Genomic DNA, 256571 nt, shown 5'->3' with positions numbered 1-256571 from the left:
ACCACTACTTGCAGCCTCAACCATATTTACTCTACTCTCATTTATCCTATCTACACCCTTCGACTCAATCAGAACTTCATCCACATTCAAACTATTCTCACCATCAAACAATCCTACTTCAACCTCCTCCTCACATAAAAATTTAGGTCCAGATAACCAACTATCACTCAATAGCTTAAAACAAAACTTACGAGTTGGAACATCTGCTGGGTTCTCCAATCCTGCTACATGCCTCCATTTCTTCCTCCCAACCTCTTTCCTAATCACAGCTACACGATTTTCCACCCAAGGTTTCCAAGTTTTCTCCTTCCCTTTAATCCAATGCAAAGCCACTTCAGAATCTGTCCAACAACTAACATTACTAATAATTATTCGATTTTCTAAGATATCTCTTGCCTCTGCAAAGGGCTACAAAAAACTGGCACACATAGAGCCTCGACATACACATACAAATTAGCATTTCTATGTTTTACCTTAAGTTGAACAACATCGAGCTTTTTAACTCTGGAATTATTAAATTGACCGAATGTTTTTATTATTATAGCTTCTTTCCTTATAGTTTTTAATTTCAATCTTTCACATACATCTTTGGTAATATAAGACCTCTGACTACCGCTATCAAATAATATTCTGAATACTCCACACTCACTCTCTGAATTAAAAAACTTAGCCTTTGCTGTCTGTAGCAAAATGCTATCAGACACACCTACGAGAGTTGCACTAGTCTGGGTTTGCTTTATATTGCAAATAGAGATGTGGTGTTTTCCATTGCATTGAAAACATGAATAGTTAGAATGACAAAATTTTGATATATGACCTAATTTTAAACAGATGAAACATCTCTTTTGCTTTTTTAGAATTTCAATTCTTGAATCTAAATTTGTTACTTTTAAACAGTGAGAAGGCTTATGGTTTTCTGAACAATATACACTAGGCCAGATCAAAACTTTAAAAAATTTGGAAAATTTCTTCGGAAATTTCCAGTAATTGGCTCTCAAATACGCTGAATGCAATGCTGCAAACCGTTTTTCGCTACTACTTTGCTATACTTTGTATTTTTACCTTTGAAGTTTTCAAATAAATTAACTTAAAAACGCTCATTTGTTACATAATTTATTGATTGAATTTATAATAAAATTCAAATTATTTGAACAGTCAAAACAATATATTATTAGCAAACGTTGATTAGAAACTATACTTAAATGTTCTTAAATTCAGATTTTGTGTCAAAGTGAGGCATCAACTTGCGGCGCTCCAGTTGAACGCGAATATAGCCATCACGATTTTCATGAACATAAACTTTAGATGGTGATTCAGTCACAATTTTAATCACACGTTCAACACTTTGATTGTGACATGGAAATGGCTCAATGCCAATAACTATGTCTTCAACTGACGAAAGCCATGCCAATATTTGTACAGTTGGAATATGTTTTGTCAGAACAGGTTCCAAGCGGGGCTGTGTTTGCCAGTCTATCAGTTCTTCATAACTAGTCGCTTGAAATCGTATCTCAGGGAGTTGAAATTTTCGATTTGGTATGTCATTTTCACGAGCACGAAGAATTCTCTTCAACGCAAGCTTACGGATCACTTGATGGTTGTCTTTGAGCATAGCCAGAATAATGCTCTCGATATGAGCCGGGTAGCTATTGCGCTTCAAAACTTGCTGAACAATTATTCAATAACGCACAGGAAGAAATCGTGATGTTTCTATCATTTTATAATAGTGTGGAGCAGCATTCCAGCAGTTTGAATGTTTCTTAATGTCAAACTAAACAACCGCATATGAATTCACAATAAATTTAGCCAAAAGTATTAGTTCATTTGATGGATCTTCAGTAGATATATAGAGGCGTAGAACACGGTTTGCTAGTGTCAACCAACTTGCATGGTTTAGTCGCCCAGGTGTTCTAGAATTAAATCTATCTGGTACAACACCTGTCTTCACTGCATTAACAATTTCGAAAAAGTACAGTTGATCACTGCTTAACAACTGCTTATTGCATATAATAGGTTCACCAACAAGTATGGCAAAGCTGACAATGGGTTTCTTAACAGACATTGAAATAGACTTGCCAATTGGTCCATTAAATGAATGGGGTCTAGTTGTTGCACCATCTAAGGAAAGAAAAAGATGTCGCAAAGGAAGCTCGTTCAGATGTAAAAGACAAATGGACCAGTGCAGTGGTCGACCAAGTTCAATTTCCATTCTGCGTATAACTCCATAGTTTAAACCAGTATTAACGTTAGTTGTTTCAGAACCAATACAAACAAGGTTCGTGCAGTCAACAGTATCAATTATTGAATCCACTTGTTGGCGTACAATGATCAACATACTTTGAATTTGGCTCTGATAAAATGGAAATATGTTCCTCAGAAATCACAGTCTGCCTATCCCCCTCAAGTTTTAAAGTCTGATCTTTCCTTCCATCAAAATACAATCCAGTAATTCTACAATCAGCATTTTTACAGGATGTTCTCAGTAGTTTTCGTTCTCTGCGAATTTTATTCCGATCCACTGGCCCCATATGTTCTATACCAAAATCAACCAGAATTGCTGATACAATCGTGGCAACTGCTCTATCTGATATGCCAAAACCATCTGCTTATAGAGCAATATTTTTTAAACAACGGTTTTTCAGACGAGTAGATGTGACTTCGGTATCGACATCTGATACGGAAGGGGAATAAGTTTCGGTGTCAGAATTGTTGTCTGTTTCATTATCTGATTCATTATCAGATGCTTTAACAACTCTGGCGCACTTAACTGCAGTCTCTTCCTTTGATAATGAAACAGATTTTCTTTTTAAATGCCTCTCAGCACGTGCGGATTCCTTCTTGTCGATTCCAGCTATTCTGCCAACACGTATAGTGCGTTGATCAGTTAGGAAGTCAAGCTCAATTGCTGGCACCTTCAGAACCATTGGACAGCAACAAGACGAAAGTTCTTTGCATTTACACGAACAAATGTCAAATAATGTGTCAAGATCTTTTTCTATTTCATCTTGTTTGATTGTTGCAGACTTTGATCAAATCACTTTCTGAACATTGCCTATGTACTTCTCCAGCTGTAATTCTATGCCTCGAAGACTTATAGTAGGAACTGATGCTTTAATCCATATCTGAGAAAGTTTCTCTGCTAGTCTCTTACAAACAGACTGTAGTGGTTCAGTTTCATAATTCTTCTCAGACAAGTATGCTTTGCCTACTTGCTTGTGGGTTGGCAAGCAAAAGTTGGGTAATTCACAACCTTCTCCAAAAAGTATATGACGATTCTTTGAAGCTTTAGATCTTGAAATCATTATTGTTTTACAATTTTATAAAATATCAGAATTTCAGTTAACTTCTAAAAATACAAGATGAGACGGAGAAATTCTGCAATCAGTTGATAAAAGCAGAAATTAATAAACAATCATATAAAAATAGAATAATAAAATAATAATAATATAATAATATAAAGTTATAATAGCGTTGGAGTTAATCATATCATTACGGTTAATTTAGTTAGGTAGGTATAGGTTTGGTTCAATTTCATAACCTTGGGATTATATCTAGTATTAGGGTTAAATGCATGTTTCAGTTAATGCATGTACTAAAGTAAATATACTTAGCATATAAAACCTTAAAACTTAAAAATGCAAAGTATAATCAATTCTTTAGAAATATTTTTTTTGTAAATATTAAACAACACTTATTCACGCCACTTTTCACAAATTCTAAAAAAAATTAATTTTTATGATCCGGCCTAATATACACATTGTAAAATTCTTTGTTCTGGTGCTCTTCTAATTTGTGTATGAAAACCTGATGTTGTAAAGTTATTTTTATTTCTATAATTATAAGAAGAATTTTGCTGTGCATTTTTGTTTAAAGAATCGTATTTGAAATTTTTATGTTCATTTTTATAATAATTTGATTTTAAAAGATATTTGGCACAACACTCTTTAGCTTGTAGTTCTTCATTGTACTATTGTAAAAGTCTATCTAAAGTCCACAACTCTCCAGCAAATTTTCTAGAAATTAAAATCAAAAGTTCATCAGGCAGTTTCTCCTTAAGGATAGGAATTAACAAACAGCCGTAACTTGCTGTTTCAATTTTTAGATATCTAAGATTACGTACGCAGCTCTCTATATCATTATAAAGTTTTCTTAATTCTTCTAGATCATTTAAATCTTTAATTTTCCTTATTTTTAACAAAGAATCCATGTGCAGAAACTAAAACTTGTGTATTCCCGTATCTATTAGTCAAGATTTCAATTGCCTCTTTATAATTTTCTGAACTGAGTGAAAGTCCCGAAATAGTAGCCAATGCTTGTCCAGACAAATATTTTTTTAGATAATTAAATCGATCTATATCATTTAAACCTTCATGCCTATGAATTGATAGATTAAATTGATCCCAAAAACCCTGCCAATCTAAGGGATTCCCATTAAAAACTGGCAATTCTAACTTAGGTAAAATACGCTTTGATTTATTTAAACTTTTAACAGAATCTTTATCTGAGTCATTTATTTTTATACTTTTTAATTTTAGTGTCACTCCAGCCATCAACTCATGATAACACTCAACTATTTTCGCACTCTCCAAAACATCATTTTCAATTTCCTCTTGATCTAAATTATTTAATATTTCCTCATCAATATTGTTTAATCTCTCATAATTCTCGCTTAAATTATTTTTTAAACCTATTAATTTTGTATAGTTTAACTCCTCACTCTCTAATTCCTCTCTTATTTCGCTCAACAAATTTCCAAAACTTACTCGTAACGCTCTCCTTCTCGCTACTTTCCTTCCTAATGCGGCTGCCATTTTTAAATAAATATGCACAACTACTCAGAATAAAATCAAATTTTCGTCACAATCAACACCTTCAACAATTAAATTCTAATTCTATCAAATTCTTCCCAAACAATATCACAAATAACAAACTCCACTTACTTCAATGTTCAATAACTCAAATTTTACTTAACTCTTCATAAACTTCTTTCTTTAATCATTTAATTCGGTAACTCTTCATAGTTTTTCATCGGGCGCCATGTAAAATCTCGAGGATTAAAATTAACTGAACGTTTGGAGAGACAATATATTTTTAAACTAGTACAAAAGCAAGAGTGTCTATGCTTCTCCACCAACAGAATATATAATAAAAAAGAGGTCTGTGGAGAGCACGCACCAATAAATTGCCCATTAACAATAATAACAATAATTAAGTTACAAATACCACATTTAACAACACCCACATACAGTAATAAAATAATAAATATCACTTTCAACATGCTTCTTTACAATAATTAATTTTTACTATCACTTTTAACAAAGGTTTCTGAAAAACAGTGGTTTTTAAAAAAACTGTTTTATAGTTTTAGAATTATTAAAAACTGCTGTTAAAAGCTGTTTTACCCTTTTTGAAATTTGCACAACCACACCAATGCGCCACTACCCAACCACCACCCAACCACTACCATCCACCCTTTTATTATTACCACTTATCTTCCTTGCATTAAGCAGGTGAGAGCACAATATTTTTCAATAACTTATATCCTAACATAAACTTTATTTTTTATAATAGTATTTCAAAAACAAGCTAGCTGATAACGATTTATCTGAGAGTCGTGGTCTTATTTTTGAACAAAAGTTGGTGTACACGGAGAATAGTCTTTCAACATCCGTAGATGTGGGCTTATTTGTTGCAATGCGTATTTTTAGCATTTTAGTCTTCATTATTGACTAAACTTTAACCTGCCTTAAATTCTAATAAAATTTCTCGAATTGCCATCTCCTTCTTTATTACTGGCTCAAGCATTATTGGCATAGTGTTCCAGCGAGTTTTTACATCAAGATGAACTTTAATTTTAAGTAGAGCCTTCATTTTTGATTGAAATCGGTTTCAAACACGTGATAGTTTGACGTATTTTATCAACTTGCGTGAGTTCTTAAGTAAATCATTGTAGTCAATATCATCTTCACAATCATCATTTATAACTTCAGATTTGGTGCCTTTGTCAAAAGAATCATTTTTATTATCATCATCGCAAGCGCCGCTATAGTCTTTAACATCATGTTTTTTCTTATAAAGTATTTTACATACTCCAAGATGTAGATCATGATTAAGATAAAATTGACCAATAGTATCTGAATTTCGAATATACTTCTTGTTTACAGATGCTACATCGTGTGTAGATGCAAGCAAATCTTTTTTCATCAATATTCCAAAAACACTTAGATGAAACAATTAAAAAATGCTAATTACTGAACTAAAGTTATGCATTGAAGTTATTTATATTTTTAAAACTATTTATTAAATTCTTATTAAAAAAGAAAATCAAATCAAATTACCATCTAAGTTGCTTTAACAAACGTTTTGTTAAAGAAACTTTTCACTTAGCAATTAACAGTTTTTGAAATATAAAAGTAGTAAAACTTTTATCTGAAAATGTTTGCATTAAAAAGTTCAAACATTTTCAGGTTTAAATGAAACTTAATACAGCTAAAACTCATTTTAATATTGAAATAGAATTTAATCGCAATGCGAACGCTTGAGAAAAGTTCAAGTTTTAAATATTTGTCCCTTTAACTTTAATAATAATAAAAAAAAGATAATTCATACAGGGCCATTGACAGTGCCCCCTGATATATGTACTTTTAAGCCCCAATTTTTAACCTACCCTCTCATCCTAATCTCTCTCCCCCTCTCCCTCACAAAAAAAAAATTAAAAATAAAATGAGCTTATTATAGATAAACTATAATTGAATCTTGATTTTAATTTTAAAGATTTATTTAATAGCTGTCATAAAAACTTGCCTTTAAATAAATTCAATTGATTTTATTGAATTTATTTAAAGGCAAGTTTTTATGACAGCTATTTATCGTTTTATAATGAATACATATTCAGCTAAAAGGATAAAAAATACTTTTAACATTTGGATAAAAACTAATTTGAATCGCCTAAATTTAATAACTTTCTTCCTTTCAAACTAGTGATTTCAAAATAAAAAAAACTAACAACGCCTGATTTTATTCACTAAATACTTAAATACAAAATAAATCTTGAATTGAAATTAACTTAACATGTTTTTTTTGAGTAAAAATTTCCCTTCGCCATCTGTTATATGACTCCTGGTACTTTCTTCTCCGCAAGTGCATCCAGTTCTTTTAGAAAAAATAAGCCTCCTCGCCAAAAACCCTTAAATTCTACAACTTGCAAATTCACGAATTCTTTTTTAACTAATTTTGTATGCATATAAGTTTTGACAGAAAAACTCTTTATTCGCTAAGAGATCTCTCAACATTAGCAACAGTAGTTGGAAGCGAACAGAAGTTTACAAAGTAATGAGAAAAATATTCAGCAGACTCAAGCTCCATGGGCTGCACAAAGTTCTAGGAAATAACTTTCAGATTCGTTTGTATGATTATGCGCTTAAAGTTGTATGATTATGCGCTTGAAGTTGTATGATTATGCGCTTGAAGTTATATGATTATGCGCTTGAAGTTGTTGGTTTTTTTTAAGCTCCCTTCTTTTATGAACTATTTTTTGAGAATCGGGAAGTGTTGTGGAAATAATTCTAGAAAAGTTCCATTTTCGGAATTTTTAATAACTTCGGAGCTGCATAGGAAAGCCAAAAAACAAATGGATTAATTGCTTAGAGGGAACTTGTTATGTAGGGAAATGACATTTTTTAAAAACCTATTCTCAAGTTTTTTCGTAGAGTTTTTATATAAAATAAACCAGAAAACACCAATGTAAGTGTCAACTTTTTAAAAGTATTATCCCTTAATACAATTAACATGTATAAAATAGCGTTTTTTAATAAAAAAACAAATAAACTTGTTTTTTCAGTGCTCATTTGTTAAAAGAAGTTTTATGTTACTTTTGCTCAAATGAAGAAAATTCTGAATGAAACTCTGCACAAACATTTTACTGTTAAGTTGAAACTGGGATCGGCTCAAATGCCCCTAAAAGTCTTTATTGAGTGATCTTTAAAAACTTTTCACAGATAATCCCACGTATCCTGATTATAAAACTGGCAAGAAAGCCACACATCAGTCCATGTGCTACTAATAAAGTCAAATGACAACTGACTTTCGACTAACTGAAGAAATTCTGGAAGTACTAAGTAAATAATCAAAGCAAAGATTGCTCAGTTATTCAAAGGATATAGCAGGCACATATAGCCTGCATATTTCTGAGACTGTGTGTCTTCATTTGTATCCAGGTATTGTTGGAGCTTCTAAAATTTCAAAACCAATGGTAGAACCTTGTTTTTCTTCTTCAGTGTATAAATTTTGTTCACCATCACTGATTTTCGGTTTAACTAACTTTGGCTTTCTAGCTTGAATTTCATTTGTATTTTCAATTGTAGTGTAGTTGCCAACTCTATCATTTGTTGCTACCTGATGATTGTAAAAATCTCCATCTTTCTGGAGTAAATGTTCTCTTTTTTATGCAGTTGGATTATCAAGTTGGTAAAATTCCGCGTTCCTGGTTTTCTGCTCTCTTTTTTATACATTTTCAGCAAACTTTTAATTTTGCTATTTGGCTTCATCAATATCTGGGTTTCAAAAGTTTCTGAAAAATTTTTTAAATTTTTAAAACTTCATACGACTTGCCATGAAAATGAAGTAAACTTATCATCTTTTGAGTTTTTACCTTCCCCTTATTACAAAATAAGCATACAAGTTTGAGATGAACTTTTCGAACAATTAGAATCAAGGTTTAAAAATTATTTACGAGAAGTTCTTTGCCTTCTTTAATGCGTTGCATGTCCAAAACGTTACTTGCATCACCAGGAGTTTCCTCAATATTATCATTCTGCTTCTCACGTGCAGTAATTGAAGAGATTTTGGTTTGTGAGCAGAATTTGGGTAACAATTTTTTTTTAAACTGAGAGTAGTTGGTACTGTTGAAGAGTAATTTCTTAGCTTTCAGAGGATTTATGCAAGTCTTCCCTTCGTGATATCAGGCTGACTGTGCTGAGCAAACGCTCTGTGGATGCTAATCTTCCAGGAATGCTCAAGATTGCAAAGCCAGCCTTGAAAAGAATTGAATAGACATTCCATTTTGCCACCCAGTTAATTCAATGGTTTTCCCATCTATGCAGAGACTGTCTCAAAATGTTTTCCTTTCAATTCATTCGCGCTCTTCTTCTGCTTCTTTGGATGGATAAAGCTCAGAGAGAAGCTTCCGAATTGTTCGTGCCGAAGGTCGTCGTCGATAGGAATGATTCAAACTTGGAGTTGTCCTCCCCACTTTCTCCAAACAAACTTGACAAAAACTCCTTGACAGCTTCTTCAGGATCCTTGAGAAATTTTTTGCGACTAATATTAGCTCCTTCGAAATTGGCTTTCAAGAACTTCGCTTTCAATAACTTGGCGCATTGGTCTAAAAAAGAGGAAAGTCTGACTTTTATGGACAAAAAAGACTGACTTTAAAGGAAAATAGTCAGATTTTTTCTACTTTAACCAATTTTTACTGAGTTTGTATCCTGATATTTACAAATATTTACATTTTCGCAACTGTTCGCAATTATTCAAAACTACTCGCATTTTTTTTATTAGTTGCAACTGATTGTATTACTTCAGATCATAAGCAGCGTTTATTAATATTAGCAGCTTTAAATCTAAGATTTGACAATTGGCACTTCTAATGGTGCATTGGGAACTTGAACAAAAAAAGACTACACCCAGTTAAACTTTTGACTAATACTTTTTTTTAAATAATTTTTCACTTGTGATCCACTAATTCTTGTAGATGGTGAAGTTTTGGAACCAAAAATGAATGGTGGGGTCATTGTTGGCGGTTAATTTTTTTGCTGATCTGTCGAATCTCTTTCAAGAGTTTGAAGATCTCCAGTTTTTCGAACTCGTCTGGTGTTGGAATCAATTTCTGAACATTTCCTGGTAGTACTGTTGCATCAAGGTCTTGTCTTGAGCACCCAGCAAGAAGGAGCAGGTACCGGTATGATTTCCATGACTGATTTTATGGTGACACACTTCGAGTTCCAACTGGTTCGGGCGGATTATATCAGTTTCTTGAAACTACCCTCCTAAGGCACCGTTTGAGCATTGTTGACTGATGAGCATTAACTGTTAGGTCGCACATATTTCGCAGGAGACTCACAAGCTCTGGCTACCACTCATCGGGGCTATCTTTGACTGCTTAAGATGCAGTGAGGTGCCAGTTTGACTTTTTTTTCTTCGCCACTTACTCTCTTTAAAATATTATGAAGTATATGAGCAATGCAGTCTAACTGTTTTCGAACATGTGTTTGTTTCCCGATTTTCTCGAAGTGTTCTGTCAGTGAGAAGTATTTATCATTGGTAAACGAAGTACAGCCATCGTGAGATACAGTGACACCGTAGACATGTTTTAGATCGTTCTAACTTTACTCGCTACTAATCAAAACACTTGGAGGCTAGGAACTTATAGCGAGGAAGGCGAATATAGAAAATCGAAGTATTATGAGTCTAGTTGTTTTAGTAAAAAAGACACCCACTAATCTAAGGACCATTGATCAAATGTACAATGTCATCGGCACTTTCAAAAAAATGTCGAAGTTTCAACTATCAGAGAGTCATTAAATTTCTTTAAAAACCCTTTAAATAAAATCGAAAAATGTATTCCATATTGGCAATGTTATAGGCAATCTAAGAATATCTAATTCGCTTTATCCGTACATAAGAGAAGCACATTTCACACAACTTCCGGGAAGTATTTCGTTACGTTTTTGCTATCCTAAATATAAAGTATTTTAAAAGTTTTAATTAAATTCAAAATGAATTTCAAATTTTTAAATGAATTTAGAACTTTTATGAGCACTTATTATTCAGAGCAGGTAACGTCGGCTTCAAAGTAAAGGGTGGTGGTGGGGTAGATTTTGAACGAATACCTAAAAACTCAGTTTTTGATAGTTTTTGTTGATATTCAAAACTTTTTCTGTTGTGTGTAGTTGTGTTTAGGTTGCCCTTCTTTAGTGACAATGCTGCCCGCGGTAGAAAATGCTCACATTGATGGAACAGAAGTTGGAAGAACTTTTTTTAAAAAATAGCGCTGATATCTTGATGGGCGCAACAAAATGATCTGGCGATGTGTCTTTGGTAACAATAGAAGAGATGATAGATTTCTTTTTTTTTTTTATCTTCAATATGTTATTTTGTACATCATTTTAACCTATCTGTTGCTTTCAGGTTTCCTCTAAGATCATTATTTTCTCTTAAAGTCTTAACCCGAATAAACAGCCTTTTCATTATATCACATTTTGAAAAAATGGTCATGAAACAACCTAAGTAGATTTCACTATTATTTTTTTATTAAACTTTTTGCGAAATCAAGTTATTACCAAAAAAAAGTTCAAATCTTCGTGCAAACAAGTCACATAGATGAACAGTTTGACTTGTTTGCACACACCAAGTCAAACTGTTCATCTATGTGACTTGTTTGCACGAAGATTTGAACTTTTTTTTTTTGTTATCTTTAGTTTTCAATATATTGGAAGTGACTACTATAAAAGGAGAGTTCTGGGACAAAATCATTTTTTCATCTTAGTTGTGAAAACTTTGATAATCGCGGGGTGAAAATTTTCTGGGACAAAATCATTTTTTCATAAAAAAAAACTCCAAAAAAAATTTCAAAAAAAAAAAATTACAAAAGAAAAACATTACAAAAAAAAAAATTACAAAAAAAAAAAAATATTACAAAAAAAAAAAAATTACAAAAAAAAAAAAAAAATTACAAAAAAAAAAAATTCAAAAAAAAATTCCGGTGACAAAACATTTTTTTTTCATGACGTGATAACGCGTAATGAAAAAAACTTTTTAATTGTTGTAAAGGTGTTTAAATCTTGCCCGAAAAATTTCTTTTTTTATTTGTTCTTGTTCCTGTTCTTGTTTTTCTTCGAGAACTAATTTGTACATTTCCATCTCACGCCATCCTAATCCTTTGTTCCTTAAATATTCAATTCGGTCAAGTGTTTTTAAACTTCTATTTTTGCCATTCATTTTATTATGCCAAGAAAATCATTAAACTCCAAAATTTTTTTTACAAAATTAAACTTAAAAAAGCGACGCTTGAGGATGGGGAGTTTGGCCCGAGAAGCAATCCAGCTCCGATGGGTTCGTACCCTCTTCCGCTTTTGACGTAAAATCCATCTCTGACTGAGCTTCCTTTGACCCAGGGTGTTAAAAACAATCCGTTTCCTCTCTGAGTCCCCATTTTCATTCCATTTCCATTTTTTTTGACGTAAACGACACCCCTTCCTCCAATTTTATCGATCAAGTGGATCCAAGCGAAGAGGCAACCCCACCTAATAAGCCATTAGCAACCACTGGAGCGGCTCGAGCTGCAAGCATTCCCAATAAAGGTAAAAGAGCTCTAATAAATCCTCCTTTTACATTTGCGTTGTGTTCCACTTGAGTTTTGCTCATTTTAATGGTGACTAAAACTCCACGATGGAGAGCGTCCACAATTTTTCGATGTTGGCTTTCTGTTACAAGTAAAACGTCGTTTCCGCTAAAATCGTCTCTTGAAATCCTTATGCTCACAGGTTTTCCTTCCATCATTGATTTTTTTATTTTTTCGATCTGTCCCTGAGACACATTTAATTTGACACTAACATATTTGCTCATTTTTTAAATGCCGGAAAAAATATTTATTTCACTTCTCGAATGTGAAAACGGATCGTGATATCCTCGCCGCGAAAGTCGATTAAATTTCCATTTTGATCGACGATGCGTGTTATCATTGTGGAAATTTCTGGGACTTTGACTGGGAGGTAAACCAAATGGGTGGGTCTTTCGATGATTTTAAAACCCGGACCCACGTCGGGATAAAAGGTATCAATGCAATTTAATTGCGAGCCGCTGATTTTATTTGTTGTGACGTAGCTTGCACTTTGAGACGCGTAAATTTTGATTGTGTTTGAGACGGTTTTTTGCAAATAATTGTTGATGTTGATGATATTGTAGCTCCCGTCTGGAGTGATAACGTTTTCCCAATTTCCTCCGTTGTTCATGCTGCATCGGAAAGAATTATTTTTGCTGGTGATGTTTGGAAAGCTGTTGTACGTCTCCAGGCGGAGAAAAGCCATCTCCTAAGTTTTCCCTTTTTCAAAAACGATTTTGTCCAAAAATTCAGTTGTTATTATGTTGGAATTTCCATCCACGTAGATGATTATGCCTGACATTTTTTGAAATGGACGAAAATTTTTTTTAAATGGATTATTTTGGAAAATAAAAATTGTCAAGTCCACTTCTGTATTTTCCATTGTAATTTTCTGAAGACAAATCGATAACAGCAAATCCGTGAGGTTCAGACCAGCAGTATTCGCAAAATTTTTTGAAATCTTCTTTTTTCATGTCGCTTGAAACGTGGTCTCGAGAAATGTTGTCCATACTTTTTGAATTTTGTGGAAACAGGCAGATAAAATTGGTGTTTTCTCGGATGGTTTGTCGGGGGAGCATAAAATAATTTTGAGCGAGGTAAAAGCAGTCGACGTTGGAGTGCCTTCCTCGCATGTAATAATTTTCGCACTTGTTTTGTTTGGTCTTTAGTAAATCGTCAAAGATCTTAAAATTGTTTTTGGTTGAATCGAGATCTGCAGGGTCAAGCACATCGTCATCCGTTTCGAAAAAATGGCACTCTATGTCTTCGTTTTCGTTTTCGGAATAATTTTTTGAAAGTTCGTTGATAACGTATTCATGGTTTAAATTTAATTTTTCCATTTTTTTTTGTACCTTGACCATGAGCAAATTGAGAAAAATATTTTTTGGTAATTTTTTTTCGAACGAACATTTCAGTATTTTGTACTCGGGTTGGAAAAGAGATTTTCCAAAAACTTGCAAATGGTTGTAATCTAACAATCCAGGCTGAAGCAACAAATTGAGAATCACCGTTGTTTTTCCGCAACCGGATTTACCAACGATGATTCCTCGAATGTTTCTCGGTAAAAGCTCGTTATTGTTTCTTTTGTTTTTTCCAATAATACATCTCAAATCGACCATTGCCATTTTTTTAATTTAAAACTATTTTTTTTTAATTTAAAAAATTTTTTTTAAATAAAAATGTACTGCGTCAAATGCAAAAGGAAAACAGAAACGATACATCTGAGAAACGAAGTCTCAAAAAACAACAGAAAAATGATAAAAGGGACTTGCGACTCTTGCGGAACGACCAAATGCAAGTTTGTTTCTTCGAAGGCAAAAGGGGGAGATTTGGTGGAATCGATCAACAATTTTTCAAAAAAAATAAAGCTTCCGTGGGCAAAATTTCCAGGAGAAATGCACATTCCAGGAATGAATTTTGCAGGGCCCGGTACAAACCTGGACAAAAGGCTCACATCCACCGACATGTACCAGGAGTGGAGCAAACCAGTTGATCGAGTGGACAATGCAGCGTACCACCACGATTTGGCTTATAAATATTTAAATTGCGTTCAAAGCAGAAATTTGGCGCATCAAATGATGCTTGAAGAAATGAACTCCATTCCAAACCCAACTCAAAAAGAAATTAACGAAAGAAAACTTATCGCGCCCATTATCAGACTGGGTGCCTCTACAAAAAAAAAAAATTCTTAGTTTAAAATGGACGGATCAGCTTGCAGAGGAGCTTCACAAACCGGTGATTCATCATTTTAAAAAAAGAAAAGTGTTTGTGAACGACATCGATGAAATATGGGCCGCCGATTTGGTTGACATGCAATCGTTTTCAAAATTTAACAATGGCGTAAAATATTTGCTCACGGTGATCGACGTGTTTTCAAAGAATGGGTGGATCGTTCCGTTCAAAAGCAAAACGGGTCTTGAAGTGGCGGAATCGTTGAAAAATATATTTGAATAAAGAAAGTGTTCTAAAATGTGGGTGGACAAAGGAAAAGAATTTTACAATAAGCACGTGAGAGCGCTGGGTGTCCAATTAAATTCCACTGAAAACGAGGAAAAAAGCTGTGTCGTCGAGCGATGGAACAGAACGATGAAAGAAAAAATGTTTAAATATTTTTCAGCCAACAGCACCAATAAATACATTGACGTTTTGGATGAAATGGTAAAAAATTACAACAGCACAAAACACTCCTCAGTAAAAATGACTCCAGTTGAAGCCAGCGAAGAAAAGAATAAAAATAAGGTCTGGATCAACCTTAACGGAAAGATGCAAAAAGAAAGACCAGTGCCGAAATTTTCAATGGGTGAAAAAGTGAGGATAACAAAAAAGAAGTCCAATTTTGAAAAAGGGTACACGCCGAGATGGACTGAGGAGGTTTTTACCGTGTCGAAAATTCAGCGAACGGATCCACCCACCTACAAGGTTACCGACGCCAACGGTGAAGAAATTCAAGGAACTTTTTACGAACAGAAAATGCAAAAGACGCATCAAGAAATATTCAGAATTGAAAAAATAATTCGACGAACAAAAAGCAAATCACTGGTAAAATGGAAAGGATTTCCAGACTCGTTCAACTCATGGGTGGACAATAAAGAATTGATCCGTTTGAAAAAATGATATAAAAAAATTTTCTTTTCTTTTTAAAAAGATGAATTTTGTTACGATTGAAAATTTTGACGAGAGCAAATTATCGGTTGGAGAAATTTATTCCGCAAACAAACCAATTTAGTACCAAAAGATTCCGCTTTTTTATGAGTACCCCTCTGGAAAAGGTCCTTTTATTTTAAGAACCCCCGTTTTGTTTTCTCTGGGTGATTTTGAAAATTGCAGTTTTGGAACGAACGAACTGGAGGGATATTCCATGTCCTTTCTCGGTTTCAACGAAAAAAACGGAATGAACGAAAAAGAAAAAAAGTTTATCAAAATTTCTTAAAATATTAAAATTTCTTCGCGAGAAAGTTAAAGAAATGATTCCCACTTTGAAAAAAGGAGGAAGAACGAAAAAAATAACAACGGAGGATTTGTCGATTTTTAAAAACAAATCCGATAATCCAAACGCAGTTCAAAGCATCATGGGTGACGATTTGGATTTGGGGGAAATGGAATCTGACGAAGAAATGTGAAAACACGAAAAAAAAATTAAAAAAAAAAAGAAAATAAAATGACTTAAAACATTTTCTTTTCATATTAAAAATGCACGCCCCTCACAAGTTGTTTAAAAACAGCGCCTCAGCAGAGATTCACAATTTTAATTTTAATTTGGAACATTTAAATTTGCATTTGGGACATTTGGAGGATAGAATCAAAGAGTTAGAAGATTTGAATTTGGGACATTTGGGAAAAAAAAATCCAAAAAAAATATTGTCGTGGCAAAAAAATCATCCAACCTATTTCAACATAAACGGACAGTTCGAGATTTTTGCTCAGAAAGGCATTAGATCTGTTGCTCTTTCTTACACGTCAATAGCGTTGTCCGTTGGACTGAATTTGGACAAAGGAATTGCTGTCGTCACTTTGATGAACAAAATCAGCGAACAATTGAAATACAACAAAAACGATGTTATTTTTTCCGAGTCTGTGGACGACATCGTTTTGGATGTGAGCAACAATACACACCAGGACGTCGTCGTCAAAAAAGGCGAAAAGCTCTGTAAAATAAATCACATCGATTCGAATTAAAAAAATCTGTCTTTGTTAAAAAGATGGAGATAATAAAAAACACTGAAAAAATTTACCAAGTTCTTCCAACGGCACCATCCGATGGAGGGCACATTACCGGCTTCAAAAAATATGTGAGATCCAAAAAGAAATGGAAGATGAAAAAGTAAAAAGAATGGCTTTGAGCAAAAAGTACCATCGAGCGGCAAAAATTATTCGTTTAGCAGACGATGGGTTGCAAACGGTGTTCATTGGTTTGGGGATTACAGGGATTGCATTTTTATCAACCGTCGTTGCCACTCCAGTTTCGATTGCGTGCGAGGGGGTTGCGGTTGGAATGGGGGCTTTGTCCATTTTAGGAAATCAACAAAACAAAAAATTGATGTTGAAGGCCGAAAAGCACGAAAAAATAAAAGTTCTTTCCGAGTAAAAATTGAACACGATTAGCGACCACATTTCAAAATCGCTCATGGACGGATTTGTGAGCGATTCCGAATACGAATTACTTTTAAGCGAGCTTCAAAAATTTAAAACCATGACCGAAGAAATCCGAACAAAAACAAAAAGCAGCATTGATGAATTGACCAAAGAGTCGCTTATCCAAAAAGGAAGAGAAGACGCGATAAAAGTATTTAACAACCTTTTTAAAAAAGGCGAATAAACACAAACACGAACGAGTTTGCTTTTTTGTTTAAGCTTTTTTTCTAAGTGTTTTAAGTTGGAAAACCCCTCAGAAATATGAAATTTTTGAAAAAAAATATTATTTTCTTGTTTTGTGCAAAATTTATCAGAGATTCACAATCTGAAAACCATTTTTAAAAATTCGCTATAGATCTTCAGTAAAATAGATTTTATTGAACCCTAGTATTTTAAGCGTCCTTAACAACCGCCATAGCAACGGCATTATTTTTTATCTTAGCTAAAAAATATTCCAAAATCCTATTTTTTTATATGAAAAGTATATCTTATCAAGTAAATTGTATTTTCCATTGTTCAAAACAACTTTAGTATAAAAACAGTTACTGGAAAGCTCATAAATATATCATAAATCTTCTACAATGGCTAAGGCTTGCAGAGTTAAACAAAGAACGAAAAATAATAAAAGGAAAAAAATATTTAATGTAAAAAAGAACTTAGTTGTAAATAATGTTGATATGGATGTAAATATGGCATCAAATATTGTAGATATGAACATAAATGTTCCTGGAAAGGTTGAAGATGTAAATGTAAATATGGAGAAACCAGTTGATTTTATCTTTATTAATTCTGATGAAATATGTGCTTCTGCTAGAAAAATAAAAAAAATTTCGTCATCAAGACCAAAGTTATCTAGTAATATAACTACTGGATACCGTTTTATAGATTTAGAAATACTAAATTCTGTAGTTTCCACCCTTAGATGTCCAGAATGTATGTCATCTAAGTTGTTTCTCTCTGAAAATGAAAACAAGAGAAAAGGTCAAGCGTCTTCTCTTAATGTTAACTGCTGTGTGTGTGATTATTCAAGAGAACTTTACACCTCAACATTGAATATACAAAAAAGTTTTGATATTAATACCAGGGCTGTTTATGCTATGAGATCATGTGGTCAAGGCTATTCTGGATTCTCAAGATTCATCTCATTAATGGACATGCCTAAACCAATGACTGCTAATAATTATAATAAAATTGTTATTAAACTAACTAATGCAGTAAAATCTGTAGCTGAAGACACTATGATGGATGCTGCTAAAGAATTAAAAGACTTGAAGAGTGATCTCAATTTAAATTCTATTCCAGACCATGTGCCCAATGTTATTGATGTTGCAGTATCATGTGATGGGACTTGGCAGCGACGAGGATATTCTTCAAACAATGGTGTTGTTTCTGTTATTTCGATGGAAACAGGCAAAGTAATAGATGTTGAAGCTATGAACAAGTTAAGTATACAATTTGGTTTTTTGTTTTTAGGTTTGCATATATGCATATATATTATATTGCATATATGCATATATACGTTTTTGTGTGTGTATATAAACGCCTACCTAACTTGATATATATATATATATATATATATATATATATATATATATATATATATATATATATATATACAATACATATATATATGTATATATATTACATACTATATTATATACATATTACATATTATTATATATATTACATATTATTATAGATATATTACATACTAGAAAGATTGCTATTTTCTAAAATATGAAAATCTATTTGATGTTACATACTTCAGATTTTAATATGTTTTTCTCAAAATATAGGTATGCAAAGCATGTTTTCATAAAGAACATCTAAAGAAAAAAAAACCCTTAGCCTGATAGACATAAATGTACTTTTAACTACCAAGGACTACCTGGTGGAATGGAGCCAGAGGGAGCCCGCAGAATATGGAGTAGATCTATTGAAAAACATAATCTACGATATACTGATTTCTATGGTGATGGAAATAGCAAAGGTTATGATGCTGTAAAAAATGTTTATCAAGGTGTTCTTGTAAATAAACTTGAATGTGTTGGACATGTGCAAAAAAGAGTAGGAACACGTTTACGTAATTTAAAAAAAAAAGAAAAAGGTCTTGGTGGTCATGGAAAATTGACCGATGCAACTATTGATCGTCTTCAAAATTTTTATGGTATTGCAATTCGTCAAAACAAAAATAATTTAAATGCTAAGAAATCTGCTGTAAGAGCTACACTTAATCATGTTGCTTCATCAAAAAATGAAAATTTACATTTTCCTCACTGTCCAGTAGGTTCAGATAGTTGGTGTCGGTATAATCGTGACAAAGCAAACCATACCTCAACATACAGACCTGGTCCTGGCTTACCAATATCAATTGTTTGGAAACTTAAGCCAATTTATGATGAATTAAGTAGTGACATTCTTTTAAAAAAATATCTGCATGGCCTTACCCAAAACAACAATGAGTCTTTTAACATGACAATATGGGAGCGTATACCAAAAGGCCATTATGTCTCGCTTACAAATCTTCAATTTGGCACTTTTGATGCAGTTGCCCATTTTAACATTGGTAGACAAGCTAGTGTTTTAGTTTTAGAAAAAATGAATTTATGACCTGGAAAGCATTTGTTAGAAGGATGTAGGAAAATTAATCAAAAGCGATTATACTTAGCCAGATACAAAAACACAGAACGAGCAAAGAAACGCAGACAAGTAATTCGTGGAAAAAAGAAGAGTCGATATGACAAATCTCTTGAAAAAGAACAAAACCCATATCAAACTGGTGCATTTTAAGATTTAACTTTTTCATTATATATAGATTTGCATATTTATTTACACTATTTTGAAATTTTTTATGTCAGCATTTTTAAAAGCTGTTTTTCTCAGATGAAGAGTTTTTAAGACGCCGGCCAGCATATCTTAATAACTAAAAGTGGTGTGAAGCTAAAATTTTAGATATGAATTTATTTGATTGTTTGCTGTGATTTAAACGCGATAGATTTTTTTAAAAACTTAATCCAGTCCTTAAATAGGTCAACAAAGTCATAAAATTCGGTCAAATTTTTTACATGTACTTCGGTCCAATATATTAGCCTATTAAAAATCATTATGAAAAATCTGCTTCGTTCAAATCACAGAACTACCTTGTTAGAACAAGTATGCAAAAAAGATTTTGTTAAAGTTGTGTACATCTTTAGATACATTGGCTGGGGTCTTTCAATATTTTGGTGTATTTGGCACCTGCTACAGCTACCATTTCACCCAAAAAAATTTTTTTTTGTTTTTTTTGACTTAATTTTGTTATTTACTTTATGTATATGAAGTTAAATTTATAAAATATTGATATTTACTCAAAAAAAATTTTTCAGGGGTTTTCCACCTTAAAAAATGAAATTCTTTAAAATGCAAGACCCGAAAAAGAGAAAGGAAATTGTGAAAAATTATACGGCCAACAGGGAAAAACTTTACAATGAGAGCCTCAACGCGAACATTTCAGATGCAAATTATAAGACTGATTTGTCCAAGTTTTTTAAACCACTCATCGAGAGCAATGAAAAGGTGAAAAACGAGATAAAGAGCATCGCATACAGAGAGGTTGGAAACGGTCCACTGGCTTTGACTTATCCAGAAAGCGAGTTGTCTTCTGAAAGTTTAAAAAGTGTTGAAAAAACTTTTGGAAAAATGAATGTTGGAAATACTGCTTTTGAATATTTGGCAAAATACGCAGCCAAAAAATTTTCTGCAGACAGAGTTTTTGGAATTCACTAAAAAGAACGCGGAAAAATGTTTATTGGAGACAAAGAAATTTTTATCGACAATAACGGTATCATTATTGCTGGAGGAAAGTACGAGGGGACGGTAGGCTTTTAGGAGTTGATCACAAGATCCAAGCCTGATAAAACAAAGGTAACAGACGAGGACTTAAAAAATTATGAAAAAATACTGGTTGAAACGCATGCAATGGAGAGAGAAGGTAAACCAAACATACCAAAAGCTTCGAGAAGCGAAAAGTGGGAAACGATTGTTGCAAAAATTAGGGGAAAAAATTACACAAAAACGAGAGGAATAAAAGGTCGTGGAGTGATCATTCTTCCGAGCAATCCGAAAGCGCTTGCGCTAAGACTTAGCTTGAGCATCGCCGCGGGGCATGCTGGAAATATCGCATCGAGAAACGAAGCTGTCGCCATTTGTGACGAGCTTTTGAGGCAGGGGGAAATAAACAAAGAGGAATACCGGTCGATTCAAAAATGCATTGAGTCGTGAAACACGACGGATTTAAAAAAATATCTTCTCATTTAAAAAAAAAAAGCTAATTGTGAACAACAGAAGATATTTGAAAAAGAACGTCGTCGGAGGCAGAGGAATCGTGGACATGGTTAAAAATTTTTTGAGGAGATTGGCAGCTTCAAGCGCATCGAGATCGTCTCTTCACTTATTGAGAAAGGCAGCGGCAAGCGAAATTGGAAGAGAAGCGATCACAGCCGCCAAATCTGCCGGAAAAGAATTGGCCTCTTCGGCCATATCGACCGCCAAAGACGTTGCCATCGACAAAGGAAAAAATGGGATTGAAAAAGTTTACGCAAAAACGGGGACGGTGAATCCAAACCAATTGATTAGCACGATTTTTAACGAAGCGGCAAAGGTGGACCAGTATGCGAATATTAATGGTTTCGAATGGATGACAGAAGACAAACTGTCCGATTGGAAATCGATTCCGTGCATTTTTGAGGTTGATTTGGATTATCCGGAAAGCCTTCACGACGAACAAAACGACTACCCTCTGGCTCCTGAGAGAATGAAAATTGAAAAAGTGGAAAAACTCGTTCCAAATTTAAACGACAAAAAGAATTATGTCCTCCACTGCGAAAACCTAAAATTATACGAACGATTGGGAACGAAAGTTTCAAAGGTGCACATAGGCACAAAAATTTGAGCAATGGGATTGGATGAAACCGTACATTGACCTTAACACCGATTTGAGAACAAAAGCCACCAGCGAATTTAAGTAGGAATTTTTCAAACTGATGAACAATTCGGTGTTTGGAAAAACCATAGAAAACATTGAAAAGAGAGTGGACGTGAGACTGGTGACGAAAAAGGGAAAAGCAATAAAATTATCGGCAAAACCAAATTACACCAAACACACGATTTTCGACGAAAACTTGCTCGCCGTTCACATGAAAAGAACAAACCTTTTTTACAACAAACCAATTTATTAGGGAATGTCTATTTTGTATTTGAGCAAAACTTTAATGTTCGAATTCCACTACAATTACATTAGAAAAAAATACCCCCTGAAAAGCAAAATTATTGATGACGGACACGGACTCGCCGGTTTATGAAATAGAAATGGACGATTTTTACAAAGACATTTCTGACGATGTGGAAAGCAAATTCGACATGAGTGATTTTAGCAAAAGCCATCCAGCCATTCAAAGCGTTGGGTTCAAAGTTGGCTTAAACAAAAAGGTCAATGGGATGTTCAAAGACGAAACCGGAGGAAAACAGATTGAAGAGTTTGCCGGTGAAAATTGTACTCACGAAATACATCAAGAAAAACAAGAAAAAAAATGCAAAAAATGCAAAGGTGTCAAAACAAAGGTCGTCGAAAAATACATTACCCACGACGATTGCAAAAAATGTCTTGAAACCAAAAAAGAAAAAGTAAACAAAATGAACGTCATCCGTTCCCATTTGCACGACATTTACACAGAGGAAATCAACAAAGTCTCTCTCAGCTCCGACGACGACAAAAGATTCAATCAGGAAGATGGAATAAACACGTTGGCTTATGGCCACTACAAATTAAAAGAAAAGGAACAAAAGGTAAGTGACAAAAAAAAATGAGGGAACAAATTAAAAAAAGTTAACAAATTAAAAAAAATTAACAAAAAAAAAGAATAACAAAATGCTGGAATCCCCCGTGTTGATAATCCCGCATTCTTTTTTCTCGGTTTTTTTGGCAATATGCCAAAAAAACCGAGAAAAAAGAATGCGGGATTATCAACACGGGGGATTCCAGCATGGGAGGATTTCATTGGGTGTGCTGGTACAAAGACGGAGACGCAAAGTTCAGCTTTGACTCTTATGCTCAACCACCTCTCGTCGAGCTCGTCGACTATTTAAAAAGCCCTGTCTTTTACAACAGCGAAAGGTTTCAATTTGGAAACACGTCTTATTGCGGCCACTTGTGTCTTTACGTCTTGAAAAAATGTGAAGAGGGAAACAGCTTTCAAGACGTCGTCAACACCCTTTGGTGATTGCAAATTGAATTTAAAAAAAATTTCGCCCGTTTAAAAAATGATTGACAAATTCAACAGAAGCGAATTCAGCGTTTATTTCGACAATCTTGCATCAGACTCAACAAGCAACGTTTATATTAAAACGGACGGGTCCAGCACCATTACTGCAGATTTAGATTTCAATTCAAACAAAATAATCAACCTGGCAGAACCAACCAACTCACACGACGCCGCCACAAAAAATTATGTGGATATACATGCGTCAGGAGGAGGAACTTCAGTGGGAACGGCAGACTTGGATTTAAATTTTCCCAAAGCGATCAATTTGAACGAACCGACAAATCTTCACGACGCCGCCACAAAAAATTACGTCGACGTCAGCTCGAGCATGCGCGTCAAAACAGACGGAACGAGCACCATCACTGCGGACTTGGATTTAAATTCCCACAAACTGATTAATGTGACAGATCCAACCGCTTCTCACGATGCTGCCACAAAAGGATACGTTGACACTCGAGTGGCTTATTCGAGCATCAATTACTCAGACATAAACATGACTTCACACAAATTGACCAATTTAGCAGAACCCACTTTGTCCTCAGATTTAGCCACTAAAAATTACGTGGACACGCATGCTTCAGGCGGAACTACTGTTGGAACGGCTAGCTTGGATTTGAATTCCCATAAATTGATCAATGTGCTCGACCCTTCAAACGCGCAAGATGCCGCGACAAAAAGTTACGCAGACACGTTGTCAAAAAAATCCAATTTTTAAGGCTTGTTCCAAATTCAAGCTTTTCGTCATTAGGATTAAAATCGCAAAGGGTGGCAGGAGCCGCCACGACAGCAGTTTTCACTTACTTGGACGGACCTGGAGTTCTGAGAAGGTTATGGCAGGCTGTCAATGGAATTTTTCCTGGAAATGTTTTCATTCGAATATTTACAGATGGTGAAATTAACGTTGGAAATTATTCAGAAACCACGGAAGGAATAGGAGTGGACAACACTGGACTTGCTTGCGACTTGCTTTTTTCTCCTATCGACGGCCCTTTTTACGCCAATTCTTTGCAAGGATGCAACGTTTTAAGCAACACTTCGTTGAGAGGATATTTTACTCTTGACATGCCGTTCAGGACAAACATCAGCATCCAATTGATCAACAAAAATACCTCTTCCATCACTTACTTGATTCAGCATTTCATTTCCAAATTCACCTCTATCCCCCCTCTCCTTTCATCCGTTAAATTGTACTGCAGGACGTTCAGATATTTAAACACCACTTACGGAAACGAATATGTTTTACTAGACACAAATGGAAAAGGAAATGGAGTTTTTCTAAAATACATCAGGATGCACATCGTTGGAGCTTCTGGAAGCTGGTGGGAATCTAGAGTCAGAATGTACGACGGCAATTTGCCTCCTGGAAACGGAACCGTTTTCAGTCCTTGGACACCTTATAATACAAACAATTACACTACTTTTTCTGGATATGACGGTGACAGCAAATGCATCTTTTCCTCGTCTGGATAGGAAGATTTTTATTTGTCTTTGTGGAACGGATCAAACATAACCTCGTTCAACAACACATCGACGGGACTGCTGTACCAATCCAACTCTACCATCGGATCCACCACAACCATTTCCTTTTAGAGAACTTTTGCAAATGCAGATTCCATCCCCAGCGTTGCAGCCGGAAGAAGACTCGTCGTCACGCTCAACTCCGGAGACGCGCAAGTCGGTCAATCCGGAAGCTTTTACCTTCTTCTCGGACAAGCGTATTATTACGCCTAATTCTTAAGACTTAAACACCTTTACAACAATTAAAAAGTTTTTTTCATTACGCGTTATTACTTCTTAAAAAAAAAAATGTTTTGTCACCGGAATTTTTTTTTTAATTTTTTTTTCTTTTTTTTTTTTTTTTTAATTTTTTTTTTTTTTTGAAATTTTTTTTGGAGTTTTTTTTTTAAAAAAATGATTTTGTCCCAGAAAATTTTCACCCCGCGATTATCAAAATTTTCATAACTTAGATGAAAAAATTGTTTTGTTCCAGAACTCTCCTTTTATAGCAGTGAAGTGATTTTCAATTTTTCTGGGTCTATATGTTCTGCAACTAGAGGGAATTAGTAAATTGAGATTTTTGGCCATATTTCATAAAGTATTTCACCCGCAAACTTGAAATTTTCTTAAATGAAGATAGAGGTCTGTTTTCCAGACACTTATTGCTACTCTCTATTAAAGACAACATAGGAAAGGTAATGTAAATAAAAAGGAAATTAAAATAAACTGTTAGTACATTAGTTGAAATATTTCATATAATCAAACACACACTTGTTGACGGATGATGTTTGTTATCCAAAAAGATTGCACTTATTATCAAATGTTTTTTATAAAAACATCAATTAACGTGGTACCAATTTTATTAGCAAACGGTTATTTTTTCAAACCCTCCATTATTATATTCACTAAATCATTTAAAATGTTAAATACATCATATTTTCTTAACTCAAGTAACTTGACTGATTGTTAAATTTGACCAATATTTCAGTTAATTAATGTTTCGAAATTTTAAAGATTGACTGCTATTTTTGCAATGTAAATAAAACATTTTATCAAAAACTTTAACACAACTCTTGCATATAAATTACAAAAATATAATACTAGCGCTAAGATATTGTGAGGAGAGAAAATGAGAAAAACTTTATTCATCGTCTTAAGTTTTACCCGACTAAAACGTATAACATTCGATCGATGTTAATATTAATTATTAGCATATGTTAATGATAAAAAAATATATATTCATTAAATAAATAGTTGAGAATACTTACTTTGTAATATAAGTAAGATAAGAAAAACCAGTGGAAAGTATTGCCCTTTTGTTTATATTTCGATTTAGGCATTATTACTGTTATTGTTACTACCCAAGTAGCAAACAATATTGGCGCGATATTGGCGGAATATTGGGTGTGTTGGCCAATATTGGCCAAGATATCCGATATATAGCCAATATTTTTAAACCACATTGCGCAAATATTGACAAACAATATCGTTAGCCAATAATGCGCCAATATTTTTGTGTTAATATTGTTGTAATATATATTTGGCCGACAAAGGTGAAAAAATATTGGAAAGTTATTATTTAGCCAATATTGGCTAATATTGACTGACATATTTGTACCCATGCGTATCTTTATCGAATATCAATAATGGAATTTTAAAGTCAACAAGTTTGTCAAATACATAATAATTAAAAGGGCAAGTTTTACATATGATTAGCATATGATGTAGTAGTTTATTTAGTAATCTTTAGACTTTATTAAATGGCTTTAATTTTTCATTTATTTCAAACTTATATAAACGCATATAAAAGAAAAATCATTAACCTTTAACGGAAAGCGTTAAAATACAACGGCCATGTTAACAAAGCAATTTTATTTTAATGCTTTATACAAACGTCAGAGTATAATGTGTAGCAACATCCTATTACGTTTGCAGACATCATTATGAGTTTTTTAATTTTGATAAAAACCCCGATTTTAAATGGAAACTTAAGATTAATGATTCAGTTATACAGTTTGTCACGTTAATCATATATATATATATATATATATATTTGAATTTTAACTTTTAATGTTGTAGCTGTTATATGTAACTTTTAATAATATAGATCAATATCTTTATTATGTCACAATCAAAGCAAGAACTTATTATTAAGAAGTTTGTGGTAGTTGCATTTGAAACAGAGAAGGAAGTAAATCTAAAGGCTGCTCTATGGATGTTATATGTTCTAGTTGGCTATTAAGCAATACAGAAGCATTTTATCCACATCATTTTAAGTCTGTGGCAAAATGCACAAATGCTGTTATTAACTTTGTTGCACCAAGTAGCAATTGGGGAAAATATACAGTTCGTATACTTGGAGAATCAAGTATATTTAAGCAGATTATTTTCATAATTTTGTTATTGCTTTTTTTAAATACGAATAAATTAACTATGTACATTTTATAATATTTTTTTATGTTGTTTATATTTCTTTAAATTATTCTAGATGATTTTAATGTTGCCTCATCAATGATGGATAAACTATTGTATACCTCAAGTGTAGATATCAGTGATAGTGAGGCAAATTCAGCACGAAAAAAAATTTAAATTGATAAATCAGTTGTTTGTGGTGCTGGGGTATGTGATGATGACAGTGATGAAGGAAGTTCTTTAGCTTCATTGTCACCAAAACAACCTGTTACAATAAATAAAATAAATTTACAAGCTAAATCAAAACTAAAATTAACCAAAAAACCTGTTTTAGTTGATAATGTCCACAATAGTTATCCTATCAGCTCAAATTTATTTTCACAAAAGTCATCCTTAAGTGCAACAACTTTATTGCCTAATATTAGACATCCACAAACAAGCTCAAATCAATCAAAAGTGTCAAATTTAGAATATGGAGAAAGCGAAAATCAATCCTATTTATTCGAAGACAGAATATTTTTAAGTAATTGTATGTAAAATTTTATTTAAACTTATGTATGTATGTATTTTTCTTTTAGTGTTATTAGAGTAATTTTTGATAAAGTTCTCAACAATTATTATTTATTTAAAGCATTTGAAAAAAAGTGTTTGGATATGTTTGTTTCTATCCAATATGACATGAAAAAAATACTCAATCGTTTGGAGCGAATTGAAACACAAGTTGCGTCAATTAGTAACAATTCTGCAATGGGAGTGACAGTTAAGCCTGATATAAATCGGTGGAATCAGTTACCACTACTAACAGATGATGACCTTGTTTTGCTGGAGGAAACTCTCTGCAACAAAGGCATGTTAGAGTCACTGGTAAAATTATTGCATTTTTTTAATCAAGTTTTGAATTTAAATAACATAAAGTTTGAAGTAATAATAGCAAGACATCTGATATAGCATATTTAGATTTTAAATACGGTTTAATTTAAAAAAAAGTAGAAAAATAAATAAATATAACTTATCACTGCCCTATTCCAAACCCTCAGTTGATAGAGGTGTGACTCCCTTCTATGTCAGTACTGAAACCCTAACAGTTCCCTATTGATATATCCCTAATAGTTCCCTATTGATATATATATATATATATATATATATATATATATATATATATATATATATATATATATGTATGTATGTATGTATATACGCCAAAAACATATTTCTTAAAGGATTCTTACCAAAACATATCGAATTTTACATCAACATTCTGTGTTTGACAAAAGTTATAATTGCAGAAACTAATTAAGTTTTATTGTTTTTTAAAAAAACCACAAAAGCTCAACTTTATAGATCTGAATGTTTTTTTTTTTTTTAAGTCATAATGTCTTTATTATTATATATTTAATGTTTTATGATTTTTTTCATTGTATATTGATTAATATAGGGAGAACACGCAAGGAGTAGTACACACATCGACTTATTTAAGGGGAAAAAACCGGAAGTTAATAACACAGCAAAGGGTTGGGGCAGGGTAATTATGGATTGAGATTGGGTTTGCTATCTTTTAATTAAAAGAAAGAAAAATACTATAAATCTGGTCTTGCATTTTATTTTTTACATTTGTCCAACATATTATGGAATAAATATATGTTGTGCAAAATACATTCACGGTTTCTCTCTCTCTCTCTCTCTCCATATATATATATATATATATATATATATATATATATATATATATATATATATATATATATATGTATATATTATAACAGTAAAAGGTTTACAGGTTTTTTCGATCTAATTATAGATTTTTCTTAATGAATATAATAGAAAAATTGTTTGGCTTCTGTTGGTGGCATTAGTTGCAATTAAATGACAAGAGATGTTATGAGTTGTTTATTTTCAAAGTCTCTCAGTTTATTATATTCAGGACAAGGTCGAAAAGGAAAGAAATCTTTTGTAAAACTGAAATGTTATGGAGCTGTAATAGGTTATTGAAGTTTTTTTTTTTTTATTTATATATTATCTATTATATCTTGGTTGTAAAGTCTATTATAATTAGCTTGATTCTAAATAATGTAAATTCTTGATTCTAAATGATGTTAATCTCTATTTTGTATTAGAATGTACTTGAAATTAAACTTTAAAAGAAATTTTATGTTGACATGATTTTGGCTTTGATAATGTAATAAAAAACTTAATGCTTGTTTGTAGCTGCTGTTATGAAACAGTTTCCTGATTCGACGGAAAACAAAATCAAAATGAAAATTAGCAGTTTTCTAGCGCAAGCTGTAGATCGAGATGAAGGCAGAAAAAAACGTAGTATCTGCAAAAGCAGCGGCGATGAAGTTGAACTCGAGGCAAATGTGTTGGATACTCAACAGCCTAATGAAATTTAAGAAATAATACAAAATTATTTGTTTACTGTTTATCTGTCTTTCAGATTTTTCCTTCCTCTTACGAGCTATTTAAGAAACAGTATCAAAATTTTTAATATAATAATTGCGTTATATAAAAGTTATTATTAAAATTTTATTGCATAAATTCTATGCTTTTTTAACTAAAAATAAAAAAGTTACTTTTATTATTGAAAAACTTTTACAATTTTTTTAATAATAATCTTATATTTATATATATATATATATATATATATATATATATATATATATATATATATATATATATATATATATATATGAATATATGTATATATGAATATATGTATATACAATATACGCATCTACATACAACCCTTCGAATTAGAAAAACTAAGGTTGGCAATAACTGCTGATTCTTGCTTTTTCTAATTTGAAGTTCATAGTTTGCCTGTTTTAGGTTGGTGTCAGATCAGCTAAAACAGTTTGTAATAAAAGTTTAATTTTTTTATATTTCTTTATAAATAATTAAGAGAGAAAAAGTTTTGTTGTTATTGTTAATGTTTTGCAATATTCATGCGTTGGTGAAGGAGGGGAGGGGTTCTTAATTTTGTAATAAATAGTGTTTATGTACGCATTGGGGGTAGTTAAAAGCATTCAAGAGCGTGCAAAGGGGGTGTCCTAAATAAGTGGTTTTACTGTGTATGTATTATTTGGATGGTCCCTAATCTAAATTATATAATGAAATTTTTCTTTTTTTTTATTGTTTAGATAATGTTTAAACAATAAAAAACCAATCGATATGCAGCTCGATCAAACTTTATCAGAAGAAATGTTAAGAAGCATTTAGAAGAATTAGAAACTCCAAATAGTAGCTTGCAAATAAAATTGCAAGACTTACAACAAAATGAAAGTTTCTCTTGCACTAGCAGCATTGAGAGTAAGCATACATAGTATATTTGCTAATTCTCACATTAACGGTGAAAAGTTATTTTAGTATATTATATAACGATTTTTATATTTTATATATCAAATTATTTAGAATATTTGGTAGACGAGAGCGAAGTTAAAGACTTTGAAATTGTAGATAATCGATGAAAAAACGAAGCGATTGGTTTTGAGGGAGATACAAATAATGTTAAATTTACTAATGGTTCTTTCTCTCAATTGAGTTCATCTGATGAGAATGATGGCAATGACAATTACCCATCTTGTTCGATTGAAGGTGATGCAAACGAGCATAATAAAAGTTTACAGGATTTGCTTGCAACTTGGTCTGTAAAACATAACATAAGACATACTGCTTTATCTGATTTATTAGTAATATTAGGTCGATATCATTCCTTACCAAAAGATGCTTGAACAGTTTTAAAAACTTAGAAGCTTGCTGATATAATCCCAATGTATGATATCCACAACAATTGAGGTGAATATGTTTATTTAGGACTTGAAAAACAATTAATAAAATTATTGGAAAGTGCAAATAAAGTAATAACTTGTGGAGACTGTTGTTTGAAACTTCAGTTTAGCATTGATGGATTGCCACTATTTAAAAGTTCCGCAAAGCAATTTTGGCCAATACTTTGTTCAGTAAATTATGATGGAACTATCTATAAACCCTTTTTAGTTAGTTTGTTTTGTGGAAATAGTAAACCAATAACAGCGGAAGTTTTTTTATCTGATTTCGTTGCGGAGGTTAAAAAACTTAAGGATCATGGATTTGTAGCAGCAGGTTCCTTTTTTACCATAGCTGTGAATGCTTTTATATGTGATGCACCTGCTCGGGCATTTGTTAAAGGTATAACAAGCCACAATGGCTATTATGGATGCGAAAGGTGTATTCAAGTTGGAGAATATGTTGAAAGAAGAGTTACATTTCTAGAGTTTAATGCAGAAAAGCGAACAGATACCTCATTTATTAATCGTCAACAAAAACAGCATCATCAAAAGAATATTATATCATCACTTCTGGAGCTTAATATTGGACATGTTTCTCAATTTCCTTTGGAATATATGCATCTTGTATGCCTTGGTGCGACTCGAAAATTATTATTGTATTGGCTTCGTGGCTCACGAAATGTTAAAATAAGCGTAGGAAATGCTGATACTATATCTAATAATATGATTAGCTTGGTAAATTGTATTCCTTGTGAGTTTTCCAGAAAACCAAGGTCTCTCAAAGAAATAAGTCGATGGAAAGCCACTGAATTTCGACTTTTTTTATGTTATGTTGGTCCGGTTGTTTTAAGAAACCACTTACCATCGAATATATACCATCATTTTATGCTTTTAAACGTTGCTATTTCAATACTAGCAAATCCAGATACTTCTAATAATTATTGTAATTATGCTGAAAAACTGTTAAAAATTTTTGTAAAGGAACTATCAAGCTGTAAGGTCATAGTTCATTAAGTTACACTATGCATAGTCTTATTCATATATGTGATGATGTTAGGCTTTTTGGTGCTCTTGATAATTTTAGTACATTCCCATTTGAAAACATGCTTGGTTCACTGAAAAAAATGGTAAGAACTGGCCGATTTCCACTCAGACAATTGTGTCAGCGTTTATCTGAGCAAAGTTTTGTTTTTTCAGATGAACCGCTATCATTAAAACCTTCATTGTGTTAAACTCACCACCAAGGTCCAACCCTTACCTTTACAGGAATACAGTATAAACAACTTAATTTTGCTTTTTTTGGTTGTTTTTTTTCCACTAAGAAAGCAAACAGATGTGCTATAATAAATGATGGAAAAGTTATCGTAGTTTGCAATATTATTGACTCAGAGCATGATGGAATAATTATCATTTGTCGCATTTTTAAAATAAAGAAAAATTTTTACAGCTATCCATGTGAGTCATCAAAACTTAATGTTTTCAAAGTTGATCAGTTGTCAGAACAATATTAATATTTTCCGTTATCGTCAATCTTTAAAAAATGCTTATTGCTGCAGAGAAAAAATTATTTTATAGCTTTTCCTTTTCTTCATTGTTTAAAGTTTATATAAGATTTTTTTAACATTTATATATAAAGATTTTGTTGTAATTTATTTTAAAAAATAATACATTATTATGCTTTAAAATGACTTATTAACTAATTTGTCTACAAATAAGTAGTTTTCATATATTTGATATATTTTTATACCTTAAGTATTTTGTACATAAACTTGATGAAATATATATAAAATACAAAAAAATGAATATAAGAACTAAGTATATATTATAATATAGATTACTATGTATTACAATATAATATATAAGTTAATAAAAATAGAAAAACAGCAAATATATATTAATTGTAATATCTAATTATAATATATTATATTATAATTATATATATCATAATATATTATAATACGATTATAATTATATATTAATATATTCTTTAAAATATATCAACAGCTTAATACTTATATATTAGTATTAATTATAATTAATTTGTTGATTAAAATTATGGCACTATATATATAGTGTCATATTTATATATTTAATTTATATCACACTATAGCATCATATTTAATATATTGATTCAATTTTGAGATTTTGTATTTTCCATTTTAACATTATTAACCAACAAATTAATTATAACAAATACTAATATATTAGCTGTTGTTCTATTTTTACGAATTAAAACTATAAATAGTGCCATTATTAAATATTTCTACAAATCATGGCCATCTAGAAATACAGGCCTTGACAACGCGCCGAAACTTTTTTTGACTGGAGGCCGAGTGAAGCGCTAATAAATAGAGTGGATGTGGACAAGAAAAGCAAGTTAAGTATATTATTAATTAGATCTAGGAGTCTTATAAGTAAAATTATATAATAAAGTTCTAAGGTTAATAAAATATAATAAAGTTATAACATAACATATTAAAATTTAAATAGACTGAATGTCATGACAGTTTTATAAATTTTTGTCTTGACTCCTTGGAGCATCTTGGAGATTTAATAATTGCTAAATTTTTTAGAAATATGTTTGCTAAAGTGCGGCAGTGTCTTTCATCAATACCAAATTGAAACTTTTCCGATACAGATAAAAATTGTTTCATCAAAAGTGATTGACAAAATTCTTCTGATAACTGCTCAAACAAAATTAAACAAAAAATGCACCACTGAACAATGTTATCAAAGGGAATAACAAGGCCACCTCTATTCAGGTCATCAATAAAGGCACCACATTTTATATAATAAAATTTTGTATCAGTATAATCATAGAAATTTTTTCTTTAAACGTAACCAGCGATATATACAATTGAAAGCAATGATTCTCCTTGAACTTTATCTTCTAATTCTGGTAAGTTATCAAAAACCTCACATTCCTGCTCATTTAAACGCCGAAAACAATTATTACAGGAATGACCATTAAAACAATCATCAAAACACTGCATTTCTAATTGGAGAGAAAGTTTTGCATGTTGGATTCTAACTTTTTCTATGACAGACTGAGCAGTAATAAAATAGGTTCCTCCAGAACCCTGCCTAAGCTTGCTGAAAGCTTTCTCCAATGGATCGGTTGTGAACCACCCCAGGATAACATAGTCATTTCCACAATCCAAAAGATACCTTGCCATGTTAACTAAGCCCCTACATACATGAGAAATAGATTTAGAAGTACCTTTTGAAAGCTGCTTAACACGTTTAGGGCCTGACTTTTTCATTCTTTCAACCATATCTGCTACATCCAATAAGAATAACAGACTTTTATCTGTGTGTGATCTTATAACTGCACGGTCCTCATCTTTATAACGAATATCTGCTCCAACACCTTTCACATTACAAATTTTCCAAAACTTCACAAATATAGAAATAAACTTGATGGTGCCAATAACATCATTCTTTTTAATGGATGGATGATTTTTTAATGCTGCTATTGTTTCATCACAGAAAACTCGCAAACAAGTACTAACTTTCTGCCTCTCAATTGGTTTTAGTGAGATGGAAATATCATTCAATTTGCTAAGCTTTAAAAGATTGCCAGACTCTAACTCATAAAGATTCTTTAAATCAGCCCATTTTGCTATATGTTTATTACCATCAAACTCAAAAACTAATTCTCCTTTTTCTTCAGTTAACCAATTATTACGAACACATTTCATAACATGAACAAAATCAAATAACAAAAATGTGTGCTCGTCATCTCCGCACCAAGGTTTTCCTTCAATTTTATTCATCATTTTGAAAAATCTTTGATTTACTCTATTTCCATCAGCAATAACCGATAACAATTTTGCATTGGGTTGATTGTTAATCATTTCAATAATTGGTTTGCATTGATTTAAAAGAAAATCAGAATCTAAGCAACTGATTGGAATCATTTTTATAAGAAACTTTGGTCCACTAAATAAACATTTTACCATTATAGCCAACATAGTTTTGGCAAGGACACCGGGTTGATCAGCAGAATACCCAAACAATGTACCTCCATGATAAGTTAATATAGATTTGATATAAACTTCATCAACCAACAATACACATTTACACTGTGTATCTTCAATACTCATCAAAACATTTTTTAAAAACTCCATACTATCTTGTGATCCAACTTTTGAAGTGTTTCTTGTAAAAGTTCTAATACTTGGTAATTTACAGTCATTGGAAATACGACTGTACAGTGACCTGGATATTGCAAAATATTCAAATGCTCTAGTAATTATATCAGCAGAGTAAGTAAATTCACCAATTTTCTTTTGAGACATACACTCCATATGTTCGAGTAATATTTTTTTTTATTGCAAATATCTTCGTTTTTTAAGTATCGAATAATCTCATCGAAGACAGACCAATACTTACAATATGATGACTTACTTGATAGAAGAATAGGAATACTGCAAGATGATCCAAGGTGAAACGAAGTCAATGTTAAATCCCTATTAATAATAACCAAAAACTTTGCAATACCACATTTAAATTCTTTTAACTGAACGTAAACATCATCATTATTATCATTTATGTTGTATACAATAAGATCATTATTCTGCAAAAGTCTCTCCTTGATGTTATCAAATTGAAAAACATCATATTCTCTAAAACTATCTAGTTCATCTGATGTTGTATTTCTTATAGTGAATGATGAAAGTTTTGTTGGTCTGGGTTTAGAAGGAGGTAAACTAAGACAGCTAGATGGTATGTTAGGAAAGACAGTCGGTGGTTCTGTAGGACGCTCTATTGCACGATATGATGTAAATGATTTGCAATCTACAGGCCAGTGAAAACGACACACAACAGTGTACTTGTTAACAACCAGATTTTTCCTAGGAAGAGCTTTTATCCATTTGTCTTTTTCGTATTCATCGTACACAACATTTTCGAGGCATATTTGATAATTCTTTATTGATAAATATATTGAAATATATTGCACTTCTCATTAACATTTATCTAAAAGTGCGAAGTTTTCAATTAAAAAACGTAAGTTAGATTAGAAAACGGTACAAAGTCGCTAAAAATTTGTGTTTACGCCAATCGCTGTAGAGTATTACTACCGTAAAACAAAAATAATTAAATATCGTGGAAATCCAGCCATATTCAATCGGCCTCCAGTCAAAAAAAGTTTCGGCGCGTTGTCAAGGCCTGTATTTCTAGATAGCCATGCTACAAATCAAATCAGTTTTTTTGTCAATATGGTCTGATATGTTATCCGAATGTTTTTGTAATATTTGTCACGATATTGGACCAATATATCAATATAATATTAGGTAAATATTGCTAAATGTAAACATTTTATATTGGGCCACTATCGTTGTCAACTTTGCGCCGATATTGCTAATAATATTGGACCAATATTGTAAAACAATATTGAACCAATATTGGCAACAATATTTGGCCAAAATATAAATCTAATATTGGGCAAATATTGCTAAATGTAAACATTTTATATTGTTCCAATATTGTTGCCAATATTGCGCCAACATTGCTAACAATATTGCGCCAATATTGCGCCAATATTGTTTGCTACTTGGGTATATGCTTTAATATTTTTATTGAAAAGTTGTACCACCGCTCTACTCAAGAATACCGCTCTTAAATTATTTCTACACACACACACAATCATCGCCTTCACACCATTACTTCACACACATTCTCACCACTCACAATTGACATACACGAAAGTCCCCATCACACTTAGAAAACCCCGCTCTCACACAGTAAAAACCCCGTCCTCACACTTATTGAACCCACCCTCTCAATATAATCATAGCATTTTAAAATGTAAAATGAACTCTTATCAGATTATTATCGTGCCAACTGATTAACTAATCAACACATTCGTTCAGAAGCGAAAAGATATTATACGCAAGCGCAGTAGTAACTTAAAAGAATTCAAATTTTAAAATGGCTACGTTCCGTAGCAACGAATTTTTTTAGTTTGCTCACTGATTATTTAAATATGTTTCCATATAAATAAACATTTTAAACTTTTCCTAAAACTGAAATTATAACAAGGATATCTTTGTTGCATAAGAAAATGATTCAAATAAGATAAAAATTATATCAAGAAGTTTAAAGTTGCACTTTCCTCAGTAAATTAATATTCTTGAATATGCTGATTTATTAACACTTTTAAAAACGCATAATCTAATTATCTGAGCGTAGAAATTAATTTTCTTTTTTAAGTTTAGATGAGGTTTTACATTGTTTAACACATTTATCTGATCTTACCACTCAATTTTTTCTTCTTGTAAATACACATACAAACACAGATACAGAGGGTTGCATAATTATAGTCACAAGTTTTTTTATGCGAATTTTTTTCAAAATTATTTATGAAACCAGCTAATTTATACGATTAAAAGCGTATTAAATGTGTTAATTAAGTCATTTTCTATCATATGGTATATAATTCGAACTCATTAGGTTAATTAGTCTTGAGTTATTATTAATTCAATAAGAATGTACCTGTAGGTCTAATGTAGCAAAATTATAGAGTCAACTAAAATTTAACGACTTAAGTTGAAATATCTCAACGAAAGGTTATCCGAGCGATCTATATATTTGTGGTTGATTTCTTTCGAACTAGATAAACGTACTTGTAAAAATAAAATTAAGTTATCATTTTTATTCCTTAAGTTATTCGCATTGGTATTTATTTGGTAAAGTAAAAAGACAAAAATGGGCAGAAAAACTGTTTCACAAAACGTACAATGGCGAATTGTTGGTCTGTTAAAAGATAAAACAAAAACCCTACGAGAAATATCTCGAATGTTCTGTGTTTCGCTCAAATGTGTACAATCAACGTTGAAAAACCACGAGCTACATAATGCTGTTAAAGATTTACCAAGGCTTGGTAGGCCTTTAAAGCTAACTTCAAGAGACCAAAGTTATCTCTATCGAAAGATTAGACAAGACCATAAAATTTCTTACCGCAATTTTGCTGAAGGGTTCACAAATACGCCTGGTAACTTTAGTGTTAGTAGATGGACTGTACGAAAATGCCTAAATAAGAAAGGCTTAAGTTGCTATGTCGCTGCTCCAAAACCACTAATGAGTGTCTTAAATCGCCTAAAAAGATTAAAGTGGTGTAAAGAAAGACATCACTGGTCTGTAGAACACTGGACCAAAGTCATTTTCAGCGACGAATCCAATATTAAGGTGATAAATCGCAAGTCAAGATTAATTATCAAGAGACTGGGTAGTGAAATGTTCCAAGAGCGTTTTTGTGTACCAGGGTACAAGGCAGAGGAGTATCAGTCGGAAGGTGGGGATGCTTCTCCCATAAAGGAACAGGATCATACAACATTTACAACGGTAGAATTAACCAGTAAAACTACAAAGAGACCTTCGAAAGTAATCTTTTGCTAATTGCTAGAGCTTTTACGGAAGACGACAACGATGGATTTTTCAGCACGATGTCGCAACGGCTCAAAGTGCAATCTCGGTTAAATAGTGGCTTGATCAGAAAAACATTACGGTCATTCCTTGGCCACCCCGCTCTCCAGATCTCAATCCCATTGAGAACATTTGGGCTTAGATAGACAAGAAATTGGTCAAAGATAGCAGGCATTAGAAAAGTTTTGGAAAGAAATTCCAAGAGAATTATGCATCCGACTATTTGAATCTATGCTAAGACGTGTTCGTTCATGTATGACAGTTCATAGTGCGCTTTCAATATTCTAAAATGCATCCTGACTCTTTATTTTTGCTCTGTTATTTAGTTTTTTGTTTTTTTTAATAGTTGTATATATTTCTCATAAAAACGTATCTTAAAATTTTTCTTTTGAAAAAACGTTTTTATTTTGTTTATAAAACCAATGCTAATAAAACCACTGTTGTAAAAAAATTGCTTGATGTCATGACCCAGAAAAATCCTTTGGGGGGTATGATTGTACTATCATTGGTGGTTACTAGGTTATAAGTCCCAAATTCCGGTTACACCGTCCGTGGAAGAAAATCCATTCTCAAATTTGCATAAAATATCATTAAAAATACAACAAAATATTTAACTCTACAGCAATAAAACTTAATTTTTCATAACTTTTAGTTTCATCCACTTTATAAATTTTGACAGATTGTGTTAACTAAGTTGTTTCGGGAAGAAAAAAAAATTCGAGCTTTTTTTAATTTAAAAAAGAATATACAAGTTATTTGTACCAAAAAAATTTAAAAAAAAAATCGAACTTGCTTTTTTATAAATTATTATGATAAAATTCTCACAAAAAGCTTGAGCATTAGTTATTCAATCCATTTTTTCCATAGATTTAGTATCTGAATTAACAAAAAATACCAAATCGAGGAAAAACCCACGAGGAGAACAAAAAGACTGTATGCTTCTTGTGTCTTGGCAAGGCTAGTCGCTTTTTAACCAGCTTCATGACAGAAAAAATGCAACATATTCTGAAGCAGCTAATTGACTTTAATAATCCAAAGTCCCAACTGGCATTTGTAAGCGTTGCCGTTCCAACCTTAGGCTTGAGGAAGGGAAGCTTCAAACCCAACTACAGCTGTTTGACTTCTCCAATATCAAAGTCCGTCGAGTTACAAGAGATTTAGTTTGCGATTGTTTGATTTGCTCAGATGGCAAAGCAAAGCGCATATCCCCACCCCCAGTCATTGCAACCCAAAAACCTAAAGCAAACCAGAACTCAGTTGAAAGAAGATGTTCTCAATGCTTTTCAATAGTTGGCAAGGGTCTTCCACACAGTTGCTCAAAGTCCACTTTGCGAAAGAATTTAGCAGAAGTTGTGTCAAAGGACTCTGTTGCAGCTTAAAGAGTTGCAGCATCAGTCATTGCCAACAAGGAAGCTTCACCCCAGGGAACAGTTCTTCTTAGCAGACCAGAGGGATTAGGAGGCCACTCTATTCCAGTTCTTCCAGGTAACATTTTATTAGATATCTAAAGTTTTAGCTTCATATTTTAAGTCTATGTAATGCATAGGGACAGGCAAAAAACACGGTAAAAAAGTGCGAAAAACACGGCCTACTTTAATAAAAATCGTAAAAAACACGGTAAAAGCACGGAAAAAACACGGCATCAAAATGCCACATTTTTATTTATAGTGAAGTAACTTCAATAAGCAAAAACTGTGTTTTAACTAAGATTCTATGACCGTTTGTTCAACTTTGTTGCTGAAGTCTCTAAATTGAAATTATTCACTTAGCTCTTAGCATACTGAATTAAAAACATTACACGACAAATAAATACAGTGGGGGAGTATCCCTTGGGGATTTCTCAGATTCTTCGTCATGTAACTGGCATTGTCTGTAACAAATGCACTGACTTTATTGAAGTTAACGTTGAACTTGTTCAGGGTCTTAATAATTGCCTGACTGACTGTCGTTGCATTAACGTTTTCTAAGTAGAGCAGATTAACTATTACCGCCTTCATCTGCGTTTCATCAGAACTTGTTACTGTTAGAATAAACAGTATATGTAGAACGAAACAATCTTGGGAATCGCTGGCCTCACCAGTGGCTACAACAACTTAAGATGCTGCTTCAACACGGGCTTTCAATTCATCATGAGTAACATCAAAAACTTTTGGTAGATAATAGCGCCGTAGGTGACTTGTACATGGTAGTGCCTCAAGGTTCTTCACATTCGTCTGTAAATATTTCTTTAGCTTAGGATGATAAAGTTAGTTTAGCGGTATGTTAGCTGCAGTAAATGCCTCCACTAATTCAAACTGAGCAAGATTTCGTGCATTACGTGACTCAAATACCGCCTTAAATGCAACTTGTGCAAAAGAAACGGCCATCGTCGGCGTGCAAAGTTCCCTTGGGATACTGTTTTGCGCGCTCGGCACAAGAAACATTCCCGGCGTTCTACAACATAATTAAATGTAAGATGTTGACACTATTGATTGACACGCAACTTGTTTACGAAAAAATGGTTATTACTAACCGGAAATGACAGATGAATTGACGTTAAGCAATTACCACTAACAACAAGTACGTAAGAGAATAGAGCGAGTTAATTTAAAAAAAACCAGAAAATCACGGTAAATCTGACTAAAACACGGATTTCTCAGAAAACACGGAAAACACGGATTTCTCAGAAAACACGGATTACTCAGAAAACACGGCAAATGACGAAAAACACGGAAAACACGGCTTCCGAGTTTCGTGTTTTTTGCCTGTCCCTAGTAATGCATAATAATGTAAAATCTTTCTTAACTATTTCAAAGGTTCATCTTTAAGAGCAAGAAGACTTTTCAATAAAGAACCAAAACTGACAGCAAAAGATCTTGTTTATATGCAACACAACACAGGGCTGTCAACACAGTTCTGGTGTGAAAAAGCTGGTGTCAACACTAAATCAAGTTGTCCCAAGTGGGAAAGAACTTCCTCTCTAAGTTTGACCAGATGAGCAAAAAACTTGAAAGTTATTTTACCAAAACTTGGATCAAAGTTGCAACTGACAAGGGCACAAATCAGGTGGATAAACTTGTCATTCACTGCAAAGACTTAAAAGCTCTTTGTCAGCAAGTTCCTGAAACTAGAAACCTCTCTGATGACTACATTATTAAGCTGAGAGTGGATGGTGGTGGTGGTTTTCTAAAAGTAAGCTTTGGAATCATGAAAAAAGTTTCAGTTTTAAAATCTCCGCTACCAAAACGACTACTCACCAATTCTCTGGCCAAAGATTCTCGTGTTAAGCGTCAGTTACTGATTGCCATTTCTGAAGATCTCCAGGAAAACTATAGCAATATCAAGCAAGTTTTTGATTTGCTGAACATTGAAAAACTTCCCTTTATTTTTTCATGTGATATGAAGCTGGCAAACATCATTTGTGGTCTACAAGCACATTCCAGTGCACACTCATTTGGACACAAGCTCCTGAATGGCTGGTGTTACTTCATATTCAACAGCAGCCATTTCATGGTGGACAACTGGCTGGAAATGAGTGCAGGAAGCTTTTGAAGAATGTGGATGTTTTGGAGAGAAAAGCCCAGCAGCACTCTTGCTTTCCAGCTGCTCCCTTTATTGACACACTTAGAAAACTCAATGGTGTTATCCATGCTTGTTTTGGCAATACTCTTGATTACAGCTATGCTGAAAAAATTGAGCAGTTCAGAGTCTCCTATTTACAACTTCAGGGCACCACCATCACTCCCAAGGTTCATGCTGTCATTCACCATGTTCTACAATTCATCCAACGCCATAATATCTCTTTGGGAACTTATTCAGAGCAAGCAACTGAGGCACTCCATCATCTTTTCGGAAACAATTGGCAAAGGTACAAGAGACCAAGCAACCACCCAGAATATGAAGACAGACTGCAAAGATGCATCACAGACTTCAACATCAAAAAAATGGATTAGGAATATTACAAGTTTTGACGTTTTTCTCAGGAAAAAATAACTAAAATTGAAACTTTGCTTTGCAAGAATTGAAGAATTGTTATTTACCAGTGAATTTACTGCAAAAATATTTTTGTTATGCTTTTGGGATGAATAAAGATTCTTAAAACTAACTTTGTTAGTTACTTATTAACTATGTATTTAATGGGATTTTATGCAAAATTTGAAAATGGATTTTCTTTCACGGACGGTGTAACCAGATTTAGGGACTTAAAACCTAGTAACCACCAATGATAGTAGAATCATAACCCCAAACGGTTTTTCTGCGTCATGACATCAAGCAATATTTCATTTTTTTTACAACAGTGAAATTTAAAACATTTTAAATCATTAACTTTTTTGTTTGAATTTAAAAAAAAAACTAAAAAAAATCATATTAAATAATAACTGACTCTATATTTACATACATACATACATACATACATACATACATACATACATACATACATACATACATACATACATACATACATACATACATACATACATACATACATACATACATACATACATACATACATACATACATACATACATACATACATACATACATACATACATACATACATACATACATACATACATACATACATACATACATACATACATACATACATACATACATACATACATACATACATACATACATACATACATACATACATACATACATACATACATACATACATACATACATACATACATACATACATACATACATACATACATACATACATACATACATACATACATACATACATACATACATACATACATACATACATACATACATACATACATACATACATTCATACATATTTTTTCTTTTACATTTTGGTATTTTTTACCTTTTGAATTGGGTTTGATTGCTATTCGTTTGCTTAGACTCTGCTTAGGCAAACCATTAGCAATAATAGTTTAGCTTTTCTGGTGTCTTTTTTACTTTTTATTTTGATTAATTCTTTACTCACTTCTTACTCTAACAGGTTTATTTCCTAATCCTTGTTTACTTTTGTTTTATATTCATAAGTTACTTCAGTGTTGTTTGTTGTAACAATAAACATTTGAGTGCTATTTTAGGATCTAGAAAATTTATTGATGAAATTTTTTCAGCTGTTCGGCAACTTTTTACTGATCTACTTTAAAGATTAAATTTTTTAAAAGCTAGCGTGATGTTTTTTACAATTTTGTTCAAATTAGATTTAAAAATGTGCTTTCAACAGAGTGGTTTATTTTTTCTTTAAAAGATTTTCAACAATTCTCACTTAATTATGTGATTAGCCTTTTTTTTTCTTTTTTTTAAGTTTGACATGATACCAGAACTTTTATTAAATTTTTAAAATACAATAATGTTTTTCAATTAGTTCCAAAATATATATGTATATTAAAAATCATAAAACGTGTTTATCTTTTAACACAATAAGTTTAAGTCAAAATTTTACCTATTACCCATTATATATATATATATATATATATATATATATATATATATATATATATATATATATATATATATATATATATTTAGTGGACCAGTAAAAGTTGCCAAACAGGGGATGAAACATTCCATCCCTACATAAAGGTTGTTCATGAATATGAAGCAAAAGGAAGAGCATATTGTAAAAAAACCTGTACGAGAAAGGAGTTTCTTACAATCGGTTTGTTTAAGCCTCTGCTTAAATAAACAAGAAATATATACTAATATCAATGGCAACTGAGAAGATAAATAATATCAAACTGCATCAAAAATCTTTTTTTTTTTCATTAATTGGTTTTGACTAGGCGATTTGTGCGTGTTTCCCTCGTCATAGTTACGCCTTTTCCACAACAATCTAGGTTTCTAGTTAGGTTATGTACATACAGTTATTGGAATGAAACTACGTCTATTTATATTATACACTTGCGTTATTGACAATAAATGCATATTAAAATCCTTCATTAAAATCAGAAATGTTGTTGTGAGATTAAAGATGATGATGATGATGATGATGATGATGATGATGATGATGATGATGATGATGATGATGATGATGATGATGATGATGATGATGATGATGATGATGATGATGATGATGATGATGATGATGATGATGGTGGTGATGATGATGACGATAAGTTGAAACTGAAGAAGATGGTTATGAAACCGAATTAGATGCAAATAAGGATATTGATGATGATAACCATGGGGCTGATTGTGCCAATAATAATGATTTATCAAGGCAGATGCATTTATGATATAATATATAAACCATATTCTTTGACAAAGCTGTAAATGAGGGTTAATTTCATTTTTTATTTTTTCAAAATATATTTCATGTGCTTTCATAATGCCTTTTTTAATGGTAGCAATCATGGAAAATGACCATAAATTTTTACCAATACCAGGGTGATCAATAAGCTTTTTATATTTTTTTAGTGATTTAGTAACATTTAAACTTTAACAAAGTTTTTCTACCTGCTGACAACAATAGCATTCATCACAATCAGTTTTCTAGATGATATTTAAAAGAAGTGTTGGTGATTTCATTCTTTTGATCATATTCTTTATGGTATCATAACGTTTTTGATAAATTTTGGATGGGAAAACATTCTCTAAATCTGATAACATGAAATGGAATATATATTTCAATTATTTTTTTTATTTATTCCAATAGAATACTTTTTTTTCCCAACCAAATACCACAGACTTTATAAATAAGATTCAAACTTTTGTTATGGATTTTTGTCTAAAAATAATAAAACTTTTTGAATAGTTCTTGTCAATAACCATCAAGCTTAACGACATGCTTTTCGTGGTGTTTACATTCATGAAGTAAATTAAGCTAATAAATCAATAAAAAACTGCATATAAAGTAAAAGATTTTAGTTAAAATTATTAAAACATTAAGTAAAATTAATTACATAAGGACAATTTTTATTTCACAAACGATATAAATAAAATATTGTCAATATAGGACAATGGTTAGATGTAAATTTTGATCGAGGAAAAGATTAAATGCTAAGTAACAAAAAGTTAAAAGATTCATATAAATAGAAGTAGAAAAACTGTTAAGTTTTACCGCTCGAAAAAAATGTAAAAAGACTCCCAAATCTGTGAAAAAATCAAAGAAAGCTATTTTTTTTAGGTAGATCCTCTTCAATCATAAAATTATATTCCTCTTTCATTTTACTTACTTCTTAGTAAAATTATGTTACTGATACACTACTAACCACCTAAAAGCTGAATATCAACGTAGACGACGTTAAAAACGCGATAAGTAATGAAAAGTTGGTTGATAGGTAAAAATTCACTTTGCAATCATGGTCCGTAGCCATTTTGAAAGTTCTAAAATTTTTATAATCCACTAACTGCGCTTGCGCCTAATAACCTTTCGCTTATCAACAGAGTGTGAACAATCGTGTCTATTTTAATCATAAATATCATTTATTTTAGTTTTACTCACAACTTGTTTCTTATTTTTAAATAAGGCTGATTAAATATGGTTATCGATCACACAGTTCATGCCAATAAAAACTATTGTTTTTTTATGGCATGAACTGTTATGAGACTATTACTTTTAAACTTTTATATGAGACTTATTATTGGCATGAACAATAGACGAGACCGATATTATTGATATACTTCAAGCTTTTATTTAGCTTTAATTAGTTATGGGGTTTGATAACAAAAAGTTATCATTAAGATAAGAACTTGTTTAAAAAGAGGCGGTGATTTAAGATATCAAAAACTTTATGGAAAGTAAAGTTTCTCTTATAATTACTTATATGAAAGCTATTTGACAGAATGTGGAGAAAGAAAACCTACTACTACCAATTTGATAAACGGAACGACAGTTTAAATAGTTTGAATGTTACTGGCTCAAAATATCTTTTTTATTTTGAGGTGGGAGAATAGAGTTAAAAACTCTCATTGGAAAAGTCGTACACACGAAAACTAATCAACCTGTCATGTAAATAAATGATAAGAAGATAAAAGTGCAATGAAGAAAAAGTTAAAAAAAAAAACGACTGGGAAAAGACATACACACAGAGCCTCGTTTAATCTGTCATATAGATAGTTGATGAATATATATTGCAAACAAAAACGAGCAAAAACTATTTCAGCACATGAGCTTTTACAGCGAGTGAAAGAGAATTATAAAAGGGTATTTAAAGAAGAATTTTAGGGAGGAGAATTTTTTGGTTGAAAAGTTTTTGAATAAACAAGGATTTTTATTGGTGATAAACAAAAGAAGTAAAGAATTAAATAGAAGTCAGAAGAAATATTGATTAAACGAGAGTTTTGTTCGTTTCAAATAAAGATAAAGAAGAAAAGATGTTTGTTTAAAAAAATAGAAGAAGAAAAGAAAATATATTTCATCATGCTGTTCGTGCAACTTGATAGGAAAAACTACCCTTGATTACTGAAACAATAATACCAGGAGATTTTTTTTTGAAATCCAGAAAAATACATTTTGGTTTTGATTTCAAAACTTTTCTTAAACATGCAAGCATTGTAAAATAGTTAAAGGTGGAAGCTCTAACTCTTCAGTTAAAAGTCTTTGCGATGTTGAAATTGAAAGCGAAGAAGAAACCCAAAGTTAAAAAGACGTTCTAAGTTATAAAATATAATAAAATTGAACAAAGAGTAGTTGGATGTTTCTGCATTTACAAATATATATTATTCTAGTGTTAGATTAAAAAAACCCTAATATTGTAATGAATATTATTCTAAATTACAGACAAGCATCACTTTTATTTTGTATTCATCTTCAGTAAATATTAAATCTTTATGCGATATGCGATTTATGTGTTACACTCCATGCAAATAGCTGATTTAAGCCTCTTTAAAGTTTCAGAAAAATTAAACGCTAAAAGTCTAAAACGTAAACGGAAAGCTCAAAACGGTTTTTGTTTTTTTTAGGAACCTCTGGTATTACTAAAATCTTTGACCAAATTTTTTTTAATATGCGTTTTAAAAATCAATACAAGTTTAGTTTTTCTGTTAAAAAATTTATCGTTAAGTACTTTGACATTTTGAGCCCATGTCTTTTGAGTTTGTGCCATAAGATTATTTTGGTAAAACAACTCAACTGAAAACTAATTCAAACTTGTATTTCTTTGCCAAAGTTTTATTACACTTAATGATAATGAGAAGCATTTTTATATTTTTTAATATGGTTTTAAAACAAATTGTTTATTACTATTTGGTGGTTCTTTTTTTTAAATTCCACAAAGGTTTCTTCATTAAAATTTAATTTCATCATCTTACTACTATTTTCTATTAAACTTTTCAGATAAACTTGAAACGTATAACTCATTTTGCCGTTAAAATAAAAAAGTATAAAAAATTATGTTTGTTTTTTTTATTATGCCAGTTTACGTCATTTTTTAAGTAAATAAAAAACTCAAGAATTGAAAATTTTAAAATTGTCATATATTTGGTAATAAATATGCTGCAGAGATGGTTGAACCATTTTGAAAGAAAGATGTCTTAATCTGAATGAAAATTTCTTCAACCCGTTAAAGAAAAAAAAACAACCAAGTTTGCAAAAGAAATTGCTTTGCTTCTCTATTCAAAGGTTGCTTAATTAGAAATCGTTAAGAATTGTTAAATATTTGTAACAATGGCAGCAGTATTCAAAAATATCGTAATTTAGTAATGACATTCTTTTGTTCCAATATAGTTGATGGAGGTCAATGGTTTGAATAAATGGAGTCTAACCGATTACTTATTCTTCAATATTTAAAAAGCTGCGCCTAATTCTCTCAACTATTTAGTACATAGGGATGAGTCGTGCTTTATCGACTGATCAATATTTGGGGATCAGTGCGAAACTAAAAAATTTTATTCTTTTAACTAGGCAAACGCAGCGTCTAAGAAAAACATGTTTAACTTTTGGAAATATTCCCCATATTGTTTTAAGAGAAAGGCTTGATAAAAATCTTAGGCTTTGGAATAGATTACGAGGTAAGGTAAGGGTTGGAGTAAATATTCTTAAACAAGGCATTTTTTAAACAGGAGGTTTTTTCCAAGGGATGTTACTTGCTAATACCACTCTTTAATGTAGTTTCTTTATTTGAAAAGACACGATTTTATAGCAAACGTAAATTTTATATTTGTTATGAAAATAAGTGAGAAAATTTTTTTATATCAACAAAAATTTTTATAAGTGTGTGAAAATTCTGGATTTGATTGTAGACTTTAGGTATATGCAAACTGAAAAAAATTTTTACTATCATGACCACCACTTCGATGAGCTAAGTAAATGTGATTTGTACCAAGCAGAGTTTTTCTCAAGTCAAACAACTAGAAAGCAAAACAAATATAAATTATCAGATATGCAATTCCCTTTCAATTTCAATTTAGAAATGCATACAAAAAGATTGATTTTCCTAAAATTGTTTTATGTTCAAAGCAAATTAAAATAGCTTTTTTGCGTACCACACCGCAATAAATTAAAACACAAATAATTTTTAGTATTATTAATCAAGCAGCAAATATAAGAAAAAATAATTTACTGAAGCTAATTTAAAAATCTCTTCTTGAATTAGTTTCAGTAAGATATGTTTTCCTAAAGTACTTTTCTCATTTTTGATTATTTGAATAAGCCTGCAAAAAGCAAATCAAATAAATGGATAAATACCTAAGAAAATCTGATAGATTGAGACAACTCTCAAAGTGAAATGTTTTTGCATATTTTGAAAAGTTTTTGGTTTACTTAAAAAATTACGGAGAACTTACATTTTAATTTTGAAGTAACACTGAATGCACCAAAAGGATCCAAAATAACCAGAGAGGAGACTGATTCAAACTCATTCCTTAACGATAATTTTTTTTTATTAATTAACTGAACAATAAAAGGTAATAATTAAACAACAAGTAACCATTTTAATATTACCATGTAGAGGAAGAAAAGAAAGTGCACATGTTACTCCTCTTTTTCTCTCTTTCTCCACTCAATTTTTTTACTGCCAACTTATGTTAATATATTTTTTTGGAATTTTAATTTTGGCGCAAGTGTTGTTGTAAACCAATTATAATCAACATTTAATTATATTTTAATGATAAGTATTTCTCAAATCGAGGATGGAGAAGACCTTGCGTGATGAATCTGAGTTGTTTTTTTTTTATCTGTGTGGCCAATAACAATGTCATGCATACATTGATGGGCTAGCTCACCAAGGAATACTTAAACAAGTATTTAAACTTTTTGAGCAGTCACCCCGAAGTGGTGGTTGCTAGCACTCCAAGAACTGAGTAGTATTGTCAATGTTACAATGAAATATCTCTTATCGAACAAGCTAAACACTATTTGGAAACACATCTGCTTTTCGGACATAACAGTTATATTATGATTATGCTGTTAAACTTAAAAGCTTTTGTCCCAGGCTAAAATAACATTTCAACTTTAAAGCCAGGCTTAGATAAATGTCTTATTTAGATGCAACTAAATCCCAAATGCATATCGGACAGTAGTCCTCTAAGCTTCTGCAGTCTGGGGGAGTGTTTTGGTCTCAAATGTACATAGAAATACCCTCATGAGGAAGCAGTCGTAGTTTTGAAGGTTTTTTACTTGATATCGTGAGAATAGCAATGCTTCTCTCTAATTTCTGATGGATGCTAAAGCAAGTTAGGATTTGGTAGCAAAGTTAAAAAAGGTTCTTCACCAGATCTATTTAGAAAACAAACTTGATAACGAAAACCCTTTGAACCACCTCCAACTAATTTTATGCACATTCCAAAGCACAAAATGTCATAGTTGGACAATTGCAGATGCTCATTATTTGTGGTGCAGTTATTGAAATTTTTAGCAATGTTTTACAGATGTCAATAAAAGCCACAACTATTTGGACCTGATGTAAGCTAATGCAATTTTATTTAGCCCTCTAGATTGACGCGAGAATGAAAATGATGTGTAATGAGTGAAAAATTACCTGGAAAATTTTCATTCAGATTGGGCATCACTTAAGTTGAAAGTTCTGAAGCAATTTGACAAGAGAAAATCCAGAACTCATTTTAACAGGGAGATTTGAATATTCCAAACTGTATTCAAAATGAAATTTACAAACTAAAACTAATGAAGTGAAGTTTGAGGAATAACTTGCAACAAGAAAGTTGCTGGAATGAACATTGATTTTTAACTTTTACATATTTAGATTGCACATTCTTAGAGATGTGTTCAATATACATCTAATTAGAATGAGATTTCAGATGATATCTATTTAGAAGGTTAAATATGATATCGAAGTTTAGTCTGGAAGGCTTCTCATTAGGTTTGGAGTAAAAAAAACTAAACTACTTATTGAAGATGGGATCTTCAATATCTTTACCATCCTAGCGATGTTATTAATACATGCTACACTGAGCCACACAAAGATCTTGGTTAAAGAGCTTGCTCCGCTGAGTCATCTGGGTCTTATGCTATTGTGTATTTTCTGGGTCTTATGCTATTGTGTATTTTTAAGATGTTAAAGTTGATTATCTTTTTACTTTTAAAAGTTAGGGTATTTAGGGAAAAAACGCTTACTTGAAAAACCAATATAGTGTAGCTTACTCGTTTTGGTTTATTTGAAAAGGAATTTAAAGATTGCTTTATTTATTTAACGACTAAAGAATAATAATCTATACCTGTACAAGTAGCCTGTTGGCAATTTTTGGCTCTGTATTGAAGTGATCCTAGTGAATTCTTATTTTCTGAAAAAAAAAAGAATAGCGTACAAAGTACGTTACCGTCCCTAATCAATAAATTTTCCGTGATAATTTAAATGTAACGCACACCTATTTTTTTCTAAAATTGATATTGTTTTGAAAAGTTAGAAGCTTAATCATGCATAACTTATAACTTTGTCGACTAATTAATAGCAAACATAATTTAAAATTATCTTTTTAAAAACCAAATACTGACTTTAGTGAATGGTAATTCAATAATCAATTGCAAAAGAGATATGTTACAATTAATTCTATACATTTAATAACTGTGGAAGATTAGATATACGTACACCACTATTCTAGCCCAAAATTATTTTAAAAATACCAATGCCATGAAATTCAGCGTTATCGTACAATTAGATGTTTTAAAAATGTAAGTATGAAGCAGTTATCATGTCCAAACTTTATTAGATAAGAATTGAAGATGTAATTATTGAAAAATACCACCAAAAAAAGTGGTTAGTGGTTAAGGTAAAGTGGAAACTGCAATAATGCTAGTGTTTCAGTAGCCTAAAACTTTGTTTAATTACTGTTAGAAATTAAACTAGACTTGGTAGAATTTTTCAAAGTTATTGCTCAAAAAAAAAAAATTATCAAACTTGCGTTCTCTTTCTTCTCTTTTCTTTTTTTTTTGACACGGAAAAGAATTGTTAAAAAAGTAAAGCTTTTTAAAAAATATTTGCGTTGACTTTTTAACTGCTTTAAACGCATCGAAAATTTTTTTTATGTTTGTTAAGAAAACCAAAGGTATGAATAGAAGTATATAAAGTGACTGATTGAGATTAACCATTTTAGGTATTTTTCATTTTCTTTGCTTTAATTAATTAACAGGTCAACCAGAAAGTTCTAATGCTATGTCTTTAAGTAGCTAAACTGGGTTTTAGATTGAGATATATGTTAATGGATTATTAACGAATATTTACAACGTGTTTAAACGCTTTATCAAAACCTCTTCGGGCATTATGACATTTAATCGACTTTTAGTTGATGTTTAACTTAAATTTTCAAATTTACTTTAAATTAATCGAACTCAATTTCATTAAAAAAAAAAAAAAAAATAAGAGGATTTTTTTTTACTATAAAACAAATTAAAGTAAAGCGATTACTTTTTTTCTTAAAAAACGTGATAAAAATGCCCAATGACTTTAGCCACAAAACAACAGATTTAAAAGAAACCCAATCGGCACAACTCGCTGATACGTTACGCGTGGTTTCTGTTACGTGTTAAAATCCCGCTAAAACATAGAGAATAACACGTGTCGATAATCGGTTTTCAATCAATGAAATAAACTTGCTCTATTTACCGAAACACCAATTACAATTGTGATGTATTTTATAAAATATTCTTTTTTTACGGATGGTTTCACCGTTGCAGAATCGTAGTATGATTTTGTAAAAGGTTTTTGTAGTGGTTGTGAAACCAGGATAAAAACACGCGAATATTTAAAAAATGATTACGCGCAGAAGCAATTACGGAAAGTGGATACTGACATAGTTTTCTTAAAATCCCATAAATATCGCTTTAGCGGTTTTTTTTCATGAAATTATTTGAAGCATTTTAAAAAGTATAAATTGAAGGAGAGACTTTTGTAAAGCAACTTTTATTGAGTAAAGAAGATTTAAAATTGCATAGTTGTGTTCCCTGCAACAGCTGCTTCATTTTATATTTTTTTGAAGATACAACAGTTTACTTAGAGTACAATTGGGGAAATGTTTGTCAAAATATGTTATTAAATATATATTTATATGTTAAGTAATTACAGTTTTTGCATGTATTAGACTTTATCGTTTCTGCTTTTCATACATTTGTTGCCTTATGTAGTGTTTAGACCTAGCCTATGCAATATATTAGATATATCTACATTTCTGGTAAATATTTTTTGTTGTTGTTGCCATAATGTACATTAATTTGTTGGATATAATGCAAAAAAAATGTTGGATGTTATAACAATAGTTGGATGTTATCATATTCTCAATAAAATGATAATGTGTAAATCGGTAATATCGCAATATTATGCATATATACTGATATTTCTATTTTTCCTTATAATTAGGTTTGTTTCCTATATTTTAACATTTTACAAGTTTTAGTAGTTAATGCTGTAAAATTAGCAGTTTAATAAAAATGAAGACAGAAAATTCAGCATCACATATAAAAGAATATATGAAGGAATGTCAAGCAGCTTTAGCTGGAAATATATCTTTTGCTTGTGCTTTCAATTTATCTTCATCACGCTCTCATTCTCAAACTGATTTCTTAGAAGAAATATCAGAAGTAGTGACAGTAATATTTCAAAGTGTTCTCACAATGAATCTCTAACGATAGCTTTAAGTTCAAGTAGTCATTCTCATTTTGATTCCTCAGAAGAAACTGATCCTTTTGAAAGTTCAAGCTCAGAAAATGAAGATACATGTTGAATTAAGCAAAACTGTGAATAAACTTTTATCAGTTCTTACCAAATGGGTAGTAAAATACAAACTCCAAAGAGAGTATTTTGATGAGTTGTTAAACTTGAAACAAATTAGCTATTTTCATCAAGAAGACATTCCAAAAGATTATCACAATTTACTGCGTATGCATGCCTAGTAATGTAAACGTTGATAAACGTAACTGACAGTATGTTTACCTTGGATTACAAAAGGGTGTTTCATCAATTTTTCAAAGAAGCACTGAAGAAATTAGGTCTGTTGAAATGGGCATAAATATTGACAACTTACCTGTACATAAATCACAAATTTTCAATTTTGGCTGATGGAATTTGGTAGCGTGGAATTTCTATTAAAGACAATGAATTGCCATTTCTTGTTCTCTCATTTCTTTGTGATACACCTGCGCAAGCATTCATTAAATGTGTAGTGGGACACACTGCAAAGTTTGGTTGTGAAAGATGCTCAATAGAAGCAACACCAGAAAATCATAGAATAGGCTATTTAAAAACTAGTAGAAAATTGAACACTGATATAGTTTCGTAAAGGATGTTATCAAAATCATAAATTATTTGAGAGTCCTCTTTTTCAGCTAAACGGAATTTACATCATTAAAGATTTGCACTTGAAGTGACATTTGAACAGGTTACCTCAATAAATGAGTTAGTAAAATTTGAAAACGCCTTTAGGACAATAAAAGAAAAGTTTAAGTGAAAATTTGATCCAAATGGAACTGTAAGTAAGAATGCAAAAGCGCATTGTTTTGCAAAGTTTGACTCTGATGACGAAAGAAATACAATAAAAAATTAACTTTATGTATGGTAACCATGCGCCAAACAAGCAATATACTGACCATTTGTCATCAACACATGACTTACCTTTGATTTTTTTTACAGTTTTATTGTCATTAGTGACATGGAAAATTCCTGAAAAACGGTTGAAGACTTATTTGAGTGAAAGGTTGAATCAAGAAATGAAAAGAGAACTTTCTGCCAACAGACTGATCAACTTATGCATTTTCTTTTACTTCCCATTTTTTAAATTTAGATATATGCGTATATCTTTATATATATATATATATATATATATATATATATATATATATATATATATATATATATATATATATATATATATATATATATATATATAACGTAGTAAATAATGAAAGGAACATTAATGTTCCTTTCATTATGATAATTTATTTTCTTTACTATGATATAAGTTTTACGTTGAAAATGATTATCTTAAACGAACAAGTTATTCTAACAAATTAAAATGGTTTTAAAAGTTTTCTTTATAAAAACTCTAGTATAAACACGTGACAGATTAGTAAAACTCACGTAAAATCTACGTATTTTTGGCTACGCTTAACTCGTCTCGTACACGTTAGGGGTGTTCAAAAAAAAAAAATTTCGAAAACGCGAATACACAACAAGCTAAATTTGGGGCAAATGTAAAAAAAATACGATTACAAAAAAAAAAAGTCAAAAATATTGAGATTTACCTTGTGCTCAAGCGTCAAAACCCCCCTAAAAATGCCCCAAATAGTACCCTCGTAGCAAGGCTTTGAGCACAAGGTAAATCTTAATATTTTTAATTTTTTTTTTTTTTAATGTGCTCATAATAATCTATACTTTTTTTTAAAATTGATGTGTATCCGTGATTTTTCTTAAAAGTTCTTTAAATTTAAAACGATTTTATGCAAAAAAACGAAAATATGCGCATTTAACAAAAAAGAATGCGCAATAATTCGTACTTATTTTATTTGTTTATATTCACATTGTTTGGTTTTTTAATCATTAATGTTTCTTTTGTTATTTGATTTGTGTACTTTGTTTGCATTTTTCTTTTGTTCTCACTTAATAAACAATTATATTACCTGTCTAAAACTTGTAAAAAGAAAAAACTGACAATTGTAAATTAACGTTAATGTATATTGCGAAATTCTGCAGTAAACATTATAGTTTCATCTCATATTTTGAAATTAGTGAACGTCATTTCTTTTAAAATAGTTTTAAAAATTATAATGGACAATTTAATAGAAAACAAAGGAGAGTCACAAAAAATGAAAGTTTCAAGTGCAAATAAAAGTAAGAAACTATTAAAAAGTGGCAATGAAAAGCGAAATATAAAAATGAAAAGAAACAAACATTTTATTATTGAGAAAGTGAAACCAGCAATACCAAGTAACGAATTTGTTTTGAGCTTTTTTTAATTTTAAATATCTAGTTTAGGATATAAGACTATAGTTAATAATGTGAAATCTTATGACTATAAGATTTCACGTTGTACAAGAGCAAACTCAACCTGAATATTTTTGTTATTAACTTTAGTTGATCAACTGCCAACTGGATTAGATATTTTACAACACATAGCTTTTAATAAGTCGACGCTTTCTAAAACCTCAAAAAAGTCAATGATAATTGCATGCTCGGTAAAAAAAGACAGAAAATACGAGAGATGTGTTGAACTGCATTGTAGGTGTATTCTAAGCAAAATCAAGGGTCCCTGGCTTAAAGCTGGATTCCCTCTTCAATCAGATAATAACTTGATACAAAAGCTGAATAAGTTGAACAAAAAATATTTGAATTTGAAAAAAAACATGCACAGGAGGTCGCCTTTAGAATTAAAAAAGCAACAAGACTTTAGAAAAGAGCTGGGAAAAATCTTTTGGGCAGGAATAGCTGACTTACAAAACTGGATAAAGAAGGACAAGAATAGATCAGACCTAGATAGGAAAGAGGACCTAGATTTTTTATACGATCAAGAACACAACAGAAAGTTATTTCTAGGGCCTGAAGACAAAAAATATAGCGAGAAGGTATTATATATTATAATATAAATCCATATTATAAACCTTTTTTCTGAATTTAAAAACTCTTCTATCATTGCTCACTCTTCTCCAATTTTTCATTGGTTTTTATTTTGGGTACATTAATTTTTATTTTATAATGTATGCTGTTTAGATTTCGGAGAATACAAGAAAGAGAAATCCATCTATAAAAAATGCTGCTAAATCAGTAGAAGTAAGTTCAGAGTTAGAATTTGGTACGGACACCAGCGAAGATTCATCTTTTGATTCCGATTTTGAACCAGGATATCGGCGTTCTATAGAGTCAAGTAGTCTTATAAAAGCTGAGATCCCAAAAGATATTATTTCTGGTAATGTTGCTCTTATTGCCACAATTACTGATATTTCTCCAAACGTTTTGACAAAAGTTACTGCTGCAATCCTTGATAGTTCTGGGGTTGATCTTACAAATGTAAATTGCAGCAGGTCAACAGCATCTAGAAAGATGAAACAAACAGCTCATGAAATGGCAGTTATTGCTAAAGAAGATGTCGAACTTAGCATCCGAGCTTCTCCCTACCCATGCATTATACATTTTGACGGAAAGACACTTTTTGAAATTAATAATGGAAAAAAATTAAAGCATGATAGACTTGCGGTTCTGGCAACTATTGATAATGACTCCCATCTTCTCGGAGTTACGCCATTACCCTCTTCATCTGGAGAAGATCAGTACAATGGTGTAATGAAAGTCTTAAAAGAGTACAATCTCGAATCAAAGATTGGATTACTTTGTTTTGATACCACATCAAGCAATACAGGAATACATAAAGGATCTTTAATAAGAATATCTACTGAGTTAAATAAGTATCTAATTCTTTTAGCTTGCAGACATCATGTTTCTGAGTTGAGAATCACACACTTTTGTGAGGCTATAACAAATGAAAAAACTACGGCCCCCGATAACCCTTTGTTTAAACATTTCAAAAACTTGTTTGAGCAGCCTAATTTTGAGTACAACCCATCTATGTTAGTAAAATTTGGTTGGGAAGAAATTAAAGGAACCGTTGTTGAAAAAGCTGCTACAGAATCTCTTGAGTATTGTAGATCTTACTTATTGAGAAATAATATTGTACGGGAAGATAGAAAAGAACTTGCAGAGCTAGTGGTCAGCTATCTTTCTCCTTCTATCATTAAAATTCGAAAAACTGGAGCGGTTCATCATGCAAGATTTCTTGGGAAATCTATATATTATTTAAAAATGCAAATTCTTTCAACTCAAATTGATTTTATTCAAAAAAATAGAGAACATATTAAGGTAATAACTGAATTTATAGCTTGTTTTTATGCAAAGTGGTACCTGCAATCAAATGATACAATCAAAGCTCCTTTTATGGATGTAACTGCTATTCATCAAATGCATCAGTATAAAGCAGTATGTGCAGAACCATTTGCTGTTGATGCTGTGTTGAATTCTTTATTTAAACATACATGGTATCTTGACTCAACTCTGATTCCTTTAGCCTTGCTGGATGATGGTGTTGCACTCGAAGAAAAGAAAAAAATTGCTGCTGCAATATTATCATTTCCAAAACCTAAGTCATGTTACTTTAAAACTGAAAATAAGCAAAAAAAAGATATAGAAAAATTGTTGAAAATTGAACTTAACATTCATCAGCAAATTCCTAGCTTAGCTTCTTTGGTTGATGAGTTCTCTTGGTTAATGTTTGATATGATCGGAATAAAAGATCAACGAGTTGATGATTGGCTGACCTTGCCACCTCAGTATTGGCACACGCAATCAACATATAAATTATTTTTAAATTTTGCAAAAAGTATTGTTTGTGTAAACGACCACGCTGAAAGGGCAATTGGAATGATGCAACAATTTGTTCACCGCTACAGAGACGAGGAAGAAAAACAAAATAGGCTTATTGCTGTGGACAAAACTCGCTCAATTTTTAAGGCATCAGGCAGTGAATCTTTATTAACCAAGAAACAAAATAACAAAGTTATAAGCAAGAAAAGAATCGCAAAGGGATTACTTAGCTTACGCTCCAAAATTCAGAAGATAGCTTGAACTTTTGTATTTATATTAAAAAAATATTTTTTAAAGATACAAGTTGCACGTAATTTAAGTTTGTATCATTCAATCAACCTATAAAAAAAACGTTTTTCTAAAAAGCTTAATACAAATAAAATGAAAACCAAACACTGTGAATATAAACAAATAAAATAAGTACGAATTATTGCGCATTCTTTTTTGTTAAATGCGCATATTTTCGTTTTTTTGCATAAAATCGTTTTAAATTTAAAGAACTTTTAAGAAAAATCACGAATACACATCAATTTTTAAAAAAAGTATAGATTATTATGAGCTTATTAAAAAAAAAAAAAATTAAAAATATTAAGATTTACCTTGTCCTCAAAGCCTTGCTACGAGGGTACTATTTGGGGCATTTTTAGGGGGGTTTTGACGCTTGAGCACAAGGTAAATCTCAATATTTTTGACTTTTTTTTTTTGTAATCGTATTTTTTTTACATTTGCCCCAAATTTAGCTTGTTGTGTATTCGTGTTTTCGAAATTTTTTTTTTTTGAACACCCCTAGTACACGTGTCTGATCAAGATTTAAGTTCCAAACTGAAACTTCATTTAATACGTGCTTGTAACCTTATAAGACACGTATTTAAAACCTCAATAAACACGTGTTTGAAACTTTATAAAAGATGTGTCAAACACTAGTAAAATTTCCGTGAAATCTACGTGTTCTTGGTTTACGCCTGGATCGTGACGAATATGTGTTTATAAGGGTTTTAATTCCGAAATTGAAACTAGATGTGCCGACTGGGCATTCATAATTGCTATTTTTTTTGCCATAAAAAAAAATTTCTTTCTACTAAATGTGTTGATAACGTGGAGTTTTAAGGTAACACATTTTAATTGAACAATATTTTATAAAGTATCTTTATAAAGTATATTTTATAAAGTATCTTTTTTGACGCAACATACTATGCAAAAAATTGTGACTAATGACATTTTTAAATTTGTTGTATGCTCTTTCTGTGGGTGTTTGAATAATTGTCAATTTCTTTGTTTTCCTTATTTCTGACTTCAATAAAAAGAAAATATTTCTAAAGGAATATCTACCTTTAAGCACCTAGAAAAGAATAAACCTAAGGTATGTTTAATTTTTATACTTTTAAATTTTCTTTTTGATTGTTATGTATTTTATTTATTATTTTGAATTTCGTTTTGCAACCTAGGAATATTACAATATAACATTATATGATCAAAAGTATGAATCAAAAATGAAAACTTAGTTCTATAGTTTCCAAAAAGGATTTCTTTTAAAGAGGACCTTTAAAGCTAAGGTCACGTTAGCTTAGCTATTTTTAAAGAAAAGGTCATCTTAGCGACACCTTAAAGGTGTAGCAATACTTTTATAATAGTAAGTACTTTTACTACTACTTTTTACATAACTACTTTTTTTGAAGGTTTTTTTTAAATGTTTCCATTATGATATGTTTATATCTTTGGCGGTTATTTATTATCATCTTTGATAATTTTTTAATTTTGTATTCAGTTTTTTTGCATTCTATTTTTTTTTTTTTAATTGAAAATAAAATTACTGGTTTATCTGTTTATTTTTATTACAGTTATAGTATAACTAATTTTATTTTTTAGGTGATGAAGAAGTTGATGGTAATGTTAGTGTAAAAAGTAAGAAGAGTGACAAATCAGATTTTGGTGACAACTATCAGTTTGTAATAAGAAAAATCAAAGCAATGATTATAATCAGGATTTTGGAACCAGAGCTACCAGCAGCTGATGTTATAATGAGAATCCAAGATGAGGCAGCAAAATTTAGACCTCAGCTCTAAAGCCTTGGTGGTAATAATGGCAATAACAAAATATAACTATGACAATATTGTATATTTATGTGTTTTTAAGTAAAACAATTTTTTTTAACAATTTTTCATATCTAATGTAGTTGCAATTTATTTACAATATAGTAAAATTGTCTTTATTTCCACCTGAATATGATCAGTTGCGTCAGTGTTTATATCTTTGAATACTAATAATATTTATAACAAATATATAACATATATACAATTTTTCGCAGATGTAGCTTTGTTTCTTAAAAGGTTTTCTAAAATATTTTATTTTTAATTAAGTAATGTATCTTTATCGTTATTTACTTTGCAGCCAAACCATCAACTCTCCTGCATTCACCTTTAGCGTCAAGAAGAAGTTTGAATTCTAAGATTCCTATATTCAAATCGAGTGTGGCTGCTATACCAAAACATAATAAAATAGAACAATCAAGTAGGATCTCTAAATTTACCAATACTTTTAATTTATATAACTTTCACCTTTAGATGAAATTTTATGACCTATGAACGAAGTGAGTGTTATAATTCCTACACAAAAAATCCCAATGACATAAGTTTTTTTAAATCAAATTTTTTACAACTTTTTAGTAAAATTTTCGTTAAAAATGACTATGCAACATGATGTAATTATATAGCTATTTACATTGCAGCTAAAGCATCAGTACTTTCACAATCTCTTTGTCTGTTAACTAGAAAATTGAATTCCAGGATTCCATTTTTAAGGCATAGAGCGCCTATATCAAAAGACAATATTGTGGATTAACCAAGTAATACTTACTTTTTTAGCTTGATTTGTTGTTTATATATATATATATGTTTTTTATATACGACTTAAGTTACATTAGGTATGCAAAAAGTTACATTAAGTATGCAAAAAACTAATTTAAATAAAAACAAATTTTTATTTAAAATACTATTTTGCATACTTAATGTAATGCAATGGTTTTTTATGTTGAATTTAATCCATCTGTATTTCCACAACCACTTATAAAATTAAACAGAATCTTTCAAACAAACAGCAGTTGTAGGGCAACTGCACCCCAAATCAATAAAATGGATCAAGCGAGTAATTTATCAAACTTTGAAAGTTTTTTACTTTTGCTTGATGTGACCAATGCAGTTACTTAAGCTATAATCTTTCTTTCACCATTATCTCAGGATCTTATAACTGTGAATTATGGACTTAGATTAAATATTACATAAAATTTTTTAAGTATATATTTTACAACATACAATTTAAAACAGATAAAAAAAAAAAAACTTAAGAAATTTTAAAGAATAATTAAGTTAGTTTACCAAAACATTAGTAGTTATTTAAAAATCTTTTTCTTATATGAATAAAGTAATGTACTTTACAGAGTTCCATAGTAAAGCTCTCGATCAGTTAGCAAATTTGGCAAAAGAAATTAAAGATATAAAAGTTGCAGTTGAAATAATGGGTGTACCAAGCTCAGCCCAGTCGGCACACCTAATTTCAATTTCGGAATTAAAACCCTTATAAACACATATTCGTCACTATGATTTTAAAATTTTTATTCAAGACTGTTTTTTTTGATGCATAAAGTAGGTTTTGCCTTTACTGAGTAAGCAGAATTTATATTTTGATTCTAAACTGGAATTCCATATCTATTAATTAATGCATTTTTTAATAATTTATTTGTAACTTCATCTTCTTTCACGAATTGGGGAACAACTACAAAAGATACTTCAAAAAATCTCTTGAAACGACTAAAAAGCTTACATTTAGAGACATTGCTTTATGTCAACTTGTTGTTGGTCATGTATTAACTTTTTTTTTTTAACTAAAATCAAAATTCAGATTATTATTCTATTCTTTAATGTACTTCAAATCTTAAACACCATTAAAACTATGAAAATAGTTTTTGAAGAATATGATATAAACCTATGATAGGTTGAATAGGCCTTTCAAAGAGACAGCGCCATTTGAATAAATTTTTCAAATATGTCTAAAATGATTAGTAGAATATAAAAGCAGTGAAGCAATTTAAACGATTTTTTTTTAATCTATTGGTGCTCTTTCCACGGCTCCTCTTGTACCACTGTTGATTTTTTGTATTTAAGTTTTTGCATCCATTTGCTAAAATCTTCGAACCCTTAATCCAACATTTAGTGTAAACGTTAATACTGATTTCATTGTTTTTAGAATGTGTAATGTACATTCATTCATTGGTTCCCAACTTAGAATGGCTCCCACCCGTTTAGGTGGAACTGGAAATATTATTTAATTGCTCATTGTTCAAATTTTTAAGATGGAAAAGCTGGATTGATTATATTAAGTAAAAACAATGACGAGGATCACTATGAAGACGATCTTGATGGCAATAATGATACTACTACAATATGCGGGTTCTGGCTCATTGGCATTTTTGCGCAGACTCATTGACATTTTTGCGTATTTCCATTTTTGCGTATTTCCATTTTTGCGCATTTTCATAATGTCATCTCATTATGAAAAAGGGTGTGAATGACTTATTCTTTGTAGTAGTTCAAGTATGGAAAAAGATGTTTATATTTTTCTCTTCGCGTTTCTCTAATTCTTTGTGCATGTTGTTTTTGTCGTTGTTCTTCAAATCCATGTCGTAGTAAGAGTTTAGTATTGGTATGAATGGGTAAGGTATTTAATTTTTTAATTTTATTAATATAATTTTCATCAATTCTTTTTTTGTGATTATCATCGTGGAATTGTATGGCCAATCTGTGTAATTCTGGGTCAAAAGTGTTTATTTCCTGTAGTTCGCTGTAAAGGAATTCCTCAAATTCTTCTTGTTCTGTAATACTCATTGTTATTTTTTATATGAGAAGAAATTTATTTACAAAATTAAATTTAAAAAAAGGGATGCTTGAGAATGGAGAGTTTGGTCCGAGAAGCAAACCAGCGCCGATAGATTCATATCCTCTTCCGCTTTTAACGTAAACTCCGTCTTTGAATGATCCTCCTTTAGGCCAGGGTGTTAAAAATAATCCGTTTCCTCTATGCGTTCCCATTTTCATTCCATTTCCATTCTTTTTCAAATAAACGATACCTCTTCCTGCAATTTTATCAACCATAGCAGAACCTGCAGAAGATCCTACACCTGCTAACAATCCGGTGGCAAGAGCTGGAACTACTCTTGTTGCAAGTGTACTACCCAACATACCCAATAAAGGTAGAAGAGCTCCAATAAATCCTCCTTTCACATTTGCGTTATGTTCCAATTGGGTTTTGCTCATTTTAATGGTGACTCCAACTCCTCGATGGAGAGCGTCCAAAAGTTTTCGATGTTGATTTTGTGTTACAAGTAAAACGTCGTTTCCGTTAAAATCATCTTTTGAAATACGGATGCTCACAGGTTTACCTGCTATCATTGATTTTTTTATTTTTTCAATCTGTCCCTGAGACAAATTTAATTTAACACTAACATATTTGCTCATTTTTAAATGTGAGAAAAAATATTTATTTCACTTCTCGAATGTGATAACGGATCGTAATCTCCTCTCCACGAAAATCAACCAAATTTCCATTTTGATCAACAACGCGAGTGATCATTGTAGAAATTTCTGGGACTTTGATAGGGAGGTAAGTCAAATGAGTTGGTCTTTCGATGATTTTAAAACCAGGACCAACAGCTGGATAAAAAGAGTAGATGCAATTGAGTTGGGATCCGTTGACGTAAGCAGACCCGATGACGTTGTTGAGGATTCTGATCGTGTTGATGCTTGAAATTCTAACAATATCGTCAGACTCATATTCGGAATTAGGATCCAATTGTCTTTTTGTAAATCCTAAAACTGAGGCGATGCTGTTTTCCACATTCAAATCCATCAAATAATTCATTCCAAGTGTGATGGTTGATTTTAAAGTGTTTAAATTGGATCCGATTTTTATGTTATCGGGAGAGTAGCTGATTTTATTTGCTGTGACGTAGCTAGCGCTTTGAGACGCATAATTTTTTATTGTGTTTGAGACGACCTTTTGTAAATAATTGTTGATGTCTTTAATGTCGTAGCTCCCGTCTGGAATGGTGACATTTTCCCAATGGGTTCCGTTGTTCATGCTATACCGGAAAGAATTGTTTTTGCTGATGATGTTTGGAAAGCTGTTGTACGTCTCAAGCCCTAGAAAAGCCATTTCATAAGTTTTTCCTTTTTCAAAAACGATTTTGTCTAAAAATTCTGTTATGATTACGTTGGAATTTCCGTCCACGTCGATGGTTATGCCTGACATTTTTTTATTATGCAACATTTTTTAAATGGCTTCTTTTGGAAAATAAAAAGTGTCAAATCCGCTTCGATATTTTCCATTGTCCTTTTTTGAAGACAAATCATTCACCGCAAATCCGTGAGGTTCAGACCAACAATGGCTGCAAAACTTTTCAAACTCTTTTTTTTCCATATCGCTAGAAACGTGGTCTCGATAAATGTGGTTAATGTTTTTTAAGTCTTGAGGGAAGAGACAGATAAAATTGGTGTTTTCTCTTATCGTTTGTCTTGGGAGCATGAAATAATTTTGAGCGAGGTAAAAGCAGTCGACGTTAGAGTGTCTTCCTCGGATGTAATATTTTTCACATTTGTTTTGTTTGGTTAGTTGCAAATCGTCAAAGATCATTAAATTGTTTTTGGATGAATCAAGATCTTCAGGATTAGGCACATCGTCAGCCGTTTCAAAAAATTCACACTCCATACCCTCGGTTTCGGAAAAATTTTTTGAAAGATCGTTGATAACACATTCAGGGTCTAGTTTCAATTTTTCAATTTCGGTTTGCACCTTGAACAAGTCGAGAATTATTTTTTTTGGTAATTTTTTTTCGAACGAACTTTTTAGTATTTTGTACTCGGGTTGGAAAAGAGATTTTCCAAAAACTTGCAAATGGTTATAATCCAACCATCCAGGTCTGAGCAATAAATTGAGAAGCAACGTTGTTTTTCCACATCCGGATTTTCCAACGATGATTCCTCGAATGCTTCTCGGTAAAAGCTTGTTGTTGTTTCTTTTGATTTTTCCAATATTCCATGACAAATCAGACACTTCCATTTTTAGTTTAAAAATATTTTTTTAAAATAAAATGTATTGTGTTAAATGCAAAAGGAAAACAGAAACGAATCATTTGAGAAACGAAATCACAAAAAACAACCGACATATGGTTAAAGGAGTTTGCAACGTTTGCGGAACGACCAAATGTAAGTTTGTTTCTTCGCATACGGCAAAAGGAGGAGACTTGGTAGAAACGATTAACAATTTTTCAAAAAAAATAAAGCTTCCATGGGCAAAATTTCCAGGAGAAATGCACATTCCAGGAATGAATTTTGCAGGACCTGGTACAAACTTGGACAAAAGACTCACATCCACCGATATGTATCAAGAGTGGAGTAAACCGGTAGATCGAGTGGACAATGCAGCATACCATCACGATTTAGCTTATAAATATTTAAACGACGTTCAAAGCAGAAATTTGGCAGATCAAATGATGCTTGAAGAAATGAACTCTATACAAAATCCCACTCAGAGAGAAATAAACGAAAGAAAACTGATCACTCCCATCATCAAAGCCAAAGCTAAATTCGGATTAGGTCTAAAAAAAAAGCACCGGAGAACCTGAAATGGACGGATCAACTTGCAAACGAGCTTCATAAACCAGCCATTCGTCATTTTAAAAGAAGAAAAGTGTTTGTGAACGACATGGATGAAATATGGGCCGCAGATTTGGTTGACATGAAATCGTTTTCAAAATTCAACAACGGCGTAAAATATTTGCTCATGGTGATCGACGTGTTTTCAAAGTATGGATGGATCGTTCCGTTAAAGAGTAAAACTGGAGTTGATGTAGCTAACGCTCTAAGCAAAATATTTGAGGAGAGAAGGTGTACAAAGATGTGGGTGGATAAAGGTAAAGAGTTTTATAACAAGCATGTACAAGCTCTAGGTGTACAATTATACTCCACTGAAAACGAGGAAAAAAGTTCTGTTGTTGAACGATGGAATAGAACGATGAAAGAGAGAATGTTTAAATATTTTTCAGCCAACAATACCAATAAATACATTGACGTATTAGATGAAATGGTGGAAAATTATAACAACGCCAAACACTCTTCCATCAAAATGACTCCAGTGGAAGCTAGGGATAAAAAGAATAAATATAGGGTTTGGATGAGCCTGAATGGAAAGACGCAAACAGAAAGAGCAGAACCAAAATTTTCAATGGGAGACAAAGTGAGGATCGTAAAAAAGAAGTCTCATTTTGAAAAGGGGTATACACCGAGATGGACTGAAGAGGTTTTTACCGTGTTAAATGTTCAGCATACGAATCCACCCACGTATAAAATCGCTGATGCTAACGGTGAAGAAATTAAAGGTACGTTTTATGAACAAGAAATGCAAAAGACAGCTCAAGACATATTCAGAATTGAAAAAGTCATTCGAAAGCAAAAGAACAGATCTTTAGTAAAATGGTTTGGATATCCAGATTCATTTAACTCTTGGGTGAATAATGAAGAATTGATACGTTTGCAAAAATAGTCGCGTCGTTTTGTATAGCAAGAAAAAAAATTTTTTGATTTTGAGTTAAATAAAAATCTTGTATATAGAAAAGAAATGAATGCGACAATGAATGAGATGATTATAAAAATAAATGTGCTTGAAGCTGATATGTATGAATGCATGAAACATATTGACTTGAATAAGTTTATGTCTAAGTACCAATTGATGTTGAATGAATTACGTTGTAGTATGTATGAAGCAGAGAATTTAGATGATATGAAAGATATCCTTAAAAATATGTTTTATTTTGAAAGTGAATTGGTTGATGATTTTTTAGAAGTGGAAGATTATTTTCGATGGGATAGTAGAAATATTAAATTGGAAACAACCATGAATAACTTGCGTAGACACTGTGATATATTTGGTGAAATAATTCAAATGATGATAAAGTTAATTCCTTAGTCAAAGGGTTAGGATAATAAAGAAGTGAAAAAATTTTTATTTTGAGTTAAATAAAAATCTTGTATAAGAAAAGAAATGAATTTTATTACAATTGAAAATTTTGATGAGAGCAAATTATCAGTTGGAGAAATTTACACAGCAACAAAACCAGTAGTATATCAAAAAGTGTCAGTAAAATATTCTTATCCAACTGGAGATGGACCTCTTGTATTACGAACACCTACATTATTTTCGTATGGTGTGTGTGAGAATAAAGATCCGGCAACACAAAAACTGAATGGTTATTCCATGTCCTTCGTTTGCTTTGATGCTAAAAAGGGAAAGACAGAAGAAGAAGCAAAGTTTATTAGCACAATGGAAAAGATTACTTTGTTTATTAGAGGTGAAGTAGATAAATTGTCATTCAAACTTAAAAAAGGAGGAAGAAAAAAGCAAATTAATTCAGACGAATTGAGTATTTTAAAATATAAAGCTGACAATGCTGATGCAGCGCCAGTCTTTTATGCTAAAATGTATATAACTAAAAATTCGAAGAATTTTCATGAATCTGAAGACGAAATATTCATTACTTCTACATTTCATAGAAAGAAAACAGCTCTTGATATAAAAAATGGAGCCAAAGGAGAACGTCATAATTAAAATTTGGTCTTATCTTCTGGACATGATTTTATCAACCAAAGATGTTATGCTATTGGAGGACTTAGAATTGAGGGGGTGTATATTGGTCCTTCGATTGTGTCTATTCAAGTTAAACTGTTCGAAGCCATCATCGTAAAAAATGCATCTTTACCTCATAGCATCATGATGTGTGAAAACTTGGATTTAGAGGTAAAAGAATCAGACGAGGAAATGTAAAGCACAAAAACTGAAAATAAAACGACTTAAAACATTTTATTTTCATATTAAAAATGCATGCCCCACACAAGTTGTTTAAAAACAGCGCCTCAGTAGAGATTCACAATTTTAATTTCCAGCTGAGTCATTTAGAGGATAGAGTCAAAGAGTTGGAACGAAAAAATATGAAAAATATTATTGTAACAAAGAAAAAGTTGGATCATCCCACCTATTTCAACACCAACAGACAGTACGAGATTTTTGCTCAACAAGACATTAAATTTCCTCCTGTATCTCACAAGCAGATATCGTTGTCCGTAGGTTTACAATTAGACAAAGGAATTGCTGTCGTCACTTTGATGGATAAAATAAGCAACCAATTGAATTATTTCAAAAACGATGCTATTTTTTCCGAGTCTGTGGATGAAATAGTTATGACCATACACAATTATAACAACCAGGAAGTCATCGTTAAAAAAGGTGAAAAGCTTTGTAAAATAAACTACATCGATTCGAATTAAAAAAAAATGTGTCTTTGTTAAAAAGATGGAGATAATCAAAAACACTGAAAAAATTTATCCAGTTCTTCCAACGGCACCATCAGATGGAGGGCATTTATATCGACTTCAAAAAATAAGTGAGATCCAAAAAGAAATAGAGGATGAAAAAGTGAAACGAATGGCTTTGAGTAAAAAATACCATCGAGCGGCAAAAATAATTCGTTTCACCGACGACGGATTACAAACGGTATGCATTGGTTTAGGGGTTACAGGGATTGCACTTTTATCAACCGTCGTTGCCACTCCAGTTTCGATTGCGTGTGAAGGGGTTGCTGTTGTATTGGGAGCTTTATCCATTTTCGGAAATCATCAGAACAAAAAAATGATGTTAAAGGCTGAAAAGCACGAAAAATTGAAAGTTCTTTCCGAGTCAAAATTGAATACGATTAGCGACCACATTTCAAAATCTCTTATGGATGGATTTGTGAGTGATTCCGAGTACGAACTCATTCTCAGCGAGCTTCAAAAATTCAAAACTATGACTGAAGAAATCCGAACCAAGACAAAAAGCGTCATTGACGAATTGACTAAAGAGTCGTTGATCCAAAAAGGAAGAGAAGACGCGATAAAAGCATTCAACAACTTGTTTAAAAAATCATGATGATTTTCCATGGATCCGCACGCGGATTTAAGAAATCGTAGATTTCCATGAATCCAAAGGATCTAAGAAAAACTAATCTAAAAGAGTAAACGCAATCGAGTTTTTGTTTTAAGTTTTTTTTCTCCGTATTCTAAAAATGTCTTTTTTTAGAATACAAGATCCTGAAAAGCGAGATGAGATTTTGAGAGAATATAGAGCTAATAGAGAAAAGCTTTACAATGAGAGTCTCAACACCAACATTTCAGATGCAAATTATCAGACTGATTTGAGCAAGTTTTTTAAGCCTCTGATTGAGAGCAATGAGAAGACGTTCAAAAAGATAAAATCCGAGGTTAAAAACGAGGTTAAAAACGAGGAGGAGAGCATCAAGCAAGAAGCGCCTTTAGAGTCGTCTATTTTTCCTGAGGATGATCAGTTGTTTGATCTGAACGCAAGAGCTGAATTTAAAAGACGCTTTAAGAACAAGTTTGAATTGAGCAAAAGCGATGGTCAATATACGATTGGAAAAATGGGGGTGATGTTTGAAGGAAACGATATGATTGTTGGAGGCGAAAGGTATGAAGGAACCAAAGGTCTTTGGGAGTTGATGACCAATCCAAACGTTTCAGAAAACGTGACAGCAGAAGATGTATTTAATTACTCGAAAATTTTAGTAGAGAGTGAGGCTGTAAAGTCGGATGCGAGACACAACAAGCCTAAAGCAACAGAGGTTGAGAAATACAATAAATTCATCATACCTATTGAAAACAAACTTAAAGAAAAAAAAGGTCATGGTTTGATTATCCTTCCGAGCGATCCTAATGCGTTGGTGGAAAAACTTCAATTGAGCATCGCTGCAGGACATGCTGGAAATATAGCATCGAGAAACGAAGCCGTTGCCATTTGTGACGAGCTTTTGAGACAGGGGGAAATTAACAAAGAGGAATACAGAGCTATTCAAAAATACATCGAGTCGTGAGAACAGATTTAAAAATTCGAAGAATTTACATGAATCCAAAGGATTTAAAAAAATATTTTCTCATTTTAAAAAAATGCTCATTGTGAACAACAGAAGATATTTTAAAAAGAACGTCGTTGGAGGTGGAGGAATCATGGACGCGATTAAAAATTTTTTGAGGAGAATGGCAGCTTCAAACGCTTCACGATCGTCTCTTCATTTATTGAGAAAAGCAGCAGCAAGCGAAATTGGAAGAGAAGCAATCACAGCCGCCAAATCAGCTGGAAAAGAATTGGCTTCTTCAGCCATATCCACTGCTAAAGACGTTGCCATCGACAAAGGAAAAAAAGCGCTTGAAAAAGTTTACGCCAAGACAGGAACAGTGAATCCAAACCAATTACTCACCACGATTGTAAACGAAGCGGCAAAGCCTGATCCGTATATTCATCCGTATATTCATCCAATGGAAGAGCTGCATAAAAAAATGTTTGGTTCTTCCATTCAAGTGAAAAAGAAAATGACGAAAAAGAATGCGGCTAGAATCCAAGATCTCGTTAAAATGGGGAGCGGGCTTTTGATTGCTTGATTTTTTTTTAACGAATCAAAAATGACATAAATTTTTTTTTCTCATTTTAAAAAATGATAAACACCGATAGATTAAGAGTTGATGAAATGCCAGAGTATGACACTGGAATTGAAAAAGTTGATTTTTTCGAGTACCTCCCAACAAACCTCGATTTAAATTCTTCAGGATCGATCGTTTTTGAGATTGATTGTCAATCTGTGCAAACAGTACCATCAGAGGCTTACATCCTCGTTGAAGGGGTTCTCAAAAAAGCAGATGGAACTGCATACACAGCAACAGACAACATTGCTCTGGTGAACAACGCCATCATGTATTTGTTTAATGATGTCACCTATGATTTATCAGGACAACAAGTGGAAAGAGTCATGTATCCAGGTCAAGGAACAACCATGCTTGGATTGTTGAAATACCCTTTTGGTTTTCAGCTTGCAGATGGTTTGAAGCAAATGTGGTATAAAGACACTTCAAACGCCACCGGAAATCCAGGATTTGTTGTAAGACGAGACCACTTGTTTGCAGACACGACATCCATTGGTGCATTTTCGTTCAAGATACCATTAAAACACATTTTTGGTTTTTGCGAAACTTACGACAAAGTTGTTTATGGCTTCAGACACATCATTACCTTCACAAAAAAAGAATACGACGACGCCATTTACAGAGCCGAGACTGTTGCTGCAGGAATGATCGATCTTAAAAAATTCAGACTTTTTATGCCTAGAATTGAGTTGGATGTTTCGAAGAAATCCGAATTCTTGAAATTAATGGCGAGTAAAATTTCCGTCCCAGTAGCCTATAAGTCAAACAAAGTCGAAAGACAAGTCGTTCCTGCTGGTCTCACAGAATTCACTTGGACCCTAGGAAGAATCACAGACAGAAGCGTTCCGAGATATATCGTGCTTGGACTTCAGACAAACAAGAATTCCAGTCAAATTGTAAATCCAGCCATTTTCAACCATTGTGATGTCAGCAATTTTTTCGTAACCGTCAATGGAATAAAATATCCAAATTACAATTACGATTTGAATTTTGGAGAAAAGAAAATTACCATGGCACATTCTGACGCGTTCTCTTTTGACGATAAATATTACGGTACAAACGAACTTGTTTGTCAATCTGGTTTGACTCTGATTGATTATAAAAATTTGTTTCCGTTGTTTTTTGTAGACATTAGTAAGCAAAAAGAAAGAGTTGTTTCTGAAACGGCAGAATTGGTAGTCAACCTCAAATTTCGAACAGCAGTACCAGAAAACACCGTTATTTTTGCAGTGATCATTTCAGACAGATTGATCAAATTCGATTCCGACGGAACCAACATGAACGTTGTTTATTAGGTTTGAAAGTTCGTCATGAGATTCTTAACAAAAAAATGATTTAAATAAATTTTTTTTCTTTTTAAAAATAAAACATGAGATATACAAAAAATTATCTGAAAAATTTGCTTATGGAAAATGGAATCACATTAACCTCAAACAAATTGTTGCCTTTGATGATGATTGCGATTGAGAATAATCTAATAAGTAAAGATTCGCTTTTGAAAGGTGTAAAAGAACACAGGCCAGTAGGTCGACCAAAAAAAGAAATAAAAATGAAAAATGAGAAAACGGAAAAAAAAACGATCGATCCAAAATACGAGAGACTTGCTTCAATTCGAAATAAACCTGTGTCTGTGAAAACAACCAATATAGAAACCGGGGAAGTGGCTGAATACAAATCCCTTTACAAAGCAATGAAAAAGACAGGACATGGATGGAGATATTTAGAACGTCGAAATGGAAAAGTGGAAGATGGAATAAAGATTGAAATTTTAAATTCGGAAAAGCTAGAAAGAAAAAGTCCGTGAGAAATGTAAAAATTTTTTCAATTCTTTTTTCAGAGAATTGAAAAGAAATAAAAAATATTAGAAAAATGATTTTGGGTAAAATAAATTTCTTGCTATAATAAAAATGAAAAACAAAACGTTGAAAGAATTAAAAGAAATTGCTAAAGAGCAAAAAATAAGAGGGTATTCTAAAATGAGAAAGGGGGAACTTATAATGGCTTTGCAGCCTCCTAGAGTTGTCTCTGCTCCTGCTTCTTTTCGTAGACCTACCGTGGTGAGGTTTGTTCCTTCTGCAGTGATAAAGCCTCCTATTGCTCCGAAACCAGCAATCATTCCACCAAGACCTGTGGTAAAGCCTCCTATTGCTCCGAAACCAATTCATTTGCAAAAACACATCCTTGATGAACCGGTTTTAGATTTAACACCTGCCATAACACCAAAACCAGTCATTCCACCAAGACCTTCATTTTTTTCAAGTCTGAAGGCAGCTGCAAAAAGTGTGGCGTCGTATGTTAAAACTAAGTTTGATGATCTTAAAGATTGGATAGAACCCTACGTTCCTGAAGTAGTCAAGGAGAAGGTAAGCGAATCAGCGGAACAAATCGATAAAAAGATACAGTCTATCAAATCACTTGTATTAAAAACAGTGTATAAACAGCCCTTGCCAAGGCCTTATAAAATAAAATTCAAGTTGGCTGAACACGCGTTGGGTAGTACTGTTAGGTTATATTCTTACAAGCCTTCTTCTCAATATCAAGACATTGCATCCTTTTTTAATTTGGTAAGAGAGTCTGCCATTCAAACCATGGAAGGAGAAAGGAATACAAAAGTAAGAATTATTTTAACGTGCAAAATGAAATCTGTAAGCATCATGACTGGTGAAGAAGTGACTCGGGAAGCAAGCTTTTCATCCAGCTCGGAAATTATTCTAGCAGCTACAGATGTAAGAGAGTTAATGAGCGAAATGGAAGAAAAAGTCTTGGAAAGTAGTGTCAAATACAATGCTTTAGGTTCTAATAGCATCCTATCTAAGATTTTAAGAATGGATATAAACTTTATCGATTACACACCTCTCAGCGGTGGATCCTACATTGAGCTGACTGACGATCTAAAAGATAAAAAGGCAATCATCAACATGAAAAACAACGACAATCAATGCTTTAAATGGTCAGTTACCAGAGCGTTGAATCTGAAAAATAAAAACAACGAAAGAATTGATGAAGACTTGATTGAAAAATCAAAAGAGCTGAATTGGGAAGGAATGGAATTTCCTGTGAATTACCATAATATTGACAAGTTTGAAAAAAATAATCCAGACATTAGCATCAACGTTTTTGAGTATGAAAATGAAAAACCCAACCCTTTGAAAGTATCTGACTTTCTCGATCGAAAGCATAATGTTGATTTGCTGTATATTAAAAACAAAGACACAGAACATTACTGCCTCATTAATAGTTTCAGTCGATTTGCCGGCTCCTCAGCATCAAAAGGTAAAAGAAAACAACATTTTTGCAGAAGGTGTCTTCAATGTTATGATCAAGAAGAAAAGCTTCAAAAACATCGAGAAGATTGTTATAAAAACGCGCCAATGAGAATTGAACTTCCTAAAAAGGGTGCAACTCTTCAGTTTAAAGGCATCGGAAAGTCAATGAGGGTTCCATTTATCGTATATGCTGACTTTGAAAGCTTTATCAAACCTATCGATGACAACACTGAGTATAATAATAAAGATTCATATACCAAAAAGTTTCAAAGACACATTTCAAGTTCCTTTTCCTATTACATCAAATGTTTTGATGAAACCGTTTTAGAGCACGATCCAGTCATTTCCGTATCGTCAAACGAGAACCAAGACGTGGCTCAATTTTTTGTTGAAAATTTGGAAAGCGCAATAAAAGAACTTTTTGGAAAAATCGAGAAAAAAAAGATGGTTTTGACGGAAGAGGACGAAATTAATTTCAAATCAGCAACAGTTTGTCACATTTGCAATAAAAATCTCAAAGACGACAAAGTACGCGATCACTGTCATTTTACTGGAAAATATCGAGGAGCGGCTCACGACGATTGCAATAAAAAATATCAAGTTCCAAAATTCATCCCGGTAGTTTTTCATAATTTGTCTGGTTACGACACTCATTTGTTTATCAAAAAATTAGGTGGAAAGCTCAATTGTATACCCAACAATGAAGAAAAATATATCAGCTTCTCGAAAAAAATCAAAGTGGGAGAGTACATTGGAAAAGATGGAAAACCAAAATACAAAAAAATTGAATTGAGGTTCATCGACAGCTTTAAATTCCTTTCCTCCAGTTTGGATACTTTGTCTAAAAATTTAAAGCCAGAGCAGTTTAAAAGCCTTGCATTACATTTTGAAGGTGAAAAATTTAATTTGCTTTGTAAAAAAGGTGTGTACCCTTACGATTAAGTGGATGGATTCGATAAATTTCAAGAAACACAATTACCGCCAAAAGAAGCGTTTTTCTCAAAACTTAGACACGAGGGGATAAGCGATGAAGAATACGCGCATGCGCAAAAGGTTTGGAACACGTTTCAATGCAAAACGTTCAGAGATTATCACGATTTGTACAACGTGTCGGATATGTTGATACTGACAGATGTCTTTGAAACTTTTAGAGACACTTGTATGAAACATCACAGTCTTGATCCTGCTTGGTATTACACCTCCCCTGGTTTGGCTTGGGATGCTATGCTAAAGAAAACTGAAGTTGTAATAGAGCTTATAACCGATATTGATATGCTCAACATGTTTCGAAAAGGAATACGCGGTGGAATCTGCATGATCTCCAATCGACATGGAACTGCTAACAACAAATACATGAGTGATGATTATAAGCCTTCAGAACCTTCGAAGTTTCTTCAATATTTAGACGCCAATAATCTTTATGGATATGCTATGAGCAAACCTCTTCCAGTTAGAGGATTTAGATGGATGACTGAGGATGAACTTTTAAATTGGAAATCCATGCCTTGCATTCTCGAAGTTGATTTAGATTATCCTGAAAGTCTTCACGATTTACACAATGATTACCCTTTAGCTCCTGAAAGAATGCTCGTTGGAAAAGTGGAAAAGTTAGTTCCCAATTTAAACAACAAAGAAAAATATGTTATTCACCATGAAAACCTTAAACTCTATGAACGAATGGGGTTGATCACTACAAAAATTCATCGAGGTATCACCTTTGAAGAAGAACCTTTCATGAAAAAGTACATTGATCTCAACACCGATAAGAGAAGAGAAGCTACAAGCGAATCTGATAAAGAATTTTTCAAACTCATGAACAACTCTGTCTTTGGGAAAACCATGGAGAATATTCTAAAACGCGTTGATGTTAGACTCATTACCACGAGAAAAGAAGCTATAAAATTATCTAAAAAAATTAAATATAAACGAAACACCATTTTTGATGAAAACTTAATCGCGGTTCACATGGAAAAGACATTTGTTTTTTACGACAAACCTGTTTTCTTGGGAATGAGCATCCTAGACATCAGCAAAACCCTCATGTATGAACATCACTACGACTACATGAAACCTAAATACGGGGATAAGCTGAAATTACTCATGACTGATACTGATTCGCTCTTTTATGAAATAGAATCGGAGGACTTTTACAAAGACATTGCCGATGACGTTGAAAGCAAGTTTGACACGAGCGAATTCGCGAAAGATCATCCTGCCGTTCAAAACTTTGGATTTGACGTTGGGTTTAAAAATAAAAAGGTTATCGGTAAGTTTAAGGATGAAACAGGTGGTAAGCAAATTAAAGAGTTTGTTGGGCTTCGTCCTAAGCTCTACTCTTACAAGATCCTTGAAAAAGAAGAGAAAAAATGCAAAGGAATTCAGAATTGTGTGGTTAAAAAACACATCACTCATCAAGATTATAAAGACTGCTTAATGACTAAAGAAAAACAGCTCAGAAAAATGAACGTCATACGATCTCATCATCACAATATTTTCACTGAAGAAATCAACAAAGTCGCACTCAGCGCTAACGATGACAAAAGAGTCATTTTGGAAGATGGAATACACACGTTGGCTTATGGTCACTACAAATTAAAAAAATCGGCAGAGACAGAGGAAGAACACGGTGCAGAGGAAGAACCAAAGACAGAGGCAAAAAGGTTGATCGCAGAGTGCAGAAAGATAATCGAGGAAAACAAAGAAATTTCAGGTAAGTCAAAAAGGTTGATCGAAGAGTGCAGAGGGATAATCGCGGATACAAAAAAGGTAAGTGATAAAGGTGAGTAACAAAAATGAAAGATTTTAAAAAAATAACAAAATAAAAAAATGAGAAACAAAAAAATAAATGTGGAGGGAATTGTTTTACCAAACGAGGCTTTATCCACTATTCAGTTGATGGAAGCAGCAAAAAAACTAAAAATAAAAAACTTTAGAGGAGTTTTTGTCAGAGACGCGTTGCCAAAAAAGCCAAGAAAAAAAGAATGTGGAATTGTTAACACAGGGGATTCGAGCACAGATGGGTTTCATTGGGTGTGTTGGTTCAAAGACGGAGACAAAAAATTCAGCTTTGACTCTTACGCTCAACCACCTCTCGTCGAGCTCGTTGACTATTTGAAAAGTCCTGTCTTTTACAACAGTAAAAGGGTACAATTTGGAAACACGTCTTATTGCGGTCACTTGTGTCTTTACGTCTTGAAAAAATGCGAAGAGGGAGACAGCTTTCAAGACGTTGTCAACACCCTTTGGTGATTTTTTAAAAGTTTTACTCATTTAAAAAATTCGAAGAATTTTCCATGAATCCGCAAACGGATTTAAAAAATTTTTACCCCCATTAAAAAATGATTGACAAATTCAACAGAAGCGAAATCAGTGTTTATTTTGATAGTCTTGCATCAGACTCAGCCAGCAACGTTTATATTAAAACGGACGGATCGAGCACCATCACTGCAGATTTGGATTACAACTCTCATAAAATCATCAACCTGGGTGAACCCACCAACGCACACGATGCCGCTACGAAAAATTACGTAGACAATCACGTGACAGGTGGTACTGGAACTGTAGTGGGAACTGCAGATTTGGATTTGAACTTTCACAAGGCAATCAATTTGAACGAACCGACCAATCTTCATGACGCCGCCACCAAAAACTACGTTGACGTCAGCTCAAGTCAGTGTGTTAAAACAGACGGATCCAGCACGATCACAGGGATCATCGACATGAACTCTCACAAGTTGATTAATGTGAGCGATCCTACCAATTTAAAAGACGCAGCGACAAAAGGGTATGTAGACACCAAAGTCTCTTACAACACTATTTCATACACCGACATCAACATGACAGCTCACAAATTGACTAATCTGTCGGAACCTACATCAGCTTCGGATTCAGCTACGAAAAATTACGTAGACACGTGTGCTTCAGGTGGTACGACTGTGGGCACTGCAGATTTGGATTTAAATTCTCATAAATTGATCAACGTGACTGATCCAACCAACGCGCAAGACGGATCAACAAAGAATTATGTAGACTTGTTGTTGCAAAAATCGAGTTTGACCAGTGTCGTTCCAGGATCCAGTTTTACCAGTTTAGGCTTAAAGTCTCAGACAGTGGCAGCGTTAACCACTTCTCCTGTGTTTGCGTTTTCTGGAAAATCCGGAGTGCTGAGAAGACTGTGGCTGGCTTTATACAGCACCTCTGGCACAAATATTCCAGGTCAAGTTTTTATTCGAATCTTTACTGACGGAGAAATCAATGTAGGGAATTATGCAGAAACAACAGAAGGAATTGGAGTGGATCAAACAGGACTTGCCACTGATTTGCTTTTTTCTCCTTTAGGAGGAGCTTTTTACGCCAACTCTTTGCAGGGATGCAACATTTATAACACCACTTCCTTGGGAGGATATTTCACATTAGACATGCCTTTCAGAAACGACATCTCCATTCAACTCGTCAACAGAAATGCTACTGCCATCACGTACTGGATTCAACCGTTCATTTCCACACTTGCTTCCATTCCTGCAACCATCCCTCTTTACAAGCTGTACTGCAGAACGTTTCGATATTTGAACACCACTTATGGCAGCGAATACGTTTTGATGAACACCAACGGAAAAGGAAATGGTGTGTCGTTGAAATACATAAAGATGCACATCATTGGCGCCTCTGGAAACTGGTGGGAATCTAGAGTCAGAATGTACGATGGGAATTTACCTCCAGGTAACGGCGCTGTTCTTACTCCTTGGACACCGTACAACACCAACAATTACACGTATTTTCCAGGATATGACGGTGACAGCACATGCATCTTTTCCTCTTCTGGATTAGAAGATTTTTATTTGTCGTCGTGGAACGGCTCAAATTTAACTTCCTTCAACAACAAATCGACTGGACTTTTGTACCAATCCACTTCATCCATCGGTTCCGCCACCACCATCTCTTTTTACAGAAATTTTGGAGAAGCAGATTCTATGCCTACTGTTGCAGCTGGTAGAAGACTCGTTGTCACGCTCAACTCTGGTGACGCCCAAGTCGGTCAATCCGGAAGCTTTTACCTTCTTCTAGGACAAGCCTATTATTACGCTTAAAAATTCGAAGAATTTCCATGAGCCTAATGTACAGTGAAAAAAACTTTTTTAAAATGACTTAAATAAATTTCTTTTCATATAAAAAATAACAATGAGTATTACAGAACAAGAAGAATTTGAGGAATTCCTTTACAGCGAACTACAGGAAATAAACACTTTTGACCCAGAATTACACAGATTGGCCATACAATTCCACGATGATAATCACAAAAAAAGAATTGATGAAAATTATATTAATAAAATTAAAAAATTAAATACCTTACCCATTCATACCAATACTAAACTCTTACTACGACATGGATTTGAAGAACAACGACAAAAACAACATGCACAAAGAATTAGAGAAACGCGAAGAGAAAAATATAAACATCTTTTTCCATACTTGAACTACTACAAAGAATAAGTCATTCACACCCTTTTTCATAATGAGATGACATTATGAAAATGCGCAAAAATGGAAATACGCAAAAATGGAAATACGCAAAAATGTCAATGAGTCTGCGCAAAAATGCCAATGAGCCAGAACCCGCATATTGTAGTAGTAATGATTATTAAATTATCATGAGTTTATATGTATTTTCGTCAAACTTATAAATAAAAAAAAATTTTTTGACGTTTAAATCCTTTCTACGTATTTAGACAACGCTCAACTTTTTTCGACATCGAAGTTAAGAAAAGTTAAACGTTGTGTAAATTTAGACAACGATCGTTTTAGATTACTTTTAAGTACTTAGTACGATTGTTTTATTGAGTTGTTTTTTATTACAACTTATATTCACAATGTTTTATTTAAGTTAAGCTAGTTAAGTTTTATATAACCTGTAAAGTAAATTATTTGGACATGCCCTATAACAACTTTAAATGCATAAATGTATAATCAGATGTTTTCTTATTAATTTTCAGTATTTAGTATGCGTGTTATACTCATACTAATTACTGAAAAGTAATATAAAACGATCGTTTCATTTATTACATTTGTACGGCGTTTAAAACGAACATTTAGATGAAGTTTAAATTGCGTTTAAAACTAACGTTTATGTCGGGTTTAAACGGAACATTCGAATAACTTACGTTCTAAATCAAAACGAAATTAAATTCAAACATTTTGGGCGAACTTTAATTAAACGTTGATTAAATGTTATTATGCCCGCAGGGTGATTCTTTTATTTTTTTCTCTTTTGCTTAACTCTCCAATCATTACCCTTTGTTTGTGGTGTTTTCCAGAACCAAAAGGGCTACTTTTCTTAGTTATAAGATTTTCTTAAAGCCATTCATATTCTTTTTCCGTAAAAGAATCACAATATTCTGCATATTGTTTTAGTGTTTTCTTCACTTTTGAAATAAATTTATCTAAAGTAGCCTTAATTTATGTTCTGTTTGCTAATTGTTCAGTTTTATTTGTTTCCGATAAGTAAATCCTTCTATAGTAGTAATTTATGCACTCCTAATTCACGTATATTTGGCAATAGATATAATCTTTTTGTTGTTATTGTTTTTAAAATCATTAATATTTATCAGAAACATTTTTGAGTACTTAATATATTTTTTCACTTCACACTGTTCAACATTTTATGTTAATATTTCTTTGACAATTATTACATTCAGTTTCCTATAATGTTTAAGTAAATAATGTTACTTGTAACTACTATAAAAAGCGGGTTCTAGCTCATTGATACTTTTCCATACTTAAGGAATGCAAGATGACGTCGTGTTTTTTTAATGTAAAGTGTTGTCTGAATATTTTTTCCCGTTCTAAAATTATTTCTTTGCGCATTTTCATAATGAGATGACATTATGAAAAAAGGTTGTGAATGTCTTAGTTAATTTATTCTTTGTAGTTGTTCTTTAAACTATTGTCTACGTCCATTAAGTATTACTGTTGGTCCTCTTTCAATTATTTCATATCGTTTTTGTTTTTTAAGAGTTAATTTTTCTTCTAATGTAATTTCAAGTACAGAGGGTCTCCTTATAATAAGTTTAACTTTAATTTTCCCACCAGGTTCAGTGGGTTCTGTTATAATTATTTCAGACGGAGGCCTTTCAATTCTTCGACGTCGTTCAATAATATCATGTTCTTGGTTTCTTTCTCTCTCATCGCGTATTCTGTTTGCTCTCGTTTCATAATTTTCTCCTCGGATATGACTAATTATTAAGTTTCGTCGCTCGTCCCTCGTTAATTCATAGTAATATTCAGGAAAACCATCTTCAGGATCAATAATATCTTCAGGATCAATAAGATCTTCTACATCACTCATCCTCATCATTTTTATAACAAGAAAAAATTTATTTAAGTCATTTTCAAAAATTTTTTTTCATCTGTGCATTAGATCCTTTGGATCAATGGAATTTCAATTGTGAAATTCTTCGATTTTTTAAGCGTAATAATAGACTTGTCCTAGAAGAAGGTAAAAGCTTCCGGATTGACCGACTTGAACATCACCAGAGTTGAGCGTGACAACGAGTCTTCTACCAGCTGCAACAGTAGGCATAGAATCTGCTTCTCCGAAATTTCTGTAAAAGGAGATGGTAGATGTAGAGCCGATGGATGAAGTGGATTGATACAGAAGTCCAGTCGATTTGTTATTGAATGAAGTCACATTTGATCCGTTCCATGAGGATAAGTAAAAATCTTCTAATCCAGAAGAGGAAAAGAAGCATGTGCTGTCACCGTCATATCCTGGAAAATACGTGTAATTGTTGGTGTTGTACGGTGTCCAAGGAGTGAGAACAGTGCCGTTACCTGGAGGTAAATTCCCATCGTACATTCGGACTCTAGATTCCCACCAGTTTCCAGAGGCGCCAATGATGTGCATCCTGATGTATTTCAACGACACACCATTTCCTTTTCCGTTGGTGTTCATCAAAACGTATTCGCTGCCGTAAGTGGTATTCAAATATCGAAACGTTCTGCAGTACAGCTTGTAAAGAGGGATGGTTGCAGGAATGGAAGCAAGTGTGGAAATGAACGGTTGAATCCAATACGTGATGGCAGTAGCATTTCTGTTGACGAGTTGAATGGAGACGTCAATTCTGAAAGGCATGTCCAATGTGAAATATCCTCCCAAGGAAGTGGTGTTAAACATGTTGCATCCCTGCAAAGAATTGGCGTAAAAAGGTCCTCCCAATGGTGAAAAAAGCAAATCGGTAGCAAGTCCTGTTTGATCCACTCCAATTCCTTCCGTTGTTTCTACATAATTCCCCACATTGATTTCTCCGTCAGTGAAGATTCGAATAAAAACTTGACCAGGAATATTCGTACCAGAGGTGCTGTATAAAGCCAGCCACAATCTTCTCAGCACTCCGGATTTTCCAGAAAACGCAAACACAGGAGAAGTGGTTAGCGCCGTAACCGTCTGAGACTTAAACCCTAAACTGGTAAAACTGGATCCTGGAACGACACTGGTCAAACTCGATATTTGCAACAGCAAGTCCACGTAATTTTTTGTCGATCCATCTTGCGCGTTGGTTGGATCAGTCACGTTGATCAATTTGTGAGAGTTCAAATCCAAATCTGCATTTCCCACAGTCGTTCCACCTGACGCATGCGTGTCTACGTAATTTTTAGTGGCCGAATCTGAAGCTGATGTAGGCTCAGCTAAATTGGTTAATTTGTGCGACGTCATGTTAATGTCGGTGTATGAAATATTGTTGTAAGCGACTTTGGTGTCTACATACCCTTTTGTCGCTGCGTCTTTTAAAGCGGAGGGGTCGGAAACGTTGATCAACTTGTGAGAGTTCATGTCGATGATTCCAGTGATCGTGCTGGATCCGTCCGTTTTAACACACAGACTCGAGCTGACGTCGACGTAATTTTTTGTGGCGGCGTCATGAAGATTAGTCGGTTCGTTCAAATTGATCGCCTTGTGAAAGTTCAAATCCAAATCTGCAGTTCCCACTACAGTTCCAGTACCACCTGTCACGTGATTGTCTACGTAATTTTTAGTAGCGGCATCATGTACGTTGGTGGGTTCACCCAGGTTGATGATTTTATGAGAGTTGTAATCCAAATCTGCAGTGATGGTGCTCGATCCGTCCGTTTTAATATAAACGTTGCTGGTTGAGTCTGATGCAAGATTATCAAAATAAACACTGAATTCGCTTCTGTTGAATTTGTCAATCATTTTTTAATGGGGAAAAATTTTTTTTAAATCCTTCGGATTAATGGAACTTCACAAGTGAAATTCGATTCACCAAAGGGTGTTGACAACGTCTTGAAAGCTGTCTCCCTCTTCGCATTTTTTCAAGACGTAAAGACACAAGTGTCCACAATAAGACGTGTTTCCAAATTGAACCCTTTCACTGTTGTAAAAGACAGGACTTTTCAAATAGTCAACGAGCTCGACGAGAGGTGGCTGAGCGTAAGAGTCAAAGCTGTATTTTTTGTCTCCGTCTTTGAACCAACACACCCAATGAAACCCATCTGTGCTCGAATCCCCTGTGTTGACAATTCCACATTCTTTTTTTCTTGGCTTTTTTGGCAACGCGTCTCTGACAAAAACTCCTCGAAAGTTTTTTATTTTCAGTTTTTTTGCTGCTTCCATCAACTGAATAGTGGATAAAGCCTCGTTTGGTAAAACAATTTCCTCCACATTTATTTTTTTGTTTCTCATTTTTTTATTGTGTTATTTTTTTAGATCTTTCAGATCCGTGAAAAATTCTTCATTTTTGTTACTCGTCTTTATCACTTACCTTTTTTAATTTGTAGTGACCATAAGCCAACGTGTGTATTCCATCTTCCAAAATGACTCTTTTGTCATCGTTAGCGCTGAGTGCGACTTTGTTGATTTCTTCAGTGAAAATATCGTGATGATGAGATCGTATGACGTTCATTTTTCTGAGCTGTTCTTCTTTAGTCATTAAGCAGTTTTTATAATCTTGATGAGTGATGTGCTTTTCAACTACACATTTCTGAATTCCTTTGCATTTTTTGTGTTCTTTTTTTTCATTAAAGACCTCATAAGAGTAGAGCTTAGGACGAAGCCCAACAAACTCTTTAATTTGCTTACCACCTGTTTCATCCTTAAACTTACCGATAACCTTTTTATTTTTAAACCCAACGTCAAATGCAAAGTTTTGAATGGCAGGATGATCTTTAGGAAAGTCGCTCGTGTCAAACTTGCTTTCAACGTCATCGGCAATGTCTTTGTAAAAGTCTTCCGTTTCTATTTCATAAAAGAGCGAGTCAGTATCAGTCATGAGTAATTTCAGCTTATCCCCGTATTTAGGTTTCATGTAGTCGTAGTGATGTTCATACATGAGGGTTTTGCTGATGTCTAGGATGCTCATTCCCAAGAAAACAGGTTTGTCGTAAAAAACAAATGTCTTTTCCATGTGAACCGCGATTAAGTTTTCATCAAAAATGGTGTTTCGTTTATATTTAATTTTTTTAGATAATTTTATAGCTTCTTTTCTCGTGGTAATGAGTCTAACATCAACGCGTTTTAGAATATTCTCCATGGTTTTCCCAAAGACAGAGTTGTTCATGAGTTTGAAAAATTCTTTATCAGATTCGCTTGTAGCTTCTCTTCTCTTATCGGTGTTGAGATCAATGTACTTTTTCATGAAAGGTTCTTCTTCAAAGGTGATACCTCGATGAATTTTTGTAGTGATCAACCCCATTCGTTCATAGAGTTTAAGGTTTTCATGGTGAATAACATATTTTTCTTTGTTGTTTAAATTGGGAACTAACTTTTCCACTTTTCCAACGAGCATTCTTTCAGGAGCTAAAGGGTAATCATTGTGTAAATCGTGAAGACTTTCAGGATAATCTAAATCAACTTCGAGAATGCAAGGCATGGATTTCCAATTTAAAAGTTCATCCTCAGTCATCCATCTAAATCCTCTAACTGGAAGAGGTTTGCTCATAGCATATCCATAAAGATTATTGGCGTCTAAATACTGAAGAAATTTCGAAGGTTCTGAAGGTTTATAATCATCACTCATGTATTTGTTGTTAGCAGTTCCATATCGATTGGAGATCATGCAGATTCCACCGCGTATTCCTTTTCGAATCATGTTGAGCATATCAATATCGGTTATATGCTCTATTACAACTTCAGTTTTCTTTAGCATAGCATCCCAAGCCAAACCAGGGGAGGTGTAATACCAAGCAGGATCAAGACTGTAATGTTCCATACAAGTGTCTCTAAAAGTTTCAAAGACATCTGCCAGTATCAACACATCTGACACGTTGTACAAATCGTGATAATCTCTGAACGTTTTGCATTGAAACGTACTCCAAACATTTTGCGCATGCGAGTATTCTTCGTCGCTTATTCCCTCGTGTCTAAGTTTTGAGAAAAACGCTTCTTTTGGTGGTAATTGCGTTTCTTGAAATTTATCGAATCCGTCCACCCAATCGTAAGGGTATACACCTTTTTTACAAAGCAAATTAAATTTTTCACCTTCAAAATGTAATGCAAGGCTTTTAAATTGCTCTGGCTTTAAATTTTTAGACAAAGTATCCAAACTGGAGGAAAGGAATTTAAAGCTGTCGATGAACCTCAATTCAATTTTTTTGTATTTTGGTTTTCCATCTTTTCCAATGTACTCTCCCACTTTGATTTTTTTCGAGAAGCTGATATATTTTTCTTCATTGTTGGGTATACAATTGAGTTTTCCACCTAATTTTTTGATAAACAAATGAGTGTCGTAACCAGACAAATTATGAAAAACTACCGGGATGAATTTTGGAACTTGATATTTTTTATTGCAATCGTCGTGAGCCGCTCCTCGATATTTTCCAGTAAAATGACAGTGATCGCGTACTTTGTCGTCTTTGAGATTTTTATTGCAAATGTGACAAACTGTTGCGGATTTGAAATTATTTTCGTCCTCTTCCGTCAAAACCATCTTTTTTTTCTCGATTTTTCCAAAAAGTTCTTTTATTGCGCTTTCCAAATTTTCAACAAAAAATTGAGCCACGTCTTGGTTCTCGTTTGACGATACGGAAATGGATGGTTCACCATCATAAACGGTTTCATCAAAACATTTGATGTAATAGGAAAAGGAACATGGAATGTGTCTTTGAAACTTTTTTGTGAAAGACTGGTTTGAGTTGGGAGTGCACGAGTCTATCGGCTTGATAAAGCTTTCAAAGTCAGCATATACGATAAATGGAACCCTCATTGACTTTCCGATGCCTTTAAACTGAAGAGTTGCACCCTTTTTAGGAAGTTCAATTCTCATTGGCGCGTTTTTATAACAATCTTCTCGATGTTTTTGAAGCTTTTCTTCTTGATCATAACATTGAAGACACCTTCTGCAAAAATGTTGTTTTCTTTTACCTTTTGATGCTGAGGAGCCGGCAAATCGACTGAAACTATTAATGAGGCAGTAATGTTCTGTGTCTTTGTTTTTAATATACAGCAAATCAACATTATGCTTTCGATCGAGAAAGTCAGATACTTTCAAAGGGTTGGGTTTTTCATTTTCATACTCAAAAACGTTGATGCTAATGTCTGGATTATTTTTTTCAAACTTGTCAATATTATGGTAATTCACAGGAAATTCCATTCCTTCCCAATTCAGCTCTTTTGATTTTTCAATCAAGTCTTCATCAATTCTTTCGTTGTTTTTATTTTTCAGATTCAACGCTCTGGTAACTGACCATTTAAAGCATTGATTGTCGTTGTTTTTCATGTTGATGATTGCCTTTTTGTCTTTTAGATCGTCAGTCAGCTCAATGTAGGATCCACCGCTGAGAAGTGTGTAATCGATAAAGTTTATATCCATTCTTAAAATCTTAGATAGGGTGCTATTAGAACCTAAAGCATTGTATTTGACACTACTTTCTAAGACTTTTTCTTCCATCTCACCCATGAGTTCTCTTACATCTGTAGCTGCTCGAATAATTTCCGAGCTGGATGAAAAGCTTGCTTCCCGAGTCACTTCTTCACCAGTCATGATGCTTACAGATTTCATTTTGCACGTTAAAATAATTCTTACTTTTGTATTCCTTTCTCCTTCCATGGTTTGAATGGCAGACTCTCTTACCAAATTAAAAAAGGATGCAATGTCTTGATATTGAGAAGAAGGCTTGTAAGAATATAACCTAACAGTACTACCCAACGCGTGTTCAGCCAACTTGAATTTTATTTTATAAGGCCTTGGCAAGGGCTGTTTATACACTGTTTTTAATACAAGTGATTTGATAGACTGTATCTTTTTATCGATTTGTTCCGCTGATTCGCTTACCTTCTCCTTGACTACTTCAGGAACGTAGGGTTCTATCCAATCTTTAAGATCATCAAACTTAGTTTTAACATACGACGCCACACTTTTTGCAGCTGCCTTCAGACTTGAAAAAAATGAAGGTCTTGGTGGAATGACTGGTTTTGGTGTTATGGCAGGTGTTAAATCTAAAACCGGTTCATCAAGGATGTGTTTTTGCAAATGAATTGGTTTCGGAGCAATAGGAGGCTTTACCACAGGTCTTGGTGGAATGATTGCTGGTTTCGGAGCAATAGGAGGCTTTATCACTGCAGAAGGAACAAACCTTACTTTTGTTGGCTTTATTGAAACTTTTGTCGGCTTTATTGAAACTTTTACAGCTGGTCTAACAAACCTCACCACGGTAGCATTAACAGGCAAAGGTCTTGCCTCAGTCGTTCGCCTACGAAAAGAAGCAGGAGCAGAGACAACTCTAGGAGGCTGCAAAGCCATTATAAGTTCCCCCTTTCTCATTTTAGAATACCCTTTTATTTTTTGCTCTTTAGCAATTTCTTTTAATTCTTTCAACGTTTTGTTTTCCATTTTTATTATAGCAAGAAGTTTATTTAACCAAAAATCATTTTTCTAATATTTTTATTTCTTTTCAATTCTCTGAAAAAAGAATTGAAAAAATTTTTTTACATTTCTCACAGACTTTTTCTTTTTAGCTTTTCCGAATTTAAAATTTCAATCTTTATTCCATCTGCCACTTTTCCATTTCGACGTTCTAAATATCTCCATCCATGTCCTGTCTTTTTCATTGCTTTGTAAAGGGATTTGTATTCAGTCACTTCCCCGGTTTCCATATTGGTTGTTTTCACAGACACAGGTTTATTTCGAATTGAAGCAAGTCTCTCGTATTTTGGATCGATCGGTTTTTTTTCCGTTTTCTCATTTTTCATTTTTATTTCTTTTTTTGGTCGACCCACTGACCTGTGTTCTTTTACACCTTTCAAAAGCGAATCTTTACTTATTAGATTATTATCAATCGCAATCATCATCAAAGGCAACAATTTGTTTGAGGTTAATGTGATTCCATTTTCCATAAGCAAATTTTTCAGATAATTTTTTGTATATCTCATGTTTTATTTTTAAAAAGAAAAATATTTTTTTAAATCATTTTTGTTAAGAATCTCATGACGGTCTTTCAAACCTAATAAACAACGTTCATGCTGGTTCCGTTGGAAACGAAATTGAGCAATTTGTCGGAAATGATCACTGCAAAAATAACGGTGTTTTCTGGTATTGCTGTTCGAAATTTGAGTTTGACCACCAATTCTGCCGTTTCAGAAACAACTCTTTCTTTTTGCTTGCTAATGTCTACAAAAAACAACGGAAACAAATTTTTATATTCGAGCAGAGACAAACCAGATTGACAAACAAGTTCGTTTGTACCATAATATTTATCGTCAAAAGAGAACGCGTCAGAATGAGCCATGGTAATTTTCTTTTCTCCAAAATTCAAATCGTAATTGTAATTTGGATATTTTATTCCATTGACGGTTACGAAAAAATTGCTGACATCACAATGGTTGAAAATGGCTGGATTTACAATTTGACTGGATTGCTTGTTTGTCTGAAGCCCAAACACGATATATCTCGGAACGCTTTTGTCCGTGATTCTTCCAAGGGTCCAAGTGAATTCTGTGAGACCAGTAGGAATGGCTTGTCTTTCGACTTTGTTTGACTTATAGGCTACTGGGACGGAAGTTTTACTCGCCATTAATTTCAAGAATTCGGCTTTCTTCGAAACATCCAACTCAATTCTAGGCATAAAAAGTCTGAATTTTTTAATGTCGATCATTCCTGCGGCAACAGTCTCGGCTCTGTAAATGGCGTCGTCGTATTCTTTTTTTGTGAAGGTAATGGTGTGTCTGAAGCCATAAACGACTTTGTCGTAAGTTTCGCAAAAACCAAAAATGTGCTTTAATGGTATCTTGAACGAAAATGCGCCAACGGATGTCGTGTCTGCAAACAAGTGGTCTCGCCTCACAACAAACCCTGAATTTCCTGTGGCGTTTGAAGTGTCTTTATACCACATTTGCTTCAAACCATCTGCAAGCTGAAAACCAAAAGGGTATTTCAACAATCCAAGCATGGTTGTTCCTTGACCTGGATACATGACTCTTTCCACTTGTTGTCCTGATAAATCATAGGTGGCATCGCTGAATAAATACATGATGGCGTTGTTTATCAGAGCTATGTTGTCTGTTGCTGTGTATGCAGTTCCATCCGCTTTTTTGAGAACCCCTTCAACGAGGATGTAAGCATCAGACGGAACTGTTTGCACAGATTGACAATCAATTTCAAAAACGATCGATCCTGAAGAATTTAAATCGAGGTTTGTTGGGAGGTACTCGAAAAAATCAACTTTTTCAATTCCAGTGTCATACTCTGGCATTTCATCAACTCTTAATCTATCGGTGTTTATCATTTTTAAAATGAGAAAAAAAAATTTATGTCATTTTTGATTCGTTAAAATAATCAAGCAATCAAAAGCCCGCTCCCCATTTTAACGAGATCTTGGATTCTAGCCGCGTTCTTTTTCGTCATTTTCTTTTTCACTTGAATGGAAGAACCAAACATTTTTTTATGCAGCTCTTCCATTGGATGAATATACGGATGAATATACGGATCAGGCTTTGCCGCTTCGTTTACAATCGTGGTGAGTAATTGGTTTGGATTCACTGTTCCTGTCTTGGCGTAAACTTTTTCAAGCGCTTTTTTTCCTTTGTCGATGGCAACGTCTTTAGCAGTGGATATAGCTGAAGAGGCTAATTCTTTTCCAGCAGATTTGGCGGCTGTGATTGCTTCTCTTCCAATTTCGCTTGCTGCTGCTTTTCTCAATAAATGAAGAGACGATCGTGAAGCATTTGTGGCTGCCATTCTCCTCAAAAAATTTTTAATCGCGTCCATGATTCCCCCACCTCCAACGACGTTCTTTTTAAAATATCTTCTGTTGTTCACAATGAGCATTTTTTTTAAAATGAGAAAATATTTTTTTAAATCTGTTCTCACGACTCGATGTATTTTTGAATTGCTCTGTATTCTTCTTTGTTTATTTCCCCCTGTCTCAAAAGCTCGTCACAAATGGCAACGGCTTCGTTTCTCGATGCTATATTTCCAGCATGTCCTGCAGCGATGCTCAAATTAAGCCTTTGCGTAAGCACATTCGGATCGCTCGGAAGAATGATCACTCCTCGACCTTTTCTTCCACTCGTTTTTGTGTAAATTTTTTCCCAAATTTTTGAAACAATTGTTCCCCACTTTTCACTTCTCGAAGATTTTGGCACGGTTGGTCTCCCTTCTTTCTCTATTGCATGCGTTTCAACGAGTATTTTTTCATAATTTTTCATGTCCTCGTCTGACACCTTTGTTGTATCAGGCTTGGATCTTGTGATCAACTCCCAAAGACCTGTCGTCCCCTCGTACTTTTCTCCATCAATAATAACGTCGTTATTGTCGATAAAAATTTCTTTGTCTCCAATAAACATTTTTCCGCGTTCTTTTGCGTGAATTCCAAACACTCTGTCTGCATAAAATTTTTTGGCTGCATATTTGGATAAATATTCCAAAGCAATATTTCCAACATTCATTTTTCCAAAAGTTTTATCACTTTTTGGACTTTCAAAAGACGGCTCGCTTTCTGGATAAGTCAAAGCCAGTGGAGTGTTTTCAACCTCTCTGTATGCAATTCTTTTTAGTTCGTTTTTTATATTTTCATTGCTCTCAATCAGAGGCTTAAAAAACTTGCTCAAATCAGTCTGATAATTTGCATCTGAAATGTTGGTGTTGAGACTCTCATTGTAAAGCTTTTCTCTATTAGCTCAATATTCTCTCAAAATCTCATCTCGCTTTTCAGGATCTTGTATTCTAAAAAAAGACATTTTTAGAATACGGAGAAAAAAACTTAAAACAAAAACTCGATTGCGTTTACTATTTCTTTTTGGATTCTTTAATTATTCTTGAACAAGTTGTTGAATGCTTTTATCGCGTCTTCTCTTCCTTTTTGGATCAACGACTCTTTAGTCAATTCGTCAATGACGCTTTTTGTCTTGGTTCGGACTTCTTCACTCATGACTTTGAATTTTTGAAGCTCGCTGAGAATGAGTTCGTACTCGGAATCACTCACAAATCCATCCATAAGAGATTTTGAAATGTGGTCACTAATCGTATTCAATTTTGACTCGGAAAGAACTTTCAATTTTTCGTGCTTTTCAACCTTTAGCATCATTTTTTTGTTCTGATGATTTCCGAAAATGGATAAAGCTCCCAATACAACAGCAACCCCTTCACACGCAATCGAAACTGGATTGGCAACGACGGTTGATAAAAGTGCAATCCCTGCAACCCCTAAACCAATGCATACCGTTTGTAATCCGTCGTCGGTGAAACGAATTATTTTTGCCGCTCGATGGTATTTTTTACTCAAAGCCATTCGTTTCACTTTTTCATTCTCTATTTCTTTTTGGATCTCGCTTATTTTTTGAAGTCGATATAAATGTCCTCCATCTGATGGTGCCGTTGGAAGAACTGGATAAATTTTTTCAGTGTTTTTTATTATTTCCATCTTTTTAACAAAGACACATTTTTTTTAATTCGAATCGATGTAGTTTATTTTACAAAGCTTTTCACCTTTTTTAACGGTGACTTCCTGGTTGTTATAATTGTGTATGGTCATAACTATGTCATCCACAGACTCGGAAAAAATAGCATCGTTTTTGAAATAATTCAATTGATTGCTTATTTTATTCATCAAAGTGACGACAGCAATTCCTTTGTCTAATTGTAAACCTACGGACAACGATATCTGCTTGTGAGATACAGGAGGAAATTTAATGTCTTGTTGAGCAAAAATCTCGTGCTGTCTGTTGATGTTGAAATAGGTAGGATAATCCAACTTTTTCTTTGTTATAATAATGTTTTTTGTATTTTTTCGTTCCAACTCTTTGATTCTATCCTCTAAATGACTCAGCTGGAAATTAAAATTGTGAATCTCTGCTGAGGCGCTGTTTTTAAACAACTTGTGTGGGGCATGCATTTTTTTAATATGAAAATAAAATGTTTTAAGTCGTTTTATTTTCAGTTTTTTGTGCTTTTTACATTTCCTCGTCAGAATCCATTTCTCCCAAATCCAAGTTTTCACACATCATGATGCTATGAGGTAAAGATGCATTTTTTACGATGATGGCTTCGGACAGTTTAACTTGAATAGACACAATCGAAGGACCAATATACACCCCATCAATTCTAAGTCCTCCAATAGCGTAACATCGTTGATTGATAAAACCATGTCCAGAAGATAAGACCAAATTTTTATTATTACGTTCTCCTTTGACTCCATTTTTTATATCAAGAGCTGTTTTCTTTCTATGAAATGTAGAAGTAATGAATATTTCGTCTTCATTTTTAGTTATATACATTTTAGCATAAAACACTGGCGCTGCATCAGCATGGTCAGCTTTATATTTTAAAATACTCAATTCGTTAGAGTTAATTTGCTTTCTTCTTCCTCCTTTTTTAAATTTGGATGACAATTTATCTACTTCACCTCTAATAAACAAAGTAATCTTTTCCATTGTGCTAATAAGCTTTGCTTCTTCTTCAGTTTTACCCTTTTTAGCATCAAAGCAAACAAAGGACATGGAATATCCAGTCAATTTTTGTGTTATCGGATCTTTATTCTCACACACACCATACGAAAATAATGTAGGTGTTCGTAATACAAGAGGACCATCTCCAGTTGGATAAGAATATTTTACTGGCACTTTTTGATAGACTACTGGTTTTGTTGCTGCGTAAATTTCTCCAACTGATAATTTGCTCTCATCAAAATTATCAATTGTAATAAAATTCATTTCTTTTATATAGAAAAGAAAATTATTTAACTCATTTTTTCAGAGAAATCAATTCTTTATGATCTACCCAAGAGTTGAATGAATCTGGATATCCAAACCATTTGACTAAAGATCTGTTCTTTTGCTTTCGAATGACTTTTTCAATTCTAAATATGTCTTGATTGGTCTTTTGCATTTCTTGTTCATAAAATGTACCTTTAATTTCTTCACCGTTAGCATCAGCGATTTTATACGTGGGTGGATTCGTATGCTGAACATTTAACACGGTAAAAACCTCTTCAGTCCATCTCGGTGTATACCCCTTTTCAAAATGAGACTTCTTTTTTACGATCCTCACTTTGTCACCCATTAAGAATTTTGGTCCTGCTCTTTCTGTTTGCGTCTTTCCATTCAGGCTCATCCAAACCCTATATTTATTCTTTTTATCGCTAGCTTCCACTGGAGTCATTTTGATAGAAGAGTGTTTGGCGTTGTTATAATTTTTCACCATTTCATCTAATACGTCAATGTATTTATGAGTGTTGTTGGCTGAAAAATATTTAAACATTCTCTCTTTCATCGTTCTGTTCCATCGCTCGACAACAGAACTTTTTTCCTCGTTTTCAGTGGAGTATAATTGCACACCTAGAGCTTGTACATGCTTGTTATAAAACTCTTTACCTTTATCCACCCACATCTTTGTACACCTTCTCTCCTCAAATATTTTGCTTAGAGCGTTAGCTACATCAACTCCAGTTTTACTCTTTAACGGAACGATCCATCCATACTTTGAAAACACGTCGATCACCATGAGCAAATATTTTACGCCGTTGTTGAATTTTGAAAACGATTGCATGTCAACCAAATCTGCAGCCCATATTTCATCCATGTCGTTCACAAACACTTTTCTTCTTTTAAAATGATGAATGACTGGTTTATGAAGCTCGTTTGCAAGTTGATCCGTCCATTTCAGGTTCTCCGGTGCTTTTTTTTTAGACCTAGACCGAATTTAGCTTTGGCTTTGATGATGGGAGTGATCAGTTTTCTTTCGTTTACTTCTCTCTGAGTAGGGTTTGGAATAAAGTTCATTTCTTCAAGCATCATTTGATCTGCCAAATTTCTGCTTTGAACGTCGTTTAAATATTTATAAGCTAAATCGTGATGGTATGCTGCATTGTCCACTCGGTCTACCGGTTTGCTCCACTCTTGATACATATCGGTGGATGTGAGTCTTTTGTCCAAGTTTGTGCCAGGTCCTGCAAAATTCATTCCTGGAATGTGCATTTCTCCTAGAAATTTTGCCCATGGAAGCTTTATTTTTTTTGAAAAATTGTTGATCGATTCCACCAAGTCTCCTCCTTTTGCCGTATGCGAAGATGATCCTTTGAGTGCATGCGAAGAAACAAACTTACATTTGGTCGTTCCGCAAACGTTGCAAGCCCCTTTGACTATATGCTTGTTGTTTTTTGTGATTTCGTTTCTCAAATGATTCGTTTCTGTTTTCCTTTTGCATTTAACACAGTACATTTTTTTTATTTAAAAAAAAATATTTTTAAACTAAAAATGGAAGTGTCTGATTTGTCATGGAATATTGGAAAAATCAAAAGAAACAACAACAAGCTTTTACCGAGAAGCATTCGAGGAATCATCGTTGGAAAATCCGGATGTGGAAAAACAACGTTGCTTCTCAATTTATTGCTCAGACCTGGATGGTTGGATTATAACCATTTGCAAGTTTTTGGAAAATCTCTTTTCCAACCCGAGTACAAAATACTAAAAAGTTCGTTCGAAAAAAAATTACCAAAAAAAATAATTCTTGACTTGTTCAAGGTACAAACCGAAATTGAAAAATTAAAACTAGACCCTGAATGCGTTATCAACAACCTTTCAAAAAATTTTTCCGAAACCGAGGGTATGGAGTGTGAATTTTTTGAAACGGCTGACGATGTGCCTAATCCTGAAGATCTTGATTCATCCAAAAACAATTTAATGATCTTTGACGATTTGCAACTAACCAAATAAAACAAGTGTGAAAAATATTACATCCGAGGAAGACACTCTAACGTCGACTGCTTTTACCTCGCTCAAAATTATTTCATGCTCCCAAGACAAACGATCAGAGAAAACACCAATTTTATCTGTCTCTTTCCTCAAAACTTAAAAAACATTAACCACATTTATCAAGATCACGTTTCTAGCGATATGGAAAAAAAAGAGTTTGAAAAGTTTTGTAGACATTGTTGGTCTGAACCTCACGGATTTGCGGTGATTGATTTGTCGTCAAAAAAGGACAATGGAAAATATCGAAGCGGATTTGACACTTTTTATTTTCCAAAAGAAGCCATTTAAAAATTCAAAGAACTTTCCACAGATCCGAAGGATTTAAAAAAATGTTACATAATAAAAAAAATGTCAGGCATAATCATCGACGTGGATGGAAATTCCAACGTAATCATAACAGAATTTTTAGACAAAATCGTTTTTGAAAAAGGAAAAACTTATGAAATGGCTTTTCTAGGGCTTGAGACGTACAACAGCTTTCCAAATATCACCAGCAAAAACAATTCTTTCCGGTATAGCATGAACAAAGGAACCAATTGGGAAAACGTCGTCATTCCAGACGGGAGCTATGACATCATTGACATTAACAATTATTTACAAAAGACCGTCTCAAACACAATAAAAAATTATGCATCTCAAAGCGCAAGCTTCGTCACAACAAATAAAATCAGCTACTCTCCAGATAACATAAAAATCGGATCCAATTTAAACACTTTAAAATCAACCATCACACTTGGATTGAATTATATGATGGATTTGAATGTGGATAACAGCATCGCCTCACTTTTAGGATTCACAAAAAGACAATTGGATCCTAATTCCGAATATGAGTCTGACGATGTTGTTAGAATTTCAAGCATCAACACGATCAGAATCCTCAACAACGTCATCGGGTCGGCTTACATCAACGGCTCACAACTCAATTGCATCTACTCTTTTTATCCAGCTGTTGGTCCTGGGTTTAAAATCATCGAAAGACCCACTCATTTGGTTTACCTCCCTGTCAAAGTCCCAGAAATCTCCACAATGATCACTCGCGTTGTTGACCAAAATGGAAATTTGGTTGATTTTCGTGGAGAGGACATTACGATCCGTTATCACATTCGAGAAGTGAAATAAATATTTTTTCTCACATTTAAAAATGAGCAAATATGTTAGTGTTAAATTAAATGTGTCCCAGGGACAGATTGAAAAAATAAAAAAATCAATGATAGCAGGTAAACCCGTGAGCATCCGTATTTCAAAAGATGATTTTAACGGAAACGACGTTTTACTTGTAACACAAAATCAACATCGAAAACTTTTAGACGCTCTCCATCGAGGAGTTGGAGTCACCATTAAAATGAGCAAAACCCAATTGGAACATAACGCAAATGTGAAAGGAGGATTTATTGGAGCTCTTCTACCTTTATTGGGTATGTTGGGTAGTACACTTGCAACAAGAGTAGTTCCAGCTCTTGCCACCGGATTGTTAGCAGGTGTAGGATCTTCTGCTGGCTCTGCTATGGTTGATAAAATTGCAGGAAGAGGTATCGTTTATTTGAAAAAGAATGGAAATGGAATGAAAATGGTAACGCACAGAGGAAACGGATTATTTTTAACACCCTGGCCTAAAGGAGGATCATTCAAAGACGGAGTTTACGTTAAAAGCGGAAGAGGATATGAATCTATCGGCGCTGGTTTGCTTCTCGGACCAAACTCTCCATTCTCAAGCATCCCTTTTTTAAATTTAATTTTGTAAAATATACAGTGAAAACTTTTTTAAAATGACTTAAATAAATTTTTTCTTGTTATAAAAAATGAGTATTACAGAACAAGAAGAATATGAGGAATTCTGTTACAGTGAACTACAGGAAATAATTAAACCCACTTTTGATCCAGAATTACACAGAATTGCTATACAATTCCACTATGATAATCACAAAAACAAAATTGATGAAAATTATCTTAATAAAATTAAAAAATTAAATACCTTACCCATTCATCACAATACTAAACTCTTACTACAACATGGATTTGAGGAACAACGACAAAAAGAACATAATCAATTAATAAGAGAAACACGAAGAGAAAAATATAAACATCTTTTTCCATACTTGAAGAACAACTACAAAGAATAAATTAACTAAGACATTCACAACCTTTTTTCATGATGTCATCTCATTATGAAAATGCGCAAAGAAATAATTTTAGAACGGGAAAAAATATTCAGACAACACTTTACATTTAAAAAACACGACGCCATCTTGCATTCCTTAAGTATGGAAAAGTATCAATGAACTAGAACCCGCTTTTTATAGTAGTCTTGTATGCTAAAGGAAATGCTGAAGTTTTTAAGTAAAGTTGTTTCAAATATTTAGTACTTCTCGAATAATAAATCGTTATTTAAAAAAAATCATTTTTACAAATTTCTAAGTAGCATATGATGACAAAAACATGTTTCTTGAAAGTTTATTTGATATGTTAAAACAAGTCATACAAGTAAAAAAACTCAAATTCAAGAAATACTAATGTCAGTGTGTCCTTAAAAACCTTATTTTCCGTCTTTTTTGTTTGTTTTGATATAATAAGCTACTGTTAAAAAATAACGAAAAACAAGGTTTTCATGTGTTCATTGACATTTGTATTTCTTCAATAATTTTATATTCTAAAAGTAAAAGTGTTAATTAACTGAAATATTATATATCTTCTTGGAACTCGATGGAAAATTCTTTTAGCTGATATTTAAAACAAAAAATCATGTATATATTCTATATTATTTTAGAAAATTCTTCTAATTTGAATTAAAAAAATCAGATTGCAATTTTTTTTTTCAATATATTAAAACATATAAATATAAAAAAGTTTAGAGGTTATCTTAAAGTAAGTTTAGACTTTAGCGTAGATCAAAAGTTCACCATTTTAACTAAATAAAAATCTCTCATTTTTCAGATTTCTTTGAAAATAATATCAAAATTTTTAACTTCTTTTAACCATAAAATATAAGTTTTATGAAAAAACCATTTTTGCTTGTTAAATCAATAATCAGTCTAATTTAACATCATTTAAAAAAAGTCAAAATATTTACAAAAGTATGAGAGGGGTTTATTGCCATTTCATTTCTGGCTGGCAAAACAAACTTGGTTGACAATAATTTTTTCAATGCAGAAACGCGACTTAGATAACTAGTTAACATAATTAATCTGTCTCGTAACATTTCATAATATCCGGGACACAGTTTTTAATTCCCGAGACAAAATTATAGTCCCAATTTACAACTTTGTTACGGACAATTTCTTCCTTTGTGTCGTTTTTTTTTTTTTTCTGGGACATTACTCATTTCGCTATGCTTGTCCCGGTTCATTTTGAGAAAACGATTCCGAGACGCAGAGGTTTAGTTAGCGGTAATAGATCTGCAGTGTTTTCCTTGGCAAAAAGTTATTATGCAGTCATAAATTAAAGTTTGAAAAGATTTGATAAAAATTTAAACTAACAATGAAGTTGACAATCACCAAACTTATTTCTGTGAAAGATGAAAGTATAATTTTTTTGGATAAATCCTAGAACAAGCGATGTATGTCCGCCTTTAATAAGAGTGTTTGTTAAGTTTGTTTCCAGCAAGTACATTCTTTGTTTGAAGTGTAAAACTGTGCTTAAATGAATATTGTTTATTAAAGCATGACGGGAGTTTACATATAGTGCAAGGTATAAACTAACGACTTTAGCTGCTTTTAGCATATAATAATCAATATTCTCCATTTTAAAATACTGTGATATGATAAAATTTTCTTTTAAGATGCTTGTCAGAATCTAACATTTGCAGCCTGTTAGATCCATTTTCAATACATTTCCAACATAAATTGCCAAGTTCAGGTTCCTTAAATATTCATTTTCTCAATGTGATCGCATTAACAAAAAGATAAAATTTAACTAGGCTCCGTAGACTTTGCTAAGCTATTCTTTTTTGTTTACCGAGTTGTGACTACGAACGGTTCAGATTAAGTGAGTCTCAATGAAAAATACGGTTAGAAATGCTTATTGTATGTTAACTTAGACCATGGACGATTAAGAGGTGGACGTGCAAAGCTGTTTTTTTTGCAAACCATGCTCGTCGCGCAAAGTTACAAATCTTTTGTTTTAAACTGTAGAAACGTAACTCTCTCAAGGTTTATCTGATTTGTTGAAAGTATGCATATAAATGTATATATATATATATATATATATATATATATATATATATATATATATATATATATATATATACATTTATATGCATACTTACAATGTATATATATATATATATATATATATATATATATATATATATATATATATATATATATATATATATATATATATATATATATATATATATATATATATATATATATATATATATATATCTACCAAAAAGTTCTAATATCATCAAAATTAGTTAGAGGATTTTATTACTTATATCAAAAACTATTTAGTCAAAGAAGTATTTGTTACCAAGACTTTTTATTTAGCAATTAAAGAGAAGCAGAGCCGAAAAGATGTCTTTCAAAAAATCTCAAAAATCCTACCTGGGCATAGAATGTCTTGATTGCACAAACGTTTGTCTTCTGTGATCAAGCCAATGCAGCCAAGAAAATCAGGTTTCCACGTTGAATAATTTATGCACTGACGGTATTTATATTGGTAAGGGACATATCCGAGAGAGTTGCAGGACTCTGAGCAATCACCCCAAGAGCTCCAAGTACTTGGTATACCTTTCAATAAGCATAAATTAGGTACACTTTTTTTTCGTAATTATGTTATATCATAATAATACTCACACAAAAAAAGACCTAAAACTTTCGATTTGCTTTATAATAATACAACTTTTATTTGTTCCTTGCATTAAAAAACGCTTACTGATGGCTTAATTAGTATGTGAAATATTTTAAATAAGGGAGGAAAAATATAAATAATAAGAACTTTTCCTTTTTTTTACCAGGACATAGAACAGCAACATTGCAAAACTGATATTCTGTAAGTAATGGCTGGTTGCAACTACCACCATTTGCACTACTAATACAATTACGATATCTAGATTGTAAAGGACGATCATAATTTAGCTGGCAAGTCGCTGAATATTTTGTCCAAGTACTCCATTTTCCTAACATGTCTTCTAAAATATAATTTAACGAAGGTACTTTTAAATAAACCATGAAAACCTCTAGAAAGTTGCTTATTCATTTCTATTTACTAATTACATAAAGACCGTTATTTAATCCGCTTCATTCTTATATTATTACATAAGCGTAAAAAAGTAATATAACAATGGACAAGCATTCTATTCCATAGATGATTGGGTTAGCAAAGACCCTCTGAAGATCTAGGTAATGAGTAGCCCTCATGGCATTTGAAAGAACAGCTTTCTCCAGTAGAACTCTGCAAGTAACTAGCCATACCATTTGCTAAGACAGTAATATTCTCATATGACATAGCTTAAACAGATAGCATAAAAATTGACACATTGAACAAAATTCTTGGATTATCTCCCTGATCTTTTTACACAAGTTGTTGGAGAGTTGGAAATCAATTTTGATTCAGACCAGTTTTACTGGATATCAGTTTTGTATTATTCGTAGCAAACCAAATTTTTAGGGACACGAGATTCGAACTTGAACCCGGGGAGTTGTTTCGGGTAATAACCTGAAAGTTATAAAATATGAATTTCTTTTTAAATTGGGTAATACTCAATGACTTTTAATACCCGATGCTTGATATTCGTAGAGTACCAGTAGAAATGTAACAGGGGCAGATAAAGTAAACAAATCTCCTGAACAAATGCTCATAATAAATAGTGTTGCAGGTTAAACGAAGGAACGAGAAAAAAGAGAAAATAACAGTGTAATATTTCGAGTAAAAGCTTCAAACAATGAAGACAAAAGTAAAGCAAAAATAGACGACAAAAAGAATATTGAAAAAGTTATCAACAAATTGCAAGTTAAGTAAGCATACAAAGTATTATGAAGTTAAGATCAAGCAGTGACAAAAAGCCCCGTTTATAGTTTCACTAAAAGATAAATTTGAAATAAACTTAATATTAAAAAAAGCAAAAGAATTACGTTACTCAAAAGTGTATGACAAAGTTTTTACCAATCCAGACTTAACAGAAACAGAAAGATATAAATCCAAGTTGTTGAGACAAGAATGTAGAGAAAAAAGTACTAAAAAAACAAAGAGATAGAGGATTTCTATTATATAAGAAGAAAGTAACGAAAAAATGTTAAAAACCCAATTAACTCACCAAACCATGATTAACCTCAAATAAGTTTAATTTTTAATATAAATAGTGAGAGGGTTCAATCTCAAAGTAAATTGAATACCATAAATGTTCAGACAACTCATAATTTGAGTATTTCAAGTAAATCCAGTTATTTATAATGATAATACACATATGCAACATCGCTAGAAAGAGATAAATTAAATGAACTTGTTGTTGAAACAAAAATAAAAAAGCCAGAATTTATTTTTATAATAGAAACATGGTGTAATAATCTATCAATAAAAAATGTACCAAGTTACAATCTTTACAGAAGAGATCGTGAAAAAAGTAGAAGAGGTGGTGTTTGTATATTTACTTCAGATAAAATAAGCGCTTTTGAAATAAAAGACAATTTGCTCAATAACAAAGAAGTTGAACAAATATGGTGTTCTATCAAAGTAAGTGGTAAATTAATTTTATGTGGTTGTATATATAGACCAGGAAACAATGAATCTTGAAAACTGTCGTCTTTTAACTAATTCTATCAAAAGAAGTTATGAATATTTTATTAAGAACAAAAAATACACTGATGTCTTGATTGTGGCGATTTTAATTTACCATATTTAAATTGCAAATGGAAAAACTAGTATCAAAGTGTTATTGTCGCACCGAAAGAGTCTTTATTTATGAATTGTATTTAAGAAACATACTTCACATGACATCTTATAAAACCAACATTTCAGCTAAAATTAAATGATTATACTTATATTCTAGATCTAATTCTTACAGCAATCCCATTTCGAATATCAAGTTTAGTTCAGACTGACCCCTTAGGTGGAACAAAAAGAGGTCTTCAAGTTCTGAATTTTTACTTCAACACCATAGCAATTGATCAAATGCATATAGAAAATTCAATTAAAACTACAAAGCTACTGTCATGAATAAAGTCTTATAATTAGCGTGTGCGAAGGTGTTAATGTTTTGTAGGTGCTAATGAGCGAAGGTGTTGATGTTTATAGGTGCTAATATGTGTAGGTCTCAATGTATGTAATTGTTATTGTATTAAGTGTGTGAAAATGACGCAATTGTAAAAATCTATAAAAAGAGAGTGTATTTTGTAAAATGTATTTGATGCGCAGTAAGATGTAAAAAATATTATTAGGTTTAAAAAGGGACTCTTTAGTGCCTCAGGGAATGTCTATATAATTCCCTACACTAATTGGTAGCGACTACTACAAGGACGAACAAAATCTTCGAGTTAGCGAAGAATGGACCAAGAGCAAATATACCCGAGAGAAATCAACATGATAAGAATAAACATTAAAAGCATAGAACGCAACACAATTGATGGCGGCAAATCAAGCAAAATCATGGCGCTGGACAAAATAACAAGTTTATTGGGAAGATTTGAAATGGCAAAGGATGAGCTGACCAGAAAAATGCTTGACAACGACGAAAACATCAATTCGGTAGAAAAATGGTATTCGAAACCAGTAACGGAAGTAGAAGCAGCGATTGAAATTAAGAAGAAAATGGAAGAAAAGTTGGATTCGATAAAAAAAAAACGAACGCATCAGAAAGTTCCAGTATGAAAAACAAATCATGGACCAGCAGTTAACGATTCAAAAAGCAGCAGAACAAGCCTCATTGAAAAAACTGCATTGCGAAGAAGAATGGTATTTAAAGAAACTAAAAATGAAAGAAACATAGAGCAAATCTCTTGGAAACGAAAACGAAGCTACTCAACAATCCGTCAAGCTTCAAAAGTACACATCACAAAATTTAAAGGCGATTATAAAGACTGGTTATGATTTTGGAATCCATTCACTGCAGAAGTCGACAACTCAAACATATCAAACATCAGCAAATCAACTACTTACTGGAACTCGTCGAAGGAAAGCCCAGAGAGGATATACTTGGTTTACCACATTCGTTGGAGGGATACGATGAAGGCGATAAAAAGAACGCAAACGTGCAGTCAAAGTCCAATGAACATCGAAGAACTACATTCATTCAATACAATGGTGGTCTTAATGACAAAGAAATCATGGTAAGTGGTATTAAGCATGGATGTATCTACTGTGGGTTACAAAATCACAAAAGAGAAGATTGTACAAAAGTGCTAACTGTTGCAAGACGCAGGGAGATTCTAACAAGCAAAAGGCTATGTGATAACTGCATTGGTTACGGACACTCGGCGGTAAATTGTAAATCAAGAAGAAGCAGAAAGTGCAACTAAAAACATCACACGTCCATTTGTGAAGATGGGAACGCAACAATGGATGGTAAAATGGAAAATAAAAAAGAAACCATGGGAGCGCTGCTTAATGCAAGTACAACTATTCACCCAACAGTGATTGTAAAAGTAAACGGTGAAAAAGCAAGGATAATGTTGGATACGGGTGCTGAATCCTACACGAAAGGAATATAGAATCATTCAGCAGCTCTATGGAACGGTGACAAGCGGGCGGAAATATATAACGTTACTCTAGAATCAACAACGATACCGGAATTTAGCATCAAAGTTGAATGCACCAAAGCAGAAAAGGAAACACTCATCTTTTTACCCAATCCGATGATCAAGAATGTTAAGAAGCATTTTGCAAAACTGAGGAGACTGAAATTTAGCGAAGATGAAGGGAGTGATGAACTTCGACCTGTTCACATTATACTAGGTGAATTGATTATCAATGTATAAAAACCACGGAGTCGGTAGTTCTCGGAAAAAATCCGGATAAAGATCCAGGAGCTGAATTAATTATGTTGGGCTGGACTCTTCTGGGAAACGAACACGATTGAGTTCTGGTATTAAGAAAAGTTTCTTATTTAACACTGCTCGTGATGAGTTCGATCAAATGTGTAGTATAGAAGTACTTGGATAATCAGACACAAAAAGTGAGTCAATGCTCCACCAAAACTTCAGCGAAAAACTGCATCAAACCGACGAATGTTACTATGAAACCAGAATGCCGTGGAAAAAGAATATTGTTAAACTTCCAAACAACAGAAATCTGGCTCTTAAAAGAATGGGAAGTGTAACAACTTGAAAAAACTTAAAAAACTAGATCAGTATAACGACAAAATGATGGAACAGATCAATGAGGGAATATTGGAAATGGCACCAGAAAAACCTACGGGAGAAATTATTCACTACGTTTCTCATCAAGCAGTAATCAAAGAAAATGCCGACTCAACGAAAATGAGAATTGTTTATGATTGTTCAGCTAGAATAGACGCTCAATCACCTTCATTAAATGACTGTCTAGAAAAGGGACCATCGCTGCAACCGTTAATATTTGACATACTCAAACGACATTGGATTTATAAACTCTGCGTTTTACCTGATGTGAAGAAGGCGTTTCTACAAATTCGAATACACGAAATCGATAGAGACACACAACGCTTCATTTGGTATAAGGACTTAAAGAAAATGGAATTAACGGTGTTACGATTAACAAAGGGTGATTTTTGATTCAAGTTCAAGTCCTTACAACCTCGGCGCCACGATTAAAAACCATATATCAAAATACAACGATATTTATGCAAAAACGGTATTTGCTCCGGAAGAAGATACTTATGTTGATGATATACAAGCAGGTGGAGAACTGGAAGAATAACTTATCAGGTTTAAAAATGAATGAACGCAAATCTAAATGGAAAGTGGTTTCCGGCTGCACAAATGACATAGCAACGTAAGCAAATTGGAAAGTGATGCTGAGATTAAATCAACAAAAATACTTGGGATTCCTTGGAAAAATTCCAAAGAAACGGATCAACTATTGATTAACTTTATTGCTTGCATCACTATCGAAAATAAAGAAGTGATAACAAAAAGGACAATGCTATCCGCTATTAACAGTGTCTTTGACGTATTGGGACTTAGTGTACCTGTTTTAATCACTGGAAAAATACTATACAGTCAACTATGCTTATTAAAACTCGGATGGGATCAACAATGTCAAATGAACTTTAAGAAGAATGGAAAACCTTGATCAAGGCAATTAGAATTAAAAGAACTATTTCAATTCCGCGGAGCGTTTTTTCTGAATGAATCATTAAAATGAAGCTCCATGGATGTTCAGACGCAAGTAAATCAGCAGTATGTGCATGCGTCTACGTCGCAGTGAGTCATCAATATTCAAAAACAAGCAACTTACTAGTAGCAAAAGCACGGATTGCACCAAGGGATCTAAGTATTACTAGCAAGTTAATGTATCATGTTAGGAAGACATTAAACAAGTATAATGTTATTGAAGTATATAATTTGGTTAACAGTACTGTGGTACTTCACTGATTAAAAGGAAGGGGCGGTTGGTCACAGTTTGTCAGGAACCGAGATCAATAGATCTTGTCGAATGGAAAAGTAAAATGGCTTTATGCCCCATACTTAAGTTCTCTTTCACACTAATATTTTCACATGATGCGTACGGCTCTTCAATTATTTCTGGTTGGATTAGCCAATTTTCTTTTTGTCTCAACCATATAAGTCCATTGAGCCATAAGCTTGATAATTTCTCAGGACTCAATCCTCTTGTTCCAAGATCACTTGGTTTTCTTTTATTGGAAGATTATAAGAATATTGTCCTTTATAAAAGGGTATATTTACAATTATTGGAATAAAGAAAAAATAACAGGACCGCTAAAAGCCGACGAAATGATGGAAGCGGAGTTAATGAACATCAAATTACTACAAGAAGCTGTTGTACTGGTTAAAAGAAAGGGGCAGTTGGTCACAGTTTCTCAGGAACCGATTTCAACAGGTACTATTGAATGGACATGTAAAGCTGCTTTATGTCCCAACAAAAGGAAACCCAAGTGATCTTGGGACCAGAGGAGTGAGTCCAGATAAATTATTGAGCTTGTGGCTCAATGGATCTATATGGTTGAAACACAAAAAAAATTGGCCAATCAAACCAGAAATAACCGAAGAGCCGTACGCATCATGTAAAAATGTTAGTGTGAAAGAGAAGGTCAGTATGGCAACTGAAGAAATAAAGGGACATCATACATTTAAAAAAACGTTGAGTAAACACAAGTATTGGAAGATCATAAGAGTATCACCTTTCATAAAAAGGTTTATTTACAACTGTCGGAATAAAGAAAAAGTAACAGGACCACTGAAAGCTGAAGACATAACTGAAGCGGAGTTGATGAATATGTTACTACAAGAAGCTGTTGCAATAAAGTCCGATGTGAAACTTAAACAGGATGAAAAACAGCTTTGGAGATGTCACGGAAAAGTCTCTGGGTATAATCCAATATTTGCACCAAAAGGTTTTCAATTAACTCTAAGAACTATTGAGCATCATTACGCGAAAACGTTACACGGGGGAGTGGGAGATACAATGAGTAGCATAAGAGAAAGATTTTGGATTCCAAATTACGGAGTTGCCGTAAAAAAGGTCATTCGTGAATGCAATCTATGTAAGAGATATAGAGTGAAACCGCTGTTACCGCCAACGAGAGCAATGTTACCACTCTTTAGAACTGAAGATATCGAACCGTTTACGGTTACAGGTGTTGATTTTGCCGGGCCGATAAAATATAAAGCGGCAGAAAAGTTCGTCGAAAAATGTTATGTTGCATTGTTTACATGCGCATTTACAAGAGCTGTCTACCTAAGACTTTGTCATGATCTATCGGCAGGAGAATTTCAGAGAATTTTAAAGGAGTTTGTGACAAGAAAAGGACCACCACAAATGATGATTAGTGATAACGCAAAGACATTTGTGGCAACAGGGAAGTGGTTACTAAGACTTAAGAAGGATGAAAATCTAGCAAACTATCTTTTAACCACAGCCATAAAATGGAGGTTTAATTAATCAAGAGCGCCGTGGTGGGGAGGTTTGTTTGAAAGATTAATTGGAATAATGAAGAAAAGTTTGTCAAAAACAATTGGTAAGGGCATTCTAAGCTTCTTTGAACTGGAAGAAGTATTGTTGGATGTGGAATGCGCTATGAACAATAGACCACTTTGTTACCAAGGTAACCAATTCGATAATCAAGTCTTGATAAATTTACGCATACATTTTAGGCTTACCATAAATGTATGCCTAAATTAAAAATTGAACATAAAAAATTTCAGAAGCAATAAAAGATCTTTATGGATGAATGCGCAATTTAAGCACGAAATAAGACTGAAGAGAAACCTTTGGTATCATTCTAAAATATCAGATTTTAAAAATAAAGAACTAAATCAAGAATATAAAGAAATAAATAAAAGGGTAAAAAATCTAGTTAAAAGTAGCATAAATGCATACGAAAAGAAAGACGCAGTGGAATCAAAACAAACCCAAAACAAATTTATACATATATCAATAGTAAACTTGTTGTTAAGGACCACATAAGGTCACTTAAAGCCGATAAAAACGAGTTATCTAATGATGTATAGTTGATAGCAAACTATTTAAACAGGTTCTTCTGTTCCGTATTTAAAGTTATTCCGTCATGTGAAAGTGTAACAAATTAAATCGTCCGATTTCTTTGCTCAACGAAACTGATATAGCAAACAAATTATCTAAACTTAATGTAAATAAATCTCCAGGAGGTGACAAAGTTCACCCATTAGGTCTAAATAATTGTGCAGAAAGTCTTAGCAAACCATTATGTATTATTTTCAACTGATCGCTAGAATCGGGAACACTACCAGAACTTTGGCTCGAAGCAAACATTGCACAGTTGTTTTAAAAAGGAGATCGCTTAAAGGCTGACTACAGACCAATCTCCTTAACCACTTTAGTCTGCAAACTAATGGAAAGTTTTGTCTGAGATGCAGTAATGAAACACCATGTTGATAACACTTTAATAACCAAAGATCAACAAGGTTTTATAAAAACAAAAAGCGTTATTAAAAACCTGCTAGAAACTTTAGATATGCTTACTAATCTTAAAGATAAAGGTATCTGTGCCGATATTGCTTTTTTTGATTTTACAAAAGCTTTTGACTTGGTTCCACATAGAAGATTAATTCTCAAATTGGAGTCAATCGGTATAAAGGGGTTATTACTTAATTGGTGTGTGTCGTTTTTGAATAACAGAAAACAAAGAGAAGTTCTAGGGAAATATGTCTCAGAATGGGAAGCTGTAAGAAGTGGAGTACTGCAAGTATCAGTTCTTAGTCCTTTAGTTTTTGTTATTTTCATAAATGATTTAAACCTGTTTAAACAACAAAGCTAAATTATACAATTTTGATGAAACAAATGAGATAGCAAAAATTGATAAAAATTATAAAAATTCGCAAAATAATTCCCTTCAAGATGATTTGAATTATCTCTTCGAATGGTCGACTAAATGGATAATAAGGTTTTATACTAATAAATGTAAGATAATGAACATAGGTCATGATAACCCAAAAAATAAATACACATTAAAATGCGATATTGAAGAATTAGGAACCTCGAGAAAAATTTTTAAAGAGATATCGTTAGAACGAGACTTAAGTGTATATATTTCAAATGATTTAAAATAGGAACATCGTATTGAGTATATTGTTAACAAAGCTAATAGTAAGTTGGGTTTAATAAAACACGCGTTCAACTATGTTGACAAAAATACTATGAAACTATTATACACATCACTCGTGCAATCTTACTAAGAGTATGCATTTCAAATATGGAACCCATACTATGCTAAAGATATTAATCTTATAGAAAGAGTTCAAAAACGAGCAACTAAAATTTGTTTTCCAAAAGGTATAAACTATGAACAAAGGTTACAAAATATGGAATTTTAAAAACTAGTTGATAGAAGGTTTCGAGGTGATCTAATTCAGATGTTTAGATTTCAAAACAATATAAATAAAATAAACTGGCATGACAAACCTGAAAGAATAACTAATACTATGAGAGGGCATGATCAGAAATTATAAAGACAATATGTAAGACACTCACTTTACAGGCATTATTTCTTTACCAACCGTGTTTTAGAAGCTTGGAATGTTTTAGATCAAGATGTTATTAATACAACTTCTGTAAATGGTTTTAAAAACAAGCTAAAACTCTTTAATGAAAAACGGCTGTTATAGTTTAACATCTACTGTCTTTAGACACATTTTTCTTGGTAAAACAAGAAAGCAGCATTTGATTTTTATTATTGTATATTATATTAAATATCGTAGAAATACCCGTAGAAGTAAAAATCTGAAACCTCATTAGGTAATTTACTGTTCTCTTTCATGAACACTAGCTGCTCCATTTTGCTAATACTTAAGTTTGTACTCCTTACAGTGCAAATGTTCCCTGCACTTGAAAAAACTCTTTCAGAAGAAGCAGATGAGGCTGTGATAGCTTGAATCTGCCTAGCAACCATCGCAAGCATAGGGTATTTGCCTGCATTGACACTCCATAAGTCCAAAATGTCCATTGTTTTTTCGGCTGGTGCATCACCAAGGCATTTGTCTACCTCCTTTATAACTTTTTCTTTTGCAGCTGATTTCCTTCTTTTGTGCCTATATGTTGTTACATACCTTCGTGTGTGGTGATTGTCCAACAAAGTACCCATCAAACTGTCAGCATCCAAAATGTTTGCGGCCTCTTTGCTTTGGGATGAGGCTTCAGGTGGTGTGGGTTGCAGTGTGTGGTCTCTGTCAACATGTTCCTTCAGTATGTTCACAAGGGTGTTCCTCGTGAGGTCAAACGGTCAATTTTTTCTGCATTGCTCCATTTGTTTAGGGATCCAAGAAATACTTCCAAGACTACAGTGCACTCCATCTGTACACTTCCACAATGGAGGAATCTTCTATTTATCTCCAACAAAAATTACATTGTAACTTCTTGGATTAAGGGATCCTTCATCAACTTTTGAGTTGTCCTAAATCTTAACTTTATTGTAACAAGCATGGGTACAACCTTTTGGATGGTCACTACCTCGTCGGCAGAAACAGAACTTGAAAAAGCTTCAAATAACTTCAAAATTCTAATGATGATTTTGACTTTTCTAATCTCAGATTCGTCGGCATCAATTTTTTCAATTCTGAGCCGGATATCTCATCGTCAGGCTCATTTATTTGCTCCATGGCTTGAAGAAGTGCATTATTGATTCTAGTTGGGCTAAGCCTGGATTCCAGCAAATCGGACAGTTTAGTACCAACTTAGTTGTTGTCAATTTAAGGGCCTTTGCATTGTTTACAAGATCAATTGTACTCTTCCCTGAGAAGTGAAAATAGTTTACCAAAACCGTCACTTTTTTGTGAAGTTAATTCTATTGTGGACATAATTGTTTTTGATCCCTTTTGAATGTTTGCACCGCCGTCTGTAGTAATGGTGATCCAGCTCACTGTTTTGGGATTCAACTCTATTTCGTGAACCATACTTGTTATCTTGGCACTGATAATATTTGTCGTATGGTCCTCAGGAAAATACTTCTCTGCAAAAAGAAATGTTCTAAGACAGAAATTTTGGTCTAGGTAGTGTCCAATCAAGTTTATGTAAGAACGATTTGTTCTAGCACTCCAGATATCTGATGTTAAGGCAATTCCTTCAAGTCCATGTTTTTCTGCAACTAATACGTCAATACTTGTTTTTTTTTGATAAGCTTATAGACTTCTGGAGCTGCTCTGCAACTCAATGTATGTGCTAAAGTTTCATCCTCAAAAACCTCAAAATGGGTTGTTAGTCCTCATTCTATCTGCATCTCTCCATTTCCGTGAACAGATCTGCATGTTTTTCTATGAAGTGTTTGCGCAAAACACTTGTACATCACTGAGCATTATACATTCTTTGCAGGTGGCTTTATCATCATTGGTCTTAGTGAAAATTTCACATTATTTTGATGGTTTGGTTGTACATACATACATACATACATACATACATACATACATACATACATACATACATACATACATACATACATACATACATACATACATACATACATACATACATACATACATACATACATACATACATACATACATACATACATACATACATACATACATACATACATACATACATACATACATACATACATACATACATACATACATACATACATACATACATACATACATACATACATACATACATACATACATACATACATACATACATACATACATACATACATACATACATACATACATACATACATACATACATACATACATACATACATACATACATACATACATACATACATACATACATACATACATACATACATACATACATACATACATACATACATACATACATACATACATACATACATACATACATACATACATACATACATACATACATACATACATACATAATAAAAATAAGATCTTAAAACTGACAAAAAAATTTTTAAAAAAATATAATAGTGTTTTACATATTTCAAAGAAATTTCATGAAAAAAAGCACGAGATATGCCGTTTTATTGCCCTACTAGCGAATAGTTCCGAATTACCGATGGTTCCGATAACAGGGTAACAAAAGCAGGTAGCGCATTAAATAAAAAAGTAAAAAATTTAAAGAAAGAAATTTTAACTTACTTTCATACTTAACAGGTTATAGTACAAAATTTAAAAAATAAAAACTGTTAGGAATTGAGTATTAATTACACCTATTCCATATAAGTATCAATGTTTAACTAATTAAAAGTTATTACTAACATAGAGTAAGTGGAATTAATACATTCATGGAGTATTAGTTCCAATTTAATAAGTTAAAAATTAACATTTACATGGAGTGGGTGGAACTAATAATTAGAATTAAAAATGATATTAAAAGAATTGACGTTATAAAAGAAAAAGAAATGAACCCGATTTACCCTACACTCGGGTAATTTTATTACCCGATTTTTGAGTAATTTACGGGCAGTATTCGGGCAGTGTATCTAGGGTAATCCCCGATACGAAAGCTTGGATATCGGGTAACTAATGTTATTAAAGTTACCCATCTGCGGGTACCCGCGGGTATTCGGGTAGTGTTTTCAATCTCTAATTTTCTGAATTAAAGTTATTGAATTTTTAATCTATCAAACAGTTTTCCGGATGTTGGATGTTTCTATATATTTTATATATCTATATGTTTTTAGTAACTACGAATTCACTATATCATAATTTTTTTGTGGTTTATTGTAAGTTAATACTTTTAATAATATTGAGATTCTAAAGAAAGTTCTTTTGTATGCTTATAATAATTTCGATGAAACTGCCATCAGAAACTTTCCCAGCTATCACAAAACGTTCAAGTACGTTCGAAGAACGTTGGAAACGTTCTTAGAACGTTATTAGAACGTGGCCGACCGTTTCTAACGTTCTACGAACGTTTCTTGAACGTTTTGTGTTAGCTGGGTTGTTTATATTTGTAAAGAATTTATATTTTGTGTTACAAAAAGTAAATAAAAAGGAACAACTTTGCCTTGGCAACTTGCCCTTGTTCCACTCCATTTATGGTTGGGTTGACATATGCGCTGTGGTGAACCGATGAGTGAAAAACCATCATAACACTCAAAAGTACAACTATCTCCCGTAGAGCCCTGCAAGCAACTTGCTACACCGTTTGCAAGTGGAGGGATCTTCTCACACGGTAAAGCTAGAAATAATTAACGGTACCTTTACATTACATTTAGAATATCGGTGGAGTTGATAAATGCGCTTTAGTTTATGATTAAAAGCAAGAAAATAATTTCGGCAATTAGATATAGTAAAGTTTCTAACAAAATTTAATACTTCATGATGTTGAATATGCGACTAAGGATAGTCTCACACTTAAGTTAAACTATCAAATAAGTTTACCTTGGCAGTTGGCTACCGTTCCACTCCATTGATGATTGGGTTGGCAAACACGCTCTGAAGATCCAGCCAATGAATATCCATCATTGCATTTGAAAGAACAGCTGTCTCCAGTAGAACCCTGCAAGCAACTAGCCACACCATTTGTAAATACAGGAATATTCTCACATGGCATAGCTTAATCAAAAAATAACACATGCAATTATATTCTTGAATTATCTCCTAGATGATTTTACACGAAGTTCCGGAAAATTAGAAACAAATATATATTAAACCAGTTTTACTGGATACTAATTTTGTATTTTTCTTACGTACCATATCTTTGAAATAAAACTGTTTTTGCCCACTTTTGATCTATCAAACAGTTTTCTGGACGTATCACGATTTTACTCATTTTTTACATAATATAGCAATATATTATGCAAAAAAGGAGTAGAATCGTGATACGTCTGAAAAACTGTATTGTTTATATTTGTAAAGTTTTTATTGTATATGCTCCAAATAGAAAAAACTAAGTTAAAAAAAACTTAGTAAGTCTACCTAAGCAAGTTGCCCTTGATCCACTCCATTGATGGTTGGGTTGGCAAATGCGCTGTGGTGAACCGTTCAGAGAAAAACCATCATTGCATTTAAAGCTACAACTGTCTCTGGTAGATCCTTGTAAGCAACTTGCGAAACCGTTCGTTAATGCAGGAATGGTCTCACAAGGTAATGCTGAAAAAAAATGCATTAAACAAGATTTAAAGATTGGTTTCTGAAGGTTCTACCTTAAAGGTGTAGGATTGAAAATGAGATTTTATTAAAGGTAGTGCCTTAAAATCGTTAAATTAAGCTTTTAGAAAAAAAATAAAATGCAGAGTATGTATAAAATAAAATAAGGATATTAAAATATACATTTTACATGCACAATAGATATAACGGTTTTAAAATGCCAAAAACTAAAAAATCTGCTTAAGTGTTTATACTAGTTTTTGTTGTTTATTTGTGCAAATACTGTAAAGCACTGCGTGGCCACAGTCGTTTAGAAGCGAAAAGTTATTATACCTAAGCGCGTATAATAACTTGTCGCTTTTAAACGGAAATCACAACAAGCATATCTTAGTTGCATAAGGAAAAGATTTAGATAAGATAAGGGTTATATCAAAAAGTTTTAAGTTGTACTTTCCTCAGTCAATTAACATTCTTGAACATGCTGATTTGTTTACACTTTTAAAATCACAAAATATAATTAATTGAGCGTAGAAAATAAATAATTATTTTTTAAAAATTATATGAGTTTTATCAGTATTTAACATTTTTATCAGATCTTAGCACTCAACGTTTTCTTCTTGTAAATGCAGATGCATACATACATACATACATACATACATACATACATACATACATACATACATACATACATACATACATACATACATACATACATACATACATACATACATACATACATACATACATACATACATACATACATACATACATACATACATACATACATACATACATACATACATACATACATACATACATACATACATACATACATACATACATACATACATACATACAAACACATACATACATACATACATACATACATACAAACACATACATACATACATACATACATACATACATACATACATACATACATACATACATACATACATACATACATACATACATACATACATACATACATACATACATACATACATACATACATACATACATACATACATACATACATACATACATACATACATACATACATACATACATACATACATACATACATACATACATACATACATACATACATACATACATACATACATACATACATACATACATACATACATACATACATACATACATACATACATACATACATACATACATACATACATACATACATACATACATACATACATACATACATACATACATACATACATACATACATACATACATACATACATACATACATACATACATACATACATACATACATACATACATACATACATACATACATACATACATACAGCGGAGAAAATAGAATTAGCCTCACCTTTATTTTTTGTTCTAATTTAACAAAAATTGCAGGTAAACAGTTATGAAATCTACTTTATTTCTTGTTACTTCTACTACAACTAAAAAGTTTATAAATTGGTATGTTTAATTAATTCCAAATGGAAAAAAAAATTAAAAATATTCAATTTGTGGAGAAAATAGAATTAGCCTCATTAGCGTTATATACAAAAAATAAAGAAAATATTTTGTTTTTTCGCTCATTTAGTATTTAGTATAGCTTCCTGAATTTTTAATGACTTCAAATATGCGGTTTGACATACTAGTAACAAGATTTTGGATAGTTTCTATAGATATTTCATTCCAAGCTTCTCTGTTACGAGTTTTCAGCTCCAAGGTGCATTCAAATTGCTTACCATTTTCATAAACCTTTCTAGAAAGTATTCCCCATAGATTTTCAATTGGGTTAAGATCTGGACTACGTGCGGGCCATTCCATTACGTGAATATTTTTTTCTCTAAACCAAGCTTTTGTAAGCTTTGAATTATGGATAGTAGCATTATCTTGTTGGAAAGTGAAAGTTTCACCCATCAATTCCTCACCATGTTCAAGTAAACTTATTTCTAATAAGTCAATGTAGTCCTGTGAATTCATTTTTGTTGAAATCCATGCCAGTGGAAGTTTTCCAGCAAAGGAAAAAGACCCCCAAACCATAACATTTCCACCCCCAAAGTTACGACTCATCCGAGTTTCTTTCTCTTTTCGAAGATCGTGCCAGTAAAATTGATAGCCATCAGGACCATCTAGATTGAACTTTTTTTCATCACTAAAGAGAACTTGATGCCACTCTTCTTGCCAAGACATATGTTCTTTCGCAAATTGTAATCTAACTTTTTTATGACGAGCAGTAAGTTTTGGTTTTGGTTTACGCTTTTTCCAAACTGTGTTTGGATCTTCATGTAAGATTTGTCTCACACGTTGAACAGATACAGGTAATTGTAAATCAGCACGAATTTGAGATGCAGTCATGTGCTGAGCAGCAGCACGACGTAAAATAACTCGTTTAGTACGATTATCAATTTTACGTTTGCCACCACTTCCCTTATAGGCTCCATAATTAACGCCAATCTTGAAGTAATTGTTAACCACTTTTGGAGATCTTTTAATTTTCTTTGCAATTTCCCGATTAGATAAGCCTGTATCTTTGTATGCTTTGATTACTGCTAATTCTTCATTCGTTAAACGCTTACCACGTCCCATTTCAAATAAAGGTATCAAAAACCAAATGTTAAAAACTTTATGAGCACTGATTTCACTGTCTTTGTTTAACTTACAAATAATAATAAAAAACTAACTCACAAATGCGTATCACCAGATCAAAATATACAAGTAAACTGAAAATAATTATTGATGAGGCTAATTCTATTTGTTACCGCAAATATCAAGTATTATACATTTTATGGTTTTATCAAATGTTCCGCAATTTAATTATGCTATATTATAATCTAAAAAGTTGTTGTTTGTAACAGTAATTATATGTGTGTGGATACAAAAGTTGTACCGCACAAACTTGTTTACAGATTTACAAAATATTGGATCAGCACATGGTGAGGCTAATTCTATTTTCTCCGCTGTACATACATACATACATACATACATACATACATACATACATACATACATACATACATACATACATACATACATACATACATACATACATACATACATACATACATACATACATACATACATACATACATACATACATACATACATACATACATACATACATACATACATACATACATACATACATACATACATACATACATACATACATACATACATACATACATACATACATACATACATACATACATACATACATACATACATACATACATACATACATACATACATACATACATACATACATACATACATACATACATACATACATACATACATACATACATACATACATACATACATACATACATACATACATACATACATACATACATACATACATACATACATACATACATACATACATACATACATACATACATACATACATACATACATACATACATACATACATACATACATACATACATACATACATACATACATACATACATAACTATGTACGTACATACTTACATATTTTTTCATTTTGATATTTTTTACCTTCTGAATTGGGTTTGGTTACTATTCGTTTTCTTAGACTTTGCTTAGACAAACCAATAGCAAGAGTTGTTTAGTTTTTCAAGTGTTTTTTTTTTTTTATTTTAATTATTTCTCTCCTCACTCCTTACTTATACAGGTTCATTTCATAATCCATGTTTACTTTTTCTTTGTATTCATAAGTGGCCACTTTATTGTCTGTTATTGCAACGAACATTTTTGTCCTACCTTAGGATCAAGGATATATATTGATGCAATATTTTCAGCTGTTTGGCAACTTTTTACTGATCCACTTTAAAGATTTGATTTATTAAAGTTAGCTTGATGTTTCCTTGAGTTACAACTTCAGTTGAATTAGATAAAAAATGTGTCATCAACAGAGTAGTTAATTTTGTGTTTAAAACATTTTCAACATCTCTCGCTGAATTAGGTGATTAGCCTTTTTTTGTAATGTTTGACATGATACCAGAACTTGCATTATATTTTTAAAAAACAAGAATGTTTTTCAAATATTTCCAAAATATATTTGTATAAGTAAACATGATAAATCAAGTTTTTCTTTTAGCACAATAAACAATTGCTAAAATCTTATCTTTTACCCATTTATATATATATATATATATATATATATATATATATATATATATATATATATATATATATATATATATATATATATATATATATATATATATATATATATATATATATATGTATATATATAAATATATATTTATATATATATATATATATATATATATATATATATATATATATATAAACGGGTTTAAATGTTTACATTATTACAAAGTATAGTATTTCACACACAAACTAAAGCTTTTTAAACTGCAACAAACTAAGAAATATGCCAGATAATTGTTGTGCTTTTCGTTGTAGTAATGTTAGAAGAAGCTATAATGATATCAGAAGAAGATTCTACAGAATACCAGATAGAAAACAAGTTGAGATACGCAAGTTATGGCTATTAGCAATTCAAAGATAAAACTGGTCTGAAAAATCCATTGAATGTGCCAGATTTTGCAGTGATCATTTTGTTTCTTGTAAATATTTATGGATTTCTTTTTTTTGTTATTATTAATCTTTTTTTATATATATACTTTGAATAAAAATTGGATATAGAGCATAAATCAAATATTTATTTTGTTAAATTGTCCACTAATTTCAGGTTTGGTTTATTATAGGAAAAAAGTCTGACAATTATTTAAATGTTGAGTATGTACTAAGCATTTTTAATTATAAAAATTTCCAGAAATGTTTTAAGCCAAAAAAAAGATCATTCTAAACGTGCTCAGAAAAAAAAATCTAAGTTTTTACTAGTTTAGATTCTCCAGCAATAAGCAACATGGAACTATTGACTTTCGAAAAAACTTTTATAATTAATATTTTTTTATTTGCATACAACTAATCTTGATAATCTATTGCTTTATTCACATCACAAAAATTAAAATTTTTTTCTAATTTAGATTCTCCAGCAGAAACCAATATGGAACCAATAACTTTTGAGAAGGTTAAAGACATTCAATATATATTTAATTTTTGCATTTGCTTTTATTTGATTTTGAAAATAACTTGTTATGTTCACATCTCTAAATACTTTTAGATACTATATAACAAAAAGTAAATAACGCAAATCTAAATAATGCAGCATATAAAACAGAAATAAATATTATTTTATTACCTGCATTATTTACCTTTTACAGCTTTTGTAGCTTATAAGCTCTTCGTTATTCTTTATTAAAGTATTCACAAAATTTCATACAAAAATATTTCAAAAAACAATGCAAAAGTTCGATTTTACACTGGTATAAGTGCTGAAAACTTTATCTGGCTATTTGAAAGAATTAAAAACCATCTCAAAAGCTTAGAAGACCATTTATCTTTGGTTTTAATGCGACTAAGTAGAGGATTATTTATAAAAGATCTTGCTTTTAGGTTTTCATGAAATTATGGTTTGGCATCAAAACTATTTAGATGTTGGATTGTTGTTATAGCACCTAGACTTAAATTTTTGATAAATTAGCCTGACCGAATTGCAATGAGATTTTACCTCGTCATTTTTATAGTTTCAGAAATTGTATTTCAATTAATAACTGCTTTAAAATATTTATAAAAAGATCCCTCAGACTGAACTCTAGGGCTCAGTCTTGGTTATTGTATAAAAATATAATACAATAGATCCTATAATAGTTCTGTAAGTATATCTCCTTTTTTAAGTCCATTACTCCACACAAAAAAGTCACAATAAGCTCTACTTTTTATATACATGTTACCAAAAATATTAATTGGACTTCTTTTTTCCTCTTTCCATCCATCAAGACCATTCCTAAATTTTAATAGGCATTTAGTTTCTAAAACTTTAGCGCCATGGCATTTACATTCAACAAAGCCATCAGGACTTGCTCCTAAAAATGAATTTTCAATATTAACGTACCATCCAGCACCAGTAAAGCAAAAATCTTTGTGCTCTGCTGCTAAAAAAGTGTTGTAGCACTTCCTGGTGTGTTCCTCGTTTTTTTTTACCGTAGTTTAAAGCAGGTAAGTTTGGGATTTCTATATACTGCATTATTTCATATATAAAATTTAACGATGGGTTTTCAATATCAGTGAAAAATGCTTGTTTTGATATTAAAGCTGTAATACGACCTGCTCTATGTAAGTGTCAAGTTTTATCATTACTTTGTGTCATAGTAACCATAGCAAGTTGTTCAAATTGTTTTTGATAACTAAACTTTTTATCCTCACTAAAACGCTGTTTTGAAATATTTTTAACTTCATCTAAAGAGTTATTAACAATTGATGGATCGTATAAATAGGTTAAGGGCTCTGGCAAATTTGTGCGATCGTCTTCATCAGCTGAATCTGTTTCACTATTTTAACTAATGCTTGATAACTAGCTTATACATGTTAACACCAAGGCGATTATTTTAAACTCTTTTTCTCCCAAATGATTTCTTTAAAAAAAAATAATTTATCGAAATTTGATTCAAAACGTCCGCAAATGATAATTTTTTTGAAAAATTGCAAAAGAGTATAGGGTAAACTGACCTATATCTGGCCTCATCGTTCTTATTGTTTAAAAGTAAAAATTCCTTTAGTGTTACATGAATGAATAAATTTACACATAAATAGGAATATTTAGGGATGGGTATAATTCAGAAAAATTTTAACAAAATCAAACTTGATATGTGTTTAAGCATCAGTTTTTTAGATGCTAGCTAAAAGACTTATTTCTTGCCGCTGAGACTTTATTCTGGCCGCTTCTTACCTAATTCTGGCCATCGGCTAGATTTAGGCATAATTTCTTTTCTGTCTTACATGTTTTTAAACAGAAAAAAATTCAATTGAAAGAAGAAACTGGAACACCAATATTCAAGTTAAAATAAAAACAACAAAAAAAAAAAACCAAAGTAAAAACAATGGAATAATATATTGTTAATTTTTTTTTCCTACAGTTTCGAAGTTTTATGTTTTTTTCCTCCTGTTTTTTTCTCTTTAACGTAACATTTTCTTCTCTTTTTTTTTCTTTGATTAATTTTTTTTGAACTTCTTCATGTTTGTTATCCAGTGCTTCTTGAGATGTGAGCAAAAAATACTTTGGTTTCAATGCAGTTTTCGTTTTTTTTAATGATTTGAGTGGGATATGTTAAAACATCAGAATCTGGATCTCCTGGAAAGGATTGATTTTTAAAAGGAAAATTTTGATAAACACTTGAAGCTGTTATTTCTATTTCGTTCATTGCAACATTCCGAGTTTTAATATTATCTGAAACTACTAGGGTCAATCAAAAAGTTCATATAATCAATTTTTTTATAACAAAGAATAAGCATAGAACAATTAAATTAAGAGTTGATCATAAGTAGGCACCATGCATCAAAATAATCTCATTTAAATCTGTTTTCAGTTTTTCCAGTTGCCGTTGCATACGATCATGTGAATGTGACCTTAATTTTATCTCCATGGCTTCTTGAACCTCTTCCTTTGTCTGAAAATCCAAATCCTTGCGATTAAATTCAAATGAAGAGGAAGCATATCTGTCCAATAAGTTAAAGTCGGGGCTATATGGAGGTTGAATGACACGGGTGACTTTTTTCTCAGCAAGAAAGTCTCTGACTGCAGCAGACACATGTCGCCTAGAATTATCGTGCTGAAGGAGCATTGTGCTCCATGTTACTCTTTTCATGCCTTTGTTGACAAAATTAGAATGCATATTTGATAGGAAAAGCATGCACACTTCTGAGTTGACCGATTGTCCATTTGGAAGTACCTCAACATAGGCCTTGCCATCAAATGAGATGAAAAAGCGCAAATTGCCATACTTTTTGCATCAAATTGTGATCTCCTGATCAGGAGCTTCTTCACCCTTTGAAATCCAAGCGCGATTACTGCGTTTGCATCCGATCGATCTGTGGTAAATCCACTTCTCATCCACAACAATTAGACGTCGTTCAACATTCAATTCATCTCGTAGGATGGTCAGAAATTTATGCGCAAATTCAACCCGATTTTGTTGATTTGCTTGGGTGAGGCCATATGGAATCCATTGTGAACAAATTGATCTTTTCATCAATTTTTCGGTGATTATTGAATAAACTGAACCAAAAGAAATGTTTACGACATCACAAATTTGCTCTAGTGTTAAAAATTTGTCTTCATCAAAAGTTGTTGAATGATCTCAATATTGTCTATAGTTGTTGAGGTACTGGGTCTACCTGACCTCAATTCATCTGAAAACTGACTATAATCACTTATGTTTGATGGAGAATACTTTTGAAAGTACTTGTATACTGTTTGAATGGAAGTTGCATCCTCACACCAGGCAGTAGTTATGAATTTGTGAGCATCAGATGGAGACTTCTGATTACAACGACAAGTCTCAATTAACAATCTAATACCAACTTTGTCAATTTGCATTATAGCTTTATTTATTTAAATGATCTAAATTTAAAAATATCTATTTTACTAAGCATATATGTATATAAGTTAATGTTAAGAATATCTATAAAAAATTTTATTGGCAAGAATATTAAAACACAAATTATACGAACTTTTTGATTATACTAATATATTTTTTACTGGGGATGGATTAGGAAGAGCGTATGTATGGTCAAAATTTAATATTAAAGAATGCTTTGTTGCTAAAGATGTTGAAATTGAAAAGTCAACATCTGCTTCAATTGATTGATTCAATTGATCAATATTGTATTCTGCTGTTTCACAATGGTCATTAGATACTTGAAGTAGATCGCCTAAAATCAACAGATTCTCGTTATTTTGATAACTTTCACAAGCTCGAAAACCTGATAAATTTCACAAGCTCGAAAACCAGATTTTATATTATTTGGGGTAACAGATTCGTTCCAAGCCTGCTTCATCAATCCACAAAACCATACTCTTGAAACTAGTGTCCCAGGAAAATTACTAATCAAATTTTCACATGCTTTTCTGTAAGCTTTCTTAAGTGGGCCAAATACTGATCGATCACAAGGCTGAAGCCAGTTAGAAGTGTGAGCTGGCAATTCAAAAATATGTATTTTGCCACAGCTACATCTAATATCTCTACAAAGTTGTGTGAGTCATGGCCGTCTAAAAGAAGTAATTGAGGTCTGTCAGAATCAATTTTTGTAAGAAATGATTTGGTAAATCATTTCTTTCAAAAATTGGTAAACAATTCCCTGCTTAGTCCATCCACTATCAGAAACACTCCATGTGCTTCCTTCTGGTGCATTTTCAATTTGAAAGCTGTTGAGTGACCTTTTTTTTTTTCCTTTTACTATAAAATGTTGTGGAAGAGAGTTACCAATTGCATTGACACAAGCTATAACAGTGATTGTTTCCCGATTACCTGGTGTACGACTATATAGGTACTTTACTCCTTTTTTAGCAATTATTTTCCCAGGGCGATAATCAAACTGGATTCCAGTCTCATCCATATTCCATATATTCTGTGGTTTACTAATTAAATTTTTTTCCATTAATACATTTTTAAGAATAGAAAAGTATGTTGAAACTTTACAAGCATTCATACACTGATGTCTTACAGCACGTGTAACTTCTGTTTGACGTAAAGTTATCTGTTTGTGCCTTTTGCACATCCCACGCCACCATTTTTCAGAAGGTGTTCCATTTTTGAAAGTCTAACCTGCAGAGAACATCTTGGAACACCAAAAGCCTTACATGCTGCACGCTGTGAAAATCCATTTTTTACAGCTTCAATAGCTGATATCATAGCTGCATCACTCCATCAACAGTGTTTTCCACGTTTTCTTCATTTTTTTAGAATCTTGTAATTTTTTCTTATTTTAACTTTCTTAATTTTTTGCATTCTAATAGGAAATTTCAGAGTTCTATAAAAAACATAAATATTAAACTATAAGACAGTTATTAATATTTAACAAATGTTCTTGCATATAAGTGCACATAGCCATAATATATGTAGATGCATATCTATAACATTCATTACTATGCAATAAAATTAAAATATTATGCAAAAAAGCATTTAATCAAGACCATGGTCATGTATCAAGGCCTACATATAGAACTTTATTTACAAAATGGTATTTTTAATGTAATGTTATAAAAATATGTTATCAATTTACTTAAAATAAAATTTATAGTTATAAATAATACTATATTTATAAAGAATACAAAGTTAAGTTTGAATTATTCTTAAACATTACATAGGCTATATACATAATACAATGTAGTATATATACATTTGTGTCTATACAAACTGACACATGTACATATAACACATAATGATTGCATAACTATATTCATGATCATTAATACACATTAAATAACATAGTTTTCAAAATTACACAAACAAACATTCACACATCTATAAAAGTGTGTCAATTTGAAAGTTATAGATGTTTTATAGTTTAAAAGAATCGTAAACATAAACTTATTTATGGCCAGAATTAGGAATAATCTTTGGCCAGATATAGGACATTCGGTAGAAAATATATTACAATTTTATATATAGAAATTCACATATAAATAGAATTTACACACATTATTCAAAACTAGCAAAATTTCATATACAGTTTTAATAACTTTACATTTTAATATTACTTTCAATTCAAGCGATTTACAAACGCAATAATGTTTGAATGTAATTATCAAAACTTTGAAAATATCAAACATCGAGTTTACGGACGCAAGAAATTAATCAAATATTTCTAGCATGTTTTCAAAGCATCAGCATATCTATATATTTTCTTAACTGCACATTAAAAAATTACAAACTTAAAATATAATATCTTATTTCATAACAGACCAATAAACTATTACATTAAAGCATTTTAGCTTCTGAAAATTGGCCAGAATTAGGACGCGGCCAGATATAGGTCAGTTTACCCTAATCTTTAGCATTAAAATACGCTTATATAAAAGCATTGTTAGTGAACTTTTTTAAATAGAAAATAAAGTTCGAACATATATCATTTGTTTTTTTATAAAGTCTGCTAGTTAAAAATTATAAAGATATTGAAATTCAATTTCTTTTAAATACTAGTACTTAAACTAAAAAAAATTATCAGTTTGATGGACTACATGACGACGTTATTAGCTATCAATATTATTACTTTTACAGATAGTTTTCTTGTTGATCTTAAATTCCAGTTTACAACTTTATGTCTAATTTAGAGTTATATAGTAGATTGAAGCAAAATAACCATCAAAATGTCTGTTTTTTTATAAAACGCAAATTTATTTACGGCATCCCTTAAAAGAACATACGTTGTAAACTGGAGTTGTAGATGTACATATTAGGATTCTATGCGGGAATTTTCAGATCATATGATTAGTCATGGATGAAGGCTATCTAAGAGTTTGTTAGTTAGTTGTTTTATCGATGACTTAGAAACCATCATGAATTTCAAAATATATTATTGTTGGTGTTATCATATGATTCGAAGCATAAAAGTAAAAATAATAAGAAAAAATTATTATTTATTCAAATAATAAATAACTTTTGCACAATTCGATGATGATTGTTTTATTAAACTACATTTTTTCAGATTTAGAAACAGTTAATATTTATAATATAAATTTGAAATGTTTTTAATTAAATACTAAATTTATCATATAAATAATATATATATATATATATATATATATTGATAAATAAAATAACCTTATAATAACCTTATTTCTTAAGGTTATTTTATTTTAGATTTGTAAACAGAGTTAAGGTATTTAATAAATATATTGGTTTTATATATTTATTAAGTATTTACATTATTACAAAGTTTTTTAAATACCCTAACATTTACACAACAATAATTAAAAGGTATCTTTCCTTTTGAGATTGACAAAGAGTGACATCAATAATTTAAGTTTATGGGGTAACTTGGTTTAAATAATATTTACTTTTAGTGATATTAAGTTATACTATACTATAGTATAAGGGATACTCTAAGTAGGTAAATGTTAAAAGCATATAATAAGATTCAGACTATAAGTTATATTCTGATTCTTATTATATGGTTTTGACTAAAGCTTAGTTTTCATCATTACGTTATTCATTGTTGAATTTTTTTTGGTGGAACAAAAAAATTGTAACACGGGGAGATTGTGGCAACAGCAGCCAAGGCAGATTGAAACACGTGGTACAGATTGTAACACGTTTTTTGTAAGTAATTATTGCTATCTATCTTCAATAATTCCTGAAAATGTAACATTTAAAAGGTACTTTATTCTTCTACTCAATAAATGTAAAAATCATTATATATGTGATAAATGTTATATAGAGTGTGTATACTTACTATCATATGTTATGTGTATACTTAGATATACAGATAACAAATATATATATATTTATAGTCACCTATGATATAAAATAAATTTGAAAATAAACTATGAAATCAGAGTAAATTGAATTACACTTATAGTTTTGTTTACTTAGCGTGTTTATTTTTTAAAGATGTGGCAAAAGAAAAACCTGCTCTAAATTGGCAAACCATAAATTAAAATGTGATACTAAACTTACCTTTAGTGAGTCATTTTGGAACACTTCACCTGTTCAGCAACAATTGCTTTCAGATAGTTTGTTATAAAATATTAAAGTCTTTTCCCAACTGAATGTAGCGAAAGGATAGTAATTTTCTCATTATATTGAAAAATACTACAGTTAGTAAAAATTATATAGACTTTTTCTTATCTAACTGATAATACATACACATTTCTTTTATATATAATATATATTTTTATGTATATATATATATTATATATACATAAATATTTTATTAGTTGAGGGTGTTAGCTAGCCCAATGATGCCGCGTATAACGCGGAATTCCCAATGGGCTTAAAATTCCCAAAAGTCAATGACCTTTTTTTCTTTTTTAGAGTGTTTTTTTGAGTTTTTTAAGACCTTTTCTAGAAAATTTCTAACATTTTTTAGAACAGCCACAATAAAAATTCCCAATATGGCAAAAACACGGTATAAAACTTATTTCTGGCTAAAGTCCTGTAATTCTATAACTTTTAAACAATTTTCTATTCTTTTTTGTAGTATCACAGACAAATCAAATGAATGATGATATTGTGACCCTAAAATAGATAAAGAAGTTTTTTAACAAAGTATTGATGCTGCCATATCTGAACCGGAAGATATTGAAAATGAGTTAAATGCTTTAAACGCCCAGTATGAAAAAGTAAAAATACTGATTGAACAAAAGTAATATGCAAGAACTAAACGGTCGAATAACCCTACAACTAACTTCATCATTAATGATGCAGCATGTTCAACAAAATATCGAAGACGAGCTGAGTCACAAGACCTTATGGAGTTTGTTCATGGAGGCAGCTATGGAGCTATTTATTTATGTGTGAGATCTTTTATGTGGTATTACCCCAGTAAAATTAATGGAGCAGTTCTTTGGAATAACAAAAGAGGAAATTTCCTTGAAAATTTACATGGATCAATTGCAAACAATTATATTAAAAGTAAAGCTGGTATAAACAAAGCAGTTGCTTTAAAACATGCTACTTATTTATCTCGACGTAAATACAACATGATATGCAAAGTACAGAAATCCACATTTTCTAATATTTAAAATATTTCTTCTGTAAATTCAGTTCAACATGGCGATGTCAACTTTGAATTGAAAATGTCAAATGTTTCAAATGGAACTGTTGAAAAGTTTGTAAACTCATTGGACATCGGCGAAATTCATCAAATTCCAGGTTATAGTGGAGTATCAAGAACAGTGAGAGCATTAGTAACAATGATAGTTGATTTGAAATTAAAAGTTAAAACTTTAAACGAAAAACTTGTTTGGTTTAATGGAAAGATTAACCATTTTGTTGTTGAATTTTCTGATGATGGAGCTCCCGAGTCTAAAGAAAAAACTATGACAATCGGGACTTTATGGAATTTTGGCAAACGTATCCGCCGTAGGGAATTTATTTATCCACTACACATGATAACAGCTAGTGAAAAAGGATAAAGTATGCGAGTTATTGTGGAAGCAACATTCGGAAGAAATGGAATTAATTGAAGGCAATGTACTCAACATCAACAACATTAAAACAAGTTTTGAATTTGTGCCATCGGCTGATATTTCATGGTTGTGTTTCGCTGCAAATGTGTTACCTACAAGTGCAACATATCCTTCATCTTTTGCAAACATGCATAAGAGTGAATTAACCCAACGTAATAAAACCATTGGAGGTGCCGAGGCCACATGGCAGGTACCTACCATGGAATACGAATTAAGAAATTAACGATGCTAAAGGAGTTTGAGAACACACAAAATGCAATTGTTTCAGAATCAGTAAAAGACAATGAAAAGTTAAATTTTATGGCAGAAAACGGAATTCGATAACTTGGGGAACCACGTATTGGGAAATTTGCTGACTCCATTAGTCCAGAACCACTTCATTTAGAGATAAATAATTGGCAACATGTTCTTAACTTAATTTACAAAGAATAAGTGCGTCGTGGAGTTTTTGAGCAATTTATAAGTACCTTAAGTAACCCTCCAAAAGAAGCAGATTAGTCAGGGTGCGGTTTAAAGTTTCTGGCAAAGAATATTATAGAACATTATCAAAATGAAAGTAAACGAATGAACAAATTAGAAACAAGGCTAATAGGAGCTCAAGTGGTTTCTTTAGCCCAATATAGTTTTCGCCTTGTTGACATTTTACAGATTCCCGGCGAAAGAATATTTCTAGCAAAGAATATTAGAGAACATTATCAAAATGAAAGTAAACGAATGAACAAATTAGAAACAAGGCTAATAGGAGCTCAAGTGGTTTCTTTAGCCCAATATAGTTTTCGCCTTGTTGACATTTTACAGATTCCCGGCGAAAGAATATTTCTAGCAAAGAATATTAGAGAACATTATCAAAATGAAAGTAAACGAATGAACAAATTAGAAACAAGGCTAATAGGAGCTCAAGTGGTTTCTTTAGCCCAATATAGTTTTCGCCTTGTTGACATTTTACAGATTCCCGGCGAAAGAATATTTCTAGCAAAGAATATTAGAGAACATTATCAAAATGAAAGTAAACGAATGAACAAATTAGAAACAAGGCTAATAGGAGCTCAAGTGGTTTCTTTAGCCCAATATAGTTTTCGCCTTGTTGACATTTTACATATTCCCGGCGAAAGCAATATTCAAAAACTTAAAAGAGTTGCATTAGCTAAAGTATGTGAGTCTTTGCTGGGGTTTTGATTAACAAGTATAATATTACATCAGAAACCTATTCAGCAGATGTTGCTAAGTATTGCAGCAGGTATTTTAATTTGTTTTCATTGTTTTTTCCGGAAAGCTGCCAAAGTACTGTATGGACAATAGCATATGTTGTACCATATCATGCAATCGATATATATACAAAATATGTTGGTTATGGAGTTTTATCGATGGAGTGAAAAGAATCAAAACATTAAATTTTAAAGCAGCGACTGAAAAATAACAGTAATCGATCTTGTGACGAACAAGATAAATGGCATTAGCTGATGAGATCTAGTTGTGTGAGAAACTTTTATGTTCCTTATCATTTTCCTATGAACATATCTTATCACTCACACTAGAAATCAAGAGTACCAGCTAACTTAGATAGTAAATCAATATGCCATTGTTCACGACAACTTGTAACAGAGCAACTTTGTGATTATTGCATACTTGCAGTTCCATTGATGCAATGTGTCGAAAAAGATGAATTAACTGAAGACATTTTATCTATTTTAAAACCATACCAACGTTTTTAACTATTTTAAAATCATACCAATGTCAAGTTTGCATTGAACGACTTGTTGACAATAACAAACTCTTACAACACTTAATATCACACGCACAAAATCAAATTATCGATATTATTCCAAGAGAACTTTCTTTAAAACAATTAAAGGATGAATTAAGACTACGCAGTAAAAGTACTAGTGGCAACAAGGCGGAGTTAATTAGCAGATTAGAGGGTTTTTTAACTAAATTGATAAACCTATACATACAAATAGGCATGCGATCATTATATGTATATTTTTTTTCTGTTTTTACCTCTGACATGGTGTCGGCACACCCATAACTTATTATACATCAATGTATGTTAAATACAATTGTCCCTGGAGTTCAAATATTTAGGCCTTAGCTTTTTTTTAAGTTACTGTTTAAGCTACCAGCAGTGAAACAAGGGTATTTATACAGTGCATATAACATATGATTTTACTGATTAGATCTACCGGACCTGTATTTTATGGGGCAACAACTAGTTATATGTATATTAGGGTTTTGTTTGTTGTATTCAATATCAAACGCCCCTTCCAAGAGATCAGCATTCCATTTAATTGGATTGATTTGAAATAAAAAAGATGGTCGTTTTTACTAACAATAATAAATAACTAACTTTTTTAGTTAAGTTATTTACATATTAAAAGTAAACTAGAGATGTAATAAGTTTATTAAAAAAATCTAGAGATTTTTAATTTTAATGTTATAAGTTATTAAAAAAAAACTAGAGATGTTAAATGTTTATTTTAATGAACATATATATCGACCAAATGTTAGCAATAAAACTAGAAAACTGTTATATATATATATATATGTATATATATGTATTTATATATACATAATTTATATATAAATATATATATATATATATATATATATATATATATCACACCGATATATATATATATATATATATATATATATATATATATATATATATATATATATATATATATATATATATATATATATATATATATCACACCTGTCCGGAGAGCCTCAAAACATTAAAGTCATGCTCAAAAAATAAAACTAATTGTGTTTGGTAGCCCATATATCCATGTTTCAAAAAATAAAAAAATTGAAATCATCTGCCTGCGTCCAAGGAAAATAAATGACTTTGAATTTTCTCATGTTATTGGCTCCTTTCCTAAAGAAATAAGGAAGAAAAGATGATACTTATTTATGAATAACTATAAAATTTGATAGATAATCACTAGAAAAAATGAAATTTGATAAAAAATAACCATATAAAATAAACAAAATGAAACTAGAATGTTTTCATTGTTAATCCATTTTAAATTGCATAACCCTAGGGGTATCTTTACCTGCTAATTCGCTTTCTTTTAAAAGTGAAGTGTTTTAAAAATTTTTTTAAGCCCACATTTTTTGAATAGCTAGGTCCATTTTATTTCTTAGTACTTAATGTTACATATATATGTCATTCAATAGTGAAATAAGGAAGCTATAAAAACATGATTTATTTTATTAGTTGCTGACAATAAAATAAGTGCTTAATCAAATGAAAACACAAGCAAGTACTTTTTGTAATTTTAACTTTACTTGGACTCTTTCAGAATGCCCAATAGTGCCATATCTCACGAAGAGTGTAAAAAACAGTGTGTTTTGTATGTATGAAAAAGTGCAATTCACCAATTTTTGGTGTAGCCTTTGAGAGATTCAAAAATATTTTTTCAACAGCCATTGACATTTTGGACTTTAGAGTTTCAACTGGAATGTGTGGAACGTGTAGAAATCAACTTAAAAGGGTTGAAAGAGGAGTATTTGTGAAGCTGCCTACTCTTTACAATTTTCAAACTATCAATCTCAAGACTGTGACAAGAGGCTCAAATTGTAACTGCCAATTTTGCCAAATTGGTAAGCTGAAGCTGACTGAAAAACCTCCTTTGGATAATTCTACTACTTCAAATCCCAAAAATCCCCTGAAAAGATTTTCATATTGTTTGTCATCACTTGGGAAAGGCTAAATGCAACTCTACTTCTTTGAATTTAAACCTTAGAGAAATTTCAACAGAAAACAAAAAAGTTTTTGAACAGGTAGCCTCTGCAACTATCAAAGGTCAAGAATCATCACCAGGTGGGACAATCAGGTTGTCAGTGATTGAGGAGGTCATCCATTACCTGTTACGCTCGGTAACTTAAATTTTGTATCTTTCCTGTTTTTAATGGTCCCATTTAGTCTCTTCTAAGATTACAATTTATAACAGCGTTTTTTAAAATTTGTCCCTAGGAGCATCATGTTCAAAATCAATAAATGCAGAAAAGTATAAGTAAAGTGCCCAAGACCAGGTGCAAACTCAGCAAGCTACAGGCATGTCTAATATCGGAGTAAAAAAACTTGCAACAACACTAAATTTTCTTTCCAAGTTGCCTTTTTTTGAGCCAAACTATCGAGAAAATTTTCATGACGCAGGGTTGCAACTTGCAAATTTTTTTTTACAAAAACGACAAATGCATCATCAGGCAAAAAAATCTCACACAAAGAGTACACAGCTGTTCACTGCAAAAATCTCTCTGACTTTCTAGCAGAAATTTCACTTAAGAGACAACTTCAAGCAGGTCATCTCATAAAAGTTGGGATTGATGGAGGTCGAGGCTTCCTAAAGCTTACAGTAAGTCTTGAAAGAATGAATGATGAAGATGATTCGAGCAGTCCACCTTCAAAAAAAAATTTTCAACTCTCGAGCTATAAAAGACAGTGGAGTTAAAAAGCAATTTCTAATTGCAGTTACAGAGGATCTACATGAGAATTACAGCAACATCAAAAACTTTATTGAGCTTGTTCAACCTGGAAATGTAGACTTTGTAGTCTCTTGCGACTTGAAAGTTGCTAACATTTTATGTGGTTTGCAATGTCACTCTAGCTCACATCCATGCCTATACTGTGATGGTGAAGCAAAGAACTTAGCTGAAAAAGGTGTACTCAGGACGCTGTCTGATCTTCAAAATTGTTACACAGACTTTCTTTAAAAAGGTGGTGACATTAGTAGGGCAAAGTTTTTCAACAATGTTGTCCATAAACCGCTTCTAAAAGCTGATCCAAGCAAATTCATTTTCAAACTAATTCCCCCAATGGAACTTCATCTGCTTATTGGGATAGTAAATCACTTGTTCAAAGCATTAAAAGAAACATTGCCAGAAGCAGAAACATTGCCAGAAACATTGCCAGAAACATTGCCAGAAGTGGCCAAAATGACTCAACATCATAATCCAACTATATCATGGCAGACAATTTGCTGGCAATGATTGCCAAAAACACCTTAAAAATATTGAAGTGATAGATCAGCTCTTTGAGAACCTAGATTCATCAGTTTTGGCCATAATTGATGCATTCAAAAAATTCAGTACTGTTGTTAGAGCCTGCTTTGGAAACGTCCTTGACAAGGAATATGAAAAAAAAAAATCGAAGAATTTCGGACATCTTTTTTAAGTCTAGGATTTGTAAGTGTAACCCCAAAAGTGCACATCGTTTTTTTTTCAGATTGATGATTTTATCAGAATGAAGAAAAAATTCCTTTGTCCTTTCAGTGAACAATCTTTAGAAGCTCTTCATCACGATTTTTCTGTCCAGTGGCAAAGATTCAAACATTCAAAATTACATCCACAATATAGAAATTGGCTTGAAAGATGTGAGGTTGAATGCAATAGCAAGCACATTTAGGTAAAATATACCTGTTGCATCTTTAATGAATTTTGAAACCTTGCTACTTTAGAATAAGTATTTGTGACAAAAAAAAAATCTTATTTATACGGATTTATATAAACTGATTCAAAAATTTATTTATGAATTTAAATCTTTTTAAATATTTATTTGTTTAACCTTTGTATATTTGTAATTTGTAAAAGAAACCCACAGAAAATAAAACCTATAATATTTAGAATTTTGAAACAGCCTTTGCCAAAGTTAAATTATAGTCACTACTTTAATAGTTTTTATTATTTTGCGACAGTGTTTTAAGTTTAAAAATGATTCAAATTCAAAGAAAAAATGGTGATCAAAAAAATCTTTTCCATTAAAAGTAAGGTCAAAAAGACTGACAAGTTCAAAGTAACAATAATTTCCAACAAACTGACTGATGGCTTAATTTTTTATTTTTAAAGCCTCTATGTATAGACAATGCATATCAATAATAGTAATATCAGATTTATTATTTATTTCTTACTTTTGAGTGTGTCTTTTGTGGCTTGAGGCTCTCCGGGCAATGAAGCAAGGAACAAAAAAATCCAAAAAATCAAAGTCATTTTTTTTCCTTGGACGGAGGCAGATGATTTCAATTTTTTTATTTTTTGAAACATGGATGTATGGGCTTTTAAACCCAATTGGTTTTATTTTTTGAGCATGACTTTCTTGTTTTGAGGCTCTCCGGGCAGGCGTGATATATATATATATATATATATATATATATATATATATATATATATATATATATATATATATATATATATATATATATATATATATATATATATATATATATATATATATATATATATATATATATATATATATATATATATATATATATATATATATATAAAAAAGTTTTTTAGTTTTATTGCTAACATTTGGTCGATATACACGGGTTTAAATGTTTACATTATTTTGCGCATGCGTATTTTGTTGGCAGTATAGAAAAAACAAAGAATCGTATTTCACACACAAACTAAAGGTATTTAAACTGCAACAAACTAAGAAATATGCCAGATAATTGTTGTGCTGTTGGTTGCAGTAATGTTAGAATAAATTATAATGATATCAAAAGAAGCTTCTACAGAATACCAGATAAAAAAACAAGTCGAGAAACGCAAATTATGGCTATTAGCATTTATCTTTAGGTACACAGATTGAGTGTAATCAGTTTGAAAGCCTACGAAAAGAACTTATAGAAAGAAATTTGGAGCTATATCAGTTTGGCGTGATAATATTAAAAAATTGGAGTCACACAAGTTTTCATACAAAAATATTTCAAAAAACAATGCAAAAGTTCGATTTTACACCGGTAAAGTGCAAAAAACTTTATGTGGCTATTTGAAAGTATTAAAAACCAAGTTAAAAGCTTTTCAAAAAAAATATTCTCAGAAGACCATTTATTGTTGGTTTTAATGCGACTACGTAGAGGATTATTTGTAAAAGATCTTGCTTTTAGGTTTTCATGAAATTATGGCTTGGCATCAAAAATATTTAGATGTTGGATTGTTGTTATAGCACCTAGACTTTTAAGTCTAAGTTTTACCTCGTTATTTTTATAATTTCAGAAGTTGTATTTCAATTATTGACTCCTTTGAAATATTTATACAAAGATCCCTAGGACTAAACTCTAGGGGTCAGTCTTGGTCATCGTATAAAAATAGTAATACAATTAAATATCTTAAATGTTCCCAACAGTTTCTTTAAGTTTCCATTCTGAAGGCTGGGGTGGCCGTGTTTCAGATAAACAGATTGCAATACAGTCAGGTTTTCTCAACATGCTTAAAACTGGTGATCTTATTCTAAAAGACTGAGGCTTTTGAATTGAACAAGAAGTCGCAACAAAAGGTCCAATATCAAAAGTACCAGCTTTCACAAAAGGAAGAAGTCAACTCTCTGCTAAAAAAGTAGATAAACTTAGGCAACTTGCTAATGTAAGAATTCACATAGAGCGACTTATCGGACGCTTGAAAAAATTTGACATTTTGAATGTTAAATTACCTATAAGACAAGTTGATTTATTAGATAACATAGTTTTTACTATTTGTGGACTTGTAAATATGAGTAATAGTGTTGTTGTTTAACTGAAAAACTGGAAAAAAGTTTATTTTATTTTTATTTTTGATTCTTGTTTTGTATCCTTGCAAGTTGGGCAAATCCATGATTTTTTGGGTGCATGTTTTATACTGAAACACGAGTAGTGGTACCATTCAATTTTACAGTTTGGAGTATCACATTCAATCATTGGATAAAAACTTGGTTTCTTGCAAAGACAGTATTTTTTCTCTTCTAACTCATTTTTTGGGTCTTTCTTTCTGCATATTAGTTCTGGAAGTATCACTTCTAAGAAAACACTATTCAATTTTTCCAGTAACGTTTTACAAAAATTGTCATTTCTTTTGATTCTCAATAAAAATGTATCTCCTTTTTTAAGTCCATTACTCCATACAAAAAGTCACAAAAAGTTCTACCTGTTACATACATCTCATGCTGCATTTGATAGCAATATTTATGTTCTTTTAATATGTTACCATAAATATCAATTGGACTTCCTTTTTCCTCTTTCCATCCATCAAGACCATTCCTAAATTTAGGTAGGCATTTAATTTCTAAAACTCCAGCGCCATGGTATTTACATTTAACAAAGCCATCAGGACTTGTTTCTAAAAAATGGGTTTTCAATATTAACGTACCATCCAGCACCAGTAAAGCAAAAATCTGCGTGTTCCTCTTTTTTTTTTACCGTAATTTAATGATGGGTTTTCAATATCAGTGAAAAATGCTTGTTTTGATATTAAAGCTGTAATACGACCTGCTCTATGTAAGTGTCAAGTTTTATCATTACTTTGTGTCATAGTAACCATAGCAAGTTCTTTAAATTGTTTTTGATAACTAAACTTTTTATACTCACTAAAACGCTGTTTTGAAATATTTTTAACTTCATCTAAAGAGTTATTAACAATTGATGGATCGTATAAATAGGTTAAGGGCTCTGGCAAATTTGCGCGGTCATCTTCATCAGCTGAATCTGTTTCACTATTATAACTAGTGCTTGATAACCAGCTTATACATGTAAACATAGCTGCTTTTTGTGAAATCTTAAAAAGAGATTCTAAATCTTTTTTATCTTCTTGTGAAATCGGGCCACCGTGGTATGTTATGAATCCTTTAAGCATGTAATTAGCAGGTGGCTCTATACATGGCACTTTTGCATTATATTTTGGCCGCTTGAGGTTCATATACTTCAATGGGACTGGTTCAGCCTTAGTTCTTGATTTGTTCCAATTTCACAGTTTACTTGTGCATGCTGTTTCCTCATTTAGTTCCAGTTGAACACAAGCTGCTAATTTGAACAATAGAGCAGCAAGATGGCTACAGGCTGGTCCAAGTCCGGCCATACAGGAGCAATTACCAGTTAAAATCCAGCCCTTTTTATGCAGTGCAACCCAAACGATGTAGTCTTCGTGTCTTTGTCCTTGCCGCATACTTGGCAGATCCTATGAACAACCATAATTTAAGAAAATGTAAATAGTTACTAAATAATTTCTTTAATACTTACCTTAGTTTTCAAGTAACAGTAGTCAGTGTTTTTGGTTTTATGATAAAAAATATCATGAAGATGCCCAAAAACAAAGAAGTTGTATGCTTCTAAAGACTTATATGCTCCTATATTCTCTCTGGTGAATCGACTAGGTGTGTCAATAAGGTAGAGTTGTATATCACCATGTGATATATTAGGGAGCAGTGTCACATTGTTTTGCCAGTCATCAATTGATAATGGATCTCGCAAGACCGATCAGTTTCCAAGAGTTAATTTTTCTTCGTATTTTACATGCTCTTCATTGTTAAGAGTAAGAAAATATTTTGATTTCTTCCACATAATAAATGTTTTTTGAAGCTATTTAAATAATATATATAAAATTTATTATAGTATAATAAATTATTAAACCAGATAATATATAAAACATACTAAATTAAAATTTTATATTAGGAGAATGAAACTCTACTTATGCGGTTGTTTATGTTTATTTTCTATAATGCCGAAACCGCTTGGGACTGGGGAAAAAAAACATAACGCGTTATCACGCAACCCGTCTATATATGTTCATTAAAACAAACTTTGAACATCTCTAGTTTATTTTTAATAACTTATAACATTAAAATTAAAAATCTCTAGATTATTTTTATAAACTAATTACATCTCAATTTTATTTATAATATGTAAATAACTTAACTAAAAAAGTTATTTATTATTTTTAGTAAAAACGTCCATCTTTTTTATTTCAAATCAATCCAATTAAATCGAATGCTGATCTCTTGGAAGGGGCATTTGGTATTGAATATAACAAAAACTGCTCCCTAATATATACTGCTCCGTAATATATCACCAAATGATATATTAGGAAGCAGGGTCAAATTGTTTTGCCAGTAATCTATTGATAATGGATCTGGCAAGAACGATCCGTTTCCAAGAGTTAATTTTTTCTTCGTATATTACTTGCTCTTCATTGTTAAGAGTTAGAAAATATTTTGATTTATTCCACATTATAAATTTTTTAAGCTATTGAAATAATATATATAAAATTCATTTTAGTATAATAAATTATTACACTAGATAATATATGAAACATACTAAATTAAAATTTTATATTAGCAGAATGAAACTCTTGTTATGCGGTTGTTAATTTTTTTTTTGTTTACTGCGGAAACCGCGTTGGACTGGAGAAAAAACAAAACGCGTCATCACGCAACTCGTCTATATATATATATATATATATATATATATATATATATATATATATATATATATATATATATATATATATATATATATATATATATATATATATATATATATATATATATATTTATGATTAGTAAAAGACTTCTTCACTCGAGAGTGCTCAATAGCCTGCTGGCAAGAGCAATTACATAGAAGATACAGCAAAGGATGACAACTTTGTTGGTACTTAAAGTTTCATACCGGCGTGCCGGCAATCATCAGCCAAAATACATAATGAAAAAAACGTTACAAAAAGAGAACATTAAAGAAAAACGAAAAAACCGTTAAAAATGTCGTTAAAAAAGAATTGTTCTTATTAATGGCTTCAAATTAGTCTTTACTGTCAAATGACGCAAGCATGTGTTTATTCATATGCCTACACTTACTAACCAGCTCTTGCTTTTTATTTAATAAATTTGCGCCTCTATAGATGGCAATTTCAGTTTTTTCATTTAAACATAGAGCGCATCTTCTTGTGCTTGGTTGATAAGGTTGGCATTTCCTGATTATACTCCATTTAATAAAAGGTTTTCCGTTTTTTTCTTTTATGCGCCACACTTCCTTGGATAGTTCGGTGTCGTTTTTGTATTTTACAGTATTGAACGACTTAATGTGGTTTGCATAACGTAATTTAAAAGGCGGTTCACTTATGCCAATATATATTTTATCTAAATAGTTTGGAAGGTCTGAAGAAATAACAGCTTTGTAAAGCATGTTTTCTGTTAGGCAAAGTTGATTTAGTGGACAATGCAACCTGTTGATACAATTGCAGGATTTCTTATTTTGATCTTCAATATCTTCGATGATTTTTTGGTTATGCCAGTTTATTATAGATTTTAAATTCGGCATGCAGCTGTAACTGACTTTCAAAGTGTTTCTATTGAATATTTTGTTCAAAATATGCTTAGATGGAAAATGTTTGTCTACCAAATTAAGAAATGATTTGCCAACTTTTGTGATCACATTTTTGCTAAATGGTGGGTTGAACCATATAATGTTACGCTTTCGATTATACTTCTTTCTGGTATTATTATTAGGAGTATTGTTATATTTTAATTTATGACTATATCCTGCTTTATTTAATGCCTCCTCATAACACTTAATAGCTTTGCCGAATATTTTTTCACTGGATGAGTCTTGATAATCTGCGTTCCAATGAAATGGGTATTTGCTTAATAATATTCGGAGGATGGTTTGATTCCTTATGAATATAGTTTATTTGATTCCCTGGCTTGCTATAGGGTTGGTAAGTAGAATCGTTTAAGTTCAAAGTAATATCTAGGTAGTTAACGATTTTAAGATTGCATTTAATGGTAATGTTTAATCCATATTCTTTAAACATTTTTGTGATTGTTTTCTTGACTTTTTCCAATTCTGGGCCACTTAGATTTTCAAAAACCGCCAAACCATCGTCTCTGTAAATACCTATAAAATTTTTATTATAAACGGATGATAGCTTATCTAACAGAAATAGCCCCACTAATTCGCAAACTTCAGCCCCGTCAAATGCCCCCATTGTTACATCAAATAAACCGCATCCTTTTTTCATCCATGTCTCATTTCTATGAAACAGAAGAGATTTTCTAGAGTGGTATACTATTCTTTTTTCTTCAGCTGTAATACAAACGAATTTCTCAGCAAAGGACATCACTATTCTCAACAGTTCTTCACTAATTATTGGATAAAAATCGTTAATATCAAAAACGACGAATTTCTGTAGCTTCTTATTCGGAATGCTTTTAAACCAATCTATTACGTTCTGCGTGTTTTTCCATTGATTTAGATTCAACGTGCCCCTTATAGTATTGTTTATTTTGTCTAAAATAAATTTGCTTATTTTTCCCAACTCGTTTTTTGCAGGATTTATTAACCGTACGCTAGGGTTATTTACAAAATTCTCTTTGTGATCTTTAAGTGTTATAAAAGCGCTAGTTTCACCATTGATATGCATCTTGTTTAATTCGGTTGTGCCTGCCATGATTTCCTTACCTTCGGCATTTATTATGTTTTTAATATTATTATTAACCTTTTTATAACTTGTTGTAATGGAGTTAGTTATCAGCTTTTTGTACTCATCTTTCTTTAATCTGTACAAATTAGATGACTTGTCTGCATGTGTCATTGTAAGCGTCGAATTCCTCGTCGAAATGCCAACCTTATCAACCAAGCACAAGAAGATGCGCTCTATGTTTAAATGAAAAAACTGAAATTGCCATCTATAGAGGCGCAAATTTATTAAATAAAAAGCAAGAGCTGGTTAGTAAGTGTAGGCATATGAATAAACACATGCTTGCGTCATTTGACAGTAAAGACTAATTTGAAGCCATTAATAAGAACAATTCTTTTTTAACGACATTTTTAACGGTTTTTTCGTTTTTCTTTAATGTTCTCTTTTTGTAACGTTTTTTTCATTATGTATTTTGGCTGATGATTGCCGGCACGCCGGTATGAAACTTTAAGTACCAACAAAGTTGTCATCCTTTGCTGTATCTTCTATATATATATATATATATATATATATATATATATATATATATATATATATATATATATATATATATATATATATATATATATAGGTGGAAAAAATAATAAATACACTATCTAAACATTTCGAAAAATGCTTTTTATTCACAGCAATTAATGTTAACTGATATTAATTTTTTATGTTTTTATAAACTTTATTCTTAAAAACCATATTTTTAAAAAAATTATAAAATGTTTTTCAATTTTTCTCATGTTACCAACAATTTTGTTTAAATTAGGCGGAAATTTACTGGAAAAAATAATAAATACAGAAATGGTTATTTGATCGTTTATTTAAAAAAGTCAAGAAAATTCAATGTTTATAAAGTAAATATTTAACAAAAGAAATTAAAAGCAGTTAGAGACAAAAACAAGCTTTTCTTTTTTTGAAAAAGGTTTATGAAACACTTATATATTTAATATTTACCAAAATTGTCTAATATTTTGATGCATGTCCTTCTTTTTTTTTTAACTTCGATTAGTCTTTTGGTCATGCTGTTGACCAATTTAACGCATCTTGATAATGGAATACCGTACTATGATGTTTTCACAGCTTTCCACAGATCCCTTTTGTTCCGAGGCTTTTGTTTTGCAACCTTATCCTTTACAATTTTCCATAAATTTTCTATTGGATTTAAACCTGGTGATTTTACTGTTCAATCCAATTGTTTTATACCATTATTTTGGAACCATCTTTTTGTGGATGTTTTGGATCGTTAACTTGTTGAAATATCCAGAGCAACGGCAGGTTATCCCCAGCATAAGGAAGCATTATTTCTTCAAGGGTATTAGTATAAACATCAGCTATCATAGTGTCTGTTATTAAATAGATAGGACCAATACCAGATGACGAGAAACATCCCCACACCATAATGCTTCCATCACCAAATTTAAGTGTTTTTTTAGTGTAATGTGGGTCAAACTCTTTATTTTGTGTTCTGCGGACAAGCTGGTTACCATCTGATCCAAAGATATTAAATTTAGATTCATCTGTCTAAAAAACTATGCCCCAATTCTTATTTGTCCATGCAGAATATTTATGACAAAACATTTTTCTAGCTTTTATATGTCGTTTTTTCAATAAAGGCACACCTCTAGGTGATCTTGAAAAACAAATTAGCTTTAACTAAACGTCCTCTAATTGTTTGTGCAGTTACATTTAACTCTAAGTTTTTTTAAATGGTGTTGCTGGAGATAAATGGATCTTTTTTATCTTCACGAAAAATTAATTTATCTTCTCCCTAATTTGTTATTATTATAGTTATATGATTTATTACTATTCACGTAGGATGGTCATATCAGTTTGAGGGGGAGTGACTAAAACAGCCAGGTTTGGCAAATTGAAGGGGAAGGGAAAGGGCAACTTGAAGGGGAAGGGAAATTGACCCTCTTTTAAATATATATGGGGGGAGAGGCTATTACCCCTTCCAAATCCTCTTCCTACGAGGTATTAATAATAACCGGAGTCAAACATATTTGAAAAGTAATAACAGTTGAAAATTAAAGAAGACAAAGATTAATGATTACTATTTATTATTTTTTCCAGTAAATTTCCGCCTACTTTAAACTAAATTCACAGTGTCACGAAATGACTTTTAATTCGAACCTCTTGTCCCGAGAAAACCCTTTAAAGGTTTGAGAGTACACATGTGTAAAATAACACTAGAGTTGGTTTTGAAATCTTTCATCATCGTCCGAGAAAGAAAAATCAGTTTAAAGTTTTTAATTTTATTGCTCAGAATAAAAATTTTACAAAAAAATAATTTCTTTAAAAAAATCTTGTTCTCTATTATAACATAAATTTCTTCAACATATAAAGTGTTTGCAACTCTAAACAAAGCAAAACCAAAAAAAATACATACAAACTATTCTTGAAAGACAAACAGTTTTCTACTTTCAGCTTTCAAATTCAAGCTGTGAAAAACATTGATAATTTTAGATACTTATACAAAATTATTCTACTCAATTGATTAAGAAGCAAGCCTTTATTAAACTCTAACATAGCATATGTAATTAATAACTGTAAATGTCTCTTCCACAAATAGAAATCAAAATAAATGTTTACTGTTACACTCGATCAAACAGTTTCGAAGATTCCTGGGATAATCCCGATGGATGGCTGGCCTCTTGAAACGTTGCCGATGAAGACTGAAGTTGTGGTGAAGTGACTCTGTGGCTTGCTCAGAAAAGATGCCCAGAGAGTGGTTGTGGCGATCAATAAACTGTGTCACATGGAAGAAAACAGCATGTGCTTTGGGGGTAACACTTGTGTTTGGAAGGTTGAGATAGGAAGCTTTAAACTCTTCAATAAGCTCACAGTAGTTCTGTTGGAGTGTATTCCCAAAGCAGGCATGAACAACAGCATCAAATTTTCTGAGGGTTTCAATAAATGGAAATGCCAAAAAGCAAGCATGCTTCTCTGCAAGTTGTTGAAGTGAGTCAACATTTCTCAAAAGCTTTCTACACTCATTGGCAGCAAATTGTCCTCCATGAAAAGGTTGTTGTTGAATGTTGATCATCTTTGGCCACTCATCTGCATTTTGCCAAACCTGACAGAGGTTCTTAAAGAGGTGGTTCACAATACCAATGAGAAGGTGAAGTTCCATAGGAGGAATAAAATCTAGGACAAGAGTATCATCAGAAAGTCTTATTATTGGCTGGTGAACAACATTTTGAAAGTCCCTTGCCTTTTTTGTTTGGGCACCGGCTGCTTGGAAGCCTTCAAAATCAGAACGAATGGAGCCAAATGTTCGAAGCTCACCACTGTGATGAATATTCTTTGACTCAATGTCACACCAGGTGCAAGGGTGTGCACTAGAGTGAGATTGCAAGCCACAAATTATGTTAGCAAGCTTCATGTCGCATGGCAACACAAAAGACATTCTCTCTAAACACTGTTTATCCAGGATTTGTTTGACATTGTCATAGTTTTCAGAGACATTTTCTGCAATGGCCACCAAAAGTTGACGCTTCACTCCTGAGTCTTTGAAATTTTTAAAGAGAGGTTTCTTTGATGGAGGAAATGTATCTGGTGTTTCTAAGCTCATAATACCAAAAGAAACTTTCACGAACCCGCCTCCACCATCTATCCCCACCTTAATAAGCTGGTCTGACTGAGGGCCTCTGACTTCAGCAACAGTGTTTCTTAATGACTCCATTTCATTGCAGTACACCAATAAATGTTTAGACTCTTGGCTAGTGCTTTTGGATGTATCAGTAATTTCTGAGGTGACAAAGAGGTCAGAAAGTTGCTTTCCAAGAGATTCAAACTTTTCTCTGAAATTTTTCTCCACAACACGCTGTGGAACTACTTTGTTTAGAGTTGAAGCAAGCATATTCATTCCTCTATTTGAAAGACCAATCTGGTTTTGAACTTGTACTAGATGTTGTGCAGTCAAGGTGGGTGTAGATGAAGGAAATAATTCTCTTTGTCGCGATGGACCTGCAAAAAATCACAGAAAGTTACCATTGTATCATTTCCGAAATTCATAGTGTATATTTTATTGCTATGCCCTTTGACAAAAGTTTTTTTTGTTTAAAAAGTACAGTTTTTACCTGGAGTTACTGGAAAGGGTCTTCCTACTCCTTGATTGAGACGGACAGTGCCATGGGGGGAAGGAACTTTGTTGGCAATTACAGAAACAGCCACTCTTTCTGCTGCTTTTTTGTCCTTTTCTGCAACTTCGAGTAAGTTCTGTCGTAACATTGCTTTAGTACAGACATGAGGGATGCCTCTTCCTATCAATGAAAAGCATGCTGAACATCTTTTCTCAACAATTGGCTGTTCTATAAGCTGACTGGCAGTGTTTGTTGCTCCACTTATCTGAGGGCTTCTGAATTTTGCTTTTCCCACACTACAAATCAAGCAATCACATGCTGATTCTCTTGTTGCAGGACGGATCTTTATGTTTTGATAGTCTGGCAAGGAAGGAAGTTGGAAATCTCTTCCTTCACCTTTTCTTCTGAGACTTACTCGACAGTTTTCACAGATTCCAATTGGTACTCTTTGGTCTTCAAAGTTGATTCTTTGGCCCAAAATTTCTTGACTGCGTTTAATCATAAAATCAGTCAGCTGCCTGTTAGCTTTGTTCATACAGAGAAAACAGACAGTTTTCCTGTTGTCTTCATGAGTTTTTGCTTGGTTAGGCATTTTGAAAAATGACGCACACCTTGTTCTTTTAAAACGGTTTCTAAACTGTTTGCAGGTTTTTGCCGGAATTTTTTAGTTAATTATTTTTTTGTTAAAATATTTTGTTTGTACTATTTGTAAAACAAATAACCAAAATAGACAGTTTTTTTGAGAAAGAAAAAAAAACTCTTAGTTTATTGACCTTATTAAATAAGCATAAAATTAGAAACTTTAAACTGATTTTTCTTTCTCGGACAATGATAAAAGATTTCAAAACCAACTCTAGTGTAATTCTACACACGTGTACTCTCAAACCTCCAAAGGGTTTTCTCGGGACAAGAGGTTCGAATTAATAGTCATTTCGTGACACAGTGTATTCGTAGCACAAATAAATTATAAAAGTTTTACAAATATGTATAAAAATTTCTGAAGACAGATACATCAAAATTAAAATAAACATACCAAAAAACATATTTTGGTAAATATACATATCTAATTCATATTCAAAATACAAATGTATGATAAACTGCGAAAAAAAGTTATTATACGGATAACTCGTAGTTAAAGCATATAGATATATAATATATAGAGAGTGAAATCGTTATGCATCCAGAAAACTGCTCGATCGATCAAAAGTGGGCAAAACAGCTTCAATTTAGAGATATGGCGCGCAAGAAACAATGCAAAAATGATATCTTGTTTATCTGGCTTAATACTAATATGGTTTGCAACTTACAAGCATTTTGTGTAAAATGTTCTGGTAGATAATTTCAAAAATATAAGTTACTGAGTTAACTTTTTATGCTGTTCGTTTTAGCTGTGCCATGTGAGAGTATTCCTGTTTTAACAAATAGTGTGGCAAGTTGCTTGCAGGGCTCTACTGGAGACAGCTGTACTTTTAAATGTAATGATGGCTATTCATTAGTTGGATCTTCTGAGCGTGTTTGCCAACCCAATCATAAATGGAACGGAACGCTAGCCCAGTGTCAATGTAAAAACATTTATCAGTATAGCTTAAGTTTGAGACTATCTTTAGTCGCCAACTGTACATTACACATTAACAAAGTTGATTAGGCATTTTGCGTTCTTTAATTGCCGCGGTTATTTTCCTGCTTTTAGTTATAATACTCTCCTCCAATGTTCCGAATATAATGTTAATGCACTCTTTATTGTCTTTGTGTAGCTTTACCATGCCAGAGCATACCACCCACGGTGGTTTAATTTTAAACATTTGCGGACATTTATGATGCGCATGCGCTACTTTAAAAACAACAACAACATCGAAATTTTGATTTTTTTTTTGCAATGGTCTTTTACCGTAACCTAATAAAAAAGGTCATATCATTGCTTTGAAGATGTATATACCAAATATAAATTTATAAACTGATAAAATGTGTGGCCAAGGAAAACATATTTTATTTGAAATACTCAAATTTATTAATTTTTATGTGATAAAATACGCAGTAAAGTCGGAAATTATTTTATGGTCATCTTTACTACTAAAACATAATAATTAAGCGTTTATTAGAATTTTTATGCTTTAAAGCTATATATATTTAAAAAAAAGATGGTTTAAACTTTATAATAAAAAAGAAATCAGAGTCCGGTTACTTTTTTAAGTTTAAAAATTTTGTACATCAAATCTTCTACTTTAGCAATAAAAACAGTCTCATGAAACCAAACTAAAAAAATTATGCAGAATATGTGGAGAAAGTCTAGATAATGATAGTGTTCTTTTAACAAAACATATTTTTAGAATAGAGTTTTGTTTTTTTATCCGAATCGATAAGGACCACCCAAATATGCATCCTCAAAAAATGTGTTATAGATGCTTTTCAATATTAAGAAATATTGAAAAAGGTTCAAACACTGAACTAAAATTAAGATCTTGGCCTGAAAATTGCCATGCAACTGAATGTGTTTGCTTTAAAGCCAATAAAGGAAGAAAAAAAAAAGAAAAAGATAAGTGGAAGACCTTTAAGTATTAGTTATAGTGAAAATATTTGGACTAGACATAAAATAAATAACATACAATCTAAACTTTTACCTCAAGCAAAATTTAATCTTAAACTGCAAGATATTAACTGCATCTTAAACCCTCATGTGCATCTTTGTGTGTGTACTATTTGCAATGACATTATGCATAAACCGATTATTATAAAAAACTGTCTTCATTCATTCTGCTCAACATGTCTATTACCACTTATCATTGGCAAACTAATATCAAAAACAAAATGCCCTAAATGTTCCTTTTCAATTCCAAGTGATGGGTTAATTTCATCAACCAATGTAATTGAAATGATAGAAAATTTGCAAGAAGTATGCAAGCAAGGTTGTGGTAGGTTGTTTAAAGTCACACAACTGTCAGAACGAAAGAGTCATCAAAAAACTTGTCAGACAACTCCGATATCAAATTCAACAACATCAATATCATCGTCATCAACTTCACAAATAAACTTTTCAGATATATTTGCATTGGATTCAACAAGTATTATACCAAGAATTATTGAAGATGCTGCTCTGCATGTAATAAAACAAAAAATGTCTCAAACAACATCCAATGTAATTGAATTTCCGACAGATGGACCAAGGGTAAGACTATCTTTACAAAAACAGAGACTGTAAAATTACTATAACAAAACAAAAATGCTTTTAATTTTATAATAGGAAACTATAGTATGATTTTTTGAACATTTTAACTAAATTACACAAAATTTTAGCCCTTATGCTTTACATCAACACCAATAGCCTACAAAGAAAGTTCAGATGTATGTTTACGCACAATTCGCAGAAGACAATTACAGCTAAAACATAATATGAGCAAAACATGTGGAGAAAGCATCAGTTCTACAATCAAGCAAACTGCTACTCTTTTGAAATCTTTTAATGAAAATGAAAAAGAATATATTCTGAGCAAATCAAATATTTCCAAAGCCAGAATATCTGCTGAAGAAATGATCAGTTTAAAAGCAAACATGAACAGTACTTATGTCAACATGAAAATATTATCTAGGTACACAAGATTGCAATTATTATATAGAAATCTTGAAAAGACAAATTCAATACTTTTAATAGTTATTGATAATAAAAAAAAACACATTATTTTAGGTGGTTGAAAAACAACAATGTAATATGTGCTTCTAATGCAAAACAAAGAAATGTGGCTAAGAAATGGTTATGTGATGATCTTATTGTTAAAAACGCTCCATTTATGGTTGAAAAATAAGGTTCAAAAGGTTCTTATGAAATCAAGGAATTGCCATGTGCATATATCAAAAATCTACAAGGACATATAATAAATGTACTAGATAGACTAGATAGGTACAAACAAATCTTTTTTAAAAAATACTTTAACATACTACAATAAATTAAATGCAATACTATAAAAACAAAAACTAATTTTTCTTGTTTTAATTTTAGCAACAACCTCTTATTATACAACAAGATTAAAGACAATGAAATCCATATAAAAATAGGAGGTGACTATGGAGGTGATTTATTCAAAATGTTTTATCAAGTAGCGAATGTGGAAAAGCCTAATGCCAAAACTAATACAACAATATTTAATATATTTGAGGCAAAGGATTATAGCACAAATTTGAAAATTTCATTGGCAAGATTTACATCAGAAATTGATTTGTTGCAAAAAATGATTTGGAAGTAAGAACATATTACAAAAGATAATTCAATTATTCAAAAACATCCAACCAATATTTGACATAAACAAAATCATCAACTATTCATTTCTTACCACAATTGTCAGGATTATGATAGATTACAGTTTCTTTTTAAAGAAATGTATAATAATTTAATTCTGTTCAATTTTAGAGAAAAACAGATTCGCGTATTTGTATTCGGTGATTATGAATTCTTGTGTGCAATTTATGGAATAACTGGTGCAACTGGTGAGTACATACTTAATACAGATTTCTTTAAAAAAACTCATCTGGGCTAGATAAATGCAGCATGATTTATTTTGTTTTCTTAACACAAACTTGTTCAATTACTTTAGGTAGACACTCATGCCTGTTTTGCAACATCACAAGTCAAGGAATGTCAAATCCAATTAATGATAACATTGAAATGCGATCACTTAAGACACTGGACTTATCTCTAGCAAAATTTAACAACCATGGTGCAGATCCCAAGTTTGCCAAGTTATGCGACAATGTTATTGACCAACGGTTGTTCAATGTGCCACTTGATCAGGTGCTTTGCTTTTATTCATTATTCACATTATTTTGATTTTATTTATTAGGCATTATTCGCAAATTCACATGAATAATCGTAAACAATGTAATACAATATTGTTTACGACTTATACAGTTATTGGTGGGCTAAATATAAATGGTGGTGTATGCAATTGTAAATTATAATATAAACTCTCTTGTACTATTAGATAGGAGTTCCTGCTTTACATATCTCACTTGGTATATACTTAAAGTTTTTCAACATGTTAGAAGACTCTTGTCACACAATTGACATAAAAATTGCAGGTCGAATGGCAGTAACCAACCGAACGCTTGACTGTGAGGAATTTAATGCATATATAGAGCACCAGCACCAAATAAATCAACTTCAAATAAGTATTCAAGAACTTGAAGATAAAACTCGTGTTATAACAGAAGCACTTGAAATGCAAATACTTTTTAACCCTGAAAACGAAGAAAAAATTAAATTAGTATTTGAACCTCACCTGATGCACTTTGGTAAGAAAAAGAAAGAACAGGTAACTACTTTAAATTTTATTATCTACTAAAAATATTTAATTTAGATTGGTAATTAAACCCGGAATGACTCAGCTGAGAATTTTATACATTGGAATATTTAAGTTTCATTTTATTGATTAGATTTTTTTGAATTTATCTTAAAAACATATTTAATCATAGATCTCAGAACTGAAAATACTCCTTGAAGCAAATCATATAAAGAAATCATTTGGGCCACTTGTAAACAAACTTGATAACGTACTTAACTCATTAGGAGTACAAAGACAAGCATATCACGGGAAAAGTTTTGTTGGTAATCATGTTCACAAAATGTTAAAGGTAAAATAATATCTAATATATATTTCCTAAATTTATAAAATCTACTCTTTACTAAAAACAAAGTTTACATAAATTTAAATTTACAATACAATATAAATATATGTATATATGTGTGTGTGTGTGTGTGTGTGTGTGTGTGTGTGTGTGTGTGTATGTGTGTAAGTGGAATAGATGGCTAATACTAACATTATTAGACATAACTAGATACATAATTAACAACAGTTACTACATATAATACATATTTCACAATTATTTTATATATTAAATTAGGAGAAAAGTATCCTTGAACTTTGCAACTCCATACCAAACCTTGTAGTTGAACTTGGGTTTAATGACACTGATATACACAGAGAAACTGTTGAAATTTGTAAAAACTTTGAGGTACTCTTCTCTAAATTTGGAATATGTCACAAGCTTATTAACTCCTGCAATCAGTTCAATGAAGATAACAAACAGGAGCTTGGTATGTCATATGTCATATTTTTTGAAATAATTGTGTTATATATATATATATATATATATATATATATATATATATATATATATATATATATATATATATATATATATATATATATATATATATATATATTATTGGTTACAGAAAATCAAATCAAAGATTTTATGAAGTACTTCCGTGAAAACTGGCCAAACGCTTCAATCACACCCAAGCTTCATATGCTGGAATACCATGCATTACCTTTCATTAGAAAATGGGGAGTAGGACTAGGTACTTATGGAGAGCAAGGTGGAGAAAGTATTCATGCTGAAATCAACCGCATGAAGAGTACCTACTGCCATATGAAAGGACTACGTAGATTAAAAAGCATAATGAATGAGCATTTCATAAAAAACAACCCAACTGTAAAAAAATACCAAAAAAAAGCTCAGCCAAGAAAAAGAAAAATTGTAGATACTAAAAATAATCCGATAAAATACTGCAAAATGATTTAAAGAAAATAAATGGCAGCATTAAAGCCTGCATAATATTTTTGTCAGTATTTTTAACCTTTCAAATAAAAAGAAAACTTACCAATCTTTAAAAGCATTATACTATCACAAAAAAAAGTAACCGGTTTTCGATTTTTGCTTTAAATGATTCACAAACTTTTACATTTTCAAAAAAAATCAAGATAGTCACTAAAAAATTTAAAACTTCAGAATATAGACTATAATGTAAGCACAGGTTAAACTCCGCCTAAAAAACAGCTAAGTTTCACTTTAGTCCCACTTCTATTTTATTTGTACAATTATTTAAATGATAGCTTTAATGACACATACCATACCTAAAGTATTGTTTTGATATCATTTCTTATGGACTTTTTAGAAATATCTACAAATAAATCTAATTTGAAGTTTAGGCAATTTTATAAGTTGTTCTTTGTTTACTTGCGAACATTGTTGTTTACCAACATTTGAGCAAAATATAACGCATGCGCATGATAAATGTCCATTACTAAATCACCGTGCACCGTTAGCAAACGGTTTAGCAAGTTGCTTGCAGGGCTCTACGGGAGACTGTACTTTTGAATGTAATGATGGTTTTTCACTTATCGGTTCACCACTGCGTGTTTGCCAATCTAATCATCGATGGAGTGGAACACTGGCAAGTTGCCAAGGTAAACTAGTTTAGTTTTAATTAGGGGTTTGCAGTTAAGGGTAGTTTTTGTCTAACTAAAATTAGTCGACTAACTTTTTAGTTTAACCAAGGACCTATTATTAGATGGACGTTCAACGCATTGCTTCATAAAAAAGATATGCGTGTTACGGTATTGTTTAGATAACAATAGCAAAACAATTGATGATAATTGCGAAACCGGGGAGTATTTTTATTTTTTTCGAAAAAAGATGGTCTCGACTATCCAATAAAATATTTTTAAAAATAATTTTCTGAGCAGCTATGCATAATATGAGTATGACAGAAAACTTCTATGTTAATCAAGAAGATTATTCTTTTTTGCTTGAAAATATTGATAACAAAATTGAAATGGTTGTGGATGATTTTATTGAGATAGATCTTGAAGAGTTAGCGGACTTGTTATCAGAGGATTTTGAATTGGAGCTCATACACCAGCAATTCTTACAAAGAAGCTGATTGTAGAAGAAGAAACCAAAATGCTGAAAAAAACAGAAGAACGCTTAACAACTAAATATACCTGTCCGAAATGTCACAATAAATATCTTAAAGAATCGAATTTTAAAAAGTATGAAAGGAAATGTTACATTGGCACTAAAGGTGTGTTTATACTCACATGTTGTGGAACTTAACGTCTAAACTGGTGCTAATTTATATTTGCAAATACTCCCAGATTATGAAAATATTGTAATAATTCTTAATTTTGATTTTAGAAACTAATCAAAACAGTAAATTGTTGTAATGTACTATTGAACTTCCATATAGAAAAATGCAAGTTGTCTTTATTACATTTCTTACATTTACTGGTGTAAGAAAATGTACACAGTTAAAAAATGGCTAGTTAAAGGTAATAGATGATTGACTTTTGTTACTCTTTAACCTGGATTCCATTACAGGCAAGTTAGTATGGTAGATGGTACTAAAATCACAACAGACATCTGAACATATTAATGAACAATCTTTATGTCTAATAATTTTAAAGTTTTTAACTGTATTGCCTTCTTTCATTTCAGTTATTCCAACATCCTCATTTGATGTGCTTCGGAAATTTTTAAAATCAGAAAATTTATTTCTGATTAGAAAAAAAGGTAGTGGAAGTCATTATTACATTTACAGATGTTTATGCATGAAATATTGGAGAATATGATATTAGCAGATTGAAGATTTAGTAGATCTGGAAGAGATTTGTTAATATTATTGGATAATGGCACTTCACGATTTAAAACAATTAGTCTCCACATGCCTTTTGATTGGCGATAACTAATGATTTTAACTATTACAAAATAATTTTTGTTATTTTGATTGTAACAGTCAAAGCCATGTTTTGATGCAAATGCTTTTAACTGTTGATGAATACTTATCACACGTACTTTTTTATTTCTTCCAACTCTTGTGAGTGTGTTACATACATCACAGATTTCTGTGTGTTCAGAAAAAGTGAAGAATTTATCATTCCTCTCAGCTTCAAAGCCTTTTTTTGATTTTAAATCTAACCTGCATAAAACCATGTAACATGATTTGCATAAATATTTAGGATGAGCTTTTTGATTGTCTGAGGTTTTATCCAGTTTGTAAAAACTAAGAGTTGCTTGTTTAAAGGTAACAACAGGTTTGATCTGATGGTGACTATCCTGTTTTATTATGCAGCCACACTTTCTACATAAATGTTTTAAATATTCCTTATGAAGTTTCATTATTTATCCAGTAATGAGATAATAGATAGGAATATAAGATTACTTGTTTTGATATATCTAGAAAAGGTTAAAAATAAGGTTGTACATCACTTGTAGAAGGCTCAAGAATATGCAACGGAAGGAATGGTCTTATTATTTTTATTATCATGTTGTTACTATTAGTAACAACAGTAATGATAAAGATAATAAGATCATTATAAGTTAAAGTACCTTCAGATGACTGTTTAAAATTGCTTTATCACAAAAATGCTCATTAAAAATACATTCTTAATATTACTTTCCAACTTCTGAAATCAATAGTTTTTTATGAACTTTAAGATGCTTTTAGTTATAATACCTTTAGACAAAATGCGATTTAGGTATCGAAAATTAGAAAGTTTATAACTAGGACGTTCGCGAAAAAAAAAAACAAATTCAAGAGAAAACAAAAGCGACGCAAATAAGTTCGACATTTCCGACAAAAATAAGAAATACTCTCTCGATGGCTCCGCGCAAAATCGGACTATCTGCAATCTCCGCGGAAAACAAATTTGGCATATCTGCAATCTCCGCCAAAAACAAAATTGGCATATCTGCAATCTCCGCGTAAAACAAAATTGGACTATCTGCATTTTTGCCAGATACATTTTTGGACTATCTGCGTTTTTCGGGTGCATAAATTTTTGGTGGTGTTTCTTTAAATATTTGAAGTTTTTTATAAAATTCTACAATTTTTTTAAATAGCGATTATTTAAACATTTATTAATAGCGACAAAACCTTGATCATAACTTGATTAAGTTTGTGAGTAATCAAGTAGTTTTAGTTAAGATAAATATGTTAAAAATAACTTATGTTATTGTTAATAATAATATAGCATATGTAACAAAACATTGTTATGTTACATACTAATTGCTAAATTCATCATACATACTTTGTCAATTTTATTTAGCCTTGTTGTTGTGACTAATAAGTTTAGATCAAATTAAATTCTTGTTATGTTATGTTGCAATGTTGCTAAGTGGTCTTTATACACAAGATCTGCATATAAATATATACAGGATGTCTGCGAAATCAGGGAAATGCCAGGGAATTCGGATATCTTCAAAATAATCAGGGGATTATCAGAGAAATTAGGTTAAATTTTAGAAAAATCAGGAAAGATGAGTCTTTATCAAACTTATATAACTTAAATAAGTTGTATATAGTTCACGTAATCTAAAAGTTTATTTGGCAGATAGTTTTATGAACTTCTCTTGATATATTTAATGTGGGTTGTATTATTGTTTATATTTTTGCAGTTGAAGAGCATTTTTCTAAACGAGAAATAGGTAAATATCAGGGAAAAGCTAGGGAAATCCAACTTGTAATATTGGCAGACACCCTGTGTGTGTGTATATATATATATATATATATATATATATATATATATATATATATATATATATATATATATAAACTATGTTAGTGTATTCTATAAATAGAGTGCTCAATGGTCTTAAAGAGCAGAGCAGTAATAAATTAGTAAAAACACTTATCTAATTTTTTCTTCCACAACTTGTTTCACCATCAATAAGTAATCAGGAAGGTTAACAAATTAATCATTAGTTAACATGTTATATATTAACCTTATATATTTATAAACTTATCTTTCACCATCACTAGGTTCATCAGACTTCCTGATGAACCTACTGATGGTAAAACAAGCTGTCAAAGAAAAAATTAGATAAGTATTTTTGCTAATTTATATATATATATATATATATATATATATATATATATATATATATATATATATATATATATATATATATATACAGTGGCGGCCGGTGACAATAAACTTTGGTGGGGCCAGCAAATATTAACCAAAAAATATCGCAAATTTTTGAACTTAGCGATGTTTTTAAGGTTCTTTTCTTCAAGGGCCAGTTCAATGAGGCCCTGCGGTGCGTTTTTTCGTCCCATCTGAAAGCACTACAAATTCTGCGCGCGCATCAAAAATAATATTACTACAAACAGAATAAATAGGGCCAGTAAAAATCGGCCCAGCCGTTATTGGCAATGAATTAAAATAACGCTACAATACTTTGAATAAATTGCAAATAAACATATTACTTATAAAGTAATATAGTTTAAAATTAGAACTAACTTAGAACTATTTATTTTTATAAAACCTGTCTGCAAATAGTTTAGGCTAATAGTTGCATGTTTAGATATATATAAATACATAATTACATTACCAAATACTTTATCTTAAATAAATATAAGTGGGGCCGGGCCCCTATGGCCCCTATTGACGAGCCGCCACTGTATATATATATACACACATATCACAATAATTTTGTGTATATATAAATATATGTATGTATATATATATACTATACGTGTATATATAAATATATGTATGTATATATATAAATATATGTATATATATATATATACATACATATATTTATATATACACATATATATACACACACGCATTTATAAATATATAATATATATATATATATATATATATATATATATATATATATATATATATATATATATATATATATATATATATATATATATATATATATATATATTGTAACCTAGATCGTAACTAACAAAATTATTGTTATTAATCTATTTTTGTTCATTAAGCAATCAAACTATGTGGAGTTTTCTTTGTTGTCTACTTAAAACCATTCTTTTTTGGAGATGCCACTTAACTGAACACAAACTAGTTAAAAACTCATGCATGAGTATTAAACATTATGGTTTCCAACTTTTCTTAAACTTGGTTTATCAATAATTAGGATCAAAATCAAACTGAACCTAAGGTTCAGTTGGATTTGAGCTCTAAACCATTAAACATTGGTTTAATCAGATGTCACCTCAACTGCAGTGATGATCAAACAATTTTGGTCCAATTATATTTGATAATTTTTTTATATCCAAGACTTTGGGATGTAATGATATATAAAAAAGGGTTGTAATTTTTTTACTATGATAGTAATAACTATGATACAATCAAAAATAGCTGTATTTTTTCTATAAAAGAATAATTACAAAATAACAAAAAACTGCTGTTTTAAATAAACATATCCTTAACTTGCACATTGATCTGAATATCAGGCTTTTATTACTTTTACAGTATACCCAATATAATAAATTATCACATTTGTAATAGACAATATTAATTACTTGAATTTAAATTATAGTCACATTTAGGTAACTTTTAACTTTAGAAATTATAATTTAACATACAAACACAACTTATCTAAAAACATCTATAATTTTGTAGTCCTAACATATTTTTAAGATCTAACATATTTTATTTGACGATAGCAATTATACACTTGAATTAATTAATTTTGTAAGCTAAACAAACCAACTTGTTATTTTCACATTTAACCAAAACATGACTGACTGCTATATGCTATATAGTATACGTATATAGTATAGATAACACAGTAACACTACTTTTTTTTTTTCTGTTGAAAATAGACAAACTTGAAAAACACCAAACAATGTTTCGAATAAGCCTCGTAAAACTGTAAAACGTTTTCTTAATCCAGCAGCATTTTAATTTCAAATTAAATTTGAATACATAAAATTGGTTTTGCGATCAGCTACACTTTGATCAATTCATGATGTGTATACGCTTACTAAGTTCAGACTTGAGATTAAAGTAGATGCAGACTGTTCTTATTTTAGCCGCTAAAATGATGTTCTAAAAATATTGTAAATTTTTCATTTGCATTAACATACCATATGTCATATAACTATTTAAAATAATTACTTCTAAACAAAATCAAATGTGGCAAGTGAAACTTTGTGTTAAAACTTAAACAGATTTATATCTCAGGAATAGATGGAAAATAATGCAATTACTGTCTTATTATTAACAACTTATTTCATGAGATCTGCCATTTGTAGTGAAATCACATTTTGACAAGGCGCATAATTTCATGCAATAAAAACTTTGAACGCCCGGAGAATGCAGATAGTTCAAAAATAAAGCTGGCGGAAAATGCAGATAGTCCAATTTTGTTTTACGCAGAGATTGCAGATATGCCAATTTTGTTTTTGGCGGAGATTGCAGATAGTCCGATTTTGCGCGGAGCCATCGCTCTGATTTGAACCTTAAAGTGGGAAGCATAATCTGAGAATGGGGTGAAAAGAACACTAAAAATCTCTTTTTCGACCTTTAAACTATATCATAGCAATTTCAATTTAACAAGGAAAATTTGCTTCACTTTACTCTATCCACTCTAGTCAACCATATATAGCCGTTTTGCAAAAGCCTAGTTTTAGACGTCAAAGTTTAAATACAGTTAAATTTTTGTCAAGCAAAGTTCATAGCTCAAATCAACTTTTTTCAGATTTGTAAACTATTCTTGATTAATTTTTTTGTCTTTTATAACCATAAACTTCTGTAAACGTATAATTATAATGGGTTTACGGAAGGAGGTTATTTGACGTAAATTTGACGGGTAGTAGTCGGAATATCTGTATCATGAATTTAGAAAATTGACGGTAACACGTATAGTTTTTGGCTAATTGGCTGCACCTTTGATCTAAAACAATCCGTTGAATGTCCATCTATTAACACGTCCTTGGTCTAATTACAGTTAGTTGACTAAAACAAGATTTAGTGCTTAAAAAACTGAATAGCCTATGCTAAGAAATTATATGAACATAATATGAATTATGACAAATAAATCAATTTAAAGACATTATTCAAAATTTATTCTTTTTAAAAATTTTAAAATACGTAATATAATTTGCGACAATTAGGTAATAAAATTCTTTTTTTTATACCTAGCATTGCCCCAAACTTTCTTTTATTGCATTAAGTAAAAATTGGTTTGTTAGCAGAACAACTCCGTCAAAAACAGCTGGTAATTTATAAAACGAAAACATAATTAGTTATTAGCATTTTAATAATAATTTTTAAAAGAAAAACAAAATTGAGAGTTGAACAAGATGTTCAATTACACAATATAGAAATAATAAAAAACATTAACTGCCTAACTGTTTCAATCTTTTTGTTATCATTGTAAATATCTACATTTTTATGAGTGTAGAACGAAATAAATTAGGTATTATTCAAAGAATCATTGCAAGCATTTTATAAAGGAAATCCGAAAATGCTTTGCACATAACGCACCTTTGAAAAACATAGCACCAATTTTTTTTTAAAAATTTATTTCACATGTGTTTTATAATTTGTAATTCACTTTAATTAGAAAATGAAAAAACCCAGATCTGAACCGCTTTTCATTGGAATTTAAAACAAGTACTTAACAATAACGGGGGACTAATTCGATAAGTTTTATTACGAAATTCCAAGTGGATATGTATAAACCTTTCTTAATAAACCTGAAAAACTCCGAAAATTTAACCTTGAAACAGATGCCCTGCAGATGTAAATTGCAACTTACAGCAATTTGTAATTAAAAACACAGCGCACAATCCTCTTCACAACTAACGGTTTTAAAAAAGTATTTTTTTGGGTAACAAAAACGAAATATTTTTTTCAAATTAAAAGTTTAGTAGACTAAATTTAGTAAAACTAAAAAGTTAGTCAACTAAATTAAGTTAGACTAAAAAGGTAATCGACTATTTTTAGTTAGACTAAAAAGTTAATCGACTATTTTTAGTTTGACTAAAAAGCTAGTCGACTAAATTTAGTTTGACTAAAAAGCTAGTCGACTAAATTTAGTTTGACTAAAAAGCTAGTCGACTAAATTTAGTTTGACTGAAAAACTAGTCGACTAAATTTAGTTTGACTAAAAAGCTAGTCGACTATTTTTAGTTTGACTGAAAAGCTAGTCGACTAAATTTAGTTTGACTAAAAAGCTAGTCGACTATTTTTAGTTTGACTGAAAAGCTAGTCGACTAAATTTAGTTTGACTAAAAAGCTAGTCGACTATTTTTAGTTTGACTGAAAAGCTAGTCGACTAAATTTAGTTTGACTAAAAAGCTAGTCGACTATTTTTAGTTTGACTGAAAAGCTAGTCGACTAAATTTAGTTTGACTAAAAAGCTAGTCGACTATTTTTAGTTTGACTGAAAAGCTAGTCGACTAAATTTAGTGTGACTGAAAAGCTAGTCGACTAAATTTAGTTTGACTAAAAAGCTAGTCGACTATTTTTAGTTTGACTGAAAAGCTAGTCGACTAAATTTAGTTTGACTAAAAAGCTAATCGACTAAATTTAGTTTGACTGAAAAGCAAGTCGACTAAATTTAGTTTGACTGAAAAGCTAGTCGACTAATATTAGTTTGACTAGAAAGCTAATCGACTAAATTTAGTTTGACTGAAAAGCTAGTCGACTAAATTTAGTTTGACTAAAAAGCTAATCGACTAAATTTAGTTTGACTGAAAAGCAAGTCGACTAAATTTAGTTTGACTGAAAAGCTAGTCGACTAATATTAGTTTGACTAAAAAGCTAGTCGACTAAATTTAGTTTGACTAAAAAGCTAGTCGACTATTTTTAGTTTGACTGAAAAGCTAGTCGACTAAATTTAGTTTGACTAAAAAGCTAGTCGACTATTTTTAGTTTGACTGAAAAGCTAGTCGACTAAATTTAGTGTGACTGAAAAGCTAGTCGACTAAATTTAGTTTGACTAAAAAGCTAGTCGACTATTTTTAGTTTGACTGAAAAGCTAGTCGACTAAATTTAGTTTGACTAAAAAGCTAATCGACTAAATTTAGTTTGACTGAAAAGCAAGTCGACTAAATTTAGTTTGACTGAAAAGCTAGTCGACTAATATTAGTTTGACTAGAAAGCTAATCGACTAAATTTAGTTTGACTGAAAAGCTAGTCGACTAAATTTAGTTTGACTAAAAAGCTAATCGACTAAATTTAGTTTGACTGAAAAGCTAGTCGACTAAATTTAGTTTGACTAAAAAGCTAATCGACTAAATTTAGTTTGACTGAAAATGTCAGTCGACTTTTTGAATTTAGTTACGGTTTTTTTTTGATAAATTAGTTAAAATTTTAAGTTTTGATCACAGCACTAGTTTTATTTACTTATTTTCTTCTAAATATACTTGCTTTTGGCAACACAAATAAATTACAAAAGTGTTGCAAATATATATAAAAAGTTTCTTAAGACAGCTACATCAAAATTACATTAAACATACAAAAAATACATATTTTGATAAATATGCATATCTAATTGATATTCAAAATACAAATGTATGATAAACTGCGAAAAAAAGTTGTTTTACGGATGTCGTGAATAAAGTCTTCAAGATTTAATTAGCGTATGCGAAGGCGTTAATATTTTGTAGGTGCTAATGAGCGAAGGTGTTAATGTTTATAGGTGCTAATGTATGTAGGTGTTAATGTATGTAATTGTTATTGAATTAAATGTGTGAAAATGACGCAATTGTAAAAGTGTATAAAAAGAGAGTGTATTTTGTAAAATGTGTTGATTCGCAGTTAGATGTAAAAAATATTATCAAGTTCAAAAAGTGACTCTTTAGTGTCTCAGGGAAAGTCTAAATAATTCCCCACACTATTTGGTGGCGACTACTGCCAGGACGAACGAAACCTACGAGTTAGCGAAAAATGGACCAAGAACGAACTTACCACAGAGAAATCAACATGATAAGAATAAACGTTAAAAGCATAGAACGCAAGATTTGAAATGGCAAAGGATGAGCTGACCAGAAAAATGCTCGACGACGCACGTAGGAGTATATGACGATTTTAGCTGGCCAAAATTGGAATTATTAAAAGTGGCCGTACCAACTTAATTACCTACCCTTATTATCTCTCGATAATGATCACTTAATGAGCAGTTAATAGTTTGGTTATAAAAGTAGTAATTGGAACTACACAGTCTAGTTAAATATCCGATCTATAACTGCGTGGTTAATTTTATTTACGAGCGATTTTAGTGGTGTTTATTGAAGCTGTGTACAAGTGTTTACAACAGAAGTTTTACAGTGTTATATCATGGATGAAACTATGACAGGTATGTACATTATTTACTCTTACTACCGTTTTGAAATATTAATTACCACAAAAGTTATGTACCATGAAACTTAGCATTTTTTTAACGAATTTTAAAGTAAATTTTGACTTTAAAAGTGAAAAAGTTGTAGTGCGCATTGAAACCCTCTTATTTTTTTTTGTTTTTCTATGAGTTTATACCACTAGCTATTTAAAAATCTTAATTTCAACTGCCTGTTGATGCCATCTAAATTTTAATCATGTTCTAAGCACATCAAGGTCCAAGAAGAATTTTTCAACTTAATTTTTTTTTCTAGATTGGTCATCAGGAATGCAAGCAATCTCTCGTTTGGATTTCTACAACAGTATTCAGCAGCAGGAGGCTCCAAATTTCAATGAAAAAATGGACTTAGCTGATCAAAATTTGTTATCAAGAAATCAATATACCGAAGAACTAAAAACAGTATACAAGCGTCAAATGTCGAGGTTGAAAGCTATTTTTAGAAAAATGTAGTCGTCTTCATCCAGAACTCATGAAATATTTATTAAGAAGCATGGCCCTTGGCTGCTAGGGAGTTTCCAAATACCGGGTACCCCATCCACTCCATCATCAGCAGGACGACCAAGAAAAAGTTATGTCGATTCTAGTGAACGATCAAAGAGGAGAAAAACAGAACAGCTCAGGAAAGATGTGGAACCAGAAGCTATTGTTTTTGCAGCTGAAACTTGTTTGACAACAAGTGGCAAAAGAAGTGCTGCAACCGTCCTCAAAGATCTTAAAACATCTCCCAAACAAGCGGGAAAGTATAAAAAAGCCTATCGCAGCAGTCTTGAACCTACAAAAAAATCATTGACACCGTTAGAGGCTCTTTTAATATTTATTGACGCAGGCCTAACAAAATCTCAATATGAAATCGTACGTACAAGTGACAAGAAGCAATGGCCCTGCTACAGTATTTTGGTCGAAGAAAAAAAAACATGCTATCCTGATCCTGATTCGTTCACCGTCACAGAAAGTTTAGCTGAAGTAGACTTACAAAGTCTGTTAAACCATACTGCCGAAAGATTGGTGTTGTATTTAGAAGAAGTTATCAAGACTCTAACGGAAAGTGGGCGTAAACATATGAAATTATCTACGAAATGGGGTTGTGATGGCTCCCAGCAGACACAGTTTAATCAAAAGTTTGAGGATGACTCTAATTCTGATGCCAGTATATTTCAATGCTCAATGGTTCCATTACAGCTAACTTGTGGAGTAAATAAAAAGATTATCAGGCAAAACCCTACAGCATCGTCTCCAAGGTTTTGCAGGCCAATTCGAATTAGGTTCATAAAAGAAACTGCTGATGTAATAGCTGAAGAAATTGCTTACATGGAAAACAAAATTGCAGGCTTGAAATCAACTCAACTTCAAGACATAGCAGTAGAACATGTGATGATGTTAACTATGAATGACGGAAAAGTCTGTAACGCAGCAACCACCACTAAAACGACCATGCGATGTTATATTTGTGGAGCAACATCAAGACAATTTAATGATTTTGACAGAACATGTGTTGACAATCAAAGCAGCTACAAATTTGGACTATCCATTCTGCATGCTAGAATACGGTGTTTTAAAAGTCTTCTTCACCTATCATATAAATTGCCTGTAAAAAAATGGCAGAAAAGGCTGAATGAAGATGAGAAGAGACTCATCTCAGATAGGAAAAAGAAAATCCAAGATGAATTCAAGAGCAAAATGGGCATTCTTGTCGACATACCTAAGGTTGGATTTGGGAATACCAATAACGGCAACACAAGCAGGAGATTCTTCAACGACCCGGAAACATCTGCAGATATCACTGGAGTAGACTTCCGTTTAATTTCCAGAATGAAAATTATCCTAGAAGTAATTTCCAGTGGCCACAAGATTGATGTAGAAAAGTTCAGATAGTATACTTTGGATACTGCAAAGCTTTATGTTGAACTATACCCCAAGTGTCCAATGACTCCAACTCTGCATAAAGTTTTAGTACATGGTCCTGATATAGTAGAGAATGCGCTTTTGCCAATTGGACAATTGTTGGAAGAGGCTGCCGAAGCCAGAAACAAACATTTCCGGGAGTACAGACTTAGCTATGCTAGAACATTTTCTAGAAAAGATTGTAACCAAGATATCATCAATAGGTTATTGTTAACATCCGACCCTCTGTTGTCCAGCATTGGGAAAAAGAAACACAAACTTACAAAGCCTTTTTCAAAAGAAGCTGTGGAATTGCTTCTTCCTGGAGAAGTCCAAGACTTCGACACTGAAAACAACGAAAATGAAGAATATTCTGACAATGACGAAGTAGAACCTTATTAAATATCAAAATATAGTATGTTATTTACCATAAACAAGTTTGAAAAATAATATATCTTTTATTTCCTCAAATCCTATTGAATAGAATAAAATGTAATCCCTAAAGTACCCATCTTTCCCCTATATTGAACGCCACTGGCTTTGATTTGTACAAAAAACATTTAATTTACAATTTCTTGTCATATGGTAAAGTTTTCAGTTGTTAAAATGAGAGAAATGATTTTGGCCAGCTAAAATCGTCAAATACTCCTACGTGCGACGGCGAAAACATCGATTCGGTAGAAGAATGGCTTTCAAAACCAGTGATGGAAGTAGAAGCAGCGATTGAAATTAAAAACAAAATGGCGGACAAGTTGGATTCGATGAACAAAAACGAATGCGTCAGAAAATTTGAGTATGAAAAACAAATCATGGAACAGCAGTTAACGATTCAAAAAGAAGCAGAACAAGCCTCAATGAGAAAACTTCAAAGCGAAGAAGAATGGTATCTAAAGACACTAAAAATGAAAGAAAAATTGAGCAAATATCTTGGAAACGAAAACGAAGCTACTCAGCAATCCGTCAAGCTTCAAAAGTATACAATCAAAAAATTTAATGGCGATTATAAAGAATGGTTATGATTTTGGAATCATTTCACTGTAGAAGTCGACAACTCAAACATATCAAACATCAGCAAATTCAACTACTTACTGGAACTCATCGAAGGAAAGTCCAGAGAGGACTTACTTGGTTTAACGCATTCGTTGGAGGGATACGATGAAGCTAAACGCATACTACAAGAAACTTACGGAAAAGATATTTGGGTTCACAAAGCATTGATCAAAGATTTTGAAGGATTGACAGCTATACACAGCACGCATAAAATCAGAGAAGATCACAACTTTTACAACAAGCTTGCGAAAACTGTACGAACATTGAAAACTATGCAGAAACTACAAACGGCTCAATCATTCGTGTATTCATTGATGGATAAATTTGGACCAGTTCGTGAAATACTCACACAAAACGATGATGGATGGGAAGAATGGGGACTGGAGCAACTTGTCAAAAAGTTACAAAAGTACATTTAAAGGAATCCGTTGAACTCAACTTTTAACTCTTGCGACGAACAAACAAAGGGCGATAAAAAGAACGCAAACATGCAGTCAAGGTCCTATGAGCATCGAAGCACTACATTTAAACAATACAATGGCGGTCTTTATGACAAAGAAATCATAGCAAGAAGTGGCAAGCATGGATGTATTTACTGTGGGTTACAAAATCACAAAAGTGAAGATTGTACAAATGTGCTAACTGTTGTAAGACGCAGGGAGATTTTAACAAGCAAAAGATTATGTTACAACTGCATTGGTTACGGACACTCGGCGACATATTATAAATCAAGAGGATGCAGAAAGTGCAATAAAAAACATCACACGTCCATTTGTCAAGATGGGAACGCAACAATAGATGGTAAAATGGAAAATAAAAAAGAAACCATGGGAGCTGTGCTTAATGCAAGTACAACTATTCTCCCAACTGTGATCGCAAAAGTAAATGGTGAAAAAGCAAGGATAATGTTGGATACGGGTGCTGGAGGTTCCTATATATGTACGAACTTGATAACAAAACTAAAGCTGAAACCTACAGGAAAGGAATATAAAAGCATTGAAAAGCTCTATGGAACGGTGGATAAGCGTGTGGAAATATATAACGTTACGATAGAATCAACAACGACTCCGGAATTTCGAATTAAAGTCGAATGCACCGACGCAGAAAAGGAAACACTCACCAGAAAAGGAAACACACCCAATCCGATGATCAAGGATGTTAAGAAGCATTTTGAAAAACTGAGGAGACTGAAATTTAGCGATGGTGAAGGGAGTGACGAACTTCAACCAGTTCACATTATACTCGGTAGTTCTCGGAACCGGTAGTTCTCGGAAAAAATCCAGATAAAGATCCAGGAGCCGAATTTACTATGTTGGGATGGACTCTTTCTGGGAGACGAACACAATTGAGTTCTGGTATTGAGAAAAGTTTCTTATTGAACACTGGTCGGGATGAGTTCGAGCAAATGTGTAGTTTAGAAATACTTGGATTATCAGACACAAACAGTGAGTCGATGTTCCACCAACAATTCAGCAAAAAACTGCATCAAACCGACGAAGGTTACTATGAAACCAGAATGCCATGGAAAAAGGGTGTTGTTCAACTGCCAAACAACAGAAATCTGGCTCTTAAAAGATTGGGAAGTGTAACAACTCGATTAAAAAAACTTAAAAAACTAGAACAGTATAATGATATAATGATGGAACAGATCAATGAGGGAATATTGGAAATGGCACCAGAAAAACTTACTGGAGAAATTATTCACTACTTTCTTCATCAAGAGGTACTTTACTGGTTAAAAGAAAGGGGCAGTTGGTAACAGTTTTTCAGGAACCTAGTTCAACAAATCTTGTTGAATGAAGAAGTAAAATGGCTTTATATGTTCCAACAAAAGAAAACCCAAGTGATCTTGGAACAAGAGGAGTGAGTCCTGAGAAATTATCAAGTTTGTAGCTTAATGGACCTACATAGTTGAAACACAAGGAAAATTGACCAATCCAACCAGAAATAATCGAAGCGTCGAATGCATCATGTGAAACTATTAGTGTGAAAGAGAACGTCGGTATGGCAACTGATGAAATAAAGGGACTTCATATATTTAAAGAAATGTTGAGCAAACACAAGTATTGGATGATCATAGGAATATCATCCTTCATAAAAAAGTTTATTTACAATTGTCGAAAAAAATTTTTCGAAAACAATTGTCGAAAAAAATAACAGGATCACTGGAAGCTGAAGAGATGATAGAAGCGGAGTTGATGAATCGTAAGTTACTACAAGAAGCTGTTGCAATAAAGTCCGATGTGGAACTTAAACAAGATGAAAAACAGCTTTGGAGATGTCACGGAAAAGTCTCTGGGTTAATCCAATATTTGTACCAAAAGGATTTCAACTAGCTCTAAAAAATATTGAGCATCATCATGCGAAAACATTACACGGGGGAGTCGGAGATACAATGATTAGCATAAGAGAAAGATTTTGAATACCGAGTTTGAGAGTTGCCTTAAAAAAGGTCATTCGTGAATGCAATCTATGTAACAGATATAGAGTGAAACCGCTGTTACCGCCAACGAGAGCAATGTTACCACGCTTTAGAACTGAAGATATCGAACCGCTTACGGTTACAGGTGTTGATTTTGCCGATCCACTAAAGTAAAAAAGCGGCAGAAAAGTTGGTTGAAAAATGTTATGTTGCATTGTTTACATGTGCATTTACAAGAGCTGTCTACCTAACACTTTGTCATGATCTATCGGCAGGAGAATTTCAGAGAATTTTAAAGGAGTTTGTTGCAAGAAAAGGACCACCACAAATGACGATTAGTGATAACGCAAAGACATTTGTGGCAACAGGGAAGTGGTTACTAAGACTTAAGAAGGATGAAAATCTTGCAACAATCTTGCTACCACAGCCATAAAATGGAGGTTTAATTAATCAAGAGCGCCGTGGTGGGGAGGTTTGTTTGAAAAATTAATTGGAATAATGAAAAAAAGTTTGTCAAAAACAATTGGTAAGGGCATTCTAAGCTTCTTTGAACTGGAAGAAGTATTGTTGGATGTGGAATGCGCTATGAACAATAAGCCACTTTGTTACCAAGGTGGCCAATTCGATAATCAAGTATTGACGCCAAATGCATTAATGAGGGGGGGGGGGGGGGAGACCTGCAGTTTTGCTTGAAGAAGATATCGATTTAATAACAAGGGACGATTGCGCACTACGGAGAGCCAAGTTTGTGAAAAATTGTAAGGAAAAGATGGATGAACGAGTACGTGCACGCAATGGAAGAACAACAACAAGCAAGGGAAAAGAGAGGCAACGTGAAACTCCCAGGTGTCGGAAGTATGGTGCTCATTAAAGACGATGTGAAGGACAAGGCACTTCTCAACATCGGTTGAATTGAAAACAACATTAAAGGGAAAGATGGAGTTATTCGTGGCTTTAAAATACGACTTAGAAATGGTTATGTAATTGAAAGACCAATTTAGTTGGTGTGTGACTTGGAAATAGATTGTGGGGCAGAAAGCGGAATCGAATCGGACGAGAAATTGGAAACCAGAGCCGAAGAGGATACCTTGAAAAGAGAAACGAGACTGGCGAAATTGAATGCAAGACGAAAGATCAATTACATCATGGAAGACGAGATGGAAGATAGCTGATTAAAGCCGAAGTCTCTGCTTTAATTGAGGGAGGCGATGTGCAATTTAACGTGTGCGTAGGTGTTAATGTTTTGTAGGTGCTAATGAGCGAAGGTGTTAATGTTTATAGGTGCTAATGTATGTAGGTGTTAATGTATGGAATGCATCAAGTGTGTGAAAATGACGCAATTGTGAAAGTGTATAAAAAAAGAGTGTATTTTGTAAAATGTATTGATTCGCAGTCAGATGTAAAAAATATTATCAAGTTCAAAAAGTGACTCTTTAGTGTCTCAGGAAAAGTCTAAATAATTCCCCACACGGATAACTCGTAGTTAAAGCATATAGATATATAATACATAGAGAGTGAAATCGTTAAACATCCAGAAAACTGCTCGATCAATCAAAAGTAGGCAAAACAGCTTCAATTCAGAGATATGGCGCGCAAGAAATAATACAAAATTGATATCTTGTTTATCTGGCTTGATACAAATATGGTTTGCAACTTTCCAGCATTTTGCGTAAAATGATCTGGGAGATAATTTCAAAAATAATAGTTAATGTGTTATTTTTTTATGCTGTTTGATTTAGCTGCGCCATGTGAGAGTATTCCTGTTTTAACAAATGGTGTGGCAAGTTGCTTGCAGGGCTCTACTGGAGACAGCTGTTCTTTTAAATGTAATGATGGCTATTCATTAGTTGGATCTTCTGAGCATGTTTGCCAACCCAATCATAAATGGAACGGAACGCTAGCCCAGTGTCAAGGTAAAAACATTTATCATTATAGCTTAAGTTTGAGACTATCTTTAGCCGACTCAACATTACACATTAACAAAGTTGATTAGGCATTTGCGTTCTTTAATTAACGCGATTATTTTCCTGCTTTTAGTTATGAAACTCTCTTCAAATGTTCCGAATATAATGTTAATGCACTCTTTATTGTCTTTTTTTAGCTTTACCATGCCAGAGCATACCACCGTTAGCGAACGGTTTAGCAAGTTGCTTGCAGGGCTCTACGGGAGACAGTTGTACTTTTGAATGTAATGCTGGTTTTTCACTTATCGGTTCACCACTGCGTATTTGTCAATCCAACCATCAATGGAGTGGAACATTGGCCAGTTGCGAAAGTAAACTTGTTCAGTCTTATTTACTTTTTTCTAAATACGACATGTAAATTACAAAAACTTACAAATATAAACATGGTTTTTGAAGGCATGTTCATCAAACTTACAATAAGCATTTTTAGTATGTATCGCAATTTAATTCAAAATACCAATGTATAATAAACTATGAAAAAATTTTTTATACGGATAATAAGTATTTACTAAAAACATAGATTTATAATAGATAATAAATTGTTATACGTCCGGAAAACTGTTCGATAGAGGCAAAATAATTTTAATTCAGAAATATGATTCGCTACGAATGTTTGAAAATTAGAAGGGTTTTCATAAGTAGAGGTTATCATGGTTCATTTAAGAGTCTTCATTAAATTTAAATTTTAGAGGACATGTCAGAAAAATGGAGTACTTGGACAAAATGTTCAGCGACTTGCCAGCTAAATTATGACCGTCCTTTACAATCTAGATATCGTAATTGTATTAGTAGTGCAAATGGTGGTAGTTGCAACCAGCCATTACTTACAGAATATCAGTTTTGTAATGTTGCTGTTCTATGTCCAGGTAAAAAAAAGAAAAAGTTCTTATTATTTATATTTTTCTTCCTTTATTTAAAATATTTCACATACTAATTAAGCCATCACTAAGCGTTTTTTAATGCAAGGAGCAAGTGAAAGTTATATTATTATAAAGCACATCGAAAGTTTTAATATGATATAATTTAATTACAAAAAAAGTAAACCTAATTTATGCTTTTTGAAAGGTATACCAAGTACTTGGAGCTCTTGGGGTGATTGCTCAGAGTCCTGCAACTCTCTAGGAGATGGCCCAATATAAATACCGTCAGTGCATAAATTATTCAACATGGAATCCTGATTTTCTCGGCTGCATTGGCTTAAACACAGTTGACGAGCAGTTGTGCAATCAAGACATTCAATGTCCAGGTTGGATTTTTAAAATTTATTTTTATTGTTAAAAACTGTTTTTTTTTTATAGAGTTCATTTAGCCTCTGCTTCTGTTTAATTACTAAATAAAAAGTCTAAATAATGTTTCTATTACTTGATTAAATAGTTTTTGATTTAAATAACAAAATCTGCAAACAAACTTTAATGATATTAGAATTTTTTATTTGATTTTTGATTGTGGATGGCATTTTGAATAGAAATGACACCAGTAACTTTCTATTAAAACTCATTTAGTAAAATAAAGTAAACAACGTTAGCGAAGTAAATTGATTTAAGGAAAAAAAAAAAATCTTAATACAACATAAAAACATCAGGCAGTTGGGTACTTTTATTTGGACAGTGGGAAAAAGGCTTTTATCTAATAAAAATTAATAAAAGCTCTTAAATAAAAAGTTTTATGAAGTAATTTTCCCAAGCTCTGTTTGTAAACATGTTGTGTTTAAAACATGCATCGAGACAAAACCTATCATTGGTTCGTATTATCTCTCATCAAAGTTGTCGTAATGAAAACTGAAAAAATTTCTTTTCATCTTGGAATTTTTTATTACATTTTTTTTATTAAGTAAACTATATTTTATTAGTATGTAGAGCTATTTTTTTAAAACTTTATGCTCAGTAACACGTTAGTTGAATAGCTAAATTATAACTTGAACCAAAAATTTTTTTTTTCCTTTGTGAAGGTATCATCTGAAAATAATTCGTTTTATCTCCAAATGCCTTGAATCATATTATTGCGTTAAAACAAACATTCTAAAGTCTTTTTTGAAACTTTTTGTTTTTCTCCTCGATTAAAAGTTTTAAAAAAAACCATGCGTCTGGTGTTGGAAATCAAAATTATACTTTATTATTATCTAAGTTAGTTTGCAACGAGCTTTTTTAACCGAATTTTTCATCGCACTTAATTTAAAGAATTCCTAGTCAACACTCACTAAGTAAAAGAAAAGCTGAGCAGAGTCTGCAGACTCCAGTCAAATTGTTATCTTCTTGTTAACCCAATTATATTGAGAAATTGTATATTTGAGAAAGCCGAACTTTGTGATGCATATTGAAATTGCATTTAAAAGTGCAACAAACTTGCTGCAAATGTTAGACTTGAACAAATTTCTTAAAAGATGATAATTTTTTAATTTCATTCTTTACCGCATCACAGGAGAAAAATGTTTAAAATGAAGAATATTGATTATAATATGCTAAAAGGAGCTTGCCTAAAGTCGTTGATTTTGTCACCATCTGAAAAATCCCCCCATACTTTAATAAACAATTCATTTAAGCACAGTTTTACACTTCGAACAAATAATGTGCTTATTGAAAACAAACTGAACAAGCACTCTTATTCAAAACGGACATACATCGCTTGTTCCTGGATTTTTAACAATATTTATACTATCATCGTTCACAGAGATAAGTTGATGAAATATCATCGTTCACAGATACCTTGTAGCTTGTCTAAAATTTCATTTATAACTGCAGAATAATTTTACCGAGGAAAACGCTGCAGATCAATTTCAATAACGCGTAATAACCATGCTCACCATTGCCGTTACCGTCGCAGCAGTAATGATGAGTATGAGCTTTTACACTATGGCTGTAAAAGACTTATATGATTTCTGTAAAAACCGTTATCAGAATTCCTCTTGTGACAGATCACTTTATTACTCAGCAACCTTTTGAGAGAAATAAGTATTGGCTTTAATTAAATTGACCTTTGGCATATTTGTAATGGCCATGGACTAAACTTCCATTATTCTGTCAATTTAGTCTTTTATGTTATCAACAATACCGCTGTAAGCTGACTTATGGTGATAAGTCTTTATGCAAACTAATTTATAATCTCATCTTTTAGCGCCAGACTGTTTAGGGTTGATAGCCTTGACGAATTCAAATCTGTTTTTTAGATATGTTAATAATGCATGGCGGTTTCTGAAGTATTTGTGAATTTCTATATAGTGTTTAAGTACGCGGTGTGGTAGGAAAGATAAGCAAGTTATCAGGTATTGTTGATCATAATCTTTTTTTATGGGGATTTTAACAAGAAGTTGTTTCCATTTCCGTATATAAGGTGAAATTAAGACTTTTTAAGCAGGGCTAGTTTTATTCACCTTGTCCATTTCTAATCTGTAGAAATGAGATGTCAGTTTAAATGCTTCATCTTTTAAAACAATTTTCAACACCATCAGTTGACCTACATATACTGATATTACTGCATTACTACATTCTAGTCTTGCTGCGTTACTACTACATTCATTGCTTGCAGATGCTATTAACATTTATCGCAATCTAAAAGCTAGTTTCGGTACTTAAAGACAGCACTAGAAATTACTAATTTCTAGTTGACCTGTTTTTATTCAAACTTCCATATTCTTTTTGAATTTTTAAAATTGCACATAACTATTGTTTTTGGTATTTTGGTATAAGTATTCATTTCCCCTTTTACCTTAAAAGTTTCCACTGTGTAATTTTTCAAAGATGTTTTAGGTCAGTCTCGTTTTAATACTTTTAGGAAACAAGATGAAGTTTATATAGAAAAAGCTATAACGAAATAAGATGAAAATGAGAAATACCTAAACTAAATTAATCTCAATCAGTCGTTTTATATATTCCGATCCATATCAATTCACCTTTAGTTTTTGTAAAAACTTATTTGTAAAAAATTGTTAGACGCGTTTAAAGCAGTTAAAAAGTCAGTCAAACTACAGTACAAACAAAAGTCGTACAAAAGTCAGTACAAACGCAATTATTTTTGAAAAAATTTGACTAGTTTGATGGTAATGATAGTCTAAATTGTAGCCAAACAACTAATCTTTTATCATCTTTAAAAAACGGTGCCTAAGTTTTTTTTATGCGTCGTTTCGGTTTTTTTAACACTTCTTATCATTACTGATGACTTAAAGTTAACATTACATAATTTGCTGTCCTACTTTAATAGTTTTCCGCTTCCAATCAACTTTTTAAGTAAAATTGCATTCTTTCACCGAATAAAGTTTTATTTCCAGTACTATTTATCTTTTAGATTTTTATAGTGTGTTCTAACATGAAATGGCTTAGTCTAAATTCTTGGAGAATGAGAAAATACATCATCTGTTGAATGTTTGAATGTAATTTGTAAAAATAAGTTAAAATCCGTGTTTCCATATGCGGACATTGCATACCATTTGTTTCTTTAACAAGTGAAAAAGATCTCAATGTGAATGATATTTTACAAATTATACAAATATTTGGGATGGCATCTCGTTTTTCCTGGTATTTTTTCCTGGACCAAGTATTTTTTACCAACTTGCATTTGATGCTAAGACTTTGAACGCTAATCCGAGAGTTTTGTGTTCCAAATTTAATAATCGAAATACATTTAAATAATTTTGGACTAGAATTTTAGTGTATGTTTATGCCATCTTCCACAGTTACTAATTGTGTATAATTAATTGTAACATTTTCTGTAGACTATTTTTGATTAATTCTTTTGCAATTTATCATTGGATTGCCATTCTTTTAAGACATTATTTAATTTTTATAAAATTTGTTTTCAATTCAGTTTGCAAAAGGTTGGTCAACAAAGTTTAAGTTGTGCAGGATTGAGTTTCTAACTTTTTAAAACAAAATCAATGTTAAAAAATAATGGGTTTGCCTTACATTTAAATTTAACGGAAAATTTATTTATTATGGAAAGAAACATGCTTTATGATATGCTTATTTTTCAGTGATTAAAGTTTCATCAGGATCACTTACTCAAACCGACGCCAGAAATTGCAAAGTGGCTACTTGTACAGGTATAACTTATTATTCTTTAGCCTTTGAATAAACAAAGTGATCCTTAGATTCTTTTTCAAGTGTGAATTAAGTTATTTTACAGAATGAATATACCAGAAAGAATTAAATATATACTTATATTGGTTTTTTAAATAAGCCTTTTTTTCCTAAATAACCCAACTTTTAAGAGTATAAAGATAATCAACACTAACATCTTAAATTGGAGTGTGATGAAAAAGTATGCAATAGCATTAGGCCCAGGTGACTCAGCGTAGCAAGCTCTATGATCAAGATATCAGTGTGGCTAAAAGTTGCATGTACTGATATACCAATAGGATGGTAAAAATGCTGTAAGTGCTGAGGATCCCATCTTTAATAAGTGATATAATCTCTTACTAAACTTTGGTATCACATTTAAACTTCTAACTAGATATCATTTGAATTCTCATTCAAATTATTTAGATGAATATTGTACACATTTCTAAGGTTGTGCAATCTATATTCATCAAAGTTAAAAATCAATGTTCATTTTAACAGTTTATTATTGCAAGTTATTCCCCTGACTTCATTTCATTAGTTTTAACTTGTTATTTTTGTTTTCAGAACAATTTGGAATATTAAAACCGTCTCTGTGTTAAAATTTGTTCTGGATTTACTCTTGTCATATTGCTTAAAGACTCAACTAAAATGATGCTCTATCTTAGTGAAAGTTTCTTCGTTAGTTTTTTACTCATTACACATCATTTTCTTTCTTGTGTTAATCAAGAGACGAACAAAATCATAAAAAAATTATATTAGCTTATATCTCGTCCAAATAATAGTGGTTTTATTTCTTTATTGATTTCTGCAAAACTTTGGTAAAAATATCAATTACTGCACAGATGCTTGATGAGCAACTGCATTTGTCCAAATGTTTACAAGACATTTTATACTTTGAATTGTGTCTTAAGTTACTTGGCGGCAGTTCAAAGGGTTTCCCTTATCAAATTTGTCTTAAATAAATCCGCCTACGAACATTTCTTTTACTTAACTACCAAATCCAAACTTGAATTGGCACCCATCAAAAATTAGAAAAAAAACACTTCTGCTCTCAATATATCAACTAAAAAGACCTCCAAAATTACGATTCCTTCCTTACTGGCGTATTTCCATGTACATTTGATACCAAAACATCCACCTGCAGAAGCTAATAGGGCTGCTGTCAGATATGCATTTGAAATTTAGTTGCATTTAAATTAGACAATAAATTAGACTGGCTCAAAATTTTTTAAGTCTAACAGCAAAATCATAATATAACTATGTCTGAAAAGCAGATGGCATAAAGTGCGTTCCAATAGCTGGGAGTAATGTCCATTTGCTTCCAATAAGTAAAGTGAACTGTTTTCTTTATCCAACGAGATAATCCCAAGGAGTAATTAATGCTAATGAGTAAATCAGCTACAATATTTATAACTTACTTTCCTCCTAAAGTAACGATAATTAATTTTGGGCCGAAGGTTTATCAGCGAGGAACTTTTTAAACAATATGGTATTAACTTCAAATAGGGATGATATAGACATGGCTATCATTAAGAAATTTTTAACCTTTGCTATTACAACTCATTCATAGTGATTAAACTGTACACCTGTAAAAGACTCAAAAAAGTTTTTCTTTCCTTTGAGCAGCAAATGAAAGCAACATACCCAATAGGGAAACCCTTAAAACACAATCCAATATCGCTGTTCTAGCTCTATTTGCACAACAGTGATGAAAAGGCAGTTTTATTTATTTATTCAACTTAGTTAGGAAACTAAAAACAGCCACTATCGCATGGAGATGTCTTATGACGCTTGCAAATAGAAATAAAGCAACGCCACTAAATCCAGTGTAAATAGAAAAGTTCATCGCTTGAGATTCCAAAATGTGTTAAGCAATCTACCATAAGAAATATTTTGCGTAACACGACAATGCCACTCAAGTATTGGATTGTTTGCAGCCATCTCTTCGGAGTGGCTGCTAACACTCAAAAATTTAGCTTAGATGCTTGTTTAAGATTTCCTTGGTGAGCTAGCCCACCAATGTATATATGAAATAGTTCAAATATGGCAACAGAAAAAAAAAAATAGCCAATGAACATCATGCCAGGACTTCTACATCCTCGATTTGAGGTATACTTATGATTAAGATATAATTAAAAAGGTAAAAAAGATTGGTTCACAACATTACTTCCGCCTTGAACTCGGAGATGTTAAAGATTGCAAAAGAATATATTAACATAAGTAGACAATAAATAATTTGAGTGGAGGAAAAGAAAAAAAGCTGAGCAGGATGTGCGCTTTCTTTTCTTGCTCTACATGATAATATTAAAATAGCTGCTTGCTGTTTAATTATTTCCTTTTGTTGTTCAGTTCATTAATAAAAAAAAGTTATCGTTAAGGAATGAGTTTGAATCAGTCTCCTCTCTGGTTATTATGGATCCTTTTGGTGCATTCAGTGTTACTTCAAAATTAAAATGTAAGTTCTCCAAAGTTTTTCAAATAGTTTTTTTAATTATGCAAAAACATTTAACTTTGAGAGTTGTCTCAATCTACCAGATTTTTTTTAGGTATTTATCCATTTATTTGATTTGCTTTTCACAGGTTCATTCAAATAATCAAAATTGAGAAACGAGCTTTAGGAAGTTATATTTTACTAAAACTAATTAAAAAGAGATTCTTAAATCAGCTTCAGTAAAATATATTTTTCTTAATTTGGCTTCTTGATTCATATTACTAAAAACTACATTTGTGTTTTGATTTATTGAAGTGTGGTACGCAAAAAAGACATTTTAGTTAGCTTTAAACAAAGAGCACTTTAAACAAATAGCACTTTAGGGAAATCAATTTTTTTATATGCACTTCTAAATTGAAGTTGATAGGAAAATGCATATTTGATTGTCTACATTTTTTTGTTTTCCAGTTTGTTGACTCGAGAATTGAGAAAGATTCTGCTTGATACAAATTACATTTACTTAGTTATCAAAGTGATGATTACAATTGTAAAAAAATTTTTGGTTTGTATATACCTAAAGTCTACATTAAAATTCAGAATTTTTACATACTTATAAAACATTTTTTGTTGGTATAAAAAATTTTCTCACTTACTTTTATAACTAATTGATAAAAATTTAGATTTGCTGTAAAATCCTGTCTTTTCGAATAAAGAAGCTACATTAAAAGAGTGGTTTTAGCAAGTAACATCCTTAGGAAAAAACCTCCTGCTTAAAAAATGCCTTATGTTTAAGAAAATTTATTCTAACCTTCACCTTACCCCGTAACCTAACCCAAAGCCTTGGACTTGTTTCAAGCCTTTCTCTTAAAACAATTTGGGCATATTACCAAAGTTAAAGATGTTTTTCTTAGACTCTGCGTTTGCATAACCTAAAAAAAAAATCATTTTTTAGTTAAGCACTGATCTTCAAATATTGATCAGTCCATAACGCATGACTCTTCCCTATGTACAAAATATTTGAGGGAAGTAAGCCCAGCTTTTAAATGTCGAAGAGCAGTTATTCGTTTTGACCCTATTTATTCAAACCATTGACCTCCATCAACTTTTTTGAAACAAAAGAATTTCGTTACTAAATTACAAAGTTGTTGAGCTGTTTTACCAAATTATCTAGTGGTACAAACCCAAAAGGCATGTGCTCAAAATGTCAAACTACTTAATGATTAACTTTTTAACCAAAAAGTAAACTAATATAATTTATAGAGAACAAATTAAAAAGATTTTGATTAACGATTTTTTTAAAGATTTAAGTTATGCCTGAGGTTTCGAAAAAAAAAAAAGCCGTTTTGAGTTTTCCGTTTACGCTTAGGGCATATATCGTTTAAGCTTTGAACGTTTAATTTTTCTAAAATTTTTAACAGGTTTAAATCAGCTATTTGTGCAGAGTATTACACATAAATCACATACCGCATAAAGATTTATATTTACTAAAGATAAATACAAAATATAAGTGATACTTTTCTGTAATTTGGACTAAAATACATTACAATACTAGTGTTTTTTTAATCTAACACTAGAATAATATATATTTGTAAATGCAGAAACATCCAAATTACTCTTTGTTCAATTTTAATATCTTTTGATACTAACTCACATAAGGTTATAATTTAACAAATTAGTAAGCATTTTAAAAGGTTACAACTTGGAATGTCTTTTTCACTTTCACTTTCTTCTTCGTTTTTAATATCAACATCGCCTGAACTTTGACTAAGCACTTGACTGATTTGCAAACATTTTCAAAATATTTTGCTTTTTTACGCAAGTCCAATTTTAAATTTAACCTTATAAAATAACATTCTTTCTAACAAAATTTCAAAAAATGGAAAATGAAACAATTTTGAAAATACACGTCGTTCATTTCAAATAAAGGGTGAGATAAGTTGTTTTTCCTATCAAACTGCACAAACAGCATGACGAAATATATCAAATTTTTTTTATCAGTCAAAATGCCAAGTGAAAAGTCTTGGAATTTTTTTATAAGTACAAAATGTTTTTGAACATAATGGACCTTTTTCAGAGAATACCCGACAACACAACCGTTCGGGTATTATTTTTTAACGGGTAATTGGGTTCGGATACCGATGGGATCAAAAACTTTCGAGTACTAATGAATTAAATTACGCAAAAAGTCGAGTCAGCTCGTGTATAAAAAACTACCCAATCTTATTGGCGTTATCGGTTAGTATCCGTTCGGATAATTGGGGTCCAGAAAAAATTTTTTTTTCACTGTTATTGGTGTCCATTACCCGTTCGGATCGGGTCTTGTTCGGTTCAAATCGAGTGCCGGACATTCTTTAGTTTGATCCTGGCTGTCAACAACTTTGTAAACGTTCTTGTATTTTTAGCTTTTTCAAAATTGGTTCTCCTTGATTCAATAGGGAAAGACTACTAGAGAGCATTTGGTATCACTAGGAGTTAAACTTGTGTTTTCCGTCCTCAGTATATTCCACTATACAGTAATTCATAATATACGCTTATTAGTGTGAAATGATAAGCACTGTTTTATTCATTACGTTAATAAAATTACAAAAACAATTTCTTACTCTTCTTGTTATGTTTAAAACATAACAAGAAGAGTAAGAAAATATTATTTGTAATTTTATTAACTGTTGTTATGTTTTCATCAACTACTCCTCTTTTCTTCTTTTTTTTTTTAAACGAATATCTTTTCTTCTTTTTCTTTATTTGAAACCTACGAAACTCCTGTTTACTTTTTTTACTCAACATTTCTTCTGACTTCTTTTTAATTCTTTACTTCTTCTGCTTATCAACAATAAAACTCCTTGTTTATTCAAAAACTTTTCAACCAAAAAATTCTCCCTCTAAAATTCCTCTTTAAACACCGTTTTAAAATTCTCTTTCACTCGCTGTAAAAGCTCTTGTGCTGTGATAGCTTTTGCTCGTTTTTGTTTACAATATATATTCATCAACTATCTATATGACAGATTAAACAAGCCTCTGTGTGTACGTCTTTTCCCAGTCGTTGTTTTTAATTTTTCTTCTTTCCGCTTTTATTTTCTTATCATTTATCTACATGACAGGTTAATTAGTTTTCGTGTGTACGTCTTTTTCAATTAGAGTTTTTTACTCTCTTCTCCCTCCTCACAATAAAAAAGATATTTTGAGCCAGTAACATTCAAACTATTTAAACTGTTGTTCCGTTTATCAAATTGGACCTCAAACGCACTTCATTTATTTCTTTTAGAAAATGAAAAAAGAGTGAAAGAATTTAACAACAGTAGGTTTTCTTTCTTCACATTCTGTCAAATAGCTTTCATATGAGTAATTATAGGAGAAACTTTACTTCCCATAAACTTTTTGTTACCTTAAATCACCGCATCTTTTTAAACAAGTCCTTAACTTTATGGTAACTTTTTGTTATCAAACCCCATAACTATTTAAAGCTGAATAAAAGCTCGTAATAATATTGGTCTCTTCTATTCTTCATGCCAATAATAAGTCTCATAAAATTTTAACAGCAACAGTCTCATATAACAGTTCATGCCAATAAAAACATTAGTTTTTATTGGCATGAACTGTCTGATCGATACACATGTTTAATCAGCCTAATTTAAAATGTGTAGAAAATAAGAAATAAGTTGTGAATAAAACTAAAATAAATGAAAGCTAACTTTATGTTTAAAATTGATTAGTTAATCAGATGGTGTGATACTAATCTGATAAGAGTTCATTTTACATTTTAAAATGTTTTCATTATATTGAGAAGGCAAGGTTCAATAAGTGTGAGGACGGGCTTTTTTTATTTGTGAGAGCGGGCTTTTCTAAGTGTGACGGGGCTTTCGTGTGTGACAGTTGTAAATGGTGAGAATGTGTGTGAAGTAATGGCGATGATTATCTGTGTGCGGCAATTATGGCGATGATTAAATGTGTGGTGTAAAGGCGATGATTATGTGCGTGCAAATAATTTAAGATTCTTGAGTAGAGCGGGAATAGAGTTCGCATTAGTGCTACAACTTTTCAATAAAAATATTAAAGCATATAGTAACAATAATAATGCCTAAATCGAAATATAAACAAAATGGTAATACTTACCACTGGTTTCTCTTATCTTATTTATATTACAAAGTAATAATTCTCAACTATTTATTTAATGAATATATATTTTTTTATCATTAACATATACAAATGAATAATATTAACATCGATCGAATGTTATACGTTTTAGTCGGGTAAAACATAAAGATAATGAACATAGTTTTTCTCATTTTCTCTCCTCACAATATCTTAGCGCTGGTATTATAACCTTGTAATTTATATTCAAGAGTTATGTGCAAGAGTTATGAAAATGTGATGTGTTTGACATTTTAAATGATTTTATGAACAAATTTGTGGAGAATTGGAATAATAGGAAAAGCCATTTGCTTCATAACGCAGGAATTGGGTACTTAAATTAATTTCCACTGTTTTCTGATTATAATTGTAACTGACAGTAACCGCTTGCTAATAAAATCGGTAGGAAGTTAATTGATGGTGCTATAAAAAAGATTTGATAATTAGCAAAATGTTTTTGGATAACAAACATCATCCGTCAACAAGTATGTATTTGATTATATCAAATATTTCAACTAATGTACAAACAGCTTATTTTAATTTCCTTTCATTTACAATGTCTTTAGTTTCTTGTCTTTAATAGAGATTAGTAGTAAGTGTCTGGAAAAAACGTCTCTATCTTTATTAAAGATAATTTCAAGTTTGCCGGTGAAACGCTATCTAAAATCTGGCCAAAAATCTCAATTTACCAATTTCCTGTTGTTGCAGAAAGTATAAACCCAGAAAAATCGAAAATAACCTCCGATACATTGAAATCTAAAGACAACAGCAGGTATATACTCATTGTGTTTATACCAACTTTTGGTGAGTGCAAACAACTCACATAGATGTACAATGTGACTTGTTTGCACAAGTCACATTGTAAATATATATAATTTGTTTGCACAAGGCTCCGAACTTTCTTTTTTCAATAATCTGATTTCGCAAAACTTAAATAAAAAAAATTATAATGAAATCTACTTAGGTTGCTTCATTTTACAATTGAAGAGTTCGATAACATGAAAGATGACTTGTAGAGGTTTTATGAAAATAACTTATCGTCAGATCATTTTGCTGCACCCATCAAGACATCAGCTCTATTTTTTAAAAAGTTCTACCAACTTCTGTTCCATCAATGCGAGCATTTTCTACCGCGGGCAGAATTGTCACTAAACAAGGGCATATCCTAAACACACCACACACAACAGAAAAAGTTTTGTATATCAACAAAAACTAAGAAAAACTGAGTGATCTTGTAGGTGATAAAGATAACTTATCCGAAGAGGACTGCCTTAAAGATGATTAAATTAATTTATCAACCAAATCTGAACAAGGATCATCTCCTAACACTCAACCAAACCCACAGAGTTACAAGATACCTTAGCGAAGGGAAATGAAAGGAGCTCAACAAATGAAGAAGAAGAAGATTCACAAGATAATTTTGAGGGCAAACAACAGCCACCTACAAAATATTGCTTGTTTAAAAAGAACTAGAATATTGATTCTTCCTAATTTAGAGTTCAAAATTTTTAAATTTCTCATCAAATTCTGGCATTTTAATTGTAAATTTTCATTTGTAAAGTAGTGAATAAATTTTTTAAAAATGGTTAATAATTCCCTCACGGTTAAAAACTAACAACTTTATGTCAGTATTCGTATTTTAATACTTGCTTTAACGGGTGATGCGGAAGTTATCGGACAAATCCTAATTTCATTATTTGAGCATAATAATTAGTTTTTGTGGTTTTATGCGTAGGCATAAACGTTCTATAAAATATAAACTTTATAATTTGAAACACAATTATTTAAAATGAGTTTAAATGCAGCTGAACAAGAGTCTTTTCGACTAAAAATGTTTTCTGTAAATAAACCTAATATAAAAAATAAATAAATCGTAAATCACTTTGAAAAGGAAGGATTTGCTCGAAGTACAATATATGATAACCTAAAAAGACTTGAAACTGTTCAATCGTTTTCTGATAGGAAGCACCCTGGTCGTCCGACATCCTGGACTAGAAAAAAGAAGGCCGAATTAACGAAACTTGTCAGCAATCGAAAAGGGGTGAGTCAGAGAAAAATAGGTATTAAATTCGGTGTAAATCAATCGACAATTGGTCGTCAGTTAAAAAAAAAAAGAATATTAAATATAGAAAAAGACTCCAAAATACACTATTGAACAACAAATAAAGGCAAAGAAAAGAAGCAGGAAACTAGTTAACCAACTCTATAACACAAAATCGCTTCTAGTCATCGATGACGAAAAATACTTTTGTTTTGCAGGGGACAACATGCCTGGAAATTCTGGATACTACACAAACAACAAAAAGACATGCCCAGAAAGTGTTCGTTTTATAGGAAAAGAGAAATTTCCAAAAAAATTATTAATGTGGATAGCCATATCTGACCGTGGTATGTCCGAGCCATTGTTTCGCACTTCCAAGGCTGTAGCGATCAATTCATCAATCTATATTAATGAATGTTTAGAAAAACGACTTCTTCCATTTATTCACAAGTATCATGGAGACTTTAACTATTTATTTTGGCCAGATTTAGCAAGTTCTCATTATTCTAAAGATTCTCTAAATTGGATGGACCAATATGTCTACTACGTTGATAAAGAATCCAATCCCCCAAATGTGCCTCAAGCACGACCAATTGAAAATTTTTGGGGACATTTGGCACAGAAGGTTTACGAGGGAGATTGGCAAGATTCAACAGAGCAAGTTTTGATTGATCGCATTAAACTAAAACTACAAGAAATTGATTTAAACTTTTTACAGTCGCATATGAAAGGTGTCAGAGCAAAATTGAGATCAATTGCAGATGGTGATGTTTTTTCATATAAAAAATAATATATATTTATTAAAAGATAAATGCTTTATTTAAAAAAAATGTAATAGTAGTTTGTTTTTTTATTTATAAATAAGTTATTGACGTTTTTATTTTGTCCGATAACTTTCGCATCACCCGTTACAATAAGTCAAGCAACAGTTGCTAAATAGTTTGCAAACTTATAGAAACTATTAATGTCCAGGAAAATTGTGCGCTTTCATGTATATGTAAATTTACATAAATACTGTGTGTTGGTTTGCTTAATAAATCAGTGTTCAATTTAATCGAAAAAAAAAATCTCAACAATGAAACATCGTTTGTTTGATTTAAAAAAAGGGTTCTGGTCAAGAAATCAACTCTTCAAATAACTGTTATAATGATTCGCTCAAATTAAATGAAAAAGTTTTAGCGGGGATTTTCTCACGGGTAAAATCATGTTCTAACAGTTTCTTGAAATTGTTAATTGTCGTATGACTAAACTCTAATTTGGTTTAGAAATACTTATTTTTTGAAATACGGGTTTTATTTAGGTTTTTGAACTATCTTTATTTTTTATTTTTATATATCTTTTTAAACTTTAGATCACATTATAATTACTTTGGTTGACAGTTTTAAGGTTATTCGTTCAAAACCTACCCCACCACCACTTTATATTCAGGGCAGCAAAAACGTAACGAAATACTTCCCTGAAGTTGTGTAAAATTTGCTTCTCTTATGTACGGATAAAGCAGATTAGATTTTCTAAGACAATCACATTGCTATTGGCAATGTGATAGTCTTAAAAAATGTATTCCATGTTAGCAATTTGTCAATCTGGAATACATTTTTCGATTTCATATAAAGGGTTTTTAACGAAACCAATGACACACTCTGATAATTGACACTTTGACAAGTTTTTGATAGTGCTGATGACATTGTACATTTAGATGATTGCGACATAAATGGTAGGCTCAGCTTCTGCAGAGTGTCTCTAACAAGGTTTTGAAAATCATTAGTATTTTTTCCATAACAGAATATTCACAAATGGTTGAGCTATCCCAATTGATCAATGGTCCTTAGATTAGTGGGTGTTTTTTTCTGCTTAAACCACTAGACTCATAATATTTCGATTTTCTATACTTGCATTCCTCGCTCTTAGTTCCTATCCTCCTATTGTTACGAGTAGTAGCGAGTAAAGATGGAGCGATCTAAAGATATGTTTACGGTGTGACTGTAACTCACGATGGCTGGACCTCGTGTACCAATTACAAATACTTCTCGCTGACACAACACTACGGAAAAGTCGGGAATTAAATACAATTATTCCAAAGCAAACTGAACGGCACTGCTGATTTTCTTTGCAATCTTTTAAAGAGAGTAAGTGGAGAAAAAAAAAGCGAACTGGTACCTCACTGCATTTCAAGCATTTGATTATAGCCCCCATGACTGATAGCCAGAGTTCGTGAGTCTCCTGCAAAGTATACGCGACCTAACAGCTCTTGCTCATCAGTCAACAATGTTCTAGCAGCGCCTTAGAAAGGTACTTTAAAGAAATTGATATCATCCACCCAAAACCGTTGGAACTCAAGGTGTGTGACCATAAAACCAGTCTTGTAAATCAAATCGGCACTGCTCCTTCATACTGGGTGCACAAAACAAGAAAATGATGCATCGGGATAAATTGGAAATTTTCAGAAATTGATTCCAACAACAGAAGAGTTGAAAAACTGGAGATCTTGAAATTCTTGAAAGAGATTTGACAGATCAGCAAATAATTGACCGCTAACAATGACCCCACCATTCACCTTGTGGTTCCAAAATTTTACCATCTTCAGGGATTTGTCAATCTTATGCCAAGTGGTTTGGAAAAGAAGTTCGCTCTTCAATTCAACACGGAAGTCAACGCCGAAACAAGGATGTTTGGTTTCAGACAAGTTGTCAACGAAGTTGCCAATTACTAGGCCCTTGTTATAAACGTAAGTTAAAAATCATTTAAACTCTTAGTCGAAAGTTTAACTGGGTGTAGTCTCTTTTTGTGCAAGTTTCCAATGCACCATTAGAGATGCCAGTTGTCAAATGTTACATTTAAAGTTGCTAATATTAATAACTCTACTTATGACCAGAAGTTATTCAATCAGTTGCAAATAATAACAAAAAAATGCGAGTAATTGGGAATAATTTCAAATTGTTACCCAAATTCTGTTCAGAAACCAAAAGCTCTTCAATAACACCAGGGAGTAGCTAGATGATGACGTCGAGGAAACAATACCTGAAAGACAAAAAAACTTATTCTTCAATAAATTTGATGGCAGCAGTGAAAGTGAGTGCAAATAAAGGCACACATAGTCTGCGAAATATGCAGGCTATGTGTGCTTGCTACATGCTTGGAATAGCTGAGAAATCTTTGCTTTGCTAGTTTACTTAATACAGTTGAAGATCAGTCGTTATTTCACTTTATAGTAGCACGTGGAATGACATTTGTTTTTCTTGCCAGTTTTATAATCAGGATATCTGGAATTATCTGTGAAATGTTTTTAAAGATCACTCAATGAAGACTTTTAGGAACATTTGAGCCGATACGAAATCCAAATAAACGGGAAAATATTTCTGCAGAGCGAGAAATTTAAGTCATTCAGAATTTTCTTCACCCAGTAGCTTGAGTCTGAGGAGGAGTATTTGTCTAATTGCTTTATAAACTTCTGTTCGCTTCCAATTACTGTTACTACTGCTGAAAGATCTTTTGGCGAAAAAAGAATCTTTCAGTCAAAACTAATATGCATTCTAAAATTAGTTAAAAAAGAGTAAGTGAACTTGCAAGTTTTAGCATTAAAGTTTTTTTGGCAAGGAAGCTTGATTTTTTTAAAATATGCACTTGAAGAGAAGAAAGCGCTAGGAGTCATATAACAAATGGCAAGGGGGATTTTGATTTTCTAAAAACATGTAAACTTAATTTCAATTTAAAATTTATCTTGCATTTGAGTATTTTGTGAATAAAATCAGCCGTTCATACTTTTTATTATTATTTATAATTTCTTTGTTAACGAAGTATTTGTTAAAATTCTAATTGATTTGTGATGTAAATTTATGAATAGTTCACTCAGTCATTGTTGCTCATCATTTTTATATTGATACCCAGTAAAATTAACGGAAAAGCCCGCTGACTAAATGCATGGTACAAAAAAAGAATATTTTTTTTTGTCTGAGTTAGAGTCACTCGTTTATTTAGATTTCATATCTAAAATCTTTTTTGGCCGTCTTCCATCCCTTTATTTTTTGAAAAAAGACTACACATGTATGGTAAGTTGACATTTTTCATAAAATCAATGTCTAGTGAAAAGCCATGGCATAACTAGTATAACACTGATTATGCTTTACAACCATTGAATAAGTAAATGCAATAATAGGAGAAGATTTACCTCGAAGAATAGTTTAAGTTTACTATTGCATCTATAGTAAGATGTATAGTTCACAAAATCATATATACATTACCCATATACAAATTTGCAAAGTCCAAACTGCTCTGAGCGTAGCATAATGCAGGTCCTTTCTCTTTACTATGCTAAACTAAAAATGTTTGGCTCGAGAAGCCCGCTTGTAATCCACATCAGGAACATTGTGCTACAGAGTTCAACAAAAGTCGCTTAGCATTCCAGGAGACCATTTGCCTATGCGGCGTTTTTTCATAACCAAAATATCTTGGTGAAATCTTTCCGCAGACTCATTACTGACACTATATTACCAAGGAAAAAGTCCATGCCTGATATCATAAAAAGGAAATTAAAAAATACAGCGCATCCAAGAGCTTCGTATGACTGCTGCAGTTTTCGAACAGTTCCATGAAGTTCCGAGAACAATTGTTGCCAAGAAAAACTTAATAAATTAAACAGAATGCTATCAAGGAGCCAACTAAATGTAATCCGATGAGTGCTTGAAGCATCTCGTTAAATAGCTTCCATATGTTTGGTCTTACAAAACTTTTCTCTTTGATTTTTGCGGAAAATCTTAGCGTAAACATCGTTCTAGAAAAAACTGGTGGTGCACATAGTGAGCACCAATAACTAATTAACACAATTATTGTAATTAACACTACACCTAGCTGCTTTTTTGGATTTTGATTAGAAAACAGAATGTCAAGGTTAGTGCAAGGACAAGTAATGAGCAGGAGTTGTCACAATACTTCCGGCCATGTATAGTGTACATTTGAAAATGTTTAAGGGAATAAAAAATGGGTGGGTAATAACCAAAAATGGACTTCACATTTGAAAGCAGCGTAGCTGACAAAGTATTGAGCTTTCATAGCTTTACATATGACACATAAAGTTTACAAAATAGTTACATATATTTTATACAAATAGTTTCTACAAAAATTTTTAAACAACACAAAATACAAGTTTTTTTTCTTTTTAAAATAAGTATCAAAAAATAAATGTGGATCTGATTTTACTTTAGCTCCTCTTTCTTTAGTTAAATATTTTTCTAACTTAGATGAGTAGTGAACCAGGGCTGAAGTTACTTCGTGAGATTCTCTACCACTCAGAATTTTGCTATTCATGTATTATTTTCTTACTTGAACTTTTTTTGATCCTTAAACATTAATATAGACAAAATTCCACATAAATTGTTTGATTCAATTTTACGGAGCAGTTTTTTCTTTTTAAACTGCATTAAATTTTTTTTTACAAACAGTCTCTGTGAAGCATTTATCAAAATTTATTAAAGAACAATAAAAATAAAAAAATACCATTGCTTGTGCATGAAAAAATAATTCCTTTTGACAACCCTAGATAAGAATCAGTCGCAGAGCTATCTCTAACACAACTTCCATTAGGGCATATTAAAGTTCTTTTTCTACTGCATTTGCATGATGAAATATAACCTTGATTGTAATTTTATTGTTGATAAAAGAGGGAATCCTAATTTGACCAAGACTGCCATTGCTCCCAATCCAATGTTTGTCCTTAAAATTATTAAAAGAATAAGGTAAAAGAAAAAACCCTCTCCAGATTGTCTTATTAAAACTTTAAATTTAAATTTGTATGAAAAACATCAATCCCTTAATGAAAAAAGTCATACTATGCTAGCTAAAAGAAAGAACCCGTAGTAAGAAATATTACATATTAATATAATAGATATTATTACACAAAATAAAAGGAAGATTAGTTATTGATTATAGTAACTTTCATTGTATTCTATGGCCGTGATACCAGTATTGCTCTTTTTCTTATTGCATACTTGAAAAATGTAAAATATAACAGTTTTGTGTCTATAAGTAAAAAACCTCTTTTGGCTGTATTCAAAAAGCTTAATTTTAAGGCTATTTTTTTTAGGACTTGAAAAATAAAACAGTTAACAGAAAAAAAGACGTTTCATTGCAAAATTCAATTTCAGATAAACATAGACAGTCCTGGATTTGCTAACCATGTCAATTTATAGTTGTAGAAATTTTAACCTTAGCACATTTAGTGAAAAAAGATTAAAAGTAACTGCACCATAAGAACTTTTACTACATTGTTCAAATTCTTCTATTAGACTACCATTGAAATTTCCTCTAAAAGTAAATAGAATAAAAGAACCTTTTCTTGACCTTTGAGGGATTATGTCTATGATTGAACAGTCTTTGGAACATTGTGACCAAATTTCTCATTCAATTACTTTTCATTAAGAAATAAACTCAATTAAAATAGTTCTGATAAGTATTGCTAAAATGCTAACCTTAATAAAAGAAACTTAAAAGCTTTTTAAAATTAAAAATCTAAGTTTTCCAAATTCGAATAACTTTTCATTGACTTTGTCGCACATCAAATTTTAAATATAAATCAGCTTTAATCATTCCTTATAAATACTTTTAATGTTTATTTTTTTTCGCAGAAGAGTTTATACAGATATAAAAATCTTATTCATTTAATATTATGAAAAATAAATCTCATTTGTCTCCAAATATTGATAAATAAAAGTTAAAAAATGTAAAGAATTACACCTAGGTATGCAACCAAACTATAACAAGTACTTGTTACTCGGGCAATTCCATCACAGCCCCCACCCAAACTATCGCCAATGCATAATCTCACTCTATACTGAGATGTTGAATTTTTAATATTAGTTTGATAAGTCTCAGAACAGACACTCCATCTTTCCCATTTGGATTATTTCGAAATGATCAAGTTAAATACTTTTTTCAATACAAAAGAAAGGCGATTTAAATTAAATGAAATAAGAACACATTAAACTAAAGTTGAAAAGTTAACTAGCACCTCTTCTTAAAAACAGACAAAAAAATTCTAAATTCTAAAATTTAAAAAAAATATAAACAAAAAAGACACGTTTGTCATTTCAAATATAAAGCTAAAAAAATGATTTAGGAATCTTATTCAATGTAAAAATTACGTCTTAACTTTGCAAGACACTCTGCCCGAGCACGATTCCTCTTCCAATCTCATAAATCCAACACATCCAATAAAATTGGGATCATATGTTGAATAGCCAACACAAGCTCTCCTCCGTCTACGCATAGTAGTTGATGCAGCAGAATACCTTAATGGGAAAAGACTCCAAGTGATCCATTCCATGATTTTTCTTACATGTAAATGTTTTGACTTATGTTTAATACAAATGCGCAAATTGATTTACAACTGCAAATATAACTCAAGACTACATAAAAAGTTTTTCTCTCATTGTATTTATACCTTACTCATTTCTCCCTCTTACTCAAAAGTTGTAATAATCTAACCGTAAGGCTAATTTTCTCCTATTTTTCGAATATTTTACTGATCAAAGGAGCATTTGGATTGAAAGTATGTACCCAGCGTTTCTTGGTATACAGAACTAAGAAATGGAGAAAGAAATCCAGTGATCAATAGCAAAACAGTGCTATTAAGTTTTATTTTTAGCGCCTATAGATTAAAGAAGATATAATTGAGTCGATGATGCCTTTACGATGTTCTCTTCTACAAAATGTCATTAAATAACTGAATTGTTAAATTTCAAAAAGAAATATGTATGAGTTTGAAACACCCTTTTATTATGATAATCTTTTAAAAAAATGCTGTCTAAAATTGGCAACAATGTTCACAAAATGACTTTCAAGCAGTTCTCTGTGCTCATGCGCTTAAACTTTTTTACCGCTGATATTAATCTCCAAAAAAGGCTATATAATCCTTTCCACCACGAACTCTGGATATCTCACTGCTTTGATGTTGACTGGTATCACTAAGTGATACCAGTCTTGATAATTACAGTTACTGTTTCTTTTTATAATACACTTTTATTCATAAACAACAAATTGCTGTAATATAGGTTAGTATTGACGACTTGGAAACACAAAAAACACATCTGCTATAAAACATCATATTTTCTTGCCAGATAGCTAAGATTTTGCTGAAAATTTAATCAACTACGGAGTATGTTTTAACTACTCAAAGCGAGAAATCATACCAAAAGTCTTATTTTTTAAAGAACCTGCGCTGATGTTTTCTCTCATGTTTTTTCTCACATTTAAGTAGACTTATCAAATGATCTTGCCTTTAAATTAACAAATATTGAATAAGCAGGTCTTTCATGTGTTAAGAATGTACCTGAGAGTAATTATATAAATTTTAGACAGTTTCTCTCTGAATTTCTCAAGACTTTGTCACATCTCGTGGTATATCATAGGATTTCAACTCCGCCACTGACCTTAATGTAGGTTAGTCTTTTCTTCTAGACACCCAATAAACTTTAAATCATTTGTTTAATTGTAGAGCAATAAACTTCAAAGCAGTTAATGAAAAAGTCATAAAGTATGATAAAACCATATTGTGGGTTTATGTATTGATTCATTACATGAACCTTAAACGCAAATCGTGGAAAACTGGAACTGTTTAAACGCTAATACGGGAATAGAGATATTGAACCACTTTTTAATGAAAAGTAAAGTAACTCGAATTTGAAGTGAAATTAAGTTTCAATTACAATTTACTGACGGTTTACTGAATAATTGATTCAAAAAAATTATTATTTAGTTTTTTAAAAAATATTTCTACATACTTTATCTTGAATGAGAAAAAAACTTAACTTGTTTGTTTAGAGTCTTCGTCACAAAGTTAGCAGCTCCTTCAATTTTCAACATCCTGATAAGATAAAATAATTTAGATATGTGAAAAGAAAGAGCTAATGGCAGTTAAGTTGTTTAAACGGTAATTTAGGTAAAAATTAACACAGCAAACGCTGGGAATGTAAACTCTACAACTTTGTATTTTTTATACTTTGTAAAATATAAACTTAACTAAAAAATTAATGTATATATATATATATATATATATATATATATATATATATATATATATATATATATATATATATATATAAGCGAAAACACTAAAAAAGCTCTTTAAAACGTTTTTCTTGAAAGAGTTTTCTTACCTTTTAAACTAAGTAAGACGAAGAAAAAAGTTTTGATAACCTCGTCACTGGATTCACAGAAGTTGCCCTGTAAGAGAAGTTTTGTAAAAGTCATTATTGAAATATTTGAGTAATTATGTATGCAATAATTTATATACAAATACAGAGATAAGTATCCGAAAAAAAATTTATTTAAAAAATAAACTTAGGCGAGTTATTTCAGAGAGAAAAAAAAAGTTTTGAAGAAAACTTTTATAATTGTTCTGAAAACAAATTTAATCAAGATTTTAGATAACAAAAAAAAAATTACGTCAATTAACTTTATTCGCCCAAACTTTAACGAAGCATTCAAATTTGACAAATTTTCAACATGAAATAAAAATCCAAACAAGGATTTTGAGATCAAAAATTTTTTCAATCAATTTTATGACTTTTTAGTACCGATATGGGCCAAAGTTGGATTTAATGACCTCTCTGAGTCAATTTGCATTGATTAAACTAACTTCTTTGTTGTATCTAAATCAACTTAAGCCCAAGCTTCTTGGAGCAAGACCTTCAGCTCTTCTTTCTTTTTAGTACACCATGCGCCAACTTTTTGTTTCAGAGTAGCCCAGAAGTGTTTTATTGGATTGATGTATGGACTTTAAGCCAGCCATTTAAGTAACTCAATCTGCTCTGGATGAAAAGCTCTTTTCCTATCTTTGACATCTGGTTGGGGTTGTTGTCTTAATGAAAGATGAAGTGTTTTCCCATTCGCAGTATTCAAGTTGAGGCCAGAAGATTTTTACTAAGAATGTTGACACAAACCTTAGAGACAATGTTCCTATTCCACTCCAATTGATTGGATTGAATGAATTGAATTACAAGATTCATTGTAAATGTTTATGCGTCATCGTGGTTCAACATAAAGCATCATTTTTCTTGCCTTGACGGAGCAAGAAATTTCTTCTATCTCATGAAACAGTGCTATGAACTAGGGAAAGATGATTTGAAATTTCTTGGACCAGTGCACTGCTTCAAGAATTTTCTAGTCTTCTTTCCCTAGCACACCTTCATAATATAGAAGAAATTTCTTGCTCCGTCAAGGCAAGAAAAGTGATGCTTTATGTTGAACCACGATAGCGCATAAACATTCACAATAAATTTTGTAATTCTATACAATGATTTTGAAGGATTTTCCTCAGACATACAAACGTAAAATACGATTGGCCTTTGTTAGCCACCTTTCATGGTTTAGATATCCCGGTATCGCCGTCTGGAGAAACAATATTTGATCACAAGCAGTGTATCCCTGCTGAACAGCTAAGCAAGCTTTTAGAAGCTATATCTGATCAGAGCTTAAATTTTTCTTAGCATCAACACTTACATCCTCAACTTTACCTGATATATGTTTAAAGTTCACAATATCTAAATCTTTTGGATCAAAATCTAGTGCAATGTCTATTTTACCTATTGAAGTAGCTGGACCTGTTGAACGTCCACCATGGAGAAATAAACTCTAAAAGGAAGTTCATTTACATGTAACAAGTAGACCAATTGCAATGTTCTCCCAAAACCTTCTTCTAATTTTCTAATTAATCCATTGTGTTGACCTGTATTGTTCACAGAACCATCACAAACAACTGCTGCTAAAGTATCTGATGATTTGATGTTGTTGAAACTCAATAATATCTCTTGCGCAATTTCAACAGCTCTACTACTTTGGCGTGACATATATGTTTTGCGAAAGTGACACTATCACATAATGTTCTTCTTTGAAATTTAGTCAGACGCCACTTATTTTAATAGAAGTGATATCCTGCTTCCCATCAAATCCAATGCAAAGTACTTTTTACGTTTCAGCAGGATGCTCTATAACTTCCTTTTTCCTCCATATATTTCTTTGACGACTAAGTTTTGCAGGATTAATAGCATTTTCTGGTGTTATGAGATCTAATATTTTTAGTACGGCATTTGCTATTAGGAAAGCATCCCTGTTACTGATTTTACACCTATCCATGGCCATACGCAACTCAGGATATTGTTTATTGTTGTAAATCTTGATCTCTTCATCACTTGATACCTCATTATCACTTGACACCATTTCTTAACTTGATATCACTTTATCATCTGACATCTCAATTGGCAAAGTTTCTTCATCTGGCTTTGACTGTTCATTATCACTGCAATATGTTTCATTTGGTTCAGTTTCTTTATCAAACTTCAATTTCTTATCTGTAATCGGTAAATTGCATACTTTTTTCTCTCTTCCACGGCTTAATTGTTTCTTCTTTGTCTACTTTTCCAATTACCATCTTCTATACCGTTTATCTATCCAGAACTCCCATTTAAGTGTTGGAATTTTTTTTGGCAATGGACATAAACAAGCTGACCTTTCTCAAACACCATTATCAAAACACTTATACAGACAAATATGGAATAGTTGGTCTAAGATCTGTAAACTTGATTTTAATGTTGCAGAGGACTTGTTGCCTTCAGAGTATTAACTAAGCTCATGTACTTTGTTAACTAGCCTCTTTATGCGAATAACTAAGCTGCTGACTGCAATGGTAGGATTACTTGCTTTGTTGTACAGTGCTTTAATTTCATTAGCTATGACTGTTGCTCTTCTTTTCTACAATGCCACGAAGAAAATACTTTTAAAATTGAAAAAACATTAAACCCTCCAGTTGATTTAAAACCCTATCTAAGATATGTTGATGATAGTCATGCTAGATTTTCAAAAATTTAGGAAGCAGAGCAATTCCAACTTATTTTGAATAAACAGCATCCTGCAATACAATACACAATCGAAATCGAAAGAGAAAATAAAACTTTAAACTTTCTTGATGTAATGGTCATAAATAACACCAATGGTAATTACGAGTTTAAAGTTTACAGGAAAGAAGTCATTACGAATATTCAAATTAAACCTCACTCAAATCACGACCCCAAGATTTTAAGCGCATTATTTAAAGCTTACTCTTTATGCGGTGGTTTACATTTACAAAACGAGATAACTTTTCTAATACAAATGTTCAACGAAAATGGTTACAACAAAAGACAACTAGTAAGTATTGCAAACCAAATTAGAAGAAAAAAACGGATCATAAATAAAATAATAAATATCAATCCGAGTGTGACACCCTCAATACAGTTTCATTACCGTGATACCGTTATACCATCACTGTCCCCAAAATTAAGAAAAATATTTAGAAAAATTGGATATAGAGTAGCTTTTAAATCAAATCCTAATTTAAGATCACTGCTAAAGTGTAAAAAGAAATCTAAATTACCACGCAATAGCCAACCTGGAACTTACTTAACTGAATGTAACTGTTTAAAAAAATACTTTGGCGAAACGAACTTTCAAATTAGAACTCGAACTCAACAACATCAAAAAAGCTTAAACGAGGGCAAGCATCACCAACCTGCAACAGCCGCACATAGTAAATCATGTTTAGAAGAAATTAATTGGGAGGAAACTAAAGCTCTTAAAGAAGAGACAAAACATTTGATCGGAAGGTCCGTTAGGCTCTTAAGATACAGATGCACCAATGTTCCCCTCTAAATAGCGGGATTAATTTCGATATTGGGCAATTTGTTAAAACTAAATTTTGGAAACCATTTTTCACGTTTCTACGTAAGGATAAAAAAGGAAAAAACCACTCAACTGTTGTCGTCAGTTAATTCTAAACCGTTTTTTTTTTAACTTAAAATAATTTTAAGAGCTGATGATGCTGGTAACCATAATCCAGCTAAAATTTCTCATAATGAATTAATATTTGTATTAAGAGAATTCATATTATTTGATGTTTTTTTATTAATATAACATACACTCTTATACAAGATGTCAACATTCAAGTCATATATATATATGTATATAACAATATTAGAATCCATTGGACTTAAATTAAGGGCGATAATGTCTGATGGAGCAAGCCAAAACGGAAAGTTTTATAATATTTACTGGAAGACTGCAGCAATATAGTAGATTGACTAGTTCAATGGGCATGGAACCATTGTGCTCCAAGTTGCTACAAAACTAGTTGATATTTTGTATTGTTTATTACATCTCAAGTTATAGATGTACTAAAGTAGAAAAGTAAATGATCTCAATTTCTTTTCATCATCCGCGTTATTTCTTAAAATACTAAAAATGTCTATCTATATAAAATTAAGCTTAAAGCTAGGTTCTCTTGCTGTTATCTTTAATAAGTAAAAGGAAGAGTTAAATTTCTATTGTTTAAAACAATAGATTTTTAACAATGCGCAACTAACATAGTTTGCAAAAAAATTATAACTTTGCACGTTCATCTCTTATACGCCCAAGATTGAAGACGTCTTAAACTGCTTCTTCCGAAAGACGTCTTGTTAAGATGTCTTAAGGACGTCTTAAACTGGTTGTCGGAAAACGTCTTAAAGACGTGTAAAAAAGCCGTCTTAAACACTTCTTAAACTAGTTGCAGACGTCAAGACGAGTTAAAGATAAATTATATACGTCTAAAAGACGTCTTGTGTTAGGTGGGCAAATTCTTATGCTTCCTACCCTTTAGTCGGCATGAATGAAATGGTGGTGATTTTGATAGCGATTTATGATTATTTGACTTATTTTATTATTTGAAACAAATGCTTGCAAGTTTTGGTATCTTTCTCAGCTGTACAGAAGTGACATAGACCTCGATCAATGATTGTAGGCCAACTTGTTCATTTTTTTCAGTTTCTTGTAGGAACACAAATTCAGATAAACGATGAGCAAGTATCTTTTAAATCTTTCTGTTTTTTTTTTAATGAATGCTTTTCATTCAGCTTTAGTTTTCCAATCGTACAAATCAAGCACTCACCGTTTGTAAAACTTCGATTGGGAAAAACTAAATAAATAGAGTCAAAATTGAACAATGCAGAATATTAAACTTTTCAATCTCCTTGACCACACTTTAGGAGCAACCTTAGACAGTTGTCAGAAACTCCTCATGGAACCTTTTTATTATTTAAATCTGTGATTATTCACGAATTTGTGCACTCTTTCAATCATAAATGTTGTTAACTTTGGTTTAGATTTTTACAAGCACACAAAAAAATTATTCTAGCAATCTTCATGATTGTTACATATGTTAGGCATTTTTTAACTCTGCAAGGTGAAGTACAAAATGAAAGTTAAATGTTTTCATCAGATTTATTTGCAGATTTGTAAACAAAACAGGTAATTCAGTTTTAAAATTAAGGAATAAAAAAAGATGGGCAAGAAGGTATAGGGAGAAAAAAGGGCTGATACCTTAAATGTTATAACCATGTAATAATTACAAAACGTTTAAAGTAGTGATTATGAAAAATAATCCCTCATTTCCTACAACTTAGTCTTTCCTTAAGTTGCATGTAATTTTGATTAAAATGTTTTTTATAATATACCTATTGGCGATTAGTGAATCAGTGGACATAGATTCTTTAAATAAATGCTAACTGAACAAAAAAACTATTAAAAAAATAAATATAATAAACAGCTCCTGATGTTTATATTCAATAAGTTTACTAGCTGAAACAAAAAAATTGCCTAACTGTAGCTAGATAATTAAAATTCATCACGAAAGTAAGACTGATACAGATTCATCATGTTTATTCAAGAATTAGTTTATGAATACTTTATTAGAATTTTATGGTATGTGAAACGTATCAGAGGAACGTTTGAAAGCAAACCCAACGAAAGCGGAACATTTTTTTATGATAATGTTGTTTTAAATTAAAAAGAAAGTTTAATTTTTTTCCTTAAGTATAAATTAACTTTTTTACAATTCTTACATAATTAGTATGATATAATGTTAATAATATTTACTTATATTACATATTTTGTGCAACTATTTAAAAACATTTTTCTTTTTAATTCAATTAAAGTACTTTTAGTTTATTATTTTACTGTTAACAAAATATTGAAAAAAATCTTTTTATCCTTTTGAGATTCAAAAAAATTTAAGTATGGTACCTTAAAGAAGGACACTTTGGTTTCCATCTATAAGATAAAAAACAGTATGACGTTTTAGCTAATACTCCTATTAAATATGTTAGTTAATTCAAGGATTAACTATTCAAGTTAATTCAAACATTAATTTAAAAGTCATATCATTTTACTTAACGACAAACATTTCAAGTGAAAGTTCTTTGAGAGAAACATTACAAATGATGTTTGTATTGCTCTGGGTGTTTTCCCTTTCCCTTTTGAAACGAAGTGTAATATCGCAAGACTTATTGTCGTCAGGGTGAGTTTTAAAGTTCAATAAGGTTTATATCATCTCAAGTACTTTCTTATATCCAGATTACTCGATATGATTTAAACAAAAACTGCTTGCGTTTTTTTTCGTTCAGTTTAAGCTATTTAGCACAGGGATTTACCAAGACGGTGTACAAATATGCAAAAATTATTTTTATTTCACTAAATATACGCCACTTTCACTTTGACTTTATTTACTATTTTGCTTATCACTCATTGATTCCGTAAAATGGACACCATTATTTAAAAACGCTTCGGCAAAACACTACTTTTCCAAAACGTTTTTAAATGTGATTCTTAAAACAAGCTTAATCTAGATTAGGTAAACAATAACAATATCATATTAAAATATACTTTTGACATTTGCCTCAGCAGAATTTATTGTTAGCATCAGTAGTTCAATGTTATCTACAAGAACAGATACTTTGCATAAAAACAAAGAAACTATGATCAATAAATCTTTATATTCAATGCAAACTAAATGTTTTGAATACTATATATTTGTATTCCAAACGTATTATGCGCTTTATATTAAAACGTATGAGATATTGGGTGAAAAATATTATCATAATGGATAAGATCTTCATTTCCTTACTTTCTTTTTAAAAAAATCATTAATATACACAGAGAAGAAAAGTTCTATAGAACAGAAAGTTCAATTTCTTCATTAGTAAAGGGTTTTAAAGTTAGAGACACAGAGTTAGTGGATTCTTTATGATGCTTTTGTTATGGGAACTGGTTTCTTCCAAGCATTCTTGACTTGGAGAAGAAGTTTGTCTTCACACTTGGTCTTCTCCACATTCTGCTGGATGAGCTTGAAAGCCCGCTCTGAACAATCATTAATAACATCAATTGAGTTTACAAACTCCTGAAAATTGATATATCCGGGAAACTTATACCAAAACTGATGCAGTAGTTCCATACAAATTCACTGCTCCATGATAAGGCCTAGAATGTTAAACAGATTCCAAATCTTCTTTTTGATGTAATTGGTTAATGAGGGAGGTTTCTCCTTCTCCTTCAGGTAAATATGATTTGGAGGCATCTCAGCCCTTAATACTGACTTAGCAGCTGGTTCAATCAGGGTATTGTAGCACATTTGCCAGTAGCTGAACTGATCCTAAATTAAACTAGTTAGAGCATTATTTTACCTCAAATCAAGCTTATACAGTACAAACATATGTACAATACACTTTCATTATTTCTAATTCTATATTTGTAAAATGAATTTTGCATATTGCGCCATGAAATACCCCACCATTAATCATCTTTTTATCATACTTTGTCTATTTAACCTTGACTGAAGCAGAGTCAGGAAACTCACAAGTAAGGAACCACAAAGCATAGAAGATGGCAATAAAGTCTGCCATTCTATTGATCTCTTTGATCAGATTATCACTGATTTTAATACCTAGTTGGATCTTGGAAAGAAGGAGCTGAAACTTCAGGTAATAGAGGGTTTTCCCTATGAACCTATCATGGGATATGGCTCCAGGCTTGTGAAATTTGTACAGAGCAGGTTAACATTCCCAATCTACATTATGGCAACTTTTCCAACTCAAAATTGTTCCCTATCTTCTCCAATTTCTGAAGAAATAAAACATAAGTGTTTTTAAATCTTTAAAAAATGTTGGCATATTGATTTTTTTTAAATCTTACAAAATCTTTAAATTTACCTTATTATTTCTCAGAATCTTCCTGTTCTTCGAACTTTTGCAAACATCTGATGCAAGTATGGCCTGTCTCTCAAGCCGGTTTCCACTAATGTCATTGTAATCAAACCTTGAAAGGGTGTCAACCTGATATGCTCCAACTTCAGGCCACTTTATATTTAAAGACTGAGCCTAACCAGTTCCTTCAGCTGGAACAACAAGGAAATGTGTCTCTCCCTGATGCTTTATAAGAATACAGAGTCTATCTTTAGTTTCATCTGTTGAGTCTGTGTAGTCCTTGATAATTTTTCCGTCAAAATGCACAAAAACTGGCATATCAGCTTCCTTCACTTTCTTTTTTAAGTTAGCTCTGAGTCCAGTAGCGTCTACAAAGTCACATTTAATGTGTTTATGGACTTATTTAGTGCTCAATTATAACTCTCAAACAATTTCGTTTTACAACTTAACAGAAGCAAGCTCCCTGGGGAGAACCTTTTTAAGAACCTTTTTATAGTTGAAACACAATCAATAGAGAAATTTAATAAATTTATTATCGCGTTTAAAATCCTAAGAAAAAGTTATTGAAACTTCTTTTAAATGATATATCAGTTAAATACTGAAAAGGAAGTTTATATGCGTTGGTCCTCTGTTAGAATTAATCGATGATTAATGAGGTCCTAACAGCTCACCTTGCATTTGAATGAATTTGGACCTAGTTCACTATTCCAACTGAATGTACAAAAGAACCCTCATTATACAAAAAGACTTAACAAACAGCGAGAATTAAAATTTTGATATAACTGCAAAAATGGTCCAGGCTAAACCACATTTACGCTGCTAGCAACAACCACGCTGAATTCGAAAATTCGAAAATGATCGTTAAATACAGACCAATTTAATCTAACTCTATGAAGTCTTAAAAAAAAACAAAAAACTAATCCGTTTTTTAAAACAACTTTCAACTAAAATTTTGACAATTTTGAAGCAAATTAAAAACCAAATAAAATTTCATTTCGTTTAACAATACAATCAACCCAGATAGCACACTTGCATTGGCCCGATATTGGCGCGATGACTGTATTTAATCAGCTATAGATGTAATTTTGATATATTTTTGACGGGGGGTTACTCATCAGCAGGACGTAAACAAAAACGTAAAAATAACATTGGCAATTTACCTTATTATGATGAATAATAAGCTGATGAATAGCCGATCAGGAAATGCCCCAAAAAAATAAGTTTAAGCTATAAATAGCAAGTACAAAATATATTCTATAGTAAGGTAAATCAATAAAGGTATATTTGATATAGACTCAATCAAATAAGAAAACAACTACAATATTATTAATTAATACAATAACTAATTCTAACTATATAATACATTTAATATAAGTTATTTGTTGTATAAAGTATTGTATGTTTATAGGATTATTATTTACTTATATTTTTGTCATTTATATATTACTTTTTAAAATTGTAGGCATGACAAAAAAAGTCTACAATATAAACTTTAAGTAAAAATAAGTAAAATTTAGATAAAACAGCTATATTACATTAATTAAGCGATCAATAACTTTAAAAGGAATTCTGCGATATTAATTCCTTCGTTAAAAGAACTAAATTCAAAAATGTTTTAAAAGTATACAGACTTATAATTATGTTTAATTCAGAAGTTAGTATAAAAACATTCAAACAACATATCTAAAAATAGCAGAAGCTGATATATATATACATATATATATATATATATATATATATTTATCAAGTTGTACAATTTTTAGATATTTCGTATTATGCATTTTTTGCTTCATTTGTTGTATGTAAACAAAAATTGCACCTCAAACATAAAAAATGGGAGTTTTGTCTAAGCTTTATAATTATTGCAAAATAAAATCATCTGCATTTCTCCATGGCAACTCTTTCTTGGTCTCCTCTCGCCTTTTACGACCTCCACCTTTATCAGATAAAACACTCAGCCATGTTTTTATTGCTGAATCAATTTCAGCGTTTTTGGCTTCCTTTGTCATGGAATTTGCAAGCACAGAATCTGTACAATATGTAAATATACTGTAAACCCTTTGTATTTGCAAAGCAATCGAAATATTCTATATTAATACTAATTACATTTCAAAAAACACTTAAAAGATTAATGACTATCACAAATCAGCATATGAAATTGTATATGCCACTGTGTTAAAACTTATTCTGAGGAAATTTTTCACTTTCAATTTTCTTATTACTTTTTATATCAATACTGCTTAAAACACAAACTGTCATCAAAGGACAATAAAGTGATGCGAGTACTCTAAAATAAGTTTTAACTACCTTTTCCATATTCTTTACTTCTTTTAAAGTTTTCTTTAGCTTAAAAATAATTACATACCTTTTTATACACTCAAATAACAATTTACAGTTGCAATTCTCAAACTTCCAATTTCATTATAAAATGTAAAACTAATGTACACATTTTTCAATCAATAGTCTGTCTTTTTCTTGTCTATATTTTGAATGTATTTTATAAATATATTAGTATAAAAATAAATTTTTATTTAAGTAAACTTAACAAGGCAAAATCGCTTAGGCAAATTGTATAAACGAAAATGTAATTGTAAATTGATGTGGCTTCTTCAGCCATAGAATATATAGAATATATATATATATATATATATATATATATATGTATATATATATAAAAAATAAAAAAGTTTCAATAAATTGGTTCAATATATTGAAAGCTTTAAGACGAGATGGAAAAAAAAGTTAATTTATTTTATTTGTCGGACCGACATCAAGCTAATGAAGTAACACAATGCAGATCTAGAGCTAATATAGTTAATTGTTCTTTGATATTTCGCTTTGCTTGTGTTTTCTCCATGCATAGATTGACACCACACAATGGTGAAAGATTAGCAACACCACTTTCGTGGTTCACAGACTGTTCAGGTGAATTTTGAGGTTCGAATCCAAAATTGGAATGTCACTTCTAAAAATAAAAAGGAGTAATAATATTTTTTGATATGCAAATTTTTTTATAATGATATTTAAAAAAATTGTTTAAATAAGTTTAAACACATTTAAAAACAAATAATATTTTGTAACTAACCACTTTTCAGCTGGTTTTGGTCATTTTGCAAACAAGTGTTTATAAACGTTAACTCTCGAGGATATTGTCGGAGAAATGTATTTGAAATGTTTTCAACAGTTTACTTTCTTATTCCTGATATTCTTTTTCTGTAACACAGTTGTTAGATTAGGGATCAAAGAAACATGCTAGCAAAGCTTGTAACTTTGTTTTGGATATATCTTTTCAATAAAGTATACCTTCATAAACTTGAGAAGACTGCTTCGTAACATGTTTTCTTTCTCGACCAAAGAAGATGATTGTCATAAAAAACGTTTTGCTGAAAATTCATTTTCAAGAAAGTTCACCAATTTATTTTGGACAAATCTGGCCGACAAAAGTGTTGGAAAACTTCTAGTAGAGAGAATTTTAATTGCTTCATAAAATGGCGCAAGATTAAAGAGTAAATTTTCTAGGAACTTTCAATCTTCTAATAAAAGATTTAGTTTCTTGAGTTTACTAATCTGTTTTTCTGTTAACCCATCGATAGTGTCAGGATCTATTGTGCCAGGATCTATAGTGATTTTATTGTAAACATTTTTGGCTTTAATTATCTTACTAATTATTAAAAATGTTGAGTTTCAATATGTAAATCTAATGATAAGTTATTTATTTTAGTCCCTGTTTTATAATCGCATCAAAAACAAATGATTGTAAAATTAAAGATCTTTTAGCAAGGGCTAAAGTTTTTCTTAACCTAGATGTGATAGACAAAAAGTTAAGTAACTGATTAACAGTTTTATCTGTTGGTGCTTCTTCCTCCTTGCTACTTTTATTATCATCCGAGCTAACGTTTTCCGTGTCATAAGTACCCGCATTTTCTACTTGATTGTTTTCATCTTGCATTTCAAGCTATTCATTCGACGGTGTATTTTTATGAGACTCGATATCGTTTTCATTATTTTTTTTATTGTAATAAATAGGATCATCATCAATATCTGATGTCACATCTAATAAGTTCTGCGATGGTTTGGCCCACAACTTTATTTCATGATTTAAAACAAAATTTAAGTTATGGCAAACGCATGAAAGTCGTAAACCAAAAGATCCCATCGTCTTTTTAATAGGCGTTGTCTGTTGTTATTGAAATAACTTTAGTATCAATTTCATGTTTAGTAATTTCTTTTTGCACGAATGCTGTAAGTCAATTACTTAAATGCCTTCCGTAAAATCTGCGAAAGCAAACTATACTTGATTTGTATTTAAACTTTTTTGTTAAATAATGCATTGTATATGCAAAGCCAATAGAATCCGAACCTATTCTTACACAAATCGGATGCTTGGGTAATATGGGTAAACGACTTAAGTTTATCCCTAAGATCTTTCTTGCATTTATAGTATTGCTTTTTCAATCGCTTTGCTATTATCTTTCGATGAGGAGGTTTGTAAAGTGGAGCAAGAATGTTTAGAAGACGTTGCATACAAGGTTTATGAAAATCGTTAAAAGGACGGCCATCTTGAATAATAATCAATTTAATACGACTTCATCTATTTCATCTTTGTTCTGCATCGCAACTAATTTATTTTGAACAAGTATTTTTTTTTGAGAATTGTAAAGGTACTCAGTTTTTTTATGAACATGAAAAATATATTTTTGCAGATTTGCTTCAGGTCCATATACAAGGTTTCTATTCTCCGGGCACATCAAGCAAACATCCTTATTAGTGTTAGAAATAAATGAAAATAGTGTCTTAATAGGTAATGCATTTATTTTACGGACTGACTTTATAACTTAATCATCGTCGGTATCAGAGTTCTTAACGACTGCACAAACAATAGTTTACAAAAACCTATTTAAAGTATCAACGCAAAGTAAAGGTTAATACAAATACATGGCTGTACAGGAAGAATGGGTCATTTACTTTCTTTGACCTTTCTGTTTTCATTTCATCTTAATATTTAAGTAAAATTTACCAACATACCTGAGTATTTAATATTGTCACCAGATAGACCTCCAGCTTCAGCAGTTGGTTTATTTGTTTCAGATAAAGACAAACATTTTCGGCGATGTATATTGATAAAGTCTTGGATTCCAAATAAAGGTCTTTTAGATAATTTTCTTATCTTGTCTTTTCTAACAGTCATTGTCGAAAAAATTAAACAAAACTAATATGGTACTCGCCTTGTATACGAGAAATCTCAGATACAAGTCGTATATAAAAACCCTGAAAGTAATTTAATTGAATTTGTTTTCCTCGATCATTTTTAGTGTTTTAAAGATCGTTTAACTACCTTATGTCTCATAAATCCACTCAGAATAGTTGGATTTATGAGACATAAGGTAGTTAAAGAAAAAGTAGAACATGTGAAAAAAATTCAACATTTGAAGTTTGCTTAAAGAATGATTTGACAATAGTAACTTAAATCAGTTATGTAAGGTAATTTCAATTAAATTTACTAAAGTTGTTGCAATTAAAAATTGATTTACCCACAAACAATCACAATAAGGTAATCATGATGATCTCACACTGAATAGAGAACAGGTTATCTAAACTTTAAAAAAATCTTCTCATAAAAGTTTTGGATCATTTCGATGGTAGTTAGCCGAATAAGTAAAAGGTTGTCGAAGGAGAAATTTTTCGTTCACTAAACTGGTTGTCGAAAGAAAAATATTTTATGTGCGCCAACAAAACATTAAGAAGATTTTATTTATATTTGATCGCATGCAATTTTTTTATTATGCATTTTAAAATGCTTTTTTTTTTTTTACAATTACGGTAATATAATTTTTTAAAAAATGAAATTTTTTTTAAATGTAAAAGTAAATTGCTTTTCCATGTGACTCAATGCAAATTTAATTTACTTTTCGATAACTTTCACATAACTTACATTTGAAAATAAATTCACCTTCCTTTACAAAATAAAATTTATTTTATAAAAGTAAATTTTTTTAAAAAGTAAAACAAATAATTAATTTTTTTTGAACGTTTACAAATATATACGTATTTTACTTTTTAATTAAAGCTTACTTAAGTAACTAAAAAAAAAAAACTCTCGTGAAGAAAAAAACCCGTTTGTCTTTCTGAAAAGTTTCAAACTTTGGGAAAAATCAAAAAGCCTGATGTTTCCTGCCATAAAAATGCACGGATGGAGCTCCTTAAAACAGCTTATAAGAGTTATAAAACTGAAACAATGGGGAATTTTCTAATTTTCTCAGCTATTTTTATAACAAAAGAATTTGTTTTAAATTAACCGACTTTTCAATAATTTTTTAATGATTTAAAACAAAACGTAAAATAAAAAAAATTTAATGAAATTAATCTAAGAGTTTGATCGCGTGTTTAAATTTTAAATGTTTATTGTTCTTGCAAATGCCAAAAGACGTGAAGTTTAAGAGTTATTTATGAACGTAGCTTAAGCGAAAGAAGAGCTACTTGTTATTCAAAAAGCCATTCAATCATTGGGAAATTAGTGCAAAGACTTGAATTATGCCTATAACTATAATTATGCTTACTGCTTGATGCAATTTATTTTTAAAAAAAAGTTAAGTTTCATTAAAAATCTTATCCTCCCAAAGCTCTCTTATTAAATGCTAAAACAAATTCATTCAATTCTCTTCAATATTACTTGCAATCACTTTGAATCGCCTCGTTCACTAAAAGTTTATACACTCTTTTAGATTACCCTAACAAACATAAATTTAGTTGTGCCGAAGGAAATTGATTTTCTGTGCAGCTTTTTTTATTGTGGTTTTTTAGTTATTATTCATAGTATTTATTTAAGTTTTTCATATAAATCTTTTTTCTTTTTTTTTTTTCACCAAAATAGGTTGAATGTATGCAGCGAGACAAGAAAAGTTACAATAACTGTTCAAGTTCTTGTCAGTTACCAAATAACGGAGAAATACAAACAGTGCTGCGGTTTGTTTTGTTTGAAGAACTGTGACAGATACAGGTTTTTGAATAATTATCTAAGCCATACGTTAATTTTTAAACTAAAGATAAAACAATCGAGTTACGGTTTTCAAATTCGTAAATTTTTTGTTCAACTTTGAAAGCCGTCAGTTTGGCTCCGTTTCTTATATTAAACAATGTTGAAATCCGTTAGAATTCGAAAATAAGTTAATCAAACGAAAATAAGTTAATCAAACAAAAAAAATTATAAATAAAACAATCAAACGAAACGATTATGAAAGACGTAAAAAGTTGTGATTAATTTTTAATCTACTTTAAAATCCATTAAACTTTGAAAAAGAAAATTAAATGGTTATAAAACCCTATATAAATAAATGTAAGGGTCTTACCATATCTTTTGTATATTCTGTATTTCTATAATGTTATTGTAGTCACTGTGAACCGTAGAGACCGCCAGGTTTTATGTTGTATCACTCTATCCAAACCTATATTATTAGTTTATTATAAGTGTATATGGTTAATTAAAAAGATTTTTAATACCTGATTTGCGTACTAAGGTTGCAAAAATCAATTTTTAAGTTTTTAAATATATTTATCACGTATATTTAGCATTACCAAATTAAACATTTCTTCCATTGAAATCATTTGTTGATTTCTAAACTATTTTAAGATTCTATTGTAGTTGTTACTATTAAAAATCTTTTCAGTCGGATTTGAAAAAACTTTTCAAACATGTAGTAGGAGCAAATTGATTTTTTTTTCCCGCTCCCCTATATTTTCGCTTAATCTTGTGGCACACTATAAAAACATAAACTCCTAAAATGAAAGTTGTTCTTGTGAATTAGATCTCTTGAGATATTACAAAACAAGCCATTTGTAATGTTTTTAAACAAACTTTGTGGCCATGAAAATAGCCGTTTAGGCAGGATTATAGTCACTGTCTTAGAATTGTTGACTTCTTTTCGTTTCTTGGGCTGCATATCAAAGTTAATGTTAAATTGTTTTTCTATTAAAATCAACTACAGAGGATAGAAGTTACTCTCCATGTCGTATATTCTCTTTTTTACGTTTAAATCTACCCCATGTAGGTTTAAACTTAGAATGAATAGCTTCTCCACAATGTTCAGCAAATTTGGATTGGCCACAGTTATGGTATTTAAGAAAGGGCTGAACATGACAAGCTTTTTTCCCTAGAACATGTGTAAGGTCTTGCGTAGGTAGGAAGGAGTTTTTTAATTCAGCAAATGCAAACTTATACTCTGACTCAAGAGTTCGACCAAAACAAGAATCCTTTACTTTTTTTAAATCTTTCATGCACTGAACTATAGGTCTAAACCTGAGATGTAACAACTTTATCAAGTTCATCCAGGTTTTTCAAGATCTTGTTGGAATTATTTCCATCCCAACCTCTACCTTGGTACCCTCTCTGATGAACATTTTTAGTTTTCAGTCAGTCATCAAATTCATGCAAAGTATCCATAAGCAGACATCCTAAAGTAGATACAACTCTAATCAAAAGATGCAATTCAGGAGGTGAAACTAAATTGTGGATTAGAGTATCTTGATTCTCCTTTAGGTAGAGAATCCAAGGATATATCACATTCATACAATGTTGCATGTTAAATATTTTACACTTATTTTCCACAACATATTTTTAATAACAATAATCAGGACTCTCAACAATTCTTAGTTTTCCACATTCTTCATTCCTCAACCCTTCACTCACAGGCAAGCTCTTTTTCTTGACAGACCTAACACATGGCCTGACAGACCTAACACAGCATTGGTACACTTCAAATCAAACTCTGCAAAAAACTTGAGATCTTGCAAAGTTTTTCTAATATTATTCTTAAGTCATGGTTTGTATCAGGAATATCTTCAACTATTGCAAAAATTTGACAACGCTGAACACCACTATTCATGTATATTGCACACTTTCTACTTTCATTTGCATCAAAGTCATTTCTAACTTTCAAACATTTCATAACTTTCAAAAAATTTCATAACATTTTATAACATTTCATAACATTTCATAACTTTCAAAAAGGATCCTCCAAAATCCATAGAAAGTTGAACAAATGCTGAATGAAGGTGTAGAGCACGTTAATTTATCAAATACAGTATGAAAAATGATGTCTCTTGAAAATACACAAGATTCTTTGAAACCTTTCCATCTTACTATCTAGGAAATTTATCTGTAAAAATATTTAAAAAATGTTTGTATTTTTCTAGCAGGCAGCACAAAGTTGCAATTTTAAAATCTTTCTTTTTACTCATTTAAAAAACTCCACAAAAATTTTGCGTTCAATTTATACTTTACAAATCACCTCAAATATGCTCTTAAAAAAAAACCACTTATACTATATTTATATTTTCCCAACGAAAGTACATCAGTCAAACCCGCTGTACATAGATTCTTCCACGCAATTAAATTACAATCTCATTATTCATTTAGACGTTAAAAAACATCCTTCAAATTCAACAATTTGTTGAAGCATCTCCAGATTGGAAAAACTTAGGGATTAAAGCTTTAGCACAAAAAAAATTAAATATGCATTACACAATAAAGTTAAAAATATTTTCGAATTTATATATTAATCAATTTAATTTTAGCTACACTTTATTTTACAAAAAAAAATTACATAGCTTATAATGGTTATACATTATATAGCTACAATATTTGTATGTGTAGCCATCACAAATTCATGTTGGAGGATCTCTTTCTTGTTACTTTTGATATACCCATACAAATCTTAAAACATTTTAAAAGTGCATTTTTGTGATTAATACTTATAAATTACCTTTTCTTCATTATAAAAATGTGATGTGGATTCCTCAAGATCATTCAATTTGCTAAAAATATTAGGTTCTACAGAAATCTTTTTCCCTGATCCTTTTTGCAGAGAAGTTATTAACTGTTTGGTTTCGTTAATAGAAAGTTCCAATATTACTTGAAGTTCTTTTATACCTTGTAAAGATAGTTGTTTTACTGAACTTCTATTTGCCTTGTTAGCAGACATCTAACGATTTCAAACATTGGGTTTCCACCAGTTGATAAAGAAAAAGTTTCTCCTTTTAGAATGCAGTTGGCTTTCATCTTATCTTTTAATAAACCTGAAGCAACTTGTTCAGTTTGAATGCTTCCCAAACTCTTGGCAAGAGAGATCAAGTTTGTTACAGCAACTGAAGAAGAACAGTTGTGGGTGTGTGCAGGTGCTAACATTGAGAAACATTTTCCACAGAGCTTTGAGTTATCTGGTGAAGAAGATATGATTTGTTCTATTTCACTACTTTGGAGCATTGAAGTAGAATTCCTGGTCAACATTTTCCACTCAACCTTTAAAGCTAATATTTAAATATATAATTATATAATGATAAATGCTTCATTGCAATGAATGATTTGATATTTATAGTGGTATAGATAAAAAAAGCATTTAAATTTATAGAGATTAATTAGCTTACTTTATACTGACACTTTGAAAAAGTTAATAATTTAAAAAAATTTTTTTTTTTTATAAATATGTGAGTAACCTATAATACGTTCTCTCCCCACGAGCCTCTGGGTGTACCGGTCGACTTCATTAAGCAAAGGTTTCTTCTTCAACCAGAGAAAACTACAGTTGGGTAATTTTAAATCTCAAGGGAATACCCAGGATATATATATACAGCTTCATCAGATCTTCTTTTGTTGAATTTACAGGGTATAAAGACTCGGACCTCGGTCCTTAAAACTCCCAGCAGCAGCAGCAAAAGGCATTTCGTTCAAAGACAGCAATCGATGAGCTAGCAACAGCATTAATCATTTAACTCAAAGTGAATTAAATCAAAAAAATAACACAGGTGTCTTTTTTCAAAACACATGATTTTATAAAAAATATATAATTTTGAGAAAAATGTAACTTAAAATGTAATCTTTAGAAAAAGTTACCAAGTTTTAAATTTTTTTTTGAAAATTGGTTTTACAATATCTGATTCTTAAATAAGTATATGTAAAAGTTATTTGTATCACTTGATACAAGACACCCATTTTTTTTATTCTTAAATAAGACTTACGCTTTTTATTATCCACAGTTTCGAAAGTCGAAATTACGACGACATTTTTTACCAATTTTTGAATAATATTTTAAAAAATTTATTCAAGGCTTTTTGTTATCATTTTTGACAAGTTAACACGTGATTATAAGTTTAAAGAAAACTTTAATGATCAATATAAACTAATACTAAACTAATAATAAAGGTTTTGATTAAGTGACAAGACATAAAACCTAGCGGTCTCACTGGTTCAGAGTGTTAACAATTTTGAAACACGTTAACACACAACTTTTAACAACGTCGAAGCTTTGTCTTCAACTTCGAAACACATCGACCTCGATTTTTTTATCTCTAGTTTAAACTATGCCTTTCTCCCATATATTGCTTGAAAATCATCTTTTTTTTTGTTAAAGTAAATTTTTTTCCTATTTTTATCATTTTTTCCCGGTGGTATAAGGTTTAAAAACATTTAATTAGTAACCCGTCCAACAGTAAAATTTCAACTTAACAGGAAAAAAAGATTAGGTTAACTTCAACTGATGAAACAAGTTATAACCTTGTCGTCTCGTCGATCTTACAAAATTGTACCCTTGTCGTTATTGGGAGTGCCACGTTGCGACATTTTATCTGTGATTTCAATCCTAATCATGCTTGAGCTTGCGTTGAAAACGACATTAACTAACGCTGTGTTATCAAAACCATTATTATAATTATCTTTTATCTGTAATAAAATCTTATCTGAAAATATGTTATTTTAAAAATGAGGGCTTAAATTTATCACCATCTCCATTTGCATAGTTTTTTTATTTAACTCCTTTAGTTTGGTTGTGCCCTAAATAGTCTTAATTTGACCTTATTCATTATTAATTAATTAGCAATTTTTGTTCAAAGGTTTTTATTTTTTATCAAAACCATTGAAACCCATTTTCAAATCTGCATTAAAACTCTTCATACTCATTTTTTTTGTTTGGTTTTTTATTAGAAACAATCTCAAAAAAACAAATCTGAAATTAACAATCATTTTGGAGAGTTTCTTTGAGTTCTTCATTAAGACTTAAATAGAGCAAAGTAAGGTTACACTTAAAATGCTTTAATCCGACTTTGTTAGCCTCTGGTGCAGTAAAGAATGTCATGAATAACGAGATGGTGTCAGCAATAGTAAAAGGCGATTTTTGCTCCTTAATAATTTACTTACTCCGTTTCAAGATGACCTTGTAACTCACACTGGCTCAAACTAATAGCTGAACAAAGTTTTCCTAAATTCCCAAAAATACCACATGTACTATTAAGAGTGAGTATTATTTAAGAGCAAGAGGCTCAGAGAAGTTATTATTGTTTGACCTATTTCAGTATTAAAAAGAAAAAAACGCAAAAAAATAAATTGTTTAATAAAGTTTTCTTTTTAACTCGCATTTCAATAAAGCATTTCAGAATTAGCATTTCAAAAAACCTAGATACTAGGTATTAGGTGTCTGAAAACTAGGTACTAGATGATAATGTCTTACCTTTTTTCTTGAAGGTAGTTACAAAATCCGCTTTTCCTTTTTTAGTATTCAAGCCTTTATTAAGTAATCAAGTACCTTAAAGCATTCAGAACTTTCATTTTGCACAATTGCGCTCAAGTTCAAAGTTTTATATTTGTTTCAATACTAATGGTAGTTACTGATTAAGTTACATTTCACATGATCAAGCCCTTCATTTTTCTCCTTATTTTATTACATCTTCTAAATTTACTTTTAAAACCTCAGCTACATCATTATCTGGTTGCTAACAGCTTTGCTTTATATTGAATTTATGTTATCTATTCACTGATGTAGCTAACTCTCCTAATGTTTGTAATAAATAATCAAGATACAATTCAAAAATTTGGCTGGTAGTTCGAGGCCTTACAGTGCTATCATCGGAAAACTGACCATGTGGCAATCTCCTCTTCATCACTCCTCTGGCTCATTTCACTATTAGGCCGGCTTGACATATCATTGTGGCTTATACCACTAGACAGCCAACTTGACGTAAGTGTTAAATATTAATCCATTTCAACTAATTATGTAATTGTTTACAGAATCCATTTCAACTAGATGTAATTGTTTACAGAAATTTTTTTAAAAACTATAAAACACATCAATGATTGTTTTTTAAGTAATTAATGATTTATTAATACTTAAAAAATATTGCTCAGTTGCAAAGCTGAAACTGGAGGTCAATAACAACGGTTTCGGTTGCAACGATTTTTTAAGAGGAAGTATTTTGTTTCTCGAATTTACTGTATTAAATCTATATTATACAGCCTCTTTGCGGCACAACTAGTAACTTAGGCAACTAAGGTCAATGTATTTTGGGACTCAAAGGTAAGAAGGATAAAGATCTTACTCAAAATCCATCTTATGGAGCTGTTAAAACACCTATCTAACAGGGCTGATGGATACTTTAGGCTGTTGCAGCAGTTGAAATAGAGAATGACATGACCCCGGTCGGAAAGGGTAGGAGTAGCAGTCAAAAACAAAACAGGAGTAATTGGTGGAATAGAGGAGATATGCATGATTGTAAATTTGAATCTGCACTTATTCAAAAAAAAAAAAAAAAATTATTTCATTCATTAAAATTAGGAAGACGGAATCACAAAATTTGGACGGTCCGATATTCGAAGGCCGATAGTTGTTTTTTTTTATTACGATTGTCCGATACTTTTTGCTTAGTCCGATAGTTATCGGAATGTCGGATATCTAATATTGCCTGTCCGATAGTCAAAATCCTATAATCCGATATCTTTTTCTAAGTCCGATACTAGCGGAATGTCGAAATATCGGAACTTTTATCGGAATTGCCCACCTCTGCAGTTTAGTTATTAATTCGAAGATAATCTAAATTAACGGAACTCTGATTTATGAACAAAAGTTTTTCTGAAACCATTTTAAGTGGCAAGAAACATTTGCAAATCAATGCGTTATTGTAACAATTGCAAAAAAATGCTTAAAGGAGCAAAATTTCCAAGTTTATGATGTGGGAACAGGAAAACGATTAAAAAGAAAAAATACACTTAATACAAATATTTAGACCGTAGTTGTTCTTTGACAACAAGGGTGGCTACAGATGACTTTTAATTAATTTGTTTCATACATTTTTGCAACATTTATACTTTACAATAAAAAGCTCGAATGTTGCAATTTTAACACGATAATTAGAAAAGTAACAATATGACTTTTCAAAAAAGTATTCTAAAAAAGTCTTCAATAAAGTAATGTAATAAATAAAGTTTTCGATAAAGTAATGTAATAAATAAAGAACTCAATAAAATAATGTAATAAATAAAGCTTTTGTTTAATCGAGCATAATTTGCAGTTTTAATTGTCTTTTGTAAATAACATTAACTTTGTAATAAACAGGATTATGCTAAATATATTTGTACATTGTTTACCCTTTCTTTCCCTTTAACCCACACAGTGGATCAAAAGTAACCTAACGCTTTTCCCTGTGATCCGCTGTGTGAATCAGTTTAACAGCCGCATATTACACACGGTTTTAAAAAATAACGCTAGCGCTTTTTGCATATATAGAAAGTAGAATAATAAGTAAATTACGGACTAAAAACCGTTCATTAAAATCTTAATTCAAAAAATGTAGCTTCTTTAAAAATTGCATCTTATTTAAATATGAACGAAATTTTAAAAACAGTTTTGAATGATAGAAGTGATAATATACACTTTGGCAAATTTAGTTGAAGAAAGTGAGCTTGATTCGGATGGGAAATATGGAGGGAAAATGAATATCTTCCTTAGTTATTGTAGGTCCTCATTTGGCTACACTTGATGATTTCCAGAACAGAAGTTTTACCCTTTTGAATCAGGGCTGCACTCAGAGACTGTTTTGAAGTTTACCCACACTTGAGTTGATTATTCATTATTGTTTTTTTTTTTGCATCAATTGAATAAATATTTTATTATACAATTTTTTTATGTTTTACTTTACAAACTGTATAGTTAAATTTTTATTTTGAAAACAAAAAATCTTAAGAAATTCTCATACTTTTAGAAATAATCTTTCTTCTGTGGTTTTTTCATCAAACCTAATATTTTTTGGCCATGAACTTGTTTTATGTTTGCTTAACTGTTTTTTAATTACTTTTAATTTTTTGAAATATATATATTTTTCACTTAATTTTGGATTTTTCAACCAAAAAGAAATTTTGAAGCGTGCAGTTGGCTTTTTTTTTTTTTTTTTTTTTGCCATGCAACGTCTTACTGACGTGATATGCAAATTTTTATATCTCTGTTCGTAAGATCAATGTGTAAGAAAAAAAAGAGCCAAGTTTGAGAGAGATTTGTTTATTACACTGGTCAACAGAGAAATTGTACCGAAAACATGTTAATATGCTAATTCAAGGGTGCTGAACACAAATCTGATTCTATATAAAATTTGTTTATATCTAGTTTCATAGTTATAGCAAGAGGTCATGTCGATTGATTTCATGGTTTTTCGTTGAATGTGTTGACTTCTTCTTTAATCGTGTTCTTTGTTTCATATTTTTTTATGCAATTTAACTGTTTTATCTGTTTGTTTCTAATTTTATTATAAAATATAGTGATATTATTTCAATAATTTTAAAAACATGCCAAAAAAGTGTAAATAATCCGGATTCCTACTGTTATATCTGTGGCAAAGTGACATTACTTTTACAGAAACGTACAATCACACCAGTGATCAAGAATGCTTACCATTTGTACCTTGGTTGTTAGTTGGGAGATCCAGAATAACCCTGGGCTCCTCACATTTGTTTTACTTCTTGTAGTGCAGGGCTTTCTAACTGGTAACATGGCAAAAGACAAGCCATGCCATTTACTGTACCCAAGAGATTTACTACCTAAGGGCAAGGACTATCTAAGAGCAAGGCTGATGGAAACACTCTACCATCAGTTCCCATTGCTAATACAGCTGCATGAAGGAAACATATGACAATATGACGCTGGTCCTTGTCAAGATCAAAAATGAAGAACATCATTGGCAGAATTTTAGTAACTTAAAAGCTGTAGCACTTATTTTAAGATTGCAGCTCAGTTAAACAAAGTTCTGTTTCGAAGAACCTTGTGTCAAAAATGTGATTTATGTAGCACTTTTTTAGCACTGTAAAACTATTCTGCCACCTCTACATATAAAACTCGGTCTGATGAAAATTTTTGTAAAGGCCCTCAATCGAGATGGTGCAGCATTTAAATATTTGATTTCCAAGTTCCCTAAGCTAAGCCTGGAGAAAATCAACGCAGGTGTATTTGTAGGTCCAGAAATACGCAAGCTAATGGTAGACACTTAGTTTGAAAACACCCTTAAAGAAGATGAGAAGACTGCCTTGGAGAATTCTAAATCGGTGGTTAGGAATTTCTTGGGGAACCACAGAGCTCATAATTACCAGGAAATTGTTGAGAGCCTGTTGGACTCATATCAGACATTGGGCTGCATTATGTCATTGAAGCTACACTTTCTACACAGTCATCAGGACTTCTTCCCGCCCAACTGTGCGGATGTGAGCGACGGACATGGCAAACGCTTTCATCAGGCAATGGCTGAGATGGAGAAGCGGTACCAGGGTAAATGGAGCTGCTCAATGATGGCAGATTACAGTTGGATAGTAGCAAGAGAATGTCTAAAAGATGTGTACAAGAGAGTTTGTAAACGCCCTAGGGTGTCTAACGTGAAATGGCTTCACGTTCTCTGTTGTAATCTATGTATAATACATGCATAAACAAAATAAAATGTATCAATAAATTGCATAAAAATTAAAGCTTACACAGCAATTTTAATATGGTATTTGAACTCAGCGTAAAAAACTGTTTTATTACACAAAAGTTAAAACTTGTTGTACAGTGTTATTATAGTCATCACAAAGTTTTAAAGAACTTGAGCGAAAAATAGAAATATCGGACCTTGGAATGTAGCAAAGAATGGCCCGGGAGTGAAAGGGTTAATGCTTTCTTTATTATATTTCCATTAGTAACAATGCATATGATTTTTCTTTTTAGCACAGCAAGTAACCTAGATCACTTTACTTTGTATACAAAGCTTTTTTTTGAAGTTTTAGAATACTTTGCTGTTTTATAAATGTAAATTCGGTTCGGTGACTATTTTTAGTCAGCTCCGTTATCACAATTAAGTGTGCGTTAGCACAACTGAATAAATTAACTAAAATTTTTTCTCGGAAACATTTGTTTAATTTGTTAATTATAAACAAATTAAACGCGTACAAAGATCAGAGTTCGTATTTAAACTGTTTGCAAGTCCTAGCTCGTATTTAAACCGTTCAAGAACAAATCATTAACACGCCAGCATTATTTTATGTTTATCGGTGAAATGTAGCTGAATCTAAGTTAGGTCAACTTTCACAGTTTCAAAATATCTTAGAAATAATCATCCTAAAAAAAAATTCTTTTGAGGGTTGATACTACATGCGAATAGAACTTAATTGCAAGTAATTTTGAAATTATAGTATATTTTGAAATTTTAAGTTTTTCATCATTTTTTATTATCTCCGACGCTGGTAGGTATTGCTTTTTTTTCCTTTATAGGATGTTGAAACAAAATTTTTGAAAAAAGTTTGTTAAAGAAAAAATATTCGCCAACGCCATAATGAAACTTTATGTATTTGATTTTTTTCTAAAAATCACCAGCTGAGGAGTAAAAATGGCGTCAAAGTAATTTTGAAATAAATAAACGTTACTATCTGAAGAATCTTTTACTTAAATATTTTTGAATGGTTTGATACAGACTTAACAGAATACTAAACACTCTAACATTTGTATGAGAAAACCAGGATTTACTTTGAACCAAGTTAATCCAAATCAATTGGCACAACCAAACTTTCAGCAGAGGTTGACGTAAGTAGGGCAAAGATTGAATGATCAGTTTTATGTGACAAGCTTAACTTTGTCCAATAACCATGTACGCTAAGTTGTGAATTGTCAGTCTAAGCAACCTAAGTGATAACTTGATTGCATCAAAAAAACTTAACGATTCAGCCATTGTGAAAATGGGAGATGATGTAGGAGGTTCTTTCTTTAGATTAAGTTTCACTCACATCCAATTTGAAGAGAATCCTCACCTCGCAGTTCGGTTTGGAAGACTCCTATGTCAATGTCATTTCAATCATAAAAAAAACAGTCAACATCTTTATGAACCACTTGCACAACACACTCCAGAAATGTACTACAATGTCCCGCCTTAAAAAAACTTCAGGGTCCCTTATGTGCAACCCCTTTAGGGACCCTTATGAAAATGTCCGCGTCAAACTTCAGGGTCCCATGAGGGCTGACCCTAAAAGGGCAAAAAAAAAAACAAGCTTTACTACTCATCCTGTACGAGTAATAAAGCGTGGTTGTTTTTTTTTAAACTAGCAATATTCAATAGTTAAACATAGTTTATATAACAATATTCATATAAATCATCATTACATGATATCTTTAATAAAAGTTTTTTCTAAGTCTTTCGCTTTTTTAGTCGAGGAACTTCTTTTTCACTGTCGTCTTCGTTTTCACTGTCGTCTTCAATCCTTCATTATCGTCGTCTTTACTCTTTTCCTCAATCGAAACTTCAAGTGTCTTTTTGTTACAACGCCGCAGACGACCGCCACACTATGCGTCGCGCTGATAGAAAAAAAGGAAATAGCCTTATAACTAGAGAACTGTTTAACATTTTGAAGTAATTTTTTGAACAAAGCATCAATTATGAGAAATTGTTTGTTTTTATTTATATTTATAAAAAAAGTCCGGTCTTTTTTAAAACCGGTTTTATTCCGGTTTTTTAGTTGGTTTATCCGGACTAATTCGATTTTTGATTAAAAAGATATAAAACCGATAGTTTTTGATATTTAAAACTGATATATCAGTTTTAAGTCTCTATTTAAGTCTGATATATTAGTTTATCTTTTTTAGGGGTTACAGGCATTTTTAGTCTCCAACTTATATTTTCATGTTAAATAAAAAAGGAAATAACATAAGTATTTTATTATAAATAAAAGTAAAATAAAAATGCAGAATAGAGGTTCTGATGCTAAAATAGGTTTTTAACAATATGTGGCTATGAAAATAGCCGTTTTTAGGTTTTTAACAATATGTGGCTATGAAAATAGCCGTTTATTAAAAGTTGCTTATCAACTACAGCTGCATGGTTTAATGATGCTTCCTTGATTTCTTTTTATAATATGAACCATTACTCTTTATCTTCCTAAAATTATTTAACAACACATTAAAATTTTAAAAAGTTTTGTTAATAAATAGTATAGTTTAAGATATAAACTATTTATTATAGAAATTATCTATCAAATTCTAATTCTAATAATTATACATTCAAGAAAAAACTGTATTCATTGTAATAAATAGATACAATTGAAATATAATTAAAATTTTTACTCTAAACGTATCTCAGCAATCCTTATGTGGAGCAACATTTAATATTTACAACAAGCCTTCATGAATTGCACTATGAAAGTTTGGGATTCTTATGTTTCAACTTTTCTAACAATTAGTATTTTTTTTTTTTTTTTGCAAGCATAAAAAAAACATACTGTTTTGATTATGTAAAAAGATCTCAGAAATATCAGATTGGCTACCACCAGCACCTAAAATGTATCATTAATAAAATTAAACGATAACATTAAATATTTAAATTTAAAGATATACATAGCTTTCTCCAATATTTACCTTAAGAACAGTTATCAGCTTAATCTTCTTGCAGTATAGCTTTTATACCTCTTGCATTTTGTTCTTCTTACAGTATAGGTACATGTCAGATGTCATAAATAAATAATTAGCTGTATCCCTAGTATTTTCAGCAAAAGAAGTTAATCGTGCATGACCTACTCGTGCAGTTTTGTTGGCTTTGTTCCTGGCTTCAATGGCACTCTCAGACAAAGAACCTATTGGATACTTAAAATATTTAATAAAAGAAACACCATGAACTACCATTCTATGCACAGATTGTGACATTGGAATGGCTTTTTAAAACTGATCATTAGAAATGAGACCAAACAGACGTTCAGATTTCTGCTTGAAAATTTTCACATCCGGTCTTGCGGTTGTACTATTTATATCAATTAGCAGGTCCCTAAATAGTTTGATCATAGTGGTATTCAAATTTAGAATTCTTCCAGTCACAGATGGATTATTAAAGAATTTTCGTGCAACATTGCCAGTGTTGGATGTACCACTTCCCTTCCTGACAAAAGATACCCTTATTTTTAGTTGTATTTTGAATAAGTGCTGGAATTTTTTTTTGTTTTCAATAAATTCTCGGCTGTTTTTTGCTGGAATTTTTCTTCCTTGTTTCACTGCTGGAAGTTTGCAAGCAGTATTGAAAACCCACTCCATGCTGCATATCCACAAATGAAGACTGCAAATTTCAAGTTTCAATATATTCTTGTCTACATCTTTATCTTTATTCCAAATGGTTTCCAAATTAAACTCCTTAGGACTTGCTTGACATACATGACAGCACTGAGATGCTATATTTTTTTAAGCATTTTTGATACCACCGCATTAAGTGTTTTACCATCATTCATTGTGGTATAAATAGTTGATAAACTTGAATTTATAACAAAAGTATTGTCATGAAGTGTAAACTTAATATTCTCTAAAGACAAAATATAGTATCTTTTTTCCACTTCGAATCTCCAACAGTACAAACACTATACTATACACAGTGGAATCATCCAAACCTCTCTTCATAGTTGCTGCATTCTGAAATTCAGATTGGTCACTGACCATCACCACCCACTTTGCAAATAACATATATGTTATCACGTTCCTCCTGTGCTAAAAATTTAATAAAATTATCATCATCCTCCAAAAGATACTCAAACACTCTAGAAACTGAATGTTTGATCATATTGAATAGACTACATTTTACTTCAGCTTCTAAATATATCACCTGCTCTGAATATGTCAATTTTTTGTATTCTTTTAACTTGGTTAAACTGGAGGAACAAGATGATGATTTTGTGTAACAATTTTTTTAAATTCAGCCCATGTTCTGTCTGTTAGTCTCAAATTGCAAAAAGTATGCAATGATAAATTTGGACCATATAAATTAGACCTGGGTGCAGTAGAGGGATTAGATGCAAACCTTTTTACAGCATGTTGAAGTTCTTCCAGTTCTATTCCCTGAAGATTATCAGTTCTTTTACGTTTCATCCTACTCGTAAGTTCTAAAAAAGATTTTCTAGGTTTTGGTGCTTCAGGTGTTCCCATTGTTACAGTATTTCTCCTAAAACATGTATAAAATGTGTGTACAACTTTTAACTTTATATATATACATATATATATATATATATATATATATATATATATATATATATATATATATATATATATATATATATATATATATATATATATATATATATATATATATAGAAGATACAGCAAAGGATGACAACTTTGTTGGTACTTAAAGTTTCATACATAAAATACATAATGAAAGAAACGTTACAAAAAGAGAACATTAAAGAAAAACGAAAAAACCGTTAAAAATGTCGTTAAAAAAGAATTGTTCTTATTAATGGCTTCAAATTAGTCTTTACTGTCAAATGACGCAAGCATGTATTTATTCATATGCCTACACTTACATTATATATATATATATATATATATATATATATATATATATATATATATATATATATATACACACATACGTACCTGTTTAACTTCAGTCTAAGACCTTCAAGTATTAATTGGCCCTCCTTCATTTTTTGTTCACCCTGCTTGATGAGCAGGTTACCCTGCTGAATCAGCTTTTCACCCTCTTTTAAAATAAGTTGTCCATCCTCATATTTCCTTATCTGTTGCTCAGGATCTGTTTCTAAGCTATATATATATATATATATATATATATATATATATATATATATATATATATATATATATATATATATATATATATATATATATATAACATTTTATTTTAGAATTAATAAAAAACTTACCAGACATATGATTTGTATTCTATTTTTTTATCCAGAAAATCTTTGTATTTAGTGAAGAACAAACTGCTTTTTTTTCCACATTTGTTAAAGCTTTTTATCAACTCAAAAGCTAGTCTTCAAAAAATTTTGAAACTAACCATACAACCAGCATTATTTAGTGCAATAAACTTAGACTCCAAAAGTTTTGCACAGGCTTTAAAATTTTTTCTTAAGAATTTATGCCTTGGGGGAAATGTATGTGTTAAAAGTTGACGAAGAGTGAATGTAGCCATTTTGATAGTTAATAAAAATCATCGCAAGGTAAAACTGAATCAAATAAAAACTTACCGGAAGTTGTTGAACAACGGAATTTTCATTTACTTCACAGAATTTAGTCGGTTTTTGAATAAAATTCACAATAGTAAAAATGATTTTTAAGCATGAGGTCACAGAGGTCGCCTCAATTTTTTTGCATGGCAGTAAATTCAATTCGCAGTAGCTATATTTTATTCAAAAAAAACGAGGCGACCTCTGTGACCACATGCTCAAATCAATCAATGTTTAAGAAATCAAAAAATCAGCAAAAAAATGCTATGCCAAAACCCTTTTTTTCTATTTCTAGTTTTACATTCAATTAAATACATGATTATTTTAATTTCGCATAAAAATAATATAGAAATTTAACACTTATCATATACTTTGAAAGGATTTTAACAAAAATGCGAGTTTTTTAAAACCTCAAAAAAACACTTAAGATGTCAGAAGTTTAAAAAAACTTAAAATAATTTTTTTTTTATAAAGAGTTAAAAACTAAATGCAAAAAAAAAAAAACTTAAAAAGTTTAAATATGAAAAATCACTAAAAAATATGCACAAAATCCTATTTCCGCTAAGCGATGCATAGTGCGCCAGAGCGACCCCTAGCGTTATTATAAATTCGTGCTACATTCAATTCTATCTCATAAGAAGTGATGCCAGACAAAAAGTGAAGAGTTGACGCTAATTATTGAAATATTTATAAAAAAAAAAAGGAGAAAAAAAATGTAAATAAATGCTAATTTAAATCAATCATATAATAAATTACTATAGCTACATCTAATTATATTGATTCACATGTATTAGATATTGTATAATTTGATATAGTCCCATTGATAATATATGTAATACCTGCATATAAAAAGATGGTAATTGTTTAATTTTATTTTATTTTCTCAAGTCAAACACCACAAGTCAAACTTTTGACTCACTCAGACAGACTCATATTTGTACTATTTTTCACAGTAGATGTAGATTGCACTCACTTTTGAGCTGATTTTGAGGCTATCAAAAAACTTCTGCTTCCCATTTGTTCACGACCTATTGATCTTCTGCTGTAAGTCATGCGCCACCAATTTGTTAAGCACCCGTAAAATGTGCTAATAGACAGTCAATCCTCCTTCACTCTTCATCCATGTTAACTAAAAAAGATTAGTTAACAACTTAAATGTTATACCATTATTCAAACTACACTCCCTTGCTAAGGCTAACAGATCGTGGCTATACTTACATAATCAGAAATTAAAAAGAAATTACCATACTTTTTGGGTGCTTTTCTTTCTCAGAATATTGCTGCAGAGAAGTAAAGGTAGAAAATTGCGTATTACAGACAGTTCACAAAAAATGTACGCACTCATAAGAAACTGTCCTGTTTAAATAAACACAATAAATAATATACCACTTTAAATGTAATACTAGTGCCATTCATTTTACAAGCCAACCCATTTTATAAAATAATTACATAGCCCTACTAATACAAAACATTCAAACCTTGTGCATTAAATGATTCAACTTTAAACCAGCTGCAAACACCAAGCATACTATCATGCATACCCAATAAACTTTAATCATAGGAATCACTTGGACTTAACTAAAGTCGCAACAAGTATTATTTTCAAAAGTTATATAACTTAAACAATTTACAATTACCCCTTGAAAAAAAAAAAGTCTTAAGCAGTTTTATGCAATTATGGAACTATTCCTTAGCTAATGTTAACGTATTTTTCTAATTTAATTGAATAAGATATGCACACCAAAACATATTTTATATGTACTCCTTAGGCCATATGTACTCCTACATATGGACCCTGAGATTCATATAAAATCTCATCATTATTTATATCCAAAGCTTTTAGAGCATGGTAGCCTTACATGCCTAGATATAAATAGTATTACTTCAAATGCAGATAAGGTTAGGAGAAAACCTATAAATGAACAATAAATAGTTTACAGCATACAATTTACTGATTATCTGACTGTGGAATGCTTGAAGTCTATCATTAATAAATAGAAAACTAAAAAACACAATCAAACTTTTGTGTACCAAAAATATATAGCTAGGTCCCAATATTCAAAAACTTACAATTGGCTGGATAGGTGACACAGGTAGTTGAAAACTGCAGACCTTTAAAAAAAAAAACACTAGCAACAAAATACATTCATATTAGAATATCTATAGGATATCTCAAACTTTTAGTTATATCAGATAAATTAAGAGATGTTCTTATGCAATCAGACTGGAGTTTAAAAAAAACGATCTTATTAAATAATGATATTCAATGTTCGAATATTGTTTGCACTCAAGTTCAAACAGAAATATAAAAGCTTTATATGAAGAGATGAAAAATGACACTTGGATTCTTCTTTACTTTCATGACTTTCTGTTAATTAAACTTCACCAGAAAAAAACAATTTTTTTAAAAATAGGCCCTTTAGCATTGTAGGTACAGCAATGTCTGAATTTTTTCAATTAGTTTGACTAACTACACTTAGTAAAAAAACTGGCAATCTTTTTTTAGTATGTTAGGTGAGTATTAGAGTCAAAAATTTATAATTTAGATCAAACAAAGGAAATACTAATTTACATTCATTGCTTTCGCGCTCCATTTTGTCATAACCCAGCCACGTCATCAAATATGGTACACGTCTATCAATTTTATCTTCAACAATTTAAATATTCTCCTCTTCTATAACAGGATAACACTGCATCATATAATTGGTAGATTCTTCTAAAATAAATTTATTTGACGAAAAACTTTTTAAAAATGTTAAAAAAGTTTAGATAAAAAAAAGGCAGTTGTCTGACAGTCTGTAAATAGGATAAAATAAAAGCAACAATATAGCATAATTACTTTATAACATTTCCTTGATATTTTTAAATTATCAAGATTATTAGGTACTACATATATTATTGTATTACCTTTTAATCTCAAAACAAAAATATCAAGTTGATTACGACGTTTTCTTATTTCAATTCTTGAAACCATTTTTAACTTATACAACAAATATTTTGTTGCTATTATAGGATTATAACATTATTACATTTAATAATTCATTAAAAATAGTTCAAATAAAAAATGATAATCATGATTAATGTCTATCAATATTTAAAAGCTATATGAACGGACAAAAATCTTTGAAGTAAATCTATTATCTAACCATGTAGCTTTCTCGCAGCAAACACAACGTTTCAATTCTACATTTCCTTTTATACTAAAAAGCTCTTCTCTACATAAGTTTTGCATACAATTTATACTTGTTAAAATCGGTAAAAATATCTCAAATACAATCATAAAAAAACCCAGTCAAGTCATATTTACATTATTTAAAAAACAACCTCAATATACGCTTCACGGAGTTTCTTTCTGAAGGGTGCAAAATTGTTCTGTTGAATCGTTTTTTTCCGATTTTTAAATTTTCCAGAAAATTGGAGCCGATTTCGGGCAAGACCGAACTGGGTGCGGATGTTTCCTTACCATGAGCTCATACTTAAAACCATTCCACCCATGGAACTTCATTCGTTTTTTTTTTCAAAACCCCTGTGATCATCAATCATTTATCAAGGGCTACCTTTGCTGTATATCCCCATTTCGCCTTAGCATGGATGAAGCTTCAACTGCAATTTTGCATAAAGTTTCTGAAAGGCTTACATAAACTCAAATAGCTTTCTGTAATTTCAGGGATTGATAAAACTTACGGAAGCTCAAAAAAAGTTACATCAGCCTCACCATTTCTGTCGTCCTAAATGTGCATGCGGTTTTTCTTCCATGTATCTTACTTTATTAAGTTAAAAAAACTAGTTTCGGTTTCTTCAGTAAGCAAGCTCCTGACGCTCTTCATTAAAACCTCAGGACATAATGGGAGAGATACAAACGAGATTGTTCTCAACCAGACTATTTAAAGCAACTTCTGAAGTGCGTTGTGGATTATATCAGCATAAAAGAATAATCATCATACAGAATCAAGGAATAAAAGGTTAAGCTTAAATCAACATCTTAAAACTCATTTGAGTTCGCGAAAATTTCTAAGATATTCTGAAAAAGCTGTGTTTCTGCTTAACTTTAGAGAAAATGTTTAAAATTTTGCGGCTTCTTCCTAATTATATTGCCTCTAAAAAGAAACCTGCAGCTTCACTTTCTTCCTTCTTCTCAAAAAGACTTTTTATTATTCTTAGTACTTAGATAGTTTTTTCTTATTTTTAAAAAAGAAACAATTGGGACTTTCAGAAAAAAATATTGATTTAAAAAGAAATCTGACTAACCCTTACAAAGCAACGGAGTACCTTACTATCCCAGAAAGACTTACTTTAACTCTACTTAAATTGTGTCAATTTGAACTTCATCTAGAAAAGTAACTAAAAGATGATCTAATATTGCAGATCAAATTAAGACAACTTAAGTCTGAGCATGTAAAAGTAAAATACCCCCCTCTGGAGAAGTAAATTACACCTCCCTCCGTTCTTCAAGGGTTAATGGCTATTTTTCAAAAACAACAAAATAAACTTTTATTAGTATGAAAATAAATATGTTATTCTTCAAGAAGTAAATTATTTACAAATTTTGCATCATTATTTTCATGGTCAGAATTTAACATTTTTAAAGTTTCCTTTTTAGAAAAACTAAATGAAAAAATTTAAAAAGAAATCTTAGAAATTATCTTTAAATGGTTTTTAATATTAATGAATGTCAATTTTTAAATTTTTAGAATTTATAATAAAAGTATATAAATCAATTTTTTGCATCTAGGTTTGCTCAAGCCTACAAATATGAAGTTCAAGAAAAATCAGTAGATCAAGTATTTCTAAAATGCTGTGATGGGTATTTAAAGGTCGGAAACCAATGTCCTAACTGTAAGTGAGGGTTCTCCAAAAGTTTTGAACTTTTGGTTCTTTTGACTTTTGCATAACATGCAGGTTAAGCTTTATAATACGATGTTATCTTCATAACATTTAGAATACTGTTGCTCAGTTTAAAATTTTCAATTAATTCAAGAAATTGTCTTACTCTGTACCAGCGGCCAGTAAAGAAAATCAGTTCTCTGTTTTGCTATGTTGGTAAATTATTTTGATGTTAATGTTCATTTTTATTATCAACATTTAAAAAATTTACACAGCATAAGACTAGGTATCAACATTTTTACAGTTTCGTACCTAAAGCTTGCTGTTACAGCTATTGATTTCGAGTTTTTTAATGTATTGTTCGTTATCAATTGATTCAAGGACAAAGATTAAACAAAGTAACATTTCCATTAAATATTTTTTAAGCGTTGTTTGCCTCTTTAAACTGATTTTTAATAACTCTTAAAAAAAAAACACAAAAAATCACATAATTAGCATAAGAAACATTTCAAACTTTCAAAACTTTTAATCTGGGTAACATATAACTGCTGCTAGTATTAAATTCAAAAAGTATATTTCATGCTCTCTTTATGTAAATAAACATAATATTATATAATATTCAAAATACATTTTTTATAAAAACTGTTTTCAGCTGTTTGCAGCACAAGATGTGTTCATGGCAGGTGTGAAGGCCCATATAACTGTGTTTGTGAAAGTGGCTATGATGGTGGAAACTGCGAAAGAGGTTCTACTTCCTTTATACTTTTTATACACTTTAAGTAAATGTTAAACTGTTGTCAAAAGTATTGCTCAAGATTACCTCAGAACACTAATCTTATGAAATTATAGTAAACTAGTCACATAGTCCAGATATTGAAATTTTAAAATCAAACTATTTCATCGCTTTGTGAAGCAAATATATATTTTGACATATATACTTGAATTATGATATCCTTAAATTTTGTATTCAATTCTATTCTCGATTTAAATACTGCTTTATGTTCAATTTAAAACTAAACAATTTGAGATTGAATTTGAATCAAAGATATCGATTCAAAGAATACTTATAAAGAGCAACAATTTGAAGGATCAAATCCCTCTAATAACTATTGTTTTCAGTTAAAAAAAAAACCGTGGAATAAGAAGCATGAATAATTTGAAAACTGTACAGCATGTTGAAATAGTGATAAATAAGTTAAAGAGGCGCTAAGAGCAGAATAAAGCGGCGGCTGAGGAATCTCTAGTCTCAGGCTTTCAATAAAAACATCCACTGACGTTTAGACTCTTCGAAGGAAGAGTAAAAAATTAATGTAAAACAGTCTAAAGTATCAGTAAATGAAAAAGCTGCTGGACTAAGAAGCTTTAGTTTCATTAAAAAGTATTGAAAGCTATTTGCTTAAACTTGTTTATTTAAAAATTGCTCATAGCAATAAATATATTTGAAAAGACTATTAGTTACAAAGTTCAAAAGTTTCATTGAAAATTATTAGAAAATTATTACATAGGTTTCTAACAATATCCCATACCTGGCTGTTTTCTTACTTTTATCAACTTTTTTCACTCAATTGCTTTAAGATAATATAACAAATAGTACATAATACTTAAAGAAACAAAAAACAAAAGACAGAAAACCGAAACAACAGAAATATTATCAAGAAATCAATGAATCTTATGTCTTGGTGCCAATTTAGAAAAAAATAAATACTTAATTATCAATCAAGTGGCAAAAGAAACAATCCAAATTTGAAATACAGCAAAATGTGTAAAGTTCATACATTTGGCTTTTTTACGTTTTATACTTTAAAATATCTAGTAAATAGTTTTGGCACATTTTTTAAACAAATAGGAGCACTATGACGCAATGAAAAGTGTTTTTAAAGTTTTTCACATTGTCTCTAATTGATATACGTTTAAATAAAAATAGAGAGAAGCATCAACTAAAGTTAAGAATTTCCAAAAACAAAAAGTATTCACATCATCTATTTTTTCCTCCAAGTTTGATTAAGGAAAGATTATGAAATAAATTTATATAAGCAGGTAAAGAGCCAAATTTAGCTGTTTTTATTCACTTTTTCTTTTGATAATTAAACGGTGGAATGATTTTATCTTGAATGAAGAGAATTGAATGTTTATTTAAAAATTGATTTATTATAATTGATATTGGAATTTTATTTTTTCACTCCAGGACAAAAATTTTCATTACACTCTGTTACATAACTCCTTTAGTCTGTTTTTTAAAAATATTGAAATCAATTTCATTTAATAAAACACGCAAGACTTTCCTAGGATTCTAATTTGATATTGAACTCGTTGGGATTTAAATACGACAATTGAAGTGGCAAGCCCATATAGTTAAGCATTCTTCTTTATTCTACTTCGCTTAATTATTCTCTGAAAGCAGAGATACTCATGTTACTATTCTAAACGTGAAGATACTATTCTAAACGTGAAGATACTATTCTAAACGTGAAGATACTATTCTAAACGTGAAGATACTATTCTAAACGTGAAGATACTATTCTAAACGTGCAATACTTTAGTACATCAATAAAAATTTTAAGTTTCTGGAAAATGTAGGTGTAATAAACTTTATAAATATAAACCAACAAGCTAAACACTGTGTCACGAAATGACTATTAATTCGAACCTCTTGTCCCGAGAAAACCCTTTGGAGGTTTGAGAGTACACGTGTGTAGAATTACACTAGAGTTGGTTTTGAAATCTTTCATCATTGTCCGAGAAAGAAAAATCAGTTTAAAGTTTCTAATTTTATGCTTATTTAATAAGGTCAATAAACTAAGAGTTTTTTTTTCTTTCTCAAAAAAACTGTCTATTTTGGTTATTTGTTTTACAAATAGTACAAACAAAATATTTTAACAAAAAAATAATTAACTAAAAAATTCCGGCAAAAACCTGCAAACAGTTTAGAAACCGTTTTAAAAGAACAAGGTGTGCGTCATTTTTCAAAATGCCTAACCAAGCAAAAACTCATGAAGACAACAGGAAAACTGTCTGTTTTCTCTGTATGAACAAAGCTAACAGGCAGCTGACTGATTTTATGATTAAACGCAGTCAAGAAATTTTGGGCCAAAGAATCAACTTTGAAGACCAAAGAGTACCAATTGGAATCTGTGAAAACTGTCGAGTAAGTCTCAGAAGAAAAGGTGAAGGAAGAGATTTCCAACTTCCTTCCTTGCCAGACTATCAAAACATAAAGATCCGTCCTGCAACAAGAGAATCAGCATGTGATTGCTTGATTTGTAGTGTGGGAAAAGCAAAATTCAGAAGCCCTCAGATAAGTGGAGTAACAAACACTGCCAGTCAGCTTATAGAACAGCCAATTGTTGAGAAAAGATGTTCAGCATGCTTTTCATTGATAGGAAGAGGCATCCCTCATGTCTGTACTAAAGCAATGTTACGACAGAACTTACTCGAAGTTGCAGAAAAGGACAAAAAAGCAGCAGAAAGAGTGGCTGTTTCTGTAATTGCCAACAAAGTTCCTTCCCCCCATGGCACTGTCCGTCTCAATCAAGGAGTAGGAAGACCCTTTCCAGTAACTCCAGGTAAAAACTGTACTTTTTAAACAAAAAAAACTTTTGTCAAAGGGCATAGCAATAAAATATACACTATGAATTTCGGAAATGATACAATGGTAACTTTCTGTGATTTTTTGCAGGTCCATCGCGACAAAGAGAATTATTTCCTTCATCTACACCCACCTTGACTGCACAACATCTAGTACAAGTTCAAAACCAGATTGGTCTTTCAAATAGAGGAATGAATATGCTTGCTTCAACTCTAAACAAAGTAGTTCCACAGCGTGTTGTGGAGAAAAATTTCAGAGAAAAGTTTGAATCTCTTGGAAAGCAACTTTCTGACCTCTTTGTCACCTCAGAAATTACTGATACATCCAAAAGCACTAGCCAAGAGTCTAAACATTTATTGGTGTACTGCAATGAAATGGAGTCATTAAGAAACACTGTTGCTGAAGTCAGAGGCCCTCAGTCAGACCAGCTTATTAAGGTGGGGATAGATGGTGGAGGCGGGTTCGTGAAAGTTTCTTTTGGTATTATGAGCTTAGAAACACCAGATACATTTCCTCCATCAAAGAAACCTCTCTTTAAAAATTTCAAAGACTCAGGAGTGAAGCGTCAACTTTTGGTGGCCATTGCAGAAAATGTCTCTGAAAACTATGACAATGTCAAACAAATCCTGGATAAACAGTGTTTAGAGAGAATGTCTTTTGTGTTGCCATGCGACATGAAGCTTGCTAACATAATTTGTGGCTTGCAATCTCACTCTAGTGCACACCCTTGCACCTGGTGTGACATTGAGTCAAAGAATATTCATCACAGTGGTGAGCTTCGAACATTTGGCTCCATTCGTTCTGATTTTGAAGGCTTCCAAGCAGCCGGTGCCCAAACAAAAAAGGCAAGGGACTTTCAAAATGTTGTTCACCAGCCAATAATAAGACTTTCTGATGATACTCTTGTCCTAGATTTTATTCCTCCTATGGAACTTCACCTTCTCATTGGTATTGTGAACCACCTCTTTAAGAACCTCTGTCAGGTTTGGCAAAATGCAGATGAGTGGCCAAAGATGATCAACATTCAACAACAACCTTTTCATGGAGGACAATTTGCTGCCAATGAGTGTAGAAAGCTTTTGAGAAATGTTGACTCACTTCAACAACTTGCAGAGAAGTATGCTTGCTTTTTGGCATTTCCATTTATTGAAACCCTCAGAAAATTTGATGCTGTTGTTCATGCCTGCTTTGGGAATACACTCCAACAGAACTACTGTGAGCTTATTGAAGAGTTTAAAGCTTCCTATCTCAACCTTCCAAACACAAGTGTTACCCCCAAAGCACATGCTGTTTTCTTCCATGTGACACAGTTTATTGATCGCCACAACCACTCTCTGGGCATCTTTTCTGAGCAAGCCACAGAGTCACTTCACCACAACTTCAGTCTTCATCGGCAACGTTTCAAGAGGCCAGCCATCCATCGGGATTATCCCAGGAATCTTCGAAACTGTTTGATCGAGTGTAACAGTAAACATTTATTTTGATTTCTATTTGTGGAAGAGACATTTACAGTTATTAATTACATATGCTATGTTAGAGTTTAATAAAGGCTTGCTTCTTAATCAATTGAGTAGAATAATTTTGTATAAGTATCTAAAATTATCAATGTTTTTCACAGCTTGAATTTGAAAGCTGAAAGTAGAAAACTGTTTGTCTTTCAAGAATAGTTTGTATGTATTTTTTTTGGTTTTGCTTTGTTTAGAGTTGCAAACACTTTATATGTTGAAGAAATTTATGTTATAATAGAGAACAAGATTTTTTTAAAGAAATTATTTTTTTGTAAAATTTTTATTCTGAGCAATAAAATTAAAAACTTTAAACTGATTTTTCTTTCTCGGACGATGATGAAAGATTTCAAAACCAACTCTAGTGTTATTCTACACATGTGTACTCTCAAACCTCCAAAGGGTTTTCTCGGGACAAGAGGTTCGAATTAAAAGTCATTTCGTGACACAGTGAATAGCAAGTGTATTTAGAAAAAAACCAGTAAATGAAACTAAACTAGCTTACCTTGGCAACTGGCCAGTGTTCCACTCCATTGCTGGTTAGATTGACAAACTCGCAGTGGTGAACCGATAAGTGAAAAACCAGCATTACATTCAAAAGTACAACTGTCTCCCGTAGAGCCCTGCAAGCAACTTGCTAAACCGTTTGCTAACGGTGGTATGCTCTGGCATGGTAAAGCTAAAAAAAGACAATAAAGAGTGCATTAACATTATATTCGTAACATTGGAGGAGAGTTTTACAACTAAAAGCAGGAAAATAATCGCGGCAATTAAAGAACGCAAAATGCCTAATCAACTTTGTTAATGTTTAATGTACAGTTGGCGACTAAAGATAGTCTCAAACTTAAGCTATACTGATAAATGTTTTTACCTTGACACTGGGCTAGCGTTCCGTTCCATTTATGATTGGGTTGGCAAACACGCTCAGAAGATCCAACTAATGAATAGCCATCATTACATTTGAAAGTACACCTGTCTTCAGCAGAGCCCTGCAAGCAACTTGCCACACCATTTGTTAAAACAGGAATACTCTCACATGGCACAGCTAAAACAAACAGCATAAAAAGATAACGCATTAACTTATATTTTTGAAATTATCTTCCAGATCATTTTACACAAAATGCTTGTTAGTTGCAAATCATATTTATATCAAGCCAGATAAACAAGATATCAATTTTATATAATTTCTTGCACACCATATCTCTGATTTAAAGCTGTTTTGTTTACTTTCGTCTACGGAACAGTTTTGTAGACGTTTGACTATCATTCTATTTATGGATAAAATATCTTTATGTTGTTTGTAATTATGTATATGTGTCATTTTTTTTTTTTTTGTAACGTTTTAGACATTGATAATTTAAATGATTTTGAGATAGATATCAAAACACGTTTTTTTGTATGTTTGCTGCAATTTTGAACTGTCTTCAGAAACATTGCTTATATTTGTAATGTTTTTATAAATTATTTGCGCTACAATAAACAAATGCAAATGAAAAAAAATAAGTAAATAAAACTGAAAATGTTTACCTTGGCAACTTGCTACTGTTCCATTCCATTCATGGTTGGGTTGGCAAGTGCGCTGAGGTGAACCAATAAGTGTATAACCAGCATTACATTCAAAACTGCAATTGTCTCCTGTAGACCCTTGCAAGCAACTTGCAAAACCGTTTGTTAATGCAGGAATACTCGCACATGGTAAGGCTGAAAAAAAAATATTACACTTACCAAGGTATTAAAATAGGTTTCGAATAACTTTCATTCAAATTTATAAACAGTGCAATTGATATCTTTTCAAAATACAATGAACAATGTAACTAACAATATAACTCCCTAACCCTTTCAAAATACAATGAACAATGTAACTCCCAATGTAAACTAACCCTTTCATCTTAATCTAGATTTAAGGTAAGAAAATAATAATAATAATAATAATAATAAAGAAAATAAACATTTTTGGTGCACAAAAAAATTATTTTGTTAAAGATTATTCATTGTATTCAAATTACAGTGAACTATTTTTAAACGAACAAATTTAAGCAGTGAGCTTCCAAGAATCTCTATATGAAATTAAAGCTTTCATAGTAAAGCAGTTCGTTCATTTACTGATGCTTTAATTCTGTTATATGTTAATTTTTTGATATTTTCATCTTTAATTGGAAAATTTAAACCTCAGTGGGTTCTTTTTTTGTTGGAAGCCTTAGACTATAAACTCACTTTCCGCTTTATTTTCCTCCTTGTACCTCCCTGGCTAGTTCTGTTTTTATTCAAATGAATTTTGAAAAGACTATTATTTCAGGAAAAAACTCTGAAATCTTTAACATTGATGGTCATGTTTAGAGTCCTTTTAATAGACATTTTTAGATTTAATTTAATACGCGAACCATTTTTTTCAGTCAAATCAGTAATTTAAGGGCATTCAAATATTTATGTCAAAATATAATCTGCTTAACAGAGTTGAAATATTATTTGAAAAAAATTATTTTTTTTTTACTTTTTGAGTAAATCGGGGTTTTCTTCTTAAAGCTTATTTAGTTTGTTATCAATCTTTCCTCCTCCTACAGAGTTTTCTCTTTTCAATAAACAAATTGTTTTTTAGAAAACGGTAAGATTAATTGCAACTTTAGATAAAAATGCAAAAATGTTACATCTATTTTCCCTGTAAAAACCTTGTAAAATCTCTTTGCCTTATCTAACAATTTCAAAATTTGAATAAAGTTCTGAAGTTTTTTTGTCTTGTTCGATACACTTTTTAGAGAAAAACGTTTTTCTAAACTTCTGCTGCTACAGGAGAGGATGCTGATTCATTGAGTTGATATTTAATAAGAATCATTTCAATCATGAATTGTTAATTAGGAATCTTTTTTACTTAGTATGCACGAGTTGCATTTCTTCTATGGTAAACAATGGTGAATGAAAATGAGAATGTTAGAGGGTTGCAGTTTAGAAAAGAGTCCTCACTTAGTTCAAATCTGATTTCCTACTGTATTTAAAGATCAGGCAATTTGTAGATCCTGTATTTATATATATAGACTTAGCAGAGTTTTTCAGAATTGTTATAAATGAAAATAACTGCATCAACTGGAGATCGAATAAAATGTGTAGTCACTATAGAAGCTGAATTTTTGGGATATTTTTTTTTTTTGTTTCTTCTTCGTGTAACTTTTTACAGTCTTGTTCTAAATGATTCTTGAGCTGAGATTATTTTCTAGTTTTTGAATAGATTTGTATTGAAATCTTTCTGTTTGCATTATAGAATGTGTACAACCAGAATTCAATGTATTCCCTAGCTACTAATTGTTTTGAAGATTTTGTATTTTGTATGAAACGAATGACCCAATTTCTTCATAAATTGTTTCCATTAAAAAATTAGATAACTTTAAATTTAATAACAAGGAAAGCTAAGTTAAAAAGTGTACAAATATTTGATATAAAAATTAATGTTTTACATTTGCATTACTAATTGGGACTTCACTGTTATTATGTTTCTAATCTGGACTTTAAACACGTTACATGAAAAATTGGTTCTTCGCTTATGAGATTTTTCAAATAGAAATGTGTTTTCTCAACTTGTAGGAAATATATCTAAAAACACTAACAAAATAAGAAAAACTGGAACCATTTTTTTTTTTTTTTTAATTTTTTTTGAATAAGACATTGAGGAATTCAATTTTAACAATACAGCAATTCAGAGATAATTTTAAATTTTTTTATCATATATTTTGAAGGAGGCTGTCTTATTTGGAAAAAGTGCATTTTAAGGTTTTTGTAAGCAAGTATTTCTTGCCTAATAATGATCTAGATATCTTGTAGTTAAGTTATCCAAGCATTTTGGAAACAAACATATATCAAGCAATTTTAAAGAGATAGTTATAGTTAAAAAAAGTATTATGAAAGTTGTTGGTCTACCAGTTTACGGTTCAAATGTAGCTTAAATAAGCTTAGCTTTCATGAAAATCTCTCGACTGGAAAGCCTCTCGACCTTAAGATTTCAATCACACTTACCATATTCTTTGGTTAGAAACCCTCAAAATTATATATAAGTATCTATAAGGTTATTGCATTAATGATTGCAGGATGTTATACAAACACTTCTAAGAGTTTTTGCATAAATATCTGTCAAGGTATTGTATAAGTATCTATAAAGGATTTGGGTTTTGTAGGATTTTTGGGTTTCTCTAGCAGTACTCATTTAAAAATCCAAATGTCAACTTAACTTAGGCAATTTAACAATTTTATTCCAAAATGAAAAATTAATAAAAAATTTTAAAAAAAACTTGTCAGTTTACTTTCGGCGACTTAAAAGTTTGATTTCAGAGTTCAGTTTCCAGACTAAATTTACTATAACTTCATAAGATGAGCGTTCTTGGGTAATCTTGACAATAAATAGTGCATTAACATTATATTTGGAACATTGGAGGAGAGTTTTATAACTAAAAGCAGGAAAATAATTTCGGCAATTAAAGAACGCAAAATGCCTAATCAACTTTGTTAATGTGTAATGTAGAGATGGCGGCTAAAGATAGTCTCAAACTTAAGCTATACTGATAAATATTTTTACCTTGACACTGCGCTAGCGTTCCGTTGCATTTATGATTGGGTTTGTTTACTTTTGACAATAGTTTAACATTACATAAAAAATATAAAAAGTATATAGTTAGTAGAACCTCTTTCGCAGTTTCCACCATCGTAGCCACTTTCACAAACACAGTTATATGGACCTTCGCACCTACCATGAACGCATCTTATGCTGCAATTAGCTAAAAACAGTTTTCACAAAAATAATTATTTTGAATAAACTCAAAATTATGTATATTTACATGCGGAAAGCATGAAATTGAATTTAGAATTAACTGCAGATAGATTTTGATTTAACATTTTGAAAATTTAATATGAACCAAAATTTCTCATACTAATTATATGATTTTTAAGTTAGTAAAAAGTCATTACAAAGAGACAAACAATGCTAACAAATTGTTTAAAGGAAAGGTTCTTTGTTTAATATTTATCCAGTAAATTTATTGCTAAAGAATAATACATAAAAACCTCGAAATGAGTAGCTATGATAAGTGATTGCAAACTTCAGACAGGAAACAGAACAAATTTATACCAACTCTTATGCTCAGTAAAACATTTTTAATGTTGATAAAATGTCGACAGGAACTTTAACATAAAAAAAAATACCAACTTAGGCAAAACTGAATTTCTTTGGCAGCTGTTGATATGGAGCAAAAGTATTTCTTGAATGAATTGAAAGTTTTTTAGTTTTCTAGTTGTTTGGTAGAAATTGTAGTTTTAAAAAACTTAGCCAGTATGTTCTGCAAAAATTAAAAGAACTAAAAGTATAAAACATTTGGAGAACTTTCACTTACAATTAGGACATTGGTTTCCGACCTGTAGATAACCGTCACAGCATCGCAGAAATAGTTTATCTACTGATCTTTCTTGAGCTTCAATTCTGTAGGCTTGAATATACCTAGATGCATATACTTATATGCTTTCATTATAATTTCTAAACATTTGGTTATTATATTTTAGCGTGTGTTAATAATAAATTAGAAACTCGTGAATTAGTATGCCTTTGTATTAGTTGATTATTTATATTGGAAGCAACATTAATAAAATTGTTAATTTCTTAACTTTTGAAATACTGAGATGAGCTTTGTAAATGATATACCTCTTGAAGAATATCATATAACTATTTTTATGTTTATATAACTTTATTTTGTCGTTTTTGAAAATTGGCTGTTAACTTTTAAAGAACGGGGAGTATTTAAGTGGAGCTGCATGTCGCTTGTTAGAGGCAAAACAATTTGAAATAAGCTGCAAAAAATTTTCTACACATTTTTTTAAACTACTTCTTCAGAATATCTTGAAAACTTTGCAAGTTCTAATGAATTAGAAGACGTAAAATTAAATTTAACGAAAAAAAGTTTGTTACAGCATCTATTGATGCTGAAAATAAGTGATTATTTGTTACACTATCTATTGATGCTGAAAATAAGTGATTATTTGTTGACAAGGTCTTTAAAGAACTCTGTTTTTGGAAAGTCTGCTACTTCTGAAGAGTTAGAAGATCTGAAAAAGAATTATAATGATAAAGTCAAGTAAATAAAATTTTGACGCCCAAAGGTACAGAAAATATTAAAAATCCTATAACTCGAGCGATTGCAGATTATGACATCGGTCATCTTAAGTTTACTGAAGAATCGGGAAAACCAATTGCAACTGAAGCACTGAGAATAGAAATAATATAATTCCGTTCTACATATTTTCTAAATATTGAAGGTTTTTTTTGCCTACACACAAAATTTCAATGAAAAAAACTTGGTTTACAAAAATAAGTTAGAAAATGGTCTTGGTGATTAAGCGAAGCATTCGTGACTAGTTTATTTACCTCCCATAAATTCTGTCTTTTGTATATGCTGTCTCCTTTCTCCCGGTTTGATAATAAATCTAGTTTGGAATAAGAAAGCGGGTTTAAGAGATAGCAAGCACCTAAGAGAATGGGTGTTCATGAAAGTTCCTAAAATCACCCATGATTCTTTACTCATTAGAAGAAAACAATTTTACCTAACAACACAAGCATATGTGATGCAGAATTACAAGAGCATATTCAATAAAAAAGCAAGAAGAAGTGTGCTATTGTGAAAAGAGTTTTTTATTGCATTAAATTACTTGCGATACATAATTTGGCTTGGCGAGGCTAACGGGAGTGACTTAAAATTAAATTTTAAAAGGGAGAATTTTCTTGGTTTGTTAAAACTAACTTGTAATTTGATGGATGAAACATGAAGGAATTTGTATTTTTAAGAATTGTAGGTTTAATGATACTGTGAATCATTAATTTAAATTTAAATCAATGAAATTTTAAATCAGATTACTGGAAAAACTTAAAATAATTTTGTCCAAGATTTTGCTTAAGATAGAATTTGGTAAAACTAACTTTAAATCCACTACAATTGATCATTTTTACAGCGTAAGGTTTCTAGTTCTTTTGATGGTATCTTGTTTTATTGTTACAAGCATAAAGAGAGCCAGTTACATCAGTGAATAGATAACATAAAATCAATACCAAAGAAAATTGTTTGCAACAAGATGGTAGTGTAGCTGAGATCTTTAAAATAAATCTAGAAGGTATAGTAAAATAAGTAGAAAATTGACAGGCTTGATGATGCGAAATGTAACCATTTAGGTATCTGTCATTATTATTGAAAAAAAATGATAAAAGTTTTTAACTTGAGATCAAATGAAACCAAAATGAAACCAAAAAAAACTTCGAAAACTGAATTAAACTTCGGAATGCTTTGAAGTACTTGATTACTTAACAAATAAAGATCGCATGCTAAAAATAAGTGGAAATTTAACTTAAATGCCTTTCCATTTCAACGTAAGGTCTAATAGCAAGCAAAAAAGCAAGCTTAAAAGCAAGCAAAAGAACATCGTTATCTTAAATGGAGTAATTTCGGAAATTTTGACTATCTTTAGTCTGCTATAACTTTGAACCAGTGTGAGTAAGATGATCATCTTGTCATGGAGAGAGCCTGTAGCAAATTTGTAGTGGGGACAAACCGTCTTTTACTACTGTTGACACCATCTCATTGTTCATGACATTTCTACTACACCAGAGGCTATCTAAGTCGGACTCATGCATTTGAAGTATAAGCTGTTTTTGTTCTACACAACTCTTAATAAAGGGCGCAACAAAACTCTCCGTAAAGATTTAAAATGGGTTCCAAAGATTTTGACAATCAATAAATACTTCTGAACAATAATCGCAAGTTAATCAAAATGAACAAAGTGAAATTAAGACTGGTGAGGGAGGAAGCACAATCCAGAGTAAGATTTATTTTTAAATTTTATTTCTATAATTCAACTTACAGAATTAAAAATAAAATACTACGTAAATAGAGATGGAGATTTCTAAAGCCCTCACTTTTAAGAAAAGATATCTATAGAAAAGATATTGCAATAGATAAAAAGATATTTATTATATTGTTTTTGCTGACACAACGTTAGATGTTGTCGTTTCCAACACAAGTCCAATTGCGAATCGAAATTGCAGATAAAATGTATTAAACCAATAATTCAGTGAGCCAACCATTAAGTGAGAGTTTCTATAATAAACTTACTTATGATCACGTTTGTGCAACTGATGTTTGAGAAAAGTTTGAATACAAGTTGTTCGCAACCACAAAGTTTAATATTATTGATATATTTATTTGCCCACAGACGTTCTTCTTCTTGCAGAGGAATAACAAAGCATTTTTTTTTTCCACACTTTTACCATTCCAAAGCGGCATTCTCAATAATGACAAGAATTTTAAATAAAAAGTTATATTCTCGTCGTCGTTTACGCGACGACGAGAATATAACTTTTTATTTATTTAAACATTTTTCTTTTTTCCCTAAAAATTTGAATTTTTACTGTTGGATGTTAACTAAAAAGGTTAAAAACTTCACACCACATATACGATTAAAATTTTTATATAAAAGCAAACAAAATTAATTTAACAAATATATATATATATATATATATATATATATATATATATATATATATATATATATATATATATATATATATATATATATATATATATATATAAATTTTAAGCAACTTATGGGAGAATGGCACTACACATTACACTTATGAGTTAGATAATTGTTCAAAAACCTGGTTCTGTCACATCTAGACCAGCAAATCCAATCGCAGCACTCTCCGTATATCTCTGCAATTTGGTAACTAACAAGAACTTGAACAGTTATTGTAACCTTTCTCGTCTCGGTGCATACATTCAAACTATTTCAGTAAACAAAAGAAAGAAAGAAAGGTTTTAATGAAAAACTTAAATAAATACTATGAATGAATACCAAAAACAAAATAAAAAACGCATAGATATGCAATTCCCTTCGGCACAACTGTTGGTGTTTGTTAGAGCATTTTAAAAAGGTGTATAGAATTTTTACGGACGAGGCGGTTCAAATTAATTGAAACTAATTTTTACGGACGAGGCGGTTCAAATTAATTGAAACTAATATTGAAGCATTTTATGAAAGAGCTTTTAGAGGACGAGGTTTTTGATGAAAGTTTTTTTAAAAAAAAAAAAAAAATTGCATCAAATCGTAAGCACAATTGTAATTATTGGCATAATTCAAGACTTTGTACTAATTTACTAAAAAAGAAAAAGGCCCAAAGTTGCTAAATAGTTAGAATATGCTTCAGAATTACTAAAGATTGGGTGGCTTTATGAACAAGTAGCTCTTCTTTCACTATAACTATGCCACATTCATAATAACTCTTAAATTTCACACCTTTTGGTATTTACAAGAACAATAAACATTTATGTGAACCATCTATTAGATTATTTTTTATTAAAATTTTCTTATTTGAAATTTTGTTTTGAATCGTTAAAAAATTCTTGAAAGGTCGGTTATTTTAAAGCATAAATTCTCTTGCAATAAAAATAGCTTAGAAAATTAGAAAATTCTCCTATTGTTTTAGTTTTATAACTGTTATTAGCTGTATTAAGGGGTTCCATCCGCGCATTTTTAAACTAAGAAACTGTTCAGGTTCACTACTTTTCTCAATATTTGAAACTTTTCGAAAGATAAACCGGTTTTTTTTCTTAACGACATTTTTTTCCTATAAAATATCTGGAATTATAAACGATTATTTAAAGGTTCAAACCGTAGAATCTCTTTTTACTCCAATATTAGCTGCAAAGGATTTTATGAAGAAATTAAAAACGAATGTAAAAATCACCAAAAAGTGCAGAATTTAGAGAAATATAAATAAAAGGACAACTCATTTCATTTCGGTTTTTATGACTCACCACTGCTCATTTTTAGAGGTTTTAAGTTGAAGTAATTTTTACTTCAGATTTTTTTTAACTACTCTTTCGAGCAGGTTGACATGAAATAGAAACCGTTTAAAACGAATTAAAAGCCGCGTCTTTTTTCTTTTTTTTTTTGACCATTTTTCTAAATATTTAAAACCTTCAAAAAATTAGGGGGTCCTAAACTTTTTATGGCTGTATCTTTTGAGCGTCAAAATATATTTTGATAAAATTTGAAACCTAATTACAATTTATGTTTGAATTTAAGATACAGAATTTTTTTTTTTCAAAAAATAAATTCTCTAAATCAGGGGGATGCAGGGGTCATTTCTCAAGCGTATTCCTGCCCCTGTGATCCGACTGCCGTGATTTTTAGCAAAAAAGTTAATATCTTAATGAATAATAGCAAAGTAATAGTTGCAATTATCTTCTTGTCAAAAATTTATTATGAATGCAAATTTTCCATCTCTACTGATACACGCAAAACATGAATAAATCTCCGATAACAAAATCAGACAAATGAAATGACATAAACAGTATTTCAAAAATTATAATGTTACAAAAATGAAAAAAAAATAGGTATTTTTTCAATCTAAATATATTCTTGAAAAATCTTCTTACAATCTCGTTGAACTGTATTCAACAACCATAGCTCTTAGCTTTTCACCGTGATGGACGTTTTTCTCAGACACAGCGAACCTTTTCAGTGTCTTGTTTAAGTTTTTATGCACTGCTTCAGATGTTTGTTCTGATGTAATACCGAGCGGGATTTTCTTCCTATCGAGATACTCTTTGAAATGGAACCTGATTACGTGAGACTTCCATCAAAGTGAAATCTTCATTGCGAATACATCATGGACATATACTTTTAAGTGAAGTATGGACTCCACAAACTTGTCTATTTTTTCTTTGTAGGATATATCGAGTTTCATCCCAAAATAGTATTCAGCTTCTAAATCAAACAAAATTTAACCAAATATTAACTTGCTGAAAATTGTAGTATTAACATATTCGTGTCTTCTAATTTTATTTAGACTGGTAGGTCAATAGTTCCCTATCTGTACTAATTGAATTAAAAACGTTCTAAGAAGTTTTAAAAAAATTTAAAAAACAATCAAGTACTTTCTTTAAACCTCCTAAGGGCTTCAATACATTCCAGATATTCAATTGGAGAATAAAGTGTCATTTCGTCCTATGATCTTAAAACTTTGGCACAGTTAGGTCCATCAAAACCACCACCATTATAGCCATGCCTGATAACCGTTTTCTTTTCAAGAAACTCCATCAGATTTTTATCAGTAAAGAGGAGATCAATAATTTTACTAACATGGTGCTCATAAATATGATATTCAGGTGGTGGAACTATGTTGATAATATCTTCAGTCAATTTCTCATCCAACAGACATGGAGTAACATTTTTATAATATTGCATCCGTATACGAGGTTTGTTATCAAATTGGTATTTTTTGAATTCATCTGCTAGTTATCCGAAAGTCCTTTGAACACCTTTTTTATCCATCGACCCATCACAATAGCAACAAGAGTATTTTCCACTGTGACCCTTGATTATAGAAAATAATTTATAGGAATTGCTTACTTAAAATATAAAATATAAATGTAATAAGATACTTACTGATAATCAATGATGATGTTGATCAATTTGAGGTCAGAAGCCAAGGTAAACTTCAATTGATTGAGTTGAAGGAGTTGAAAAAGTGTTTTCAGATTGTGATGATTCTCTTCTACGTTTCGAACTATGCCTAAGATAATCACTTTATTGAACCGGGTGTACTTCTGGTTTCTTGGTTGAAAATCTAATACTGATGTGTCAAACACGTTTATGACAATCTTTAGAGATCCCTGCCCTCCATCAATACCAACGCGTACAACAGAATTAAAAATATCAATTTTTCTGAAGGAACAAACTTCAGTTACGAGCATAGATAGGTCAGTACAATAAACAATATCTTTTCCAATAAGGTTTTACCGATCTTGAGCTGACATTTTATCTCATCGTAAAACCTATTCAAGAAGCTTGACCTGCTCTTAACTTCAGCATAGGTGTTCTCCTATATTCCAGATCGTCCAACATCTTTTCTTATCTCCTTTATTATTCCTAACACTGCACAATTTGGAAGATCATGGTTTATCTTCAATTTCATGATTGTTTCACTTCTTACATGGTTTAAAGGTGATCGGTCTCTGTATACTTTAACAGGAAAAGCTTTTCCTCCTGTTGCAAGTTTTATTTTTTTAGAATCACCAACAACAGATATATTTTTAGCGTACAAGAAACAACTCTGTCAGCGATATTTTGATTCTTTGAAGTAATTAAGACGTGAAGATTTTGAACAGTTTTTTTTTTTTTTGCTGTAAGGATGTTGAATACCAGGACCAACAATTTGATAGCATTCTGAGCAAAATGAATTTCTTTTTTCAAATGTAATCTTTTCAGATTCTACGTAGGTAAATTCAAATAGATTAAGTGTACTACTACTTTTAGTAAATTGCCCCTCGGCAGCAAATAGCACAATTGCAGTTACCATCTTTTTGTTTAATTCTTCCCAACCTTTTAACTTGATCACGACCATTTATCCAGGAAGTCTCCACAGCTTTACTGATAGCTTTATCTTTCTGTTTTAAATATATATTTGTCTTGCAGCTTGCGCATATTCCTGACGGATGAGAACTTAGGCTCAGACTGAATCCAGGGTCCTCAAAGTCTTTAATCAGATTAATCGATGAATCATTCTTCTCCAAAGATAGACATTTTTTGTCTTTATTGACACAACAGAAACATATCCATCTCCTATTTTCTGAATGAGATCTTGCTTTTTGCAGACTCATTTTATACATAAAAGTTTTTATTTAGAATTTTCTGATTTTTGAAATTTTATAAATCAATACTCTTACAAATTTGTTTAATTTAAACAAATTATCAGACAATTGACGAAATTTATTGAGAATAATTTGTCTAATTATTGTGTTTATGCCATTAGTTTGATATTAGATCATTTGTGATTAATTTCTAAATTAAATTAACTTCAATTTCAGGCACAAACCAAGTGATTTGCAAACAAGAATAGAAATACCCTTGAAAAATGACCCCTGCATCCCCCTGATTTAGAGAATTTATTTTTTGAAAAAAAAAAATTCTGTATCTTGAGTCCCATCATAAATTGTAATTAGGGTTCAAATTTTATATATATTTTGACGCTCAAAAGATACAGCCACATAAGGTTTAGGACCTTCTCATTTTTTGAAGATTTTAAATATTAAGAAAAATGGTCAAAAAAAGAAAAAAGACGCGGTTTTTAATTCGTTTTCAACGGCTTCTATTTCATATCAACCTGCTCGAAAGAGTGGTTAAAAAAAATCTGAAGTAAAAATAACTTCAACTTAATATCACTATAAAAGAGCAGTGTCACTATTGAGTTGTTTTTTGTTTTTTAAAAAAAAAGAATTAAAAAAAAAAACTAAAAAAAAAAAAGCGCGTTTATTTTTTTGATCTCAAAAATATTTATTTTAAAGAAACTTATATTTTCTGGGTTTTTGGGGAGGAGGAGGGGTTTGCTCAATAAAAACAACTTTGCTCAATAAAAAAAAAGGGAACCCTAACTTTTAGATTTAAGGTTTTCTCTAATGTAAACTAGTAGAGTAAAACTTGAATGTGTAAATAATCTTTTCCAAAAAATATTTGCACAAAATATCTAACTCTCAGGTACTCGCTTTCATAAAGCAGCTTAATAGCTAATAGTTTAGCAGCTTAATAGCTTATAGTTTATCAGTTATCATATTTGTTTGTTTACAAAAAATTTTATTAAATATTAATTTTGAAGATTATGATAATATATTTCTCATCCAATATCTTATACGTTTTGAATATACAGCATATAATACGATTAAGTTACAAATATAAAATATTCAGAGCATTTATTTTGCATTGAATATAAAGATTTATTTATTGATCATAGTTTCTTTGTTTATATGTAAATTATCTTGTAGGTAACCTTAACAATAAATGCTAACAATAATGATGCTAACAATAAATTCTGCTGAGGCAAATGTCACAAACATATTTTAATAGGATAAATCCTATTGCTAGCCTTCTTCCATATTAAACTTGTTTTAAGAATCACCTAAATTTAAAAACGCTTTGGCAAAATAGTGTTTTGCCGAAGCGTTTTTAAGTAGTGGTGTCTATTTTGATAAACCAATGAGTGATAAGCAAAATAATTAACATAGTCGAAAGTGAAAGTGACAAAATAACGTATATTTAGTGAAACAAAAAATAATTCCTGCATATTTGTAAAGTATATCGTCTTGGTAAATCCCTCTGCTAAATAGCTTAATTCGAATGTGAAAACACGCGAGTAGTTTTCGTTTAAATCCTATCGAGTTATCTGGATAAAAAAAAGTACTTTAAATAACATAAACTTCATTGAATTTTAAAACTCACCCTGACGATAATAACTCCTGTGATATAACATTTTGTTTTAAAAGGGAAAGGGAAAACACCCAGAACAATCCAAAGATCATTTGTAACGTTGTTTTCTCGAAGAATTTTCACTTTACATGTTTGTCGTTAAGTAAAATGATGCGACATTTAAATTAATCGTTGAATTAACTAGAGTAGTTAATCCTTGAATTAACTAAAACAGTTAATATAAGTATTACCTAAAATCCTATATCATTTTATATCTTACAGATGGAAACCAAGGTCTCCATCTGTAAGGTAACATACTTAAATTGTTAAAATCTCAAAAGGATACTTGAACATAAGCAAAAGAGATTTCTTTCAATAACTTTCTTACAGTAAAATAACAAATCAGCATTAAAAATTTAATAAAATCCTTTAACGTTTTGCTTTAATTTATATGTTAACCTGTAATATTAAAGGATGGTTCACATTTGTATGGTTTTACGTAATCATATTTCATCACTTTTCAAAATTGATGTATATCTATAATCATACTGTATTCAGTTACTCATTTAAATACAATTGAAAAAAGAACTAAACTATAATTTTAAAACTAAAAAAAACTTTTATTAAAGTGAAACTTTCATATACTTGTGTATGAGCGTGTTTGTGTGTGTGTGAATATTATTTATTTACGGCATTTTACCGTTGATGCTGTAATTTTACTAAATTGAATGTTTTGTTAATAATTTTTATGCCCAATAAAATTATTAGTAAAACTTTTTTGAAAAGTTGTTTAAAAGATGGAATATTCAACTTGAAACAGATTAAGTTTTGAGCACAACTTTTTTAACAAACTTGTGTTGTTTTTTTTCTTTTGTTGTTGTTGTTGTTGTTGTTGTTGTTTTTTCGTTAAATTTAAATATTCATTTTTCTCTTCCAATATTTATTTTATTTTCATTTTGTATAATTTTTATTTAGATTTTCTAGTACCAAGCTTGAAATTAGTAGAGTCTTTAATTGAATAAAAAAGAAAAATGTTTTTAAAAATTTATATAAAATATTTAATGTAAGTATTATTAATATTATATCCCTTTAAATATCATTTTAAATATGCAATTATAAAAAAGATAATTTATACTTTAGTAAAGACTTTAAATTTTATTTTTAACTTATAACGATCATTTAAAAAAATGCTCGGCTTTAGTTGGAATTGCATTCAACAGTTCCTCTGACATGTTTCACATACCATAAAAGTCTAATAAAGTATTCATAAATCGATTGTTGAATGAACTTGATGTATTTGTATCAGTTTTACTTGAATGATGAATTTTCTTTATCTAGCTACCGTGGTGTGATCTAACAAAGTCCTATGCTTTAAAAGTCCGAATTTAAGAAATGATAAATTTCGTATATATAAAAGAAACATTTGCGGAAAATAATTTAGTTGTTTTTACTAGATATTTAGTTAGATGAATTAACTGATTTTTTTTTTAAATCTTTATTTTGTATATACGAAATTTGTCATTTCTTAAATTAGGACTTTCTTAAAGTATAGGACTTAGTTAGGTCATACCACGGAATAGTGAGGGGTATTTTTTTGTTTCAGCTTTTGGTAATTTATCATATATGAGTATCAGGAGCTGTTAAAATTTTTTTAAAACATTTTTTTAGTTCAGTCAGCATTTATTTAAAGCATCTATGTTATTTGATTCACTAATCGCCAAGAGGTATTTAATAAAAAAACATTTTAATTAAAGTTGCATGCAACTTACTTTAAAAGGAAAGACTCGTAGTGGAAAATGAGCGAATATTTAATGTAATACCACTTAAATGTTTCGTAATTATTCAAATCTTTAATCAAAAATGAATTATTAAATGGTTATAACATTTAAGGTATTAATCCTCTTTTTCCCCCTTTAACTTCCGGCCTTTTTTTTTTTGATTCCTTAATTTTAAAATTGGATTACCTGTTTTGTTTACAAATCTGCTAATAAATCAGTTATCAACAATTAACTTTCATTTTGTACTTCACCTTGCAGCGTTAAAAATGCCTAACATATGTAACAATCATGAAGATTGCTAAAAAAAAATTTTTTGTGTGCTTGTAAAAACCTGAACCAAAAATTTACAATATTTATGATTGAAAGAGTGCATAAATTTGTGAAAAAGGACAGATTTAGATAGTGAAAACTTTCCATGAGGAGTTTCTGACAACTGTCAAAAGTTGCTCCAAAAATATGACCAAGGTGGTCGAAAAGTTTAATTCCCTGATTTTGACTCTATTCATTTAATTTTTCACAACAGAAGTTTTACGAACCGTGAGAGCTTGATTTGTAAGATTGGAAAACTAAAGCTGAATAAAAAGCATCCATTAAAGACAAACAAAAAGATTTAGAAGATACTTGCTCATTGTTAATCTGAAGAGTTCTATTCCTTCAAAAAACTGAAAAAAAATGAACAAAATGGCCTACAATGATTGATCGAGGTCTTTGTCACTTCTGTACAGCTGAGACAAGATATCAAATGTTGCAAGCATTGGTTTCAAATAAAAGAATAAGTCTAATAATAACAAACTGCAATCAAAATCACCACCATCTCACTCATGCTGATCAATGGGTGGGAAGCATAAGAACTTGGCACCCTTATGTATTCTCTAATTGAGTTATACTAAAAATAATGGTATATTAGTCAAAATAATGTTACAACAAAATTACTTTTGAGTTAAAAGACTAATAGGCTTAAATAAAGCACAATTAATATTGATTATTAAGGCATGATGATTACAAGCTAAAACTAATATAAATATTTTAAAACCATTTAACCAATGCACAATTATATCGCCTTTGTTGAGGAAATAGTTGTTAATTGCATTCTATATTTTATTAAGAAAGTTGTTTTTTTCTTCAAAATTCTAAAAATATGGGTAAATGTTTCAAAAGCAACAGGTACTTTAGATTTTATAGAAAGAAAAAAAGATTTTTCATAAAGCATAAAAAACGCAATTTATGACTGATTGCTTAACAACGACGATATTTTATAGCACGTTATACACTTAAATAAAAAGATATAGTATTTTTATCTACCAGTGTATATATAGCGTTTTGAAACTTGTAAAAAAAGTCTTTAAGTAATTATGCTATTTGTGTAACTGCTAACACTTTAATTTGTAATTGTATATGTGTGTGTGTGTGTTTATATATATATATATATATATATATATATATATATATATATATATATATATATATATATAATAACACACACATACCGTAGTGTACAACGAGCAATGATAATTTTTACAGTTGTTACCATTATGTTACTGGTAATTTGAGTATGAAACAATATGAAGGTAATACAACTATGTTGCTGTCAAATGTATTAGAGTAAAAGTGAGTATAATTGAACAGCGTGTAAAATTTAAAAACATTTGTATTTTTATGAATTATCTTTTAAAAGGAAAAACAATTTGAAATTTTTTTTTTTACATTATTTTATTGAATTTTTCGCTCTATTATACGCTGTAAAGCTATTTGGTTTTTAATTAAAAAATTTTAACACGAGTTAAAAGGAGTTTCTATGAATAAATTATTTTAAATTTTATTCACTGACTTCCCAGTTTCGTAAACGAAAACCTTTAGCGTCAAACATAAAATGTAGTAGACTGAAGATAATCATTTTTTCAGATTTGAATTTGCTAGTTCCAGAAGAATGTTATGAAGAAAAAACTCAAATAAAAAGATTTCCTGTTTAATTGAACACAGTATTATTTATTTTACATATTCATATAATTATTTCACACTTATCTACTAATTAAGTTTAATTACTAATTAAGTTTAACTACTAATTAAGTTTAATTACTAATTAAGTTTAATTACTAGTTAAGTTTAATTAAGTTTAATTAAGTTTAATTATCTTGTCCTTATATAAATAAAAGTCACTCACCAACTTAAAAAAACAATTCGTTGCGTAGGTTTGACAAGGTTCTAACTGATCCGCGAGTAGTTTTGAGTAAATCAATGTTAAAAATTGTTATGTTCCTACCATCAAAAGTTATTAAAATCCATCGATAATATTTTTTACTCATGATAACATAAGCATTTGCTATAAGTATTACTATTTTTTATTAAAAAATGTTTCACTCTTCATTGAAAAATGAATACCCCCAAAAGGCAGTGGTTTCATTTGAATGATACGACAAAGATTTTTTCTGTTAACTTGTTTCAACATCCTTATCAATCCAATTGGACTATAAAAATCAGTTCTCCTCATGAGCTTTTCAATTTCGCTATGGGCATGATCCACCTCTTGGACGCATGAATGACCTGAAGGGAATGTTTCATAGTGATTGAGTTAATGTTAGGATTGTCTCTTAAAAAATGTAACATAAAATTTGATAATATACTATTCCGATTTTGAGGAACGCAGGAGATAGACCAAGTGATTAAGTCACTTACGTCGTTTTCCTCTCCCACATCAGTCAAAATTTTGCAAAAGGCACTGGCAAGATGATTGCCGCTTCTTCCCACCATTGATTCAGTCCATAATGCACAGTACACTTTTTGGTTGTTGAAAATTAAGCTGTAAAATTATACATGTTTAACTTTCTCAGATAAAAAAGGGAACTAATTTCTGCATGCGGAGTCAAAATAACATTTTGAGGGTCAAAAAGTAAAACCGGAACTTTTTATCTTTTTTTTCTTAAGCACGTATATCTCTCATTTCTTTTTTAAAAACTTGATGTCTTTCAAAGTCTTCTCTCAATTTTTCAGACAATGGTATCAGTGTTTTCAGCAACTTTAAACTTCTCACAAAGGTCACATCTATCCTTTTTGGGAATTTGAAAACCAAGATTGAATTTGGTGGAGAAAATATGGTAGTAAATAGATTTTTTTACTGGCTCAACATTTTCGTTTATACATTTCCCTTTGTAAAGATTATACATTTTTGAAATATTAAAGTGTGACTCAAGGTATTCTTTATTGGTACTTACACGACAATGTGACTCAACTGTTGGTAAAGATTTTATGTGATCCCTAGCTAAGTTGGTGTACGTTTTGGTGCATTGTGCGGTGTATGTTTGCCTTTCATGATTTTACCTCGTAGATCTTGTGCAGGAGTATTTGTTTTAACATCTTTCGTGATGTGAGCTGTGCAAACTAGCTTTTGTGAAATTGACAGTGTTGTTAGGTAAAATGTTTTGCAAACACGGACTTTTTCTCCTTTTACGTGAAAATATTATCTATAGGCGTACTTCCTTTTTGAAAAAATTTGTTTTTCAGCGTGGTCATCAGTTTTTTTTTGTATTTTCATTACAATTGTTTTCCTCGTGGTTTCTCTTTTAACTACGCAGCCTGGTTTTTATTATTGCTACAAAAACGTTTTATTACAAGTTGTTTAAATTTTAATATTACTGATATTTTTGATTTAACAAGTTAAAATAAGTTACTTTGTAAGATCAACGTTCCAAAGTGCACATACATCGACTAACCGTTGTAGATAAGTAAAGAAGTATTGACTTTTTGGGGTAGGTACTGCAAAATATAGTTAGATCGACTTATCGTAAGGGAATGGCGCGGCAATTTGTTCTTACATTGACTGCGGTAAGTTTGTAAATTTATTAATGCAAAAACATTATTACTTTGAAATAAAAAGTTAATTTTAGCTCAAAAATCCCCTTTTATTTTGAATTATAATAGTTATTTCTATGCCAATCGAAACTAAAGTGACAGGTGTCAAATTGAGTAGCGTTATAAAAAAGATTTTTTTTTTAATTTTCAAATAATAGCTTTAATGGTATTTTATTCTACATCTGTGTCAAATTAGAACACTTTTTGTTGATTTTCAGACGTATTTTTTATATGATTTTTGATCGGTATAAAATTCTCTATCATAGTAATTAGCTAATAAAAACCAGCAAGAGATTATGAAGTTATTGTTAGTTAGAACCTTGTCAAACTAAATACTAGTTATAAAAAATAAAGTTGCAGGTAGAAATTTGGGACTTTAGCAGTGTACTTGTTTTGCGCAATATCGTTGTAAATTTCAGTTTATTTTGTTCATCATGATTATCATCATAAATAGTCTTATAAAATGATTAAGTCGATTTTGGCATTACTCTATCTCAGCCAATAAGTAAAGTATGGGGACTTTTCATTATGCAAAACATCATTTATTTATGGCATTCCAAAGGCAACTTAATTTGTAAAATCTCGAGGATTGAAAACTGCTCCTTTTGCTTCGGAGAGACTTTGCATTTAAACTTGTACATAATAGAAGATCAGTGCATAAGTTGCTCCACCAAAAGAGGTCTGTGGAGAGCACGCACCAATAAACTAACCATTAACAATAATAACAATAATTTAGTTACAAATGCCACATTTAACAAAACCCGCTTGCAATAATTAAGTAATAAATGTCACTTTCAACATGTTTCTTTACAATAACTAAATTATTACTATCACTTTTAGCATTATCATTCAAGATAAAGAATCCTGGAAGCTATATTGGTATTGATACAGTCACCATTTTAAGTACTTTTACTGAATAAACAGTTGAAATGTTTATTAAACTTCCCGATTGGGGTTTCGTTAGAATCCGAAAACAAATACTTGAGATTGTTGCTTGTTATCAACAACATTCGAAACAAACCAATTTATTTACGAACGATAAACCAGGTAAAGCTTGGTATTATGCTTTCATCAAATGGTTCAAACCAATGGTTTACATCCACAGGCTGGGTGATTTGAATGCTTGCCTAAAAAATATAGGCTTGGTGATGGGTTCTTTTGTACCAAAAAATGCAAGGATTAATATTTTTTACTTTACATCCTTATCTTTGTAGTTAATTGTATTGATTAATCTATTTAATTGCTTTATTTCTATTAATTGTAAACCTTTAATTGCATGGCTAATCAACACGTTTAACTGAAGAAGTCATTCTATAATTGAACTTTTTTTTTATTTTAAATGCTTGTAACTTAAAATTTGAGTAAAATTGTAAAATAAAGTTTATATCTTCTTACACAGCGAATGTTTCTTAACAAATCTATATAAAAAAACACCTGAAAATCTTTTTCTGAAAAAAAAGTAACTCAATTTATTTGAAAACTGTTCAATTAGATCATGAACGTATAAGAGATGGACGTGCAACTCATTGTTTTACATCAGAGAGGCCGCAGAAATCAGCGAGCCATGCGAGTTTCCGACAAACTCTAAATTTTCACCCGCAAACAAAAAAAACTACTAAAAAGGCTTCCCACAGTATTAAAACAGAAACACTGATCACGTGGTAATAGTTTAAACTTTTATAGCATTTGTTTAATAAGACTGTTTAGGATAAAGTAACTACTTTAGGCGTTGACAAAATACTAAAAAAATTACACCAAGGTAAAGGAAACTAGTTGTCGGCATGAACAGACTGTATCATTTTTTCAAGACGAACATTTGTAAATTTTTTAAAAATTTTTCGTGTAAACAAAGCCCGTCAATGATAAAATAGACCTGTAAGGATAATTTTAAAATGACTAAAAAAAGAATACCGAAATATAAAAAAGCTTAAACAAAATTTTTTATCAAGATCTGGTTTCATTCAATTCCTTGGTCCTCCATTCGCCAGCCTTAATTTTGTGTAATTTTTCAGTGTTTTTTCCGATATATCGCCATTTTTTGCCTCAACTACTCTATATGCTCCACAAAATATATTCCACTATGCATTATTTTTTTGTAGGTTTATTTTCTAATGGGCTTTTTTATAATTCATTTGATAAAGCAAAACCTTTTAAAAAGTTATTCAAATTAATAATTATCTTGCAAAATGCGGCCAGATATTTCATGTTTTCGTTTTTCATATTTCAAATATTATTTATATTAAATTTGTCATTTGTCATAAAAAGCACATAATAAACCATTTGTTTTTCTCAAATAAAAATTAGTTTATATATAGCTGATAAATCATGTAAAAAGTATTAAATAGTTATTCTTGCGGTTGGCCATAAATTGGCTTTGCTAAATTCTTTAAAACTATGACAAATTATTTTTTTCTTTATTGTTTTTATATTCATTTTATGTATAAGTTATTTATCTTTAACTGTATATATTTCTGTTGTTAAACATAAAAACAGAAAATTCTATAATATTCAAAAAATAGAAATCTACAGCAATATGGAGTAGCTCCCTGCAACAATATGGAGTAGTTCCCTGGACATGAAACCATTGTGTTCCAGGTAGTTACAAAACTTGTTGATATTTTGTATTATTTATTATATCTCTAGTTATACATGTACTAAAGTAGTTAAGTAAACGATCTCAATTTCTATATCAGCATTAGCGTTATTTCTTAAAATAATAAGAATGTCTAGCTATGTAAAATTAAGCTTAAAACTTGGTTCTATAGCTGTTATCTCTATTAAAAGGAAATTGATGTGACTGGTTAGGCGAGCCCAAAAATTTTCGACGAATACGACAGACTTTAATGTAATTTAATTTCTATTGTTTAAAACAAAAGATTTGTAAAAATGCGCAAGAGCATGGTTCGCAAAAAAAACAATATTTTTGCACGTCCATCTCTTATGCATACATGATTAAACCCGCTTTTACTCTATACATTTTAATGTAACGGCAATTACCCGTTATAAACGCGAAAGCTTCCGTAATGTCTTTTAAAAATATAACGGAAATTTTTATAGCGTGTAGAAAATTCACCTTAACTTGCGCATTTTGTATAAAGCATTGAATTATTCTTTTCAGTTAAAAATAGGAAGACTTAAACAACGGAATTGACGGTATATGCACTACCGTTAATTGATGTAGACAATTTGAAAATTGTTAAAAATATTCAATAACTTTTTAACTACTTAATTGATTTTGATGATTTTTTTTAAATACGGCTTATTTAATATTGCATTATATTCAATAAAAAAAAAATTGATAAAATCTTAATGACTATTTTAAGCAAGGATCTTTAAAAGTCTTCCCACGCAAAATGATAGACAATTGTCAAATTCCTTCGGAAATTGTCTCTTACATTTCCGCCAAAGTTTTATTACTTGTCCATAAAATTAAATAATAAGTAAAGCCAAAGGAAATTAACGCATTCATTGATATTGTAAAGCAAAATTAGGGATACAGATAAGTTGTTGCTTGATTACGTGTGTCAAACTCGGTTGTGAGTCACGTGGCTCGATAATCAATTCTATTGCCGAAAATTTAAAATTGTTTTAGAAACTTAATAAGCAAAATATTCTTGCCACAAAAAAAAAAATTCCGACCTAAATACAAAAAACGTAATACTGACCGAAAGTTTAATTCAAGGTCCACGATAAAGCTGTTGCTGTACCAATCCAGTCAATCAAACTCATATTGTTTTCTCTTCGGATCTACCTGACTCTTTTTCTCGTATTTTATTTAGAACCTCTATTGACATTGGTGTCAATGGATGTTCAACAACATTAACGGCTGGTTTATGATAGAACCATCTGGCTGCTTTTGAAAAACAACTACTGAAATAATTGCATTGAGTATACTTCTTCATAATCCTTTAAGCAAGAAATAATTAGCTTTAATTGATGAAAACAAAGGGGACCAAGTAATTCCCAGTGGTCATAGTATTCTGTTTGAGATTGCTGCAAAGTTTGTTTGTCAACAAACAAGAATTATTGTTTTCCCATCCCTCCATCTGCTCTTTCAGTAAGAATGTACCAACATAATAGCAGGTAAAAAATGTGCAGAGCAGTTTCAACTCCACTTTTTATACTTCTTGTTCAAATTAAAGTTAAAATATTTGGAATTACTATAAAACATCATGCATACTGCTTGTTGAATATAAAAATATTTGAAATGCTGGTCAGTTAAATTTAATAAGGTAACGACCTTTTCGTTTATTACCTAATTAAATTTGAATTAATTTAACGAAAGTATGTTGTAAAATTTTCCTTTCTGACAAGGAAATTTTCTGCTCTAAAACAATTAATTCTTAATATTTTCGACCAATTTTTGTAAATAAATGCTTTCTTTCTTAGCATGCGAAACGCGTAACTCGTTTGTGTCAAAAAAAGTTCTGGAAGACTACCATTAACTACGCAGCGAGACAACAATATACCGATACGAATGTCAAGAGAAAAATAAACTGATCAAAAAACACGGAATTATATGCAGTGTTGGGACTGTCAAGCGTCGTTTGCACACCGTCGGATTGTTTGGGCGTCCTTCAAAAAAAAAAAAAAAAACGTGAGCATCTTTGAAATATCACTTGAATCGAATTTAGTTTTCGAAAAAATCTCTTGATTGAACAACTCAGCAGTGGAATGCGTCGGATGTGATTGAGTTGATAGCATCCTAGATTTAGTTTGTCGACGATTATATCAGCAATAATGTTAACACATGGAAAAAATAAACAGCCATGCGGATAGATTTTTCAACAAGATTGAAAGATTGATTTTTGCTGTACTAAAGGTTTTTGGTCAAATTTAATTTCATTGTGCGCCCGCGTCATCGTTACTTTAGTAGTTATTCTGAAATTTCTGTCGGAATGCAACTTATGAAATTTGATTTGAAAATATGTTAACAAATAAGTTAAAATGTTTTACAGTTTGTCAATTAAAATTATTTGAATTCCATCAATATCATTCAATGTAATATAATCCACTATTTTTTTTCCTCAACAGAACACAAATTAGGAAATTTTGGGCTTCTAGTACCAGTTTCTAATAAACAAGTTTCTTATAAAAAAAAAAAAAAAGGCGTACTTTAGTCTTAAAATTTTTGCAAAATTTAACATTTTACTGAAGGAAACAAACTATTTTTCGCAGATCGAAGGTAAAATTTTTGTTTCAAGCGAATTTATAGTTATATTTACATTTAATTACATTGTAATTATGCAACAATTACGTTATTACTTCCTTAACGCGTTTATTACTTTATTAGGTTTTAAAATAATGTGCAACGCTAAGTATTTGCGTAACGTGTAAAGTGAAAAAATCAAAATACAGATCAAAGTACTTTCCGCTAGTCAAAGCAAAATTTGATTGCAATATATCTTTGTTTCAGAC

The 256571-nt window shown here is 31.3% G+C and overlaps 13 protein-coding genes, 2 long non-coding RNA genes and 8 pseudogenes across 23 annotated transcripts; 16 read left to right on the top strand and 7 right to left on the bottom strand.

Annotated features, from left to right (window-relative positions):
- Positions 1-2606: 2606 nt before the first annotated feature.
- Positions 2607-5034, bottom strand: LOC149894377 (uncharacterized; annotated as a pseudogene).
- A 12450-nt stretch (positions 5035-17484) lies between these two features.
- Positions 17485-19621, top strand: LOC145197047 (uncharacterized). The gene is made up of 2 exons (XM_090069695.1): positions 17485-18469; positions 18894-19621. Exons 1-2 carry the CDS (start codon positions 17593-17595, stop codon positions 19619-19621), a joined length of 1605 nt encoding a protein of 534 aa, XP_089925821.1. The 5' UTR covers positions 17485-17592.
- A 7297-nt stretch (positions 19622-26918) lies between these two features.
- LOC149894376 (uncharacterized) lies at positions 26919-27966 on the top strand. Its single transcript, XR_016449264.1, has 3 exons — positions 26919-27175; positions 27296-27748; positions 27851-27966. It is a non-coding gene; the product is annotated as an uncharacterized LOC149894376 (long non-coding RNA).
- LOC149894374 (uncharacterized) lies at positions 27764-32533 on the top strand (annotated as a pseudogene). The gene is made up of 3 exons (XR_016449265.1): positions 27764-28083; positions 30357-30525; positions 30628-32533. The product of XR_016449265.1 is annotated as an uncharacterized LOC149894374 (transcript).
- Positions 29000-29634, top strand: LOC149894375 (uncharacterized). Its single transcript, XM_090076813.1, has 2 exons — positions 29000-29200; positions 29425-29634. The coding sequence occupies exons 1-2, from the start codon at positions 29083-29085 to the stop codon at positions 29607-29609; spliced, it is 303 nt and encodes a 100-aa protein (XP_089932939.1). The 5' UTR covers positions 29000-29082; the 3' UTR covers positions 29610-29634.
- Positions 32534-48500: 15967 nt separating the features above from the next.
- LOC149894372 (E-selectin-like) lies at positions 48501-113832 on the bottom strand. The gene is made up of 8 exons (XM_090099284.1): positions 113622-113832; positions 113085-113258; positions 112708-112881; positions 100100-100276; positions 99690-99875; positions 50994-51059; positions 49107-49183; positions 48501-48671 (listed from the first exon to the last, which is right to left on the bottom strand). Exons 1-7 carry the CDS (start codon positions 113809-113811, stop codon positions 49110-49112), a joined length of 1041 nt encoding a protein of 346 aa, XP_089955410.1. The 5' UTR covers positions 113812-113832; the 3' UTR covers positions 48501-48671; positions 49107-49109.
- Positions 55441-58375, top strand: LOC149894373 (uncharacterized). Its single transcript, XM_090076644.1, has 3 exons — positions 55441-55690; positions 55838-56325; positions 56471-58375. The coding sequence occupies exons 1-3, from the start codon at positions 55531-55533 to the stop codon at positions 58373-58375; spliced, it is 2553 nt and encodes an 850-aa protein (XP_089932770.1). The 5' UTR covers positions 55441-55530.
- A 4341-nt stretch (positions 113833-118173) lies between the features above and the next one.
- LOC149894370 (uncharacterized) lies at positions 118174-134796 on the top strand (annotated as a pseudogene).
- On the top strand, positions 126760-128059 carry LOC149894371 (uncharacterized; annotated as a pseudogene).
- Positions 134797-142592: 7796 nt separating the features above from the next.
- Positions 142593-144872, bottom strand: LOC149894369 (uncharacterized). Its single transcript, XM_090076838.1, has 2 exons — positions 144138-144872; positions 142593-144024 (listed from the first exon to the last, which is right to left on the bottom strand). Exons 1-2 carry the CDS (start codon positions 144730-144732, stop codon positions 142631-142633), a joined length of 1989 nt encoding a protein of 662 aa, XP_089932964.1. The 5' UTR covers positions 144733-144872; the 3' UTR covers positions 142593-142630.
- Positions 144873-145438: 566 nt separating this feature from the next.
- LOC149894364 (E-selectin-like) lies at positions 145439-180780 on the top strand. Of its 4 annotated transcripts, none has more exons than XM_090099074.1 (10): positions 145498-145702; positions 145895-145919; positions 151233-151378; positions 168180-168353; positions 168542-168715; positions 169094-169270; positions 169470-169650; positions 173368-173436; positions 175834-175910; positions 180645-180780. In XM_090099074.1, the coding sequence occupies exons 1-7, from the start codon at positions 145513-145515 to the stop codon at positions 169541-169543; spliced, it is 960 nt and encodes a 319-aa protein (XP_089955200.1). In that variant the 5' UTR covers positions 145498-145512; the 3' UTR covers positions 169544-169650; positions 173368-173436; positions 175834-175910; positions 180645-180780. The 4 variants fall into 4 exon arrangements, with proteins under 4 accessions (XP_089955218.1, XP_089955209.1, XP_089955200.1 ...); XM_090099063.1 differs by lacking the exon at positions 180645-180780 and adding an exon at positions 176355-176607; XM_090099083.1 differs by lacking the exons at positions 145895-145919; positions 151233-151378; positions 168180-168353; positions 180645-180780 and adding an exon at positions 176355-176607 and having other exon boundaries at positions 145450-145702.
- Positions 146397-147827, top strand: LOC149894368 (uncharacterized). Its single transcript, XM_090069590.1, has 2 exons — positions 146397-147303; positions 147432-147827. Exons 1-2 carry the CDS (start codon positions 146617-146619, stop codon positions 147825-147827), a joined length of 1083 nt encoding a protein of 360 aa, XP_089925716.1. The 5' UTR covers positions 146397-146616.
- Positions 147927-151008, top strand: LOC149894367 (uncharacterized). Its single transcript, XM_090099050.1, has 8 exons — positions 147927-148032; positions 148132-148371; positions 148540-148616; positions 148724-148920; positions 149111-149440; positions 149601-149759; positions 150030-150222; positions 150364-151008. Exons 2-8 carry the CDS (start codon positions 148217-148219, stop codon positions 150711-150713), a joined length of 1461 nt encoding a protein of 486 aa, XP_089955176.1. The 5' UTR covers positions 147927-148032; positions 148132-148216; the 3' UTR covers positions 150714-151008.
- LOC149894366 (uncharacterized) lies at positions 151413-152402 on the top strand (annotated as a pseudogene).
- On the top strand, positions 160247-162370 carry LOC149894365 (uncharacterized; annotated as a pseudogene).
- A 1501-nt stretch (positions 180781-182281) lies between the features above and the next one.
- Positions 182282-182845, top strand: LOC149894363 (uncharacterized). The gene has a single exon (XM_090078105.1). It carries the CDS (start codon positions 182282-182284, stop codon positions 182843-182845), a length of 564 nt encoding a protein of 187 aa, XP_089934231.1.
- An 11168-nt stretch (positions 182846-194013) lies between these two features.
- On the top strand, positions 194014-194730 carry LOC149894362 (uncharacterized). The gene has a single exon (XM_090078098.1). It carries the CDS (start codon positions 194014-194016, stop codon positions 194728-194730), a length of 717 nt encoding a protein of 238 aa, XP_089934224.1.
- A 2551-nt stretch (positions 194731-197281) lies between these two features.
- On the top strand, positions 197282-236975 carry LOC149894360 (multiple epidermal growth factor-like domains protein 10). Of its 3 annotated transcripts, none has more exons than XM_090093498.1 (5): positions 197282-197410; positions 205963-206088; positions 226085-226188; positions 226829-226921; positions 234521-236975. In XM_090093498.1, the coding sequence occupies exons 1-5, from the start codon at positions 197331-197333 to the stop codon at positions 234559-234561; spliced, it is 444 nt and encodes a 147-aa protein (XP_089949624.1). In that variant the 5' UTR covers positions 197282-197330; the 3' UTR covers positions 234562-236975. The 3 variants fall into 3 exon arrangements, with proteins under 3 accessions (XP_089949624.1, XP_089949618.1, XP_089949629.1); XM_090093492.1 differs by lacking the exon at positions 234521-236975 and adding an exon at positions 234138-234505; XM_090093503.1 differs by lacking the exons at positions 197282-197410; positions 205963-206088; positions 234521-236975 and adding exons at positions 225806-225880; positions 234138-234512.
- LOC149894361 (uncharacterized) lies at positions 207842-209373 on the bottom strand (annotated as a pseudogene).
- Positions 218410-221330, bottom strand: LOC145186481 (uncharacterized; annotated as a pseudogene). The gene is made up of 3 exons (XR_016454295.1): positions 221047-221330; positions 220760-220927; positions 218410-220325 (listed from the first exon to the last, which is right to left on the bottom strand). The product of XR_016454295.1 is annotated as an uncharacterized LOC145186481 (transcript).
- LOC149894359 (E-selectin-like) lies at positions 222082-245826 on the bottom strand. Of its 2 annotated transcripts, none has more exons than XM_090093483.1 (12): positions 245563-245826; positions 239942-240067; positions 236637-236740; positions 235932-236024; positions 232795-232968; positions 232139-232312; positions 231773-231946; positions 223925-224068; positions 223423-223464; positions 222831-222930; positions 222597-222708; positions 222082-222481 (listed from the first exon to the last, which is right to left on the bottom strand). In XM_090093483.1, exons 1-8 carry the CDS (start codon positions 245640-245642, stop codon positions 224010-224012), a joined length of 984 nt encoding a protein of 327 aa, XP_089949609.1. In that variant the 5' UTR covers positions 245643-245826; the 3' UTR covers positions 222082-222481; positions 222597-222708; positions 222831-222930; positions 223423-223464; positions 223925-224009. The 2 variants fall into 2 exon arrangements, with proteins under 2 accessions (XP_089949609.1, XP_089949603.1); XM_090093477.1 differs by having other exon boundaries at positions 222602-222708.
- Positions 229079-231261, top strand: LOC145186708 (uncharacterized). The gene is made up of 2 exons (XM_080062966.2): positions 229079-229739; positions 229853-231261. The coding sequence occupies exons 1-2, from the start codon at positions 229145-229147 to the stop codon at positions 231244-231246; spliced, it is 1989 nt and encodes a 662-aa protein (XP_079919092.2). The 5' UTR covers positions 229079-229144; the 3' UTR covers positions 231247-231261.
- Positions 245827-254415: 8589 nt separating the features above from the next.
- LOC149894358 (uncharacterized) lies at positions 254416-255878 on the bottom strand. The gene is made up of 2 exons (XR_016452118.1): positions 254819-255878; positions 254416-254716 (listed from the first exon to the last, which is right to left on the bottom strand). It is a non-coding gene; the product is annotated as an uncharacterized LOC149894358 (long non-coding RNA).
- Positions 255879-256571: the final 693 nt, after the last annotated feature.

This window comes from Hydra viridissima, unplaced genomic scaffold, assembly GCF_058129835.1.
Source record: "Hydra viridissima isolate aposymbiotic clone 2 unplaced genomic scaffold, HvirCarnegie_v1 scaffold_1, whole genome shotgun sequence".
NCBI lineage: Eukaryota > Metazoa > Cnidaria > Hydrozoa > Anthoathecata > Hydridae > Hydra > Hydra viridissima.
Note: the sequence above shows the minus strand (reverse complement) of the source record. Positions and strands in the feature narration are given on the sequence as shown.

Coding starts and splice junctions, on each gene's coding strand:
- LOC145197047 (XM_090069695.1), top strand. CDS start 17,593: ATGGCTAAGGCTTGCAGAGTTAAACAAAGAACGAAAAATAATAAAAGG. Junction 18,470..18,893: donor CAAGTTAAGTATACAATTTG/GTTTTTTGTTTT, acceptor TTAACTACCAAG/GACTACCTGGTGGAATGGAG.
- LOC149894375 (XM_090076813.1), top strand. CDS start 29,083: ATGACAAGAGATGTTATGAGTTGTTTATTTTCAAAGTCTCTCAGTTTA. Junction 29,201..29,424: donor ATGTTATGGAGCTGTAATAG/GTTATTGAAGTT, acceptor GCTTGTTTGTAG/CTGCTGTTATGAAACAGTTT.
- LOC149894373 (XM_090076644.1), top strand. CDS start 55,531: ATGGACAATTTAATAGAAAACAAAGGAGAGTCACAAAAAATGAAAGTT. Junction 55,691..55,837: donor AGTGAAACCAGCAATACCAA/GTAACGAATTTG, acceptor TATTAACTTTAG/TTGATCAACTGCCAACTGGA. Junction 56,326..56,470: donor ACAAAAAATATAGCGAGAAG/GTATTATATATT, acceptor TATGCTGTTTAG/ATTTCGGAGAATACAAGAAA.
- LOC149894372 (XM_090099284.1), bottom strand. CDS start 113,811: ATGCATTTTTTTTCAGCATTACCTTGTGAGACCATTCCTGCATTAACG. Junction 51,060..99,689: donor TCAAGACATTCTATGCCCAG/GTAGGATTTTTG, acceptor TTTTTTTTTCAG/AAAATAAGAATTCACTAGGA. Junction 49,184..50,993: donor CCAACAGGCTACTTGTACAG/GTATAGATTATT, acceptor ATTATCGTTAAG/GAATGAGTTTGAATCAGTCT.
- LOC149894369 (XM_090076838.1), bottom strand. CDS start 144,732: ATGCCTAACCAAGCAAAAACTCATGAAGACAACAGGAAAACTGTCTGT. Junction 144,025..144,137: donor ACCCTTTCCAGTAACTCCAG/GTAAAAACTGTA, acceptor GATTTTTTGCAG/GTCCATCGCGACAAAGAGAA.
- LOC149894364 (XM_090099074.1), top strand. CDS start 145,513: ATGCTGTTCGTTTTAGCTGTGCCATGTGAGAGTATTCCTGTTTTAACA. Junction 151,379..168,179: donor AACACTGGCAAGTTGCCAAG/GTAAACTAGTTT, acceptor TGTTTGATTTAG/CTGCGCCATGTGAGAGTATT. Junction 168,354..168,541: donor AACGCTAGCCCAGTGTCAAG/GTAAAAACATTT, acceptor GTCTTTTTTTAG/CTTTACCATGCCAGAGCATA.
- LOC149894368 (XM_090069590.1), top strand. CDS start 146,617: ATGCAACTGAATGTGTTTGCTTTAAAGCCAATAAAGGAAGAAAAAAAA. Junction 147,304..147,431: donor TTCCGACAGATGGACCAAGG/GTAAGACTATCT, acceptor ACAAAATTTTAG/CCCTTATGCTTTACATCAAC.
- LOC149894367 (XM_090099050.1), top strand. CDS start 148,217: ATGTTTTATCAAGTAGCGAATGTGGAAAAGCCTAATGCCAAAACTAAT. Junction 149,760..150,029: donor ATGTTCACAAAATGTTAAAG/GTAAAATAATAT, acceptor ATATTAAATTAG/GAGAAAAGTATCCTTGAACT. Junction 150,223..150,363: donor AGATAACAAACAGGAGCTTG/GTATGTCATATG, acceptor TATTGGTTACAG/AAAATCAAATCAAAGATTTT.
- LOC149894363 (XM_090078105.1), top strand. CDS start 182,282: ATGCCTGGAAATTCTGGATACTACACAAACAACAAAAAGACATGCCCA.
- LOC149894362 (XM_090078098.1), top strand. CDS start 194,014: ATGGTCATAAATAACACCAATGGTAATTACGAGTTTAAAGTTTACAGG.
- LOC149894360 (XM_090093492.1), top strand. CDS start 197,331: ATGATGTTTGTATTGCTCTGGGTGTTTTCCCTTTCCCTTTTGAAACGA. Junction 206,089..226,084: donor AAGAACTGTGACAGATACAG/GTTTTTGAATAA, acceptor TTTTGCATCTAG/GTTTGCTCAAGCCTACAAAT. Junction 226,189..226,828: donor CGGAAACCAATGTCCTAACT/GTAAGTGAGGGT, acceptor AACTGTTTTCAG/CTGTTTGCAGCACAAGATGT.
- LOC145186708 (XM_080062966.2), top strand. CDS start 229,145: ATGCCTAACCAAGCAAAAACTCATGAAGACAACAGGAAAACTGTCTGT. Junction 229,740..229,852: donor ACCCTTTCCAGTAACTCCAG/GTAAAAACTGTA, acceptor GATTTTTTGCAG/GTCCATCGCGACAAAGAGAA.
- LOC149894359 (XM_090093483.1), bottom strand. CDS start 245,642: ATGATCTTTGGATTGTTCTGGGTGTTTTCCCTTTCCCTTTTAAAACAA. Junction 232,313..232,794: donor AACAGTAGCAAGTTGCCAAG/GTAAACATTTTC, acceptor TGTTTGTTTTAG/CTGTGCCATGTGAGAGTATT. Junction 231,947..232,138: donor AACGCTAGCCCAGTGTCAAG/GTAAAAACATTT, acceptor GTCTTTTTTTAG/CTTTACCATGCCAGAGCATA.